Genomic DNA, 246,118 nt, shown 5'->3' on the forward strand with positions numbered 1-246,118 from the left:
TATGCTGATGGTAACCTCTTTGAGCACCTCTTGTAACTGCAGAAGTCAAACGTCACATGCATTCAATTCGTTATTGGTATATATTGAGTATTACAATTTTAATACAATTTTTTTCTTCCTTAAAATGTGTAGACATTTTTTTGGCACCCTCTGTATATATCTATATACCTGTGTGTGTGTGTGTATGTGTGTATATATGTGTATATGTATATTTGACATTCCATATTCGTTACAGGTGTACAGCAATGATTAGGCATTTATAAATCAACGTAGTGATCCCCCCTTAAGTCCAATACCCATCTCACACTCTATGTAGTCTTTACAACATTATTAATTATATTCCCCATTCAGTATTTCACATCCCTATGACTATTTTGTGACTACCAATTGGTACTTTCTAATCCCTTCACCTTCTCCCCCATCTCCCAACTCCCTGCCCGTCTAGCAACCATCAGTTTTTTCCTCTGTATCCATGAGTCTATTTCTGTTTTGTTTGCTCCTTTATTCTGTTTTTCAGATTCCACATATAAATGACATCATGTGGTATTTGTCTTTCTCAGTCTGACTTATTTCACTTAACGTAATATCCTCTAGTTCCATCCATGTTGTTGTAAATGGTAAGATTTCATTCTTTTTTATGGCAGAGTAATACTCCATTGCATGTATGTACCACGATTTCTTTATCTAATCATCTATTGATGGGCATTTTGATTGTGTCTGTATCTTGGCTATTGTGAATAGCGCTGCAGTAAACAGGGATGCATGTATTTTTTCAAATTAGCATTTTGGATTTCTTTGGATAAATACCCGGGAGTGAAATTGCTGGATCATAAGATAATTTTATTTTCAATTTTTTTAGGAACCTCCATACTGTTCCATAGCGGCTGCACCAGTTTGCAATCCCACCAACAGTGCACGAAGGTTCCTTTTTCTCCACATCCTCCCCAACACTTGTTTGTTGATTTATTGATGATAGCCATTTTGAGAAGAGTGAGGTGGTATCTCATTGTGGTTTTTATTTGCATTTCTCTGATAATGAGTGACGTTGAGCATCTTCTCATGTCTATTGGCAATCAGTATGTCCTCTTTAGAGAAATGTCTCTTCATGACCTGTTTTTTAATTGGGTTGTTTGTTTCTTTGGTGTTGAGTTATATGAATTTTTTATAAATTTTGGATATTAACCCCTTATCAGAGGTATCATTAACAAATATCTTCTCTCATTCAGTAGGATGTCTTTTTCTTTTTTTGATGGTTTCCTTTGCTGGAATAGATCAGTAAAAATACTACTAAGGGTAATATCTGAGAGTTTACTTTCTGTATTTTCTTCTAGGAGTTTTATGGTTTTGGGTCTTACGTTTAAGTCTTTAATACATTTTGAGTTTTTCCCTTTTACACTCTGTGTAGTTTTTTTCCCTTTAATAGTCTGTGTAGTTCCATTTATTTGTATCTTTAATTTCTTTCTTCAGTGTCTTATAATTTTCTGAGTACAGGTCTTTTACTTCCTTGGTTAAGTTTATTCCTAATATTTTTTTTCTGCAAATGGGATTGTTTTCTTAATTTCCTTTCTGATAGTTCGTTATGGGTGCATAAAAATGCAACTCATTTCTGAATATTAATTTTGTATCCTGCTACTTCACTAAATTCATTTATCAGTTTTAATAGTTATTTGTCCTTGACCAAATTTTTAACCTCCTGAGTAGAAAGAAAGGGCTGCTCCCTATCTGCTTCAGAATTTGAAAAGCAAGTAACAAGAAGCTCAAGTAATAAGTAGCAAGGTATCATCTATCCTTGCTAATATGCTGCTTTTAAATAAGTGGGTGCTGCTAAAAAGTTTTAGACTGTCTGTTTATCCACCATTTAGTCCATATTTATTGAATGTTTACTATGTGCCAAACACTGCAGGAATATCCAAGAAAATTAGGTTCTAACCTTCATGGTTGAATGGATTCTATGTTCAGTTTATTATTTATTTATTGGCCCCAAACAATTTTCAAATAGCTCCAGAACCTTATTCAGGGTACCATTTTTAAACGACTGTATCTAATCTCAATCCTTCTTTCCAAAAGTTCAACTATATTTTGTATGTTAAATGCAAAATTAAGTTACAGTTGTTAACATTACCACCCTACATTGCCAGATGAATATTAAAAATATCAGCAAGATAAATAGCTGACGTACTTTTGCTGTTGTTTGGGGAATATATTCTGTTGATGAAATTTCCTTAATTTTTTTCCTTTTTTTTTAGCTACACAAATAATATGATCAGACATGCTTATTTTGGAAAATTCAAACTATTAAATATTAAAAAGTCATAATTATTTTTCTTTACAAACCATCCCTTCCCCGTGATAATGTAACAATTCTGTGTGCATCCTTCTAAACCCTCACCATTTTTTATTTGCTTTTTTTCACTTAAAAATTTTGGAGATTTTTTTCATGTCAGTACTTCTCATCTACTTAATTCTTTTTAATACTGCATGATATTTCATAATTTCATGTGCCGTAATTTAATGTTTTACAAAGTAGTAGAAATTTGCGTTGTTTCTAATTATTTAAAATAACTAACAATATTGCAAAGAGCATCATGTATGTATGAACATCTTTGCACACATATGATTATATCTGAGGAATAGATTCCTAGAAGTAGAATTGCAGAACAAAAAGTACAGACATTTTCAATATTTTTCAAATATTGCCAAAATGATTCCCAAAAGGCTGTACCAATTTATACTTTATTTAAAAAATAAAAAGTTGTCTTTCTTTTAGTCCCATGCCGCAAGACACACTAACAGATTTCAAATATTTAAAAAAAAATGTGAAATCTATTTAAAATTCAGTGTCCATATATTACTAACAAGAACTCTGAAAAGTCTCCAATGTAAAGACGGTGTACCTGACTCAAATGAACAAAACTGTGACATTTCCTAGCTACTTAACACCCAGTTTTAACAACAGAAATCTAGATATAAGAAAACAGCCACAGCAGAAGACAAGTTGAAATCTTTCCCTTTCCCCTGCTTCTTGGTAAATTCAAAAGACTTCTCATGGATTGAGCTTTATTGGTTTGTGAGTCCCTCTGATTCAAAAACAGTAGATAGAATAGAATTTAGGTTTTTTAGGACTACTTTTAGAATCCTAGCTATTCCCAGAATCCATATGGCATATAATCTCAGCAAACGTTTCTGAATTTCTGGAATGATCAGATATTATCCATGTGACCTGGCTTGTCATGGGAGTTTTATGTTCTATATACTATTGGCTTCTTGATGGTGAAGAGGATCACGTGTTCTTTATTTGCTAATTTATGCTTTTGAAATGTAAGACAGTTACAATAATTTAGTTTATAAATTGTTCTAACATTTTACTTTCCTTGTGTTTTTGTTCTAATTTGTCTAAGAAATTCCCCTGAAACACCTTCATCTGATAAGAGACACCCCCCCACTCACCCACCAACTCTTATTACCTTCTGACAAATTTACCTTAAGGATTCCAGTATTCACTGATAGTTAATATTTAACCAACATTACCATATTCATTTTTACAGGTAAGACTTCTTCAGATATAAAAGTGATACAAACATGCCAATTTAGGTCAGAAATAAGACCAATCATTAGGTAAATCAGGGAGGTGGACATTTTGATATCATTTTATCCCATGAGAAATATAAAACCATAATCATTAACCTGTATTCCCTAAAATAGAAACATCTGAAATTATACCAAGTGAGAAAAGCTAAACTCAAAAGGAACATACTGTATATGATTCCGTTTATATAACGGTCTCAAAAATGACAAAATTACAGAGATGGAGGACAGATTAGTGGCTGCTCGGCGTCAGGAACTTGGTGGGAGGGGATGGAGCAAGAAGGGGGTGTGTGTGACTATAACAGTAGTGAGGAGAATGTTTGTGGTAATGGAACAGTTCTGTGTCTTGATTACGGGGTTGGTTATACAAAGCTGCATGTGATAAAATTACGTAGAACTTTAGATACACAGAAATGCATATAAAACTGGCAAAATCTGAGTAAGATTGTGGATTGTAGCAATGTCAATTTCCAGTTTTGTTATATTTATTAAGATGTTATCATTGGGGGAAACTGGGTGAAGAGTATACAAGACCTCTTTATACTACTTTTTAAACTTCCTGTGAATTGATAAGTATTTCAAAATAAAACAATACGAAAAAGAAACCTTGCATAGTGTTTCTTTATACTTTTTATTTGTTCGATAGTTAAGCAATAACAAATCTGAAAGAAAAATATGTGGGATTAGCGTTCATTTTTTTCAAGCCATGTCTCCTAGGTTATAATAGCTGACACACGCTGAGCTGAGTCTGACAGTGTGTTGAATTTTGAGCCTTTCTTCAAAGTCCTTCCCAACTATTTGAGGAGGCTTGAAAGCATCTCCTCCAGACTCACTGCCCTCTCCACCACCATGAGTCGTGTCCATTTTCCTCAGCCTCTGTGGTAATCATCTCTGTGGGATGTAATCATCTCTGTGGGAATCTCTAACCTGTCCAGGGCCTGGTTTACAGGACTCCAGTGTTTGCACTGAGGGAGCTGCCTCCTGTCGCTCCTGCAGTAGGAGTTGCCAGCCCATGTCAATTTTCTGAAGAAAGGAGTAATTCCTTTCCCGTCTTTTTGTCATCCTATATCACGTAGGTCCTAGTGTCTCTCAAAGTTTTTAATAAAATAGCCCTTTCCATTTTTATTCACAGAAATTCCTCTAGCATTTCTGCATGAGTCTGCGATGCTAGGCTAGAGAACAATTTGAGCAGTAATCACTACATCAGTGCCCTTCCCTTAAGCACTGAGCTTTTGTCTTTTAAATGTGTATACCCCACTCTTTACTAGGGAGGAAGTCTGCTCTTACCAGAATTTCCTCATCCCCACTTAGAAGTAGATCTCTTGGAAATAGAGGTTGTTGCACCTCTTCAGATAGGCTTGAGTACATTTGATCCTGCTTAATTTGAAGCTGAGACCCCATTCCCACAAAGAATACTATTCACTAACCTTTATCAAAGAACTGGATAAAGGGCACTCTTTGAGTTAAGCAGAGGAAGTGGAATAGTTTAATGATCCTAACTATCAATCACCGATAATTTTACATCACTAATAAATTGTCAGAGAAGAGTAATAGTTAAACTTGAACATGCACCAGAATAACTTGGAAGGCTTGTTAAACAGGAATTGATTGTTTCTGATTTGGGCGTGGAGCCTGAGAATTTGCATTTCTTGCAGATTCCCTGGTGAGGCTGCTGCAGCTGATAGTATTGGAACCAAATTTTGAGACTGGTTCATGTAAAGGGTTAAGATTTTCCTGCAATCCTTGCACCCAGAGTTGGACCCCTTAGCCCATAGCATGTGTTCTTTGCTAAACTCAAGGTAGAATATATTCCCATTAACTTTTTTTTCACACCTGAGCCCATAGAATATATTTATCCAGTCTTATCCTTTGGCCATCTACTTCTTGAAAACTGATAATAGAATTTTTGCTTTGCCCCCTTTTTATATTCTTGCTTTCTCCTTTTTCTCATGATGTTTTCTTTCTTGTTTTCTGATAGTCTTACTCTAGGGCTCTCTACATCAATATTCTGAGATTCTTATTTCGTCTATTAACTTTACCCACTCTCCACCACTCCACTACCTTTTCTACCTTATTTTAGGTAAAATTTACATATGTTGAAATGCAAAGATTTTAACTTTAGAGTTTCTGTTTGTTTGTTTTTTGTTTTGCATACACCCATGTAACCTAGATCTCTGGACTGCTTTTAAAGAAGATACTCTTCAGCATTGACTGATATAGTTTTCTTATAATGACAGTTAAATATTTAGAAACATAAGACTAGATTCCTATAAATAGTAAACTAAAATAGATTTAAAAGTTAAATGTAAAAATTACAAAACCAATAGAAATCCAAGTTAGCAGTTATTAATTTTAAAAGACAAAATTGTCTAGCTAAAAAGTAATTCTTGCTCACAACATGAATATAGTACTGACTCCTACAACAAAGGTTCTTTGGCCAATGATATAGGTGATAGTCAAAATTTTTATTAACTGGTAGTAAATGGGCACCAACCATTCAAAATAGATGTCCTTAACAATTAGTAGGGCCAAACCTTTGTATATTAGCTGAATATCTGCAGGGGTATAACTTCACTACAGTGGGCTATATGACAATGACTCAATTGTGTCAATAACTTTCTATGTACCTTCATTTCTTAGAATGTCATAATTGCCCTCTATCTGAATCAAATGCATCAGTTACCTATCAAGCTCTCTATTCTTTTCTCATTAGCCCAAGACAATTAAAGTGGCACTAATGAGTGAGGAAGCAAATGTAAATACAAATGTAGGCATTAAATTTACATGGCAGCACTTTGTTATAAGGTAGTTATTCACATTTTCTAGAACATAATTATGAAACATAAACACAAATGTAAAAAATTGAAACATTCTTGCAGAAAATGGAGTAGGATCTCCATGTGTATTCACAGGCCCATTTAAGAAATAGCTGCCTGGAACAGTTTTGCAAACTTGAGTCATTCCAATACCAGCTCCATAGTTACAGCTCAATCCATGTATCATCTTTACTCTTGTTTCCTTAACATTTTTCTTTAAATGTTTATTCAGTACTGTTTTAAAAGGAAATTTTATATCACTATCATAAACGGAAAACCTGTATCATTTGCCGAAAAGAGCGGTAAATACAATGTAAACAGAAAATATTATTAAATTCTAGCTAGATACTATTACCTACTGAAGGCTCTGGGCCAGACACCTGTCTGTTATTTTGATAAAAAGGAAGATTACCAAGTACTGGTGTAAAAGGCATTGCACCAAGAGGAAACTTTTTTTCTATTTCCAGTGTTAAAAACACAGAGCAGGCTCAAAATGGAGTCACTTGTGCTAAGCCCTACATCTGCAAACCAAGACTTAATACCTAATCTATTGTAGTTTCAACCACTCCCAGGAATGTAACCTTTAACCAGTCAACTTGGAATTACTTGGTCAGCAGTAATGAGGCCCGTATTATTCCCCTTAGGAGAGGACCTTGCCTGAAACAATACATTCTTTGCTAATAACTTCCTTTTTCTGCCCCCTTTTGTAACCTTGTGTGTGTGTGTGTGTGTGTGTGTGTGTACATATATAAATTTGCAGGTAGGCTGATTGTCTAGGTTAACCTGGAAACCCACTTAGCTCACCCTAATTGTTACAAGATGTTACAGGTATGCTAGCTACATCCTGCGATTTGCTATATGAATTCAACAGAACGACTGAGAAACTTTCTTACATACTGTATTATGCTATCCCTAACCTTGACAATGGCCAGACTTGTCTGTTATGGGAGATGCAGGGGATGATTTGCAGAACCAGGGGGCTAATCTGGCTCATACTGCCCAGGGCTGGCTGAAGCAGCCTGGAGAACTCCCTACTGAACTCTTCTCATTATACCCTCATTAAATACTAAAATCTCCCAGGGGTGGAGATTTTCCACAGTTTTTGAACATGCGATGTATGTATAGGCGTATTTGCTAACTGCACAGGTGCAGGGATGTCCCCACCTATACATGTGATGACGAAGCTCACCTTGATATTTATGCATGATTTCCTCAATAAAGACAAATCCAATTTCTTTGCTCAGGGATGCACGGCTCTGGGAGCGAACCCAGTATGTTTCTTGATAGCCAGCAAGCAATAAAGTTCCTTCTCATAAAATCATCTCCGCGTTGTCGGTTGGCTGGCAACTACTAAGTACTTCGATCCAGTTCAGTCTGGTAACACTTTAAGCCTTTAAGAACTTTCCTTTTTCTACAGCTTGGGGGAGCTCCTTTCTCTTTGCTGGATGGATTGCTGCCCGATTCATGAATCATTCAATAAAACCAATTAGATCTTAAAAATTTACTGGGTTGAATTTTGTTTCTTAACACCTAAGAATTTTAACATTCTAAGAATTTCATCAGGCAGATAGTCGATTTAATGCATCAAGTAGATGTTGGATTTTGGCATTTGGTTATCAAGGTTATCTTGATAACGAATATAATCTTGAGATTATCATATAGTTTTTATTTTAATACATATGTATAGTGAATTGTTGCCCTAGATTTCCTCCTGTCAGCCCCTCTTACATTTGCAGTTAAACCCCACTTTGTCAAGGTATATTTTAAAAAATACCTTGGTACCTTTGTTTTGCTAATGTTTTCATTATTTTAATATCTCTTAATAAACTCTTTGTACAGTTTAGTGTCAGAATTATGGCAGCTTCTTCTGGTAAATTAGAATATCTAGTTTTAGTTCCACTAATAATTATCTTTAAATTTTAAGTAATATCCTCAGATCATTGACTTCAGAAGCAAAAATGTGTTTAGTAATTCTACTCTGAAAAATTAGCCCTCACACTGTCTCATGACTATCCCCTATTGTTATAGTCCATTTTATCAGTGTTATTTCACATTAAATTTTATTATATATCAAGAATTATAGCCACCACATTAAATTTTATAAATATTCATATTTATTAAGACACAACTATGTTTAAGTGGATTAAGGCTCATTGATGGTGTTTTTTTAATTCATGTTTCAGTGAGCAGAATTACATCTTCAAGATTTATTTTATTTTATTTTATTTTATTTTATTTTATTTTATTTTGTTTTATTGGGGAAAGGGAACAGGACTTTATTGGGGAATAGTGTGTACTTCCAGGACTTTTTTTCCAAGTCAAGTTGTTCTTTCAGTCTTAGTTGTGGAGGGTGCCATTCAGCTTCAAGTTGTTGTTCTTTCAGTGTTAGTTGTGGAGGGTGCAGCTCAGCTCCAGGTCCACTTGTGTTGCTAGTTGCAGGGGGTGCAGCCCACCATCCCTTGGGGGACTCCAGGAATTGAACTGGCAACCTTGTGGTTGAGAGCCCACTGGCCCATGTGGGAATCGAACTGGCAGCCTTCGGAGTTAGGAGCATGGAGCTCTAACCACCTGAGCCACCGGGTGGCCCAAGATTGATTTTATTTATTTATTTATTTTAGAAGGGCTCATGGGTTATCTGTTTCCTCAGTCCTTACATATTCTGTTACTTTTCTAAGTTAAAACTTTAGTGGATAAAGAAAGAACTATTGATTCACTGTCCTTTTTTCAGAAAACTCTGTAGCTACAGCCTTACTCTCCTACAATATTTTAAATTATGATGGAAAAGATTGAAGCTCATTTCTGCCGGAATTAAGTGGGGATTTTTTGTCTTTTTTTTTCTTCAGTTTGATCTACCCTGTCATATGATTTTTATCTTATAGTTAGTGTTTATTTACTTTGCTCACTTTACTTTGGTCAATAGAGGCAGGTCTATCTTGTAGGTCACCATTAACTCTTTCGCTGTCCCTTGCTTCCAACTTTCAGTTATAGGTCAGGAAACTGAATCCTGGAAAATCAAATACGTGTCACATTGTCTCTTCCTCAGTCCTACCTTCTTTACCATCTGGGAATGAACCCCAAAGGTGGTCTTCTTAATTTTCCCATGGTTCACTCAGGTCCTTATTTCTTCAAGTTTCATATTACTGCTGGCTCTGTAGGATCATCTCATTTACTTTTTGAAAATGGCACTGAGTTACTATTAAGAGGAAATGCTTGTCAAATATCACCGCTTTCCTTAATTTGGGTACAAATTGGAAGGCATTCTTCATAATCTGTGGTAGGGTTATGTTAGACCCCTGGTTTCATTAAATTTGAAAAAATTTTTGTCCAGTTTTGGTTCATTTTGTTTGTTTTTCTCAACTTCCATCTTCCCTGGAAGTTATATAACAATTAATGACTTTCATTAAAAATTTGCAGTCTTTTCAAGCAGCCGTGGAGACTGTCCTTTTACCATCCCTTAACATGGTTCTCTCTTATCGATCCTTAACCAGTTAACTAACATGTGATTCACCCCAATCTTTTTAAAGAAGGGGAGGTAGAGGAATAGCTGTGAGTAGGATAGCAGAGGAAAAAGGACAACTCCCCTTTTTTCTCTTTTCCAATTAACCTGTTACCTATAACTCTTCCTCCTCAAATGGAAGTTAACCTACTCTACTAAGAGTTGATTTGCTTTTCCTGCCATGGTATTCTGTTTGTCTACAGACATATGAAGTTGATACATATTATGGATGCCTATAATATTGTAAATACTCTTATGTGGGACAAAATATTCCCTTACGTATATGAGAACATATCACTAATAGGAAATACACATTTTATTTTACAGCTAGAACAAGGCCTTCACTCTGGCCACTAATTCAAACCTTCCCTCTAAATTTTATGACATAAATGTTTAACAAGGTACCAAATAGATTGCTCAGACTATATTTATTTTTTCCTTATTTGCCCTTAGTTGAAATAATAGCTTTGTGCAAAAAGCTCATGATCATAGCTTTTTGTGCAAAAAGCTCAAGATCATAGTCTACAAGGTCAGTGGAAAGGTTCCTGGGATACCAGAAACTGGATAGAGCTGTTGTTATCCCTCCCCAGTACGGTTCTAAAAAATGCATAACTGCAGATGATCTCACATGGCACCAGACAAATGTTCAACCTTGAACAGGCAAACAAGCAAAAGGTCAGTTACAGAAAAACAAAAGAACAATCTGGAAGATTTCTTTATGAGAATGTGTCATTTATGTATCTGGAAGAGCAAGTCTCCTTAACCCTACCCCCATCCATGGAGGTGGAAGATTATTGTATCAGAGGATACTACATCTTCATAGAGTCTCTCTTCAACTGGAGCCATGGGAGTATGAGACCTTAATCAAGAATTTCATTTAGTGGAGGGTAGGAGGAGGATGACACCTTGAAGAATTTAATTTGGCACAGAGTGAAGACATGGGTAATTCCAAAGCTTGACCTTTGTGTAACAAAGGAGTGGCCATTAGGAGACAGATGGCCCAATCATAGACCTGATTCTTAAACTAACTTTGAAGGTTCCTCATTTTTTAAAGTGCCTGGTAGGAACACTTTGAAAGCTAGAAGATAAAAAAATAACTGACATTTCCCTGCAAAATAAAATGCTATCTTTATAGTGAGTGGAGGTAAAGCTATGTTGATTATAGAAGGGTCAAATGTTTTTCTTTCTCAGCATGAAGAGAGTACATGTACTCAAAGTGGAGTACTGTATCTCAGAATTAATGCCTGACTTTGGGAGATGTGGATGTATTTGACAGAATAGTTATTTACTGTTAAGTAAGGACACCAGGAAGGATTAGATGGAAATATCTCCAAGGGAACTGGACTTGGAACCACACCCACGCTGGACTCTCTTGCTAACGTCATATTCTAAATAGAATGAATAATTTAGACTTTGTAAAATGTTTGGTTTGGGAAAGGAGCATGGACTGTGGTATAAGACCAACCCCTGTGAGGGGGGCATGGGATCTCCTAAAAGGGGGCAGAGATATTAAAGGCAATTTTAAAGAAGGAAATTTGAACAACATTAATGCTGTTAGGGAGAAAAGCAGATATGAAGACAGAGCAAAGCTAGGGATTTGAATGTGTTCAAGAGGAAACACCCTGTAATGGTTTAGATGCTTTTGGTTGAGAGACAGAGTATCATTAAGAGTTAGGTCCAGAAGCATATAACAGGAAACTAAAAATAACAGTGCCTTAGATAAGATAAAAATTTCTCTTGCAGAAGAATTCTAGAAGTAGTGGTTTGAGGGCTGTTACGACACTCCATGTTCATCAAAGATCCAGTCTCCTTTTTTCCATTATGTGAGCATATGGCTTTCATTCTGAAGGTCACAAATAGCTAGAAGCTCTTTAATGAGCTTTCCCAGAAGTCCAGCATCTTCTACTTTATGTCTCATGAGCTATAATTTGGTTGCATGGCCACCCCTAGTTGTAAGGACTGTGAGAGATGCCGTGTTTTTACTGGGTGTAGTGCCACCTCTAATAATAGAGACTATTGGTGAGAAGTGGAGAATGTGTAATCGGTAGGCAAATAGTCTCTGACATAGCAGTTATAATATAAAGTTAATTTTTTATATGTATGGTAATTCCCTCATGTAAGCCTCAACTCTTTGGCAAAGAGTTGTGGGGGATGGTGTAGTAAATAAACTATCAGAGCAAAAAAGTGAAATATGGCATGACCCACACACCCACTCCACTACTTGCTCTCATGCAAGGGATCAGTTTTCTAATTAGGGAACTGTTTCCTGGAATTCTGAGATGGCCAGCCGCAAAGTGAGGAAAATGCAGTGTGCCTTAGAGCAGTGAGAGTATTAGAAAGCTAACAGGAGAGTTCTGAGACAACTACCCCAACCTTTCCTTCATGTATATTATAGAAGAAACTTTACCTTTGTAGTAGCTACAGGAAAGGGGAAAGGTAGTTCCCCTTACAGTTGCAAGATACATGCAGCTGTTCCAAGCATCACACCCGGAAATAACATCTAGAAGAGGCTATTCTGTGGCCTCTTTCTTAAAGTAAAACAACTTTGCCCAGTAAACCTCACATTTGCAAGAACGGGATAACATGCCCATTTCTGAATAAAGCATTGACAAGGGGAATAGGATTACATTGACCAAAATCAGTGATCTTCAATCTTGGCTGCTTATTAGAACTACCTGGGAGTCTTAAAAATACTACTTCCTGTCTGTAACCCCATAGCAACTTAAGTAGAATCCCTGGGAATAAGAGCCAGACGTCATAATTTTTTAAAGGTCCCCAATGTGCAAACAAACCTGGTAACTACTGGTCTGTGCCTTCTGGTGCCCCGATCATAGCATTAGCCATACCAGAAACTGGTTGGGAATGCACCTTCTTCAACTCTGTTATCAAAGACCTAGTGAATCAGAAACTCTAGAGATAGGGCCCACTAATCGGTGTTTTACAAAGCTCTTCAGGTGATTCTGGTGCACACTAAAGTTTGAGAACCACTGACCTACACTAATCAGGATTTTATTCTGAGCTGTAGTTATAGTTACCTTTTCTGAAGCACTGATGAACAAAACTAGCAAGGAACCACGAGTTGAAAAGCATGAGCAGACAATCAAGTCTCATTCCCTTAAAACTTTTTCGTTTGAATTCATTTCAAGTTTACAGAGAAGTTGTAGTAATAAAAGAACTCATATATCTTTACACCAAATAACTAATTTTTAACATTTTCCCCACATTTCTTTGGGTTTAGCATCTTCTCCCTCTCCTCTCCCTCCTCCACACATTTGGGAGTTAGATGCACGTACATTTCCTTTTATCCCCGTAATACCTCATATCAAGAACCCAGACATTCTTTTACGCCACCACAGTACAATTATCAAATTCAGGAAATTTATCATGGACACAGTACTTTCATATGTAGTACATATTCCAATTTATCAATTGTGCTAATAGTATTCTTTATACCATTTTTTTCTGTACAGGATCCAGTCCAGGAGCATGTGTTGCATTCAGTTGTAATGTCTTTTGAGTCTTCTTTAACCTATTGGAGAAACTCAGCCTTTTTTTTTTTTTTCAAATGACATTGACATTTTGGATTTCTCATTCACCTATATGATGGTATTAAACCACCAGGCAATTTTGCCTTCCAGGGGACATTTAGTAATTTCCAGAGACATTTTTGGTTGTCAAAACTGGAAGGACTGGAGATGGATGCTGTTGTTGGTTGCACAACTATGTGAATGTACTTCATGCTATTGAAGTATACTCTTAAAAAGAGTTAAAATGGTAAATTTTCTGTGATGTATATTCCACAATGAACAAAGAAAATTGGGAGGGACGCTATAGCATGTAGTGGAAACAGGCCAGGAATGCTGGTAAATGTACAATACACATGATGGACTCCTACAACAAAGGATTATCCAACCCAAAAGGTCAATAGTGGCAAGATTGGTAAATCCTGGTGTAAATTTTGGTACAGCCTTGCTAAAGGGTATTAAATGTGTATATCCATTAAACAAACCATCTCTTTTCTAGGAATGTACTCTAGGGAAATACAATATGATTAGTGAACAATGACGTATGCACAAAGACTTATTGAAATCTTGTTTGTCATAGAGACAATTTTAAAACAATGTCCATCAAAAATGACAATGGTAAAATTAATATGGAGTACATTCATATAAAAGAAAACTGTGAACCTATTTTTAAAGCGTTAAACTTTTAAGTGTACAAAGTTGGGAAGACGTCCATGATACATTAAATTAAATTAAAAAATTTCCAAAACAATATAGCATATGTCTCCTCTATGCTTTAAAAATGATCAAAATCTATATAAAAATTTCAAAGTCTTAAAGGATACATGCTAAACTGTTAATGATTATCTCTGAAGGGAAGTATTAGAAACTTTCACTTTTCCTAGGTTGTTGGAATCCTGTTATCAGAAAGATATACACATTAAAATACGAGGTTAATATTTAACAATTAGTTACTAATTAAGTAATGACTAGAAATAATTCATTGAACAACAAAAGGCAAAGGTAAGCGTCCTATGGGGAAGATTTGGCACATTATCAGAAACAACTGCCACACCCTCAAATCCCCAAGGTTTCCCCATTTAACCAAAAGCAGGGTGGGCTGTCTTGTGGATGAAGGAAATGGAAAGATTCTCAACTCTTCCAAAGCCATTGAAAGTATCCATCGGCTCTTAGTCATGTCGGACTGTTGGCTTCTGACTATTAATTAGTAATTTTATATTTAACTAGATAAGTCTAGAATATCTTAAAAGGCAAATTGAAAAATCACAATGGCAAATTACATCACACAAAAGCAATGTTTTCCAAATGGTAGGTTATGATCCACTAGTGAGTAATAAAAATAATTTAGTAGGTTATGATCAGCTTAAAAAAATTGGATAGGATATAATGGATTCAAGTAAAATATAACAGAAAACTGGGTGTACTGGGTCTGGATGAAAATTTATTTCTTTATGTGGTTGTGGTCAACAAACATGAATGTTACTGCATTATATTTAAAAAGTATATTCTTATACAAGATCAGGGGTAGAAGAATCCTTATTTGATAATTTAATATTAAAGTTGTTTTCAATGTCATCTTTTGATATTTCAATTTAAGTTGGCACTTTCAGTCTCCTTTTTGTCTGAAAATTACTTTTTAATATTGGAGAATTAAACTTAATAGATTTTAGTAGTCACAAAACAAGTGAAGACAAGTTTGATTATTTTATGATAATCTAAATAATATAAAATGAATTAGAATATCACATCTTATTTTAATGATACAAAGTTTTATTTAAGGAATTTAAAATTTTACCTCCTCTTATTTCCCGTTTATGGGAGTCTTATAGAGAACCTCATACTATTTTTGCCTTAATTGTGTCAGATTATAATATATCACAATATTGTTAATAAATTAACATTCTGCGGTATTATATTTTGAATTCTAAAATAACAGTGCCATCTGGTGGTTATTCTGAACATATTTTCATTTCTGTTGGGTACCGTGTTTCCCCGAAAATAAGTCCCAGTTAAGACTGTCAGCCAGACAGACGCATTTAGTACGTTATGACGATGTTCCAAAAGAAGCTGACATGACTGTATTTGAATAAATGTAGACTGTTGTACATGAAAAAATAAGACATCCTCTGAAAATATGCCTTAATGCGTCTTTTGGAGCAAAAATTAATATAAGACCCAGTCTGATTTTGGGGGAAATACGGTATGTATATAAGAATGTAATTGTATGTGGATACACAGTATCTGGTAACCATGTTTAAATTTTTGAGGAACTGCAAAACTATTTACCAAAGTGACTGTGCCATTTTACATTCCCACCAGCAATGTATGACAGTTCCAATTGCTCCACATTCTGGCCAACACTTATTTTCCGTCTTTTCTATTATAACCATCTTATTGGGTGTAAAGTAGAATCTCCTTTTGGTTTTGATTTGCATTTCTCTAATAACTAATGCTGTTGGGCATCTTTAAGTGAGCTTGCTAGCTATTTGTGTATCTTCTTTTGGTTGTTCATCGTTTTGTTGCTGAGTTGTTGAGTTCTTTCTATATTCTGGATACTAGGCCTTATCAGATACATGATTTCCAAATATTTTCTCCCATTCTGTAGGTTGCCTGTTCACTTTCTTGAGTGCTGAGTAAGTTTTTTCATCTAACAGTCCCTATAAACACTCTTTAAAAACACATAATAGAAAGTGCCAAAAAAGGCATACACATTTTAAGAAAGGAAAACTATTAAAATTGTAATACTCAGTATACACTGATAACAAAAGATGAATACAAGTCACATTTGACTTCTGCAATTTCAGGAGGGACTCAAAGTGATTACCATCAGTGTCCAGACAGTTCTGATTATAGCAAACTACTGCTTGAGAAATGTTGACCGAAGTGTCCACTTGTATAAATTTTGTTTGGCACCCCTGGTATTAAATAACAACCTAAAGAATACATTGGTTGCTCCTCATTCCTCCCAACTGAGCTAACCCACCACACCAGAGACCTTATCCTTTTTGTCCTGCTGTATCTCCAGTGACAGACACATAGTAGTAGCTAATATGTATTTATTTATTTAAAAGATATTATTGGGGAAGGGGAACAGGACTTTATTGGGGAACAGTGTGTACTTCCAGGACCTTATTTTAAATTTTTCCAAGTCGTCTTTTCACCTTTCAGTCTTAGTTGTGGAGGGCGCAGGTCCAGTTGCTGTTGCTAGTTGCAGGGGGCAGAGCCCACCATCCCTTGTGGATCTTGAGAAGTTGAATCTGCAAGCTTGTGGTTGAGAGCCCACTGGCCCATGTGGGAATTGAACCAGCAGATTTCTGAGTTAGGAGCATGGAGCTCCTACTGCCTGAGCCACCTAGCTGGCCCGGGAGCTAATATCTCTAAGCACCATATCATAGATCACAAATTCAAATCCCTATAAGAGACTGGCAAGTGCTAAAAATGAGTAAATAGAGCTATTTAGGGCTTGTAATAAAAGGGAGAATACCTACCACAAGTCCAGGCTAGTTTTTCTAACAAGTCCTCATAATGAACCTCCTCATCATCTTACTCTACCCCTTCACAATACAAAACAATTTCTTCATGTTTCCCTAAAAACATGCCAGTCTTCATTAGAGTAGCTGAGTTATGTCCAAGGTATAATACCAAAAGCAATAATGGATACTGAAAAATTCACCTTATTCCAGCACTTAGAATGGGAGTTACCTCGCCGAGATATTGGCTAAGAATGGAAAAACCAGAGTGAATTACAAATTTTTTTTGCACAACGATTAAAGAGCTCTGATCCAGAAACTGCCCTTCACCCGTGTTATCTACAGACCCCCGAGATCGGCTGGCTTTACTCCAGATTCCGCGGGAGAGTCTAAATGCGACGCTGGCCGGCTTCTGGTAGCAAGTGCATCCGCGAGGAAAAGCTTTCCCTAAGGGGAGCCTCCGAGGGAGCGCGTGCAGCCCGGCAGGCGCCCCCATTTGGGCGTGGAGGGAGAGACGACCGAGCGCCAAAGCATTCCCCGGTCGGAGTCGGCTCAGAAGCCGCGCCCCAGCCCTCCTGGTTCCCCGCTGGCACAGGAACACAGTGCTGCCACGAGGAAGCCTGTACCAGCCCGGGAAAGGCGTATGTAGCAGCTGACGCGCCCACTACGCTAGACGCGGGTGGGAGTCCGATTGTCTTCGTAGAGCCCGCGAGAGGGGCGGGACGGAGGTGTCTCTCACGGCGCTTGCGCAGAGAGCGGGTTTCCAGGGGCCAGGCAAGGGGGAGGTGAATACCAGCCCCGCGCCCGGAGGCCCACAGCTGCGCAGGCGCACTCAGCTACCTCAGGCTTGGAGCGCCCACTCCTTGCTGGCCTGGGGCAAAGTCTCGGGGCGGGGTCTGGGGCGGGATTAAATGCGGAGAGAAAGACTTCCCACTTTCCGCTCGCTGTCGCTGTGGTCACCACCGATTCTGATATACGAAAGTCATGTTACCCAACACCGGGTAAGGGGATAGGGGCGCGGCGGGGAAAAACGGGGCCGCGCGGAGTGTGCGGCGGTGGGGCCGGAGTGGATTGGAGGGGGCGGAGCGGGGAGGGTTACTGAAGCTGCCGCGCGTTCTGGAACGCTGGTCTGCCGCGCTAGAGGCACTGTCGCTAGAATCTGCGGTAACGCGGCAAAAGTAACCAAAAGTTGTATACTGCAGGGTGGCCGACATCAAAGGATCCGGAAGGGGTTACCCCGCGACCCTTAGGGCAGGCTCCATCTTGGGTTTAGCAATAGCTGCGTGTTTTGATGTAGGCATGCAAGATCTAGGTGAAAGGTCACCTGGACACTTGTGCCTCTAATTCTGGAATAATAAAAAAAGCGATTTTCAAATTAGTAAACTTGGTATCTTCCGGGTTTTGTTCACTTTAAAAGGATTTCTAAATGCAAACTATTACAAAATTTGCCAACCTGTACATTTTTGTGTACTGTTCAGTAGTGCTACTGTGTTTGCACTGCTGTGCAACCAATCTAGAACTTTTTCAACTTGCAAAACAAACTTTATACCCATTAAACAACTCTTTACCCATTACCCCAGCGCCTGGCAACCACCGTTCATTCGTCTTCGTTTGTATAAATTATGGGTGTCCTGGCTGAGTGTCATGTCCTTTATGTAATTTGCTTAAAACATGCAAGCACAGGGCCAAGAGACAAAACAGCTCAAAACGGTGTAAAAAGTGAGTTTCCTCATTCTTAACGTCCAGTGCTCCAGTTACTTTCTGATATTTTCCCAAAGACATTCTATGCATTTATAAACATTTTGTATACCACATTAAACACACACATATACACGCCACTTTTAATGGTAATAAACTCTCTTCTGGGCCTTGCTGTTTTTACCTAATACGTCTTGGGACACCCCTTTTCAGTACATGCAGATTTTCCACCCTTTTATTGGTTGCATAGTATTCTATTGATGTACCATAATTTATTTAACTACCTTCCCGTCACTGGATACCAGATCATTTCTAGTTTTTGTTATTCTTTGCTGCAGTGATTATCCTTGTATTCACCTGTTTGCACATAATTTAAGTGTATCTACATGATAAATTCCTAGAAGTGAAGTTGCTGGGTCAAATAGTATATGCACTTTAAATTTTGATAGCTAATATTAATAGCTCTCCAAAAAGGCACGCCTAAAACAATGAATGATATTTCCTAATCCAACATGTTGGCAAACCACAAAATGTTTGATAATAACAATGTTTGTTTTGATAATAAAAATCTAGAGAAAAGGTAGAACCTCATTTTAGTAAAAATTGGTATCACGAGTGAGGATAAGGATCTTTTTGTATGTTTAAAGCAGTGGTTCTCATCAAAGTGTGCTTTTGACCCCCATAGGACATTTGGCAATATCTGGGATCATTTTTGACTGCCACAGTTGAGGGAGTGTTACTGATATCTAATGAATGGAATCCAGGGATACTGGTAAACATCCTATGATGCAGAGGCTAGCCCCGAACAGCAGAGAATTATCTCATCCAAGATGTCATTAGTGCAGAGATTGAGAAATCCTGGTTTAAAGCCATCTGTGTAGCTTTTTCTTTACCTGGCTTTACACGACTAGGTTTTTGATTGATCTCTGAGAGCTCTATTTTTAAAAATTCGTTCTATGTTGTATATGTCACAAATATTTTTCAGTTTTTTTCAATGTATTAACTTTAGTTACACTCTTTATTATGCAGATATGTATTTTTATTGAGTCAGAGTTATCAATCTTTTAAGGTTTTTGTGCAAACCTATAAGGGAATTTTAAATCAAGATTTTTTAAAAAATTGGTAAATATTCATCTAATATCTATCTATATATATATTTTTGCGCTCAAATTGTTTTATCCACTTGAGATGAACTAGTATTTTGCATACTATTGTGGCATAGGAATTGAGTTAGGAAGCCCACTTCATTTTGGTTCTGGTGGCTGGCTATAGTCCCAGCACCATTGACTGACTAGTTACCTTTTCCTTTCTGTCAGAAATTCCACCTCTATCATATACTAAATTCTTGGATATGTAGGTGTCTATTTCTTGATTTTTTAATTCTATTTGGTCTGTCTCCTCAGTACCAACCCATTTTAATTGTTCTTGTTTTATAAAATGTTTTAATATCTGGGAATGTTAGTTTTTGCCTCATTTGGATTCTTTTTCAGAATTTTCCTAGTTATTCTTGGACGTTTATTTTTCCAGATGACTTTAGAATAGCTTGTATAGTTTTTTGGGTTTTTTAATCACCTTTATTTTGATTTTGAGGTACCAGAGAATTTTGATAAATTATAGTGTAGGTTAACTCTACATTAGCAAGTTGGGACCTTTCTCTCTCTGTCTCTCTGTCTCTCTCTTCCTCTCACCCCATCCCTCTCTCCCTCCCTTCTCCCCACTTTCCCCCTCACCTTCTATACTCTGGTTCTAGTGCTTTAAAGCTGGAGGAGATCTTAGTAGTAGTGCAGATCCAGGCTTCAGGTTAAGAGGAGAAGCTTCCTTTGCCTTTCTTTCTGCAATGCCTGAGACTCTGAATGAGGAAGATGTCTTTTATCGTACTAGGAATCAATCCAGCTAGACCAAAGGCAGAAAAGATAGGTCTTTTTAAAGCAATAATTGGGGTATGAGATAGTTATACAACTTTGAATATGGGTAGGTACTGAATGATACTGAGGAATTATTAATTTTCTTATAATGACATTGTTATGTAAAAAAATTAAAGATGCATATTTATAGGTGACATTACATGACCTCTGAGATGCTTTCTAATACTTGCTCAACATTTTTATAATTGTTGAGTAAACATGGGAGCTTATTATACTGTTTTCTCTATTTTTGAATGTATTTGAAAATTCCGTAATAAAACTTTAATAAAAGGCCTTTAAAATGTCTTTGCAATGATTGTTTATTAGTTGCAAGGGAAAAAAAGAGTAATTATATAGTGGAGAAATCTGATAGCACCATGATTGGATGATCAAAATTAACATTACCAATAAGTACAAATGTGTGCTTCCAGGTGTGATATACTGTGGACACAATATTACATACTCTGGCTAGAATAAATAACCTGAATCTAATCATGAGGACACGTCAGCCAAATCCAACATGAGAAGCATTCTATTTTAAAAATGAGTGGCACTGTATTATTCAAAAAGTCAATATCATAAAAGACGAGAGGCTGCAAAAATGTTTTAGATTAAAGAAGACTAAAGAAATATGAAAAATAAATGCACTACCTGATCCTGTACTGGAGGGCAAAAATTACTCTAAAGGTCATTATTGGGTCAATTGACAAAATTGAAATATTTACAGTATATTAGATAAAAGTAGTTATTGTACCAGTGTTACATTTACTGAAGTTGATAACTGGTTATGAAAAAAACAGGTCATGATGTATTCAACTTTCTTTTAAGTAGTTCAGAAAAAATAAGATATACAGAAAGATAAAGGGAGAGAGAGAATGAGTATAAATGCTAAAGCAATGGGTAAAATGTTAACAACATATGAATCTGGGCGAAGGATGTATGTGTATTCTTTGTACTATTCTTATTCTTACAATTTTTCTTTGTTTAAAATGATTTACAAATTAAAAATTGGAAAAAGTTAAAAAGACTGAAAGACCCAGGCAGGAATAAAGCCAAGAAAAAATGTGGATCCCTAAGTTTAGTACCTATGTTTTCTTCTATGCAATTAATTGTTTCAGGTCTTATATTTAGGTCTTTGACCTATTTTGAATTAATTTTGGTAATTGGTGAAATGTAGCAGTCTAGTTTCATTCTTTTGCCTGTGGCTTTCCAGTTTTCCCAGCACCATTTATTGAAGAGGCTGTCTTTTCTCCATTGTATGATTTTGACTTCTTTGTCAAAAATTATTTGCCCATATGTATGTGGATTATTTCTGGGTTCTCAGTTCTGTTCCATTGGTCTGCGTGTCTATTTTGCTGTCAGTATCATGCTGTTTGATTGTTGTTGCTTGGAAGTATAGTTGGAAGTTAGGAGGTGTGATACCTCTGGCTTTGTTGTTTTTTTCTCAGGATTGCTTTGGCTGTTTGGGGTCTTTTGTGATTTCATACAAACCTGATGATTTTTTTTTTTTGGTTCTATTTCTTTAAAACATGCCATTGAGATTTTGATGGGGATTGCATTAAATCTGTATATTGCTTTGGGTAACATGCCCATTTTAACTATGTTGATTCTTCCAGTCCATGAACATGGAATATCTTTCCATTTCTTTGTGTCTTCTTCAATTTCTTTTAATAATGTCTTGTAGTTTTTAATGTATATGAATATGTCCTTCACATCCTTTGTTAAATTTATTCCTAGGTATTTTATTGCACTTGCAAAAGGATTTTTTTCTTTTTTTTTTCCTGAAATGTCATTGTTAGTGTGTAGTGACAATGGATTTTTGTACATTGATTTTGTATCTTGCAACTTTACTTGTTTATTGTTTCTTTTTTTTTTTCATGGAATCTCTAGAGTTTTCTATATAAAGAATCATGTTGTCTGCAAAAAGTGACAGTTTGACTTCTTCATTCCCAGTTAGGGTGCCCTTTATTTTTTTTTCTTGCCTGATTGCTCTGGCTAGGACTTCCAACACTATGTCACCATAACAGTGGTGAGAGAAGGCATCGTTTTCTTTTTTCTCATTGTAGAGGAAAAGCTTTCAGTTTTCATCATTAAGTATGATATTAGCTGAGGGTTTGTTGTATATGGCCTTTATTATATTGAGGTAATTTCCTTCTATACACATTTTTTTTTAATTAATTTTATTGGGGTGACAATTGTTAGTAAATTTACATAGATTTCAGGTGTACAATTCTGTATTACATCGTCTATAAATCCCATTGCGTGTTCACCACCCAGAGTCAGTTCTCCTTCCATCACCATATATTTGATCCCCTTCTATACACATTTTATTAAGTGTTTTAATCATAAATGAGTTCTGTATCTTACATGCCTTTTCTTCATCTATTGATGTGATCATATGACTTTTATCCTTTGTTTTGTTTTATATGGTGTATCACATTGATATGTGTATGTTGAACTATCCTTATGCCCTTGGAATGAACCCCACTTGATAGTGATGTGTAATCTTTTTAATGTATTGTTGTTTTTGACTTGTTAGTATTTTGTTGAGGATTTTTGCATCTTTATTCATGAGAGATATTGGTTTATAGCTTTCTTTTTTTTGTGTTATCCTTACCAAGGTTTTGTATCAGGGTAATGTTGGCCTCATAAAATGTGTTACGAAGTATTGCCTCTTCAATTTTTTTTTTGGAAGAATTCTAGAAGGACAAGTGTTAAATCGTCTTTGAATGTTTGGTAGAATTCACTAGTGAAGCCATCCTAGACTTTTACTTTTTGGGAAGTTTTTGATTGTGTCAATGTCTTTACTGTTGCTCAGTCTATTTAGATTTTTCAGTTCTTCGTGATTCAGTCTAGGAAGGAAGATGATACCAGAAGTGCCAATAACAATGTGAACACATTTTAAAAGATTTATCTTAAAGTGTGTATGCATATTTTTGGCACCCTCTGTATATTTCTAAGAGCTTGTTTTTTCTAGTTTATTGAATTTGATGGCATATACATAGTATTCTTGTATGATCTTTTGTATTTCTGTGGTATTCATTGTAACTTCTTTCATTTCTGATTTTATTTGTGGTTTTTCTTTATTCCTTAGTGAGTCTAGCCAGGGGGTTGTCAATTTTATTAATCTTTTCAAAGAAGCAGGTCTTTGTTACGTTAATTTTTTTCTATTGTCTTTTTGTTCTCTAGTTCATTTAATTCTGCTCTAATTTTTATTATTTTCTTCCTTCTTCTGACTTTGGGCTTCATTTGTTGTTCTTTTTCTAGCTCTTTAAGTTGTTAAGTTAGGTTGTGTATTTGCGATTTTTCTTGTTTCTTGAGATAAGCCTGTAATGATGTAAATTTCCGTCTTATTACCACTTTGCTGTATCCCAAAATTTTTGATATGTTGTATTTTCATTCTTACTAGTTTCTGTGTATCTTTTGATCTCTCCTTTTATTTCTTTGATCCAGTCAGTTTTTAGTAGCATGTTGTTTAATCTCCATATATTTGTGGTTTTTCCCACTTTTTTTTTTTTTTAATTTTATTGGGGAAAGGGAACAGGACTTTATTGGGGAACAGTGTGTACTTCCAGGACTTTCTTCCAAGTCCAGTTGTTGTCCTTTCAATCTTAGTTGTGGAGGGTGCCGTTCTGCTTCAAGTTGTTGTCCTTTCAGTCTTAGTTGTGGAGGGCACAGCTCAGCTCCAGGTTCAGTTGCTGTTGCTAATTGTAGGAGGCGCAGCCCACCATCCCTTGCGGGAGTCGAGGAATCGAACTGGCAACCTTGTGGTTGAGAGGACACACTCCAGCCAACTGAGCTATCCAGGAGGCAACTCAGCTCAAGGTGCCGTGTTCAATCTTACTTGCAGGGGGCGGAGCCCACCATCCCTTGCGGGACTCGAGGAATTGAACTGGCAACTTTGTGGTTGAGAGCCTACTGGCCCATGTGGGAATTGAACCGGCAGCCTTCGGAGTTAGGAGCATGGAGCTCTATCCGTCTGAGCCACCGGGTTGGCCCGTCCCCTTTCTTTTTGCAGTTGATCTCCAATTTCAAAGCATCGTGGTTGGAGAATACACTTGGTATGATTTTAGTCTTCTTAAATTTGTTGAGACTATTTTTGTGTCCCAACATATGATCTATCTTTGAGAATGTTCCATGTGCACTAGAGAAGAATGTATAATCTGGTGTTCTGGGATGAAAGTCTGTGTAAATGCCGATTATGTCTATTTGGTTTAAAGTGTCATTTAAAGCCAATACAGTAGTATCTCGGTTTTCGAACATCTCCATTGACGAACATTTCGGTTTATGAATGCCGTAAACCCAGAAGTAAATGCTTCGGTTTTTGAACATGCATCGGAAGTCGAACATGTTACATGGCTTCCACTGAGTGTAAGATCCTGAGCCCTAGCTGTCAGCTGTTCTCGAACGTTTCAGAATTCAAACAGTCTTCCAGAATGGATTATGTTCGAAAACCGATGTACCACTGTATTTTCTTTTTGGATGACTTATCTATAGTCTTTAATGGGGTATTTAGATGCCCAACTATAATTGTGTTTTTGTCAGTTTCTCTCTTTAGTTTTGTTAGTAGCTTCATATATTTTGGTGCTCCCTAATTGGGAATAGATAGATAGGTAAGTGTTATGTCTTCTTGATATATTGTCCCCTTTATCATTATGAAATGTCCATCTTTATCTCTTGCTACCTTTTTTATCTTGAAGTCTGTTTCGTCGGATATAAGTACTGTTATACCTGATTTTCTCTGGATGCCATTTGCTTGGAGTATCATTTTTTTACCCTTTCACTTTGAATCTATATTTGTCCTTGTGACTGAGATGTGTCTCTTGAAGGCAGCATATGGTTGTGTTTTGTTTTTTGATCCAATCTGCTCCTCTGTGCCTTTTTATTGTGAGTTCACTTTCATTTACATTTAGGATGATTACTGATATATGAGGATTTCCTATAGCCATTTTATCTTTTGTTTTCTCATAGCTTGGTGTCTCCGTTGTTTGTTTGCCCTTGTGTTTCTGTCTGTTATTTTAGTTTGGTGGTATTCTATGATTTTTTTCCTCTGTTTCCTTTTTTTTTTTTTTTTATGTAATGTGTCTCAGTTCTGAATTTTTTTTGTATGTGTGTGTGGTTGCCATTTAGTTTATGTAAAAGAAAGTTTCAGATATACAGTACATATGCCGTAGTTCTTTTTCTTCTGCATGTATCTTATTTCCATTCCTTTTTGCAAATTCAGACCTTTACCCTCTCCTGTTTTATGTTTTTGTTGTCACAGATTATCCCTATTTATGCTGAGTTCATTTCTGAGTTGCAGTAGCTATTGTCTTTTTCTTCTCTCTTTTTAGTGCTTTTATCTCCTTTACCCTTTATATTTAAGTGTATAGCACCCTATTCTGAATAAGGATTGCAATTTCCTGCTTCTGTCTGTCTGTTAGTCATCTTACCTACAGTTTTGTCTTCTTTTGTCTTTTTGTTTCAGATAGAATAACCCGCTTCAGTATTTTCTGTAATGCAGACTTAGTGGTGGAAAATTCTCTCAGCGTCTGTATGTCTAGAAAGGTCTTTATTTCTCCTTCATATCTAAAGGATAATTTCGCTAGATATATTATTCTTGGTTGGTAATCTCTCTTTCAATAGTTTGCATATTTGATTCCACTCCCTCCTGGCTTGTTGAGTTTCTGCTGAAAATTACCAATGATAATTTAATGGGATTTCCTTGATAGGTTTCTGTCTTCTTTTCTCTGGCTGCGTTGAGAATTCTTTCATTGTTATTAATTTTCGACAGTTTTAATATAATGTGCCTTGGAGAAGGCCCTTTTGAATTGAGATAATTAGGTGTTCTGTTTGCTTCTTGGATCCAAGGATCCAGTTCTTTTTATAGGTTTGGGAAGTTATCATTGACTATGTGTTTGAATAGGTTCTCCGATTCCTTCTCCCCTCTTCTCCTTCTGGTATGTGTATCATTCTTATGTTGTTCTTACTGATGAAGTGAGATAGTTCTTGCAGAATTGTTTCTTTTCTATTTTTTTTTAAACTCTCAAGTCTCTTTTCCATCTGTGTCATTTCCAGATTTCTGTCTTCAATATCACTAATTTTTAGGTTGGTGCAAAAGTAATTTTGGTTTTTGCAGTTTTTTAACCTTTTAAACCACAAGTACTTTTGCACCAACCTAATCTTTCCTCCTTCTGGTCAGCTCTATTTACTAAGCTTGCTATTTCACTGTTCATCTCTTTTATTGAGTTCTTCAGCTCTAGAATTTCTATTCGGTTCATTTTTAAAATTTCAATCTCTTTGATAAAGTATTTCTTTTGTTCATTGATTTTATTTTTGAGTTCTTTAAACTGCCAGTCTGAGTTTTCTTGCATCTTGTTGAGTTTTTTCAAAACTGCAATCTTGAATTCTCTGTCATTTAAAGTCATATATTTGCATGTCCTTAAGTTTATTTTCTGACTAGTTTTTCTTTTCCTTCTGAGCTGACTTATTACATTGGTTATTCATGGTATTTGATGGAGTATTTCTCTGCCTAGACACTGACGAGAATGAACTTTTTTTTAAGAGTAATACCATTTCAGCCAGTTGATTAGAAGAGGTCTTTCTTTTGTTTTCCAGTAGGTGGTGCTGAAGCGCAAGTGTTTTGTTTTCTCTTGCACTGCTCCAGCTTCTTGGATCTCTGCTGGTCAGTGGAAAATACCTTGTATTCCCTGGGGAGGTGGGCCTCTCCTCTGTGACCAGGTTGCCTTGATCTTTAGGCACCACCCCTATGGGAGAATATGGTAGGCCATGGAGTTCTAAGCCTCTGAAATCCTGGCACTACCCCAGCAGCCAGATACAGTGTTATGATGCCTAAGGTGTCCCGGGTGCCTCCCACTGGGATCAGCCTAGATGGGAGGGAGTAGGGTGGGCTGGAAGAGGCCGCTAGTGTGTTAGTGGCTTTGGTCTCCTCCCAGTAAAGGCAACTGCTGGGCCTCAGCTGCCTCACTTCTGTATCTCCTCCACCCTTGCACTGGGATTAGCCACAGTGTGCATCTGCCACTCAGGAGCTGTCTCTTTAGTTCTCAGGGCTGTAGATATTCTGCTTTTTAACCAGACACCCACTGCTGCAGTTCCTTCTGGGGCCCACTGCTAGCCCTGGGATGGTGCAGGGGTGTGGACAGGCCCATGACTTTGTTTTCTGCTTGGCAGTGGTGGCTGCTAGAACACAGCTGTTGCACTTCTATATTTGTTCTCTGCCTTGATAACTGTACTATATGCTGATCACTCAAGCAGGAATGCTCAGTGCTATAAACAGAGCCCCTGCAGCCTGATTCCTCCCCTTTCTGCGGACTGCAGTGAGCTACAGGCTGTGTCTGTGGTACCTGTCTACTCTTCTCCTTTCCCTTCTCCCCTGTTCATGTCCCTTCGGATGTTTCAATGCACGGATCTCTCAGATGTGTTTGTGTGCTGTGCAGGGAACCCTTTGTTGAATTATAGCTGTTCAACTTGTGTAACTTCAGTGGAAGAGATCAAGGGGATCTTTCATGCCACCATGCTTCTGGTGTTTCCCCAAAAATGTGCTACTCTTGCTGGAAGGAATGCCAAAGGATTTGTGGCCATGTTTAATCTACAACAGTGTCCTGTATAATCCAGCAATTTCACCATTAAACATACATGCCCTAAAGAAAGTCCATAAACAATAGAATGAATAAGTAATTGATAGTATATTTGTGTATGGAATATTGCATATTAATTAAAAGAATCGTGGCTAGTTGTACCAACATGGATAAATCAACAATGTTTTGTGAAAAAAGCAAATTATAGAATGACAGTTACTATGTGAATCTATTACATAAAGTTCAGTTAGGCAAAAATTAAACAGTGTATTATCTGGACCATGATTAGTCAAAACTTATTCTGTAAAGGGCCAGATAGTAAATATTTTAGGCTTTTTGGGCAAGAAGCAAGATTGGAGCTATTATGTAGGTTTAAGAAATGTATATATAACATCATACATATCAGATGTATGTATAACACGAGAAAACCAATTTCCACAATATTTTTTATTGATGACATTCAAAATAACTGAGTATAACTTTTTTTTGATAATTTCCTGATTTTTCCATATTGCAGTTATGTAAGAGCATGTCCTTTCAAGGAAATACACACTAAGGTACTCAGAGGTGATGGGGCATCTTGTCATGAACAGACAAACAGTTCAGGGAAAATAAAAAAAAATTCTGTGTACTTTACATGTAACTTTTCTATACATTTGAGATTGTTTACAACATTTTCTTTAATTAAAAAGGAGATAAAAAGGATGAAATAAAATTTCAAGACAATTCTTACCTGTATGTCTGGATCAGTGATGATCAAAATGATGTCACTGACTTGTAATCACTGACCATAATTTGTTTTTTGTCACTAACAATGGACTCAACCAATAATCGTATTCATTTCACCAAATCTATTTTGTATTAAGCCATTTCTATTTTTCAATTTCTTGACATAAAGCCATCTCTCAAGGAATAATATACTAACTCAGAAGTTTTCATTAACTCCTAAAATTAACTTAGAAAATATCTGTAGATTGTTTTTCCCTTTCTTAAAATTTTTTTCAGTAATGTAATTCCCTTGTGTGAACTGGTGGGTGTATTTAGACAAAGGGGTATAGGATTCCTACTTAGAAAAGTTTATTGAACATTATTCTTGTATCACATTTATTGAAAGAAAAACCTAATTTTGTCTGAAGGTACCCTGTCATTTCATATGACCTACACTCTAATTTTTTTGCAATAAAAATATAGGTTCAATATGAAATTAGTAAAATGTAGCATATAAAATTTCATGCTGAGCAAAAACAGGTCTGGAAAAAAGTTACCATGTATCAATAGAATAGTTCCCACAGTATTTAAGATGTTTCCTACGTAAATCACATTTGAATGCAATTTTCAGAACCATTATTTAAATATATTTTGCAATTTGCTAACTGTAGGCATCCACATTTTTCTCCCACCACATAATCTGTTCCTTTGATCAAGATGGCAACATCCGCTAAGATCCACAGAATGCCGCAAAAAAACCCCAAAATAAAACCGTCATTTCTCAAGACTTAAGAAATCTGGTCCCCCTTTAGTGTAGTTTCCTGAGATTTCTGCTCCACTGAAGTCAAAACCAGGATTTTCTTTCTGGAATCTCTCTAATGTAAGTTTTCTCTGCATTTGGTCTTGCACCCAAGGATCAGCTGCGTATTCAGATTCTAGAAGAGAATCCAACAATTTGCTGCATCTCTTTGTCTTTGTAAGAACAATAGGAATCATTTTTCTGTCCTCCAAAGTCCACGTTCCCTCATCAGCTATTGTAGAATCAGAGTTTGTGAGAATCAGAGGATCTCACAGCCCCCCACGACTAGCGCCACTGGCCGGCTGGGCAGGCCGCACTGGACATCCAGGGCGTGAGAGCCTGGCTGCACCTGAATGTCAATGAACTTGTCCTCAAAGTCTGGTACGACTGTCCCACAGCGTCCCTCACGGAATCACCCGCTGCGCTCCTCAAACGGGGCCGACGTGCTCCCGGCTGCAGCTGCAGTGAGCGAACTCGCTGAGTGTAATTTTTGTAATACAGATCTGATGAGAGGAATGTAGTTCTTGTTTTTTTTCTTTTGGGGGGGGGAGCTGGGGGAGAGTATATTAGTTTCCTAGGCCTGCCATAATAATTTATCACAAAGTATCTACCCAGAATTTCAGAGGGGTCATAGTCCTGCTGACACTTTGATTTCATACTTCTAGCCTCCAGAACTGTGAGAGATTAATTTGTTTTAAGATACTCAAATCTCTACTGTCTGTCATCACATGGTATTCTCCTTATGTGTCTGTCTTCCCATAGTCTTCCCTCTTCTAAAGACACCAGTCATATTGGATTAAGAGCCCACCCTACTCTGGTATGCCGGACCTATAATAATTATATTTGCAATAACTCTGTTTCCAAAGAATGTTACATGCTGAGGTACTGAAGGTTAGGACTTTAATATATCCTTTTTATAAATATAGTTCAATCCATAACAGATATAATATTTCACTTAACTGGGGTTCAAAGTTAGTGCTCCCTATCATCAAAGCAATCATAAATATTCATCTGTAGAAACTATTTTTAGCTCTAGGACTATACACAAACATGTATAGTCAGATTTGGCCCCTGGCTCAGACACAGATATGTCGGTATTAGTAATAATAAAAACTGAGGAAATGAGTAATAATAGAGTAGTTCTTTTGCTGTGCAAAAGCTTTTAGTTTGATGTAGTTCTGTTTGTTTATTTTTGCTTTGAAACTATCAACGAAACATAAAGGCAGTCTACTGAATGGGAGGAGATATTTGCAAATGATATATCCAATAGGGGTTAATACCCCAAATATATAAATAATTAATACAACTCAACATCAGAAAAACAATTTGGTTAAAACATGGGCAGAGGACCTGAATAGATATTTCTCCAAAGAGGTCATACAGATGACCAACAGATACATGAAAAGATCCTAAGCATCTAGTCAGTAGGGAAATGCAAATCAAAACCACAATGAGGTAGCACCTCACCCTTGTTAGAATGGCTGTAATCAAAAAGACAACAAATAAGTGTTGACTAGGATGTGGAGAAAAGGGAACCCTCCTACACTGTTGGTGGGATTGTAAATTAGTGTAGTCACTGTGGAAAACAGTATGGAGATGCCTCAAAAAATTAAAAATAAAACTACCATATGACCCAGCAATAAAAATTGAAAATAAAACTACCATATGACCCAGCAATACCACTTCTGGGTTTTTATCCGAAGAAAATGAAAACACTGAATCAAAAGATAGATGTTCCATGTTCATTGCAGCATTGTTTACAATAGCCAAAATACAGAAATAACCTAGTTGTCAATCAATAAGAGGAATGAATAAGAATGTGGCATATACATACACAGTGGAATGTTATTCAACCATAAAAATAATGTAATCTTACCAACGTGGATGGGCCTAGGAGTGAAATAAGTCAGACCGAGAAAGACAAATTCTGCATGCTTTCATTTATATGTGGAATCTAAAAAACAAAAACACAGCAAAACAAAAACAGACACATAGTTAGAGAACAAACTGATGGTTGCCAGAGGGGAGAGGGTTGGGGGGGATGGGCAAAAAAGGTGAAGGTTAAGAAGTACAAACTTACAGTTATAAATAAGTTGCGGGGATGTAATGTAGCCTAGGGAATATATAGTCAATAATAACATAATAACTTTGTATGATGACAGATGGTTACTAGACTTATTGTGCTCACTTTGTAAGCTAATGTTGAATTACTATGTTATAAACCTGAAACTAATAATATTGTTTATCAGTTATACTTTAATAAAAAATATGAAAATAAAGTAGTTGTTACTTTGTGCGTTGGGGAGGGAAGGAGGATAGAGTTAGAAATAGAAGGGCCTTCTGGGGTATTGATAATATTCCATTTTAATTTCTTACTATTCATTTTATTTTGTTCTTTAAATTATGCACTCTGTATGCTTTTTGTATATTTACTATATTTGACTAAAAACAGTTGCCAGGTACTTTGGTTTCTTTTCAAATCGTATAAATCTTTCGCCTTTTAAAAACAGTTGCCACCTCTGTTTCTTCCTCACTTTTCACTCCCTTTCCTTCTTATCAGACTGGTTATTTTTTATTTTAAAACCCTTCTCCCACTTTCACCTCTGATTTCTTACTTTTGGAGTGTAATCTTCCAGATCTTGGCAAGAGCTGTCTGTTCTTTTAGCAAGCTTGTTTATCTGTTACTCCATCTCTGTTTATTGTCCCCTCTTCTCTATATCATTGTCATTTTTGCCATCCTCACTTCATCCTTCTTAGGCGTGTTTTTTAATTTGCTTTAGAAAGTAAACAAGAAAGTGGTTTTCCTCCTTGTTATTTGACTTTATTTTAGATGTGTGTTTTTTCTTACCTAACAACTGAGTTAAGTACAAGGTTTAAAGTTATAGTGGGTGGATGTAAAGATGAAATACTGCCATTTGAGACAACGTGGATGGATCTTGAGATTATCATGCTAAGTGAAATAAATCAGATAAAAAGTCGAGAACTGTATGATTTCACTCATATGGATTATAAAACTGAAAGCAACAAATAAATAAGACAAACAAACACTCATAGACACAGACAACAGTTTAGTGGTTACCACGGGAAAGGGGGGAAGTGGGTGGTAGAAGAGTGTAAAGGAGGTCAAATATATGGTGATGGAAGGAGAATTGACTCTGGGTGGTGAACACACAAAGCGATATATAGATGATGTATTATAGAATTGTACACTTGAAACATAATTTTATTAACCATTGTCATCCCAATAAATTTAATAAAAGTAAATAGTAAATGGGCACAGTGAACTTGCCTAAGCACGTTTGGATCAGAGAATCTTTTGATCTGAGCTGTTTACAGTCTTCTAAGTTTGTTTGTTTAACAACTTTATTGAGATGTATTTTACATACCATACAATTTACCCATTTAAAGTATTCAATTCAGTGGCTTTTAGTATATTCACAGAGTTGTGCATCCGTCACCACTACCAATTTTAAAACCCTTTCATCCTCGGGGGAAAAAAAAGCCCCACACCCCTCAGCTGTCAAGCCTCAGCCCCACCCTTTCCCCCTCCCGCTGCCATAGGCAACCAGTAATCTTTGTGTTTATGTATATACGTTTGCCTATTCTGGATATTTCATATGGAATCAAATGGAATCAATATATGTAGTCCTTTGTGACTGGCTTTTTTTTTTACTTAGATGTTTATCATTTATATCCCTCACACTGTGTGAATCCCCTTCCCCCCATCCACTATCCCTCTGACATCGCACAGAGCCATTACATTTCCACTGTCTCTATTCCTAATCTTGTAAGTATACACACACACACACACACACACAAACTTGTAGTTGACATTCATTGTTGTTCAGCTTCAGCTTCAGGTGTACAGCGCAGTGATCAGGCATCTACATCATCCCTGAGGTGGTCTCTCTAATGAGACAAGTGTCCATCGGATACCCTACAAAATCTTTACAACGTTATTGATTACATTCCCCAAATTAATTTTCAAAACCCTGTGGCCATCTTGTGGTTACTGTTTTCTAATCCCCTCACTTTCCCCCTTATCCCTACCCCCACCTCCCTTCTAGCAACCCTCAGTTTTTCGTCTGTTTCTGATTAGTTCATTCATTAGTTCAACTGTTTCTGATTAGTTCATTCACTTATTCTTTTCTTTAGATTCCACATATAAGTGAGATCATATGGTATTTGTCTTTCTCTGTTTGAGTTATTTCACTTAACATAATGTTCTCTAGGTCCATCCATGTTGTTGCAAATGGTAAGATTTCTTTCTTCTTCATGGCTGCGTAAAAAATTGTATAAAAAATGTACCAGAGTTTCTTAATCCAGTCATCTACCAATGGGCATTTCGGTTGTTTCTATGTCTTGGCTATTGTGTATAGTAAACATAGGAGTGCATAAAGATTTTTGAATTAGAGTTTTGGATTTCTCCGGATACATACCTAGGAGTAGAATTACTGGATCATAGGGTAGTTCCATTTTCAGATTTTTGAGATACCTCCATACTGTTTTCCATAGTGGCTGCACCAGTCTGCAATCCCACCAACAATGTAATGTGACTGGCTTTTTGATGATAATGTTTCCAAGGTTCATCCATGTTGTAGCATGGATCAGTGTTTCATTTGCATTGCTGTATATATTCCGTTGTATTGGACATACCATATTTTATTTGTCCATTCATCAGTTGCTTCCATTCTGAGCAAAGATGAGCATCCATTGAATAGCTACTTTCTTTTAGGTGATTTCTTTGAAGTGGTATGTATTTATTGAAGGAAATTTGAAAAATCCTGAATATAAAGAATCTGATAAAATTTATTCATAATCCCGCCACACGAAAATAAGCTTGGTTAACCACTTGGTTAACACACACTTTTCCTGTGTGTGTGTGAAAATACACATTTATGTAGTTTATTTTATTAATGCCTCATTTCTCTTTAAGATTTACTTTTCATTTGAGCAAATTTTGTTTGCCAAATTACAGCAAGACTGGCCAACTGCAGTTGTAATGAATGATTTATAAATCATTGTACAGTGGGAGCAAAGTAGAGTTATTAACTATCATTTGGGAAAGGAGGAAGGTTTAGGGAGTTTCACAGAGGTGGAAACATATGCTGTGAAAGTTATGCACATGTTGCTGATACTGGTAAGTAAATGAATATCGGGGTTTCTAATAAGGTCACGTTTGTTCTTTTGTAGGAAACTAGCAGGATGTACAGTTTTTATCACAGGTGCAAGCCGTGGCATTGGCAAAGCTATTGCATTGAAAGCAGCAAAGGATGGGGCCAATATTGTCATTGCTGCAAAGACCAGCCAAGCACACCCCAAGCTTCCAGGCACAATCTATACTGCTGCTGAAGAAAGTGAGTGTGACAATGTCATTTCACGAAATGGCCTCACCGTGGTTTCAACACGTAGAGAATTTGCTGGAGCGTTTAATTATAGCTATTTGAAAGCTACCATAAAAATAATTTTATCCGCTTAAAGAAGTATTTTGTACCTTGGAATAGTGGTCGGGAACTGTTTATCTCCCCCAGCACTTTTGAGTGATACAAGACTCCCATTAAAAATTGTGTCTCATGAGGACAGTGATTCTTGGATCTGAGCGGAGAATGGGGGAGTGGGAACGAGAGAATTTGAGAGGTGGATGATGTGAACACTTTGAAAAAGCTCTCCATGTTGTTTATTCTTTGCACCTTTCCCAAGTCTTTATTTTACCACTTCCAGTTCACACATAATTATCGAGTGCTTATAGTTAAGACTTTGTGCTAGGAACAGTCCTAGCAGGAAGGAGGGCTTAAAAGTTTCACTTAACTTGATATTGTTGGTTTTGTTAGTCGTGTTAATAGCATCATGATTATGTTAGGGGAATGAATGCATATGGAGTACTGACGAGTGAAGTGATGTCTGGAATTTGTTCTAAAATACACCAGTAAGAAATAGAATGGGATTGGAGGTAGATAAATTAAACTGGCAAAACGTTAACAGTCATTGAAGATTCATGGTAGTTCATTATACTAGTCCTCATATTTTTGTATATTTTTTGAAATTTTCCATAATAAAGGTTTTTAAGATTATTTTTATTCTATTGCTTTTTCATATAATTTTTTAAAAATTACCTTCCTGTTTTTGTTGTTTTTAAAGAGTTGGCTTAGCTAGTCTGAAGCTGGATATGGGTTAGACAATCTGTCTTACTGTAGGGTGGAGTCACTAATAGTTGTAAGAGACAGCTATGTATATTGATTTTCTGAAAATAGAGTATTTGTTTCTTTTGACTCTTTGTAACAGAATGAAAAGTTTACTATTTGAATGCTTTTTTGTTTGTCCTCTGTAGTTGAAGCAGCTGGAGGAAAGGCCTTGCCATGTATTGTTGATGTGAGAGATGAACAACAAATCAGTAATGCAGTGGCGAAAGCAGTTGAGAAATTTGGAGGTAATACCTTACTTCTGAAATAATTATTGAATATCGATAAAATATAGTGTAACTATGATTGTAATTAAAATTGTTTTAAATTTTCTGAGTCTGTTCAGAGTATAACCAGAAATGAGTTATTTGCTCATACAGAAATGTAGCTTAAAACCATCTGATGACTTTTTTTAATTGATAAAAATTATTTTGAATAATATAACGAATCTAATGTCCAATTGTCACACAGGGAGTCACGTAGGGTGGCCTGCGGGATCTCTGCTCCTGTTCCCCACGTAAGAACGAAGGATGTGGCTAGGCCAAAAAGGAACACCCACCGAGCCATAGATAAGGGAGTCATACCACTATATTCTCACTGGCGGCTGGGGTGGAGACACAGGAGGCAGGAGCCACACTATCCGCAACCCGCCATCCACTTGTCTCTGCCAAACAGTCTCACTTGCTAGCAATCTGCTTCTCTGCAATCTGCAATCCACACTCTGCCACTTGCTAGCTGAGCCCCCATCTTCTTGCTAGCCCCCATTTGCTGCCAGCGTAGCCACGGCAGTTATATTAGTGGCCAATGGCTCACTGGTTACAGCTGATGGCCAACTAGCCACAGCTGATGGGCATCTACTACCCAAGCCAGCACCTTTCCACGTGAGGCCGAGAGCCTGGAAACTACACTCCTGGCTCTGTCCCCACACCAATATAAAGTTAGGACCTTAACAGTAACATACATCTAACCAAAACTAGTTCCCCAGATCCCATTCTCTTCCCTCTCCTCAATTAATGTTACCATATGTTACATATGGGGTCACTGGATAGAATATGCAGAAATAATTGTTATTCTAGATTCATTTTATTTTATGTATGAGTTACCAAAACAAACTGGATCTACTTTGATGATTTGCCTAGAATTGAAACTCTAGGTATTTTCTCTTTCCCCAGTTCCCAAGACCAGAAAGGAGCTCTTTCATTTCAGTAAGGGCCTTAGCGAGGAGGGAAACCGGTGTCTTGGAAGGAGGGCAGGCCTTGGAAAGATGCTAAGGGGGAGGGGAAACTTTAAGGAAGTTAAGCTAAGGTTCTCGGAGACACGGAGGGAAGACGAGGAGGTAAGAGAACAGGTAAGAATGGAAGCTACAAACCACCGCGGACAAGCCGCCTTGCAGTTTCCCGTGGAGTTCTGGTTGCTCACCTATCTCCGTGATTCCGGTGAAAATCATTTGGGAGTCTCGCATTGGTATATTGGTCAGTCTCCTACTTCTTAAGGAAGTATTTGTGAAACAACTTAGGGTTCAACGCTACAGAGTAAATGTTTTTATTTCTTTTTATTCTAAAGTTTAAATTACATTAATAGGAAGTTGATTATTTGAAAACAGGAATTGATATTTTGGTGAATAATGCCAGTGCTATTAGCTTGACGAACACATTGGAAACACCTACGAAGAGGGTGGATTTGATGTTCAATGTCAACACCAGAGGCACCTACCTTACGTAAGTTGGAAATGAAAACGATGGCCTAAACTACATTCTGACAACTGTAGATTTGAAGGTTCAATTTAAAACAAAACAAAACTAACGAAATGATGATTTCAAACTATAAAAAAAGGAACTAACCTTGTTCAGTTACCTTTCTCAATGAGTACTGTTTGCGTAGTTAAACTATAAATGGAATATATAAGCTGTAGAGCACTAAGGTACTAAAAACTAAATACGAGTGTGTTAGAAAACAGATCTACAAATACCTCAGGAATAGATAGCCTAAAATAAAAAACCTTTTTTAAAAGCAAAGACTATTCACTGTTGAAAGTTCCTACATTTATGAACAGCTATTTAAAAAAAAAAACAAAAATTAGATATGAGTCTCAGTTAAAGGCTTAGTGCAGTGCCAAAGGAAAGTCTTGATATTGACCTTTGGACCAAAGAAAAGGCGTCAGGTTTTTGGCCTTCTATGGAAAGTTTTACATTATAAAAGAGAAATTCGTAATGGAAACATTTCCACTTTAATTTTTGTTTTGTTTTTTATTTAATGCCCCTCATTTCTTCATGGAAGATAGATTATTTTCTCAGGAAAGCCTGAGAAGCCGCCTCAGGGAAAGAGTGGGAATAAGGCCCAAAGTACTGACCTATTTGGAGGTTTCAGCGAGGATCTGGAGCTCTTTCCTGATCCCTGGTGCCCAGGGCTTTGTGGCCTGTGACATGTGACTTTCCGTGATTTAGAGAAACAGGGTTAGAAGGCAGCGGTCAGGTGGAAGGGAGACACTTAATTTTTAAGTTTTAATTAAATACATAATCTCCAGAATTGTATGTTTGTATTATGTTAAATGCTTATAGAAATTCAGTTATAAAATTTGTATATCTGAACAGTTGATTTTTCCTATACTCAGCTTACTTTATTCACTGACTCAAATGTCCTATGGGCCTTTGATCTTGCTACCCTGATTAAGTGAAATAATTCGTGTAAAAGTGATTTGTGCAGTGCCTAGCACACAGTAAGTTTTCAATAAACTTAACTATTTTATGAAGCTCAAGGTATCTTGAGTGTGGTGCTAAGAGTTTTCAATGTAACCTATGAGGTAGGGCATGTTGCTGTAGAAAGATGCCCCTGATTTAGGATCGGTACTGGTAGGGCCAGTGGGGCAAAGTCCAGGTGGAAAGGTTTTGTTACTAGGTCAGAGGAGAAGAGTGTCTCTAAAGTAAATGAAATGAGCTGTTTCTTTTGTGAAGTATGGTCTTATTGCCTGGAATAGATTTGGTTTGTTTCCTGTTGATGCTTTGAGAGGTACAGCTTCACTGTTTTAATGACTAACAATTGTAATATTGTTTGCCCCTCCCCACCTCACCCCCATGAAAGTGAAGCACCTTCGGAAAGGAATAATATGTACAAAAACCCTTTAGTGATATTGACTGTATTCAGTTCATAAACTTGAAAAGACATTGTAGATGGTAACAAGAATGTTGTACATTTGGTAATTTAAACAAGAAAAATGGATAAGTTCAAAGTCCTAGAAGTTACTGAATGCTAAAGAAAACTAAAAGCTATAAAATTATTAAGTTACTGTTACTAAGCTTAAATGTTATAGCTTAATAATAAAAATTTTAAAATATTGGACCTGAGTCTTTTGTAAAATAATTTGCCTACCTTTATGAACAGTATTTAAAACAAATAAAACGAAATATTGCTCCCAAAGACATATTGCATTGTGTATTGGTGCAAATTAAATTGGGGGTCAGAGAGACCCAAAATTGTGGTCTTTCTGCCTGCTGTCCCTCACCTCCATAGGTCGAGACAATATTCAGCAAAGCAAATCAGAAACTTTCTTCCTTGGCCAAGGAATGGAGAGGTTAATCCAATGTCTCATTCCTTCTCCCTGATTCTGAGGAATAGGAAATTGTTAAAGGCAGATGGGGAAGTAGGCAGGTGTGGGGAAGTTTCCCAAGGAAGTATGGAGAGTTCTTGTATTTCAAGGGAAGCATGTGCATTTCCAAAATATGCTTGGAACATGTCTAGCCTTGCATCACATGTCTCATTTTAATGTTAAATCTCCTCCCCTCGGTGCGACTTTTAGTATGCTAATAAAGAAAAGTTTGTCAAAAGTTCGCTTAGGAAGGGGTCTCAGATGCCATCTTGGATTTTTCCAGGGCAAACCCATTTCTTGGTGGTGGTTCTTAGGTTCCTTATCTAATTCCTGCCACTGGCTTAGCTAGGCTAGCCCTGCAATTTCTGCCTTTTCTTGATGAATTCAGCCTGCTTTTGTGAAGGGATATGTGAGGTAGAGAATACACGAAAGTCAGTAAAAGTTGAAAGATTAACTGATAACGTGGTGGCACAACTAAGTGACAAATGTATTGGGAGTTACGTTATTAAATTATAATTTGAGTATAGTAGGAATACCACACCTGCTAAGATGAAATAAATCAGTATCTATAATACTAATAATAGCAGTTGTTTATTTCGTATTTTATATATACACTGTCTTAAGTATCTCATATATGTCACCTCATTTTAATCCATTGGCCAATCCTAGATGGTAGCAGGTATTATCAACATTTATAAATAGGAAAACTGAGAATTAGAATGCTATAACATGTATTTTTACCAAGATCACACAATGAAAAGGCAGAAGGAGGCTTTGAACCCGGGTGTCTGACTTCAGCATCCATGTTCTTTAGCACAATCCTGGTTGTGCTAACTGACAAATACATTTACTGTTACTGAACATTGTGTGTGTGTGTGTGTGTGTGTGTGTGTTATGGAGGAAGAATTTGGAAGGATGTAGTTGAGGATTACCTCAGTTGGATTTAAGGCTAATGTCCCAAGGATTTGATTATTGTCATCAAGTGGAGCGTGTTGTCAGGCCATTAAGCAAAGCTTCAAGGATGAAAATAACTTCCTTTTCCTATGTTTATTCTAGAAAAGTAAAAACAAGCAAAAATACCCTACAGGTTACTGAACAAGTTCAGTTTCGCTGTAGAAGTAGTTTAAAATAAAACTTTAGGGAGATGAGGGTAAGAGGGATCAAATATATGGTGATGGAAGGAGAACTGACTCTGGGTGGTGAACACACAATGGGATTTATAAATGATGTAATACAGAATTGTACACCTGAAATCTATGTAATTTTACTAACAATTGTCACCCCAATAAATTTAAAAAAATTAAAAAATTTAAAAAAAACTTAAAAAGTTGGGAAGCTGTTAGAAAGCTATTAATTTAAGACTATCCTTTCAGGGATCATTTCTATAGTTTGTTAATAGAGAAGTTTCTCTGAACATGTAGAGCACTGAACTAAATCTATAGGCCGTGTCTCTTAATAAATAGTTTATACACCTGAAAAAAAAAAGACACCTATTAACTTGACTTGTGTTTTCTTTTGCTTTCAGATCTAAAGCATGTATTCCTTATTTGAAAAAGAGTAATGTTGCTCATATCCTCAATCTCAGCCCGCCGCTGAACTTGAATCCACTGTGGTTCAAACAGCACTGTGGTAGGTGGTAGGATGAGGAGATGGTTTGTTTGGCTCATTTGTTTTGTATTACATCAGTGTATCTATAATTTAATCAGTTTATACATAGCATTCAACATTAAATTTTCTATGCAGAATCAGTAGCATTTTGGAAAGGAGATTTTCAATCTTTAATACGTAATTTTAAAAATCGAGGTATAATTTACATTCAGTAAAAGGTACGGATCTTAATGGTTCAGTTTGGTGAGTTCTGACCTATGTATACACTGTATAATGAATACCCACATCAAGATACAAATTACCATCATCCCAGAAAGCTCCCTCAAGTCTCAATGGGTGTATTTTATTGTATGTAAGTTATTCTTTAATAAAATTGGTTAAAAACTATCCATGAAATAGTTCACAGCCAACTAATGAGTTAATGTGAGTATGCTAAGTAACAAGATTACGTATAGTTGCCACCTTTAAAGTAAATATGTCAAATACTTAGTCCTTATTTTTACATTATTTACTAAAATTTGGAAACGCAGTTGGAATAGGAACCTACAGAACTAAACTTGAAAGTTCTGTTTTCATTGACTAGATTAAAAGCATTTATAACATTTTCTTGTTGTTTTACTAATGCAGTTTCCCTTTAAATGATCACTTTCATTCTTAGAAAAAAAGATAATGAAATAATAATGTAACTTATCCCCATAATATTAAGAAAAATGAAAGTTTATTACTGTCTCTTGGCAGTTATAAAAATAGTCACAGGGATGTAAAGTATAGCATAAGGAATATAGTCAGTAATATTGTAATAAGTGTATGGTGTCAGATGGGTACTAGACTTATTGGGGTGATCAATTCGCAAGTTATGTAAATGTCTAATCACTATGTTGTACACCTGAAACTAATACAATATTGCAAAAAACACCCCAAATATTAGGATGGAAATATATGAAACTAGTTGATATAAAATTGGTTCAGCTACTTCCATAAAAACTGTTCTTTTAAAAACAGTACAGTTTAAAAGTTATATTTTGTACATAGTATTATATTATTAAAGAATTATGGGAAAATGTATCAAGAAGGAAATAGTAATAGAAAGAAGTGGGTTATTTATACACACAAATGAATTTGTTTCTTAATTAAATTATTCTTCTTTGTGGTTTCTTTTAGCTTATACCATTGCTAAGTATGGAATGTCTATGTGTGTGCTTGGAATGGCAGAAGAATTTAAAGGTGAAATTGCAGTCAATGCATTATGGCCTAAAACAGGTATGTACTTTTTAAAAAATCCATTTTTCAGATTCTCACTTATTGTCCTTGACACTCTTGAGCTGCATCTTGGGTGAGCAGATGTGTAGAAGTGAGTAGACCATCAAAGGTAACCTCTGTCTTTTGGGAAACAAGTTAAACTTTTTATTGTGCTCATGAGGCCCTCTTTAGTCATCTAGCTTTGACTTGGACTGTAAGACTGACTCTTCAGCTGATTGTTATACTAGAAACATTGAACCCCGGAGCACTTGAAGAATTTTCATTAAAGCCGGCAGGAGGCCAACTGTGCGTCCAGAATCTTTCCTCCATCCTCATCTCTGGTACCTTACTAGAGCCTGCAGCTTCTCAAACTCTTGTTTTCCTCTTATATATCCTAACAACTACTTCTTTACTTTCTTGTATTCCTACTACCTTTGTCTTTTTCCTTTATAAAAAGCTGACTTATCTGTACTTTCACATGAATTCTGAGTTCACAGAGCGCCTACATCCCCTTTAGGTGACAGAAGAACCTGCATATGACTGGACTTTGTTTGCAGCGTTAGAGTGAATATATGACAGAAGCTGATGACTTGGGAATATGTGCTGTATAAAAAGGGGGGAGACCCAGCAAAAATGATAGAAAGGGAAAGTTTGTTCTTTTTGTGGGTTCTTAACGGTATTCTCTACTTATATATCATAATAGCTTAAAGGAGGAAAAAGAAAAGACACTCTTTTCATCAGATATTTTTCCATATATTTAATAGATAATCCCTGTGAGAACCTTAGCTTATTTCATCTTAAATCTAAATGGCAATTATATCCCAGAAAAGTGTGCTTGATGATAAAGAGAATACATAGTGGGAACCAGTTTTAATTTCACTTTTAAAAAAATTAACAGAACCTATATTACACTAACATCAGAACTTAAACATACACATTAGTGTGGTCCCTTTTCCTAGGAAACTTCTTAGGGAGCAATACTAGTGTTTCTGCTCTTCGGACAGTGCCCTACACATGGTGGTCACTCAGATATTTATTTAATGAATAATAATTTTGGATTCCTTAAGAAAGTATCTTCATATTCTTTATTACATTCCCTGAAACATACAGATGGCAGTTGGAATATTTTCCACTTCTTTGAGGGTAGAGGGAGTTTCTGGGACGATGACTATTGGAAGTTATATTCTTGCTGTCTTCCATTTCCAACCACCAGGAAACTCCCCTGAGTGGAACAGAAGTTGGGGTGGGAGGCAGGCAGGACTTGGAAGGCATTGATTCTGTGAGAGAAGTAACTGAGAAGCTTGTGAGGGACTGTGTTACCCTCTGGGCCACAGGACAGAATGGGGCAAGTGGAGAGCACTGGAGAGAACAGATACTCAGAAGTTCCTGGAGAGAGCTTGCGCTGTGGAGATCCAAGGACCTCAACAGGGTGATTTAACAGGTCAGATAAGCATTTCGTATCCTCAAGGCTGGGACGGGAGACCAGGGAAACTTATTTAGGCCCCCAAACAGACTCAGTGACTGGTACGTCCAATACATCACCTATCTATGGGGCACAGACCGCTCTGCTTGCCACTGCTGGTAAATGATGGCAAGGTTGCCATCATTTACATTATCTAAGGGTAAGCAGAGTAATTGGGAGGCAGAAAAAGTGTAATACAGCTAAGGGGATCCAATATCCAGACATAGATAGAATAAACAAAACACTCAGAATAGCAGCTTTCGGTGAAATAAAACTGCGAAAGAAAACAGAATACTTTGATTCAATAAATACAGCAACTACTTAAAAGATTGAATTATAGCATGAAGAATGCTTTCTGGAACTCTGCAGAGATTGTGTTTTGAATTAAAATATAGTATAGTAGTTGAATTGTAGGATTGGATGGTCACTGTTAGCACCTGAAGAAGTAGCTTGGAAATTTAAGTGCAAGAGATATCTCAGTGCAAAAACACCCTAAAGAAAAAAGAAGAGAGACTTAGGGGACTCCACGTGCAAGTATCAGGAGTCCCAGAAGGAGGATAATGGGCAAATAATGGAGAAACAGTAATTGAACTAAAAATAGAAAACAGTTTCCTTGAGCTGAGGAAAGACTTGTGTGTGTGGAATAAAAGGTTAAGCAAGTTTGAAGCTGAATTTATGGGGGGGGGGAAGACACCTGGGAGAATCTCAGAATTTCAAGGATAAAACGAAAATCTTATAGGCTTTTAGGAAGAATATATGTTACTTATAAATGAGAAAGAACCAGATTGCAGACTCTTTTTATCTGCAACACCAGAAACTAGAAGGAAGTGGAATAACATTTATAGATTACTGATAGGATGGCAGCCAGTAAAGTTAACATTTTTTGACAGAATAAAAGGAACATATGGGGACATGCCAAGTTATCTATCACATTTGGAAAAAAATCTTCTCAAAGGCCTTTTAACCAAACAACAAATAATCAGAGCAGAGACTTTTCAAAATAGAGGGAAATGAAGAGAGCAAATAATGGCAAACAATAACCCTGAAAATATGTGGTTAGATGTAAATGGGTTATGATAGAAGTACTGGGAATATGAAATGTAAGTTCCAAATAAGAACTCTTGATGTAGAAGAGATACACTATGAGAGAAAACTTTAAGATTAGTCTCTAACTAAAAGCACTAAACTCTCTTTTCAAAACCTAGAAGGGAAAGGGAGAAATATGGAAGTAATTGAATTCTAAAGGGCTCATGTAAGCATGGCAAGAGTGGGGAAGGAAAAGTATTCTAACGGTCTCATCTTGGGAGAGCCACAATTCTAGATGGTATGTTTTTTTTAGAAAAATTATATTTTCTGTTTGGTGCCGGGGTATAGAAATGCTTTTGGATATTCAAATTATAGACAACTACCTTTTTAAATTTTTTTCTAATTTATCTGTAGATTCTTTTGGATTTTCTATGTAGGTAATCATATAAATAATAACATTTATTTCTTCCTTTACAATTGTTTTACCCTTGGTTTTTTGTTTTTCTTGCTTTAGAGATACAATGAAAAGGTAATGTTTCAACTTTAATAAGCATAAGAGAGCTTACACATAGATTTTTATGGTAGTTTAGTATGAAAGTTGCCAACTTGCCAAGTCCATTTAGGTGAACAGAAACATTTCCAGCAAATCAGGTAAGACCTTAGTGCTTTAACTACCACATTTAATAATGTGGAAGCACCAGTAGATGCTTGATTTTTTTTTTTTTTTTGGAGAGCCCAACAAGGCTTTAAAAAATGTTTGTTGTTTATTTGTTAGTTTATAGTTTTATTGTAATTAGGCAACCCTTTAGAGTATCTAATTCATCATGTTTCCAGAATCAGACTAGTACTACTCCTTTTTTATTAAGTATACTACTAGGTATTTTACTTTTTTATTCTTATTTTCAATATATTTTCCATTATGTTTTCTAATTTATCATCAAAGTATCTGTAAACACTTTATCTTTTATAAATGTACTAGCAAACTGAACTCTTATTAATACTAAACAGTTTTCAATAGATTGTCTTAGATTTTTTCAAAGTGAAAGTCTTATCACAAAAAGTGGTAATTATGTCTGGGTTTTTTTTTCTGTATATATTAAATTCCTTACCCATCCATTTCTTATTAAATTAGCTAATACTTTTAGAGCAATGTTGAATAGTAACAATAAAAGCAGGCATATTTCTTGGCAATAATGGACTTTTGTTTCATCATACGTATTCAGTTTCTTCCCCCTTTTTTTTAACTTCAGTTCTCTGGCATCCTTTCTGCTCTTATACATGATATTAAATTAGTATTAAATTATTAAATGGTAATTAAAGCACTAAGGTCTTACTTAATTTGCTGGAAATGTTTCTCTTCACTAAGTGGATTTGGCAACCTGGTAACTTTCATACAGAACTACCATAAAACCTATGTGAAAGCTTTGTTATGCTTATTAAAGTTGAAACAGTATTTTCATTGTATCTCTAACTTGGAACTATTGAATGAAAAAAAAGAAATAAGACACATTGTTTCTGCCCTTTGTAGCTTAAAATTTTTGTTTGGACAAATAAATCATATAATATAATACAATCAGAGTACCTTTTTAGGTACTTTTTAAATATGTGTACTCTGATTCTAAAGTTTAAATAGATTTCCCTGATTCAGTCTGCTGCTTTTCTTCTGTGAGAGCCTCTGGGCTTTTGTACTCTTAGAATTACATTTGTTTTAGTATTTTTGTTAACACATTTAATTTGTCCTCCAGATTCTTTGGTAACTATACAGTTTAGTTAGGGTAAGGAAATGATAGAACAGAGTTTCATTAAACATCCAAACGCTGTCAGTACTTGAGATTTTCCATTTCTTATATTGCCCATATTCTTAATTGTGTGAGATGCAGTAGCTCTCTGTACCTATGGACCCCAGGTAGAAAATCAGGAATTACAATAAATATTCTCTCAGGCCCTTTATTATGTATTTGTCAAACATATGTACAAACATGTACACAAGTAGAGAGACGAGTACACCATGTACTATTCAGCTTAATCCATTTTCAACGCGTGACTAATCTTGTTTCACCAGCCCACATGCTGTGCCCATCCCCCTTCACCCTCACCTGTACTGTTTTATTGTGAAGCTAATCTAAGTCATTCTGTCATTTTATCTGTATTATAGTTCAGTATATGTCTTTAAAATACAAGGACTCTTTAAAAAACTCCATAAAATCATTATCATAGCTAAAATTCATTAACACTTTAATATCATCAAATACCAAGTCAGTGTTCCAGTTTCCTCAAGTGTCTCAGATGTTTTCTGTGCAGTGTGTTTGTTCAAATCAGGATATAAACAAGTTCCACACATTACATTTGTGTGCTATGTCTCTTAAATGTTTTTAATCTATAGAAGTTATACTCTTTTTTCTTCCTGCTTATTTCTTGAGAAACCAGGTAATTTATCTTACAGAATTGCCAACATTCTGGATTTTTTTTTTTTTTAATGTACATTCTGGATTTTCTTGATTCTGCTCATTGGGTTATTTAACGTGTTCCTGTATTCACTACAGACCTTTATCTGTTTATTTCCATTCTTCTTCCTTCTGGCATTATTTTACTTACTCATCCATCACTCTGCAAATATCTATTGGAGAGTTACCATGTGGCAGACACTGTGCAGGGTATTTGGCTTTTCATCTACTGGATTACTAGGTTGGTTGGCAGGAGTTTGCCGTTAAAAGCACATTGAATCCACTATCTTTACAAAGTAGTATAGCCCTATGAGTACTGTGATACTGAATTGCCACGTACAGCAGTGTGAAACGTCTCCAGAATTCTAGCTTAGGAACAGATGAGGGAGTTCCTTTCATCTTTGTGTCCCATCTGCTGTGTATTGGGTGAAGGGATTTCCTCAGCTCCAAGCAGGAGTGAAAGGTCTAGTGACCTGTGATGCTGAAGCTGGGGAAATAAGGGTCCATGGGTGGGAATTTATGGAGCACTGAGGTGTGTTGCTGATCTAACTCGTAGGACAATTGAGCTACTGCAGCCAGCTCTCTAGTCAGCCTTTCTTTTCTCTTAAGGACTCTGGGTATCAATTGTTAAAACTTCCTTTCTTCTCCAATTTGACCAAGATTTCTTTGTTCCCTGGCCCACTGTGGGATCAGAACCATGTTTTATTGCTTCGCTTCCCTTATGTTTCTGTAGCAGACAGAAATCTTTTAAGATTTTTTGGGGGGTGATATTCTTTGCAGTGGGGCAAAAGGTGAAAGTGAAAAGGTGCTTCTACAATATTTTTCAAACTACGTGTCAAGACTCATTGGTGAGTTATGAAATCAATTTAGTGGATTGTGAAATTGACTTAGTAGGCAACAGCCAGAATATTTTTTTGTTTTGTTTTATTTCTAATGGAATAAAATAGAAAAATATTAGAGAGTATTGCATATAGTAAGAGTCAGCAGTGTTTCATAAACTTTTGTTTCATACACAAATGTCATATAAATAAAATATGTTTGAGTGTGTATGTTGCTTTTGAAGGGTTTTTGAGCTGAGGAGGGACCTGATCAAACCTAAATTTGTAAAAGGATCTCTGGCTGCTCTGTTGAGAATATATTCCCAGGGGGCAAAAGGAGAAACAGGGAGACCAGTTTGGAGGCTATGTCAGTAACCTAGGCACAGATATTGGTAGCTGTGACTGGCTGCTAGCAGTAAAGATGGTGGTGAATGGTCAAATTCTGGTGTATTCTGAAGGTAGAACCAGTGATCTGCTGACGAATTAGATGTGAGATGTCACAAAAAAAGAAGAGCCAAGGAGGACTCCCCAGATTTTTGGCTTTAGTAACTGGAACAATGGAGTTGACATCAACTGAGATGGGGAAAGCTGCAATTGAGCCGGCTGGGAGCAAGGTTAAGAGTTCAGTTTGGGGCATTGTTGGGGCATTGTTGGAGCAGTCACGTGGAGACGGTCAGTAGGCAGCTGGGTTTGCAATTCTGGAGAGAGGTCCAAGCTGGAAATAGAAATTTGTGGGTTATTAGCATATAGGTGGTACATAAAGCCACAAGGCTAGATGATACTATCTAAGGAGTGAATAGAAGAAGAGAATGGAACACTGCCCGTTGCAACATTAAAAAGTTGGGGAGAAGAGAAAGAACCCACATAGGAGAGTAGGGTAGGAAGAAACCAAAGACTATGACATTCTGAAAGCCAATTAAAGAAAGTGTTTCAAGAAGAAGGGGAGTGATTCATTGTGTCATGCTGCTGATAGTTTTCATAAGATGGGACTGATTGTTGGATTTAGTAGTTTATACGTATCCTTCACAACATTTGTAATTAAATTATTAATTTTATAACTATAGTTTAATGTCTTTCTTGCTAGGATGAAAGCTTCTTAAAGGTACAGATAGTCTGATTTCTTTGTTTTATTATTGTCATTATAAAGATTCAATAAATATTTGATGGATGAATGAATGTACAGTATGCTTACCTTCTGCTGAGTAGACATTCTGAACACAACTTATATAAGAAAGAGGGAGACCATTGTATGACAGGGAATCTGGAGGTCTTTATCAGGATTGGCAGGAGAAATCAGCTCACTGCTGAGATCTTTGTTTTAGCATAGATATGCTCAATTTGAAGGTTTACTCGACATCTTCGAACCATTGGCATCATTTGGGTTCTAAATTTGGTGGCACCATAAATTAAATTTTCAGTCATGTTTCTTGTGATACATGGCATAATGAATGATGTACATGATACATGATACTTTTGAAACAGCAGGAGGGCCATGTAGCTCAAGTCAGGAAAAGAGGTTTTCTAACAGAAGTAAACAGCTGAAATGAGACCCCAAGGGGATGTTTGAGTTAGCAAGGAGAACTGGGCAAAGCATTCCAGGCAGAGGGAACAAGAAAGGCTACAATGTGGGAAAACATTGTGTGTTTGGTAGAACCACAAGGAGTCTGATATGGAGTCTTTATGATAAGGTGTGGGCTTTTTATTTCCCACTGAACTTGAGCAACTGTAAGTAGCTGAGATTGACTGGACTGTTGGGTGGGTTTGAGGTTGTGGGGGAAGATGGATGGGCTAAGTCCCAGGTCTTGGTTGCCAAGTTTGGGAGCTTGAATTTTAGTCTATAGTAAGTAGAGGGAACATAGCAATGGAGTGATAAGGTTTTTGCTAAGGTTTAAGAAGTTTAACTTGGTGTCTGAATATAGGATAGCTTATAAGACTGTGGAGAGAGGAGGCAGGAAAGCTAGCTACAAGATGGTGTTATTCCTGATTGAGGCAATGCAAGTGGATTTGAGAGGGTGTCCAGGCTCCTGGCTGTGTGTTAGGTCTCTATTTAAAAAATACACGTCCTCTTCCTAGTCTGTGTAGAGTGGCTCTTTCTGTATGCCTGCTGGAACCAGAAGTCATCTCCCAACATTATTGCCCTGTAAGGGAAAGGACATCTATTGCTCTTAACGTATAACATATGTTATCAACAATTAAAACAGTGTCCTGGTCCACTGGCCTCTCTGGCTCGGTGCTCCTTCTCTACACCAGCTATATTACCCCTTAGTCCTAGTGGGGTCTAGGACTTTCACCCCGCTGAATTCAACCCATCCAGAGAAGAGATCAGTGAGCAGGCCTCTGGTAGTGTCACAACATGAGGATCTCAGGCCCCCAACTATGTCACCTTCACAAATACAATTTTGTCGTTTTATAAAACCCATTTTCATAGTTTCTGCTGAAATGGAGGTTGGGGGGGAGAGGAGGGATGAGGGCTTCTGTTCAAAGTGCTGGTTGCCTCTTACCTCTTGACTGCTCAGAACAAGTGTGGTAGAAGAGGAAGGTCCCTTTGGGATAGATTTCATGTAGCCTGGAGTGAGGAGTCTGGAAGTGGCAGCTGCTGATCTTGGTACTGGCAGCAGAGAGGAAGATAACAAAAGATCGCAGAATAGCTGCAGTCCTGTGTCACCTGGACCACACTGCAAATAGACGTGGGAACTCACTAACCAGGGAGGCCAAGGTGACAGGGTTGCAGCTGGCTTTTCTGGTGCAAGAAACAAAAATTAGTTTACTTGTTTTTCAAAGGACCTACTTTCCAACTTGCTGTAATAGCAGTTTATACAATCCTTCATTGATTCTGAGATGTCCATGTTTTTACATTTTTGAGATCAGGATGCTCTTACAATTGATGATGTATCTTAGTTTAATTGGGAGATTTTTTTTCTTAGTGGTACACTTTATAATCAGTGGTGTCTTTGGTTTAGTGAGTATACACAGGAATATATGTGTGTGCTTGGTGGGGGCTGGCAGATGTTAAAGAAGTGGGATAAGCTCTCTCCGCAGAGAAGGAGGACTCAGACAATGGCGATGTTTTAAACCTGATATGTGTGCATATGTTGACGTGAAAGGAAATCTTCAATTGATTTTAAGACTCTTGTTACTATTTGTTTTGAGCAAGCTGTATCAAGAGAATCAGTCGGAAGCTACCAATAGATACTTCCCCAATTATTCTTTAATAAGTTTTAGGGTCATCTTTAGGATTCTTGTGCTCCAAGGCCTATCAGCTTTCATTACAAATCTTGCTTATTTTCTTTCCCGAATCATCAGTGAATTTCATGTGATGGATCCTGTTGTTAACCTGTACTTATTGAGTACTTATGGTGTGTTTGTCATAGTTTCAGGCACTGGCGTACAGTGATGTAAACTATGTAACTATGTAACTTTTACAGTGATGTAAAAGGCAGACAGAGATGATAAATAAAGAAAACAGAGTCTCTCTATTCTAATAGATGGGAAAGAGAGACAATCAGCTTAGGAAAGGAGCTCCATATTTTATTAGACACAGGTGAGGCCCAAAGATGTTAAAGTGGCTTGCCAAAAGTCATGGCATAGTTGGCATAAAAATCTCATTCACCTGAGTTATAGCTCAGTGCTCTTTCTATTGTACTTTACTGGTTTTCTTGACTCTCAAGAATGGTATGCAAATTCCTAAGTGTTTTAAGTCAGAAAAGTCTAGTTGAATTTTGCTGTGAGTGTCATGAAGGTGTTCTTTATAAGGCAGTGTTGTGTAGAGCAAGGAACATGTGTTTTCTACCCAGTTACGTCAGTAGAATATTTGGCATGTTCTGTAAGCTCTCTGGACCTTGGTTTTTATCATCCGAGAAATAAAGAGATTAGCTGTCTTGCTGCTTACTTACATAGACCTGTTATTTGATTTGGAGTTATGGATGTGTATGTTTGTTTTCTCTACAGCCATACACACTGCTGCTATGGATATGCTGGGAGGATCTGGTGTTGAAAGCCAGTGTAGAAAAGTTGATATCATTGCAGATGCTGCATATTCCATTTTCAAAAGACCAAAAAGTTTTACTGGCAACTTTATTATTGATGAAAATATCTTAAAAGAAGAAGGAATAAAAAATTTTGACATCTATGCAATTAAACCAGGTAATGCATACAGTTTTTCAAAGTATTGCTACGTTTTTCCCACATTTTCTGCAATGAACACATCTGTTTTTTGTGTGTGTGCATTTGTGTGATTATAAAATCTATATGTTCTTTTAAAAGCAGTCCTCCCAATGAAGGGAAACAAAACCCATCCGACACACCTTAAAAAAGAGAAAGAAAAAATAGAAGTGCATTGAGGGCTTTTTAAATGATATTCAGATACAGAAGGTCACATTAGCTATTAGCCATTTCCAAATCTTGAAACCAAAAATGAAAATTAGTTTTAAAAGTTGATCTTAACATCACGGAGTAAAGATTTTATTCAAGGATATAGTAACAGATGATACAGTAGTGGGTTTTTCACCAAAACTTTTTAAGATTATGGACTCTTTTCTAATGTTTGTGTCTGTTAGAGTAGCTTAATGACAGCTGGTGAAAGTGAGTGAGCAGAGTCTGGCCCGTGTTAAAGGGTCTGATTTGAGAAGTTCTCTGAAGTCCCCCTTGTTCAAAAATCACTTTTCCCCTCTGAAATTGCAGATGATAATGGTGATGATAATGCATTTTATTTACTTCGATGTATAAAATATAATGTGTACTAAATATTAGACAATATAGACATAAATGAGAGTTATGTTTATTTGTGCAAAGTATGTTTTAAATATTATTTATTAAGTTGAAATTCTAGGTGACAGAAACCACATGTTTATATTTGTGTCATTCCAGTCTGTCTGTTCAATTTGAACTGAATTGAATTAAATTGCTCTTTACAGCTTTACAAAGCACTTTACATACATTATCTATTTAACCTCATAGCAATCCTGTGAGGGAAGGAATATTGTGTAGTGATTAAGAACACGGAGTTTGGGAGAAGGCAATCCGGCCTCAGATTCCAACTTGGCTGCTCAATAGTTGTGACTTTAGGTGTGTCACCCACTTTCTCTTTTCTTTGCTTTCCTTATTGGTAAAATTGAGGGAATGATGCCTTCCGCACAGAACTGTAATGTGCTTAGCACAGAGCCTGGCGTGTGGTACAGTAACAGTATTCAATAGTTAATATTTACAGTAGAGAAACTGGTTCAAAGAGAGTAAGCCTTTGCCTAAGAGCAGTCAGCTAATGGTGGCAGAACCTGAACCAGATCCAGGTCTTCTGGGTCCTGGTACAGTGTAATTATCACTTTAGGTTTGAAAGACACAGAGTCTTTGTGCACAAAATTTTTCATTTAAGTTAAAAATCCTACCAAATGTTGAGAATTTAATGTGATGTGGTACTGTAATAAGTGTTAGGATATAACAAAGACCAATGCAATCCTGCCCTCCAGGGTTTAATCTTCTCAGGAGCAGGAGCAGACAGACAGAGACGATAAATAAGTCCTCCTTAATGAGGAACCCCCTTTTCTCAGGGGGCCAGGGAAGAAATGAGTCCTGAGCACATTGGATATAGGACTGAAGGTTGCAGGGATAGATGAGAAGGGGACAGAGGCTGCTGGGAGAGCAGTTAGGGCTCAACATAATAGGTGACTTTTGGCTGGATCTTAAAGATGAACTTTGCCATAGGAGAGCAGGATAACTGGATTATAAGGAAAGGCTTTTAGCTTAGTGAGGGTCAGGTCATTTGACAGTTCTCATGGGGGTCTTTCCATTGAACCAAAATGAACATTTGAATAAAAACAGATAAGTATTTATTAAACGGTTGTTAAAATCTTAAATATATTGAAGTAGTTACAGTAACTTGATTATTTTTGGGGTCTATTTTTCAGGCCATTCTTTGTTGCCAGATTTCTTCTTAGATGAATTGCCGGATACAGTTACCAAGAAAATGGGATCACATGGTAAGATACAGACCATATTTTATGTACGAAAATAAAGATACTAACTTATGTATTGCTTCCAAGATACAGAATTGGACATTTTTTGCATTCTACTTTTAAACCATTTGTAATTTAAACTAGACAATGTGAAGTTTTAGTTAATTCTAGCAAAGAAAGTTGTGTTTTTCTTCTACCAGTAAGAAGTTCTTTTTTTAAAAAACTTTTTTATTTACTCTAAGTGTGTTTTTCCAGGACCCATCTGCTCCAAGTCAAGTAGTTGTTTCAATCTAGTTGTGGAAGGCACAGCTCACAGTGGCCCATGTGGGGATCGCACCGGCAACCTTGTTGTTAACCAACTGAGCTAACTGGCCACCCCAGTAAGAAGTTCTTAATAGAGTCTTTTTATTTGATTTAAAAAAAAAAGCTGTCTAAAAAGAAAAAAGCAACCCTTTTTAAAAATTTTATTTCTTTTCATAGCACTGTCTTTAGGTATTTTGTGTTGATGTGTTATTTTATTTTGAGGGAAAATGTGTCACACAAAGTACGTCTAACACCATTCACAGAGTTTGTGCTATGTGACTACTTTATGGGAAAAATTAACTTCAAAGGAGATTTTGGTTTTACTTTGTTCTGTTTTTATAATTGAAAAACAATTACCCCCTTGAACTGGTCCAGAGTTTACATGCTAGTATTTGTGTTCTTGCAGTATGCCACTAGCTTACTGAAATGTCAGAAGAAACATGCTTTTACAAATACCCATAAAAAGAATTTCACTCGTGGTTTATTAACAAGAATAGCTGCTGTTCTTCTAGGCCCTTACCTTATTTTTATCTTACAGACACTGAGTCTCCTAAATGATCATGGATTCTTTAGATGGCTCTTACAAAATTTAGGAACAGGGCCGGCCCGGTGGCTCAGGTGGTTAGAGCAATAGGTTCCTAACTCCAAAAGCTGCCGGTTCGATTCCCACATGGGCCAATGGGCTCTCAACCACAAGGTTGCTGGTTCAATTCCTCAAGTCCTGCAAGGGATGGTGGGCTGTGCCCCCTGCAACTAGCAATAGCAACTGGACCTGGAGCTGAGCTGTGCCCTCCACAACTAAGACTGAAAGGACAACAACTTGACTTGGAAAAAAAGTCCTGGAAGTACACACTGTTCCCCAATAAAATCCTGTTCACCTTCCCCAATAAAATCTTAGAGAAAAAAAGAGGAGATTTTATGCCATAAATAAATAAATAAATAAATAAATAAATAAATAAATAAATAAATAAATAAAAATTTAGTAACAAATTTCCTTTGTTATGTTAAGCGAACTTAAAGAACCTTACTGCAGTGCATTTTAATGCCAAATCTTCTTTCTGGCTTAATCTTACCTTTTTTTCTTTTTTTAATTAATTAGTTAATTAATTTTTTTAAGGAGGGCACAGCTCACAGTGCCTTAGGCGGCATCTAATCGGCAGCCTTGGTGTTATTAACAACACGCTTTAACCAACTGAGCTAACTGGCTACCCCTTAATCTTATCTTTTATATCTTTATCGTTATTTTGGGGGGTCTAAATTTTTGGAGAGAGTTTAAAAAATTGCTTAGGTAATGAAAAAGGCAACTTTTCTTCTGTATTGTAGAAAATTTGAAAAACATAGACTGGAAAAAAGTTACGCATAGTCCCACCATCCAGAGATAGCTCTTTTTAAAATTAAATTTTTTTTTTTTAATTTAGAAAATTAGATCTTTCATTTAGTTGCCACGTGGATGTATCAGAGTATTAAAACAAGACTGTCAGTCTTTTTCTTAAAAGGCTTCTTACAGAATGGCAGAAATTAGTTTTGGTTTAATTAGAGAGCTTATCAAAGTCTAATAGAGTCTCGTCCTCTAATAGAGACAAGTCTAAAATCCTGATTTTTGCTCAGCTCTCTTAAGATTGGATCTATATTTTGGAGGAAGATATACACGAAATGTGCTCATTTAAATTCCAAATTTAAATAATAAGAACCACTACTGCTCGTGTATATTTATTTTGTGTTTCAACAAACATTTATTGGGCACCTATAATGTGCCAAACACTGTGTTAAGTACTTTGCATGCATTGTCTCATTTAATACTTATACTCCTACAAACCAGGTATTATCCTCATTTTACAATTAATTACACCTGTGTGATCACAGATCTGGCAGGTAGTAGAGCCAGGATTTAATTTCATATTTCTTCATTTCCAAAGTCCATACCCTTAACTTAATGTGCTTAAATAAACTTGCAAAATAAACTTAAAATTGCTTTCCTAACTCCTCAATACTTCAAGTCCTTTAAATTAGCAAGTTTTCCCCCCAAGCAATCCCAATTTATTAGTTTATAATGAGGAGTTGCCATGACTTAGACTAAATGTGTAGTTGCTGTGATCAGCCTGTTCTCTCCCTTTGGTCATAATTACATAGGGAACAGAATCATAATCAGCAGGTTGTTTCATGATCATGGAATCAGAATAAGAGAGCTTGGATAAGTAAAATGTAAGATAAATGTTTATTGGCATTAGGCTTTCATAGGAATGATATTGCCTATGGGATTAGAATGTCAAGTGCATTGACTGTGATCCGTGTATCCATCTCCACATGAAGGATGCCCACATCCTTTCATTTTTTTATAGAAAGTTAATTAATTATTTTTATATTTGTGCCACGTAAGAGTCATCTTGTTTATCTCATGTTTCCAACCTGTCAACATCTTTTTTTTAAAATTAAATTTATTGGGGTGACAATGGTTAGTAAAGTTACATAGGTTTCAGGTGTACGATTCTGTATCACATCACCTATATATCACATTGTGTGTTCACCACCCAGAGTCAGTTCTCCTTCCACGGCCTCATCCTTTTGAGGTCAGAATACTCAGATTTCTTTGGTGAATAAAGCTGTTCGTCTCCATACAGTGTTGGAGAGAGCATTTACTTTTGTAGCTCTTTCTCCTATTCTTCCTGGTTCAGTCAACTACAATTCTACTTAACATTTTCTCTAGATATATTAATATATTCATATAGGTAATAGTCCACTATATCTGGCCTGGATCTAACTTACCTCTTTCAGGTGATTTTTTTATATCCATGTCCAAATCCATGTATGTTGACTTCCGTTCGTCCCTCAGAAGTTAGTGTGTAGCCCTCATTTCCAAAAGGGGAGTTTACCTTTCTATTGCAACCCCTGTTTAATAATCCTGTTAACATTTGATTGTACCTTTTTCTGGTATTTGTGCTATGTATATTTGTTTTACATAATATATATATAATTATGTAATATATTGTAAACTATGTACATAATTTTAAACTAATGCTTTTTTTTTCTCATATTAAAGGTGGTACTGCCATTTCTTCATTGATTTTTTTCATTCACTGATTGCCCCCCACCACTGCAACACAGGGGGCCCACTACTCATCCTTTTTCTTTTTTAACTCTCCAGGTTATTTTTGTTTTTTTTCTTTAGATACAATTTTAATGTTTGGGATTCTCCTCAGAAACACTTATTCTTAGCCTGACTACCCTTTGCTTTTCCCTTGTAGTTACCAACATCTCATTTCCATCTTTTGTTCTTTTCTTCTGCATTCTGGGAGACATTTTCAAGTTTGTACTCTATATTACTGATAAGATTTTCGACACTTTCATCTCTGTTCCATACTGCTTCTAATGTTTATTTTAATTGTGCTATTGTATTTTTTGTTTCTTATGTTTCCCATTTTGTTTTCATTTTATTCTATTGTCTTTTCATCTCAGCCAGTTGTATATGACTTTCTGCTCCTCTTTCATGCAGTTTTCTTGTGGAGGAATTCTTGTGAGTTTCACAGTAAGTTACTTTTAGAGATTGACTTTTGCTCTTCAGAATAACCTTCTATTACCCTTGTGGAACATTGGTTTTTCATAGGCATCAGGTTATTTTTCCCCCTGTTAATTCATCCTCACATTAGGGGATATCTCTAGAACTAGTGTAGTCAAATGACAGGGATGTGTAGGTTGCTTTTGGCTCTGGTCCCGGTTCATCTGGTGGAAATCCTGTCTCAGAGCTGTAGTTTCTATAGTGGTACCTGTGGGGCATATAGCTAGGGCCAATGTGCAAGGCTGACATGGGACCTTCTTGTACCTCTTCTGCTTAAAAACGACTCTTCAGGCTGTCCTCCTGCCAAGGTTCTTCCCCTCCCCGTCTTTGTCAGTCATGTTTTAGAGTGGCGTGCACTCTCCAGGATGAGCTACCACCAGGACCTCCCCTACCGTCTGCTCCTCTGGTACTTGGGAGCTGTGAGCCTTGAAAATGGATGTGAAAGATGGGGTCTTTCTTGAAAAGCTGCATTGTAGAACAGAGGGACATGTTCTAGTCTAAGCCCAGAGTCTGAGCCAGTGCTCTAAAATGTGAGAACCTTTCTTTTCTGTATAGGTGAGTAGAGCTATTGTTCATTTGAGATCTTCCATGAGGTGAAGCACAGGCAGTCCAGTGTTTCTTAGGCTGACTCCATCTACCTTAGAGGTACTGCCCATTTCTTCCTAGACTCTGACAGGAGATTGTGTGTCAGTCAAGTAATGTTTAGTGTTTGGGTTTTTTTGTTGTTGTTTAGTTTTTACATTTTTATATTGGTGTGAAGTTACCAGAGGCTGTGTCAGGGGCTGTTAGCCATGTGTATTTTATTTTTTCAGTTGTTGAAATGCTCTGTCTCTTTCCCATTAAAGCTTGTGCGGTTGTAGTCTACTGACTACAATCTTTATTTCCACTCCACTGATTACACAGTTGATAAACTGATCTCCATCTTTCTGACTCTGGTGTGTTCTTTTCTCATTTGGTTTTAGAACTGAGAGCGGGTGAAGGAGTGATTACTTATTACCCCTAAAACTCCAATAATTTGTTTAGGTTTGTTTATTATAAACACTGTATAGTTTAGTAGTGGGTTTTGTTTTTTTTTAACCTAATCTGAGAGTCAGCCTTTTACTTGGAGAGTATAAATCATTTACATTTATAATCATAATTGATGTGTTTAGTTGTTAACTCCATCAGTTTGCTTTATGCTTTTTAGATGCCAAGGTATTTAAGGTCATTTTGGTCAAACAGGTCTAACTGGTAGCAAGTCTGTTCTGTTAATTACTTAATCCTCTGGGTGGCCATATATTGCCTAGGTTTTAAAGCCATTTACATCAATAATATTTTACAGGTGCCATTCCACAATTGAAAGAAGACAAGCTGCAGCCAGCACTAAAAGCACGTTCTGGAACCGTGGAAGAAACATTTAAAGTCGTTAAGGAGTCTCTCACTGATGACATTGTTAAAACCACTCAAGCAGTCTATCAGTTCGAACTCTCAGGTAAGGATTACATCGGTTATCTGAGGGTTTTATGAAACAAAGTGTAGGATATTTCCTTTGGAAGAAAACCACCCTCTAGTAGTAATCACCTGGCTAGTTGGCTGTATCCGGAACCCTTACCCGAGAATGCAGACATTGAAAAATAGCAAATAACCACTGATTTGTATGTTTAAGTTAAGATCAGTGAATATAGACACATGTAAAATAAAATTTCACTACAAAAATTTCCACTGTTAAATAACTCCTTGTCATATGTAATGGAGAGAAAATCCTGTGTTGAAGGGCATATGGATCACGACAGGTAGTATAATACAGTAATTTATCATCTACCACTCGACATTTTTATCTTTGAGATTTTTCAAGTCAGTCTGAATTTACGCAGCTTTTTAAAACCTTTCAATATGTTTCTTCTCAATATAGTATTAACACAGGTTCAGGACATTTTTAAGAACTAGCTACCTCAGTCCCATTTGTACGCAAACTTTGACATTATTAGTCTTTCATCCTTTGTCTCTTCTATTGTGTCTTAATCCATCTTCACCTTCTTGTTTTTACTTCCTTTTCTATCCCTAAAACCCCTGGTCCATTACTTCAATCACTCTCTTGACTGTATCCTAAATTTCTGGATCTTTTGTGCTTATGTCACTGTCAAAACCCATGAAACTATCCTGCGTCCCCACAGTTGCCTCCAGACTTCTAAATCCCGCTGGAGAAATGAAAAAAAGAAAAAAGAAAAATCCCATCACCCAGTGGATCTGTACCAGTAGAAATTCATCCTTGCCCCTCTTCAACTGGGGTCTAAGCAGCATCTCAGAATTCTGTATTTCTGTAGTCAGCTTAGTGCCTCATTTTCCACTGTGACTATTTTAAATCTTCTCAGTGTTCTTCACGTCTTCCTTCTCTTCCCTTCACTACTTCCCTGACAGTTTCAGCAAATAATTCCATCTTTATCACAGAGGTAATTGAAGCCTATAGATAAAGTTCTTCAGCTTCCTTTCATCTGATAATCAATCAACTATTATAGACATCATCCTCTCTTCCTCCCCTCCCAACAGAGTGGAGCTCAGCTCTAGATCAGTGTGCAGCCCAAGTGTTAATGTTCATACTGGTTACCTGTGTTCGTGCTAAAATGCAGAATCTGACTTAATAGGTCTGAGGTGGGGTCTGAATTCTGCACTCCTGCAGGTGGTGACAGTACTGCAATCCATGGATCCCACCTTGAGTAGCAAAGTACCGTTTCCTCTGGCCTCCTCAGGGACTTTGTGCTATTAAGTATGCCCTCTCTTCTACTTGTTGTTCATTCTGCAGCCTCCTTCCCTATGTCAACGTTCCCAATATATTCTGTGTTTGAAACAAAACAACAATAATAATACCCACCCTCCCCTGACGCCTCCCTCTTGTCTGACCTCTCTTTCAGAGCAAAACTTATTTTCATCTATGATTCACTCTGCTCTGATATCATTTTTCTCCATTCCATTGAATTTGTTCTCACCAAGGTCCTTGGTTGCTTCTATGTCACCAGTGTACATTTGTCTTACCCTGTCACCACGCTGCAACATTTAATGCTGTTGACCACTCTTTCCTTCTGGAAATTCTCCCTTTCCTTGGCTTCCTTTCCTTAGCTCTCCTTGCTTTCTTTCTGTCTGTAATCACGCTTTTGCTTTTTCAGTTCCCTGTGTTAGATGCTTCTCCATCCTTCACTGTTTTAGCGCTCTTTATACTCTAGGAAACTCCAACCACTCGAATGACATCAATGACCATATGAACCGATTACTTATATGTCTGTATTTCTAGCCCGTCAGACTTCATTTGCCATTTTCACTTGGCTGTCACAAAGATGCCTCAATGTAAAAATGTCCAAAACAACTCACCATTCCCAATACCTGCCTTTGGCACTACCTGTTAAATCTGCTCTTCTTCAGCAGTCCTCTCTCAGTAAAAAGCACACCAGTATTTACTATTTCCCAAGTCCCAAAGTAGCAAATCATTCTTATGCACCCTCCCTACCTCGTCCTCTTCATGTTCAATCCGTTACCTAGTCTTGTGGTCCTGCTTTGAAGTTCTCTCAGAAATACGCCTGCTTTCTTCCATTCCCACTGACCTGATCCTGACCAGGCAGACATCCTCAAGCTCCTAAATTACCCAACACCATCCTAACTAGTCTACTGCCCTTTTTATCCCTCTCCAGTACCTTCTCTGCATTGCTGTTTGGATGACCTATTTCGTATACAAGTCTGTGTCATTCTCCTTCCACAGCACATCCCTTGGGATGAAGTCAGTGACTCCTTTACATGGCTCAGTGCACTCTGTGTCTGCGCTGCTTTACAAGCTCATCTGATGCCACTATCCGCTCTTTCTCCCTTCTGGTCCTCCTGTACTTTTAGCTCTTCATCTAGCAAATTCTAACCTAACTTTTAAATCTCACTTTCAGCTGGGCTTTCCTTATTCCACATCACCCTCCACTTCCTCTTTTGTAAGAACCATGTGACCTCATTCATTTCCATTGGTGTCTTGCTGAGCATCTCCAGCTCCTGTCATCACTGTCTTCCACCACTGTTGCCCCTGCAAAGATTCACCCTCGCAGAAGCCACCTTCACAGCAACTTGTCACACCTGATTCTCTCCACTTTGTTCCCCTCCAGCCGCAATCATTGACGCCATGTTAGGCCGTTTGAATGACTGAAACAATGGCCGGGATCGAGGGTTTGGTGCGCTTTGATTTGGAGGAAATAGGGCAGGAACCTATCAGGAAAGAAGTTTGGAAACCCTGGGGAGAAATTAGTTAAAAAGAAGTGGAATCTTGATAAGCTGCCAAAATTTGAAAAGACGTTTTATCAAAAATACCCTGATTTGGCTAGGTGCGCAGCTCAAGAAGTAAAGACGTACAGAAGAAACAAGGAAATTACAGTTAGAGGTCACAACTCCCCAAAGCCAGCAAACTTTCTGCAAATGTCATGGACGTGATTATAAGACAGAACTTTACTGAACCCACTGCTATTCAAGCTCAGGGATGTCCAGTTGCTCTAAGTGGGTTGGGCATGGTTGGAGTAGCACAGACTAGATTTGGGAAAACATTGCCTTATTTGCTGCCTGCCATTGTCCACATCAGTATCAGCCATTCCTATGTAAAGAGGGTGATGTAAAGAGGGACATTCCTATGTAAAGAGGGTGAAAAAAGCCTATTTGCTTGGTTGCTGGCACCAATTCAGAAACTGGCCCAGCAGGTGCAGCAGGTAGGTGCTGAATAGTGCAGAGCATGTCAGTTGAAGTTACTTGCATCTATGGCAGTGCTCCCAACGGACCACAGATTCGTGATTTGGAGACAGGTGTGGAAATCTGTATTGCAACACATAGAAGACTGATTTTTTTTAGAGTGTGGGAAAACAAACCTGAGGAAAATCCACCTACTTTGTCCTTGATGAAGCAGATAGAATGCTTGATAGGGGCTTCAAACCCCAAATAGGGAAGATTGTGAATAAGATAAGACCTGATAAGCAAACTCTAATGTGGAGTGCGACTTGGCCAAAAGAAGTAAGACAGCTTGCTGAAGATTTCCTGAAAGAGTATATTCATATAAACACTGATGCACTAGAACTGAGTGCAAACCACAATATATATTCTTTCGATTGTGGATGTGTGTCATGACGTTGAAAAGGATGAAAAACTTATTGTCTAATGGAAGAGATTATGAGTGAGAAGGAGAATAAAAGCATTGTTTTTGTGGAAACCAAAAGATGTGCTAAACTTACTAGAAAAATGAGGAGAGATGGGTGGCCTGCCATGGGTATCCATGGTGACAAGTCAACAGGAACGTGACTGGGTTCTAAATGAATTCAAACATTGAAAAGCTCCTGTTCTGATTGCTACAGAGGTGGCTTCCAGAGGGCTAGATGTGGAAAATGTGAAATTTGTTAACAGTTATGACTACCCTAACTCCTCAGAGGATTGTATTCATTGAATTGCAAGAACTGCTCACAGTACCAAAACAGGCACAGCATACACTTTCTTTACATCTAAGAACATAAAGCAAGTGAGCGACATTATCTCTATGGTTCATAAAACTAATCAAGCAGTTAATCCCAAGTTGCTTCAGTTGGTCGAAGACAGAGGTTCAGGTGGTTCCAGCGATAGAGGAGGCAGGAAGGATGACCGTCGAGATAGATACTCTGCAGGCAAAAGGGGTGGATTTAATACCTTTAGAGACAGGGAAAATTATGACAGCGATTACTCAGTCTGCTTAAGAGAGATTTGGGGGCAAAAACCCAGAATGGTGTTTACAGTGCTGCAAATTACACCAGTGGGAGCTTTGGAAGTAATTTTGTGTCCGCTGGTATACAGAGCAGTTTTAGGACTGGTAATCCAACAAGGACTTACCAGAATGGTTATGATAGCACTCAGCAATAGGGAAGTAATGTTCCAAATATGCACAATGCTATGAACCAACAGGCTATGCATATCCTGCTACTGCAGCTGCGCCTAAGATTGGTTATCCAATGCCTCCAGGATATTCTTAAATAAGACTTTCGAAGTATATGTAAATGTCTGTTTTTCATAATTGCTCTTTATATTGTGTGTTATCAGACAAGGTAGTTATTTAAGAAATATGGGAAATGGAGAAATGACTGAAGTGCAGCAGTAATTATGGTGCACTTTTCTGCTATTTAAGTTGGATATTTCTCTACATTCCTGAAACAATTTTTAGGTTATTTTTTCTACTATGCAGGCAGTGTTTTCACAAAAGTAAATGTACAGTGATTTGAAATACAATAAATGAAGGCAATTCATGGCCTTCCAATAAAAAATATTTGAAGACTGAAGGAAAAAAAAAGAACCATGTTATTGCCGAGTCCTCAGAGGCTAGCCTAGTGCCTGGCACATAATAAGTACTTATTAAACATTTGCTGAATTTGACAGAGGCCTGGAGATTTTAGCCTGGGAAACAGCGTTATGTAAAATTATTCTAATTGTAGCAGTTATCAAATGTAAGAAGAACAGGGCTTCTTTGGCATTTATTTCTGTATCTTTATCTTCTGTGTAGGAGAAGATGGTGGAACGTGGTTTCTTGATCTTAAAAGCAAGGGTGGGAATGTCGGACCTGGAGAGCCCTCTGATGAGGCAGATGTGGTGATGAGTATGACTTCTGAGGATTTTGTAAAAATGTTTTCAGGTGAGTTTTCAATGTTATTAATTTACTGATTGTTCAAGGACAATTTTAGTTCTAACATTTGGCTTTATTCCTTTCCAAATAGCCAAGACCCATAAGCATGTGTAGCAGTAGAATCTTACCTTGTTTCCCTGAAAATAAGACCTAGCCGGATCATCAGCTCTAAGGTGCTTTTGGAGCAAAAATTAACATAAGACTGGGTCTTATATTGTATTACTATAATATAAGACCGGGTCTTGTATTATATAAGACCCGGTCTTATATTACAGTAAAATAAGACCGGGTCTTATGTTAATTTTTGCTCCAAAAGACGCCTTAGGGTTGATGGTCCGGCTAGGTCTTATTTTCCGGGAAACACTGTAGCAGCTATTGATGTTGGAGAGCACACGGTTTTGGGAAAGTGGTTCTTACTGTTCCTTCTACTGCCCCTTCTACTTGAACCAACAAATGGGGAGTAGATGGTAGAATATCCTTTTTGCATGACTGAGAAGCTAATGAGATAAAGTTGGGAACACAGAGATAATTCAAAGGGACTCGAGGTGGGCTTCCTTTCTACTAGTTGGACTAAGATATCATTTCCAAGAACACTGGGTCGCCACAGGCGCTGAACTCAACTACAGCTCTTTTATTGAGAGTTAGGTTGTGCTTCAATCTTGCCAGCTATTTTACTTAATAGGAAATAGCGGCCCTCTCCTGTGGCTCAGTGACCCTGCTTTCTGTGGAATCCCTAACCAAGAGAACCTTTTGCATAAGTTTCTGTTCTGCACATGTACCTCTAACTACCAGAAACAATTTAAGGGTAATTTTTTTCTATTTTCTGCTCTCAGAACACTACTCCAAATGATCAGTTAACACATGTAATTATTAGAAGCACTACTTTAAAGCATTATAACATTCTAATCTGAAGATTCTTTTATTTAATTTTATAAATGTTATTCTTTGTTCTTTTTAATCTTTAGAAATTGGAGATCACAGTATATTCAGTGCTGTTAGGGCTTGCTTTCCAATTCTAATCCAGGATGCTAATGGCCTGCATTCTATCTGATCCAGTCTGTATATGATGTTACTAATGATTGAGGTCTCTTCACTTTTCCTCTTTTTTTAATAGTGTTAAATATTTATGGTGCAAAAGTTAGAAAATACACTTAAGAAAAAATTAAATAAATAAAATTACTCTTTATCACACTACTGAGAGATACTGTCAGTTGATTTTGGTTTACAGTTGTATATGTATATATTTCTGTGAATATATATTAATATATATGTGTTCTTATAAAAACAGTATTATAGCATTACTACTGTTTGGTAGTATTTTTCATTTAGTACATTATAACATCTTTCAATGTTAATGGATAGTTATCTCTTTAATCATTTTCAATGATTTCTGTAGTGTTTCAATAACTGTTTCTCCATAAAATTTGAACATAGTGTTTTGGACATAATAGATGGCCAACAAATGTTTGGTAAATTTGAATCTTATAAATATGTAATGTTTGAACATTAAGACCATTTAAAATAAAAATTTGTCAGCTTCTACACAGAAATAATAATTATAGTGAATATTTATTGTATGATTACTATGAATTAAGCAATATTCAAAACAGTGTTTTGAGATAAAATATTTTCTGTTGTATAAAAATGGAGACTGAAGCACTGATGAATTAAATAATAAAATCAAAGTCACAATTGTGAGCAAGTAATTGTTGGAGCCAGGATTTGAATCCGAGCTAATACCCAAACGTGTGCTCTTTTAATCATTATATTATTGTCCTCCAGAGGTTAAAGAATCAAGTTACATCTTTAATTTACATTTTATTTATGTAGCATGAACTTGTAACGATGAGCTTTCCATTTATGTTTTTTCTGTGAACGTGCTTTTTGTTTCCTGGATTGACTAGGGGATGTTAGTCAGTTAAATGAGTAATTTTTTTGAAAAGTATTTTTATAAGGTTTATTTTATAGCAGCAGTTTAGATTGGGAGTGAGTTTGCTTCTACTTATGTCCTTTCGTTCTTACTTCATCTGCTTTCTTTCAAATGGACATAATGTAGACCTTATAATCCTAAGCATTCTCTTTAAGAAATCATAGCCATTTCTATGACCTAATTTACATAGGGGATACATTTTAAATATAAAAACTTAAAGCAACTAGCGATCAACCTATCAAAATCTCCTTTTCACCAGTAGAGGCCTCTGTATGGTAAAGCATTATGGTAGAAAATAAATTGTACACAATTATCCGATTAATATATTGGAAGGAGGGGTTATATGTAGGATATTGTGCTTACTAGCTGTTTTTTAAAGTTATCTTTTAAACAGTATTATTGAGGTATAGTTTACATACCATGAAATCCCTCCACTGTAAGTGTACATGGTTTTTATAGTAAATTTGTGGAGTTTACAACCATCACTTGCAATTCAGTTTGAGAACATTTCCATCACCCCCAAAATTCTCTCATGTCTCTTTGCAGTCATCCCCCATTTTTATCTTCCTGCCAGCCAAACACTAATTTGCTTTCTTATCTCTACAGATTTGCTGTTTCTAGACATTTCATATAAAAGAAATCAAACAGTATACAGTCTTTGGTATCTGGCTTCTTTCACCTAGCATAAGACTTTTGAGATTCTAGCATGTGTTAATAGTTCAGTTCCTTTTTATTGCCAAATAGTATTCCATTATATGGTTATACCACATATTTATCTGCTCACCAGCTGGTGGACATTTGGATTGTTTCAAATATTTGGCTAATATGAATAATGCTGCTATGAATATTCTCATACATGCATTTGTGTATATTTTCATTTCTCTTGGGTAGATTCCTAAGAGTGGAATTTTGGGGTCATATGGAAAGCATATGGAAAGCATACATACATATATATGTATGTATGTATGTACATATGTGTATATATATATATATATAATACAATTGGACATTTTTTTTTGGTCAATGTTGCTCAATCATAATCAGAAGTGTCTGGATGCTGATGGCAACCACTTTGAGCACCTCTTGTAATTGCAGGAGTCAAACGTGACTTGTATTCATCTTTTGTTACCAGTATATATTGAGTATTACAATTTTAATACAGTTTTCCTTTCTTAAAACGTATATACATTTTTTGGGCACCCTGTGTGTGTGTGTGTGTGTGTGCATGTATTTAAGAAATTAGCAAACTGTTTGCTAAAGTGGTTGCAGCAATTTTACATTCTCATCAGCAATGTATGAAAGTTCTAGTTTCTCCAAATCCTCACCCATACTTATTAGTGTCATTTTTTCAGAACTTTATTGAGATACAATTGACAAATAAAAACTGTGTATTTAAGGTGTAAAACATGATGAATTTCATACACGTATACATTGTGAAATTACTACCATCAAGCTAATTAACATATTCATCACCTTACAGTTATCTTTCATGTATTTGGTGAGAACATGTAAGATCTACTCTCAGCAAATATCAAATACACAGTACAGTATTATTACCTAAAGTCACCATTCCATACATTAGATCCCCAGAACTTACTTGTCTTATAACTGAAAGTTTATACCCTTTGACCAATATCTCCCCATCTCTTCCATCCCCCAACCCCTGGCAACAACCATTCTACTCCCTGCTTCTGTGAGTTCAGCTTTATTCCAAATATTAGAGGTCATACAGTATTTGTCGTTGTGTGTCTGGCTTATTCCATGTAGCATAAGGTCCTCCAAGTTCATCCATGTTGTTAGAAATGGCAATATCTTTGTTATTATGGCCATTCTAATGGGTGGGTGGTGGTATCTCATGGTCTTAATTTATTTCCTTAATGATTAATGATGTGGAGCATCTTTCCATGTCCTTAATAGCTTAACATTTGATGAACTGTCTATTTAAATCTTGTGCTCACCTTTAAATTGACTTGCATTTTATTATTAAGTTGTCAGTTCTTTATAAATTCTAGATGCATGTGATTTGCAAATATTTTCTCTTAGTCTGTGGCTTATCTTTTCATTTTCTTAATGGTGTCCTTTGAATTACAAGTTTTTAGTTTTGATAAAGTCTAATCTATGAATTCTTTTATGGATCATGCTTTTCCCCTAAGTATTTCATTCTTCTTTATGCTATTAAAAGAAATTATTGTCTTAATTTTATTTTTGAATTGTTTTGTGGCTAGTATACATATATACAATTAATTTTTTGTATTGATTTTATATCCTGTGAATTAACCAGTGAAGCCATTTTGATCTGGGATTTTTGTGGTAAAATTTTCAATTACTAATTCAATTTATTGTATATAATAGTAGCTTTCATTTTTTAAACAGCTTTTTTAAATGATCTTAAAACATGCTTTTTATTTTTAATTTTAAATTAAAGTTTATTCAGGTGACAATTGTTAGTAAAGTTACATAGATTTCAGGTGTATAATTCTGTAATACATTATCTATGTATCACGCGTTTTCACCACCCAGAATCAGTTCTCTTTCCATCACCATATATTTGATCCCCTTTACCCTCATCTACCACCATCCTCCCCCCTTATCCTCTGGTAACCACTAAAATATTGTCTGTCTATGAGTTTTTGTTTCTTCATTTGTTTGTCTTGTTCTTTTGTTTTCAGTTTTATATACCACTATCAGTGAAATCATATGATTCTTGACTTTTTCTGACTTATTTCGCTTAGCATAATAATCTCAAGATCCATCCATGTTATTGCAAATGGCACTATTTCATCTTATGGCAGAGTAGCATTCCATTGTGTATATATACCACATCTTCTTTATCTAATCATCTGTTGATGGACACTTTGGTTGTTTCCATGTCTTGGCCACTGTAAATAAAACAACGATGAACATCAGAGCACATATATCTTTACGGATAAATGTTTTCAGATTTTTTTGGTAGATACCCAGGAGAGGGATTGCTGGGTCATATGGTAATTCTATCCATAATTTTTTGAGGAACCTTCACACTGCCTTCCATAGCAGCTGCACCAGTCTGCATTCCGACCAACAGTGTATGAGGTAAACAGCTTTATTGAGATATAATTCACATACCATATAATTTACCCATTTAAAGTGTATAATTCAATAGTTTTTATCATATTCACAGATATTTGCAACCATCACCACAGTTGCTTTTAGAACATTTTCATCACCTCAAAAAGAAACACCATACACATTAGCTATTAATCCCATATCCTTCATCTACCCACCTCCAGCCCTACGCAACTATTATTCTACTTTCTGTCTCTATAGATTTCCCTATTCTGGACTTTCATACGAACACAATCATACAACATATGATATTAATATTTTGTCACTGGCATCTTCTAGAAATGCTTTCAAGTTTCATTCTTAATATAGCATGTGTCAGTCAGTACTTCATTCTCTTTTTTTAAAAAGGAGATGAAATTCACATAACATACAATTAATTATATTAAAGTGTACAGTTCCATGGCATAATTTAGTGCATTCACAATGCTATCAACCACCACTAATCTTTAGTTTCAAAACTCTTTCATTACTCCAGAACAAACACCCCATACCATTTAAGTAACACTCTCCATTCCAGCTTCCTGGCAACCACTGATATGCTTTCTTCTCTCTCCATGTATTTGCCAATTCTCGATAGTTCATACACATGGAATCACAATGTGTGACTTTTTGTGTACAGCTCCTTTCTCTTAGCATAATATTTTCAAGGTTAATCCAGGTTGTAGCATGTGTCAGTACTACATTTCTTTTTATAACTTAATATTTCATCATAGTGATATACCATAGTTTATTTGTTCACCTGTTGACAGACATTTGGGTTGTTTCCACTGTTTGATTGTTATGAATAATGCTGCTATAAATATTTGTGTCCAAGTTTCTGTGTGGACGTATGTTTTCATTTTTCTTATATTGCTGGGTCATATGGTAATTCTGTATTTAACTCTTTGAAGAACTGTTAAACTGTTTTCTACAGCCGTTGGCACCATTTACATTCCTACTAGCAATGTCTGAGGGTTTCTCTGCATTCTTATCTTCACCAGCACTTTTTTTTTTATAGCAAATTTTTTTTATAGCACTTTTTTTTTTATAGGTGTGAAGTGACATCTTATTGTGGTTGTTTCTTTTTTAATTAAAGTTTATTGGGGTGACAATTGTTAGTAAAGTTACACAGATTTCAGGTGTATAATTCTGTAATACATCATCTATCTAGATATCACATTGTGTGTTCACCACCCAGAGTCAGTTCTCCTTCCATCACTATATTGTGGTTTTGATTTGCATTTCCCTAATGCCCAATGATGTTCAGCCAATTTTCATGTGTTTATTGGTAATATATATATCTTCCTTACTGAACGCCTACTCAGGTTCTTTGCCCATTTTAATTGAGAACTTTCGTGTTTTGCTTTTGTTTTTTTTAGTTTTAAGAATTCTTTGTATATTGAAGATATAAAGATGATATCCCTTATTGGGTATATAATTTGCAAATATGGTCTCCTATTTATTGTGAATTGTCTTTTCACTTTTTTGATGATATATTCTGAAACACAAAAGTGTTTAATTTTGATGAAGTCCAATTTATGTTTTTTGTTGCTTGTGCTTTTGCTATCATATCTAAGAATCATTGTCAAACCCAAGTTTTCATGATTTACCCTTATGTGTTCTAAGAGTGTTTAGCTTTAGCTCCTACAGTTAGGCCTTTGTCCCATTTTGAGTTAATATTGTATATGGTATTAAGGTAGGGGTCCACTTTCATTTGTTTGCACATGGACATCCAGTCGTCCCAGTACCATTTGTTGAATAGGTTATTCTTTCCCCATTGAATGGTCTTGGCAACCTTGTTAAAGAGCAGTTGACCCTAGATGTATATATAGGTTTAGTTAAACCCATGAATATAGGGGTAAACTTAAACATAGAATTACCATAGGACCCAGCATTTCTACTCCTAGATATATATTCAATGTAATTGAAAACAGGTACTCAAACAAATACATGTATTCGCATGTTCATAGCAACACTATGCACAATAGCCAAAAGGTGGAAATGTCCACCAACAGACGAATGAATAAACAAATTATTATTTATATATACGAAATTTTATTCAGCCATAAAAATAAATGAAGTAAAAAAAAAATAGTAAAAATAAATAAATAAATGAAGTCCTGTTTCATGATGGTACAACATGGATTAACCTTAAAAATATGCTAAGTAAAAGAAGCCAGACACAAAAAACCACATATTGTATGAATCCAAGTATATGAAAAACTAGAATATGTAAATCCATAGAGTTAGAAAGCTGATTGGTGGGTGCCATGGCCTAGAGGGAGAAGGAACTGCTAATCCATAGCAAGTACAGGGTTTCCTTTTGGGGGTAATGAAATGCATTGGGACTAGAAAGACAGTGTGGTTACACAACATTGTGACTGTACTTAAATGCTACTGAATTGTTCACTTTAAAATTTTATGTCATGTGTACTTCACCTGTATTTTTAAAAGCATATACTCATATATTTAAAAACTGTTATTTGGCCTTGCCCCCTTCTGCTCCCCAGAGGTAATCTCTTTCAGGTCTTTTTGGTGTTTCTTTCAATATTTAACTCCACAGTTTTCAATGTTATTACATTTCTCCATGTTATATTTATAGTACTTATACTGTTTTCTTTGGATTCACTAATTTAAAGACTGATAGATGAGATTTAAGTTCTCTTATAGCACCTTCATTCTGCTTCTACCCCCCCCCCCACCTCTTCCCCTCCTCCCAATATAGTTATTTCACCATTTTGCTTAAATCAAGACTCTATGTTCAAATAATTACAATTCTGGCATTGTTTGCTGTTGAATCAAACAGCATACTATTATTATGTTTCTTGTCAGATAACTTTTATTTTTCCTGGACATAAATAATTGCCCTGTTCCCCCCATTGAATAGGTTTAAAGAAACCAAGTAAAATCTTCCTATATTCTACTCAGAACCTCTTAATGCAATTTTTTACTCTGCCAAATGTGTCGGATTACCTGTCAGTCTACTTTTTTCTTGGAGCCCTTTGTCTTCATGTTACAATCTGAATTACAATCTGAATAGGTAGCTCATTATAATAGCCTGCTACACAGCTGTGATCCTGGAAATGTCTTTAACTCTGTCCGGCATTGAATCTCCTATTTCCTGTATCCCATGTCTTCTCTCTTGGTTTATATCCTCAATTTGGTAGCACACATTCTCCAGTAGTTTCATGAGAAAGGATACAGAGCGGTACTTTTAGTGAGTTCTAAAAACTACTTGTATTCTACCAACACATTGATTTTTTTGGCTGAGTAGAGATTTCTGGGTTGAAATTCATTTTTTCAGAATTTTGAAGGCATTCCTCTATCTTCTAAGATTACCATTGAGAATTTGATACTATTCTTCTTAATCTTTTATATCTACCCCTCCCCTTTCTGAAAGTTCCAGAATCAAAATGATCTCTTTCTCTGTAGTATTCTGAAATTTCACAATGATAAAAGGTGCTGTGGTCTTTTTTTTTCTTTCATTTTCCTTAATGGGTTCCTTGGGAATGTATCTTATATTATTTCTTTGATATTTGTTTTTTTAAGTTCTCACTTTCTGGAGAAAGCATTAGACCTCTGATTTAATCATCTTGCTTTTTAGGAGTTTGATTCATCTTTTTTTATACAAATAAGATTCATTTTCTTATTCTTTTTTTTTTATGGTAAGGAGCAACTTTATTTGAAAAGATTCAAAATGATGATAATCAGGGTGGGTAGATTATTGAGGTGGGGAGTGGAGAGAGGCTTTTGCAATAGTGGGAGGGAAACTGTTGTGAGAGATTGACTGTTGTGACCAGAAGATCTGCAAGTGTCTCCTTTCTATTGTATTTTAATATTTTCTATCAAATTTTTAATTTCCAAGAGCTGACTCTAATTTTATCAGTTTCTTTCTTCTTCTCTTACTGCCCCGCTTCTTCCTCCTTACTCTCCCCAGTTCCATTCCCTTTCTGCTGCTTCTCCCCCTTCCTCTCAATCTTCTCTTCTACCCATTTTGCCCCTTCCTTTTTCACCCTCTTTGCTGTGCTTCTCTTCTCCTTTCTCCTTCAGAATCCTGTTCTTCATACATTAGTGTTATATCTTATCGATGAGAATTTTATATCTTATCGATGAGAATTTCATAATTCATGAAATTATGAAATTTTGAATTATGAAATTTTTTGTTATTCATTTACTTTGTTTTCTTCTGTGCCTACATTCTCTGTTTCCTTCCAATTGCTCTTACCTGTTTTTGTTTTGGGAGTGGTTTTTTTTGTTTGGTTTTGTTTTTCTGTTTCCATTTGATGTCCATTCATCCTTATAGGCAGGGCTCTGTAGTGCTGATTGGAAGCTGTGTATGCATGAGTGGACTGGTGGGTTGTGGACTAGTGGGTATCACTGTAGAATGACAGCAGGAAGCCAGTGTTTTGGCTGCAGGGCATCCAGATATCAGTGTTTATAAGTTTTTGGAGGGGCTGTTCTGTTCCTTTAAAGAATAAAGATCTTCCAGTATCTACCATGTAAATAAAAATTATCTCTTAATCTGTTATTTCTGAATTTAGGTATTTTAACATTACATTTCCTTTGAATAGTGACCAGCTCAATTTGTTCATTGAAATACAAGAATTGGGCTTGATCCTTTCTATCCGTAACCAATACTTTAATGTTTTGCTTTAATGTTTTGCTATAACTCCTATACAGAATAATGTTTTGCTATCTCTATATACACAATATACTGACCCCACACATTTTCTTTCTACAAAGAGCCTGTGTGTGGCCCAGTGAAGGTTTACTAATGAACCTGATGCATATTGTGCCTTCTGGAGATATAACCTATATATAAATTGGCATCATATAGCTCAGAAAACTATAAATGAAAATCAGACACACCTGGTTTTGAATTGCAGCACTGTCATATACAAGCTGTGTGACCTTGAGAAAGTCAAAATCCTCTCTGAACCTCAGTTTCCTCATTAATTACACTGTGTGTCAGACCCTATACTAGCAGTGGAATGAAAGTTGCAAATAAAAACAAAGCTTCCTCCTTCCATGGAGCCTCTGTTATATTACTATAATTCTGTCTTTATGTTTACATTTTATATCCTGGCATTTCTGTGGCTATAGTAATGCTAACATACTTTTGTGTCCATACCTACACTTTTATTTTTTTGTAATTTTGTTGGGGAATATTGGGGAATACTGTGTTTCTCCAGGGCCCATCAGCTCCAAGTCGTTGTCCTTCAATCTAGTTGTGGAGGGCGCAGCTCAGCTCCAAGTCCAGTTGCAAATTTCAATGTTTGGTTGCAGGGGGCGCCCCCCCAACCACCCCATAGCAGCAATTGAACCTGCAACTTTGTTGTTGAGAGCTAGCACTCTAACCAACTGAACCATTCAGCCACCCTCCGGAAGTTCAGTGGCAGCTCTTTGTATTCAATCTACTAGCTGTGGAGGGCGCAGCTCACTGGCTCATGTGGGAATCGAACCCGCCACCCCGTTGTTCAGAGCTCACGCTCTAACCACCTGAGCCATCCAGCTGCCCTCATACCAACACTTTTAATGATCATTTCTTAAGCATTTACACCATTTAATTTTTTAAATCTAAACTTAAAATGTTAAAAGTTGAATGAACTATAATAGATTGGAAATTAACTAAAATAGATAGTATTTGTTTACCTCAATTCATTTGAGGCCCATGTATCCTTGAGAGTACTGTAACTAGTATATACATGTTGCATCTTCATCTTTTTGCTATTATCTTTTGCTAATTGTTGTTTTTACATTATCTCTCATATTGTTAACATTTAAGTCTAGGAATTGGAATTCCCAAGATACTGATTTAAAAAAAATGCTGTTATAGGAATTTCTGTGCTTCAGAAGTTTATAGAGCTCAAGGAGATTCTTTTTATAATGCATATTCTTGTAGCAGTATATCTCTAAGGACACTAATGGATGCTTTTCTCCCTCTCATTTTCTCACTTCAGGTAAACTAAAACCAACAATTGCATTCATGTCAGGAAAACTGAAGATTAAAGGAAACATGGCCCTAGCAGTCAAATTGGAGAAGCTAATGAATCAGATGCAAGCAAGGCTGTGAAGAAAAAGAAAAATATGTGGACCTCTAAGTTCAGAAAGTAAAAGGGCTCAACAGTTAAAATCTAATGTTTGTTTTCTTCTCTATTGTATTTTAAGGATATGCAAATTTGTTCTTGAAAAAAAAGAATTTCTGTATCTATAAGACTTGTAATTATCATTAAAACAGCTAGCTAATCAAACATAAGCTTCATTAAGTAGAATTCTAAGACATTTTTTTTTTTTTATGTTTTGTGAGTTTTGCCCTCTGAGCACTATAAACCATTCACGATCTTCTACAACAAGTATCATGAGCAACCAATCAAGGTCAAGCAGTAAAACTAGCTCTTTTCAAAGCTTCTTCCCATTTAAAATGAAGCTGGTCAGTTCTAAAATTTTTAGTTTGAGATTGTATACTAATGAAAATCTTAAGATATTGTAGGTTTTTATATACTACTTGTTTTAAAGATCGTCTACAGTAGTTTCCCAGGAATCACATAATAAACTACTTAATACTATTTTGAAGACTAATGAAACAAGAACAGTTTTTCATTTTGTTAACTAGCTTTCCAGGTTTAAGTTATCTGTAGGAAAAAATTAACTGCAATGTGCATCCTATTTTTAAAATGTCCTAAAATAATTTCTTCCCAGAAGTATGCACTTCATAAGTGTTTTGAAATGAGAATATTAGAACAGATGGTTGTTACAGGTTTAATTGTCTGCCCCACAAATTCATATGTTGAAGTCCTAATTCCCAGTACCTCAGGATGTGACTATATTTGGAGGTAAAGCCTTTAAAAGAGGGGATTAAGTTAAAATGAGGCTTTCAGGATGGGCCCTAACCCAGTCTAACTGGTGTCTCTGTAAGAAGACACAATTTGAGCACAAAAGAGAGACGAGGGATGCACACACAGGAAAGACCACGTGAGGACACAGCGAGAAGGTGGTCGTCTACAAGTCAAGGAGAGGCTTCGGAAGAAACCAGATCTGACCCCTTGAGCTTAGACTTCTCGTCTCCAGAATTGTAAGAAATGTTTGTTGGTTTAGCCACCCAGTCTGTGGTATTTTGTTCTGGGAGCCCTAGCAAACTAATACAACGGTTTGTCTTTTCTTAAAAAGTTAAACTTTAATGTTAGGGGATTTCATGTGTATTTTACAAATGAGGAAACAGAGGATCAGAGATGGGAAGGACTAGCCCAAGGCCAAAATTAACAAGCCCTATCGAACAAAATCTTCCTGGTACCCGGGCCTTAAATACCGGAAATAAGACATAGCCAGACCACCAGCTCTAATGCATCTTTTGGAGCAAAAATTACTATAATACCCGGTATTATATTACATTATATTACATTACGTTATATTACATTACGTTATATTACATTACATTATATTACATTACATTATATTACATTACATTATATTATATTACATTACATTATATTACATTATATTATGCCCAGTCTTATATTAAAATAAGACCTGGTCTTATGTTAATTTTTGCTGCAAATGACGCATTAGAGCTGATGGTCCGGCTAGGTCTTATTTTCAGGGAAACATGGTATTATTTTGGAAATGTTCAGTGCTGTAAGTGGAAAGGAAGCATGGACTCTGCAGCCAGACTACCTGGGATGAATCTGGGTTCCTCCAGCTACAATGTGATCTTGGGCAGATTTCTTAAGTTATCTGTGCCTCAGTTTCCCCATTTATAAAACGGCAATGCTAACACTCACTTCATAGAGTTCTTGGGATTAAATAAATATTTGCTAAGCACTTGGTGTAAACCCAGGCACCCAGTAAGTACTCAGAGGGTTTGCTAAGTAAAATAAGGATGGAAGGCGCCTAGTAGCACATCGAATGTCCAGCTTTACCTCTGTTGGGCCGTGCCGTGTAGGTCTTACTGTATGCTTCCCTGGTCTCAGTGCGTTCTAGGTGTTTTTAAACAGCCCCGCTCTTTCCAAGGGAAGCGTGCTTCCGTTGAGCGGTTAGATTAGGAACTTCCACCATTGCAGCAATGACTGTGGGTTTCACGTCTGTCGGTCAGCGGTGTCCGTGCACATGCCTGGGTATAAAGGTAACTCAGTGCATTAAAACAGGTGCCACACACCTGTCACAGAGCAGAGTCCTGTAAGGAGGTCTGCTCCTAGCGTTTAGGCGGAGCTGTATGAAGCTCCAAGGAGGACAGCGGGCCCTAGGCGTGAGGCAGGAGAGGGTGCTGCCCACCTCAGAACGTACCAGAGATCGTGGGTGCCACACCTGTCGGGGTGTGGAGACGAAGCTCCTGCGCGCGCGTGTGTGTAGTAGGAGGGTAGGTCCACATCTCCCCCGGGCAGCGACGACTGCGAGCTCGGTGCGCGTCGTAGGAGGTGTCGTTACACACTTCCTGTGGGTCTCGCGGACCACGGCGCGTTTCCGGTGCCGGCTGGAGCCCGGGGTCCGAGCCCCGCCCCGCTCTCCGGCCCCGCCCCGCCCGCGCCCCGCCCCCGCCCGCCCCCCGCCCGCCGCGCTGAGAACCGGGCGCGCGGAGCCCGGGGCGCACAGAGCGGCGCGCGCTGGTCGGCGAGCCAGGCTGGCGCCCCCGCCCCCCGCCCCGCGCCTCCGTCCGCCGCCCGCCAGGCGCCGTCCCCGCTTCACTTGCCTTCACTCCCCGGCCCTCTGGCCGCTCGCCCACCCTCCCCTGTGTCCCGCCCCGTCCCGCCCGGGGTGCCCGGCTCCCGCAGGCCCCCCCGCGCCCGCGTTCCTATGGACAGACGCACAGACACCTGCAGGTGGGTGAGAGCTCGCGCGCGGGTCGGGGACGTGCGCGCCGACACGGCGACCCGGCCCGAGGAGTCCCTTTGTGTGGGGGGCGCCTGCGCTGGGGTCCGCTCTGTCTCTCCCTCGGCGGCCGCGCTGTGACCCGGCTGAACCCTCCTTTTGTCTCCTGTGGGGGGAGGGTGGGAAGGCCGGGAGTCGGGGCAGAGCGCCGGGCGGCGGGACTCGCCGGCGACGGGCTTGGGGGCGTGCGGGGCGGGGACCCCAAGCGGCGGAACAGGCTCCGCGAGCGAGCCCCCGTGGCCCCCACTCCGGTCCGCCTGTCCGGGGCCGGCCCGCTGCCCAGCATCTCGGGTCGCCGCGGCGGCCGCGGGCGCGCTGCGTGGGTCTGGCTCGCCTGCTCCTGCTCTTGGAGCTGTTTGGGGGGAAAGCAGGGCGGGAAGGAAAAAGAAAAGATCTGCCCTCTTAGTTTCCAAGTCTTGTGATGGTTGTGGAGAGAGGGAGAGCGGTGGTTCGGGGCTCTGCCGGACTTGTGTCCCTCACGCGAGGCACACGGAGGTGCGTTTGGGGCGTGTGTGAAGGAACGTGCACCGCTTCGGTCCCTTATTTATTGTTTCTAACGGAGGAGGGCTTTCTCTGAAAGGCTCTTTCCCCGCCACCCCCCATCTGAGGCTGCGCACAGTGATTTGTGTTTGTTATCAAATACACCGAGAAATGTATTTCCCTGCGAAGAAGGAGGTTGGGCTGCCCCAAAATCAAATCAAAATCAAACCAAAATCAGAGAATGGTTGTGGTTTTCGAATGGCTTGTTTTTTTGCATTTTTATTTTTGTAAGGTTAAGAGAGGGACTTAAAGGCAAGAAATAAAAGATGAACCTGGATGTGACTTACAGATTTTTATATATGTATATTTTAAAGTTTGGGGGTAAAGTTTTTTATATCCCAGACTCTTTAGAATTAGCATGGTAGAATCTTCTGCCTATTAAATAAACAGTTAACAAGCGAGTCAGGTGGTGACAGCTTCCCCGGTGGAGGTTAAATTGGAGTGCAGTGAATAATTATCTAGCTTTCCGTTCAGGCTGAAACCTTTATTTTTGCTCATTTTGAGATAGGAGATCTTTCACAACATATAAGGGAGAATGTGAATGTTGGAACTGGTATTTACCCCCGTGATTGTCCTTTTCCTATTTTATTATATGTATTTATGTAGTCTCTGTACATAACCCAGCAATTGGGTTGTATATTAGTGGATACCGTGTTTTGAAAAGGGTCGTAGGTGATCTTTCTGATTTATATTATTTACCTGGCCACGTTTTTTTAAATAAACAGTTGCTGTATATTTGCAGATACTTAAATAATAAATGAAGTTGAATGAGCACCCAGATAATAAATTTTACAGATTCAGATTTTTAATGAAGGTACAGATTTGTCTCTGTATTAATCTCAGTCTGCTGCTTACTTCTGGAGAGTTTTATTTATTTTTGCCTATTGTGTGAGAATCCATATTGGCAAACTTAAATCTCAATTACCAAGGAGATAAAAAAAACTGTTTGGGGGGCACTGAGACAGTTATATGTACAGCTATATATAGAAAATGGAGGCTTGCTTTAAAAGATTTTAAAATCATTATCCATACTTGATGGGAAAACATGGTGGAAAAATATTTAATAACTTTCATCAAGATGTAGAAATTCATCAGAAAACAATATACAATTTAATGTAGTCTTTAATTACATAAGCTGATTTTTGTCATTATCAAAAGGAGATAGGTATGCCTAAAATAGTGTCATTTTTCTAGGAGAAAATGTATCCTAGATTCATGTCCTAGTTACATTAACAGGTTAATATTATTGCATGCCTGATTCTGTAAATGCCTGGAGTGTACAGTTTTGTACACGTAAAACCTAGGCTATGCAACATTTAACAACGGTCCTGCAAACCTCTTAGAGTTGATCAAATTTTATTAGTTCCTGTTCTGACTTCTGGTCTAGATTAGATAAATGAATTTAAACTCTGCACAAAGGCACAGAGCTCAGTGCCAAGTTGCTGGTAGGCCCTTGAGCAAGGTTCCTCTTCCTTTTCCATTAAGGATGGCTCAAAGAGGCTAGGTATTGAATTTTGTTCAGGCTTTGTCCTGAATGGGGGAATAGAGTTAGTTCTAAAACAATCCTAGAGTTTCAGCTCTTATACACACACTCTTCATCAGCTCTTAGAAGTATTAAAAAAGATAAGCTAACAAATTCAATTGCTTGTTTATATATTTATTTACAAGACTGTCAGTCTTAGTGATAAGGTTTAACAGAGTCACTGTGTAAACTAAACAGTAAGAGTGTTGTGGCCTGTGTTGAGAATTGCTGGGCAAAGTTGTAGTTATGCCTAATAGTTTTCTGGGATTGGCAGTATAGTGTGTTTATGTGGACTGGCTGTAAGGTAACACCTATTTTTTTTTGTCTTTTTTTTGAATATGAGTAGATATTAATTTTCTGGTTTTTAGATAATTAACAATATTTTAGTGTAATCAGAGACATTCCAAAGAACCTTACATATTGTCAACTGATTTCCTTTCTGGTACATTGTTGTTTAGGAAGGCGTATACATTATTTTTCACTTTTCAAGGTTGACAATTTTATTTCTGCCACTTTTGATGTTACAATAAATAAATGTTACTTGTAGAAATTTTTATTTTGTACAATCAGAAAGTTGAGTTGTAAATATAGCTCAGCAGTATAAACTGACACTTACCAGTTTCTTTTTTTTTAAACAACACTAAGCTGTTGTTAAATTTGATAGGCTTAAACATCCTAGACTTTTCTAGCCTTTTTCCTGTTCACTAGTTATCAATGTGGTTCCATTAAAGGAAACCTAAAATGGCCACTTTATGTTACCTGGAATCTTTAAATGACTAGTATTATCTTTAGAAATAACCAAATACAAAGCTGAAAAGAACAGTTTTATCCTTTATAATAGATCCATGAGTTTCAAGTCCTTCTTTTTCATGCAGTTTTTTTGTACCCCGTTGGGGAAACAGGTCTGACTGAGAGGGGTGGACAGTGACCTCTCATTACAGCCTTTATGGTCCTGCGTTGTTTAAGAATAGCGCAAATCCTTGCTGCGTGCCAGAAAATGTAGAATTCATTCTTGGATTAATATTCTGCCACCAGATGTATGAGGCTGGCTCTAAAGAAGCTTTTTCTCTTAAATACTGTCAAAAATAGAGAAACTGAAGATTGGAGAGAAGCCATTTATTTTGAACAGTTTATTTTCTGACAGTTTGTGTTTGTAAAGAAACCTGTTCATAATATTTACTTTAAGAGATCTACATAGTTGCACGAAGAAGACTCACAGGTTTTATTTATTTTTCTTTAAAAAAGTTTCCATTGAGCTTAACTCTTACATGATACTTCTTGACTTTGCCTCTGATTAATTGATTTATGGACTTTATTTACCAGCATGATTGAGAATTCTTTTGCTGTGCTGAAATTGTACTCTGCCTGTGCTCTGGTCTGTTTCCTAGGTAACAAATGCACTGCATAGATTCCATAATGAAGAATGTGGTTGGCTAGTTACAGTGTAAATTTTGTTGTTTGGTAAAGCTTAGTCTCAAATTCAAATAAAGGTCAAGAAACCAAAAGTACTGAAAATGCAAATTTTTGAATTCTATTTTGTATCCAGTGTCAACAAAGTTTAATACACTTTTCTGGAGAAAGGCAAATTACGCAGCAGTATTCAGATTGTTTTGCAAAGTCTTAACACTTAAACAGTTGGAAAGCTTTTTGACTTTTTATACTGGTAATAACAATAGCTCTAGTGACAAAGAAGATGTGTTTCCGAAACACTTTATCACATTTAAAGTAATGTAAAAAGAAAGGGATGTAAGCTAGGACATTAGTAATTGGCCCTTTTGTACTGAAAGAAAAATGACATCATATGTCTCAAAAGATAAATTGTGCAACTTGGTATGAAATACAAATTTTAAAAAACTTTAAGAAGACATTAAAGCATTTAAGAAACTTTTAAAAACACTAAACGTCTTACCATAAAATTATGCATTTTTACTCTAGCATTTCCCCCTCTGATCTGCCTGAATTTTGGCTGGCCCAGCCTCAGGGAGCCGGTCTCTCTTAGAAAATAGCTTTCCCTGCCACCTTACTCTCCTTTTGAAACCTATGACCTCTGTAGCTCAAGATGCAGAGCAAGAAGGCATATGTGTACAATTTTTAGTAACTGTTGCCTGTTGGTTTAAAAAATAAACTTGTAAAGAATCAGAATTCCAATACCCACTTTCAAATATTTTGTTTGATGCTTGAAAATATTTCTCATTTGTTAATCATCAAGGATTAAGTTAGCTGAAATATTTTTTAAAATTCTTTTGAATTCTAGAGAATTATCCAAAGTTGCCTCCATGACTTGCCCTTATTTGGATGGATTGTTTTTGAATTATTTATTTCTCTTTTTAGTTTTAGTATCAGGAATAGGACATACCTTGGTTGGATTCTGTCTTCTTGGTTTTCCTCAAAACTAACAGTACCTTAACCATATCTGTCCTTTTCTAATTGCAAATATTGTGTCCCTTCAATTTCCCACGGAAATCATTTTCCTTATAAATATTTAAAAAAATTTTTATCATTGCATTATTTAGGGCATAATCACCACATATCAAAAGCTACACTTTTCTATTATGAGACTTCATACTTCTGGGGTAGAGTTAACAGTATGTGTGAACTCTTACCCAGCTAGGATTACTTTGCAAAGGCTTTCATAAAAAGTATGACAGGCCTCTCTTCTTGTCTTGTAGATGGCTATCTTCCTCAGGTGTCTTCACATGGTCTTTTCCTATGTGTCTGTCTGTGTCCGAATCACTCCCTCTTATAAGGGAATCAGTCCATATCCTTAGGATTCACCCAAATGACCTCATTTTACTTCAGTTAATTACCTCTTTAAAAGTGCTGTCTTCAAATACAGTCACTTTCTGAAGTATTGGGTGTTAGGACTTCAGTGTATAAATTTGGGGGAACACAGTTCCGCTCATAACACAGCCTATTCCTACTTCACTCCATTGGTGTAATTCTATAGCGGTTTCACCTTATATGTCTCTTTTTACTCTCTTGGCAGTTTGTCACTTGAGTGCAAGGCCTAACACAGAGCAATATGATCAGCTCTGTATGCCATAAAAATAACTGAAGTGGGTAGGTAAAGGCCTTATTTCGTTTTTATTCACTCTTCGTATTTATTATTTTTAAATGTTATATTTTGAATAGTTTAAAGTGGAAAATTTTTAATATCTGGTTTGGAATACAGGAGAATATCAATGTGGCCCAATTCAGTGGAAGTGCTGATGCTCTTATTTTCTTAAGAATTCTGAGGACATGTTCCTTTTGGTGTGGTTTTTCAGAGATTGGTCTTGCTGCTTCCATGGTAAGTTACACAACATCCTGGTCATTTCACAGATTCCTTGGCTAATGACCAGTCAGGGCCTCGCTCCTGAAATCTAGATGTATGCAGCCACTAACTGGTCAGTCACTTGATATTCCACAAACATTTCACATTTAACATGCCCAGAACTTGACTTAATCTTTCTCTTCAAATCTGCCTTTTATTGTATTCCCTAGCTTAGTGAATGGTATCACCTTACATCCATTTTCCTAGTCCAGAAATTCAGGAGTTATCTGTGACTCCTTCCTTATTCTCAGTTCCATCTTCTATATATAAGCAAGCCTCTAGACCAGTCAGTTCCGCTCCCCAAGATTCTTCAGTTCTGTCTGTTTGCCCCACGCAAATCACGTATGATTGTCACCTTTGCCCATCATTGGTCTTGGTTCTACAGTTAAATATATTCAGTGTGCAACACAAGTCCTTATGCTAAGGATTCTGTAATTGTCATTTGATAGTCTGAAGCTCATTAAATCCTTATGAATGGCTTGTGTGAATAATATCTGTTGTCTTTCATATTTAAAACTGTTCATTTGTGGCTGTTATACTTGAATGTTACTTTGGCTGAATACAAATACTTGGCTCACATTTTCTTTGCTCAAGTATCTTAAATGATACTCTGTTGTAAGGTTTGGCAAATCTTTTCTATAAAAGGCCAAATGCTAATTGTTTTAGGCTTTGTGGGCCATAGATCATTGTTACAATTATTGAACTATGCCATTGCAGTGTAAAGGCAGCTGTAGAGCGTATCTAAATGAATGAGCATGACTGTATGCTAATAAAACTTTATTTACAGAACCAGATATTGGGCTGGATTTGGTCCACAAGTCATAGTTTGCTAAGTCCAACTTATTCTATTGTATTCTGGTAAAAAGAGTTGTTAGTCTAATACCAATATGATTTTCTTTCTTTTTAGTGACTTTTTTTTTTTTTTTGCGCCTAGATGCCTAAAGGACTTTTTCTTCATCTTTAAAGGCCAATAATTTTACTAGAATATGTCTTAAGTTTTGGCTGTTCTCTGTTGTGTTGGCTCAAAATAAATTTTTTCATCAATTATAGATTTTAGTATTTATTGTTTCATTGTTTTCATTTTCTTCTTTGAGGTTTCCTGTTACATATATGTTGGATCTTCTTTACTTGTCTTTTATATCTCTATCTTGCTTTATATTCCTTTTATCTTATTTTTTACATTTGCTTTATTTTTGTATTTTTTCCTTTTTATCATTTAGTCACTTTCCATGGTATCCATTAAATTTAGTGTTCTTTCTAGTTATGTCTTCCTTTCTGAATTTTTTTTCTTTCCTATTCCTTCCTGAACTCTATCATTTCTCTTGTAAATGCTCTTATAAAGTGCACATTCTCCTTTTTTAGTTTTTCTGTTACTGATGTACAAGGTGTGACAATTAAGTTCATGAACTCATCCTAGAAAAAGTACTACATGCCTCATTGCTGAATATCAGTACAGTCACCTTCGAAGGACTCCCCTTGGGAAGCTATGCAGCGATGGCAGTGCCTAGTCCATCCTTCAAAGCAATGTTGGAACTCTTTTTCTGGAATGGCCATCAGAGCTGTCATCATATTACCCTTGATGCCCTGAATATCATCAAAATGTCTCCCTTTCAATATTTCCTGTATCTTTGGGTAAAGAAAGAAGTCATTGGGGGCCAGCCAGATCAGGTGAGTAGGGAGGGTGTTCCAATACAGTTATTTGTTCACTGGCTAAAAACTCCCTCACAGACAATGCTATGTGAGCTGGTGCATTGTTGTGATGCGAGAGCTATGAATTGTTGGTGAAAAGTCCAGGTCATCTAACTTTTTCACGCAGCCTTTCCAGCACTTCCAAATAGTAAACTTGGTTAAGTGTCCATTTGGTACAAATTCATAATGAATAATCCCTCTGATATGAAAAAAAGGTTAGCAACAGTTTGTTTCTTTAATGTTTTATTGGGGAATATTGGGGAACAGTGTGTTTCTCGAGGGCCCATCAGCTCCCAGTCAAGTCGTTGTCCTTCAACCAAGTTGTGGACGGCGCAGCTCAGCTTGAACTGGCGTGTTGTTGAGAGCTCTCGCTCTAACCAACTGAGCTATCTGGCTGCCCCTCTGGAAGCTCAGTGGCAGCTCGTTGTTTTCAATCTAATTGTGTAGGGCGCAGCTCACTGGCCCATGTGGGAATCGAACCAGCAACCCTGTTGTTCAGAGCTCATGCTCTAACCTACTGAGCCATCTGACTACCCTAGCAACATTGTTTTGACTCTTGATTTGGACTGGCGGAACTTTTTTGGTCTTGGAGAATTCCACTGTGTACTTTGACACTTTCAGGGTCGTACTGGTACACCCATGTTTCATCAGCAGTGATAACACAACCCAAAACATCATCGTCTTGCCTCTCCAAAAGGTCTTGGCAAACTTCGACTCTGCTTTCGTGCATTGGTGAACTCCTTTGGAAGAATTTTTGCACACACCTTTCTTCTCATGCCAAGATTTTCAGTTAAGATTTTCCTGTTTCTCTATCGATGTTTACTTGGTCTGTTATGCTTCTCACAGTCAGCTGACGATTTGACGCACAATTCGATGACTTTTTGCAATGTTTTTGTCATTTCTGCTCGTTACTGGCCACCCTGACTGTTCTTCATCAGTGACACGTTCTTTCCCCTCAGGAAAATGTTTAATCCATTTGTACACTGCCATTTTCTTCATGGCATTATCCCCATAAACTGGGACTAACATATCCCTGATTTCACTTTCACTCTTCCCAAGTTTAACAAGAAATTTAATGTTTGTTCATTGCTCTAATTCAAGCTCAGACATTCTCGTGACAGCACCTGAAAACACGCAACAATAATGAATGTCACTTAGCAAGACACCGCCAACACGTCGACATACACATCTGTGAGACACTGATAGACCAAGGTTATGAAACCTTCCTGAGCTGTTTGTACAGAGCTGCCAATGTAAGCACACGGTGGCAAGTTCCCGAACTTAATTGTCAGACCTTGTATTTACTATCTGTATATCATCTGTGAAATGTTTCTCTAGGTTTTTTGCCTATTTACTAATTGGATCTTTTAAATGTTTTGAGAGTTCTTTGTATATTTTAGATAATTGCCATTTGTCAGATATGTGGTTTACAAATGTTTTCTTCCAGTTTCTAGCTTTTAATTCTCTTCACATGCGCTTTCACAGAACAAAAGATTTTAATTTTAATTTCACCAGTTTTTCCTTTTATGAATCATGCTTTTGGTATCAAGTGTAAGAACTCTGCTTATCCCTGCATCCCAGAGATTTTCTCTTATGTTGTTTTCTACAATATTTTTTTTTTTTTAGTTTTATGTTTTACACTTAAGTCTATGATCCATTTTGTGTTAAATTGTTATGGAGCATGTAAACTTTAGGTTGAAGTTCATTTGTGGCCTATGGATGTTCAATTCCTCCAGCACCATTTGTTGAAAAAGCTGCGCTTCCTCTTGAATTGCTTTTTCACTTTAGTAAATAATGTGTTGAGCATACATGAGGATCTGTTTCCTGGTCTGCTCCGTCTGTTCTTATGATTTGAAGAGTCCGAAATGAATTATCTGCCACTCCTACTTGCTGAGAAGCCCTTGTTTATTCTTAAGTATGACGTTTTGTTATCTTGGAAAAGTGTGTTTTCCTATTGATCAAAGGGGGCAGATATCTGTGTAGGTTAAAAAATAGGTAAGATATGCAATAATTTGATAATAAACTCCTTTTCTTGTTTATCTGCTCTATAAAACAAATAGTTATTTGTTTACTATCACAAATTATCACAAATATACAACTTATTTGTATATTATCTCAAATATAGTGATAAGCAGATATATATTTGTTGCAGAGTTTACTTCATTTCTAAATTACTCAGGTTGTTAATGTTTTCATGATAATTCTGGTTCAATAATATACTTCATTTATCTGTTATTTCGAGAAGATAAGGGACTCTACATTAATGAATTTTTATATAACTAAATTTTATATCCTTGACAAAACTTAAGATCTTTATCTTTTGGGGGAAAATGTTCCTCACATGTAGTTTAATTTAAGTAAAGATGGCACATAAAAAAAATCAGTTACTTTTAAAAATCTGTCTAAGGAATCATTTTCTAGCACCTGGATGAACCTAAGCAATTTGATAGACTGTATCAAGAACCATAAATATATTCATATCCATTTATCCAATAATTCTACCAATTGAAAAGATAGAAAAAGATACATACACAAAAACCTTCAGTGAAGCAGAGATCAGGGACCAACGGGCTAAATATGGACCACTGCAGCCCAAATCCAGCTACAACCATACTTTGTAGCTGATTATGTGCTACAGTGGCAGAGTTTAGTTGTACAGAAACTTTTCAAACCAGAAATACTTACTTTCTGAGCCTTACCATAAAAAGTTTGCTCTTCTGAATTAGAGCACTATATGGACTAGTGAAAGATTGGCAATAACCAATACAGTGGTACCTCTGTTTTCAAACATAATCCGTTCTGAAATTCTGAAACATTCAAAAACCGAGATGCGGTTTCCCCATAGAAAGTAATGCAAAATGGATTAATCCATTCCAGACCTTTAAAATCAACCCCTAAAACTGAAAATTTAGCATGAATCTATCTAATGATACCACAGATCCATAAAATTTATGGCATTCGTAAACTGAAATTTTTGTCAAGGGAGATGTTCAAAAACTGAGGTACTACTATATAGCCATCAGTAGGGGAATTATAAAATAAATCCTGATGTAAGCACTTGATGGAATAGAATAGAGCCATTTAAAGTGATTCTAGAGATTATTCATCCAATGAATATTTATTGAGTATTAGGTACTTTTCTGGGTGCTGGGATATCAATAAAAACAAAAGTTCCTGCCCTCATAGGACTTTAATTTTAGTAAAGGAGATAGAGGATAAACAAGATAAATACCAGTAAAATAATATGTAAGTTTAAGAGCTGAGGTGAAAAAAAAAAGCAGGCAAGGGAGATAATGAAATTTTTCAGGTTGAGGGCTTGACAATTTAGGTTGCCAAAGAAGGCCTCACTGAGAAAATGACTTTCCAGTAAGGACTTAAAATACATGAAGTAAAGACTTAAAAAAGGTGGTTGACCTACAGGTAATTAGAGGAAGAGTATTTGAGGCATAGGGAACAGAAACTACAAAGGGCTGACTAACGGGCTTGAGCATGTGCAGATTTTATTATCTGCAGGGTGTCCCAACACCAACATCCTGTGGATACCGAGGGACAAGTATACATACCTCTTAGGCTTGTTGTGAAGATAAAATGAATTCATGTGGGTAGGATGGGCACATAGGAGAAATTATTATAGAGGTTTAAATACCTAGAGGAGAAGGTATTTGAATGCTAGACCCCAGAGAAATTTGAGTGTAACAAATACTTGTTGAAAGTTGTATACGTCTGTCTACTTTGATGTTATAGGTCACACATAGTAATTTATTAAGAACATTTTAAATCTAAGCATTTTGGTGGCTTCAGATTGTGTGCTGTTGTAACACACTATACACGCTTTAGAGATAGTTATCAAATTTTGGAGAAAACAATGTTTATTTGTATTTCAACAGGAGAAACTGTGACGTAGGTGAATGGCCTGAGTGGGTGATGGAATGAAACCTGGGGCAGGATGAGTGGTAAAAGGTGAAGCTTGGTGTTCAGCCAGCTCTAGGAAAGATTGCTTATTTATTGCAGCCTGCAAGGACTTTGCCTTGTGAGTATATAGGTCAGGGCAGTAAAGAACTTTATTTACACAGATACACAGTGATGAAAGGAGATCAAGTAGAGAGTGTGAGTGAGGGTGTAACCCTATCCTTTGAAGTGCGACACCGGAATTCTGGTATGTGAGTGTCCCCTTCTCAGAGAGGTTGACGACCACTGAACTCTCATAACTAAGAATTCACTTTGTTTTTTCCTAGAAAATGACTTGATTTAAAATATATATGGGATAGCTTTGGGTAAAATTTAAAGTATGGAAAAAATGTATCTTATAGAAAACGACACATTTGGTGAAAAAAATAGTGTGTCCCTGATGTATTTTGTGTTGTGACTATTTGGGGATTGCATAAGATTCTATTACCTTATACTGGGAAAAATCTGAAATCTTTTCACAGCGTCGATTTTGTTTTCAGTAGTAAGTCTTCAGAAGTTATACTTCCTCAAGCTGCTGCTTTTTTTTTTTTAAAAACATAGCTGGATAAATGCAGATATAGACAGCAGTGTTTCCACCACACTAGCTTTATAAGAAAGTTTCTGCCTTCCTTGCAGAATCATGGGTTATAACTTAGGGTTTCTGTGGGCACGTTAATTCTGAATAGAACCTGGGGATTGTGCTTGTTAAGTCAAAGTGTGGCAGTTTGGGTAGTAAGTTCCTAACAGACTCAAGTACTTACATGCTTTGTAGTACATGACTGTTGTGGCAGTTGTGGTATTTAATTGAACCTGAAGGTCCCTTGGATTTTTCCTAGTCCATTAGAATAAAGTGACTGCAGAGACCTCTGAGAATATTTTTTTAAATGCAATTTAGTATTTATGATTTAGTTAATAGTTAAGCCAAGGACTTCTAGAAAAATTTAGGGATGGGGGAAGGAAACCATATGTTTATAGAGACCTTTATGAAACATGAAATTGTGGCACTGAATTAGCCTATTTTTCCCAGCTCTCTGCTCACATACCAGGCTCTGATCCAAAGGGTAGCATATGACTCATATTCCCCCTTTAACACCCTTGTCAAGTTATTCTTTTCAGGTTTAGGTTGATATATCATATGCACATAATTAATTGGGAATGCTGAGGAAGGACGTGTGGAATCTATAGGTTTTAAGAAATGACTATGATTGAATGTTTTAGTTTGATTTTTTTTTGAGTAGGAACTTTTGTTCAGTGTGATAAATGTGCAGGATTAGCAACAAGGGAACTAAATTTATATTGACTAGAACATCAATCAAATTTTCTGTACCTGTAAGATCAAAGTATGACTGTGAGATATTGTATCTTTTAATTTTATTTGGTAATTTTTAATCTTTTTGTGGATTTCGAGCCCTGTGAGAATCAGATAAAAACTTTGGATTCTCAGAAAATGCACATCTGCACATAATAACATTCAATATGTATAAATTTTAGGAAATATGTGGGCCCCCTCTGCCCCCAACGCATTGTGCTAACAATCTCTATTTTGTGTAATTACATTTTAGCATATGACTTTCTCTTGTCTAAGAAAGAAACCTTAAAAGTTTGTGATAAGAATTCAGTGAATGAGCTTATGGGCTTCCAGGGAATACTTACTTTTTGAAGGAGGAGAGGATAACATGGTATTTTTCCATCAGAAATTAAACTGTTGTTTCTGATAAATGTACTAATAATGTGCATCTGGTTAAATCATTCTTCTGCAATAGAGGTTACAAAGAAATAGTGTCTCCCTACTGGTGACAGTCTAGCAAGGGAAAATTAAAAAGTTCAAATTTTCATTCTCATTTCTACAGGAATAAAGAGGGAGAATTCATTATGTCAGGCATTACAAATAAACATATAGTGGCTGCATATAATGATGGCGCCTTGTTGGAACCCCATGGAAGATAATTTGCACGGAAGATGATTATTCAATAGGGCTTTAATTTACAAGAAACATTCCACCATTTAATTGAGCCCTTTTACACACACTGCTTTGCTTCAATAGATTGCAGTTGCTCCCTGCATATGTTCAATGCCATAAGTAAGGGTGGTTAAATCAGATTCAGTTAGCCAGAAGGTAAAACAACAGCTGAAAGTCATGTCATAAAAACATACATTATTAAGCATTGGAGAATCATTTTTGAAATAGGTTTTCTGTTGGCTGGTTTGTGCCATAAAACTGATTGCCTTTTTTTTTCCCCTAATAAGATTTGTATAAGATTATTTGGCCCTGCTGGCCACTAGTTAAACTATATGGTTCAATGTAAAAATCTTTCACCTTTATAGGCCATTCACCTATATTGTACTTTTATGAAATGAGCGTACATGGCCTGCATTTACTGTCAATATAGAAAGAAAATTATTTGGTGATAAAGAAGAACTAAAGTAAACATTTCAATAAATGGCTGACTTGTGATTAAAATGCCTAGGAAGATTAATATATATTAGGAAAAACAAGTAATGTCTAATGTCTCTGTGTGCACTAGCAGAATAGTGTGTGGATAAGCTTTATCATAGAGAAGTTTTGGATGAGCCTGGAACTGACTCCTTGTGGATGTTCTATTCTTGAGACATTTAAAATAAGGCATGCTGTGAGAAGCCAGGCCCATTCTTAATGGGAAACACTAAAAGCGTATCAAATGAGGAAAACACTGAAGGCCTGCAGGTTGTCAGGAACAAGATAAGGATACCTGTTGCCATTGTTTTGGAAGTCCCAGTCAGTGTAGTAAGATAAGGCAAAAAAAGGGATATTGGTGGTGTAAAGGAAGCCCTACAGTTACCACCATTTGCCAGAATGGTGATGGGATAGAGGAAAAGAACACTCCTGAGAACAAGATGAAAGTTTAAAGCACTGTGAAGGGAGGCTGAAACCCATTTTCTATGGGGTACCCTCCATGGTTTCGGTGAATGAAGGCTTCTGCTGAAAGTGGAGGGGTTGAGGGTAAAATTGGGCAACTAAAAACAATGGGAAGAAAATGTGTGGAGCAGCCTGTGTGATGAAAAAGTAGTTAGTGTAGCTCTAAGACTTCAGCTGAGGGTGAATTGGTATGAGACACTATGGAGTCAGTCAACAGGAAGTTGGTTCCTGTGAGGGTGACTTCTGGATTCTGTGAGCATAAGCAACTGATTACCTGTGTGGGCAGCTTAATAACCACCTGAGGTGGTAAAGAAGTGGTTCAGCCCCTGTCACAAAAGTTTGCTCCAGTGATCTGATATTTGACTCTATGAAACCCTGAAGTTGGCAATCTTGTAGCATCAGTCATAATTAAAGTAAGGGAGAAAGGAAGGATGAAACTGCAAGGAGAAACCTGTATTTTATTTTTGAAGTGCACAAATCTGTCAGTAGAATGCCTTTGATTGTGTACCAAAAGGCCTAGATGATAATTCCTACTTCCTAGGGAGTAGGAAATTGTGGAGATCCGCTAAATCAGTTGTGACAGCAGGTATAAACTATTTTCCACAGTGTCCAGTATATAGTAAGCTCTTAGTAGAGACCTGCTTTAAAAACAAAAGCAAAACTCCTGTGCTTTGTGAGCCTATAATTTCCAGATACCTGAACCATCTTGTCTCCCATACATCATTTCAATTCCCAGCATCCTTGAACTTTCTCTTTGCACTGGTCCTGGCCCCGGTTCCTTTAGCCCTGTCTTTGCATCCTGAGAAACCTCTGCTTGAGGCTGCTGCTCCTGGTGTCTAGTTCTCTCCTTTCTTTCTCAGCCAGATTTCTTAAATAAATGGATTACAGTGCTGTCTATTCTCTTATCACTAACTCTCTTTAATACCAGAGAATTTGGCTGCCGCTATCTCTTCCAATCATAGTCTCAGCATAGATGATAAATAGACAAATAGACAACTAAGTGAACTATCAGGTGGTAATAAATGCCATGGAGAAAGTAATTCAAAGTGGGAGGATAGGCAGTGCCAGGCACATGTTTGGGAGGTTTGTAGGGTGGTCTGGGAAGGCCTCTCTAGTAAGAGGACACTTAAGCAGATCTAAAGGAAGTGAAGGAGCAAATCATACAAATATCTGGGGAGAAGAGCATCCAAGTAGCCAGTGCAAAATTCCTGAAGTGGGGGCAGTGGTGCATTTGAGGAAGAGCAAGGAGGATTTTGCAGATGGGACCGAGTGACCAAGAAGGCAGTGTCAGGGAGAGTTAAGTCGGTGGGTGTTGTTAGGTCTCTGAATGTTAGGTCTCAGAGATCTTGACTTACAGACAGAGCCATGTCTGCAAGAAAACAAAATGTTGGCCTGCACCTGCAGACAGAGCCAAACTTGCGAGAGCAGAAAACACCACAAAACAGCTACTGGTTTGCAGGCAGTCAACATTTTCTGTTCAAATGATGCTTCCCTGTCAGCACAGCCCCTGTAAAACCCTCCTCACCCTCTCCTTTGGGGCTGCAAGTCTCCTTTAGGCGTGCAGCCCGGGCTGGAGCGGTCTTTGCTCTGTCCGATATACTTTTCTCTCTTAACAATAAAAACTTTTACTTGCCTGACCATGCGGGTTCCTTTACCAGCCGACCTATCCTTTGGTGCCAAAACTCGGGAGGGTTTAGGCCAGAGAATGCAGCATGGCCCCTTCTCTTCTCCCTCCCTCCGGTCTTGATCCGCTCTGTGGCTACCCTCCCAGACCTGCCCTAAAGACGCACTTCGGGTCTTTCTCCCTTCCGTTGCTGACATCCCAGACAACAGCAGGCCAAATTCTCACCAGGTGAGTGAAACCTCCTATTCGTGTCTTGGACCTTGTGACTCTCTCTCACTGTTCCTCGGTTCCACAAAAGTCCTCACACGAGGCCAGAAGGTTCCTCTCGGCCCCAGGGGCCCACATCATCCAGTCTTGGGGACGTCCAGTCTGTGAGTGATCTCTCGTACTCACTTGTTGGGGGTTGAACACCGGGATTGGGGCGCCTCATCCCTTTGTTCTCTCCTTAATAGGAGGCTTTCTCCTCACCCTTCTCAATCCATCTATTCAAACCACGTTGGGTCCTGGACAAATCTACCCCTCTTGGTTGTCTCCTCCACTGCTTACACGCCCTGGGGCTCAACTTACAGGAGATCCGACTTATCTTTTACTATAACACTGCCTGACCCCAATATAACTTCTGTCACCGCAACGGAAAGTGGTCAGAAATTCCCTGTCCAGGCCTTCTTTACTCTTCTAGCTCGACCCTCCCTCTGCCAAACCTATAACACTTTCAGAATTCTCCTAGCCCACCTAAGCCTTCTCCTCCTCCAGATAAAACTGCCTGCTTTGACCCAACTGACGATTGGGTTCCTCTTCATTCGTCCCATGCCCTACTATCCCCTCAGCCTAAACCTTCTCCCCCGAACTCCAGCTCCTCATTTCAGGAGGATTTGGTTCTGTAAGTACTCTTGTTTATGTAACTTATTTGTTTTATTTGCCTCTGGTCTGTCTTTTCTCCTTTTCCTTTTCTATTTGAGTCTTAGACACCAAGCTAATCAGGAGCTCTGTATCTCTACCTTCTGTGAGCCCCTCACGTCGTGTATTTAAAATTGTTTGGTACACCAACTCTATATTCAGGACCTTGACAAAAGTTAAGTCTTGAAAGATTTCCCTAACTCTCAGTAACTTTCAAGGTCTCATAGATAACCTCAAATGTAAACAAAGCGCTGCTGCAGCCTCCGCTTGAGGATGAGGTAACTGAAGAGAAAAAAAGAGGCATTTTTAAACCTAGACAGCAACCGTTCCCCCCCGCCCCTGCCCCACACACATACTCCTTATTACAGCCTCTTCAAGTTGTAAGGACAACTATAAGATCTTAGATCCTCTCTGCAATTGTTGGTGGTTCTGTTTATATATGTATTCTCTAAGGTCCATACTTGTCTATGTTTTATATATATTATAATAGTTTTGCCTCCAGATGGTATTGGCAGTTTATAATATTTGATTGGCTAAGAATAGAATAAGTGCTTATATTAATTAAGATAATAAAAACTAACTCAGCTACTTCTCAGGATCACGTGATCTAAAAAAATATTTATTACTAATTAAGGCTGGTTTCTTGGTTTTATTAAGTTGTGTTAAATGATAAAAGTTATTATCTCAAAATAACAGGTATTTCAAAATAACAAAATACTGAAGGTATTTCAAAATAACAAAATACTGAAATAACAGTTATTGGATAGGTCTGAATCTGTCTAGTTCTGGCTCCTTGTCACAAGAATGTTAAAAGATAAATTAAGCTCTCCTAATGAATATATCATGTATTGCATTACAAAAGCCTATGCTTTAAAGGTTACAGAATGTATTCCTCAGTTTACCAAGGAAGGTGCTAATTACTTACTTTTGGTTATCAGTAAAAATTAAGGTTCTGAAGCTAGTACAAAATTCGACTACTGGTGTTCATGTGCTCTTCTCATGTCAGATATAACCAACTATAAAAAAAATAATTTAACTGTTTTTACCAAAAACCTAGATAATTTAGGGTAAATTCATTAAGTTTGGCCTAGTATTTTCCCTCACCTGACAGTAAATTATATCAATTCTGACCTATCATTTCATCATAATAAAAAGCCACAGAATCCAGAAAAGGCCAGGAAATTTGTTTAAATATCTTTAACAACCAAGGCAGGAAAAACAAATTATAAAAGAACAGTGATACTAGAGTCACGGCTAGAAACAGGCCAGACTTTTGGCCGCAGTTACAGACAACCCAGGGCTGAAGCCACTTTTGGGCACCCCAGAAACCCCAGAAGAGGAAGTGCCAGGCCACTGGAGTAAGGAATGTTCTAGTCCTCCAAACCAGCCGTGTGCCCAGTGCAAACTAAAAGGACACTGGAGGAGGGAGTGCCCGCTGTTCTTAAGGGAGCAAGGACCAACTCCCTCCCCACAAGTGGCTGTGATCACCATTGTGCCTGAAGGTCCCAGCAGCTCCCAAGCTCTTCTCATCACAGGGGTGGAACTGTGAGTGACTCTTGACATGGCAGGTAAGCCTGTTAATTTCCCGGTTGTAAAGATAAAAACCCTAAATTTGGGCTCATTTTACTCAGCCTATTCCTTACCATTGGCCTCTGCCTCAGGAAAAATATAAAATAAACAAATCAGACTTAAAAAGGACTCTAGAAAAAGTTTTGTCAGGAGACCTCTAATCCCTAGCTCTAATTGCTGCCCATTGTTTTAGATTCTGACCTTAATTCTGTTATTTTCGATGTTATTAACGGGGAAAAAGTCCAGCAGGCACTCAAAATATAAGGACTGGCACCTCTCCCACATTACAGCCCCTTAAAGTCATAAAGTTATAAAGTCGGGATCAAGTACTGTTAAAAGCCTAGAGGGGGAAGGATCTCTGACAGCTCAGTTAACTCCTAAATGGAAGGGACTCTACAGTTCTCCCAAAAGCCCCAACTACTAATCAGGCTACCAAGAGTCTGCAGCTGGTTCCCTTCAAATCAAAGCTGTTTTATTAAAGTCTCCACAGGACTCCCCCAGAAAAAAGACTATTCTGTTCCTGTGAGCCAACTGAAGACCTTAAGCTCCTCTTCGAACAGACAAGTCACTCTCCCAGGACTGATAACTGCTAATAACTAACCCCAGACTCCTGGAGCTGCTCTTAATACCTTTATCTTAAGAGCTCGTTTTCCTCTTTACTTATACCCCCCTGGAATGCCCTTCTCAGTCTTAGGGACCCTAGTTATAGTCCCTTCTTTCACCTTTACTCGTTCCTCTTCTCATTATCCTTGTGCTGCTCCTATTTGGACCTTGCCTTTTTAACCTTGTCAAGTTTGTCTCTTCCAGAATCAAGTCTATTAAGCTACAGATGACTCTTGTGCAAGGCTTCCAGCCCATCCCTGTGAGGGACTCTGTAACCATCTTCAGCCCTTTGGATCAGAACTTTTTAACTTCCAGCTCAACGCCCCTAACTTACTTCTGTCCATAGATGAGGCTGCCCAAATTTTGGTGGCCTAGTCATTCCACCATCCCCCATGCCTCAGGAGGATCTGACCTCAACCTTCCTAGCCTTTTTGGCTTAGCCACGGAGGACTGACAGAGCCCAGGGCCCACAGCTTTCTCCTCCATCACAACAGTGGAGCCCAGGGTAACTTCACGTGCCAAGTAAGCCAATCTCTTAATAGACACGGGGGCCACCTACTCTGCCCTCCCTGAATTTTCAGGGCCCTCTCATCCCTCCCATATCTCCATTGTCAGGATTGACGGCCATATCTCACAATGTCTTAACTACCACAGCCCTAACTTGCTCACTTCATAACTTGGTTTTTACTACTCATTTCTAGCCCTCCCAGGTGTCCCACTCTCCAAATTCAGAGTCTCCTTGCATTTTCGTCCACCCGACCCTGAACCCATCCTTCTCCTCGCACTCTCCCCCTGCCACACTCTGATACAGATCCCTCGCCGATCTTGTTGTTTGGGACACCTCCACCCCTTCTATGGCTGCATACCACTGTCCTGTCAAGATCAGGCTGTGTGTGGTCCATTTTCGTTTCCAAACCACCTCTTGTCATACCCCCCTGATACCACTCACTTCATTGTCCTGGACCTCAAAGACATCTTCTTTACCATTCCCTTACATCCACACTCCCAACACCTCTTCGCCTTTACCTGGACTAACCTTCACAGCCTGCTTTCCAGATAACTAACATGGACAGTCCTTTCCAGGAGTTCAGGGGCAGCCCCCATTTCTTCAGCCAGGTCTTAGTGGCTGACCTCGTCTCTCTCAACCTCGCTCCGAACACACCCCTACAGTACGTGGATGTCTCACTCTCTCTCTGCCATACTGCTACCCTTCTTAACTTCCTCAGTAGCAAGGGCTACCGGGTATCCCCACACAAGTCACAACTCTCTACCTCGTCGGTTGTCTACTTGGGAGTCCAGCTTACTCCCACCCTCAGGGCCATCACGGCCGACCATATCTCCCTTATTAAATCCATACCACCCTTTGGGCCCCCACCTTCCCCAGTCCTTTTGAGTTCATGTATGGCAGACCTTTCCTACTAGTCAACCTCCCTCCTAATAGCTCACCAATGGGAGACTACCTCCCAGCCCTTAGCTTCCGGCAGATCTTTAGGGAACATGCAGACCACATTCTTCCCTGACCCCAAGACACTTCCTCACTCTCACTTACCTAACCCCAGGAGACTGGGTCCTTCTCAAAGATCTCAACCTCTCATACTTATAACAATAGGAGGAGGGGCCCTTCCAAATCCTTCACACCATCACCACTGCAGCCAAGCTGCTGGGTCACCCCTCCTGGTTTCACTTCTCTAGGCTGAAAAAAGACAGCTGCACCACCTGGACACCCCCTTCCCCCACAGGACCACCAGGCTCCACAATATCGCTGCTCAGCCCTGAGCCCCACCCGGCTTCAGCTTCACAAGCTCCCTGAGGAAAACCCGGGAGACTCATGAAGGTGACCTCTGCCCCTGCCCCATCCTCGCTGCACGAACCGAACGACCCCAACCTCACTCCCGGCTCCTTCGCTCCCCCTCCACATCCCCTCGATTATCTCCGCCTTTCCCCTTAACCTCCGCAGGTCCATTTTAGAGCTCTTTTTTGACTCTTACCTCCAAGAAAACTTTAATTACCCATGGGATTCCATCACCAATCTTCTTAACCCTAGAGGGGACATAAGCCCCCGTCCCCAAAGTTGTCTTCATAATGTTACTTTTCCCTCTCATCACACTTTCTCTACCATTACTCCCCTAATCTCCTGGAACCTAACTCATCGTCTTCTAAACCAGTCATTCCCCCTTTACTTCCTCAACACTGCTGGCTCTGCCTATCCACCTCTATGCAACTCTTGGCTACCATCCTGTAACAGCTCAAATGTAGACTAATACCTCTGCCTTCCTCTTCTATGACGCGGACCTGCCTTCCATTCTAAATCCCCCACTCACAACTCCTTCCCGAGCCTATACCAGCTCAAAACAACATAGACCTAAAGACCTCATCGATGTTCTAGACGAGACCCCTTAAGTACCTTAACTCCCATCTGCCACTGCAGCCCCTCTCGATATCTCCCGCTCACAGGCCACTGGCAGCCCTGTGGGTACCTTAGACCCCAATCTCTGTAATATCCCATCACTATCTCACCCTCTCTCACTCATTCCACCTCCTCCACAGGTTCCTTCTTCCAACAACCTCTCTTCTTCTCCCATCCCAGCCTCAACGCCACCGGAACAATAAACATTAACACCCTATACTGTTAGGGAGGCCTCAGACCCCAATAATACTTCCCCCATGGTTCCCCCATACCGCTAAAGGGGATCCACCTGTCTTAAGCTACCTGTTCTATCTGACCCAGCTGACTTTTACCTCGATACATTCAAACTCCTCTTTAGACATCCGAACTCTACACCCGACATTCCCATACAGCTCCTCACGGGGCCACAGTGTCGGGCACCTTTGATATTTGTGACAAGAAAGGCTTCCCCGAGAAATACACGAAAACCTTAACCCCTTTCTTCTCCCTCAACATCTTCGCCTGCCTCGGTCTCTCTGGCCTCTTCCTCTGCGGAACCTCCACATATGCCTGCCTCCCCACCAACTGGACAGGCACCTGCACCCTAGTTTTACCTTCTCCAGATATTCAGATCGCCCCCCAATAATCAATCTCTATAATAATCAAACGTGTCCCCACTCTCATGTGCCAACAAACGGCCGTCTCCTCTGTTCCACTCCTAGTGTCACTGGGAGTCTCTGTAGGGGTAGGGACAGGGACAGCAGAGCTAGGAGTCTCCTTACACCACTTTCAAACCCTGTCACAGGACTTCGCCCAGGCCCAGAAAAACAGAGACCACCACAAAAACCAGTGGAACCCCTCCCTGGTTTATGGGTGGCTGGCACCCTTGGTTTCTCCGCCTCGTAGGGCCTCTAACCATTATCCTTTTTGGTCCTAGCCTTCCTTCCCTGCCTCCTCCGCCTTTTCACCCAATTCCTGCAGGGCCGACTCCAGATGTTCGCAAATGGAGCTGTCCGTAAAATGCTTCTCCTACAACATTACCAGCCCCTTCCACAATGTCCCCTCCTCTCGCCGCCCCCATTCAGCCTGAAGCAGCTACAGAAGAGAGATATGATGGCCCCTCTCCTTTTTAATAACAAGCAAGGCTAGAATGTTAGGTCTCTGAATGTTAGGTCTCAGAGACCTTGACTTACAGACAGAGCCATGTCTGCAAGAAAACAACAAAATGCTGGCCTGCACCTGCAGACAGAGCCAAACTTGCGATAGCAGAAAACACTACAAAACAGCTATCGGCAAGTCAACATTTTCTGTTCAAACAATGCTACCCTGTCAGCACAGCCCCTGTAAAACCCTCCTCACCCGCTCCTTCAGGATTGCAAGTCTCCTTTAGGCATGCAGCCCAACCTGCTGCGGTCTTTGCTCTGTCCGATGTACTTTTCTCTCTTACAATAAAAACTTTCTTAACTTGCCTGACCATGCGTGTTCCTTTACCGGCCGACCTGTCAGATGTGACATTGGGAGCATGTGGAAATGATCTTCTGATTGCTTCTGTTTCCTCAAAGTGAGAATGGAGCAGAAGGAATTGGAGATTTGAAGAGATGTTCAATTAGAACAGTGAGAGTGAGTGGATTTGAGCAAACTGATCCCTGGACCAGCAGCACCAATATCATCAGAAAGCATTAGAAATGCAATTTCTTGGGCCTCCCAGAGGTACTGAATCAGAACTTCTGAAGGGCAAACAGTCTGTGTTTTCAGAAGCCTTCTGGGTTATTCTAATGCACAAAAGAGTTTGAGGACTACTGGACTGGGGATCTGAGTATGATTACTAGGTAGCCCTGAGAACCCACTTGAGTGTAGTGGTCTTAAGTTTAATATGAAAACACAGGGTTATGTTGAAGAAAGAAAGGGATGAGGGAATTGAGTGTGTGCAAGGGATTGTTTTAAATGATGTTCTATGAAATCTAAGCTGCATAAAGGAGGGTAGGGCATTGGAACAGTGAAAACATGATAGGATCAGTTGACTTTAGGTCCCAGTGGCTTAAAGGATACAGTGAAAGGGATTCTGACGCAGATCTGATTGATCCCAAATTCCAGGTATTTTTCCCGGAAAATTTGGAAGCCACGTGACTTCATAATCAGTGTTCCCTGACTTCAGAATTACATATCAGAGCAAATAATTTTGAGTCAAAAGTTTTGAATTCAGGTCCTGTCTTTATTATCTTGCCGTAGGTAAGTCAATCTCTTTGAACCAATTCTTTTATCTCTACAATGAAGCTAAAAGCACCGAACAGCTCGGTCTCACAGTTCAGAATAGAAATGAGAGACAAATGTATGAAAATGTTTTGTAAAATATGGAGTCTCATCTCCTAGTCTGTGCCTTCTACTCTTCCCCACTGCTTTCTTCCCTTTCTGTATCCTGTATTTTGTTCATACAGTGCAGAGAACCTTGCCTCATGGCTATGACAAAAATATGAATCTCATAGAAAAGTAAGAAAAAAGTATTCACGACTGTTGTAATTACTTGCCTTGTAATAAAATATTATCTTAAAAATACATTAGACTCGGAAGGTGGTTTTTTAGACATGAGTCTGCCATCTTCCCTAGCTGCCCACATCTAGAATAAAGGACCCTAAAAATAAACAAAATAACATTAGACTTCTAGCCAAAGAGCTGATTTATCATCCCACCTATTATTAGGGTTCTCCAGAGAAACAACCAATAGGATATGTGCGCGTGAGCATACACACACGATATTTATTATAAGGAATTGGGTCACATAATTAGGGAGGCTGAGAACTCCCACATTCTGCAGCCAGCAAGTTGGAGACCTAGGAGAGCCAATGGTGTAGTTCAAGTCCAAGTGTGAAGGCCTGAGAAACAGGACAGTAAATTTCAGTCTGAAAGCCAGCAGTCTCAAGACCCAAGACAAGCCAATGTTTCAGTTCAAGTCCAACGGTAGGAAGACTGATGACTTAGCTCAGCAGTCAGGCAGGAGGAGTTCCTTCTGACTCCTCCATTTTGTTCTATTAAAGTCTTCAATTGATTGGATGAGGCCACCACATTAGGGAGGGCAATTTGCTTCACATAGTCTACTGGTTCAAATATAATCTCAGCCAGAAACACCCTCAAAGACATACTCAGAATAATGTTGATGAAATATCTGGGTACCCAGTGGCCCACTCAAGTTGACAAAATTAACCACCACAATGCCTGAAACAATTAAATCAGACTGTATTAAGCAGTGATTTTTAATACATTGGATGTCAGGTAATGAAAGTATAGTGAGTGATCTCTGAGAGATGAGAAACAAGTAAGATGAACCCTGTGATTGCCCCAGTTTACCACCTGGAAAGGCTTTCTAGACTCTGGTGGAAGGGGGAACCCAGGTGGAGGCTGCCAGGCTTCCCGAATTGAGAAGATGGGCTGGGAGGCCACCGTGACTAGAGTTCATAGGAAGAAGTAAGCTATGTATGTTTGTAGATGACATGGTCCTGTTTATAGAAAATCCCAAGGAATCCACAAGAAAGCAACTAGATCTAATAAAGGAATTCCGCAAACTTACAAGGTACGAAAGTCAGTTGTGTTTCTATACACAAGCAATGAATAATCTAAAAAGGAAAGCAAGAAAGCAATTCCATTTACAGTAGCATATAAAAGAACAAAATACCTAGGAATAAATTTAACCAAGGAGGTGAACAACTTGTACACTGGAAGCTATAAAACAGTGCTGAAAGAAAGTTAAGAAAACCTAAATAAATGGAAATATATCCTGTGTTCATAGGTAGGAAGACAATATTGCTAACATATCAGTGTTCCCCAGAGCTATCCCCATCAAAATACCAAAAGCCTTTTTTACAGAAATGAAAAAGTTGATCCTTAAATTCATCTGGAATTACCAGAGGCCCTGAGATGCCAAGACAATTTTGAAAAGCCACAAAGTTAGAGAAGTCACACTTCCTGACTTCAAAATGTATTACAAAGCTATAGTAGTCAGAATAGTGTCGTATTGGCATAAGGCTAGAAATACAGACCAATGAGATAGAATTGATGGACCAGAAATATACCCATGTATCCATGGCTAATTGATTTTTGACAAGGTTGCCAAGTCCATTCAATGGGAAAAGAATAGTCTCTTCAACAGATGGGACAAGATTCCTCATACCATATATAGGAAAACTAAAACAGGTCGACAACATGTAAAAAGAGTTAAAACTGTAAAACTCTTAAAGGAAATGTCAGCCAAAGAAAGAAGAAGAAATGTTATTCTTTGTTGGTTTTAATTCATAATTTCTCTGTTGATTGCTCTACAAAACAGGCATAGGGCTTTTACTAATCTGTTATCGTATTAACATGAGATTTAACACAAATTAGGTGTTTATGATGTCTGAACTTGTGCTCATAGCATCCCAAACTGTTGAGAATCCATTTGGAAGTTTTATGATCTAGTTTTTTTAAGTGTTGGTTATCAGCAGGACATCACGTGTCCTGGTAGTTAAATATAATTTCGCAGTAAGAAAAGCCTTATCAAAGACAAAAATAGATGACTTTTAGGTTTTTAGGAATTTTTTGTTTTGAATTATCTTTATGACTCTTCTAAGCATTTCTATAGATGTTTCCCTTCCTTAGTACCTGGTACACAGGTATTCGGTGATTATTTATTGAATGAGTAAGTATTGTGTAAGGTGTGGTGATCATGAAAATAAATTCCAAATCCTTCTGTCCTCTGAGGCATTTCGAGCAGATCCATATTATCGCTACAAGTAATAACAGAAATGCTGGTGTACTTTGGTGTACCTTTTGGAGTTCAGTGACATTGTACGAACTTGTTTCTGATAAAACAATAACTATATGAGAATAATTTGATCCCATTGGATTTTGTTCATGTAGTTGTTGGGTTATTAAAACATTGAATTAGTATTTCAGTAAGTACTGCTATAAATACATCACCTTGTCTCTTGTTCCTAATTATACAATATTGCAGGAAGTAGACCAGTGTAATAGAAGAGAGGTGGTTCCGACTCCTTGGTGCTATGTCATCTTAATTAAGATCAAAGAGTTCTTAAGTTTTGTGGGTTTGGGAAAATCACAAAGTGAAAACAGTTGTTTGCCATTTTACACTTGGCTTGATTGATTAGATTGGTTAGAAAGGAAGCCGCAAATTAAATTGCTTTTACATTTTAAAAATACTTAAGATGGAAAATAGAAAAGGCAGAGGTAGATGAACATAAAACATGTATATTACTTCCAAGGAAATTTAATTCAGTCTTTAGCAATGGCTTTGAGTAGAAGTATTACCTTCATTTGTAGATAAGATAATGCATGTTGTATAGTCTCAAGTAACTAGAGACAGGATGAAATTGATATTTGCATTAGTTGTGCATTATTTATCATGTCTGGTAAAGCAACAGCATATGTCTGATACTTTTACCTTACGTGCCCCTAAATGAAATGTCTTTATTTTTGTCCACACACTTGAATGATTACTGCTGGGCGTAGAATTCTGGTTTTAAAGAGCTTTTCCCTAAGAAACTGGAGACCATCTTTGTTGTCTTCCAGTATTTCATGTTGCAGATAAGGTATCTCATATTCTGTTTTAGTTCTTTATTCCCAGTACTGCTCCCCAACCACAGCCACCCAAGTCTTAACCTTGTCCTGTTTGTTTAGTATCTCTACCGTCTCTAAGCAGCTCAGGGCCTGCTTTCCCTTTACCTGAATCCCATTTGGTATCTATCCAGTCCCTGTTCTTCATACACCTGTCTCAGCTCCTCGTGCCTTTGAAGGGGCCAGGATCATTGCTTCTTGGTTCCCTGCCACAGTTACGATTGGCTTGACATGTGAAATCATCGCTTGCTTGCTTTGCAGTCATCCCCGTTGCTTGCTTTGACCTCGGAATCCTGGTCCTTGTGGACTCATTTGGGACCAGCTTCCTTATTTCCACTTGCCATACCTACTTTTCTGTGGCTTGATCCTTGGTTACAGCTGTTAACAATCATCCCCCTTACCCAACCCCGAGTCTAAAGCTGGGCAGGATGGATGTACTAATTCAGGATTTGGCTCAGCCTCTCGTGGGTCCTCGGAATAGCTGCTGAGGGCACCAGTGCAGGAGCTTATTCTCATTGTGTGGATCTAATCTCCAGCATATGCTTCTTGCTGTTATCTTACTACATACTATCTCATTACATATTTACTTATTACATATTATCTTACTACAGCCACAAAACTAAAGTTCTGTTACTTTTAGTTTCATCTTATACATGGGAAAATTGAGAGTCTCAGAGGTTAAGTGAATTGTTCCAAGTTACACGGTGATAGCTGGAGCCAAGATTTGAACCATGTCTGTCTGAGGCCAAAGCTTGGGCGTGGTGTATTGAACCACTGTGTGTAGCAGAGAAGATCTAGGAGGTGATGTGTATCTGGAACTTCTCTTGAATTAGCCTTTACACTTGCCCTACTATGTCTTAACAGATTTCACAGAAACTTTGCCCTGAATGGAAATTTGCAAGTAGCTTGAGATTTGAGGATTGAAGAAGAGCTAGTAGTTTTATTCAGCATCAACAGTGAATCTGAGTGGGTTGCCAGATGGTGCACACAAGCCCACATCACACATATGATGCCATTTCAGGCGTGTTGGCTTCATTCAGAAGCCAATTGTTCCATGTTTATAGACTGCTGACTGGTGGGATTAAGAAAGCAAGTGTGGGTGTTTCAGCAAAACCACAGAATACTCCGTGTACATGTCCTAAGCATGGTTGATGAAGTTGTTAGTATTTTTCTATATTTCAAGAAAATGCTAAAACGAAAGGCAAGATGGAGATACAGTGATAAAGTTGGCTCTGATTCAGATGGCTTTGTTTTTATTTTTGGACCTCATGGGTGAATAGGTATTGTTTGTGGGGGGAGTTATATTCCTAGAAGCCATTGCATATATCAGATATGCCCCAAGTGGTGAATGTACAAAATATGCAAACCCCTAATAGGTTTAAGGCAAGGCTCTTGAGTAAGATTTCATAATCGAGAGAGCACTGGGGTTTATAGGTGGTTAAGGAGCTCTTCTTACTTTGGGGCCATTGCTCCCCCCCCCAACCCTCCTCCACCTCCCATCTGCACGTACACACAAGGCTTTTGCTGCTCTTGTTCTAGCAAACCAACTTACTCTTTCTAATTTGAATTTTTAAAGAATGGGATTTTGTGTATGTGTGTGTTCCCCTCCACCCCATCTTATTTTTTCTGTTAATTTCAGCTGATCATTTTTCATCCATATTTCCACGTATCCAAAGCCAATGGCCTATCACCAGTGGCACTGCTGTCACAAGGGATTAACAAAGCTCCGAAGGAGAGACTTGTGTTTGTGTGAGATTTGAGGAGGGGTCTAGTTACAAATAAAATGTTGAAATAAAATGTGATGGATCTATGACCCAACCAAGGACATGTGAAAACTCAGAAAACCAAAGCATGGACAGAAGAACTCGACTTCAGGAATTGGCGCTTTTTTTTTTTTTTTAATTGGTTTGCTCATAACCACTTAGAAATTCTTGGCTTTGATGGGCCTCATACTTGAAGGGGGTCCAGTTTAGTGACTAGTTACAAATTGTGCCACACCTTGGAATATAAAGAGAGAATGTAGCAGAGAGCAAACTGCTTTTTCTTGGATAAATACATACAATAACACTTTCCATCTTAACCATTTTTAAGTGTACAGTTCAGTAACTTTACGTTCATTCACATAGTTGTGCTGCCATCATCACTATCTATGCACGGAGAGCTGCTTTCTCTTCTGATGCTCTAGAAGAGTGAGAAGCCTTTCTTCCTAAAGATGGAAAGCAGTGCTGTCCTGGAGAACTTGCTGCGATGATGGAAATCTTCCTGCACTGTCCGTCCAGTAGGGCAGCCATTATCGCCACATGAGGTTGTTGAGCACTTGGAATGTGGTAGCCAGGAACCGACTTTTTCGTTACATTTCATTTTAATGATTTTAAGTTCAAATAGCCCCTGTAGAAGAGGATTAGTATTTTTAAAGACGCTGATGCTGCCCTGGCACCTTGTGGTTGTTGCTGGCAGGGCTCCAAAGGAGTCAGGGCTTGCCGTCTGTGGTAACTCGGATTACATTGTTTCATAGAAATAATAAAAACTCTAGTTGGCTGTATTATATAGCAGGATTCTATACTTCTGGTCAGCAGAATGGGCTACATGAGATTTTTGTGGGTGGCCTGAGAACTTAATTCCTTTATGGATAGACTTGTTTTTCTGATAAAAATCCTCATTTATATTCTTAACCAATTGGTTTGCCGTCTTTGGACTACAGTCTCCTTAAAGAGACTTGGTATGTGTTTTATGTTTTATTTCCCCAGATTTCCCTCCACAGCAGATTGCAGCACATTGTAGGCTCAATACACGTTGATTCTTTAACTTGTGTGTCAGAGATGGTTTCCTCAGTGAAGGTATTTGGGTCAGTGTTCTATATACTGAATAATCAGAGAACATTTTACTGTGTTGGCTATGAGTTGACATTTGACACATTTCCTTTTCTCTTTTGCTCTGTTTTCCAATCAGTTACTCATTGCCCATCCTCACAGGACCATAAATGCTAGAAATACATTATCTCCTGGAATCCACAGCAGTTGACCTCCCCACAAGCATACAAATCTAGAGAAAATGAGCATTTCCTGTGGTTTTCATTTATTCATAATGGTATGATCCCAGTAATGGTGAAGTAGACTGATTCTGGGGACCACCGGTGGTCTGTTCATTGCCTGAATTATTTGGCTGTTCTTAATGATGCCATTACTCCTGCTTTATTGGTGTTTATTGCTGCAATTATTCATATGTAAAAGTAATTTTGCCTAGTACCTATTATATGAAGGGGAATTTATTACATATTTCTTTTTTATGTAATTTTCTAGTCCTTGTAGGATTCCAGTTTTGCTTCCCCTGATTGAGAGAAGCCACATTGTCATTGGTTGTTTTGCTGTTTGGCAACTTGTTGCATTGCATAACCAGAGTACAAACGGATAGAGCCTCAACTTCCTGAATCTGGGTGAGCCTGGAAGAGAAGGCATAGCACAAAGGGATTCAGGCACTGCCAAGAAGGACCATGGGAGAAGTTATTCTGATATGTCGCCATCAATGAATGCTCCCAGTGCCATCCTAATCATTGACTGGGAGGGGTCTCGGTGTCCATAGACAGGGGGTGCCAAAAACATGTGTACAAATGGACACTTCGGTCAACGTGGCTCAAGCAGTAGTTCGCCATAATCAGAAGTGTCTGGATGCTGATGGTAACCACTTTGAGCACCTCTTGTAATTGCAGAAGTCTAACGTGACTTGTATTCATCTTTTGTTATCAGTATATATTGAGTATTACAATTTTAACACAATTTTTCTTTCTTAAAATGTGTATACATTTTTTGGCATCCTCTGTATACTCGTATATATATGTGTATGTGTGTGTATATATATGTGTGTGTATATATATGTGTATATATATGTATGTGTATATATATATGTATGTGTATATATATATATATATATATGTTGTTCTATAAAGTTTCAAGAAAGGAATCCCTTTCGTAATTTCTGGGAGGTGCTAAACAGGTTGAGGTTACTGTTTCTGTAAGCCTTGGAAGTGTTTGTGATGAACTCATTCAGGACTAATGTTTATACACCAACCTTTTCATCTCAGGTTTTAAATAGACAGTATTGTCTAGGCATTAAGACACTTTCCTACTTCAGCGTCTTTATACTTAGTGTTCTTTGCGTGTAATTTGCCCCACACTCTACTTCGTATGACTTGCTCCTCCTTTGTATTTCTTGGTTCTCAGCTTAAGCATCACTTTTTCAGAAAGGCCTTCTCTGACCACCCTCACTGGGTCTCTCCTATAATTCTCTGTCATAGCACTACTCTCATCAGTTGGTTTGGTCCTGCTTGACTTTCTTTGCTTACGAATCCTTTGCCACTTACCATCCCATGCCGGGCTAGATGCCCCTGGTATGTACTCCAATGATACCCAAAGCAAGCACTTTATATGTAATCATTTTCTATCATTATCACCTATCATTACAACTTTCTTCCTCACGATTAGACTGGATTTCATATGTCTTACTTGTTTTTGAATTCCCAACATCCAGCATAGTTTTTAGATTATAGTAAATATATAGTAAATGTTTGTTGAATGCCTCCATTAATGAATCTTGACCAGTATTCGATAATACTTTCCCACATCCTTTTTGTGGGTGGAGTTATAGAAATAAAAATAGTGTCACAAAACATGTATGTTCATTTATTCATTCCAGAAACGTTTATTGAGTGCCAGAAAGGGTGCTAACAGAGTCCCTGCTCTCTTAAAACTTAGATGGGTGTATGATCTGTCTCTACCTATATATTCATTTCAATCATATATAATTCTAGAATAGTTATAGATTTACAGAAAAGTTGCGAAGATAGTACAGAGTTCCCATACCCAGTTTCCCCTTACATTAGAATAGTACATTTGTTACAATGAATGAAGCAACATTGATCCATTATTATTAACTAAAGTCCATACTTTAGTCAGATTTCTTTAGTTTTTACCTAATGTCCCTTTTCTGGCTAGGATCCCGCCCACCATACCACAGTACATTTAGTTATCATGCCCTCTTAGACTCCTGTGAGCTTTGGCAGTTTTTCAGACTTGGATTATCTTGGCCAATGAGTAGTACAGGTGTATTCTGTAGAATGGAGATCATCCCTCAATTTGGGTTTGTCTGATATTTTTCTCATGGTTAGTTGGGGATTATGGGTTCTTGGGAAGAAGACCCCAGAGATAAAATGCATCATATCTATGGTACATGCTGTCAACATGAATTATCACTGTCGATGCCTTGATCACTTGGCTGAGGTAATGTTTGTCAGGTTTTACACTGTAAAGTACTCGCCACCCTCCCCCCATACTTTTTGGAGGGAAGTCACTATGTGCAGTCTACACAAGGGTAGGAAGCTATGCTCCACCTTCTTCAGGGGGTAGTATTTATAAAACTCATTTGGCATTTTTCTATAAGTAGATTTGTTAGTTCTCATTAGTCAGTCACTTATATTTATTTTGTACTTTGTTTTATATAACCCAGTATTATTTTATGTATTTTGTTGCTCACATTATTCTAGCTTTGGCCATTGGGAACTCTTTGAGTTGGCTCCTTTGTCCCTTTGGCATGCTCCCATCAGTTTGTTTTTTGGGCATTTCCTTATTTTCTGGTTTTATAGGGGTGTGTAAATATCTTTTTTCTTTTTTTGAAAATGTAAATAATTTACCCTCAGTGATTTTGTATAGAATTTGAAAATAATTTGATGTGCTTATATGAACTCAGACTATTAAATAGATAAAATTTTTCAGATTGTTTTTTTTGTGATGATTTATGTAACTACTTCTCATAGGTGGAAATATATCTGAGTATGAATTTTCTCAGGATATATAGTGTGTTTTTGACCAGTTTTATACTTCAGTTTTCTCAGACATAACTTTCATTTCGCAAATCATATTAGAGAAGTTTTACATTTCTCTGGCTTTCAGGGACATTTATGGTTGCCAGTAGCTGAACAGATATCATTATGCTGGAAGTATTTTAGTGATTATATATGCTGAGTGGTAAGATTGCTTAGTCTAAAAAAAGGACTCCATAATATTTGGCTTTTGGTTATAATTACCAGTATGCTTGCCAGAAATTAAGTTTAGCTTTTAGAAGCCTGGAATTCTTCATATGTTTATCTCTAACTAAATATTTCAGAAACTTGTTATGGAACTGTCAGTAATTCCATTATATATTGTATGTTCAGCTTATTCTGAGTTACCCCTGATGGAATAATATATAGCAAGTGATTGTAGAACATGGGAAATGCTTAAGATAACAGGATATATATAGTAATGTTTAGTTTGATTACAACTTTGTTTAAAAGGAAACTAACTTAACCCTTGTACAAATAAAAAACTAGAAGAAAATATCAGAATATTAACAGTGAATGCCTGTTAGGTAGTGTGACATGGCTTTTATGTTATTTTCCAATTAAAAAAAAATTACTGTTTAATGAGGAAATGAGGGAATTTTTTGCATTTAGGATAAAGCATATACTGCAAGGATTTCTACTGAGTACTCATTTGTTTGTTCCGTTCCAGATAATGAAAATTAAAAGGCCTTAAAAAAAAATAATCTGTAACTCGGGTTGGTTTTCTCCACAGATGATCTGAAGAGCCAGTTCTTATTTTTGTAATATTAACACTTCACAGTTTACAAATTTTTAAATATATCTTATTTCATTCTGAAAAATCTGTATCAGATGGATTTTTACTTTGGTTGTACACACTGGTGGGTCAGACCATAAGGGTTAACTCTCAGGGTTGATGTCCTGAAACCACAATTTGATTAACAACTGCTCGGTGGGGTGGGGTGGGGTGGGGTGGTTGGAGGCTGAGGCCCTAATGGCTTCACAGGGAGCCTGCCTGGCCGGTGGGTGGCTGCTGAGACCACAGTGGGAGGGGCAGCCTCACAAGCCTCCCGTAGGAGACCAACGGCCTCAGTCCATACCTTCAGGAGCCTCTTTGGATTAAAAATACCTAGCATTATCTGGCTGCTTTGACATTTTTGTAGTGGTGACGGATAGGTGAATTGAGGCCTGGAAGCTGATATATATATAGCCACTGTATATAGCTTTAGCAGGCTGATGTCACTAGGTGTCCCCAGGATGGGGTGTAGAAGATTATAGTTTATAGATTTTATAGATTATAGTTTATAGATTTTATAGGTTTTATGTTCCAGTCTTCAAAAAATTTGCAAAGGTACCATAATTAAAGGCAGATGCATTTTAAATTTATTTTCTTTTGGTAAAGCCTCCCTCCCCTTTTTTAAGTAAAGTAAACCATACTTTTCTTTTTAACTTAACATTTAGAGATACATTCAAAGGGACTTCTTTTTTGAATTCTTAAGCCAGAGGAAAATTCCTTTTTTTCTAATAGGACCGTTGTCCTGAATGGCCAGTGCCCAACCTCCTGTTCTTTCTGTCACTGGGAAATATGAGATGCAAGAGAATAGGGACTGGAGTGGTCATTTCCCTGGTCGCCTCCTGAAGGTTAGTCTGTTTTAATAGAAGATTCAGATGTGTATGTAAATCAGTGGTGGGATCACCACAGCATTTGGCAGCTTAGTTCTGAAATTAGGATGGCAACATCAAAAACTTGGTCTGCATTGTAGTCGTCTCATTTCATGGTGTCAGTGGGATTAATTTCTCCAGTCTGTTGCGTGCCACTGTGCATGGGATAAGCTTACCCTGTGCCTTGATAAGCAAGCGTACCTTTCAGTAGAGTGCCCATGAATTCTTCATAATGGGATTTATCAGCACACTAAAAGGATAATCATGAACTGTACAAAACTATAATGCCTCTTTTCTTAATAATGGCTCTCAAAATAGCCCTTAAAATTCATTGCAAGAAAACTTGGCTGTCAGTTCATAAAACTGTTTCAAAATTGAGAAATAATTGTGTATGATATAATAAACTATTAACATTTGGTTATTTATATTTGCTTTATCTCTCCATCTTTAGGTGTGCATATACCATATTTCCCCCAAAATAAGACTGGATCTTATATTAATTTTTGCTCCAAAAGATGCGTTAGGGCTTATTTTCTGGGGCTGTCTTATTTTTTCATGTACAACAATCTACATTTGTTCATTTATTCATGTACAAAAATCTACATTTATTCAAATACAGTCATGTCATCTTCTTCTGCAACATCGTCATAATTCTCCAAAACGAATTCCTGCTTGAACTTCCTGGGACTCCATTTCCTGTAGAACCAATGTCTCATGTCCAGCAATAGAGCTCTCCTTAAATGAGCCCTTCTTGTCCATGTAGGCTGCTCGTCGTGCATTGGCAACACAGCTGTCAGTGATTTTATCCCATGAATTCTTCACCCAAGTCACGGCCTCTTGCAGGCGAGGCTTCACAGAGTTTCCACGCTGATTTCTCTCCTTTCTATTTTCAGTGTAGTCATTGATTTCCATGCGCAAAGGGTCCTTGAATGGCTCGTCAGGGACCATTGCAATATCAGGAGTCTGGAGATAGGCAGTCATTCCTGCAGGAATCATTATTTGATCTATTCTTCTCTCTGCAAAGAAGTTCTTCGTGTCTTTAGCATAGTGAGTGCTGGCTGGATCTCAGACTAGCAGACCTCTTTGGCCACCTTGCAAAAAAAGTGACAGCATTAAATCGACCCACTTCCTTATAACTGCTTGTGTGCACCAGGCTTTTTTGGTTTCAAGAACATAAATTCCAGAAACACGTTCAACCTTATCTTTCTTGCCCTTAGTAAGTGATGATTAGAGGTGGGGCTTTCTTTCCATCCAGACGAAATGCCAAAATACAATTAATGTGCACTTTCATAACCAGTGGAGGGAATGTAGATTGATGAGGCACCCACCACCTCTCATCAATTGTCGTTTGAGATCCTTGACCCATAAACACGACAGTTTTATCCATAGCAATCATGTAGGAGAGCTGGTATTTAGAAAAGTTGATGCCATCAACATAGGACTTGAATGAAAGTGCACGTTGAATAACTTCGGTATCTTCCAGCTCGAACAGTGTTGTCGATCTTAGAGATAGTTCTTATTGCTGAAGGAAGCCATCCAGCCAGTGTTGTGATGCTTTGAATTCTTCTTGGGATATTTCTAACTGTGGTGCCACTGCAAGGTCAAATGCTTGAATATCAACCCTGCACACAACCAAAGCCTTTGCTCTCCTGTCAGCAGTCCATTCACAGATGATGTCTTCCAGCTCAGGAAATAATGTTTGCCGACCTACTCCATACTTGCACTTCTTAGCATTTCCCTCATCCACCTGTTGACTGAGGTTATCGTACTCTGCTTGCCGTTTTCAGACCATTCGGAGATCCAACTTCTCTTTGCAGAAAGCCGTAAGATTCTTTCCCCGGGAGTCCTCCGTGATTTCCTTTCTTGTACTAGACAGAATAGCTCTTTCTTTTTGCACTCATCTTGTCTGGGGGCAAAATATTATTCCCTTTAAATCTACCATTAAATCAAGTGTTAACTGAAGACTTATGAGACAGGAGTGGCAACAAAAATGATGACAGTTAAGAATGATGGTCCACACAAAAGTGACGAAAAATTGCAGGCACCAAAATTCAGAAAATATTTCTTTACTTCACATGAGTGCATTAAGTGTGTCCGTTACAACACACGATATATTGACTTATGAAGATTCATATTGGACACAACAACGTCTGTTCGTATCAAGTGCCCACATTATTTGTATGTTGTGTCTATACTCTGATTGGTCATTAGGCAAAAAGTCTCGAGTTCATCCGTTTACATAGGCCTTTACCTCTTGTCCAAAGGCGCCTGCTTGGGTATTTACAGATACTTAATTATAATGTGTATTATCATTTATTTTAAGTATTAATGTCAATAATATTTTTATTTATATTTAATTATATATTAATACTATTTTATAATTCAATACATCCTTCTTGTGTTGCAACGGATATACTAAATGCGTCTGTCTGTCTGACCATCTTAACTGGGGCTTATTTTGGGGGTAGGGCTTATATTACTTACAAGCATCCTGAAAAATCATGCCAGGGCTTTTTATCCGGTTAGGTCTTATTTTCGGGGAAATATGGTATATGTGTATATGAAATTATGTATGTATACAGACACATTTTCTTACTGAACTCCTGAAAGTAAGTTGCAGACATGACACATCATGGGCTTCTTTTTAAGTGCAGTTTGTTTAAACAGTCCTTATGTTGTTTTGCTAATACTTCCTTCCCCTCTACTGGACCTCTCCCCACATTAGCACCCCCATCTAAGAAACCCATATTGACAACCTAGGTAGTGTGTATCCTCCATATTTATTCCATGTTCATATAATTACATGCACACATATTCATATGTGCAGTTTTGTCATTGTTTTACAAAAATGAAATTATATGTACGTTTTTCTGCATCTTGCTTTCTTTACTCAAGCCTACTTTGGGGAACTCCTTTAGGGTCAATTGATTTAACTATAATTTCTTGCTTTTAATATCAACTTTAAGATATATTTCATATACCCTAAATACACGTATTTAAACTATACAATAAAATGGTTTTTAGTGTAGAGTTTTGCAACCTGATCACCCACAATCAATTTGAGAACATTTTCATCACCCTAAAAAGAAACCTGCTGTTCATTAGCATTTACTTCCATTTTTCCCCCCAAACTCACTCCCAGTTGTTAGCAACTACTAATCTACATTCTGTCTCTATAGATTTGCCTATTTTACCCATTTCATATAAGTGAAATGTGTGGTCCTTTATGACTTGATTATTTCACTTAGGATAATGTTTTCAAGGTCCATCCATGTTGTAGCTTTTGCTGCATTAACTGAATATTTTACAATGATCAGGTAGTAGAAAAAACTAAAATATGTAAAGTTTACAATATGAAAATTTATTAACAATAGTTGACTGTGGGGGTTATATGGGTAATCATTTTACTAGTCTATCAACTTTTATCAATGTTTGATAATAATAAAAAATTAGGACAAAAGCTTCACTAGAATGTTTTCTATGATCGCATTATTGTAATATTTACATATTAAAATTTTTAATTCATACTTAAAGAGAAAAATGCCTTAAACATTCCAAAATTATGAAATTATTTTCCTAGTCCTTTTGGTTTTTGTTTAAATTAAATTTCTAAGCTATTTGGGATTTCATGTTATCTGTTTATTCAATTTTTAAAAATCCATTACCCTTTTTTCTAGGTAGACAGGCATATCATCTGGAAATAATGCTGGTTTTGTGATTCTTTTCTAATACTTTTTTCTGTCATCTTGCCTTATTGCATAGGCTAGCACAGTTAAAAGTTTTGAATAATTATCATGAGTAGGCCTCCTTATTTTTGATACCAATCTCTTGTTCCAGTTTTAAGGTCTTATGATTTTTGATAAATATTGTTTATTGGTTTAAAGATGTTTTCTTCTAACATTAAAATAGTTAAGTAAGGGGTGGCCGGATGGCTCAGTTGGTTAGAGTGCGAGCTCTTAACAACAGGGTTGCTGGTTCGAATGGTGGGCTGCACCCCACTGCAACTAAAGATTGAATAACGGCAACTGGACTTGGAGCTGGACTGCACCCTCCATGGCTAGATTGAAGGACAATGACTTGGAGCTGATGGGCCCGGGAGAGACACATTATTCCCCAATATAAAAAAAAAAATTTAAAAATTTAAAATAAGTAAAACAGAGCAGTCAAATCAGAGAATTAAATGAAAAAAAAATTGATGAAAAACATACTTCCATCCAGAAGGGCTTTTATCTCGAAGCACACATGAGCCCCAGGATTTGCCCAGTGAAACCAAAAACATTCTAAAAAGTAGAACAGAAATAATACCTAAAGGTAGAGAATAACAATCAATTGATGGGACTGCTAGAAGTTGTTCTTACATTCAGACCAAAAACCTGCTAATCCTGTATATATACCAACTCAGTGTGTTAGAGTAAAACAAGAAAAACAGATATTGCAAAGCCTGTGAGGTCTGGGAAATACTGGGATACCACTGGGCGTGCCCAGATGAGTTTCACGGGGTAAATCCTGAGGCTTGTGTGCTTAGAGAGAAAAGCCCTCCTAGAAGGAAGTGTGCCAAGTCACCAATAAAAATAATTATGTTCTTCTTAGAACTGTTTTTCGGAATGTTCATTTTGTCAAAGGTTAAAATTATTGGATGAGTTAGTTGCCTTGTGAATATACTCTGCTTGAATATACACAATGAATATGATTATATTCATATGGATATATTCTTAATGAATCTTGATATTCATTAAATTTTGAATTGAGCTAAAAATTTCCAAATATGATCGAGAGTACAGCGCATGAATATGAATATATGCTGTTGAAAATATGAATACAGTCTTAATGAATGTATTGATATTCATTAAATTTTAAACTAGATTCACAAATGCCCAATATGGTGAAGAACATAGCTCATCAATATGAATATAAACTTATGAAAATGGTCATGAATATATTGATATTCATTAATTTAAAACTGCATTAAAATGTTTTCCCTAGGGCAGTGAAGAATATATTCATGAATATATTCATAAGGATATATTCACGAATATAATCATTATGAAGAATATATTCACATTTATTGAATATATTCATGAGGAATATATTTATAGGAAAACTAAACTCCAGCTCTGCTTTTTACAGATTAAATAGTGCTTAAACTGCTATGAAGCAAATATTAAAATTCTCTTGAAATCTTTAATAAATGAAAAAGTTTAAATTTGGTACATTCAGTGAATTGATCTGTTTACAAATTGGCTCCTAGTGAATAATTTTTGGCAAATTAATTTAGAGCCCTCTCCCTCAACATGAGATGAATCATTATTTATTACAGCATCTATTCTGGGAAAACCAAGACAAGAAAGAGGATATTGAAAACAGCTGGGCTATCTGAGTACTCAGAGAAGATGGATTAATGACACTAAAGAAATGATGGCACCTGTTAGACATGATGACACTGCATGGCATCCAAGGAGCAAAGTACTCAGGTAAATGAGACTAGTATGTCAGGCAGTGAATGTAGCCAGACATTGTTATTTCAAGTTCCTGTTCATCTCCCCTTGGGTTACATTCATAAGACTGTATAGTTTAGCAGTAGAGTGGTTTCTATGGTTGGACCACCTACATTTGAAAACCATACTCCAGTTATGGCCTCTACATCTTGAGTCTTTGTTTTTTAACTGAGATATAATTTACATAAAGCAAAATACACAAATCTTAAAAGTGTATAGGTTGATAAATTCTTGCATATGGCTCTTTGCCACATCTATTGCGAGAATGAAGACCATTCTCAGCAATCAGACTGTAGACATTCCAGAAGATGTCAACATCACTCTGAAGAGACGCACAGTTATTGTGAAACGCCCAGTGGCACCCTGTGAAGGTACTTCAGTCACATCAGTGTAGAACTCAGTCTCCTTGGAAAGAAAAAGAAGAGACTCCGGGTTGACCAGTGATGGGGAGATAGAAAGGAACTGGCTTCTGTTCACACTCTCCGTAGTCAGAATGTGATCAAGGGTGTTACCCTGGGCGTCCGTTACAAGATGAGGTCTATGTGTGCTCACTTCCCCATCAGCATCGTTGTTCAGGGAAATGGTTCTCTTGTTGAAATCTGAAATTTCTTGGGGGAAAAATACATCCACAGGGTTCGGGTGAGGTCAGGCATTGCTTGTTCATTATCTCAAGCCCAGAAAGATGACTTAATTCTTGAAAGAAAAGACATTGAACTTGTATCAAATTCATCTGCTTTGATTAAACAAGTCACAAAAGTTAAAAACAAGGATATCAGAAAAATTTGGGGATGGTATCTGTTTCTGAGAAAGGAACAATATTTCAGCAGGCCGATGAATAAGATCTAAGTTGTCTGGCTACAGAAACAACAAGATAAAAGATGGTTCCTCAGACTTATTTGTGATATTTTAAAGATGCAATAAAAGCCATGTATTGAAAAATAAATTCTTACATATGTATACACCATATGAACACCACCAAGTAAAATGTAAATCACCTTCTTTACCCTAGAAAGTTTCTGTGTGCCCCTTCCTAGTGGATACTTACCCGCTCCCCCCCCCCCCCAGATAACCATTGTTCTGACTTCTCTCACTGTAGGTTGTTTTGCCTGTTCTTGAAATGCATACACATGGAATATACAATACGTATTCTGATGTGCCTGGCTTCTTTCACTGAGCATAATATTTCGGAAGTTTATTCATTATAGTTGTATGTATCAGTAGTATGTTCTTTTTTATTGGTGTGCATTGTATGACTATGCAACACAATTTTAGTCCATTCTCCTGATGTTGAGTTGTTTCCAGTTTGGGACTGGTATAAGACTACTATTTATATTCTTGTGCTTTTTGTGGGCACACATACTCATTTCTCAAAGTCTTATTTGATGAAAGAATTATCAGTTATACTGCATTACATACCAAATACCTAATAGGTATTAAGCACCACATCTTCTCTTCTTTGAGACAAAATACTGATTAAAAAGGAAGTTTTAGCAACCAAATACAAAATTACCAAGTATGACTATAACTAAAAGGGTGGTTATCTAATATTTATTAGTGGATTTTAGTTTAGGTATGGAATAGAGAACTTGGAATGGGTCAGTTCAGAATGGGCTTTGCCGGCCACTGAAAGGTTTGGGTCATCTTAGGAAGTGCTAGATGCCACAGGAGGTGTTTCCTGTACCTTCTCATTCACATCAGCAGCAACATTAACCTGTGGGGGCCACTTATATTAGATTGGAAACACATCTAGGGTAAACCTGGGTGGCACGTCTCCTTCTGCTATAGGATAATTTAATATATTTTCAAACTTGGAGCTGATGATACTCTGAAGGTTACTATTTTCTCTTGTTGCATCGGTAGTATTTGTCGGCTGAGGAGTTTAGCCCAGTTACCATCCACAAAATGATAGCGCTTAACTCAAAATAGAGGGAAACTGGGAATCCCATGGCTTTCTTTGTGAGTTTCTTACCTCCTCTTTAAGTTTTGGTAGTTTAGAAATGTTCAGGTTCAGTTTTCTACCCTGAGAGCTCATAAATTAAGCATTCTTCATGGTCTGTGTTCACCTTGAGTAGATTGGAGCTCTGGACAGCTTAAAGACTGCTCACCCAGATGCTTCCTGCCAGCAACAACCCAAGTTTCTCAACCCACTTATAACACACACACACACACACACACACACACACACACACACACACACACTATAAGCACATCTTTTGGGGGGAAAAAGTATTACTATAATCTCTTAACATTCTGTGGATACTCAGAAATGACCATCTACTTCACGTACAAGTCTGAGTAACCAACCATTGAATGTAAATAGATACTGAGTGGGCCAGATCTTGTGAACATCTTGGTTATGTGATGTTTTACATGTGATATTAATTTTCTGATGTTTCTACAAAAAATTCTGTAAAATGCTTTACTCCTTCATTAAGCTTATCACTAAACTGTGAGTACCCATGTCTGATTTATAGTTGCTATGCTGTAGTATGTAGTACAATTTATTGCACATAGAAGATGCTTACTCTTTTTTAATGAATAAATATATGAAATACCTGTCATGGAAATACCTTATTATGGATTATCATAATATTTGTAAGAGATTCAAGTAACATGCCAAGTCATTGAAACATAGATTTCCTACAATATTTTGATTTTCCCTATTATGTTTGTGTTGCTGTTTTGCCCGGTAAATAGTTAAAGGTGATAGATGTGAACGCTTGTCTGTGTGTGTCTTGTCCTAATAAAGATGTCTTCTTTTCCTCTGTGTACCCCATTTTTGTATACTCATATCCTCTTTCCAGTTCCATAGTATGCTAGATTCATTTGTTAGCCCTTTTCTTATCTGTGGCCTTCTTTACTATAAAACGGGAGAAAATGTTTAGCAATTTGAAAAATTTTCCAATTTTTCTATACTATTAGACTTGAAGTAAATGTTAGGTCTGATAGGATCCTCAGGAACCACCATTCAACCCCTTTATTATTTTACTGCTAAAGAACCTGGAGTTCTAGTAACTTCCTCACTAACTCGCGCCACACTGTTTATGATTGCTTATTTAATTGTAGGCATTTTTGCTAGAGTTTAAACTCAGTGGGAATAGAGATCACATCTGCCTTATTGAATGCGCATCTCTGGTACTGAGCACAATGCTTGGAGGAGAATACTGCAGGTTGTATTGAATGATGTTTCATTATAACAAAGATACTGTAGCAACTTAACTCTTCTTTACATCAATTAGCCTATGGTAACATTGGTTTCATTATAAGTTGTTTTGCTTCAAGTCACCGAACTTGTTGTTAAGCAAGGATTTACTGTAGGTGTTCATTTATTGGTGGTGTATAAATAAACAAATGAATCAAGATTGGTGAAGGGACTTACAGCCCAGAGCTGCTGAATCTCAGTTCAGCATACCAAAAGTTGGACATTTGTAATCCACTCAGCACTCTAGAGTCAATGTTTGTGGGAATGATTGATCTCCTTAAGTGCATGCCAAACTCTACAACTTACACCTTTCTACACGCACACTTTCAGCATACAGAGGATGGCTGCACAGGACAGCAGTTGACCAAAGAAACAGCAGAAGTTGTGCTACATTATTTTTGCCAGGGTAACATGGAAACTCATGCTTGATAATATGTAAACTCATGAATTACGTATGTGGATGGGACTGTCACAAATACCTGTTTCAGTCCCCTGATTTCTCCTTCCCAATAAAGTTTCGGCTCTTTAGTTTGGCTTTTGTAACTCTCTGTGCTGTTCTAACCTATTTTTCTTAATTTATATCCTGCTACTTTCCTTAACCTACTCTGTTTTCAAGCAAATGAAAATATGTGCTGTTCTCTATACACCATGAACTTCCCCACCTTCTTGCCTTTACTCAGCATTGTTTTCTCCCTGTAATGCCCACATTACTCTGCATATCCTGATCCTGTTCATTCAGTCGGTCCACACGTATTTATTGAAGCCTCATTATGTGGCAGGCAGTGGGCTAGGAGCTGAGAGTGTAATGATTAATAAAACTATAAGCCTTATGATCAAGGAGTTAACACTTAATAGAGTATCATAGGGTCCCTGGAGAGCATATGGAGTGGCACCTCACCAAGCCTTGGTGGAGGTAGAGTGAGAAAGGGAGGTTGAAGAAATGACTTACATCAGTGTTTCTCAAAGCAAGGTGGGGTAGAGAGAGACGTCTCGGGTTGTCACGACTTGAGGGGGGAGACAGTGCTTCTGGTATCCAGTGGGTAGAGGCCAGGGATGCTGTAAAATATCCTATGCACAGGAACCCCCCCTCCCCCACAACAAAGAATTATTCAGCCCAAAATCTCAGTAGTGCCAAGGAGTGAGAAACTTTGGAAAGATTGTGTAGGGAAGTATTTAATCTGACAAAATGAATAAATAAAATGGCAATATTTGTAAAGATCTGGAGTTGAGATACTTTATTTTGGGTAACTAGAATGAGTCTAATGTAGTGGAAGCGAAGCTTTCGAATGGGAAAGAATTAGTCTTGAGAGGTAAGCCTCACAGGCAGAATCCAGATCCAAAGGCCTCAAAAAGCCATGTTGAGAAATTGAGGTGTCTTCTCTTTGGAGCCTTTGATGGAGAGTAACGTTACTTCCTATAAGCAAAACCTTAAATCCACACTAATGTAAATCCACTGACAAGTGAACAGTTTATACACTCTGGTGCTTTGTAAGTACAGGAGTTTATCAGAAGACACCCATAGTAGAGCAACTGGGGCTGAGAACAACTGTTCTGCTGTGTTTCCCCCAAAATAAGACCTAACCGGAACATAAGCCCTAGCATGATTTTTCAGGATGACATCCCCTGAACATAAGCAAAAATTAATATAAGACCTGGTCTTATTTTCGGGGAAACCCGGTAGTAAGTATGAACTCTTCCTTACCCATCTACTAAGGATCATTGATGAAGATATGTAAGAGACGCCCTTGTTAGCTGAGGATAACTGGCAGTGAAAGGGTATTTAAAGTGAAGCCACTTAAAGGAGGGACAAACATTTTATAGTAGCGAGTGAGGGGACTTGATTGGGGCTTTGTGTTGGGGGCCCCAAGACCACTCCCAGACTAGAAGGACCCACAGAACTCAGAAAGCTGTTATACTCATGGTTACAGTTTATTACAGTGAAAGAATATAGATTAAAATCAGCAAAGGGACAAGACAGATGGGTGGAGTCCAGGAGAAACCAGGCATAAGACTCCTGGTGTGCCCTCCCAGTGGAGTCACATGAGGACACAGTTAATTTTCCAGCAACAATATGTGACAAAACTCAAAATATTGCCAACCGGGAAAGCTCAACAGAGCCTTACTGTCCAGGGTTTTTATTTTATTTTAAGCTCATGTGACTGACCTCAGCTACTCAGTCTCCAATCCCATAAAGGACAAAAACTGACACACGCAGCCCAAAGGCTGAGGCATACAAAAATACAGGCTAGATATTGTGTGAATTTAGGAGTCCTTTCTTTGAATGTACAGGTTTTGAGCAACCCTAGACTGCTGAATTAACCCTTTATTGCACAGGCCTCTTCCTTCCTTTCTTTCTTTCTCTTTCTTTTTCTTTTTCTTTCTTTCTTTCTTTCTTTCTTTCTTTCTTTCTTTCTTTCTTTCTTTCTTTCTTTCTTTCTTTCTCTCTCTCTCTCTTTCTCTCTCTCTCTCTCTCTCTCTTTCTTTTTTCTTTTCTTACTTTCTTTCTTAGGTTAAGAAAATTACATTTTATTCTGCTTTACTGTGAGTTTTTTAAATTGTGATAAAATATACTAACATAAAACTTACCACTCAACTATTTTTAAGGGTACACTTCAATGGCATTAAGCATGTTTACACTGAACATTGTTGTGCCACCATTACCACTTATCCATCTCCAGAGTTTTTCATCATCCCAAATTGAAAATTTAATGTACCCATTAAACAGTAACTCCCCATTCCACTCTCCCCCAGACCCAGGTTACTACTATTAAATTTTCTGTCTCTTTGAATTTGAATTTGAATTGGGTAACTCATTATAAGTGGATGCATACAGTATTTGTCCCTTTGTGTCTGGGTTATTTCACTTATCATGTCTTCAAAGTTCATTCATGTTGTGGCATGAATTTCATTCCTTTTTAACTCTGATACTGCACAGGCTTCTATTTGGGGAAAAAAGCAAACTAAAAATTATTGATAGTTTTTTTTTAATCTTACATTTTTAAAAGTTTATACAATTGAAGGTCTGTGCTAATCCTTCAAATGAATAAGAAGTGGCTTGAGTGTCCATTTGGGGAATACAGCTTTCCTGACAAAATTGTATAAAAGCAAAATGCAATAGCCTTCACCAGTTTCATTTCACTCAACCAGATCAGGAAGAGGAATGTTTTTGCAAAAGCATTTCTTTGCTGTTTTAGTTTTCCTAAGGGCCTCTCTTAATTCTTAGAGATTTTATTTATTCTTTTCTTAAGTATCTATTGTGTCATCTCTGAGAATTCTCCACATTTGCTAGCTGCTGGTCTAAGTCTGCCAGACCTTAAATTTGTTTAAGTGGTTTTGCATTTGATTAAAGTAGTTACCTGGCATTTTTTAGCAAGTTCTTCAAATCCTGCATTTTTGGAAACGTTTTTACGTTCATCCTGCTTTTATGTGGTCACGTGTTTGCAACACCCAAAAATCAGAGAAGGTGACATAAACAGGTTCTCAGAAGTAGTATTTGCTGGGGGGTGAGGGGCGTTTGAGTGGACACTGGTCATCTGATTGGTGAATATTTTTGTGTATGGCAGCTTTTGTTTTTCTCCACAATCTTACGATTATAGATAGGGTCGTGGTTAACGAGCATATGGATAATGAGGACTCCTGTGCTTGATTTGTGGAAGTAGTGCCTGTTTGCTCAATAATCTATTACAGAATTTCACTCACTCATTTAGGGCCTGAAGTGAGTGAATTTTCCTCACGAACGTGCTTGTTTAAGTTGTCATACTTTAAACTTTCAGAAGTTTGGCAGACTTACAGAGGATTAAGGATCTTTGGTTTTAAGCTTTTATAGTTCCCTTGTCTCTAATGCCTAGTCTCCTTTTACCATGTTTAAAGTAATCCATCCTTAGTGTTTACAGGTCTAATATACATGCAAGTGCATTATAAAAATAGATTGCCAGCCTAGGGAACCAGGCCTGTGTTGGGCGGGGTCATTACAGGAAGCTGTCATCTTAGCTGGAGAGGTTTAAAAATCAGAATTCAATGGATCCCCCCCCCCCACATTCTCCCATGAAACAGTGGTGCTTAGTCTTCAAATATGTCATAAAACAGAGATGATTACCAAGAAATCAACATGGGTGGTCTGGGGATTACTAATGTAAAAACAACAAAAATAAACTAAAGTGAAAACAAAAAATTCTCTTCCTTCTCCAGCACCTTAGTCAGGTACTCAGGGGGTGTGGAGCAGTGGCTGTAGCTCTGAAAGAGGGAGGAGCTTGTACACCATTTCTTTGGAGCAGTGCAGCCCATCATCCCTTTCTGATGGGGTACAGGGTTCGGGACTATCTCACCTGAGAGGTGCTGTAACATAATGGTTAGTCATACTGACTCAGGCAGACTACATGCGTTGGAATCCTGTCTCTTATTTTACTAAGTATGTGACACCGGACAGATTTCTTAAACTGTCTGACACAGTTTTCTCACATGTGAAATGGAGATAATAATAGTACCTCATAAAGGGCAAGGCATGAATGTATCTGATGAGCTTAGAATAGAGCCTGGCACACCGTAAGTGCTATGTCTGGGTGTGTTATCGTCATTATCTTTATTGTTAACTTCAGTTCTCAGAGGAGCTTTCTCTGACATTTCTAAATAGGTCAAGTCTCTTCTTTATAAGATCTGATAGAACCACTTATCACAGTGGTTCTAAACCTACTAAATGAGTAACATTTAGTAGGTTTACTTACTTGATTATTGAATTAATGACACTTTCTATGTAAGTGAGAGTAAGAATCATGTTTGTTTTTGCTCATGTTGTTCACAGGTCCTGATAAGTGTCCAAAAAAGATTTATTTAATGAATAAATAGTTTTATAATTATAAAATAACTAAGCAATAAGATGTTATTTCACCTCTAAAATTAGCAAAGATTAAAAAATACTATCATAGCTAGGCAGAGAGGTAAGGATATAGACATTATTGTGTGCTGCAGTTGGGAGCTGTCTGGTAGACCCTACCTTGAAGGCAGTTTGCCCAAAAGAATTAAAGAAGTGTCTGCTTTGGTGTCTATGTCTAGGCATTTATCAAAATGACGTAGAAATATATTAAAGCGTTAACGTAAAAAGATGTTCATTGTAGCACTTATGTTAGTGAATAATTGGAATCAAACTAAGCAAAATGACTATAAATAAAGGCTTGGTTAATTATAATATATCCATCATTAGAAATCATGTAGAACCATGGTTCTCAAATGAAGATATTTTTATTGACTGCGAGACAGTCACCAAACGTTAGATGAAAACAGATTGCCAAACTCAATCTCTTGGGGAAACTAATCAGAATCTCTAGAATCAGAATCTCTAGAGTTGAGCTAAGAAAAATATTCTGTATTTTCTAATGAGAACCCTAGTAGGTGATTTCAGTGACAGCCTCGTTTGGGAACCACTGTTGGCAGGGGCTCTCCAGTATGCATTGACTCGCAGTCAACTGAGCCCACAGTTCTGTTCATCCTTAAAGCCAAGTGAAATGCCAGCTATGTTGAAATCTATTGGAACCCTGGAAAACAAGGAAAGAGAACTTCAGAAGAACTCCCCCCTACCCCCTCAAACACACACACACACACACACACACACACACACACACACACGCACGCACGCACGCACACAAATCTGGAAGAAGATTATCCAGAAAACTAGTGCTGAGCACCTAACACAAGCCAAGGAAAAGTCTTCTCCCACCCCCTGGAAAAATTAGTGGATTAGTTTTCCCCCAAAAGAACAAAAATGTTTTCTTAAAACTTGGAGCAGTAAGGCTTGGTTCGGAGGTGATAGTTGTGGTTACGGGTTGCATCTTGGCATTTAGAGCTCATCTCCAGGCATGATTTTGATGGAGTATCTCATTAAGAGTGAGTGAACGCATTTGTAGTTTTAGTCACCGTCGATGCTCCTGAGGTCCCATGAGCAGAGGCCAGGCAAGTGAGACGTTGAGGAACAAACAGGCCTGAGGTGTTGCACCACATAGAGGGGTGATCATGGGGTTCACCCCATGACTTCACAAGGTACGTCTTGGGAGCCTAATGAAGTTCAGAATACTCCATGGCGCCTCACATCTCCCTTGAGGAGACCCAAGCAGCATGTTGATTTCTGCGCCTGTCTTTCCCTGGGAGGCCCAGCTGTTGGTCTGTCCCTGTCACCACCCAGGGCAACACCTGCTACCTTCAAAGCCACGTTGCTCCTGGCTGAGTTCCTTGGAGTGGAGCAAGGCACAGTTTTGAAAAGTTTACCACCTAATATACACACATGCCCATGTTCCCATCTTCTTACTTAGTTCACAGGCTTATAGCTTTACACTCTGATTTTGTTGTTCAATGGCTATTATACAGCGCTCTTCACTTAGACTTCCTGAGTGAGCTACGCAAACGGTTATATATAGCAGGCTTTGTGGGGCACTTTAGTCATGTATTATTGCAATTAAAGACGATACATACTTGTTGAAGGATTTTTTAGCCAGTGAATATTTCACTTGGATTGTGAGCCCATATCCCTTCTCTGAACTGCTGCTATGCTTCGTGTAATCCTATATGTAAATGGGCAGGAGTGGCATCTGTTCTTGTCAGATTGGGCAGGAGATGGTGGATAGAGGAGACATGGTCAAGCTGACAGGTGTATGGAACAGGTGGGTGGCATATTTCAAATCATAGAATTCATGAAAACTCCATTGAGTTTGTGCACTTGGTGTATAGTCATTTGATATTTGTTCAGTATTTATCGAATGCCTTTTGTGCATCAGGCTTTGTTAGAGATGCTGGAGACAGTACTGGGTAAGGCTTCTACCCTCCCATAGCCTGCCGTCAGTGCTTCAAGAAGGATTACAGAACAAGATGCTCTGCACACAACTGCCTGGTCCCTGAGCGGTGTGTGTTTGTAAAGATCCCCAAATCCTAAAAAACATTTAGGAATCTAATTCTGGGATTTGGGCGTCAGCAGTCAGGAAAATAGTAATCAGGAAAATCAGGGAATATATATCTGCTAACAAGATTCACAAAGGTGGATGAAAGCATCATGTAGTAAGACAGTACCATGAGAAGACTGCCAGGACCACTGATGAACTTAGTTTTAAAGGTTTAAAAGAGCCAGTGACAGAAATTGATAAATATCAGAAGGAACACAAAGTGGGTCAAAACTGAAAAATCTGTAAATGTAACTTACAGCACAGAAAAGAAAACACATCAAATTTATAGTTGATTAAAATACTTGATAAAATTCAACATCCTTTGTAATTAAGAAACGAAAAACATTTTTAACATAGTTTAAAATTTTATTAGGAACAAATATCTAATATACTTAATTAAACATTTGAAGCTTTGCCATAAAAGTTAAGAATTGGAAAACAATTTTATACACCTGAAAATATGTAATTTCATTAACAATTGTCACCCCAATAAATAAATTTAAAAAAAAAGAAATATAAAAAAAGAAAACAATTTTGAAAAATAGGGATAATGAGGGATTTGCCTTCCTAAATATAAAACCATATTCAGTTATAGGAATTTTAAGTGATGCAGTATTAATTGTAAAATAGGTAAGTAGACCAACAAATCAGAATATAAGCAATAGAAATACATGGAAAAGCCAGGAAATTTTTGTGCTTTTGCAAAAAGGGACCATAATACTCAACCAAAACCATATCAATTTTTTAATTCCTTTGAATTTCTCTGGGAAATGGTCTCTTTCCTTTGAATATTTTCTAAAATGAATGTTATGGCCCTAGGTTGGAGGGTTTAGTCCTATTATCCCTTTTATGTCTTATTATATCCCTTTCAGAATTTCTAAAGTATTTCGCTTGATGAGTAAAACTGGGTTACTCACATTCCCAGCACCTGTCACAGACTCATTGTCACATCTGGAACACTTACACCACTTTCATTACTCACTACTCTCATTCCTAAAAATGAGAGTCAGAATGGAGGGCGATTAATACGATACACACAGTAGCTTCAAAATCTCATTCCCATGAGCAGATATTTCACAATAAGAAAGACCTGTCTTCCTTTCCTAAAACGCAGTAAAGGTGTAAGATTTAATTTATGTAACATATAACTGTATCCATATATATAATTGTATCCATACTTATTACCGCATTTAAAATGATAATTTGTTTATCCACTATGTATAAAGAAAATACCTCTCCTTCTGAATGTTTCATCTTTTTCTACACCCTTTAGAAGAGTAGAGGTAATACAAACCGGAAGCTTTGTAAAACCTAGTAATTTTTGGAGACAGCAATATGAGAAGAGTGCCAGGAGCACTGATAAACTCTAGTTTTAAGGTCAAAAAGAGGGTGATGAGTCCCAGCAAGGGAAACTGAGAAATGGCAAAGTGGTGGAGGGCAGTATCGTGGAAGCCAAGGCAAGAGAGGGTTTCATGTAAGGCAGCCAGCTCTTCGTGCTGCTGAAAAGCTGTGTGAAGAGAACCAGAGTGTCAATTGAAGTCCTTGACATTGGAGGTTATTGGTGACCTTGGCCAGAACAATTCCCATGGAGAGTGGAGTGGCATGTGCATTTTCACATTATTCTCTGAAATCTGGGATCAGCTTCCCTTTAGTTCACTTACTGGAGTGGGGTTGTATTCTCAACAGCTAGGAAAGATTCTTCATTACAAAACCCTGCTACTCTCGTAAGTCTTGGAAAATTCCATTAGGAGAACGAGGCTATGTAAATTTAGAGGCAGCTAAAACTGATAACATCATTCACTTTGAGATAGGATTTTCAGTTTTTCTATTTACTACACTTCTTTGAGTGGGCTGTAAAGCATGAATCATGTCAAATCATGCTCATTGATGGGGAAATCACTTTAAAATGTGATTGAATAATATAGCTAGTGAACACCTGAAACAATTTGAATGAACGAAATGCCATCAAAATTTTAATCCTTTCTCAAAGTATATAATAAAAACCTACACTCAGTGTAAACTGTAGAAATTAAAAACATGAATAATTGGTTAAGAATTTTGAGGTATTTATGGGTATTTTAGATGCATTAATATTTTTGAAAGAATTTTGGATATAATATCAGTATCAAATTATTGACCAAGGTTAAGGTGCTTGTTTTCCTTGACAGTCAAAATTCTATTTAAAATTATTTTTAAAATTAATTTGTTTTCTTGGCAAAGGCATAACTAGCTTGCATGACATAAATGTATATTTCAAGTGAGGACTTAAATTGGATCGGTCTCAAAGAGATGGTGAGCAGCATTTGTTAGGAGAGAGTGGGTGAACTATGGTATGGTAGAATGGGTAGGGTAAAAAGTACTTCAGGTTGTTGGGTCTATTATCCTGACCCTCTGTGTGGGGTGCTCTTCATAGGATGTTGTGGGGGTGCTAGACTGTTGCAGAGTAATTGCCAAGGGGGGGTATATAATGAAGGAATTCCAGAACCTTTTTTAGGCTCTTTGCTGTGCTTATTCTTATGCCTAGATGTCTCTCCTCTCCTTTTGCTCCATCCTTTTTCTTTTTCATATGTGAGTTTCTACTGAATATCACTTTGTCAGAGAAGCTTTCTCTTATCCCCCAGAATAGAACAAGTCTCCCTGGATTTATGCTCTCTTAACACTCAGTGCATTGCTTTTGCAAAATTCTTATCAAAGTTGCGACAAAATTACTTCATGTATAAGTTGTTGGTCCCCTCTCACCCTGCTGTGGTGAATTGCGTGGCGGCACAGATCATGGCCATCTTGTTCACGACAGCTTTCCTAGTGCCTGCTGACCCAGCGTCATGCAGTATTTGTCGAATGAAGGGATGCCGCTGAAAAGGCCATATTGATTTCTCTCAAAAGAAACTGGGACTGAAGCTTTAAGATGGCTGGAGAATTGACCCTGTAGCTTGCCTGAGGGCCTGGGTGCATGACTCCCAGGGATGTCTGGGTAACTGAGCCGTGTTCTGTAATGCTGCTTTGAATTTAGGGGTGTACTTTGATGAGTGTGTTTCTGAGGAGTCTGAGAAAGTTCAATGAGGAGCTCATTCTTGACTGAGTATACCGTACTGTATTGTTTTGTTTTCTGGGCCTCATTTTTCCGTGAGTGTACTGTCCTGTGTTCTAGTGTATGTTCTCTGTAATTGTATTGTAGATCACTGAAATGGGGGTGGGGGAATCCTTATTTCAGATGAACAATTATCAAGTGATTGTTCTAAGTATTTTACAGTATGAATTAATCTTCATAATAGCATAGGAAGCCGGTGTTATTCTTATCATCATCTTACAGATTAGGAAGCTGAGGCACACAGAGGTAACTTGCCGAAGGTCACAGAGAGAGCAAATGGCAGGGCTAGGATTTAAACCCAGACTGCCTGACAGTAGAGCCCATGCTTTTAACGTCTGCACTGTGCCAGCTCACATGAAGTGGGCCCTCACACACGTCCAGGGTGGTCTGAGTGAAGAAATTCCTTAGTTTTGTGCATGTAAGATTGGGCTTGAAGGAGGCAGTTGAGCTGTTAGAAAATTTTATTTAACCCTCACCTAATCAGTCTTACCCACAACTTCCACTGGTGAGGCCCTTTTGGGAGACTCAGAGCTTTTACTGCATCAGTCAGTGGAAATTGTTGCTGATTTCTCTGCTTTGTTCCCGAGTGACTTGACTTCCTCCCGTATCTGTCTTCCTATAAACCTTATTTTGGTTTACCAAGTCTTATCTTTCAGATAATCTCAACACTGACACTTGTTAAAATGGTGTCTGTGCAGTCACAGTTTAAGCTCATTCATTTAATTCCCTTTCATCTTAAATTCCTATATAAATGCTCAAAGAAATAGAAACATAAGGGAAAGTCATCACTACTGAGATATAGGAAAGTTAGCCATCAATTGTCAAGGTAGCATTCCCCCTCCCTCTGCCCCCAGCAACCCTCAGTCAGAAACCCTAAATGAACTCAACTCTTGAGCTCAGAGTTCACAGGAATATATTGTCATTGTCATTTTTGTATATCCAATTTTTATTCTCTGCATTATGATTGTGTAAAAAATGTTCATAGATGTTTTATATTTATACGGTATCATTCCTTTTATCAGTCTCTTTCTACTGATCTATATATTCAACTGTCTCTTTGGTACTGCTCCTTTTGGGTGTCCTAAAGGCACCGCAGAGTAACATGGCATAAATTAAACTCTATCTATAAATTCTTCCCCCACCTCCCATACCCAGTCTTTCATATTCTACCTCTTAACTTGGTTTTCAAATTTATCCTCTTCTTTTTTCCTGCCACTGTCCAATTACTGCAATCTCTCTCTTAGCTGGATTCCCACCTCTAGTCTTAATCTCTTGCAGTTATAATCAGAATGATGAGTCTAAAGTCACTTTCTTGCTTACAACCATATAATACTTTATTATATTTATAATAAAGTGCAGTTTTTTATATGATTTGTAAGACCTCATACTCTGGCCCTTGCTTACTTTTTCAGACACATCTTGTATCATCTTCACTTCTTATGGGCCCCTCCTTACATTTTTCTCCTCAGCCATGTGGAACAACTTTTGATTTCCTCAGGCATGGCATATTCTCTGTATTCTCTGAATCTTCATACAGGACCACTTTTCTTGTTCTTACCTACCTAACTTCTGTGCATCCTTTGATTCTCAACATGCCTATGGTTAGGGTATGTAGGTAACTTTCCCTGACCCATCCTCGTCTAGGTGCGATGTCCCTGCTTTATGCTTCTGTAACACCTTGTTCTATCCGTTGTAGCACTTACTGTGCTTTATTGAAATTATTTTTTTATTATTTCCCTTTCCTCATAGGCCATAAAATCTGTGATGATAACAGTCTGTCTCCCTTCATCACTCTGTATTTCCAGGGTTCAGCCCAGTGCTTCATAATGCTTAAATATATATTTGTTGAAAGAATGGATGAATGATAGGCAACATTTTACATTTTACAAGTAAGTTAAGTGAACCAGTGAATTTCTCTCAAGGCACATATTTTATGCTCTCAGGAAATACCACATCTTTCATACCCAGGAAACCTGAATAAAACAATTTTGAAAGTCAACTGAAATGGTTTCCACTTTTAAAATGATCTTAAATTGTTCTCCAAAATCAGACAGGGCATACTCTCCATAGAAAGGTATATTTGTCTACAGGTTGGGAGGGTTTTTGTGTAAGTTACATATACTGCAGTAGACCCCCTTATCTACAGTTTCACTTTCCATCGTTTCCGTTACCCACAGTCAACCATAGTCTAAAAATATTAAATGGAAAATTCCAGAAATACACAATCATAAGTTTTAAATTGCGTGTCGTTCTGGGTAACAATGAAATCTCCTGTCCCACTCGGGACATTCCAGCATGCTCCTGTCCATGCTATATGCTACCCACCTGTTAATCATTTGTAGCCATCTCAGTGTTCAGGTCAACTGTCATGGTATCCCAATGCTTGTGTTCAAGTAACCCTGTTTTACTTAATAGTGGCCCCAAAGTGCAAGAGTAGTGACACAGGCCATTTGGAAGTGCCAAAGAGAAGCCGTATGGTGCTTCCTTTAAGAGAAAAGGTGAAAGTTCTTGATTTAATAAAACTACATTCATATAACTTTTATTACAGTATATTGCTCTAATTATTCTATTTTATTGTTACTGTTAATCCTTACTGTGCCTAATTTATGAATTAATATCATAGGTGGGTATGTAGGAAAAAAATTGGAATATATGAGGCTTGGTACTATACACAGTTTTAGGCATCCACTGGGGTCTTGGAACATATCCCCCGCAGATAAAGGGGGCTACTGTATTCATGTGGTATTGTCAAAATAAGTGATTCCTGAGTTCATTGCTTTTTAAAGGAAACTGAACAAATCATCACTCCTGACCTGTACATTTGCTCTTCCTCTTAGGATATTTATCTTGATTGAGAACAAATCTATCCTGGCTCCCAAGACAGAAACCTAGAAATTATCCTAGCCTCTCATTTCGCCCTCATTCCTCAAAAGTAGTTCTTCACCAATTGCTGCCTATTGTCTTCTAACAGATCTGCCTTCTTTTCCTCTCTTTTCCATCCTCTTGGCCTCTGGTCTAGACTCCTGAAATAGCGTCCTTTGCCCCTTGCTACCTTCTAATCAATCTCAAAAATAATGTTTCTAAAATATGAGTTTGACTCATGTCTTTTTTCTGATGAAGGCCCTTCACAAAGTAAACTCGAAGCTCTTTGTGGTACACAAAGATCATCATGCTTTTGCACTTGCATTATTTATCAACTTAATTTTTTCCCATAGTTCCCATCGTAATCATAGCAATCCAGTAATAACTGATGTCCTCCTTATAGTTGGCTAAAGTCATCACAGTTTCAAGTCACCGTGCATTTGTCTAGAATGCCTTTATATCTTTCAGGAAGCAGACCCTGACGTTCTTTGCATTCCCTACCCCAAAAGTAGATTCACTAATCATTATCCCCATATCTGAAACATATATTTATATCGTACCATAGTCTATTAATTAATTGACTTCCATACTATTAAATTCTAAGCTTCTTGAAGTCAAGAATTCCAGTCTTTATTTTTATTATAGAATGCTTCACACAGTGTGTATTAGACTCCTAGGGTTGCCTAACAAAGTGCCACAAACTGGGTGGCTTAAAACAACAGAAATTTATTGTCTCTCAGTTCTGGAAACTAGAGGGCCTAAATCCAGCTGTTGGCAGGACGGTGTTCCCTTTGAAACCTGTGGGGAAATCCTTTCTTCCTCTTCCTGGCTTCTAATGGTTTGCTAGCAATCTTTGGTGCTCCTTGACTTACAGCTGCCTAACTAACCGCTGACTTCATTGTCACAGGGCTTTCTCTCTGTGTGTCTGTCTTCACATGACCCTCTTCTTGTAAGGACACCAGTCATATTGTATTAGGGGCCTGCCCTACCTACTTCTGCACTGACCCTGTTTCCAAATAAGTAACATTTTGAGGTGCTGGGAGTTAGGACTAAATACATCTTTTGAGGGGGATATAATTCAGTGCATATCCCAGTGGTCAGCATACAACAGGTACTCAGATGTTTGCTGAATTGAAATGTAAATAAAGTACATATTATATATTTGTGGTATAGAATTAAATGATTTTTAGGTGTGATTTTTTTTTTTAATTGCTAGCTAGGTTTATTTCCAAAAATTACATGATGGATTACATGGTACTTGAGACATTTGAAAATTAATAAATATGCTATCTTAAATTGAAAGCAAATATGATGTTCTCTAAATTCTTTATTTGTAAACCCACTTTTAGTGCCTGTGTTGTTTTGTGTGATTTACATATAATTTTTTTTTGAAACAATGATTTCAAATTTTAGAAAGCACATTTTAGGCCTCAATATTAATAAATACCCTCTCCCTAACTTTTAACTGCATTTTTAGGTAGTATCTTCTTTCTGCACATTAATGTATATTAATATTGGAACTTTATTATTCAGATTTTTTGGGGTAAAATCCTAGTTTCAATATTTTTCATTTTAGCACATGCAATAAATTGCATTCTTTAATGGGGATATGAGGAAATTAGGTTTATATGATTTCTTCTTATATTCTAAGAGTTGTAATTAGTGGGAAAATAAAATAGGAAGTGTTTTTTTTTGAGGTAAGCACATCATCCTTTATTTTTTAAATTATTTCTTTTGTCAGTTACAGTTGACATTCAGTATTATTTTACATTAGTTTCAGGTGTACAGCACAGTGGTTAGACATTTATATAATTTATGCAGTGATCTCCCTGATTAGCCTAGTACCCACCTACCTGGCTCTATATATAGTTGTTGCAACATTGTTAACTATATTCTCTATGCTGTATTCTAGTTTTTAAAGAAGCCATTACTTTTCATCTGTTTGATTTTCTTTGTTTCTAGCTTTGTTAATCACTGGCCTTTTAGTGGAGGTATCATCAGTACTTTTTAGACCACACCCAAGTTTACTTGCTAGCATTGAAATTTACTTAGGGGAACCTCTAAAAGAAGATAGCAGTGCTGAGTGTGTTTAAGTTTAATGAATACCTTCTCCATCCCTGCTGAAGCCCTGTATTTATATTCTGTTAGCCATTGATGTAGTCCAATTTATGAAATTTTTTTTATGGCTCAGGCTTTTTGCATGCTAAGAAACTTTTCCCACCCAAGGTCACTAAGATATTCTCTCCTCTGATTTCTTCCAGAAGTTTTCTAGTTTTAGGTATTAAATTTAGGTCTATGATCTATTTTGAGTTTATTTTTATGTGTGGTGTAACTAAAGACTGATGTTTCTTTAAATGGGTTTCCAATTGACCCACCCAACACCATTTGTTGAAATGATTTTCCTTTCCCGTTAAATTGCCTTACGCTTTTGTCAAAAATCAGTTAATCAAATATGTGTGGATCTATTTCTGGACACTGACTCAGTTTCATTGATGTCTGCATCTATTCTTTGGTAAGTACCCCATGATCTTGATTGCAGTAGCTTGAAATTATTGTAAGTCTAGAAATCAGGTGGTGAGTCGTCTACCTTTATTCTTATTTTTTAAATTTGCTTTGATTATTTTAGGTCCTTTGAGTTTCCATAGAAAATCAATTTCTTGTCAATTGCTAATTTCTTGTCAATTGCTACTGAAAAACCCTGCTGGAATTTTTGTTGGAATTGCATTGAATATATAGATCAATTCAGGAATAAGACCACCCTACCAATACTGAATCGCCAATCCATGAATATGGTATATCTCTGTTTATTTCAGTCACGTTTAAATTCAGCAATGTTTTGTAGCTTTTAGTTAGAAGTCTTGGACATCCTTTGTTAGACTTATTCCTAGGTATTTAATATATTTGGCACAATTATAAATAGAATTTTTTAAAACTTAATTTTCTAATATTTTGTTGCTAATATAGAAAATAATTGATTTTTAGAATATTGATCTTGTATCCTATTACTTTGCTAAATTCATTTATGAGTTGTAGCAGTTTTTTTTTTTTTTAATTCTCTGGAATTTTCTACATAAACAGCCATATCATCTATAAATAAAAGTTTTACTTCTTATGTTCTAATTTTTCTACCTTTTATTTATTTTTAGTATATGTGCTGCTGAAGCGAGCACAACCTTTTCTTTATTTTTATTGCATTATTTCAGTGGCTATGATCTCTGGTACAATGTTGGATAAAAGTGATGCAAGTGCACATTATTCCTGATCTTAGGCGGAAACAATTCAGTCTTTTACATTAAATATGATATTAGCTGTAGATTTTTCATAGATTCCCTTTATAAGTTTGAGGAAGTTCCTGCTATTACTAGTTCGCTAAGAGGTTTTTTTAGTCACAAATGAATATTGAATTTTGTCAAATACTTTGTCTGCATCTGTTGAAATGATTGTGTGGTTTTTCTTCTATGGATTGTTAGGTTGAATTATATTGATTGATTTTTGCATGTTCCTTGCATTCCTGGGATAAGTCTTACTTGGTGGTATTTCATATATTTTTGGATTCAGTTTGCTAATGTTTTGTTAAGTAGTTTTGCATCAAATGAGGAATATTAAGCTATAATTTTCTTTATTGTAATACCTTTGTCAGGTTTTGGTATTAGGGTTATGCTGGCCTCCTCAAATAAGCTAGGTAGTGCTCCCTCCTCCTATTTTTGGAAAATTTTGGTACTGAATGTGTGTTAGCATTTGCCAGTGAACTCTTTCTTTTGGAAATTTTTTTTTTTTTACTTAAAAAGTATTATAGATATATGGCTACTCAGATTTTCTGTTTCTTTGTAGGTCGAGTTTGTCATCCATCAGCAGTTGAAATTTAGTGTATTAAAACTACAGTAACAACAAACCCTTTGAAAGGTTCAGAACCTTTTAGAGAGAGAGGTTACAAGGACTGTGGGGCAGATTGTTGTAATGACGTCGGGTGAAAGCCAACTTAGATCACTGGTATGTGGTCGGTAACTCGCTTCATCAGGTTTTGGAAAAGTAACAATGTTTACCTTTTTTTCTTGGTTTCATTTTTATTTGTACCTTAAATTACACTAAAGATTAGATATGTCACAAGATAATAGGAAGCGATAAAAGACCATCTAAACACTCTATGAACTTCATTTAACAATCTCTATTTTTGTGTGTGTATAATACAAGTAGGAAAACTGAAAGTACAAATGTTATCTCACATGAAATATTTATTACTTTGTTCATTCCCTTTTTTTTTCCCCAGCTTCAGGAGTACAAAACAATGTAATGGTTAGACATTTCACCCCTCACAAAGTGATAACCTCCCTCCCCCAATCTGTTGCCCATCTGACATCGTATATATCTATTACAATTCCATTGACTCTGTTCTCTATGTTGTACTCATATCCCGTGACTATATATATTAAATTATAGTTGACATACAATGTTATTCAGCTTCAGCTTCAGGTGTACACTGCAGTGGTCAGGCATCTACACCATCCATGAACTGGTCTCCCTAATAAGACAAGTGTCCATCGGATACCCTACAAAATCTATACAATATTATTGATTATATTCCCCAAACTGTCTTTCATATCCCCATGGCAATCTTGTGGTTACTGATTGTGCTTTCTAATCCCCTCCCTTTCTCCATTATCCCCAATTCTGTATTACATCATCCCCACCCAGTAACAGTCTTTTTATACCTTTTTTGTGTGTATGTAAAGAAGTTTTTCTCAAACTTTTGAAAGAAAAACATTTTTGTGGACCTTCTTCATGCCCAGTGTTGGTTTAAGTCATTTTTATCATAATGTTATTTAAATATGTATTAACAGAACTTATGCTTATAGTTCTTTTTTTTTAATTTATTGGGGTGACAATTGTTAGTGAAATTACATAGATTTCAGGTGTGCAATTCTGTATTACATCATCTGTAAATCCCATTGTGTGTTCACCACCCAGAGTCAGTTCTCCTTCCATCACCATATATGCTTATAATTCTGATATAGCTGTAAACCAAATCAGACATACAAATACAACTTAAGTAAAACTAAAGCATGAACATAATTCATAGGGAACCAGGCTTGAGACAATATCTTTTTACTGTTATAATACTGGAGGCATTGTGTGGTGATTAAGAGTTTGTTTTCCGGAGTAAGATTGAAGGTCAGATTTTTGTTCCACCATTTACTCTGCCCATGCGACATAGTTTACTTATTTATGAGTTCAATAATTTACCTGACTTATTAGAGTTATGATGTAATTAGGATTATTGGTTTGTCACGTCCTAGAACAGTGCGTGACAAACAGTAATTGTTTCATAAATACTAGCTGTAATAATAATGTTTTATATTGTTGTTTTACTGAAATCTAATGATCAACGTAGGGTTTAATGGTAGAAAGTCTGATTCTATATTTAATGTTTCCAATTTTGACTTTAATAATATAAATACTAAACCAATTTTCTTACCTAAGTTAACATACAATGTGGTGATAATAATTTTATAGCTTTTTTGCTAAATTAAGAGAATCAAATCTCGTACTTAATAAACTGTGCTAGGTACAACTCCTAATGAAGTGTCACTTGATAACTCCGTAAAACTGAGCGTCTACACCTAGTCATTGTCCACATCAGATATGTGAAAATACTATCTGAAGTTACTTTTCAGTTCTTGAAGATGTAGAAAAAGCATTAATTTTCAGCATAGAGCTTGTCATCCGACTTTTAATGGAAATGAGTACATCCTAGAAACTACTCAGCATTTTGAAAGTACCTTGATTGGCTTGTCATTGATTCTATTATGTATTGAACTTAGAATACACTGCAGTACATTGATAGCTATTCTTTGTCAGCTTGGACTCAATCCATTTAATTACCCTGAATATCAGCTAATTATGCTCTCCACCAGTTAGTTGACATCAGTTACTGGTTGAAATATATTAATAGTAATACTGGAAAAATTTTTCATATGGTACTCGAGAAAACTTGAAGAGCCTCTTCATGAAATTGCCAGTCAACTTCAAAATGTAATAAAAATGACTTACAGTTACTACCTGTTGATTCTTAAAAGTTGGTTGTTATTATAAAAGTGGATAAGCCTGTAGCAAAATTTTTAATTTTGTTTACTTTGTGTCTTATTTTTTTTTCCTGGGACTTTCAGCAATGGTACTATTTTACTGTGTTTTACTGAGACTCTAAGTTCTTGTGAGTTCCAAATGCTTATATACAATTTTGTGTTTTGATTCTGCCACATGTTTGAACGGTTACAACTTCATTCAAATATTGTGCCCTAATGTATATGGTTTTCTTTCTATAAGCATATTCCTTTTAACTCTTTTTTATTTTCTCATTAGCCTATGACACTTAAAGTGGTATATTGCTTCACCATTACATATGCCATTTTCATGAGGTCAAATCATGATGCCTTTCATTTGAAAATTATTAATGCAAAAGAGCTTTTGTATTGATATCTGCTAAAAAGAACACAGCACGAACAGATTTCCCAACAAATTGGAAGTCGAGTGATGTCACTTTAGTGATTATGGGCACTAACATGAGTAGAGATGCAGAGGCAAAGCGAGTGCTAAAAATCATGCAGCAATACTTGGATGTAAAGTGATTGTTTAGACGATTCGTATATTAATTGTATTTTTTATTATGATCAAAATAAAGACAGTTACAAACATTTTGACATAGAATTACAGACCTCTCAAGAATTTATTTGTGGAGTCCAATCTGAGAAGCAACTGTACTGGGATATGGTGCAGAGAAAATGAAGGATTCTGCTCTAAGGTTTCAAAACCAGAAATGTCGGTATTATTTTTTTGTGTATCAATTAGTAATTGACTTTAGCTGTATGTAATAAAATACTCCAACAACAGTGGCTTAAGCAAGATTGAGGTTCATCTTTCCCTGTAAGGCAAGGAATCCTAGGCAGTTCAGAGCTGATGCAATGGCCAGGAAGTTACCAGGGACCCAGGCTCCTTTGGGCTGGTCTCTCTCACCCTCAAGCTCTTATTTCATGCTTCCAAGTGGGCCTCTGCTCTAGCCACCAGGTTCTTGTTCCAGGCAGGAAGAAAGGGAAGGACAGAGGGCCCAAAAGGGAAAAACCGGACAAGTCTGTGTTACACATCACTGGTCAGAACTGTGTCCTATGGCCACCCCAGTTTCAAGGGAAGCTGGGAAATTAAAAAAACAAAAAACCAAAAAACGGGCCTTCTCTTTTATCTGCATTTTATTGTATGAAAGGAATATAAATAAGTCCATAAATTGTTAGAGTATAAAGACCATATAGTCCTGTCATTTGGGGCTTAGGGATAATTAGTGACTTGTCTAAGGCCACAGACATCCATTTCAGGACTCGAATTTGAAGTTCCTGAATTTCATGCCGTCACTGTTCTTTCCATTTACTGTGCTGCTTCATAAAATCTGGTAGCTTGTGTGTTACTCTCCTGCATAGACAAGACAGCTGTGTTTTGGTTACACTACTACGGAGAAAATCCTCTAATCCCTGGAATGATTCTAATGAAAGTGATTGGAGGAAATTTCATGTTTCTTATTTGACGGCTTATATGTTCAGCTTGTGTTGGGGGTGCTGCCAATTTATGTGTTCATTCATTTATTCTTCATTCATTGATTCAGCAGCAACAATAGATTATAAGATCTGAAGAGCAGTTACCATGTCTTACTAATTTCTGTATCCACAAGTAGGTCCTCATTGATGAATGATTATATCATAGTTTCTATCCTGAGGGAATCCTCAGTCAAGTCTGGGAGATAGACAAGAATGTGAATGATAACAGTATAGCCAAGACAAAGTGCCTTGGGATGATGGAGGTGCAGGTGAAGAGAATCTAAATAAATCTCTTGAGGCTGAAAGAGGGTCTGGAAAGTTTTCAACAGGAGATGGTCCCAAGTCCAGCCTTGAAGGGAGTTTTCAGGTGAAGAAAGAGGAGGGCTGAACATCAAACCAAAGCATATGTTTTTAGAGGCCCAGTGGGGAGTGAGGAACTGTGTTTAAAGAAGACCGTAAGGAATGTGGGGAAAGGCCATGATAGTAGGAAGTGAGGCTTGGCAGGTTGACTCTGGCCATGGCCCCATCATACAGGCCTCATTGCCATGTTAAAGGATTTAAATTTACCTAACCCTGCTGAGGGGGCCGTGGAAGCGGGGTACGGGGGTGGGGAATGGAGGCTCAGATCACCTCGTGCTGCAGTTTAGATCTTGGCACCTTAGTGCAGAGCTCACGTCTTTATAGGTGAATGGCACCTCTTGTCACCCAAGCTGTAGATGACCAGGGCAAACTAAACCATCAAAATCCTTTGTTCCTCCCTGCCCGATTCTCCCCAAGAACTCCCTTTTGGCAGAGCCTTACTTGACCTTTGTAGTCACGTGCGGACTGCACATGCTCCATTTCCCTTTTCCGGCCCATCATGTCTTCACTCTTATCCCGACAAGTGATTCCTTTTGACCTCTGCCCAATAAACAACGATTTACTCTTATGTGGTAGTAGGTTATCGTTGGGTGTATAGGAACCGCAGATGGTGAAATACACCAGACACATCTTTTACCTCCAATTGTGAGATGAAAGGCCATGTTGCAGGCATTTCAGACAGCAAGGAGGTGGGAAGCCTGCCCTTACGGTTTAGTTTGAGTGCTGGCACCTGGCCTACCTGTCCTCTCTTGGGGTCTGCAGCCTGCCTGTGCCCCTGACCCTAGCAGGCACCCCTAGCGGCTCTTTTCCCAATCTGTTCTCCCTTCTCTGCTAAAGACATTTCTTCCCCACTTCCCAGATGTAGCCCCTCACTGTCTCTTTGGACTCCCAGGTGCATCATCTGTGGTCTGGTGCCCAGCAGAGAATGTCTCCCCTCCCTGACATCTACCCTAGAACAGAGTGCCTTTTTGGCTCTCCTCTAGTCACGACGTTTCTGATGGCAGAGGGTGAAGTTGTAAGTGCGTCCTCTTGGTTATTAATACACACATTTTATTATTAAGGGGCTGACTGAACTTCTCTCTTTGTGACTTTGGACATAAAATGTACCATGGAAAAGCTCACCTCTTTTTTATTGGTTATTTCTTTTTTTTCCTTTCTTTCCCTTTTTTTCTTATGTAGGCATATTATAACAATAAAGAAAACCAATAAAAAATTTCTCAAATCTCACAACCACAAGGCATCAGCTATTTTTACTTTTTGCTGTACAAGTATGCGTATTTTTTTCCAGTCCCTGCCCATATGCAGTGATATTAACTAGATGCAGTTTTGAAGTGCATTTACTTTTTTATGCTACATGATGATCATAGCAAGGAAATTGAATTGAGATACAGGAATATCTTGGGTAATAATGGCTTCTTATTTTGATTATTTCCCTTTAGGAAAGACACTGCTGATCCTGTAACATGGAGGATTGCCTTCATACGTCATCTGAGAATCTGTCCAAATTGGTCAGCTGGGCCCACAGCCATGGGACTATTTGCAGCCTCATTCCTAACCTGAAACACTTGCTTTCAGAAGGTTCCCATGGGAACCTCACAGCAATGTGGGGCTGTAGTGCTGGCCATGCTTATCACTGGCCACTGACAGCTACCTGCAGAGCTGGGTCCCAAGAAAGGGTCTGTTTCCAGGATAACAGAAGTTTTAACTCTGATAGTCCCAGTATAATTGGAGTGCCCTCAGAGACACAGACTAGCCCAGTTGAAAGGTACTCTGGGAGACCAGTGAAAGCGAAGCTAGACTGTAATCGGACCAGAGACTCTTGTGACTTCTCTTATTGCAGTGAGCCCTCTGAACTGGATGAAGCTGTTGAAGAATATGAAGATGAAAACACCCTGTTCGACATGGTTTGTGAGTCCTCTGTTACAGATGAGGATAGTGATGTTGAACCTCAGACCCAAAGGCCTCAAAGCATTGCTCGCAAAAGGCCTGGAATAGTACCCTCTTCTATTCATTCAAGCTCCCAGACTCAGATGGTTGATGAATGCAGCAATGATGTCATCATCAAGAAAATCAAACAAGAGATTCCCGAAGATTATTACATTGTGGCCAATGCAGAGCTGACTGGAGGAGTGGATGGACCGGCCCTCTCCTTGACTCACATGGCAAAACCCAAGCCTCAGACTCAGGCTGGTCCCTCCTGTGTCGGGTCTGCTAAGCTAATTCCCCACGTAACATCTGCCATCAGCACAGAGCTAGACCCACACGGTATGTCTGCATCCCCCTCTGTGATGTCCAGACCAGTTGTCCAGAAGACGGCTAGGGCATCTCTGGCTTCACCAAACAGAGGGCCCCCTGGTGCCCACAGCACCAACCAGCAGGTGGCCATGCAGATGCCTGTGAGCACATCCCATCCTAACAAACAGATCAGCATCCCTTTGTCTGCCCTGCAGCTGCCTGGACAGGATGAGCAAGTTGCTTCTGAAGAGTTCCTGCCCCATCTGCCCAGCCAGGTGTCCTCCTGTGAGGTAGCCCTTTCTCCCTCAGTTAACACAGAGCCAGAAGTGAGCTCCAGTCAGCATCAGCCCCCACTTGCTCCATCCATAACCACTGAGGCCATGGCACAGTGCATACCAGGTATGGCATGTGAGGTGACAGTGAGTCCCTCATCCAAGTACATCAGAGAATTCCGCGCCGTCAACACTTCTAAAACCATTGGCTCAGTTTGCTATAATTCAGGCCTTTATTATTCTTAGAAAGATAGAAATAGTGAAATGTATTACATCCAGGTGCTACTATAAAGGAAATGCTGAATTAAGGCCATACATCCAGTTGATGTATCTCAAGGCTGAGGGGATAGCTGTAGGATTGTGCTGTTGATATTGCATGGCTAGATTTAAGGTTTGTATCTAATCTTAAGCTGCATTTTTATACAGTTATTTTTGAAAACATTTTTATGCTGCCCTAGTTTCGAGATATTTGGTTGTTCTTTGAAACCAAAATGACGTTGGGTTAGTCACAGAATGACAATAGGCCTAATGTTTTTCCATTTATTTGTCTAAATCAGCTTGGCATTTCTGTTCGTTTTCGTTGGTGCGGCAGTTAAAACAAATTTTTTAAAAAGCAACAAATCTTTCTAAAAGAAGTATTTGATCTCTCAAAATTTAAAAGAACCAGATAGCTTGCATTTCTGGAATACGTGCGTCTAACTGGAGTGGATTGGGAGGAGGAAAGGGAAACAATTATATGAGGCCTCTATCTGTAATTCTAACATTCTAATGTTCTGTAATTTTAACATTCGGTACTTCTTTAATCTGGGCTATTATTATATGAAGAAGGTTTGGATGTCACACTTTTAGGTTCATGATTCAAGTCTAATAGGCCAGAAATTGGAACATAGACGAGGATGAACAGACATGCAGAGGGTATAGAAAGCAGAAATTTGTGGCTCATTTTGGTTTCATTTTACTCCCTCTCAAGAAAGTCATGTATTTTGGGAAGAGCTTCCTAGAATCCTGAGATACCTGTGCCTTTACCTTGTAACTTTCTAGAATTAAGTGACTTTACAAAATGCTTTCCCAATGTTAGTGTCAACCTTAAGATCCCCAAAGGAAATCTTTGGTTTATGATTTTTCTAACATAGTCATGGTACTATAATAAAATATACAATTGAAAATAGTCCCATCTTGATTCAGAATTGTGCTTTTCAGTTTATTCATTTTTATTGCATTTTAAAATAATAGCTTTCTTGAGACATAATTCACATACCATGAAAGTCACTCTTTTAAAATGTACAAATTCAGTGGTTTTTGGTATATTCACAAACTTGTGCAACCATCACCACTATCTAATCTCAAAACATTTTCATCACCCCAGAAAGAAACCCCATGCCCATTAGCAATCACTCTTCCCCCACATTCCAGCCCCCGTCAACCAAATAATCTACTTTCCATCTCTATGGATTTGCCTATTTCTGCACATTTCATATAAATGGAGTCATGTAGCCTTTTGTGACGGCCTTCTTGCACTTGCATAATTTTTTTAAGGTTAAGCTATTTTGTAGTGTGTGTTAGCAATTCTTTCCTTTTTATTGCCAAGTAATATTTCATTGTATGGGTAATACCATATTGTTTTTTCTTTCATCAGTTGATGACATTCAGGTTGTTTCTATTTGAGGGCTATTGTGAATAATGCTGTTAATAACATTTGTGTACAACTTTTTATGTGGATATTTCATTTCGCTTGGGCAATAACTTAGAAGTGGAATTGCTGGGTTCTCTAGTAACTCTATGTTTAACTTTTTGAGAAGTTTCCAAACTGTTTTCCAAAGTAGCTTCACCATTGTACAGTCTTACCAGTATTGTAAAAGTTTCCTATTTCTCCACATGCTCAATAATACTTCTTATTTTCTGTTTTTTTAAAAAATTATAGCTGTCCCTTTGGGTGTGTGAAGTAATATCCCATTATGGTTTTGATTTACATTATCCTAATGACTAATGTTGAATTTTTTTTCATGTGCTTACTGGCCCTTTGTATATCTTCTTTTGAGAAATTCGAATCCTTGGCCATTTTCTAATTAGGTTGTCTTTTTATTGGTAAGTTGTATGATGAGCTCTTTATACATTCTGATTACAAGTCCCTTATCAGATACATGATCTATAAATATTTTCTCCCATTCCGTGGGTTGTCCCTCCTTCCTTCTCTTTCTTTCTTTTTTTTTTTTTTTAAGTTTACTTTAGTCATTTAATAATAACTTGGTCTTTGGCTAATAGTCACATCATTAGGTACAATGTTGTCTTTATTAGGCTGGCAAAAGTCTTTGTACTACAAGGAACTCTCACTCTTGATACCTACAGGATATAAGGAGTACCTTTTCACTTAAATAATTGTTCATTTGATTTGTCTCTCCCCCACCTTTTTTTTGTAAAAGAGGAGACTTGACAGAGTTTTCTACATTCTCACTTAAATTATATTTGAGGGTGGAATTCAGAAATGTATTTTGCAAAGTGGGTCAGTACACCAAAACAGCTTAGTAAGACTGTTAACTTGAGTTGCACACACTTCCATTAAATTACCTCTGTAAAGCGAGATGGCAAGACGTCCTTGCATCTGCCGAATGGATAGTAAATGAGATATTGAGGCTCTTTACTAAACCAAATATGAGTATCTTACGATATATAACTATTTCAGAGAAGAAATTCAGCCTATTGCAAAAAGTATTTTTTTTTTTTTTTAAACACGTAGAGAAGAGTATATTTATTTATTTATTTATTTTTGTTGCTGAGAGCCCACTGGCCCATGTGGGATTCGAACCGGCAGCCTTCGGAGTTAGGATCATGGAGCTCTAACCGCCTGCGCCACCGGGCCGGCCCCGCAAAAAGTATTTTAATCTATTTTTTTGTTGTATAGATTACATTTTCTTAGGGTTTTTTTTTTTCCTTTTCTCAATGAAATTGCACTTTTTATGATAGCTATAAAAAGCAAGCATGGCCAAGGATGGCACATAACATACACAGTCATAAATTATGATTTGGCTTTATTCTCCCAGAGAGGATAAGTTTAGCGTGGAGATGAACCTTCAAGAAAAACAGTCTTGAAGAACTGGTGATTGGAGTTTCCAAGGAATGATCCTGATGTTTTCATTCATTGCTCTGTGGAAGGATATTATGTTGCTAAGATATTGTTGGGTTTTTAGAGAAGCTATTTGGATTGGAAACATCAATGGGACAATTAAAAATCTGATTGACATTTTTCTATTGGGAGAGATATGTGAAGATAACTTAACAATTTATCTTTGTTGCACAGAGCCCAAACTATGCTTTGTGCTATAAAAGTTTTATTTGTTTTTGCATATTTATTTATAGTAAATAGTTGTACTCAAAATTTTACTTATTTATTTTGTATATTTATTTACAGTAAATAGTGTTTATTATAAACATAGATTTTTTTTTAATTTAGAATCCAGCACATCCAAATAAATGTATGTGAGTAAATATGTACAGATGAACCTTACACAGTTAATAAGTATAGCATACTTTGGATTAAGCAAAGAAGAGAGGTTCTGAAAGAAATAGCTGAAAGCAGAATCAGGGACATTTAAAATGGATGTCGTATAAGTCTTTATCAAATGGAGTCTTTATCAAATCATTGTAGAAATATTACATACCTTTGAGTAACTTTTTTTAAGTAAAGAATTTGACAAATGACTATTGAATCAGCCAGAACAAAGAGAAATTGTTCCACTTTGTTTAGTTTTACTGATGTCATTTAATTCTGTTCCCCCACTGGAAAATCATCCTTATTTCTGTTCAGAACTAAACTCACAATGTTATAAAATGTTATCAAGGTGTGGATAAAATTATTAATTTTCATGTCAGTTCTGTCATACTGTTCAACCCAAATCTTAGCAAATAGTAACAAGTAAAGAGAACGTACATTATTAGAATTATTGACTATCTCCCAGCAGCTTAGATTCTATTAGTTTTTGAGGTTTTTAATTTGGACATTTGGCATAATTTTAAATCTCTATTACACCATGAGTTGGGTTTTTATGTGTATATTTCTTAAATATGCACACATACACACCACACCCTATAATTTTGTGCAGAGACCTCAGCTCTTATATCAGAAGTTTTGTAGTAGCAAGCAATCAACTTCCGCTTATCAGATTTGTTATATATATATATATATATATATATATATATATATATATATATGTTTTTTCTTTTGAAAATACACATTTTTATCTTATTCTAATAGATTCATATATATTCTTTATATATTTGAAATATTAACTCATAGTTGATTGGGTATGTTGGAAATACATAATCATGTATATTAGAAATACATTTCTTAATTTACCATTAACCTTTAATTTTGTTGACGGCATTTTTTTCTTTAGAATGTTTTAATACCCAATTTTTTTTAATTCAACTTAGTCAAACAGAAACAAAAATAATTTACTCCTTTTTCTCAACCTCTACCCCCTACCTCTAACAACCACCATTTTGTTCTCTGCATCTATGAGCTTGTTTTGTTTTTTCTTGGTGTAGATTTCCACATGTAAGAGAAATCATAAGGTATTTGTCTTGCTCTTCCTGATTTATTTCACTTAGCTTAATGCCCTTGAGGTCTATCCATGTTGTCAAAAATAGCAAGATTTCATTTTTTTATGGCTGAATAATATGTCAGTGAGTGTGTGTGTGCGTGTGTGTGTGTTTGTGTGTGTATCACATCTTCTTTGTCCGTTCATCCATCAGTAGACACTTAGGTTGTTTCCATATAGTGGCTATTGTAAATAATGCTGTAATGAACATGGGGGTACATCTGTCTTTTTGAATTAGCATTTTCATTTTCTTTGGATAAATACCCAGGGAATTGCTGAATCAGATGGTAATTCTACTTTTAAATTTTTGAGGAACCTTCATGCTGTCTTCCAGAGTGGCTGTATCGATTCACGTTGCAGAAGGATTCCCTTTTCACTACATCCTCACCAACGCTTGTTATTTCTCATCTTTTTGATAGTAGCCATTCTGATAGGTGTGAGGTGATTTCTCACTGTGGTTTTATTTTCAATTATTCCACTTTTTAAAAAAAATTTATTGGGGAACAGTGTGTTTCTCCAGGGCCCATCAGCTCCAAGTTGTTGTCCTGCAGCCTAGTTCTGGGGGTGCAGCTCAGCTCAAGTCGAGTCTCCATTTTCAATCTTAGTTGCAGGGGACACAGCCCACCATCCCCTGGTGGGAATTGAACCGGCGACCTTGTTGTCAAGAGCTAGCGCTCTAACCAACAGAGCCATCCAGCCGCCCCTCCAGAAGCTTACCCTCCAGAAGCTTAGCGGCAGCTTGATGTCTTCAATCTACTAGATGTGGAGGGCGCAGCTCACTGGCCCATGTGGGAATTGAACTGGCAACCCTGTTGTTCAGAGCTCGCGTTCTAACCACTGGGACATCTGGCTGCCCTGTTTATCCATTTTTAATCAGATTTTTTTTTTACTATTGCGTTGTGGTATTTTTTGAACTATGGATTTTCTTAATTTTTATGAAGGCTATTCTTTCTACCTTTATCTATCTAGCTAGTTAGTTATCAGCTTTCCTGCCTTTGGTATTTTGCTTAGAAAGTTCTTTCCCTGCCTTGAACGAGAGAAATATTTACCTATATTTTCCTCTGGTTCTTTTCTGATTTTCTTTTCCTCTCCTCCCGTTCTGTCTTCTTTCTTTTTTCACATTTAACTCTATAATAAAATATATTTGGGAGTGGAACCTCACTTCATTATTTTTGCAGGTAGTCAAATGTTCCAGCATCATTTGTTGAATAATTCTCATTTTCCACTGAATTGATTTATGTACCATATTTTTTATAATTAGTCTATATCTAGATTTTCAACTCCATTTTTATTGATTTATCTTTTTTCTAATTTTTACTATTCAATTATATTTTATACAAAACAAAATGCATACAGAGAAAAAGAGGGGTTCGTCTAAAGCATTTAATAGAATACTTTTGAAAAACTACTCAAAATTGGGTTCAGTTAGCTTTTAAAAATTGAATCAGTCTTTGAGGCATCAAGCCCTCCCCCTGGAAATGGTATTGAGATCAGTCACATAGACCACACAGCTGAGTTTGGGAACGGTGGGAGTGTTCTCCCAAGGACACACTGGATTCTGTTCTTGAAAAGGGCAGCAAACCAGAGATACCCACTACTATTTATGTGGGGTTTGTTTTTTGTTTGTTTTTGGTGTGTTTTCTTTTTTGAGATTTAGTATATAAATAACAGGTTTCAAATATAAGGGATACAAATAGTTAAAAATGTGTGTGTGTGTGTGTGCGTGCGTATGCATGTATATGTGTGTATACACACTCACACACACACACACACACACACACACACACATGTTATTTGATATATTTCCTTATTCCACAAGAAATATATGCCTCTTTTTGCAAGATGGAACAAGACTAAATTTGTTTTCTTAGCCATGCCCTTTCCTGTGCTTTCCTGTAAGAAGACCTGAGACATAAATTCTGAAAGGTAAGAGAGGCCAAGTACAAATTCATTCTCAGTTTATGCCATCGTTTCCCTCCTTCTCATAACGGGGTGCTCATCTGGATTGAGATGGTGGACAGTGCTGGCCATTGACATAGGAGAGCCTGGCCACTCAGAGTTTGGAATCAGACGTGCCCAGCTTGATTCCCACCCCTCCCCCCTGCTGGCCTTGTGACTTTAAGTCATTTCTTTTCTCTGAGACTCAGTTTGCTTATTTCAAAGTAATGTTAATAATGCCTGATTTATATACCACGTTTTGTTTATAATTGGGTTTATTTCTAGATTTTCAATTCTGTTTTTTAAAATTTCTTTATCTTTTTTCTTCTAGTTTTTACAATTTGATTATATTTTATACAAAACAAAATGCATTCAGTGGAAAACGAGGGGTGTAGTTTGAAAACCAAATGTAAAAATACAGGTAAAGCCCACTAAAGAATGTACCTGACGTATGATAAACATTTAATGAATAGTAGTTTCTACCATTATTTTTACTTTCATTGTCATTGTCTTTGTTGCCATTATTAGCTTGTGCTCAATACTCTTAAATACTGATGTAGATTCCAATTTAATGCAGTTACACCCATTCATCTACTAAAACAGGGTCCACGGACCAGTATCACCAGTATCATCTGGGAGCTAATTAGAAGTGCAGAATTTCAGGCTGTACCCCTGACCCACGGAATCTGAATTTGCATTTTAACAAGCTCTCCAGGTAACTTGTGTGCACACTGAAGCTTGAGAAGCAGTGATCTGAGGAATGCAGGATCCGCATTCTAAGGCTCATTGTTATTTCATCTGGCCACCCAGTAACTCTGAATACTTCCTGTGTGAGAGAATTCCCTCCTTTGTGCGTCTGCCTGTCCCCACTAGGTTCAGAGGTTATATTCCTTCAGATTCTTTGTTTAAAACAATGAAAGCCCAGTCTAGCTAGTTTAGGCAGAAAAATAATTTAATAAAGGCCACAGAATTTCCTGGAACACCAGGAAACTTGCTTTCTGAGTTTACATTGCAGGGAGGGCACAGTCTTATGATCTCAGGCTTTGCCAGTCAAATACGTGCACACCAGACTCTAATCAGAAGTACCTGAAAGAATCTGTTTTGGTAAATAACAGTCTGTAGAGGCTGCAGGAGCAGCGTTCCAATAGTAGTTCCACTGTTAGAGGCCCAAGCTGGAGTTTTCTCTACGAGAGCAAATCTCTGATGTGGTCGGGGAATTATTTGTAGACACCTCCAAGTCTGAGTTACATTAGTAAATTCTGTGGCCTTTATTAAATTCTTTTTCTGCCTAAACTAACTAAACTGGACTTTCATTGTTTTAAACAAAGAATCTGGAGGAATATAGCCTCTGAACCTAGGAAAGGTGTTAACCTCTCCTAGGTGTTGCATGAAAAATAAAATCATTTCCTTTTTGCCACTAGGTTTGTATTTTCAGCTAAATAAATAACATCCCCTTGGTGAGTAACCACTGGTACCGTGATGCCCCCTATTGTGTGCTTATCTCCGTGTACAAACTGTACAAGCAACCCATTGGATGCTGAGGGGTAGAGATAGCTTCTGCTCACGCTAAACCTTCCCTCCCTTCTCAGTGGGAGTTTTTGCTGAAATATGTCCACTGAGGCGAGTGATTGGCCCTATAGGTTACACATTCCTTACCTAGAATGGCAGAAGGAGGTACATAGTGCCTTTGCTTCAGCCGAGGGCTTTAAGGGCAGTTCTATGAAGTAAGAGAAGTGCCAAGTTGGAGCTTCTTATCACCATGTTGAATATTTATTAAAAAGTTGATTTTGAATTATTAGTTTCCCTTAGGTGTATCTTTTTCCAGGTAAACTCACATGAGACTATTTCCTGAAATGATCTGTTTTATTTCTTCACCATTTCTCAGTTTGATCCCTATGGCAAAGAAACTAAACAGCAAAACCACCAGGAGGTAGCCCAAATTAGGAGAATATTAGAAATCTAGACATTGGCGTTTTGTATTGCCTCGTATACTTCTTTTCTTCCTTGTACCTTCCATTTCTTTTCCTCCTTACATAATTTCATCTTCGAGTTGCAATTGGTAGTGGCGGTAATATGGAATGTTTGCTGAGGTCTGGTGATCTATTAGGCCTATTTCTTAGCATAAACTTAATGGACTAGATGCTTACTAATTGACTTGTGTTCCCTTTCTCTAGTAATACTGAGACAGACTTGGTTGGAGCTGGAGACTTTAATGGAACCACACAGCGCCCTCCGCTTCAATGCTAGTGCCTTGCACATAGTATGCAGATGGCCATCGTGTGGATAAATAATTGACAACAAGAACATACCCTAGGGAAAAGTTATGTACCTGGGCCCAGGAGTTCCCAGGACTCACTGCTTGATGTTAGCAACATCATCTAAAAGCAATAACCTTGTTTCATTCCTCCACTTACCTAATGGGGCAGTGAAGAAATCAGTCCTTCTCCCCCATTATGATATGGGACATGATGTCCATAGAAAGAGAGAGCAAGTCCAAACCTTGATGGAATTATAGATCCCTAATGTGTTACCGAGCTCCATGAGCCATTGCAGATCTGTACTAACAGCACCCCTTTCCACAGCCTTTTGGAGGCTACCTTCCATCCCTCTGCTGGTAGCATAAGGTCTCATTGTTTCTCTTCTTGAAGATCACTAGTTATTGACTCTCCTACTTGGGTGTCAGGATCTTCTTTCCCAGAAGTGCCAGTGTCGTAAAGCCCTTCCTCCCCAATCAGTCACAAGGCAATTGTCAGAGTGGTGGTGGGGGATACCTTAGGTATAGTAGAAAGCCTGTAATCATGATGCATTTAAGGAGCTGAGGGGTTGGTCTCCAGACCCTGGCTGGTGAACACTCCCCTTCTTCCTTCCTGCAATGCAGTTCTTAGAAAAGAGAAAGCCTGGGTGTTAAATGAATAGTTTTCAGCCTTGTTTTCTACACTGGCAGAGAGAGGTATGGAAAGGAGATATGTGATTAAGTACAGTAATTCCGTTAAAAAAAGAAAAAGAATTGAATGCATGTCTTTTCAAAGTATTTGGGTTTTTACAAAGAAAGTTTTACCAAGGCAATAATGAAAACCCATTATAACTTATGTAACATATAATGTATAACTTACACATCTTATTATAAAGCTGTAGTAATTAAAATGGAATGGTCTGATATAAAGATAGACAAATAGAGCCATGGAACAGGATAAAGAGCTCAGAAACATACGTATACATATACAGGAACTATATGGGAAACAGATGTCATGACAAATCCATGGGCGGAGGACGGACCAGTCAATGAATGGTGTTGGCCAACTGTCACCCATGTGGAACAAAGTAAAATTAGATCCTTACTTCACATCAGACGTGAAAGCAAATGTTGAGAGATCTAAATGTGGAGATATGAAACTTAAAACTGTTTGACAGAAATATTGCAAAATGGCTGTAGTGTTTGGACGAGTTTTTAAACATGACGTGGAAAGCACAACCATAAAGGAAAAAAATTAAAATGGTGACAGCCTTAAAATAAAAATCTTAGCTGGGACGGGATACCGTAAACAAAGTTAAAAGACAGGCAACAATCTATGAAACGATTTTTATGTGTATAACCAAAAATACTCATATCCAGAATATATAAAGAACTGCCACAGATCAGCAGGGGAAAGGTCAAATAACCCAGTAGGGAAATGAGCAAAGGAAATGAAGAAGCACTTCTAATAAGAGGAAACCCATAGAGTTAATAAACATGAAAAATGCTCAACCTCACTGGTAATCAAGGAAATGCTAGTTAAAACAACAATAAGGTACCATCAGAAAGGCATAAGTTATAAATTTTAACTATCCTAAGTGTTGAACGTATGGGAAAATGGGAACATGTTGGGGGGAATATAAATCGATACAACGATTTTGGAGAGCAATTTACAGTATCTAATAAAGATGTGCGTATCATACAACCTAGGATTTCAGTTTCTAGACTTCTGCCCTAGAGAAACTTCCATATATATATATATATATATATATATATATATATATGTATATTTTTTCTCAAAAATAAAAATGTACACAGGTATACATTGCAATTTTGTGGTAACAAGGGAAAAAATCAGTTAACAACCTCAATGTCTGCCAATAGAAAAACAGATAAATTGTGATGTATTTTTCAGTGGAATATATGCATCAGCCAAGTCTGCATTTATTAACACAGATAAATCTTGAAAACAAAGTTGCAGATTAATACTTAGAGTACCATACCTTTAAAAAACACATTACTACGTACTACTGTATGTTATACATATACGCGTACATACACACAACACACATAAACATGGAATAAAGGAGACACACCAGATACATGATAATGGTTACCTTTGAGGAAGAGGGGGAATTGAAACGGGTGCACAGGAAACTTGAACTGTACCTGTAACATTTTCTTTTTAAAACATGCAAAAAATATGACAAAATATTAACGTGTTAAATTTGGAATGACAGGAACGTGAATTTGTGTCATACAAGAAGCAGTATAAGCTCAGTGCTTAATTATGGAAATCCAGACTCACGCTTGCCTGGATTCAAACCCCAGCTCTGTCACTCATTTTCTGGGTGGCTTTGGCAAATTACTTAACCTCTTTGTGGCTTAGCTTTCTCATCTGTAAAATGAAGAAAATAATGTATCTATATTATAGAGTTGATATAAGGATTAAATTAATTTACACAAAGCCCTCTGGTTCATGGTAAGCATACTTTAATATTATTCTGTATCCTTTTCTGTATATTTTTTAATGTGATTACTTTTAAAATACAGATTATGAAGCATAAATAAAATTGTGGGCATTAAGACATTGTTATTATTACTGAATACAGAAGGGTTTTTTGTAAGAAAGCAAAACTTGACAAACATTGTCTTCCAGTGTACTTGTTTATGAACAAAGAACTTGACAACTATTCTTACAAATTTCAGTACTATGGCTTTCCTCCTTATGATTATGATGGGATGCTGTCATGGGGAATTTTTTTTAAGTTCTGCTGGAATAAATAAAAAAACACAGAAACAACATGTCCTCTATTACCTATGTAGCACTTTTATTTCTAGGATTAACACTGCCTGAATCACACAAAGAAAGAGATTGTTTCCTTTATTTTACTGAAGGGAAATGAGGCATCAAAAACACTAGATGATTTGCTTGTAGTTACAATGGGAAGAAACTTGATCTCATACTTACTAAGAGAGATGGAGTTGCTGCTTTGCACCATGGTCCCTAACTCTGCTTGTCTTGGTGTAGAAATAACCAGAATCACTGATTGCTGCCCCTTCTTTCATTTTCAGGTCATGCCTATCACTTATCCAAACTTTAGGCTGCTAGAGTATATCCTAAAGAAATCATCTATTTTTTCTGAGATTCATTTTTAAAAGGACCCACAGTTTAATAGTACCAGGAACAAGGAGACATGTGTCTTAGTCTCTTTTTCTACTGAGCATCTGGACACATCACTTGCACTTCAATTTATCAATTTTTGTTTTCAGAATCAACTGTATGGCAGGGCTGGTGAAAATACAGAGATGAATGTCAAATTCCCTGCCCCCAGAATCTCCTTGTTTAGAGCAGGAGGCAGGCAAAACAACTCCAACTCCTAGTGGATACAAAGAGGCCTTATGGGACACAAGGAAGGGCATTTCCAGTTGAAGGAACAACATGAACAAAGATGTTAGGTCACGGGCATACGCAGACTACTTAGGGAAGCAGGGATTTCAGTGTGGCTTGAGAGGAGATTTCGGAGGGATCAGAGTTACTGCTGGAAAGTCAGGCTGGTGCCATCTGTGCATGTGATGTCACCAATGTCCTACATGAGGAGAAGAGGGATACAGTTCATTATCTTAGAAGATCACACTGCTAACAGTGGGAAGGTAGAGACTGGGACACAAGAGCCTTCGACATAGGGTATTACAGTGACCAGATAGAGGCAGTAAGTGCTCAAATGAGGCAACAAGAAAGGCACTGCACAGGAGGAGATGAGGTTACTGTTTTGAGAGTTAGGAAGTACAGACCTTGAGCACAGCTGAGTATTTGGCCTCTCAGGATCTCTGTTGACATCCTCATATTTTCTATCCAAAGGCACTGTTTTAGGTAATGCAGAAAGGTCTTCAGGACACAGATATCTACAGTGAAGTCATAATTCTCTGTATAAGATAAAACAATGTTAATAATTCTGAAGCGTGCTACGACCATTCATTCATTCATTTATTCATTCATTGATTCCTCAACAAGTATCCACTGGAAGACTACAGTTGCAAAGTTAAAGTTGGCTACTGGGAGTATAGCAACATAGAGGGCAAAAACATGGTTCCTGTTCTCATACTGCCTTCACGAATGGGAGAAAGACATCCTAACACTTACCCTCTCCAAACATCTCCAATTGAAAAAAGCAAAACTGAACCAAGATATTGTTCAACTATGAATGACTTTGTAAGACTAAACTGATTGCCTTTAGATAATACATTTATTAAGGCCATTTCTAGGATGATATATGGTTAAAATGGTTAAATGAATAATTAAGCCACAATGATAAATGAAAGGTGAATCTTTCTTAGCTGGAAATTAAATGTGCAGAGGCTGCAGGCAACCCATTCCACATCATAATTTATTTGAAACACTTTCTCTCTGCTAAAGATAACAGGAGCCTAGTTCTATTAAAATTGTAATATTGCATATTTTTGCAGACAACCAATGACCTATCTTTAAGAATTAAAAATGTAATTGTTTACTAGTTTTCTGAAAGGCAAAAATAGAAAATTAAGTTAATTGCTCTCTATTGTGCAAATACACAATTTTTTGAAAAATTACGTTTTATCACTTTTTCTCCAGTGCTTGCACATCCTTCCTTATCATTTGTTTTAATATTTCACAAGAAAATCTTCCCAATTAACTTTATTTCTTTAAAATACATTTTTCTATTATACGAATGAAGTAAAAACTGTTATTTTTATATATTTAGAAGTTCACCTAAACATAATTGAAACTTCCAAATATGCAACGTGCCCAAATACAGCAGACTAACGAATAGCTGTAAACCTCAGAATATAATTCTTCTTCAGTGAATGCGGATTTGACTAAGACTGTTTGGGAGCCAGGAAGCAGTTCAGATTGAAAAGGCCTTGACCTTGATTTTCTAGCCTGGGTATCCATTCCTTGTGGTCTGAAAAGATGAAATCGTATACAACCCAGAGCAAACAAGTCGGTGTGGGGCACTGAAGACTTAGCTTCAGTGTCCGGTCATCCCTGTTTCTCTTTTCCTCAGAGAAGCAGCAGCCTCCCCTTCTCCACACTCACTGAGCTCTGCGTGACCATCTTGGGTCTCCACAGGGAAGGGCAGAGTGCAGATCCACTGTATTTTAGGGCCAGCAATAATTCTCAATCTAGATCTCATTTATGTAACTAATGGCTTGTGTTCCCAAAAGTGTATTAGACTTACAATAAGTATTTATATAACATGGCAAAGTGATACATTATACTTCTATGGCTACAAGATGATTTTAAGCTTTATTTTAGGTGAGAACAGTGATCAGATTTACAGTCAAGTAAATCTGATTTAGTGATCTATGCACCTTAGTTGGTTTATTGACTTCAGTTATGATATGTATCAGGTTGATTCCTCAATACTGCCTTAAAACTAAGGGATTGCTTTCTTAAACAAAAACAATAATATTTATTGCCTTTTCAATTTATTTTTATCAAGGTGTAATATGTGTATGCAGCAATCAATAAAATAATATTGCTGAACAATATTGTATACATCTGTTTCTTGATTTTTTTCCTTGATGTATCAGTTTCAGAAATATTACATACTGCTTATGAATGATGATTTAACTCATTTTCATTACCCTTCTAATATTTGGTTGCTATGCGATTAAAATACACAAGTAACCAATAGAAAAATTAACAATAATGAAAAAGAGGAAATAATATGTTTTCTCAGCATCAGGGTGAAGATATTAGTGTCTCTATTCTTCCTTTCACTGATTTCCCCTCCCTTTTTTTTACCATATTCTTAACTTTGCAAGGTTGTCAGTATCTTCATTCTCTTTTGTGGCCATAACTCAGCCTTTCTGCTTTCTCCTTAAGTTGACTCTAGACATTCAAAACCAATAACAGCATTTATGTTATTTTGACAGTGTAAATGTTATTCATATCTATTAGTGTTCTAAGATTGGGTTTCTTTCCTTCCTGATGACTCTGGGACACTGAAAAAATATTCCTCACAATTGTGTGAATAAATGACAATCTGTGTTAAAGGGCTTAGAGCAATTTCTGGTACAGAGAGTAAGTCCTCAATAAGTATGTCCCGGCATTATTATTACTGTATTTCATTGCATCTGAAATGTCTTTGATTATAAGACGTACCGTTATTGTATGTTCCACAAAGAAAGAAAAAGCAAGCTACCAATTAAACTATAATCCCCAGGAAGTGTGAGACAAATTTCAGGGATATTAAAATGTGAAGACTTGCATCTTAAAATCAATGAAACATGGTACTAGTCTAGCTTTTGGGAAGGGAGATAGAGAGGGAGGGAGGGAGGGAGTCCCTAAATTGTTTGGTAGCATTTCTTGACAAAATAGCAATGTGCCCTTACCATCTCTGTGTGGTTCCCCCCAAAATTACCATTTTGGGTCTTAAGTCTTCCTGCTGCAATTTGGATAGAGTCCATTTAATGTAAGCCTGAGGTAACCCTCCAACCCTAAAGGTTTCCCCTGAGGTTTCCCCTGGATTATATCCACTGTTCCTTAGATTTTGTTTCCCGCAGTCTCTCTTTCCTTATTTTGCTGGAGTCCGTCAAATAACTTCCCAAAAATGGTCAAGTGGAAAGTAAACTTTGAGTCTTTAAATAGCTAAAAATTCCTTTCCTCTAATACGATTTCTTTGAAGTTTTCCTTTAGTATTTGTTTATTTTATAAGGATTATACCTATAATAATTTCTCAAATCTCTTTGAGAATTTTAATTAGGTTTTTTTTAAATTATTAGGTTGGTACAAAAGTAATAGCGATTTAAAAGGTGAAAAATAATTGCAAAAACTGCATAATTGCACCAAGCTAATATCTTCTGTCCTTGAATTACCTTTTCCTTCAGTTTTCCTGTCCCTTTATCCATCTCTTAATGCTGCCAGTTTTCTCCTGATGCCTAGTCTAATTGTTCACCTTTAAGAACACAGGACAGGAATCTGGTGTTGGTTTCTTCTGCGCCTTTATACGTTATAATTACTGTTCTAAATTATTCTATGTACAATAATTTAGCAGCCATCTATCTCATTGTTAAAAAAACAAAAAAGCTTTATTTTCCTGTTGTGGGTAATATAAAACTAATCTATATAGAAAAATACTTGAATTTTTATTTTACAGTGAACTTTTCAAATATATGGTTTGTTATTATCTACTGAAATTAGCATCCTTCTGTCCATTAGGTTACTACTTCTTGGATGGAATTTAATGAATACAAATAGTCTACCTCAGAAAAGGAGGAGGTAATTTAGTAGAGTTTTGTGTATTTCCATTTTTATGTTATCTGTTTTACTTTGCTTTATGTACCATCCATCTTTTATTTCAAGTTGATTAATAATTCCTTTGTGTTTTTGACGGTATTGTGCATTTTCAGTAAATGATGTCTTCACAATTTGATCCTCATTAATTAAGGTATGCAGTCCTGTAAATTGAATGTACATTAAAAGGATGAGATGGTTTGTAATCAAAAGTTTGTTATAACTATTTCTTTTGTGATACAGCATTTCATCTCTTAAATCCATCCGATGCTCCCTCATACCGTGTTTCCCAAAAGTAAGACCTAGCCGGACCATCAGCTCTAAATCGTCCTTTGGAGCAAAAATTAATATAAGACCGGGTATAATATAATATAATACAATACAATATAATATCGGATCTTATTTTAATACAAGACCGGGTACAATATATAATATAATATAAAATAAAAAATAATATAATTAATATAATACTGGGTCTTATATTAATTTTTGCTCTAAAAGACGCATTAGAGCTGATGGTCTGGCTAGGTCTTATTTTCAGGGAAACATGGTATATTGTGTTCGAGTTTGTTCTGTCTTTGAAGCCATAGAATTTTGGCAAACTCATGAAAAGTGCTTCTCAAATACTCAGTTCTGTCTGACATACTGATGAACTATTAATGAATGGTGATGATTATTTTACTTTCAAACTCCTCTTCAGTAGGCAGGGTCATACACTGTGAGCTCTCCTTGATTACTGCATACTAAATAACAATAAAAATAGTCAGTACTTATAGAGTGCTTATTATTTCACTAAGTACTTATGGGACTCAGTTCTCACGGCCCTATGAAGTTAGGACTATAATTAACTCCATTTTACAGATGAAGAAACTAAGGCACAAATGGTCGAACTTGTTAGAGGTCACACAGTAAGAAGGTGAGAGAGCTGGGATTCTGACCTAGGCTGTCTGGTTCCCAAGTTCATGCTCTTAACCATTAGGCTCACTTGCCATGGGTTTGCTTCTGTTATACGGTTCAGCATCCTCCTTCTTAGCACTTAAAAGTCTTTTAGGACCTGGACCAACTCTCCCTCGGTTTTCTTTGTTTCTTCAAAAACTTCATTGCCAAAACTTCTAGTTTTTATTCTTCCTTTTCTAGTCCCAATCTCCATCTGCTTTTATTGTCTAATTCCCCCACAAGGAGGGGATGGACGTGTTTAACAGTTGAGGAGACATATATGCACGGGCTTAAATGCCTACCATGTTGAAGTGCTGAATATATTTTTGTTTAATGTTGAAGCAACTATGCAATTAAAATTTGTAGAAAGAAAAAGAGATAACTTTAATTTCCTCTGCTCTTTCTTTTGAGAAAACTCAGGCTGCTGTGTGGAGAACAGTCTGGGGGCAAGAGTGGACATAGGGACTTCTCAGCTAAGAAAAAAACTTCTGTGTCACTAACAGATTGTAAATCCAGTGCCAAACTCATATTCAAGTCTTAAAATCTGTAATTTCAGATGATCAAAAGGAATATGTCAGAAACAGTAACTTATCCAGGCATTACTATGTTAGCAGTTATTTTCCTCTTGAACATAAGACGAAGCGAATTTCCAGAAGAAAATAAAATAAATCACAAGAGAAAACAAGTGTATAGTTAATATGGAATGGACTAGACTCTTGGTAATTAAAGAGTAGTAATTTATTAAAATTTTACCTCAATAAATTAAAAAAAATAAAATAAAATAAAATAAATAATTTTTTTAAAAAAATTTAAATCAGAAAGATATATACCAAAATGTATCCAGTGGCTATTTTTGGATGATGGATTTATAGGCAGTTTTGCTTTCTTCTTTATACCTTTATACCTTTTCTTCTTTATACCTTTATACCTTTATTATTTGGGGGAAATTTTTATAATAAACATGTATTGCTTTTATGATAAAATGAATAAAATTATTTTTATTAGGAGAAATATACATGAAATAATCTTGTAAATAGTTGCCCTTTAACCATCTGTTTTCTTTAACTTCAGACATTTCTAAATTAGAATACTTACACTTATGCAAAGCATATTTAAGGGGATGTAATCTCACTGATATGAAGTGCAGTCGTGACTGATTCCTGAACCGCAAGAACTATCACTAATCATTTGAAAATGATTTCACATTCAGTAAAATTTTACTTCAGAGTCAGATGTTGAAAACAATGAAAGAACACGTACAGGTTGATGGAATAATGCCTGGTTAACAGTATTCTGTGCCAAATAGTAATAGAGTATCATAAAATAAACTGAAAAGGAGGGCCATGTGTGAAAAACTGTGGCTTCATGACTGAAACTATAAAATGTAAATATCACATCTGTAATGAATCCATGTATCCTAAACTACTGCCTTAAGGAAAATAAGAATTAAAAAACCAGGTTCTTTTTGGAAATTGTATACGATGTTTTGTATATCAAAGTCTGATGGTAGCAGCTCACTATATATTTTGTATATTACACCAGCCACAGATATTTCAGAAAGCACTCTTGATTCAGTGTCTCTGGCAGTATAATAAAAACGTGGGGGAGAAATCTCTACAGTCTCTAATAAGCAGTATATCAATGAGTACTGTCAGATTCTGTAGAAAATTCCACAGCATGATTTATTACATTAATTACAGCCATGTGGGTTTCATGCTGCTAAGCCCGAAAATGCAGCCACATTCTAAAGTTGATTTAAAATATAGTTTGGCCAAGATGAAAGTGCTTCTTATTGTGATTAATGTAGTACAATATTTACTCTCTTGTTCTATTCTTTTGCTTTTGGAATGCTTAATTTCTTTTCTGTGACTTGAAATTAAGTTTGAGATTTGAGAAGCTTCATCTAGTTTTTCTTTACTCCTGTCATCTGGTTTCACTTTTGCCTTTTTGTGTCTTCTTAGTTGTCACTGAATGTTGCATCTCCTTTTATGTGAACAGCCTGTTTGAATTCTTGCCCTTCCAAGCAAATGAGCTGTCGCTAGCTACCTTGTTTCCCCGAAAATAAGACCTAGCCGGACAATCAGCTCTACTGCGTGTTTTGGAGCAAAAATTAATATAAGACCCTGTCTTATTTTACTATAAGACAGGGTCTAATATAATGTAATATAATATAATGTAATGTAATAATATAATAATGTAATACCGGGTCTTATATTAATTTTTGTTCCAAAAGATGCATTAGAGCTGATTGTCCGGCTAGGTCTTATTTTCGGGGAAACATGGTAGGAGGACTGACCTCAGGGCTCGTTAAGTCACATCTGGAATGCTACAGCTCTTTTTGAGGAGAGGGAGCAATTGAGGAGAAACTCTCAGTTTCTTAATTCAGAAGAGCATTCTTAGAAGAGAGAATTCCACCCTTGTTTAGTACTGTACGGAATTCATACAGTCACTTAATGTCTCTTCTTATAGTGACATGATAAGCTTGTCAAATCACAGGATTCTAGGTCGTGTGCAATGGAAGGTCTCTTAAGAGAAGTTTTAGATGTAAATAGTAACTCCAGTTGTTTACATATGTCTGTGACAGGATATGTTCAGTTATGCACGAATACCTAACATTGGTGACCTTTATAGATCTAGCTTGGAAGAATTAGCAAGTATTTGTTACAAATTAAAGCATCAGTAGAGGAGGAACTCCGGTGAAGTAGACTTTGATTTGGTGGGTTGGAACACATTTGTAAGCAGTGATAGTTTAGAGTTCCCAACACCCAACTAAGTGGTTTGCTTTCCTATCTTATTCAATCCTCACACAATCCTTAACAGATAGGTACAATTATTATTTTATATACCCACTTTACAATTGAAGAAGCCGAGTGCACACAGATGCACACAGCTGGTGTTTGAACTGCATTCTTACTGGCAAAGCTGGAGCCATTGATCTTTGCTACACTGCCTATGTCAGGTGCCTGAAAGGACCAAGTTAGGATTAGATTTGAAAAATATTTGGGGAGTTAGCAAAACAGTGTTGAACTTAATTTCAGAAAAGTTGCAAAAGAAAAAGTCTGAATCCAGTGGATTTTAGAGGGAAAGTAATTATGTAACTGTCATGCAGGGTCTCAGCTTCCGCTCCCCACATAAGAACACAGGACATGGTGAGGCCAAAAAGGAACACCCACGGAGCCACAGATAGGGGAGTCACGCCACTATATTCTCACTGGCAGCTGGTCGAGACACAAAAGCAAACTTCTGCCAGTACCCCACCAAGGGGTCTTCCTGCACTCAGGGTCTCACTGGCGGCCGGGGGGAGACACAGGAAGTAGGATCAACATAATCCGCAATCCACAATCCGCTTGCTAACTGCACTTGCTAGCCGCAATCCGCCATATGCTTCTCTGCCAACCAACCCTACCTGATAGCTGCAATCCGCACTTGCTAGCGTAGCTACGGCAGTTATATCAGTGGCCAATGGCTAACTGGTTACAGCTGACGGCCATCTACTACCGGAGCCAGCACCTCTCCTTGAGGTCGAGAGCCTGGAAATTGCTAACTCATTCACTCATTATTTTGTTCATTATTTTGTTGAATAATAATACCAGTTAGACAAGTATGATTTTTGATAGTATTTTTTCACTGAAGCAGAAATCATTTAAACGCTTATTATTTATTTATTTATGAAGCAACTGTCCTGCCTGGGAATTAAGAATTTTTCAGATCAGAAAGTCTGTTATTCCAGCAGGGCTGCAAGTGCTGTAACTGAGGCTGGTCTTGGCCTGGGGCTGATGTGCAGAAGTCATTTTCTAGGCATTCTAGGGAAAGGGAGGGAGGTACGGCACTGTTTCTCAAAACATGACCTAGTAGACCACACCTATATTAGAATCATCTGAGAACTTGTTTAAAATGCAGACTCCTGCACCCTACTCGCCATAAATTAATTCCTGTTGTGAGGATCTGCAAGGTCAGTACCTGGTCTCCTTTACACAGGCAATACCTTACCCCACCTTTCAACACACACAACTCCTTGGCCTGATTTAATTCGTGTATAGAGATAACAGTTGTGGGGACAGAGTCCCAGAGAGCAGTTTCCATGCTCTCCGCCTCACGGGGAAAGGTGCTGGCTTGGGTAGTAGATGGCCATCAGCTGTTACCGGTTAGCCATTGGCCACTGATATAACTGCTGTGGCTACGTTGGTGGGTTGGTAGGAAGAGAAGCGAACAGCAGGTTGTGGATCCTGTGGCTCCTGCTTCCTGTGTCTCCAACCCAGCCGCCAGCGAGACTGTAGTGGTATGACTCCCCTGTCTATGGCTCCGTGGGTGTTCCTTTTTGGCCTCACCATATCCTGTGTTCTTATGTGGGGAGTGGGAGCTGAGACCCCCCCCATGACAACAGTGAATATGCATGAGGAAGAGAAGGGTTTTTGGTTGTACTTTGCTTAATAATACTGGTGTTTTTTGTGCTCTATTTCATTTCTAAATTTTTGTTAAGGAGAAAATTGTCCAGATGCTCCAGAGTCACAAAACAGAACCAGAAGAAAGGAGCGGATGACTAATGTTTATTTAAGTGATTACTGTTTCAGTGAAAAATACTATCAAAAATCATACTGGACTGCTATAGCTGTTCTAAATTTTCAGGCTCCTGAAGTATGTTTTACTCCCACTAGTAGAAAAGCTTAACCGAGTATAAAAATAATTTGCTGGTCAGATAGCTATAATAGCATACAAGTCTGGCTTCAATTAGTGAGGGTAACAATCCTAGAAAATAGCCTGCATTTTTAAGTTCTCGGAGAAAGCATCAAAATGTGCGAGGAGTTGGATGTTTAAAGGAGAGAGAACGCACTGACTTTTTAATAAATTTTATGGTAGTTATAAGGTTATCTTAATTTGCTTTCCACTTCTAAAGTAAATATAGCTAACTATTTTTTTCTTTTTCAATAAATTGCAGGAGTTAGGAACTAGTGCTATTTAAAAAAAAAAAAGAAACACGAATGTTGGCAAGTTATGATTTTTGTAACCCCTGACAAAACTGAAGTTGGCCCGTGTCCCAGGATGACCAGCCAGGTCATATATATTTTTATAACACCAATATTATTTTCCTTGAACATAGAAAAAGTCATAAGAAAAGTTCTTTCAAGTGAATACTTGTATGAAAGAAGTAAATACCTAGTGGGCAACACCATAATGGCAGTATAATCTCTTTTAAAGTGGAAGTCGGGATTGGAGAATGGCAACTATTCCTTGATTTTTATCGATATTATTCTAGTATGGACTTTTGTTAAAGTATTATCTTTTTTCCTTATCCTAAGAGTAAGATAAAGATGTTGTCTTGTGGCAATTTGTGTGACAGCTGGTCCTTATTTCCTAAGGAATTCGCCCTGGGAAAAGCTTCCAGTGGCCTCTTGTATCATTTCATACCATTGTTCCAGACATCCGTATACGTCACCTGCCCTGTCCACACCTGACCCTCTGAAGAGCCTTAACAAAGGATAAGGAGTCTGTAAGAGTCCGATTGTGAGTCCCAAAATTTAATTTTATGCTACTCACTTTTGTTTTAGTCCTTTCTAAATGTAGTCAGTATTGTTGGTCTAAAGTGGATTGTGTGATTACACACACAGAGTTATCTCTAACGTTCCTTTCAGCTTTTGTGTTAATTCAGTTAACAGTTTTTTTAATGAATGCTGCATTCTCAAATGCTTTTCCAGACGCTGGGAATAAAGCAGTGAAATCCTGGCTCTTACGTAGCTCACAGCCCACTGTGGAGGGACAGATGCTAAGCAAGGTTATCAAGTAAATTTGTGATATGTCAGATGCTGATAAGTGTAGGAAGAAAATAACAGCATAAGGGGAGTAAAAAATGTCAGAGGGGGAGAATTGAGGTGTCGAATTTTTTTTTCCAAAGCAGTTTCTTCAAATGTTTGGCATTTAGAGGTTCTTTGCACTTAGAATATTCAGTCTCCTCTCTTTGGTGTATATATTTGTAATTATATAAGACTCTCCAGGTGGTCATCCCACTGATCTAGCTTTATTCCCTACTCCGACCCTCCTCCCAACCCCAAACCAGGGTCAATGCTTTACAGTCCTCCTGAGCAGAAGCCACATTCCTTCCCATCTCTTCCCCTTGGCTCATGCAGTTATTTTCCTGGAATGCCCTACCCTCCTATTCTGATTAACCAAATGATACCCATCCTTTAATACCTAACCGGAGTCCCTAGTTCCCCAAAGAATAAACCTCCAACACAGCTCAAGCTCTATTTGACATCTCTCTCTTTTCTTTCTGAATTCCTATAGGACTTTGAGCCACAAACGCAATTCCTAATTACACAGCTGTGTATAGTCTTTTTAATTAGTTTTCTGTGTGACAGTCATCTTTTCCAGCTATGATGGAATCTACATGCCCATCAGGGGACTTGCCTTGGACTACTACACCCCACAGACCTGCTTGAAATGCTAGAGGGCATAGTGGGTACTCACAAATGTGGATTAAATATTAATTCCAACTGCAGCCTCATAAATATAAATCTACTCACCAGATTTTTTTTTTTACTTTTCAAATTTAAAACACATTTTTATTTAATAAGCTCATGGATTTATCATTTACTGATTTATAAAGAGAATTTGAACATCATTTCTCTTATCAAGTGAAAAGACAAAATACCCTTCTTAAATGAAAATAAGTTAAACATCAAGAAATGTGTCTTATTGCTTCAGATGTATTGCTTTAATAAAATCATAAAACGGATGTGATAGCTAAGTATATTTTTTGTTAAATTGAGTGCTACAGCAATAGAAGTAAATGGATCTGAATTTAAATCCAACGTAAATCTCAAATTCAGTGAGAACACAAGATACTGCACTAATTACATGTTTTTCCATGCCATCTCCTAACAATGGAGGAAATGATTGGATTAATGGGCCATGAAGACTATGTAAATAAGTACAGAAAAGCTGTCTGTGTAAAAAGTTTACTCAGGGTCTTGATAAGAGTTCCTCAGCCAGTGCTGAGGCTCTTCCCTCTTTAGGATGCAGATCTCTGGAAATCAGTAACCTAAAACCTTTCTATTTTTTGGCTATATTTGTTGAAGGTTCATTTCATTGTACGTGTTTCCCCCACTGTCAGAAAGTAGAGTGTTCCTATGAAACCTTTCATAAGCCAAAAAGGCGTAAAGAAGCTATTACCATTAACTTAATATGTCTTTATTTTTGTTCACCACGATTGAAATGCTTGATTATGTCCAGTTTTACACTGATCATAACACCCTTACAAGTTCGCTTAGGCTTTTCTGATACCTTAGGTTGCGTTTTGCTAATGGGTGCACAAAGTAAATGGAGATGAAGCCCAGATGCTCAGACAGTTCACAGCTATGGCAGCCTGGTACTGAGATGCCGAGTGTAGTTCCCGGGGAAGGAGCTGGGTGGGGCCTTTCTCGCAGCCTGGGGCCCGCACTGCTGCTGTAATGGCAACACAACAAACGCTGAATGCTAGTTTTACTTTTTGCCTTTTTTCGTAAAAGCGAAAATCCTCTTCAAATGTTTTTCGGTTGGTGAAAACAGGTAGTACTAATGTAGGTGTTTCTTAAGAGCAAAGTGGCATAATGCAAACTTTCGAAAAGCGGGGAGGATACCTGTATTAGGTGTTAAAGGATGGCTTCTCCTTTTGAGAAGCTTAGAGAGAGTAAATCGAAGTAATAAATATTATGGCTCTTGTGGATGATACAAGAAATAAATGACCATTCATTCGAAGAACCAAGGTCATTCATACTTTCTCCTTGTGGTATACTTACTAATGCTGCTTAATTAAGTCCAACAGACTTCAACTTTTACCTACATATGCCGTAAAAGAACTTTGAAAAGTTGTATACTATGCGCTCATTTTTAAATTGATAAACAGGTTTTCAACATAAGTTTAAATTCATTTATTTTTGTAAACAAATAGGTAGAAAATATTGAATATTATATAAAATGAAGATGAGGATTGACTAACTAGAATCAATATTTCATATGATTTTATACTAGTTGTTAAGCATCTTATAAATAAAAGCACACTGAATCTGACAGAGTTGAATAAAATTTTAACAGTTTGGCAGTCCTGCAGAATATTCCAATTCCAGTTAAAAGAATCCATCTACCTCACTAACCCTTTCAGAAGTCCTGAATTCAGAACACTTCAGTTCAGGCATAATTATCATATTTCTCATGGCAGATTTCACGTATATTATAATATGTATAAGTCAGAGAAGGACAAGAAACATGGACTTAATCACCAATTTGTAAATTTTCCTTGGCTCTTTAGTGTTTTACACCCCAGAGTATGTACCGTGGTAGATTTAAGATGGCAACACATGCATACTCAGTCTTCATTCACTTTAGACAAATAAGTTTTAGAAAAGATTCCATGTGAAAGTTGAGGAACTGGAAATTTTTCCCCTGAAGTTGTCTATGGATGTTTATTTCTTAGAAAGTCTTTGAAGTTTGAAGACCCTGTGATAGATATTTGAACAAGTAGCCAAAGTAAACGGATGTGTTGGCCCCTTTGGCTTTACATATAAACATTCAACGAAGCCAGCAAGATAAAGGTTACATGTAACCTGTGGCTTCCATCTTTTTGATGGTAAGCTACACATCTTTTTGTACACATCTTTATTGTTGATATATAAACAGTGCGAACTGAAAGAAAATAGCGTAACTGAAAGTTAAGTCTAATGAAGCATAAAATATACTTGAATATATTTGAATTTTGGAAATATGATCTCAAAAATGTACCTATAACATACCTAATTTGCTAGTGAATTTTAGTTGATTTCATTTTATAAGTTATGAGTATTTTGGCAATTATACCTTAGAATTGTTATTTTAAAACAACACGGTCATTCGTAAATGTGTACAGTAATAACAAAAAAGCAGTGTGTTTTGTGAATAAAATTGAGTTTATTAGAAATTTTATTTTTGTTGTATGTGGTTATTACAAATAATTACTTCCACTGAGCAACCTTGCAAGTTAAAGTTTTCCTAAATAAGATAATTAGGATAAACAGAATATTTTACCTTATACCTTAAGATCAGAAATTACATTTTTATGTTGTTTTAAATTAACCTCAATGTTTGCCTCTCAACAATCAATAGGATAGCCTGGTTTTCTATTGTGTAATTTTATTTTTAGGACTTCTTTTTTGAGTTTCATCCAGACCATATCTGACATACTAGTGATGATTTTGACACAATGTTAATGTTAAACTTCCAAATATAAATTACATATTACAGAAAGGAAACCATTTAAATGATCATTGAGCTTAATCATTGTAAAAATAATTGAGTAAAATAGAATAGAGTTTTCTTCATAAGACGTAAGCACTAGAACATGGTTTCTCAAAATGTGTTCTTTCAAACCTCATCTTGACTATGGAGGTGCTAGTAAAAATGCAGATTCCTAGGCCTGCCACCATGGAATCTGATTTTGATCGAGCATCTGAGTGACTGAATCACACTCAAGTATGAAAACCCCTACTCCAGAGCAACATTACTTAATCATGGATGAACCATAATGGGAAGAGCCACATTCAGTCCTTGGTGGCAGAGTATATAAATAATACATTAATAAAATAAGACAATCTTTTCAGGAGACACACTCCCTTCCTTACATCTTGATTATAATAGCCTAATTCAAATTCCATTATCTTGTCTTTATAGCTGTGAAGTTTTATCCTCATTACTTTCCAAAGTGCCAAATATTTTTATCACTTATTACAAACTGCCCTGCAGTAACATACAGAATATTTATACTGTGCTTACCTGAATTCCTGTAGAATAAGTGTTGAATTAACTACTGTAAATGATATGTTTAGTAATTTTTAAATATAGATCTCCAGTGATGTGTGCTAAATAACAAATTTGAATATTTTAATTCAATAAAATGGAACCAGTACAACCTCTGGTTTCACAAATGAAGTGATTCGAAATGAATGTATCAGCTCTAACAAGGCCCTTGCACACTGCACTAGGATAAATAGCACGTTTCTGTCTCACATTTTTCCTAAAATGAAGTCTGCTTCTAATCTCACTCTTTCCACAAACCTTCACGCACTAAACTATGTGCCAGTGACTCGAGAAGCTCATTTTGATTGCAATTGGCCCTACTCTTGTCTAGTACATCATTTGTGAAACTGAAGTTTGCTATTATAATGCAACAGGTATGTAAATAACATTTATTAGTGCTCTCTATAAAATTGATTTCTTCTCTCCCTTTTCATTATGAAAGGAAACTTTATTTCAGAGTAGAAAGTGCATTGTCTGAACTCATCAACACCCTCTCTATCCCTCCCCTCCCCAATTTGTTGCAGACCAGGATGAAAGAGCAGCTGAGCTCAGCAGGGAGCAGAATGAGAAAACCATCCGGAGCACGCAGACCGCGCTCCGCAATTTCCGCGAGTTCCTCATCTCCAAGTACCCTTCTGAAACAAGAGAGATCTATGTTATCCCCTGTAAGGAGTTGGATGCCTACCTTGCCTCTTTCTTTGTGGATGCCAGGCAGAAGGATGGGTCCGAATATGAACCCAACAGCTTGGCCAATTACCAGTGTGGACTGGAACGGTACCTGAAAGAACACAGGTATGGCTACAGTATCACCAGGGATAAGGAATTCAAGTGTTCCCAAGAGGCCCTGAAACAGAAGCAAATTGAACTCCGCTGCAAAGGTAAAGGAAATAAGCCACACAAGTCCATGAAGCTCACCTTTGCTGATGAGCTCATTCTGCGGAAAAGGGGACTGCTAAGCCGATACAATCCTGAGGGTCTGCTCAACCTCGTCTGGCTCAACAACACGAAAGCTTTTGGGCACTGCACAGGCTTCCATGGATCTACCTTGAAGTGGGGTGATATCCGGCTCCGGATAACAGAAACGGGGCTGGAGTACTTAGAGTGGATGGGTCAAGATACCGGTGACCTGAATGCTAAAACCAAGAGAGGGGGGACGGACTCCCGTGTGTATGCTACCCAGCATGCCCCACAGACATGCCCTGTCCAGGACTATAAGGAGTATGCCCAGCGGAGGCCTCCTGCCATGCGCTATGAGGATGCCCCTTTCTACTTGTCCATCAAGCCGGTTGTGAACTTGGCAGCTCTGCATTGGTACAACTGCCAGGCCCTCGGCAAGAACAAGCTGGCCAAGATGGTGAAGACCATGTGCGAGAAGGGCAACATCCCTGGCAGGAAAACCAACTTCAGTGTGTATCAGAGCTGCAGCACCTTGTCCGAGGCCCAGAGCAACCAGCTCGTGCTGATATGTAACAATCTGAGCCAGCAGGCCGCCCAATCGGTGGCTGGGCACTCCAACAGTGGTAATTTCATCGTCTCCGCCTCCTATGACTCTTCCTCAGACACTGCTTGACCAGGTGGCTTGAGCGTGACCCCCGTGTGGTTACTGTGTCCAGAGGAACTGTGATTATACACTGCTTCTCGTTCCCTTTCCTCTGCCCTCAGTGGTAACTTTATAAAAGTATAAATATATATTTTTTCTTTTTACAAATAAGCCAAGGGAGATAGTTTAGTATTACTAGCATAGTATTTATAGGCTTAAAACAAATGTACTTGTGGGTGATTAAATGTAATTACTGTTACAGACTTGACAAAACCATAGTGGTTCTCAGGCAACACAAAATAGAGAAGGAATTCCGTTTCTGGAAAAACTCAAAATGGAAACTGAGAATCGTCCTAGATGCTTGTGTCTTCAACTCCTTCCCACCCCACCTCTCATTTTGAGTCTTCTAATAAATGGCTTTATTTTTTTAATTTTTAAAATTCTCTATGAACCAGGAGAAGATAACACTAACTTTACTGCTTTTACAAAATTGTATTTATTCAGATCCAGAATATGAAAGTGTTGATATAAGCTCGATATCAAATTATTTATATACTTTTCTTTTTTTCTTCTTAGTTAGAATTTTAGCCCCTGTGCCTCATTTTTTTGCAATGTGTGAAAATCTGGATGTTTACCTAACATTTTTTCTTTTTGGAGGAAATGAGGTAGAAGGAGGGAATAAAGCTGCCATTCTTTTTGGAACATACATAGTTTTTAAATAATATGCAAAGTCCAATTGCATAATTGTGGGTGTTTTTTTGAAAAAAGACTGTTATATAGCTTGATTTTACTTTTGTGCTTGAACCTGGGTAGAATGTTTTTGTTCCCTAAGAAATCAGTGTAAATGAAATTTGATTATCAGATTTACAAGAAATTTAAAACTACCAAAGCTTTGAAAATGTTCCCAAGCGTTAGATTGTATATCAAGCATAAAGAGAAGGTAGAAAATGGGAAAGTCTTACTAAAAGATTTAGAAGCACTAGTTAAGACAACAAAAAAACTCATCGTCTTCAAAGCTTAGATCCCCCCCTTGAATTATTTATTTATAAGGATTAAATATCAGTATCTTTTCCCTAGGGGATTACTTGACTGTAGTTGAGATCAAAGGAGTATTGACGCTCATTTAAGGTAACAACATTTTGTTACCAGATTTAGCTGAATTCAAAGCATTCTTGAAAATGTGCCAAGTTTCTTTTAAAGTAAATAAATATAAATGCATTTATCTGCAATATCCTGCAGTTATAATAATAATAATTTTGGTTAAAAAACTCTTTGTGGTGGTTTTCCCAAGGTGTTTATTTTCAAGTCTTGAAGGCTGGGGTGAATTATTAGTTAAGATACTTCAAAAATAAAATAAATTTAGACATTAGGACCATAGTAAAGCTGAGCAAGGTTCACATCCTATATGATCATTAACATAAAAAAATCCAAATATTAATTGCTTTGTTGAATCTGGGCATTCTGTTGGGAGTATTTGTTCTTCAAGGCAACCTCATAATTCACATTAGCTAGGAAGGTAGGTGGTATTTTATGTGTTAATTTATTGTACAGCCAGGAGAGATTTCATTTTGATTTGCCGAGTAATCCCATTAGCTGAGCTTTCCCATGGGTGTGCAGCTCTTCCCACGACTAAGTCACAGCTCCTAAAGCCCAATTGCTCTAAGCTGTGACCTTTCCTTTGGCTCAGGAGTAGGAAGTCTGTTGTGGACTTTGTGTGGTGGAGTCAACTTCATTGCATGACTTTTCCTCCATAGAAAGGCATCCAGAAACAAGAAGAAAGGTCGGAAGATATCTTGCTTTGCTTTTTGTATTGATGATGATAAGTACCATTTGGGGGCCAATATGTGTGCTAGCACTGTGCTAAGTGATGTACATGCGTCACTTATATAAGAAAGTTACTAATTGTAGGGAAATTAGGAAATACAGATAAGCATAAAGAAAAGAAAATACATACTCGTAAATCTGCTAGCCAAAAATAACCACTGTTAACTTTCTTGTAAATATTTCTTAAGATATTTCAGTTACATGCATATTTACTTCTAGATGCGTTCATTATCTTTAATCCTTTCAACAACTTTGAATGGAAGGTTAGTTATCTCCATTTTACGTTGAGATCAAGACAAATCATTGAGATAATAACTGAGGAAATGGTACTTTCTGTCATCTGACTCCAGTTTTTTGTTATTTACCTTTCTTAGTTTGAACTCGTAATTAGTTTCTAGCGATTTGAGCCAGATACGGGGACACAGTGTCTTCCCATCTCTCTAGGCTGTCCGATTAAAAGGAATGCTGAGTTCTCTCTCACAGTGGCACACTGTGTCCCCTAGTCCCCCCTCTTCCGTTCATTTTGAACCACGGAGTCTCTTTCTCTGGGTTCTCTTTACAAAACATTTCTGTTGTCCTTATTCTAAAACTGGTCTATAAGTTCACGGGACATCCTACTGTCAAATAACTTTTTAAAAGTAAGGATATTTTTACATAGGTTACCTCTGATGTTTAAAAAAATGTTTCAGTAAAACTAAAAATATGGTTGTGCGTTTCATTTTTGCATTGACTTTTTTTTTATTTCTTGGTATGTTTTTGACAGCAAAGTTTGTCACAAGGAAAAAGGGCAGTCAGTTTGCATTGACAAAACAGTATTAGGAAGTTTCTATTTGTGTTTATTGAGGTACTAACATTAAAATGTCTCTCCTGTTTGATCCTGTTGCATTTAGAAGAACACGGTTAAATTGAGAATGTGAATTGTTTTTTTTATTTATTTATATTCTGCTTTGATGACTCAAACCAAATAGGAAAATTATTTCCTAAAGAACAGCTTGGTAGAAGTATAGCCAAATTATAGTCTCTTTGAGTTAAATTGTGAAAAATTATCTGCAGCTACCTCTAAATTTTGTGTGTTTGTATAAACAATACTGAGAATATACCACTGTTTGTTATAATAATTTAAAAAAAAATTATGTCCCTACTGTGACAGTGGTAGATGCCAAACTCTTACATGTGCTTTAGCAAAAATTCAACAATCCAGCAGATACTCAGTTCAACATAGTGTGCTGCCTTTCCATGCAATCACATAGTTCATACAAAAACTATTATATAAAACTTTATTTGCAATGTTTACACTTTAAAGTCCGTGTAATGTCATGTAAGAAATTTTCCAGTGCCCCTCCCATGACTCTGGAAGTTTTGCACTGTGTAAGGACAATGCCAAACCCATCTGTCAGTTTGGATGACATAGCTGCATAATTCAGTCTCCTAGGTTCGTGTGAGTGACTGGCTATTGAAAACCATAGATGGTATATATTTTTTTTAAAACCATACTGTTTGAAAAGGTTAGTGATATTCAAGATGTTTATCCAACAGAACTTATTCTTAAGATTCCATTTGGTACCTTGGTTAATAGGGCTGGTCTGAATATGATCCATAAATACACATTAACTATTTAAAATGTTTGTTATTTTACAATTGTTTTTCCTGATGTTAAGTTTTCCCCAAGTTAATTCACTTTTCCCTATGTTAAATCACTTCCTGATCTATAAAAGGTTAATCTAAAAAGTTTCTACCATAGATTGGGTCTCTTTGGTTTTTCAGTTAGGTGATTGTTAGCTGAAACCTTCATCGTATTAACTTATCCATGTACTATGACTTAGCTTCCAGGTGTCAATAAATCAAGTGACTTACCCGAGATGAAAATTTGTTATCATGTCAACAAATATTTGAGCACCTAGTGTCTAGACACGGGGAGGGTACAAAGATACATAAATAGTCCCTGCTCTCAACAAATTTATAAAAGATACTGTAATAAAAGTTTTATTTCATTTTTTGAGAGCCCATCAAAAAACTCTATGCCAGTACTGTTTTTCATAGTTTCCCAACCTTTGTACAATAACCATTGAATATGTTGATTTGTTAGAGAATAACATAATATTGCTTTGGGTATTTTGTGGAGAATCTTCCTTAGAGCCTGTTTTAAAATCAATAAAAAGGCCAAGCCATTTCTGCACCATCCATTGTGCTCACATAGGTATGCGTGCTTGAGAATGTGCAGATTGTCATCACTGACTATCATTTATTGAGTTCTTACAGTGTACCATAGTACTAAGTGCTTCCGTGAGCTGTTTCACTTGATTCTCACCGTAGTCCTGTGAGGGTGGATATCATTATTTCTCTTTTCTGAGTGAGGAAATCCAGAGAAGTCAGTGGGTTGCCCCTGTCACAGTTAATACTTAAGAGCATCAGGATCTGAAACTAGATCCAGATACTATTAAGCACCGTCATTTTCTGCGGTAGTTGCTTGTTCACAAAGTGATTTGCTGTGCTTCTGTAGACCCTCTGAAGTGGTAAATTATCAATGAAATCCCTGGTGTGATAAAATCATCAATATTCATTCAACTCCGAATTGATTGAGAGCAGTGCCATCACCTGTCATGTTTGGTGGCACATTGTTGAGGCCCCATTACTGTACTTATTTTGAGATAGGTCAGCAGAGTTCATTTCCCCCCAGCCATGAGTAGAGAACAAAAATTTGTGTCACTCTTTAAAGGACACTTTGTTGTGGAGATGAGTGTGTACGTGTACACGTAATTACATATTTAAAAATGATTGGCATTTGTTTTTACCCCGTTTCAAGAGAGTTCCATTTAATTCAGACAGGGAAAGGGGAGGTTCTAGTCAGAGAAAACACCCCTCATAAGCCCAAAAGTGTACTGCCATTCGCCAGATACTAAATACTGGTTGCCAGCCTGTCAGGAAATTTGGTCTTGCCTATAAATGTGGTGCCAGCAAGTTAACATAATTAAGAACAATATTGTTCTTAATTTTTTTTGATCAGTCATGATTATTTACAACAAAGATTTTGGGGAAAAATACTGTCTGTATGATTCTCAGAATTAGAGATTGATTGTGAAACCATTCAGATTTGTTTCTAGTTTGACTATCTCCGCAGTTTAATATGCATATTAGAGACAAAAGCTTCTGATTTTACTCAGCCTGTTTCTGACTGGTTTTTGTTACCGGAAAGATTTATTTTGATCTTTTATTTCTGTAGACAAAATAAAGCTGTAACACTTAGCGACTATAAATAAATACTTTCTCCCACGTAATAAAGGAAATAAACTTCTAAACCTAGAGGAAAAAAATATCAAGGGGAGTATATGATAATTTAGTGCAGTAAGGTAATTTTTAAATGTTCATTCATGAAAAAAATAGTTATAAATACTAAAGAATTAAGATCTGGATTACTTTTAATGTATTTTTCTTAATTATGCAAGACAGATGTCTGCACATCCACCATACAGTGTACTGCAGATAGTTACAAAGAAACACATCATAGCAAGGGCACCCTCGATTGTTTTTATGTTTTTTTCTTAATGCATGGTGTTCAAGCATTGCCTCTCCTCCCCACTTGGAGCTGGCTGAGATGATATGAATGCATAGCCTTTTATAAGGCAAAGTAATGAAGCTAAGATGATTTTAAGAGATCCTTGCCATAGAATATAACTGGGATAAAGAAACACACTGCGTCTGTCATCTTGGTGGTGGTTCTGTATTTCTAATGATATAAAAACAGAAAAGAGGGGATGCTATTGGTAAACTGCCACCAACGCTGATTTCACTTTCCTAAATGGAGAAAACAGTTTTCTTGTGGTCCATCCTCTTTGTAAATGACCAATAGGGCCTACCAAAACTGAAAGAAAGACCTGATACGATACTGAAGATTGCATTATTATTAAAAAGATAGCATTTTAATACATTTAAATTGGGTTTTTATGTAAACCGTGACCTAGTGGAATTAGACTAAATATAGATAAGGTTTGAATACTAATTCGATCAGAGTATTAATTAGGTCAGAGCATTAATATAAACCATTATCGTTGTTGAATTATAATCATAGAGGCTAGACCTCAAAAGGACTCAAGAAATCATCTAGCCCAGTGATTTTTCAGTGCTGTGAAGAATAGGAGTCACCATATCCTCTTGAGGGGAGCGGGCCTGGAGGTCAAGGAAACGGAGATTGCAAAGGGAACGACGCATTGTGAAACAGTTTTCCCAGGAACTCTCGCGTTCCCTTACCTTCCTACTTTGAGACTCACTAGACCGAATGAGCTCTTGCCTCTATTACGCAGGTGTACTGGGCTGTAAAATAGGATTGGAAGCATCTAATGTACAGGAGGGGAACAGCCCCAAAGAGATTAGATGAAGGCCCAGGTGCGTGCTCCTGTCCGAGTCAGAGCCAAGGCTGGAATCCAGGCATCTTGACTTAGTCCGTAAATAGAGCTTAGGGAGGAAAAGCAACCCTACCTTTCTCCTGAGTTAGAGCGGGTATCCTTGTTTTCAAAATTTTTTAAAACGTTAATTCCTCAATCAAGTTTCTATTAGGAGTAGATTCAAGCTGCCAGTATTCACGTAGGCTTTTTTTTTTTTTTTGCATGTAAATTTTTCACTTCTCATTGTGTGGTGTTGTATCTTGATTTTAGCAACTTCTTTTGAAATTTGATGGAATAATCTTTAAATGTAATCGTTCGCCTTTTTATTTGAAACATCTTTTAGCCTCACCCATCTATATTTAGTTTTCATTTATGGAGGGGAGACAAACTACCGTTTTCAAGTATAGGAATTGCAGTCAGAGATTTTAAACTAAAATGTAACTTAAAAAATTTTGGTATTCATTTGACTATCCAGCCTCAAAGCATCTATGCTATTGGTTTTGAATGCAGTCTATGTAAAGTTTAAAAAGTCCTTTTTTAGTCTATGTAAAGTTTAAAAAGTCATCTTGGAGATGACTTCTCTTCAATCAAAATGATCAAATTTCTATCAACATAATTAGAATTCTTCTGAAGTGAATTTATTTAGAGATAGGAAGGGGAAAGAAAATGGGAACTATGAAAGAGACCTACAGGAGGAAGATGTAGAAATACAAAATATTTGTGAATTCTCATATTATCCTGCTTGCTCTTCTAAAAAATGAATTCAAGCATAAATAGAAAAGTTTTACAAATTTTTACTTTATAAATTACACTTACTAAATCATAGTGGAAGAAAAAAATGAAATTTTCTTATGTGAAAAAGTTACAATGAAATTTTGTCTTGAATGCAACGTTGAATTTTACTAAACTTCTGATGTTCTTTGGAATTAGAATTACACAGGAATTATCATTTTTACCATTATACATTCATTTCAAAGAGCTTTGAAAATATTTGGCATTCATTTATTTGTGGTAGGTAGAATTAGGAAGACATCAGCAATATAGAATCCTAACAGTAATTGTGCATACTGTATTGAAGTGACTTTTATGCCTGTTTACTTTGTGTAGTTCTTACATTTTATAAATCAGATACCTTAGTATACTTCCACTAGAAATTAACTTATTTATACTAAAGTAGCAAGTCCATTTTAGTATTAATCCACTCAGATTAACTTTATCTAAACTTTTATATCTACAGTCCATTATATTACAACTTTTTAAATAGCATTTATAACAAAATAACTTTTGTTTTATAAAGTATTTGTTACAAAAAAAAATCTTGCCAAAAACCATTACAATTTCTATGCATTGTATAATATTCGGTGACGTCATTGTTGAGGTTTTGCATGTTGTTGTAGGGTGCTCTTTCATATGTGTGTTTGTGGTGTTTATGTGGAATTGTTAACCATTGCTGCTATCACTTATTGTAGTTAAACTGAAAAACTGTGCTCAGAGGCTGTGCCAGTCAACATTTTGTGTGACTTGTGGAAGTATGTACTTGTTTAATATTTTGAGCCAGCACTTAGTGGTCTCTACAGAAGGAAATATTGTAGTTGTCAAGTGGTGCCAACTTCAAAATCTTATTTCCTATAGATATTTCCAGGTAACTTTTCTTGTATACTATCCCCAACTCTTTGAAAGGGAAACATTTGCAAAAAGAGAAAGCAAGATTTCTGATCCCCCACCGCCACCTTAAATATTTTTTTTCCTGATACTTGAGCGCCGACAATGTAGCAGCATAATTTCCCGTAATCTGGATATTTTTAGGTTGAATAATGAAATAACAGAGGGCTATGAGGTGCATACATTATTTCTGTTCATTATCATGGCTTAATGTTCGAATTACATTTAATAAGAATATTTTGTTTTTAAATTATGTATACGTGGGACCATGGAAACCTCAGTTCCCAAATATTAAATTTTAGATTCAGCATTTGCATGGACTTATTTAACATATTTGGTTGCTTCATGACCATCAAAATTTTTTCATTCCCACCTGTCTTTAGTTTGGTTCCTAGTATTTCCATTTTGCCTCAACAATTCCAAACAAATTCTGAAAGTAAATAGAAAATTATTTCAGTGGATGAATTCTACTAAATTATTTGTAAAAATTCAACATGTGAGAAATGTCAATATACATTTATACTCTTAAAATGGAATAGAAACTATCATAAAATCTTAAGAAAAGAAGGCTACTTCTTTAAGAGCCTTTTGCACCAACGTGCCAAAATTCCTCACTTCATGCAGGGTTTCATTCTGTCTGTTCAATGGGTTTATAATTTTAAGATTCCTTTAATAAAGGGATAAGCTAAATTACAGAGAGGCTTTTGGTGAGACAGTCAGATACATGGCGACAGCCAGTGCTGAATTTGGAAACATTGCTGCTGAAAATGCTGGTTTAATTCTAAGAATATTAAAACTAATTCATCAAGTCCCCTGCTACTTCTTTGCTTAAAGGAAAAGAAAGGCAGATTTTTAACTGTGAGCCTTTTCTCCAGAATGTGCTTTCAACATTTGCCCTTCAAGAAAGGTAATAAAGCAATAAAAGGAAATTCAATTATGCATATTCTAAAGAAGTTCTACCCTTGTCCACTGGCCTCCAGAGTGACACTAAAGTATTTCTTGATTCCTGCATTGGGAGTTTTCAGGCAAGGCCTTTGCACTTAGAATTTCTTTTATATTTTGGACACCAAAGATGATGGCATGATATATCCTGATGATTGACATTAACAGTTTCTATTAGATAGCAGTGGGCACATTTATTTGAATCTTGCTCTTAGATATATTCACCCCCTGTGGCTCTTCTGTACATTTTGTATGTCTGTCCTGAGACTCTTAGCCTAGGTTGATTTTTTAATCGAATTATACATATATACTTATTAGGCTTCTAATTTATAGTCTGTTTCCACCTTGACTTTAAACCTTTTTCCACTGCTATCATTAGACATAGATTTGCTACATGAGCCCTTTGGTGAGCAATAGCTTGTACTTTTTTCATTGTAATCTGAAGATGTAACTATAACCCTATAGGCTGAAACCTGGTGAGAATAAACTGGAAGCATTTGGATTCAACAGAATCACTGTATATGACTCATTGATCTGTTGAAATGAGGAACTTTGGTGGTTTAGTAGAATAAATACTGTATTCAACTTAAATAAGGTCTTCCATCTTTCTTACAAACTATAAGAATGACTTTAAGAGTCCGTTTACCACTCACTTAGAAGTTAATTGGAAATAAAAAGGTAAATTTATCAATTTAGTCAGTATAATTTAATACCAGGCATCTTTTTAGAAACATAACCACCACAATTAACGCTTAGAAAAAAATTTATTTAAAAAAATAGAACTGTTCTTTGAAAGTACATTTACTTTTCCCGCTATTTGATAGATTGTCATTTTTCACTTGTTTTTTAACTGATGTACATGAAAAAAGCACATGTGTGCTGTTCACTCTAATCATATTAAAAATTATCTTAAGCTGCTGCAGTTATAATTTGTGGGGAAAAAAGGAGAAAGGTGAATTGAAGTGGAAGGAATCTTTTGTTAATATATTAAAATGTGTGACTTTGATACTCTTGGTTAATATTTGTAATAGAACTTTTGTTAATGAGAGTATTTTCTTGGTTTCATTTTTATTTTGCTGCTCACTGATCTTTTACACGAAGGTGTTTTCATCTTTATCAGCTCACTGTTTTTGCTTCATATTTGTCTGTGTACTTGTGCTCTAAATAAAATTCTAGTTTTATGTCCCAGTGGTTTATTCCATTGTGTGTATAATGTTTGCCTCTAATGTAAGTGTAATTTTCTATTGTTTTCAGTATTTGTTGGTACAGCCTAAACCTTATGGAAATGAGAAAAACAGTCCAATAAAATCAGCTAATGAGTGTCAGTGATGTCTCTATGAGAGTATGTTTTAATCACAATATTTTGTCTGTATTTGGGTATATGCAGTCTTCATTCATTTAATAAATGGTTTTCTGCAAAGCTGGCTGATTTTTGTAGCTACGACAAACAATTTAAAAACAAGCCATATAATGAAAAACAAAATTGTCGTGGTCACTCTGCATTAGCCTCATATACTCAGTGCATGCTGGACAAAGCATTCCATGCCAAGTGTTTCTAACCACTGAGGATGGAGAGAAGTTGTGGAGGGAGAGGCCTTTCTACATGTGAGTGCTCAGAAACAGCCCATGGGGGAGGGAAGACACTTCAGCAAGGCTTTTACAGCTGAATTAATCCTATGCTTTCTGGATCCCCAACCCCTTAAACCCTGGAAATGGAGCAGAATGCGCCACTGCAAACTCACTATTGGGAGCAGTTTCGGCCAACTGTGCAGTTATACCACACGAAGTCGACGTCAGGTTCCAGACGTCCTCATGTTTAGGAAAATCTTTTCGGTCAGATATAATTCTTCATGTGCCATTCATTGCATTGAGCACATTTGACAATGTTCTTTGAGCAGAATAGGAATGGTTATTCAAAATGATTATAATTAAATGTTAACTTAATTATCATTAACTATTAAATGTTAACATCTTTGTTGTGTCACTAAAATTATTTAATGAAGAAAAGCATATTAAAACACCCGAAAATATAATGTTCTCTCTCATGGTCAAATCTTACGCAGAAATGCAAATGTAGTCCTTTCATATATATGAATAATCCACCAAAGTCTTATAGAAAGCTGTATATTGCAAATAGAAATAATGACTATTTTTGTGTGATAATATTTTTAATGGTATTAAAATTACTTTATAAATAGCTGTAACTTAGTTTATGTTTTCCTAGTACTTTAAGAAACAAGTTACTCATTTAAATTATGACAAATTTTACTTACCTGATAGAAGAATGTTAGCATTTATGTTGAGTAATATTTAGCCTACAAGTCAGAAAATGTTTTCTTTTTATAGTTTTATTTATTTATTTATTTATAATCTTTTCCACAAAGATTTCAAGTGACTAAAGTGGCTTATACATATAATATACTTAATGTTGGTGAAATGTCATCTGAAGAGATAATGTTAAAAGCACACATTGAATTTGGTGGCAAACATTTTCAGACTGAACTTATTTTTTAAAGCATTTTCTTTATTAAAATTTATAATCCTTTTTAAATATTAAGGCAATAAATATTCATTGTGAATAATTTGGCAAAAACTATTACAATAAAATAGGAAGGAAAAAATCACGGGAATCTTACTACCATAAATAACTTTTAACATTTTGGTGTTTTATTTTGAAATTTTTAAGCATAAATGTACAGGTGACCCTTAAACAAGATATGGGGGGTAGGTGTGCCAATCCTGTCCAGTCAAAAATCAACATATAACTTTTAACTCTCAAAAAATTTACTAATAATCTACAGTTGACTGGAAGCCTTACTGATAACATAATCAATTAACACATATTTTGTATGTTATATATATATATTATATACTGTATTCTTACAATAAAGTAAGCTGGAGAAGAGAAACTGTTAACTTTAAAACTCCAGAGAAAATACCTTTGCAGACTATACGTGTTTATGGAAAAGCACCTGTGTGTGAGTGGACCCATGCAGTTCAAGCCTGTGTTGTTCAAGGGTCAACTGTATTTTCAAAAATTGTAGTCAAAGTGTATTTACTGTTTTCTACATTTGTAAAAGATCTTTACCTTTGAAAGTGTGATTATTACATAGCTACATATTAATAGTTTTCCATTGCATAGTAGTACCAAAATCTATTTTATAATGCTTTTGTTGGATTGGATTTGTTTCCAGTTTTTCACTTTTATAAATATACCTTCTGCATACCTTTTTATACATATCTCTAATGACACCCTTAGGATGAAGTTCTAAAAGAGGAATTGCTGGGTCAAATAAAAACATTTTATTTTTCCTACATACGCATTTCCAAAGTCTAAGTGATTTTTATAACTTGCAAAAATAATATAGTCATATTGTAAAACGTGTAAGTCCCATAGACGCGTCTCCTTCAAAATTTTTTTCTATACTAGTGCAAGTTCCCCCATATCCTAGCCTACATTTAGAAATGGACTTTTTTGTATTTTTGCCAATCTGATAAATGAATTACATCTTATTTTGATTATAATATCTAATTACTGCTAATGCTTTTTGTCATTTGTATTTCTTCTATGAGTAATTGCTTATCGTATCTTGGGTCCATTTTCTTGGTTATCTTTTTCCAATTGATTTGTAGGAACTTTTCATATGAATTTTGCCACTTTATGTGTTATGAGTATTTTATAGGTGGTCTGTTTATTGTCTTTTAAGATTTATTCAGTGCAGAACTTTTGAATTTTTATGTCATTTGATGTGTTAATACATTTGTTTTATACCACTGGCTTGTGTCATACTCAGAAAGGCTTTTCTTACTCCCCAAATCATGAAAATTGTCTTCGTTATGGAAATAGCTTTTTAAAAAATGATCCATTTAGAAATCTGTTATTTGTATGAGATATAAAATAGGAATCTAAATATGCTTTTATTTTTGTTTTTCCAACTCAGTAGCTTATTACTCAAAGCATCTATTGAAGAGTCCATCCTTTCTCCAGCAATTTGATTTGGAGCCTTTATTATATACTCAGTTTGCATCTTTACACAAATCTTTTCTGGATTCTCTTCTGTAGCATTGATCTATTCGTCTATTTCTTTACTAGAACTTAAATTTTAAATTATTGCTGTGTTATAATACATGTTTATATCTTTCAGGACAAGGCCTCCCAATTATTCAAAATTGTCTGCCTTTTCTTATGCATTTTCCTAGATAAATTTTAGAATCAACCTGACAAGTAATAACAAAAAGGGGGATTTTAATTAGAATTATATTGCATTAAAAATTACTTAAAGAAATTAAATATCTTGATAATATTGAGCCTTCCCATCCAAGTACATGGTATAACTTTTTTTTTATAACTCTTCATTTATTAGGTTTGTATATACATTTTTAACTTTAAGAAGTTTTGGAAAATTTTCTTAATGATTTATACAGTCAGAAAAGTGCACAAATCATTAGTGTACAGCTCGATTAATTTTTAGGAAGCAAACACATTGCTGTAACCACCACCCCGAGGCAGACATAGAGCATTACCCAGAAGCTTCCCTCATGTCCCATCTCTGTTACCTTTCTAAAGTGACAGTTATATTACTTTACCATAGAGTCATTTCATCTGCTTTTGAATTATATAAATGAACCATTTCAACATACTCTATTGTGTCTAGCTTCTTTCACTTAACATTGTATTTTTGAGATTTCATCTATAAATCATATAGTTCATTCCAGTAGTTCATTCCTTTTTGTTATTTTAAAATAATTTATTGTATTAATTGTGTTTACAATTTCATAGGCATTCTATTGTTTATGGACATGGAGTTGTTTCCAGTTTGGGGCTATTTATTATTAATTATGCTTTTAGGACCACACATACATACATTTAATACACATGTACACATTTCCGTTGGGCACATATTCAGGTGTAGGATTGCGGGATCGTAGAATATGTGTATATACAACTTGAGTATATATTGCCAATTAGTCTCCAAAGTGGTTGTGCAAACTGACACTCCTACCAGCCGAATATAGTGTTCTTATTCTGCATCCTCATTAACGCTTGATGTTTATAGGTTTTGTTTTTCATTTTAGACATTTCGGTGAATGTGTTTTAATTTATATTTCCTAAAATATTAGTGATACTTCCTATTTTGGGCAGTGCTCATGCAAGTGCATCCATTTTTAATTGGACTATCTCCTTTTACTTGATTTGGGAGGTATACGCACTTTGGATGTCCCACTGTCCCTTGCCTTTTCACCCTCTTAATGGTGCATTTTGATAAATGTCTTTTTAATTTTAATGAAACCCAATTTTAAATCTTTTACTTTTGGGGTAGTAATGTTGATGGCGTGTTGAAAAATATGTAGCTACCCCCAAGGTCACAAAAATGGTCTCCTATATTTTGTGCTAGCAACTTTGTTTTGCCATTCACATTTAGGCCATGACACATTTAGAATTGTTTTTTGTTGTTTATGGTGTGCGGTAGGCATTCAATTTGCCCATATTGTGCTAAGGATTTTTGTGTCTGTTTATGAGTTGTGTTGGCTTATAATTTTATTGTACTGTTCTTGTCGTATTTTTATAGAAAAGTTTTGCTGATCTGTAAGAGACGCAGTGCTATTCCGTCTTTTTCTCTTTACTAGCAGAGTCTTTAGATTTGGCATTATTAGTTCCATAAATGTTAAAAGAATTGACTGATGAAATCCATCTGAACCTGAAAGTTTTTTGTGATAAATTATAGATTCAATTTCTTTAATGAGTGTAGGATTATTTAAATTTTTTATTTCCTGTTCAGTTTTGGTAAGTTGTGGCTTTTCTAGATATTTGTCCATTTTATCTAAAACTTCAAATTTATTGGCATCAAGTGTTTCATATGTTTTTACTGACTTTTAATTATCTGCAGGATCTGTAGTGATAACTACACCGTCTTTTCATTCCTGGTGTAGTAATTTGTGCCTTCTCTTTTATTCTTACACATATATCAATTTTGTTAGTCTTTTCAAATGCATCTCTTAACATTATGTTGTCTGGGGTTTTGTTTTGTGTGTGTGTGTGTGTGTGTGTGTGTGTGTAAATTTCTTTCCTATTTCATTGATTTCTGTTTTTATATGTATTGTTTCCTTCTTTTTACCTTTTGCCTATGTTTGTTGTTATCTTTATAATTTCCTGGTACAGTTGGTATTCAACCATTCTTCTTTTGTAATCTCTGAATTTAATGCTATCATTTGTTCTATAGACACTGCAGTAATTTCATCCCACAACTTTGACGCATTGTATTGTCATTATTCAGTTTGAAATATTTACCACTGACTTTTTCCAAAAATGATTCCCATTATTTTCCTTTCACCAAGGGTTTATTTAGAAGTATATAATTGTTTCATTGTCTATTAACAAAATGTTCTAGAATTCTCTCCCTTCTTCCTCATCTTCCCCTTTCCTTCTTCTTCCCTTTTCTTCCTGAACTATTCAGTTTCAAAGCTGTTGGTGGATGAGAGCAAAATATGTGTGTTGAAAAAGCTGTGATGGCTTAGAGTGAGGCTTGAAGCCCGAAAAGGGTAAAGAGGGCATCTGCATAGGAGAACTGACCAGTGAGGAGTGTAGGAAACTGACTGGGGCAAGAAATATATTTTAATAGGGAGTAATCTGGCAAGTGGTAACAGAGCTTGAACTGGGAAAGAAAGCATCCATTGGGGGTGGTAGCCTGAGCAGGGTAAGGAGGGCATCCGTAGAATAGTGGGAGATACGGGGAGAAGCCCTATGTGAAAAGTCTGAGCCTTCCTGGAGTGAGTAGGGCTTCCATGCATGGGGGTGGCCTGGTGTGAGGTATCATAGCCCAAGAAGTGTGATGAGGGCGTCCCAGCATGTGATGTCAGTTTGGAGTGAGAAAGGTGTCGGTGGTTAAGAGGATGGCCCAGGACAGGGTGTCATATGTTGAGTGAATAAGGACATCTGTGTGCAAGGCAGATCACAGCGAGGTGTCAGAGTCAAAGCAGGTGAGGAAAATCAAAGCCCGAGGAACAGGACATAACTAAATAAAACACATGATGCTGAATTGGACCCCTTCCCACATACAGGATATTGTTGGCGCGATTGACAAAACTTCAGTGGAAACAAGAGGTTTCCATTTTCAGTGTATAGTCTCTGTCCTGTGATAAAAATGAAATTATTTAAGGTCATATTGTGGAACATAATAGTTAAACTTAACCATCCTATCTTGCAGTGTGACTCTTTTCTATGCCTGTGCTGTATTGAAGTGATGGGGACGGGGCTGTGTTGCAAATAAGTCCCTTTTTTTTTGTTGTTAAAAAAAAAAAAACAGTGAAACTATAGTGGCTGTCTAAATAAATCAGGTTTAGTTTTCCTCACAGAAGGTTAATCCAAGTAAATTTGGGGGGCCAGGATATACGTTTCGTAAAGGGCTAATATTTAAATTGGATTCTTGATTGAGAACTATTCCTGTGGTACCTGATTCCTTTGACCCATGTTCATATCCTGACCTGGGCACTTGCTGACCCCCTCACTTGGGACAGCCCTGTACCTGGCGCAGAGAGGGCATCACAGTAAATACTGGATGACTGATGAGTAAAGTAACTAAATGTACGAGTTTCCGTTCCATTATTTGTAAAATAGGTACAACAATAGGGTGTCTTAGAGCTTACAGATAATTTATATAACTCTTGGCATATAGTAAGCATTCAGTTAGTGCTAGATGTAATAATAAATTTTATACTAGCATCCTTAATCTCAAGCGAGTTCCAGAAATAATGTTAGCTCAGTTTCTGAGGGTGATGAGAGGAACAAACCCACATGACTTCATTGCTTCAGATACAATTTCTAGCATTGTTTAATAAATCTACATTTATTAAAGCAAATTGTGTGTTCATCAGTTCAACAGCAGACTTAAAGGGTTGAAGACACAGTCTCTTGAGCATACCAACCAATTGAAGAGAGATTCTGGACACAATTAGATTGCAGTTCCATGGAGTAATAAAGCAAATGTGAGACATAGGGAAGGAGAATAAGGAAGTTGGGTAGTGTGGGGAAGGATTATGTAGACGTGAACTTGGAATTGGATTGGAAAAAAAGATGATTTGGATGGGTACGAAGACTATAGGGAGATTTCTCAGGATAATTTTGGGTGCCCTGGATGGGGGTGGGTGCTGGGGACAGCAGGAGGCTGGTGGTGAGTCCCTCACCAGGAGCAGTGAAAGGTGAGGTGACTGAGGTAAAGTGTAGCCAATTTGCAGGCAACATTGGTAATTGTATTAACTTTATTTTGCTATTTCTCGGCCTTTTTGTGCCTTTTTTGAATACATTCCAGGGAATAGAAACATTCCAGGGAAAGTCGAACCATTAGATGAAGTACAGGTTGCCATTGTTTTTACTTGGAGGCAGTCTACCTTGATTTTTTTTCCCCTCCTAACACCACAATTTGAACAGTTTAAGCCTGATTATAGTAGAGCCCAGACAACGTAGAAGGCCAGCAAATGGTTATGCATCGATTATCTCTTCGGAAACTAATGCTTAAAGTGGATAAATTGAGGAAAACCACTTTTCAGCTGAAGTAATCGGCAATTACAATTTAAAATCTGTTTTCCTCTGACATTTGGATTCTTAGCTAGCTGATGGGTTGTGGAATCAGGGTTTAAATATCATTCTCTTCAGTAATTTATGAAAAGAATTAAAGAAATAGCTAACACCATTTAATTAAAGCCTCCCTGGATGGCACATAAGGCAATTGAGACTATATGTTACTGAGAAATAACAGCTCTTCTTCGTCTGCTAAGGGTAAAGAGAAAGGATGTGTTAACTTGTCTTCTTTCAATTTTTTTGTTGTTACTGTTAATAGAAATGCTATTATTTCCAGTGAAAACTTTAGATAGAACATTCTTGTTTTTCTACATTCATTTCCCCCCTTTGTTGTTGGAATGTCTGCATTAGTGTATCCGTTAGTTTATATGGCAGAATTGTTGGCATTAGATGCAGAATTACTGTATTGATTTCATGCTAGAAATGTCATTCCTTACTTTATTTATCCTAATAGGCGTATACTTGATAGACATTTCAGTTTTCAAAAGTGTTATCTCTTAGGAGTCTTGTGTTATTTAACATGATCCCAAGATGTAATTCACTAAAGAAGGGAATGGCAAATTATTTTAATGCCTTTTGTTTTTTCTGTTTCTAGCCTATTCTACTAAGCTCAACAAATTTCCTGTGTTTAATATTAATGATGAGTTGAATGATCTGTGTACCAGTGCAGTAAGCCCAAATACTACCAAAGCCACGCGGTACGCCCTGAATGTGTGGCGATACTGGTGCATGACCAATGGGCTCAAAGATCACACAGACATCACCAAGGTAAGGAACTCTTGAGTTTACTTCTTCTTTCAGCCAACGTCACCGAGCTACAGGTGGCAGGCACTGTGGGGAACACAGAAGAGTTGCTTTCTGCCTGGAGAAACTTGGAAAGAACATAACATAGAAAAATAGCCATAGTACAAAGCAGCATGTAATAAGTGTTCTATGAATTTACAAATCAGAAAGACCAAAAAAAATTTCAGTTGGGTACATTTCAGTTTGGTGACACTAACAAAAGTACTGATATGTCAGCTGTATTTTGAGGGAGAGGTAGAAGTTCAACAGAATTGGATGACGACAGGCATCTTCCATAGGCTGAGGGATGTGAAGACGAGTAAGATTTGGAAGGATAGACTCACTTGCCTATAGCAGAGGCTTCATATATGGGATTAATGGACATAAAACTAGATTTTGATACCGCTTAAATGCTATGCTGCAATCTTGTGGATGTTGGAAAACCATTGAAATTTTGTTTTGTTTTTGTTTTTGTTTGTAAGGAGAGATTTTATTTGAAAGATTATTCCGGGGGCAATGGGGAAGGGACTATTACAATAGGGAAAATGCTCCAACCATAAGATCTGCAAGCGTCTTAAGGCTTAGGCACAAGGGAAACCACTCAAGTTCTTTGAATGGGAAGAAACATAATGAAAGTGATATTTGAGACAAATTAATTAGAAGTGATGAGCAAAACTTCATTTAATATCCTTGGTCCTCGTTTTCCCCAGTTGTAAAATAAGTTCTGAAAAATCTCTTCCAACTTGAAATGTTTGAGGTTTGTGAAGGGAAGGAAAAATTCTTAGACATGTAGAGACAGAAGAGAAAGGTGTTGTATTTGGATTTGGATATATTAAGTCTAAATCAGATGGATATCCACCTAAACATGTCAACGTTTAGAATGTGGGATATAAAACATGGGGCTATGTTAAAGCTGGAAGTATAAATTTAAAGGTCTTGCAAATAAAGGTCATAATTGAAACCCATGGGCAGGTGACATCTCTAAGTGTGGGTGATGTGTTGAGGGCATAAGAGATAAAATAGGAAATTCAGGTTTCTACGTCTGGCAGCATGGTGCACTAGATACTGCAAAGCGCCTTTCTGATGTTCTGATGTACTTGGAAGAAGAAAGGGAACCATCCATAGGGGCAAAAAAAAAAAAAAAGCTGAAACTAGAGCTGTAAACAGTAAACACATGTGAAAGGCAGGGCTCTACCTGAGGGCATATTTTGACAACATTGTTAAGGAAGAGAAGAGACAGGTATGTGAACTGAAGAATCCTTGATTGAGGAGCAGACCCTGAAAGGGGCCTGAAGGAGTTCTAGGTCAGTAGTGTCCCCTGGCTCTGCGGAGTCATATGCTAGCAGTCTTTGAAGGAAACCATCCAGGGTGTAGGTGCTCAGGTTTTGGGGAGATTGAGATCAACTAAATATGTACTCATTTAAAAAAATAACACCACAAGCCACTCCAGGAAATAAATCACCACAAGTAAGGATGAATAGAAACAACAAATAATAGGTTTAGACACCCAGGACTTTAGATAGTGGATTATAGGCTAAGTATGTATGAAATGTTTATAGAAATGAAAAGAATTACAGGTGACCTTTGAATGAACAACGTGAGTGTTAGGGGCATGACCACTGTGCAGTCAGAAATCTACATATAACTCTAGTCAGCCCTCCCCATATGTGGACTCCCAACTGTGGATCGAAAATACTGTAAAAAATGTACAAGCTAAAATACTAATCAAAATGATCCAGCAGATTTGAAAATAAATTAAAATTTCCACTTATGGCCATAAGGGAATAAAAAGTTCCAGCTGTAACAACTAGAAAACTGAGCACAATATAAGACCTAGCCAGACCATCAGCTCTAATGCATCTTTTGGAGCAAAAATTAATATAAAGACTCAGTATTCTATTCTATTGTATTACATTATATTACATTATATTGTAGCCGGTATTATATTATATTATATTATATTATATTATATTATATTATATTATATTATATTACATTACATTATGTTACATTATGTTACATTATATTATATTACATTATATTGCATTATAAAGACCCTGTCTTATAGCAAAATGAGACCGGGTCGTATATTAATTTTTGTTCCAGAAGACGCATTAGAGCTGATTGTCCAGCTAGGTCTTATTTTCTGGGAAACACGATATGAAACACTCTTTGGACAGGACAGGCAGCACAGGACTTGATTGATTCCTAAGAGAAAGGTAACAAATGAGACAAGTGCCATTATCTCTCAGGCTTTAAGCCTAGAGGCAATTTCTGAACTGCAGTGAAGGGGATGGGAACCAAACAAAGCCTGGCAGTCTTGCTGAGTTGAGGGGAGAGAGAGACCAGAGTTTAAGGAGGCAGAGAAAATAAGGACATTAGAAAGCAGTCCCAACGTTCATTGAAGAAGTTTGACAAATCCAGAACTCGACAATGTAAAATCCACAATTTCGAGCATCCAATCAAATACTACTCCTCATAGGGAAATGGGGACATGTGACCCATAACCAGGAGAAAACTCAGTCAAGTCTTTAACTTCTAGCCAATTTGGAAGGCCAGATTTACCCTCCTGCCTGAAACAACCAAAATGCAGGTAAACGATATAAACAACATTTTGCAAGATGCTCTATAATGCACAAGAAAGGACAGTGATCTCTGAGAAGCAGGGAACAATGTAAGCCTGACGAGCGCTGCCTTGAGAGACTTCCCAAGAGTTCTGGTGCAGGGAGGGAGAATGAAGGCAGAGCTCAGCTGACATGCTGAGTTGAGGAAATGGAGCTGAGAGTCCAGAGAGCAAGGTGGTTACAACTGTCATGACAGCATATTCGAAAGTAGAAAGCTACACCTGAGAGAAAGGAAGACAGTTTCCCTCAGATATTTAGCTGAGTACTGATCAACATATGCATATGAGAAAATCACCCAAGACTTGCAAAAAACCACCTGAAAGAATTAAAGGTGTCGGTTCCTGGAAATAGTACCTGTTCCCACCAGCCAGACTGGAAAAATCTCGGGATTCATGGGATAGAGTACTCAGAAAGGTTTTGCATCAGATGTGGAGAATAATTAACTCTAGAATGAGCTCTGCCCTAATCCCACACATCAAATCTTAAAAAGCAAGACTCAAGTACGTGAAAAAGTGGTAAACATCATTAACCATCCAGGAAATGCAATTTAAAACCACAATGAGATATCACCTCACACCTGTTAGAATGGCTATTATCAAAAAGACAAAAAATAACAAGTATTAGTGAGGATGTGGAGAAAAAGGAACCCTTGTGCAGTGTAAATTGGTACAGTCATGAAAAACAGTATGGAGGTGGCTCAAAAAATTAAACATAAAACTACCATACAACCCAGTAATTCCACTTCTGGGCATTTATCTGAAGGAAATGAAAACGCTAACTCCAAAAGATATATGCATCCCCCATGTTCATTTAAGCATTAATTACATTAGCCAAGACGTGGAAGCAGCCTAGGTGTCCATAGATGGATGAATGGATTGTGGTACATATATACAATGGAATATTATTCAGCCATAAAAAATGAATGCAATCTTGCCATTTGCAACAACATAGAGCTTGAAGGCATTATGCTAAGTGAAATAAGTCAGACACAGAAAGACAAATACTGTATGATCTCACTTATATGTGGAATCTTTTTTTTTTAAATGAACTTACAGAGAACAGATTGGTCGCTGTTAGAGGCAGGGGGATGGGCAAAATGCGTGAAGATGGTCAAAAGACCTGTGGATGTAATATACAGCTTGGTGACTATCGTTAATGATACTGTAGGGATGTATTTGAAAGTTGCTAAGAGAATAAATTTTAAAAGTTCTCATCACAAGAAAAAAATTTTTTAACTATATGTGGTGGTGGATGTCAACTAGACTTACTGTGATCATTTCTATAATATATACAAATATCAAATCATTATCTTGTACACCTGAAACTAATATAGTACACATATAAACTATGTCTCATTTTTTAAAGTAAATATAAAAAACAAGACCCAAAAGGATCAAATGGTTTTCAAGGAACTGTTAACAAGCTTAAGAATATTTATTTATATGAGTATAAAATTATCCAGAAGACGCATTAGAGCTGATTGTCCAGCTAGGTCTTATTTTCTGGGAAACACGATATGAAACACTCTTTGGACAGGACAGGCAGCACAGGACTTGATTGATTCCTAAGAGAAAGGTAACAAATGAGACAAGTGCCATTATCTCTCAGGCTTTAAGCCTGACATTTTTATATAATAAAATTCACAAGAAATAAAATTCACAATGTCTGGAAACTGAACAAAAGTTATCAGACATGCAAAGAAGCAAGAAAACATTATCCCTGATCTTGCTCCCCGGCATATGTCATCAGTTTGGCTCAAATACAGATTTTACACTATAAACTCACCCTTTTGCAAATCAAATTCACCTTAGGGATGACAATAAAGGTAAGTAACACAATAATGTCATTTTTTTCCTGTTTTTATTTGTAGTTACTTATGCGATGAGGCGAGCCGTACTGACTAGCACTCAACAGGCGACCAATTGATACATACACATACATTAATTTGATCAATACATTGTAAACAGATTGCTGTCAATTGGCAGGCTGCCATGACTTTAAATCACAAGTTACTTACAGAAAAAAACGCTTTCTTATAAATATACAAATTCAAGGTAAGTTAAATATCGATATAAATGAAGCCGGTCTAGAGAGTATCCATTTCGGAAAAAATAGAATTGTTCCGATTTTACATACTTTGTTACATACCATACACAATGAGAAAGACACTGCATCTCATCAACACATTTTCATTTTACTCTGATTCTTAACTTTGAGATAATGTTAGTAAGCATTTTACAGGTTTTGCACTCCAAATTCACCCTTTTGCAAATCAAATTCATCCTTTTGCAGATCAAATTTTTCCACAAAAATGTTTTCTTAATCTTTGTAATAAAAATAAATCCAATGTTAAATTATATAAAAATGTTAAAATTAAACATTTTATTGCACATATTTAATAATAAACATAAAATATTTATTTAACATCAGAAATACTTATTTACTTACTATAGCTTCATTTATACCGGTTCTCCTACCTCTGCTCATGGTAATTTCATATATATAGTCATAAAATAATTATGAAAATCTGTAGAAGTAATAGTTGCAACGGAATGATTAATATAATAACATCTACTAAATGTTCATGGCTTGATGGATCAGCCAAAATATTTCTTGTGGAGAACTTAATTTTTGAAAAACTTCAATGGGGTTCATCATTGGAGAGTATGGTTGTAGAAATAATAAAATGTGTCTTGTCTGACCAACAAGATCACGATACTTCTTGAGTTTTGTGGGGGCTTACATTGTCCAAAACAAACCACACTTCCTCCAGATTATCTTCATCCAATTTCTGCAATAATCGCTGAAGAAATTCACAAAAAAATGTTTGAAGTAACCGTTGAATGTGCAATTACTTCATGCCACACTATTCCCTGAATGTTTGTTGTTGCAATTGAGAAACATTGCATCCTCTAACCGTTGGCACGGTCACACGACCTAGTGTATTAACTTTTTATTGGGCCTTAGTTTTTCAAAAATTTAGTTCTGTGCAAGAAATATTTTGGCTGATCCATAAACCATGAACATTTAGTAGATGTTACTAATCATTCCGTTGCAACTATTACTCCTACAGATTATCATAATTATTTTATGAGTATCTGTATGAAATTACCACAAGCAGTAGCAGGAGAACCATTATAAATGAAGCTACATATAAGTAATAAGTATTTGTACATATTTTGTACATATATAGATTCCATAAGATGTACATATTTTGATTCCATTAAGACGTTTTTATATAAATCCAGAATATTTTTTTCAGACCCTGTAAATGGATACAACATCACCTACTGAATCAAACTCCGGAAGTCCACTGCCAAAACGTTTGTGCCTGCAAATGCAAGTCACATTGTCGGAATCATCCAGATCCAGATCAAGAAACCTCGTTGTTCGACATAATAATCCACCTACATACATCGTATCAGTAATGATAAAAAAATGTTTTAGGGGCCGGCCCAGTGGCTCAGGCGGTTGGAGCTCCATGCTCCTAACTCCAAAGGTTGCCGGTTCAATTCCCACATGGGCCAGTGGGCTCTCAACCACAAGGTTGCCAGTTCAATTCCTCGACTCCACCAGGGATGGTGGGCAACGCCCCCTGCAACTAAGAGTGAACACAGCACCTTGAGCTGAGCTGCTGCTGAGCTCCCAGGTGGCTCAGTTAGTTCTGGAAAAAAGTCCTGGAAGTACACACTGTTCCCCAATAAAGTCCTGTTCCCCTTCGCCAATAAAAATCTTTTTGAAAAATAATGTTTTAATAAAATGTTATGAAGATGGTAGAACGGTGAAATCTGAAATCTCTGGGATTAATTAAAATATGGCAAAGTCCATTATTAATCAGTATAACAAAAATGGTGGTATATTGATAGAAAAAAACAAGATGGTAAGAGGAATATGAAATTAAGTGCATCGCTATTAAACAAAATTGACGAAATAATTGAGGAAAATCTATGCATAACTTTAAAAAGAATTCGTGACAAGATCCTCGAGTCTGAACATGTGGAATTAAGCCTAAATTCCATTAGGAATGGACTGAAACAATTACGGATCACATTAAAGTATGCATCACTATAAATTGATCGTCGACATTCGGAGAACAATTGAGATGCACAAAGTGTACACATTGAGTTTTTCTCCAAACGACCCCGAAGCAAGACAAAAATAATATTCATCAATGAATTGGTATTTAATTGCCATCTTCAGCGAAAGAAGGTGTGATAGAAAGTTAATACACCAGCTCGTGTGAACGTGCCATCGGTTAGAGGATGAAATGTTTCTCTAATTGCAGCAATAAACATTCAGGGAACGGTGTAGCATGACGTAATTATACATTCTACGGTTCCTTCAAATATTTTTTTTGCAAATTTCTTCAGAGATTATTGCAGAAATTGGATGAAGATAATCTGGAGGAAGTGTGGTTTGTTTTGCACAATGTAAGCCTCTACAAAACCCAGGAAGTATCATGATCTTGTAGGTCAGACAAGACACCCTTTATTATTTCTACCACCATTCTCTCCAATGATGAACCCCATTGAAGAAGTTTTTTCAAACATTAAGTTCTGCGCAAGAAATATTTTGGCTGATCCATCAAACTATGAACATTTAGTAGATGTTATTAATCATTCCATTGCAACTATTACTCCTACAGATTGTCATAATTATTTTATGAATATATATATGAAATTACCATGAGACGCGGCGGGAGAACCATTATAAGTGAAGCTATAGTAAGCGGTGGCTGGTTAGCTCAGTTGGTTAGAGCGTGGTGCTGATAACACCAAGGTTGCCAATTTGATCTCTGTATGGGCCACTGTGAGCTGCGCCCTCCTTAAATAAATAAACAAACAAACAAACAAACAAACAAACAAAATAAAGGAGAATTATTTTAGAAAAAAAAATGTTTTTTTAAAGCAAAGCTATAATATTTCTGATGTTAAATAAGTGTTTTATGTTTATTATTAAATACATGCAATAAAATGTTTAATTTTAACAATAACATTGGATTTATTTTTATTACAAATATTAAGAAAACATTTTTCTGGAAAAATTTGATCTGCAAAAGGATGAATTTGATTTCCAAAAAAATGAACTTGATTTGGAAAAAGGGTGAATTTGATTTGCAAAAGGGTGAATTTGGAGTGCAAAAGTGGTAAACTCTTATAAAAATTCAAAACAAAAAAAAAATAGAAAGAAAGAAAGCACATCCCTTAAAGAATGAATCAATTAAAACCAACCCAGAACTGAGATGGTTTTTAGAATTAGCAGATAGGGCATTAAACAGTTACCATAAAGAAGATAGACGAAAAGCCAATAAGCACATGAAAAGTTGCTCAACTTCTTTAGACATCAGGAAAACGCAAATCTCAACCACAGGTGATTCCACTTCTTATCCAGTAGGAAGGGAAGATTAGAATAAAAAAGACACAACAGACAGTAACAAGTGTTAATTGAGGATGTAGAGAAACTGGAACCTTCATAGCTTCTGATGGGAATGTAAAATGATGCAGCCGCTTTGGAAATAGTCTGGCAGTTCCCCAAAAGTTAAATATAGAGTTACTCTATCACCCAGTAATTCCACTCCTATATACCCAAGAAAATTAAAAACATATACAAAAACTTATACACAAATATTCACGGTAGCATTATTCACAATAGCCAAAATGTAGAAACTACCCAAAGGCCCATCAACAGACTAATGAATAAACTACATGTGGCATATCTATACAATAGAATACTATTTGGCGATAAAAAGAAGTGAAGTACTGATACATGCTCACAGCATGGATGAACCTCGAAAATGTTATGCTAAGTGAAATAAGTCAGTCACAAAAGGACAAATAGGTATGATTCCGCTTATGTAAAGTACCTAGAATAGGCAAGTTCATAGAGACAAAAAGTAGAGTAGACGCTACCAGGGGCTGTGGGTGGAAGAAATGTAGAGTTATTGTTTAATGAGTACAGTTTCTGTTTGGAATAATAAAACGTTCTGGAAATGAATACTAATGATGGTTACACAACACTGTGAATGTAGTTAATACCACTGAATTGTTCACTTATAAGTGGTTAAGATGGTGAATTTTATGATATACATAGATAACCACAATAAAAAAACAACTAAGTCAATAAAATAACCATTTCATATTCATCAATGCTGATTTTTAAATTCACCTATTCTTACAGACCCCATCACCATTTCTTCATCCTCACTTAACCTTAACCTTTTCTAGGCCAGGGGGTCTTATCTTCCAGACTTCTGAAGTCACTGTGGAGACAGTTGTCTGTTACTGGAAACCTTTACATTTCCTTGTAGCAATCCATGAAGAAGCTCCTTTCTCCACTCCCCCCATGGCTTCCATAGCATATACACCCCAGGTGATGCAAATGTCTCAACTGTCCAGCAGAGGGCGCCTTATCACCACTTCTTGGTACTAGTATTTCTTAGTTTCCTGTTATCTAGAGGAATAATGGGTGAGGAAGAAGATATATTTCAGTCCTCTGTAATCTACTCACATGGGTCACTCAAATATTTTCAATAATAAATTCTTAATGGGGAGGCCGGGTGGCTCAGTTGGTTAGAGCGCAGGCTCTGAACAACGGGGTTGCCAGTTCAATTGCCACATGGGCCAGCGAGCTGCGTCCTCCACAACTAGATTGAAGGACAATGACTTGGAGCTGATGGGCCTGAAGAAACACACTGTTCCCCAATTAAAAAAAATTTTTTTAAATGATGCCAGTGTCTTAGAGAATTAGTCAATGTTTAGTTAAAAGAAGACATTGTGGTATCAAGGAGCATACTCTTTAACCTCACTTTCTTAGCCTCAATGCAAGATATTTTTAGTCTAGATGTGTCTTTAAAGATAAACATACTGGCAGCACACAAGGTGGGTAACAGCGCTTGAATATGATTTGGCAGCTGGTGAGCCTCATATCTAGTTGTTTAAGGAAGAAAGCAAGGAGTCAGTTCAGACTTCCAAATGTCATCTAAATAAACAGAGTATGCATTGTTAGTCTCACTCTACACTCCATGGTCTACTGTGTGTGGTCAACTCTGTGTTTTTTTTTCTTCACAAGTGTGACCTAATTCTCCCTGATCCATCTCCCTCAAGGTTGCTATCTCATCAATTTCTATATTCCTTAGACTCACTCAGAAAATAGAGCATCTTGAAATTGAATACCTATCTTTCTGAATCAAGTAAAATTTGGTAACTGTTAAAATGAAGTCATTTTTGTTGTCAGCAGTGGTTACTTCAAGGTTCATTTTGTTTTCCTTAATAATAGAGTACTTGTAGTTTATAAGCATTTTCTCTGCTTTCTTCATCCCCCTAGACGAGATTATAACAAGGGGGAGCTTGAGGCGTTTTCCAAAAGTAATTCTTGGTTTTACTTGTCTTAAAACTTGATCAAGTTTCAAGGATTACTGCGTAGTTCCAGAATTTTGGAATTTGCCTAACAAGTCAGTTTTTTGCTTATTTTCTTTCCCACGTGGATTCACCTGCCCTGTAACAAAGCTCTTACTTCTCTTTGGTCATTTTTATATTAAGGAAGACAGGTGTATAGTGAATTTTGAGATGGTAAATCCATTCAAGGTAGCTAATGAAGGACTATAGTTTCTTGCAATGACTTTATAACAAATTGAAGACCTTGGTAACCTGGAGTAATAATCACCAAGCAAAACTCAGTCTGAGAAAACTAAGGAGGCAACCAATATGGGCCATAATGAACGGTTTCTTGTGTGCAAACAATAAAAATTTTTTAAATTTCTCCAGAAATTGCTTTTGCTGTGATTTTATGTTGAAACTTGTGATATTCTGTGTAAATCAGAAAAATGTTCTGCATCGTAAGTCAGGTGGTCCTCCTGACTCCAAGGCTAATTCATTGATTTCACCCATGTTCATCAGTTCATTGGGAGTCAGTGACATAGTTCAGGCCTTCTGGTATGGGATGAAGACCCAGTCATGTGTAAGACGTACTTCTTGCCTTTACGGAGCTTTCAGTCCACTTTGAGAGACAGATATATAAATAGATAAAGGCTGTGTGATATGGAGAGGGCCATAGTAAAATTTAAATTAAGGTCCCAGGTGAGAGAGTAATTTTGCTTAGGGAAGCTGGAGAAGCCTTTATATAGAAGCCAGAATTTGAGCTAAATCTGAAATAGTGAATAGAGATTTTCCAAATAGAGAAGGTTAGAATAAAAAGCATTCTAGGCAGAGGAAGCAGCATGTGCAAAGACTTAGAAGCATAAAACTGGCCTTGTGGTTTCTGTGAATGGCACAAAGTTCACCGAGGCTGGAAATAAAGTACAAAAAGAACAGACTGTTAAGCTAGAAAAATAGGGTGTGTGCCAGTTATCTATCACTGTGTAACAAACCACCCCAAAACTTAGTGGCTTAAAGCAATATTCAGTTTATTTGCTCATGATTCTAAGGGCTGTGCTCAGCTGGGTGGTTTTTCTACCGGTCTTACTTGGGATACTCATGTGGGTGCAGTCATCTGGATATTATTAATAGATGGGAGACAGCTTGTCTCTGCTTCATGTTCCCATGGTCTAACGAGGCTTCCTTACATGGCAACATCACGTACTACAAGGAAAGCAGAACCTGTAAGAACCTATTAAGTCAAAAGCAGATGAAAGCAAAATCTCTTGAGGCCAAGACTTGGAATTCACACATTGTCACTTAGGCCACATTTTATTGGTCAGAATAAGACATGGCCAGCCCAGATTCCAAGGGTGGAAAATAGATTCTGCCTCTTGATGGGAGGAGGAGCAAAGTCATGTTGCAAAGGGGTGTGGGAACACAGAAAGAGAGGACTAGTTGTGGCTATTTTTGCTAACAGTCTACCACAGAGTGGAGCCAGATTGCAAAGAGTTGCAAACAAGGTAAACAGTTTGGAATTTATCCTAAGGGCAACAGGAAGCTATCAGAGGTTAGTTTTTGTTTGTTTTGTTTTTAAGTACTAAGGTAATAAATAAGATTTTCTGCTCAGAACCCCTTATTTAGGAACCATTCCTCTCCTACAACCCCCAAAATTATTACAGAAGCCATCATGCTAGTACGATGGCCCATCTTTTGGTCAGTTGTTTGGATCAGGAGTGGGCCATTCAGAATCCTTCCTTGGATTTTTTTCTACAGATAATGAGAGTTGGTCTCTTGCTAATACCTAACGTCTACACCTATAAACCTTGGGGAGTGCTAGGTGGCTGTGTTTGGAGCTTTGTAAAGAAAGCTGCTCTGCACAGAGAAGCAAAGATGAGAGAGGGAGTCCTGATGTCCTTGGAGTCCACTAATTCTGATGTCCCTTTTGCCTAGGCTTGTTCAACTTTGGTCTGTCTCGCAACCAAATTAGTCCCAACTAATACAAAGAGAAATTAACACCTGCACATAGGGAGTTGCAAGTGACAAAAATCTGAAACCAGCTGAGTTTGGGTCTCATGGTTATTAAGAAGTTATTTTAACTGATTTTTACTGGTATGTAAGAAAGCTGTTTCTTTTTATATGTTGTATATAGCTACCCTACTCTTCCTGATGGCGTTTCAGCTGAATGTCTCGGGGTTTCTTAGATCAAAGATCAGCTTATCAGAAAACAATTATATTTTGTCCTTTTCCTTTCCTGTATACTATATAAATACGTGTGTGTGATTTCTTTTTTTTTTTGTCTTCCTGGTTGGCTAGCATCTCCAGAACAGTGTTATATAATAGCAATGATATTCAGCATGCCCTTCCTATTTCTGACTCTATACAAAAAGATTCTAATGTTTTCATCTTGGGTATAATTTATATAGTTCTTATCTGTAAAATACTCTTCATCATAGTAAGAGGATTATTTTTCCCAATCTACATTTAACGTGAATTTTTAAAAATTTGAAATGGAGATCACATTCTTTCAAATAAAGTTTTAGTATTTATCAAATTCATGGTATTTCTCCTTAATATGTGAATAAGCCAATTATATTTAAAAATTTATGAACTTTGAATCATTCTTACACTCTGATGTAGTACTGCTTACTTGTCTTGATGTAGTATTGCTTTCTCATAGTCTTAAATGAGATTTGATAATAGAGGCAGTCCTTATTTTGCGAGGTACCATGTGCATATCAGAGCCACGTCCTTGCTTTGCATGGTTCCAATGTGTACACATTTTATTTAACATGGTACTGTGCAAAACGAAAATTGCCTCTATTTTACTTAGGGAAGTTTACATTTATATTCATACACTTTGTAGTTTTTTTGGTATAATATCTATCAGATTTGGGTTATAAAAAAATAAAGAACCTTTCTTTTTCCTCTACTCCAAAACTGTTTAAATACAAAAGAAAAGCTGGATCAACTTCAGAGCCATTTCTGTAGGAGTGATTTACATCTTATACAATCATTTCACTCTCTGCTCTTGTTTGGGGCTACTCAGATTTTTTACCTCTTATTGAACCAACTTGGGTAATTTAAATTTTGCCAGAAAATTGTTGAGGTTGTCTAGATTTTCAAATTAATATGCATAAAGTATATGGTATTTTTCCATATTCTTATGTCTATTCATTTTCTGTAGTTATAGTCATTCTCATTCCTAGTATTGTTTAAAAATGTATTTCCTTTCCTCTTCTTTCTCTGTCTCTCTTTCTAGAAGTTTGTCGACTTTATAGGTCTTTTCAAAGATTACATGTTTTCATTTTTTATCTATTCCAGTGTATACATTTTCTAGCTCATTAATTTGTTTCATTTTTATTGATTCGCTCTACTATTTTTGAGTTTGACTTATTTTTTTGAGCTTTTTGAGTTGAATAATGTTTGCTTATTTTCAATAAAATTTGTAACACAGTCATTCAAGACTATGACGGTGCTGGAGTGTTAAAGGCAAAATCTCATACATTTTGATGTGGAATATGTTCAGTTTGGTTCATTTTAAATCTGTAATTCCATTTTTGTTTTCTCTTTGACCCAAGGGCTATCAGAAGAATAAATCTTACCTGTACAGTTTCTACCTTTAAGACATTTTTTTTCTTGAGACTTGCTTTTTGTCCTAGAATTCATATTCAGCCTGAATTTACTATGAGCAAGAGCAAGGTCTGGTTTTTCTCTCTATAGCTCCCTCTTGAAAATAAAGCTTTCTTACCAGCCGAACATCCTCCTCCTCCTACCATCCCCCAATAAGGAGCTCTCTCTAATTGTCAGTCTAGTCATTAAGTTTTTCATATCTTTTGAACAAATACTGATATCTAAAGTCTATGGATCATTAAGCCAGAGATATTTCCAGACCTATTCCAAGAAATTCAAGTGAAAATTCAAGGATCATTAACCTGCTATGCAAAGTGGACTTATCAGTCATCTTTCCTTACAGCACAATGTTTAGTGCCAGCAGTACCAAACAATATGTGCAGATACCAAGGAAATTAATGTTGGAATGATTCCGAATTTGATTAATTCAGGAGTTCTTCAGAGAGGATCGTTGGATTTTATTGAAGGGGAGGGGACAAAATGATTTGCTAGAAGAGAGAAGAAAGAGCTTTCCAGTGAGGAATAGTGAAAGTTATAAAGGCTGATAATAATTGTTATAATGTGTATATATGTATATATACACGTTATAATATATATGTATTATATATACACGTTATAATATATAATATACACGTTATAATACATATATATGTATAATATATATGTATATAATAATTATAACGTGTATATATGTATGTGTATATATGTATATGTGTGTGTGTTCATTACTATTTACAAACCCTTTCACGTCCGCTACTTTAAGCATTACAGTAATCCTTTGAGAAGGTATGGATGATTATGTCCCATTTTGCAGCTTGGAACACTGAGGTTTAAGGAGATTAAGTGGAGCCAAGTATGGAACCTAGATCTTCCAGCTTGAAGTTCCCTGTTCTTTCCACTGTGTCATGCTAAGGAGTCAACCCTCTAGAGGCCACAAAGTGTCTTGTCTGCAGTACAGCCCCTGGTGAGGATTAGGAGAAGGAAGGAGGGGTCTGGCTATTTGGGTGTCCTCAAATGTGTAACTTCAGTGTTTGTCTCATTTGAGATCCCTGCAGTGAAGTTGAACGAGCTGCTCGAGAACTTTTATGTCACCGTTAAGAAGAGTGACGGCTCAGACTTCCTGGCCACCTCGCTGCATGCCATCCGCCGAGGCCTGGACCGTATCCTGAAGAATGCAGGTGTAGGCTTCTCCATCACCAGCAGCACCTTCAGTTCTTCTACCAAGAAACTCAAGGAGAAGCTGTGGGTGCTGAGTAAGGCAGGGATGTCAGGTGCCCGTTCTCGCAATATCATCTACTTCTCCCTTTCCGATGAGGAGGAGATGTGGCAGGCAGGGTGTCTAGGGGATGACAGTCCTATCACTCTCCTGTCCACTGTGGTCAAGTACAACAGCCAGTACCTGAATATGCGGACACTGCAGGAGCATGCAGATCTCATGTATGGGGACATCGAGCTGCTCAAAGACCCACAAAACCAGCCCTATTTTGCTCGGACAGACAGTGTCAAGCGGGAGAGTCGGAGTGGGTCCACCAGAATCTGTCATGGGAAAATCTATCATGAGCATTCCAGGGGACACAAACAGTGCCCATACTGCCTGCTCTACAAGTACATGTATATCCACCGGCCACCAACCCAAATGGAAGCCAAGTCCCCTTTCTACCTTACTGCCAGGAAGGAGGCCATCGACATGGGCAGTGTGTGGTATGAGGAACAGAGGATGGGACTGCGGTCTCTTCGGGGAATTGTCCCAAACTTAGCCAAGAAGGTCAAGCTGGAAAACTGTGAGAACTTCACCTTCGTCTCATTTACTCAGGTCTCTAGGAGGCTTGGCTCCCACAGCTGCTGCCAGTGAGTCTCCCCTGGGTCCAGGTCTCTGCCCTGCTTCCCTGATAGGCGAGGGCTCCCTCAGGCAGCCACGCCAGGGCTCTGAGGCAGCAGGGGACGGCTGTGACTTCACAGCTGGGCCGCTTTCTGTCTGTGTGACCCGCTACTTCTTTGACTTTGGGTGTTCTAACTGAAAGTAGATGAGTCTGAATCATTAGGGTGTTTTTTCCAAATGTGTGTCACCTTTGTTAAATTATAGAATCTAATACAATGTATAATTGCTACATACACAGGAGCAAAGAAGTTCATTTTATCTAGTGCCTTTTTAGCACAGATTTTCTCAAAAAAAAAAAAAAAAAAGGGAAAAAAAAAAAAGAAAACCGTTTAGTCATTTTTTAAAATCCCAGTAGCCTAGTAGCTTTAGAATGTTATAAAGACTGTATACACTTTGTTGAATTACACCCACAATAACAACTAGAAAGAAAGAGGCAGACATGTTAACCATTTCCAGGAGGAAAATTGCACTTGACCCTCCTCTTTATATCGTGTTGACGGATGACTTGGTTCTGCTGAGCAAACACCCTGTTTGGTGGCAGATTGTGGAGCTGCACTCAGTCAGGCTCTCAGCACTAGGAGGAACTTGATCTCTGCACCAGTGGAGACAATTTGAGGAAAAAAGATTAATCCACCAAAAGGTATTTGTGAGAGCAAGGTTTCCAGTGACCTGGATGGTTTGTACCATGAGGGAATTTCTAGTAGTAAAAGAAGGTGGCTTGGAAAAGCGATCTGTGATCAAAATGTGAAAACCTCCTGAAGCAGAAGTGCCTACGTTTTATTTCTCAGCATCACGTGAAAGCTCTCTTCCTTTGAACACTTTTTACCGTTTGCTGTTTTTTTTTTAATGTGTTCTTTGTGTCATACCGTTGTTCTGTCAGCATATAGCACTGGATTTGTAAAAGAACTAAAGGTCATTTTTCAAGCTGAGCCAGGAAAACCCAACAAAACAAGCTGCAAAGGAAACAAATCTGAAAATGTGTTTATTAAAGAGCTTTGAAATATGTTTGTCCAAGTATGACTTTTTCAGCCACAGTAGATGTCATCATTTTAGGTTGGCACCAGTGCTTGGGACACGGTAATGTAGACAGCCTATCAGGTAAGCACACCCAGCATTAAGGACACAGTTGTCAAAATCAGAGGGTGGTGATAGGTTATTAATGCAGTTTGAAACCATTTCACTCAGGTAAAACTCAACCTGACCACATGCTATGGAAATATCAGCAACATTTCCTAATGACTACTCTGAATGAGAAGTGAAAAAGGAGCCCAAAGAGTGCTAATTAATAATTTCTAGGGATCTTTGTTTTGTATTTGAGGAAAGACTGCTACAACTTTATACCATTGTGTTTCTTGTGTATGCTTTCAAATTCAAAATTCAAAATTCCAATATAATATATATTGGAATTGCGGGAGTCCTGAAATCAGTCATTCTTTTTCCAAAACATCGTTTTAGTATTTATTTTGATTAATTGTTTTTTAAAAACTATTCACTGGTCATTGAAATATGGAATACTTCCTTTACCGGAGAAGACTCAACCAATGCTGCCTTAAGGGTTACTGTAGTTCCCTTTTTAGTTTCTGTACATTTATCATTTTGTTTACTAGTCTGTCTTTCCTGAATATAGGTTAATTTTGGTGTCTCCATCTGTATATGAATAACAGGTAATAATTAAAAATCAGTGTCATGACTTGATATTCCACACTGTTCTATTATCTGTAGTGATTTTAGGGTTTTGAGTGAAAAAGGGACACAAAACATTATGTACAATTTCCTTTAGTTGGCTAAACACCCAAAGGATATTTTGTTTGTGGAAAGCAGATGGTCATTTTTTTCTTGTCAGTCTGTACTTAAACAGAAATAGAATCTATGTGAACTACTGGGCAGAGCCTGCAACCTAATTAAATAAAACCTCCATTATTATTTTAAATAGACTCAAGAAGAAACTGCCATTAGGAATCACTGGGATCTTTGCAGATTTTAACGTTTCCAGAAGTAGCAATAACTGATCTTGAGGTTGTAATCTTTCTGTTGGTAGTGGCTTTTTATCAGCTCAATAACCATCTCTGTCTCAAATTTGTTGCTCATTACCTATTTGACATAGTGTAAATCCCCAGAGTTCTGAAGTGAATGATTACAATAAAAAATCAGGAGGTGGAATCTTCGCTGATAGCTGATGAAATGAAAGAACTGTGTCTCAGCATCCTGCCTGCCGTTTATTACATGTCTCCTTGGGGATTAGGAGTGAGAAAGAAAACGCATTCATCAAGTGCTATTCTGCGCCACCCATTGTCCTGGGTGCTTTGTCCGTTATGTATTTGTGTGTGGATGTGTATGTTTGTATGCCCACACACACTGTGCGTGTGGTAATGCCTAGTAAACCTGCTAACACGGCAAAGCACCTGTCCGTCTCTATGGTCGTGTCCATCCTCAGAGGATGTGCAGGGGGCAGGGTGGCTAGTTCTAGTCAGTGTACAGCTAAGGCAGTTGTTCTGTCTTTCCAGTCAGTTCTAAACCATAGCCCCTGGGGACTCCATGGTCTTCTACTCTTGGCCTAAGCCAGGAGAAAGGAGAAAGAAGTGGGAAGGTTAAGAGTGTTTTCCCCCTGAGTTTTAGTGTTTTGTTTTTTGTTTTTTAACTCAAAAGTCAGAGTGAATATCCGGAACTTGCAAGTTCACCTACGCACAAGTTGCCTCTGGTTGTCAGGAATGGTGGTGTTGTAGGTGTTGGGACAGGACCATGGAGTCCTGTGAGAGAGCTCTTGCCCTCAGTACGTCTGCATCTGCTCTAAAGGGAGCCCCGCTTGCTTGGTACCTCCTCCCCGAATCTAGCAGATCTCCCCGTGGAAGTGTATTCTGCCAGAGATGATAGGGCCTGAGCTTCAGGGTATGATTCAATTAAATAGTAAGAGTTTAGCACAGCACTAGGCACATAGTAAGCATGCAATAAATGTTAGCTATTTTAGTTACAACTTTTGGTAATAGTAATAACTAATATTACTCAACTAATCTGCATTACACCACTATTTCTTCCATTATGGAGAGTCTCTCTCCTTTAAACTGTTAAACTTGAAGAGGAAACCATACCCGATAATCTGGTCCACTTATGCCCATAAATTCTACCTCCAACACAGCCTAGCCCTGATACCTCAGATACAAGCAAAAACAAGTGAAGAATGGAGAAACCTTTAGAAGCTTTATGAGAAAGATTTTCCATTGTTTAGTGTGTTTGCAAAGGGGAATAGTATGGAAGAACCTAACCAAAATTGTGAAAGAAATGGTCCCCAGGGTCATGTGGATTTTCCAGCTTTCCTTGGGTTATACACATGCTGTGTGAGTCTCCCCTGACTGATAAATGGTGTTTAAAGAAATGTGGGATTTTGTTACCTTGATTTTGATTTTCATTCAGCCTTACTAAAAGCATTAAGCACTGTACCACTTCTCAGCATGTTCACAGACAGTCATTGGGAGAAGGTGGATAAAATAATCCTCATGAAGCCGCTGAAGGAAGCCTCTTGCTGTAGTAGAAAGGTTACTAGACGGGAAGCTCCTTCACTACTCACTTGGCAAATTCTGGTCTCACTTTCTTCAGCTATAAATTGGGGTCGTTGGAGTGTATCGTCTCCAAAGTGAATAATGCTACCCTTCTGCAAGTCCTCAAGGCCATATAGTTAGGAAGGGGGAAACTAGGAAGCAAACAAAACTCCTCTTTCCTCAAGGTCTTAGAGTGAGTTTCCTAAACCAGTACTTCTCACGAAACTTTAGGAATAACAGTTTTCTTGAATTTTCAAGTTTCACAACTTCTAAAATTATTTTGCTGTCTGTAGGCAGCAGCATCTTGATTATTTTTCCGTGTAGGCTAACACTGACCGCATTGTGACTACTTAAATAGAATAAACAGAGTATTTATTATGTTTTTCTAACATGCACCGCCTTGTTGCTTTTATTGAAATCTGGATTGCTAAACCGTTTGGAGCTACTAACCAGTCACCTTTAGGCATCAATAAATGCAAACGGTGAAGACCTCCAAGAAGAGTTACCTCATTTTCTCCATATGAGCTGCCATTCTAAGTTAAGGCCTGTACATATTTAGAAGCTATAAACAAATAGCCCTGAACAGAAAAATGCATTAAAAGTTTCAAATTCATATATATCTTTAAATGCTTTTGCTTTGGGGGTGAATTTTTAATGTTCTGTATTAAAAGAGAAAACATTCAATTGTTTGGGCAGTATTCTTAGGTGAAAATCTTCATTGTACTTTCCCATAGTAATCAACCATCTTAGCAAAAACGTAAATGGAGAGAGAGGTTGGTGGTGACCTAAGGCCCGGCTCCCTTTCTGAGAGAGAAGGAGGCCATGTGGGATGATAACTTACCTCCAGAAATTATTCTGACATCACAGATTTCCCAAAACTCCTTTAAGGGAGGCTGCCCGTCCTTCTGGCCAAGTTTGCCTATTATTATGATGACTCTGAGTACTTCTAGTTCTTTACAATCTAAAAGATCTAGAGCAGTTCCCCATGTTTAGTTATTGATCAGAATCAGATTTTTATGCCCAATTAACATGCTTTATTATTTATGTAATGCAGCTCGTGTGGAAGTTAATAAATAAATACTTATGAAGTCCAAAAAGTGATCACTGATTATATTCAGGTGCATATTGCATCTATTACCATTAATAGCAATTAGATAGATCCCCTCGCCCCCAGTGAGATGAGAATGGGCTTAGTCCTAAATAGTTTGTGGTCAGTACAACTGATTTGATTACTTTATATTTAATGGTAGTTTTGTTCCTGATTTATTCAAATAAGTTTCTAGAAAGTTCAGATTTGAATAATACTGTGGTAAGTGCTTTCCCATAGCTGTCTCATGTTCTCATGTAATTCTCACAACAGCTATGCAAGGTAGGTCTAATTATTCCCATTTTACTTACTGAGAAACCAAGGCTCAGAGAAGTCTAGTAAATTTCCAAAGTCTCCCAGAACTAATCAGCTCTGGAGCACGTGTTTCATTCCAGGTCTTCTGACTCCAAATCCAGTGCCCAATCCATTAGACAAAACTGCTTTCTTAAGGCCCACAGAGGTCCACTTATCACAGAGCTTTGAAAAAATTGAACAGTTTCTATTTGTTTGGGAAATATTTCTTAAGCCATACTGTGTCACACCTCTTATGTACTCTTACTAATTAGTGGTATAATTCAGTAGTTCCTGGAAAGCCTGATGGTTTTCTGTGAATGAGTACACCATTTTCTGCCTACTAGGATTCTTATCTTTATCCAATAAATAATTTGTATTATCCATTATGTACCTTAAAGGGCACACGGTCATGCCAATTTATTCTAATAAAAGTCAAGTAATTTATAAACTGCATCTGTTTGGATATTGGCATCACGGCTTAAAATGTAAAGGGCTTCCTAATCTATGTCACAATTACATGCTCGTGTTTTTTTACTTTTGCTTTTTACTTCTGATATTAGAGGATTTTTATAATCTTTAGGCTTAAAGCACCCTCATAGCAAAATACTTACATAGTCATTTGTTTTTTTATTATTCTTTCCTTTATCAGGACATGTTTGTTTTCTGCTTTGAGACTTAAAAAAAAAAAGATATAGGTAACTTTGATATTGTGTAGTCAAATTCGCTCATTTTACCAATAAGGAAATTGAAGCCCAGAGAGAGTACAGGGTCCATCCAAGGTCAGCAAGACAATAAGTGGTAGACTCTGAAATAGAAAATTAATTTAGAACTCTTTCCTGCATACCATGGCTGGGAAGATTGGGATTTTAAAAAATTAATGCATTTGCAACTGACAGAATGACATCTGGTTATCAGAAGCCCCCAGTGAGCTCCTATCTTCCCAGGAAAAAACACAAATACCCGGAAGAAGGCCAAATCTCAATTCTGTAATCTAGGAAGGAACTGGAAAGTTTCTTTATCCCATCCTCCCTTCCTTCTCCCCACCCTGCCTCCTCTTCATTCAGCCCAAGACTCCAAGTCGTGCTAAGGCTCAACCATGAGAAGAAAGCAGAGAGGCTCTGTATAGTGCACTCTAAGAAGATAAATGCCCTTTAGGTGAGAGCAGAAACAGTAAATAACTAGGTAGCAGAACATGGAAATGTGATTTTTCTTTTTCTTTCTTTTTTTTTTTTTTTATGTATGATGTTGGTTCAGAGAGCCAGAAAGCCTGGTAATAGGAAGACAAAGAATGCCACCTCAAAAAAAAAGTGCTAAACTAGAAACTGAACTTGGAAATCTGTACATCTCCTTACCACCAAACTTTATACATACCTGAAAGTGGGATTTGACAAACACTCAAGTGGACAGATAGCATAACCAAGGCAAATACTGGGTCTGGGAAGAAAGGACCACATTTAAGTATGAATACAGAGAAAAAAAGTGAAATGGGGCATGTGTTTAAAATGTGACTGAACCAAGGAAAATGGATAGCTTCCATAACATTTGAAAATGATAGTGGTCTACTGCGAGAAAAAAGAAAACTTTAGGATTCTGTTTGTCATCACTGAAAAAGGAGTTGCTTCAATGCAGCAATACTTACCTCAAAATGGGAGTGGGTTCAGAGGAAAAGGCAATAGAATAAAATGAAAAAGAAGATGTTAGGTTGGTGCACAAGTAATTGTGGTTTAAAAGGTTAAAAATAAATGCAAAAACCGCAATTACTTGTGCACCAGCCTAATAGATTAGAAAGAAAGATTTCAAGGAAGGTAAAAAACACAACATCAGATTACAATCCTTATTGGAAGCAGAAAAGATCAATACTGATACTTAAAAAAATAAACAAACTTCAATAATGTGAAGGACAAACAAGATATTTTTCCTAATGTTCTTTTCAAAAAAAAAAAAAACACAAGAGATAAAAATAACCGGGAAAGACAGGGGATATGGAAGACTGAACAATAGCTAACATTACTGATATTTGCTTTTCTGGAGGAAAGACTATTTTGAGAAAAGGTATCAAACTATAAAAATGAAATATTTCCTGAACAGAATGAAAATCTGTGTTTGTAGATTGGAAGGACTCACTGCATTCCAGGCAAAAACAAAAAAAAATTATTTTTTTTTGAAAGAGATTCTTACCTAGGCAATTCATGGCAAAAATTTTAAACTACAAGGAGAATGAAAACTTCTGCAGGCATCCAGTGAGAAAGTAACAAGTTGCCTATCAGAAAACAAAACATTCTAGCTTTAGATTTCTACCCTCTAACACCAAATGCCAGGAAACAATAGGGAATTTTGAGGGGAAAAGTTGTGACTTTGGAATTTGATACATGTTTTATATGTTAAGATACAGAAAATATTTGTAGATATGACAAGCATTCAAGAAATGAACCATCTCTATACCATTCTTACAAATTGTACTGCAACCTACAAAGCAATTTTGCTTAATATCATAATTTCAAGGGACTCTGGGGTATTAAATATAAATCATTACCCACTAGAATAAGAATATGTATGTTTTCAAATAGATAACACTAGAAGCTACATATCTAAAAGTTCCCGAAGTCACATAAATGGGTTAAATTAATACAAGAAAATGTACCTAAGAATAATTGCCATGTCATAGCATCATATTTCTTCATTTGTATTACTGAAGTAATGTATGATCATTATAGTATAAATAGAAATTCAGACACATCTTTTACAAGTAAAATTTAAATTGCTCTCAGTTTTTCCCACTACCATTTAAAACACTATCCTGACAGAGTCCCTTGCTTTCACGTGAGAGAAGGTGTGGGGGGGTCCCATGTGCTTCTCTACTCTTCTCCAACTCAGAGCTAACAACAATACGTAGGTGCAAAATTAGAAATTTACAGAATATATATCTGTGTTTTAGAAGATCAGAGATGAGGAAAAGGAAACTTGTTTTAGAATACAAATGCAAGAAAAGTTCAGATTCAACAGTGGAAGCGGGCCTGGGGCAGTGAAGTGCTTTCCTTAGCTGTACTTGAAGTTTAGGGAACTGTGTTTGAATTCAGATACTAAGGGAGTAAAAGAAATAAACACCACCACCACCACCAGTTTAATCCCTTCCTGTGTCTAGCAACGTCAGTGTTAGAACTGAAGCTGGGTTGTTGTTTTGTTCTGGTTTTTTTGTGTTGTTTTTTTTTCATTAGCTTGCACTGGGACGATCTGAAAACACGCAGGAATGTGCAGTTTCTTCGGCCTTAATGCTCACTTCCCTCCTGGCAGTCTAAAGGTTTTATCTGGCAAGTTGTCTTGCCAGCTTAAACTCACAATTACATTGTCAACAACACCAGCACATTTGCTTTAAATTTAGCAATAGAATAGTTAATGGGTTGCTTTGCTTTTGCTTGGCTTGTCATTCTGAAGCACAGCAAACCTCTTCCAGATGAAGAGAGTCTCTTCGGGACAGATTCCAAGTATAACCTTTCCAGGGTCTCCCCTTGCGTGGCTGTGACTGACAGAAGTCTGTTCACTTTGACTGCTTAGATAAGAAACCCAATTCTTGTACTTAAATTTTTAATATTTTCTATGTGGCTGTATGTTCCAAATGATAGCAAGAAAACTGTGCCCTAATGTTTTCACTATTCTAGATGTTTGGGGTTTGTTTGTTTGTTTTTTTTAATGTAGAGGATAACCATTTCTTAACATTGGAAACATCATTTGGAATGTGATAGCGAAAATGGTAACTTAAATTATTTTTTGTTGTTGTTCTATTTTCAACTTTTTCTTTCTCCCCCCAGTGAAGCCTGCACGTGTTCACACATGAGTGTGCACATGGGCACACATGAGTGGGAAAGCAATTGTCACACCTATTTTCTGTCATAGAGTGTCGAGTTGGAAGGCATTTTCTTGTTCAAGGCCAGCCCTCAGCTGATAATCTAGTAGAGTCTGTTAACAATGTACAAGGTTCTGGGTTTAAAAAAAAAGAAGTCATTGTTTTTTGGTTTGGTTTATGTACGTGGAGCTTGATGTTTAACCCAGATTTTTGAAAATAAAAAAAAAATGTTAATGTATATTTTATGTCTGTTTTATTAAAATAACTTAGTTATTTTAACTTCATCAGCAGTATGTATGGTTTCTGAATGTTTCTTGTTTTGGTACCACATTCCTGGAACTAATATTTTCCTTTGAATTTTGCAAAAATGTTAGGATATCTTGAGCCACTCTATACTCGTGTTCTATGCTTCTGAGCTAATGCTCTGGGTGAAAGAGTTCTGAACGACTCTCGCTCCGGTTCTCCAACTTAGATTTCTTCACTGGGCAGGCTGAGAGCCCATTCTGAAAGTTCTCATGGTAATTGGATACATGCCTCTAATTAATGTCTTTTTCCTGCTCTTTAAATTATTATTTATGGTTTTTGGAGAGTACGTTTAATCCCAAAAATCTTTTAAACTAGGTATTTGCTGCTCTATATATACAACAGCTAAAACCATTCCTAAGAAGTAAGTTTCTGAATAATACTTCCAAATGAGTATAATGGGGATAATGTTGAATAGATGACAGGTTTCATTGACAATTATTGACCCTCAGGCAAATTGACGCTCTTCTTATTATTCTACTTAGAGCAAGAAGTGTTCAAATTTTAGACACATGGACCAGTTTTAGAATTTGATGAAAGTTATAGATGTTTTTTTCCTCAGGAAAATGTGTATATGCATACAACATTATACATACATTAAACCGAGATTTAAAAACTCTTATACTTGCTTTTTTAAAGAGTTGTCTTTTTGAGATATGTTCTAAAATTTTTACGGACTTGCTTCAAAGTAATTCAGAGAGGTAGAGTAGGTGGAGGTGGAGATGACATACAAATTGGTTTGAGTAGATAACTGTTCAAGCAAATCTATGGGTACTGAGTTTGTTGCACTCTCTTCTGTTCTTTTGCATGTATTTGAAATTTTTTATAAGACAGAGTTAAAAAATAAACACACACACAAAGCTCCTATACTAGAAATTCCACAACCCTTCTCACCGATCTCAGAGAAATCAGAGAATCTTCAAGCTGAAAGGAAGGACCTGAGAGATGAGCATACTGGCAGCGACAAACATAGATAAAACCCTGCAGATTACACCTGAGGTAGATTTTCAGGTGAGAAACGCTGGGTTGTAGCAGTAATGGCAAGAACTAGTGAAATTTGAATGCTTACTATTGCCATGACTTCATTTGTACCAACCAGATGGGAACACATTTTGTGCTCTCTCTTTAAGGCAGAAAGTAGGTCTGTAGACATTTTGGGGGTTGATTCCAGCAGCCTTAAGAGAGCTGTAGTTAGGACATTGAGATGGGAGCCAGTCATGGCGGAAGTACTGTGAACGCTGGCACACTGAGCCAGGAGGTCCAAGGGCCTCAGCTAGCGCATGGCCTCTTGGACAAATAGTCCTGAGGAGTTGCTACGGAAACTATGTGCTACCATAACCTTTAAAGAAGGACCTCCAGGCTAGCGTCAGCAAGGGATGCATGGAGGGTAGCTGCATCGAAGGCCTGGTGCGTGCCCACTCCCACTTAGGTGTCAAGATATCATTTCCCAGTGCGTGAGGGTGTCTCTCATGACCAAGTACGTTTTAGCTTATTACAATCTCCTTTTTCTTGCCCTCTCCCAAAAGATGCGTGTACCGTCTTCCTTCCCAGTACATTTCTTTCTCCTTTTATTTCTTTCAGTTCCCCTGTTTTATATCTTCCTCTGCTTAAGAGCATTTTCACTACGGTTTTTGCTGGTAACACACCAGGGACAGACATGAAAGACATTAAACAAGATATATGTCAGCAATAAACAAGATTCTTGTATTTCTCATGGGCTCCCAAAGAAATAAGGATGAGAAATAAAAAATTCCTGCTGGAGTATTTACAATGTACTCAGCTGTTGAAATGTTCAGAATGCAATCAAGGAAGTAATTTAGCACATTTCTAATACACTTAACTATGGTAATAATGTTGAAGAGTTTGGCCAAATTTAAAGAACCCAGCGAATCTTTGAAGACGTTATTAAAGACTCTAACCCCCACAATAACAAATACATTTTGACAGTTAGTAGTTAATACTGTATTTGTGGTTGTTGTCTGTCCCTAGGATAATGGTCCAGAATTGAAAGGATGCCTTTTGACCTCCCCCTAGGCAGGGAAGAAGAGTACAATCCAGATGTTTCCTTTTGTCCTGTATTCTTAGGACATGTGTAGATATGGGTAGTCCATTATCATGTACTGTATTTCTCTTGCTCCCTTGTTATTTCTCAGTGTAACACCAGCCCGGGTACTGTTTCCCATGTTATCAGTCATTCATGTACCTCCTCTCTGATCTTTGTGATAGCCGAGTCCATTTGTTCTATTCTTTATTTGCTATGTTCTTTAAATTGATTCGTTTTTTACTTGAATTTATGTTAAAGAAAAAAATTACTTTTTTTTTTTTTTAAGCAGGACTCAAACTACTCAAGTTCATATTCCAGCCCTGCCTCTTACTAGTTGTATGAACTTGGGCAAGTTATTTGACCTTTCTGTGCCTCAGTGCTTCATCTTTAAAGGGGGGATAACAATAATATCTACTTTGTAGGGTTGTGGTGAGGATTAAGTAAGAATATTAATACATATAGAGCACATAGAACAATGGTAAACAGTCACTCAAAAAAATAACTGTTAGCTGTGGTTATTTATATTACACTATAAATGCTGTCTTACAATGAATAGATATAAATACATAACTATAAAAATTAAGAAGTGTTGCTCATATATACCCCAAGAATCATCTCTAGCATTACCAGTGGCACAATAACTACCATACTCTGGGAAACAGCTTTAACACCCGCTCCTTTTAAAAATTATCTTCTCCTTGGCTTCCACAAGAATTTCAGGTGTCACTGTCTCCTCGTTTTCCCAGTGTGTCTCTAGATTCTCCTTCTCAGGCTCCTCATCCCTTGACTGTCTCATTTATACTGTTCAATTGTATACAATTTTCAAGGCAGTTTCATCCACTCCCATGGCCTTAGCATAAGTAAACCGGCATTATCTAAACCTTTCTCCACTGGGGTCCTTCATCTGAACCACGGAATGCAGAAAATGACCCAAGTGCCCATTTTCTTCAGATCTTCCAAGGAGAACTGAGAAACATAAGTACTAATACATTCTAAGTGCAGGGGAGAAGAGTTAATTGATTCCAGACAGTGGAGGCCTTAGGACATTAGGACTTACTTCTCTAAGTGGAACCCCAGTTGAGAAAGGTTTTTCAACTCCGTGTCCCCACCCTGTATTTCTTCCTAAGGAAATGGTACCTGTATCTGCCTTGTTGCCCAAGCCAAAAACTTGACAGTTATTCTAGTACCTCCCTCCTCCCTCCGCGTTCCTCTTTCATTCTCCATAATCAGTTTCCGTTATCAGATAATTCTTCGTATCTTAGTATCCTCTGAATCTCTTCTCTTCCCATTCTCACTGCCACCAGCTTGGTCAGCCCCTACCATGTTGTCCTATGATCACTTAAAAGCACCCGTCTCCTTGCCTCCACCAGTCCATTCTCCACTGCTTCCTGGGAAATTTTCACTATATATAAATCTTATTTTATCATTGCCCTTTAGTGGCTCTCCAAAGGCTTTCTGATAAAGTTCCAAACCCTCCACATGGATTGCTGGCTCGCGCTGTTGCAGCATTCCCTCCCTCTCTGCCACTGTGCCTGCTCCTCCCCTCGTCCTCTGCCTGGGATGCCCTCTCCCTTCCACCGTCCCTCTGCCACTACCCCTTCCTTTTGTGAAAGCCTTACTCAGTCTTCAGTCTCATCTGGCATGCTGTACATGGGAGCTCCTCCTCTAAGGAGCAGCCAGTCCTTGGATTCTGCAGTCTCAGAAGTTAGCAACATTCAACAGAACCCACCAACCGATCACTGTCACCCTGCAGGCCGTCTCTTATCCCCAAGGAGCCAAGTGTCTTCAAAAGGCACAGCCTTGCATCTGAGAGCATCTGACTCACGGAGAGGCTGAACTGGGGGAACTCAGTTCTCTCATGAAGGTCTGCACCCCCTGGGATGGAGAATCACACTCCAGCCTGTGGCTGCTCAGAGCCTGTGTGTTCACTGTTGGATGCTTTCCTAAGAGAATGTGAAGTAACAGCTCACTCATGAAGGGTGAGGGGCTGGCACACACTCCCGTTTTCTTAACAAAACTATGGCTGCCAGCTTCAGTGTATTTGCTACAACATTGCAAGGCTTGGAATCTCCGGAAGACTCCCAACGGTAATAACATCTGTGGCCTTGAGAAGAGTTCCAAAAGACTACATTGGAGAAGCATCCACATGGGTAGAACTAAACTTTTGATTCAAAGGTTTTAACATGGCACCGATGGCTGGGCTTCAAGGAGTTTAGGAAGCCCTTAAAATTAGAGGCATAGTTTTTCCTGTGCGTGTATATGTACATTTCACTTGGAGAGAGGGTCCACTGCTGAGGACCAAGGTGCCAGTTTTCCCTTTGGACATCAGACTTATTTCATTTATTTATTAAAATGTCTGAACTCTCGTTATGATGTGCCAGTCACTGTCCTACGCTCTGGGGATGTATATCAGTGAAGAAAAAAAACCACATAAAAGTATCTGCACTTATGGCACTTATTATATTCTAGTGGGAGAAGGCAGACAATGAACAAAATAAGGAAGTAAATTACATTCTATGTTGGAAGTTGCTAAGTGCCACAGAAAAAAATTAAGCAAGGTTTTACAGGGGAATGGTGATGGAATTTTGAATAGGGTGGTCAAAGAAGGTGTCATTGAAAAGATGACATTTAAGTAAAGACTGGAGGATGCTGACGGAGTAAGCTACATGGGTGACAGGAAGAAGTGCGTGCCAGTCAGAACAGCAAGTGTAACAGCCCGGAGGTCCCAGAGGTATCGGGGGACTATCTCTTCAAAGTTGCTTTTGCTTGGCATTAAAGCAGACAGCAGGTACTAAGAAACATCATGACCTTCTGGAAGAGTGGAAGGGATGAGCATCTCAGGTCAAACCATTTTCTGTTTGATGGGCCAAGTTGGTTTGCCTGACCACACTGAATAAGGATATCACTCTGGACCAGGGACTGACATTCGTTATTATTCAGACCTGCTAGTTCCACATCAGGAGGAAAGCACACATACTTTTGGCTCAAATTCCAATTGTCATTTTGGTCATTGGCCATTTTCAGTAGCTCAATAGCCTCTTAATAAAATTGCTTAATAACTCCAAGAGGGAAAGAGAAAGAGTACATTAGATCAAGGGAGGAAAATACTTTGCCTGTTTTCAACTAAATTCTTTTTGTTCCAACAAATACTCATTTGATAATATTTTCTATATTTGTAATCCATTGTAAAGATTTTGGCTTTTCCTCTTAGTGAGATGGAAATTCATTAAAAAAGAAAAATGGTGTGATCTTATTTATATTAAAAATCTGTTGTGTTAAAATATACCTAACATAAAGTTTACTATTTCAACCATTTTTAAATGTTATGGTTCAGTGGCATTAAATACATTGACACTGTTTTGCAACCATCATGACTATCCATTTCCAGAACATTTTTATCATCCCGTTATTGTAACTCTGTACCACTAAATAGTAACTCCTCATTTCCCCCACCTCTTGCCCTTGGTAACCACTATTCTTTCTCTATGAATTTGACTACTCTAGGTACCTCATATAAGCAGAATCACACAATACTTGTCCTTTCGTGTCTGGCTTATTTCACTTAGCATCATGTCTTCAAGGTTCATCTGTATTGTAGTATGTATCAGAATTTTATTCCTGATTAATATTCCATTGTTTGTATATAATACATTTTATTTTCCTATTCATCCGTTGATGGAGATTGGGGTCTTTATACCTTTTGGTTATGATTAATCCTGCTATAAATATGGGTGTACAGATATCTGTTCAAATCCCTGCTTTCAATTCTTCTGGGTATATGTCCAGAGTGGAATTAGTGGATCAAATGATAATTCTAGGTTGATTTTTTTGAGGATCCGCCATACTGTTCTCCACAGTAGCTGCACCATCCCACCAATAGTGTGCGAGGGTTCCAGTTTCTCCACATCCTCACCAACACTTGTCTTCCATTTTTTTTTTAATAATAGCCAGTCTAATGGGTGTGAAGTGGTCTCATTGTGGCTTTTTTATTTGACTCTCCCTATTGATTAGTGATGCTGAGCATCTTTGCATGTGTCTTACATTTTTACAGCATCACTCTGGCTGCTGTGTTGAATATTCTCAACTGCAGAGGGCAGGGGACAAACATGGAAGGAGCAAGACCAGTTAGGCAATTGCAACAGGTAAATGATGGTGGCTTGGAACAAAATGACAGCTGTGGAAGTGGTAAGAATTCATGGGATTCTGGGTATATTCTGAGGCTAGAGCTCTCAGATTGATAGTGTGAGAAAGGAGCCTAGAATGACTCCTATGTTTAAGGCTGTGCAAATAGCCATTTACTGGGGTGAGGAAAGCTGGAGGAAGAGCATGCTGGGAAGATGAGATATCGAGTCCGATTTTGGACATGTTATATTTGGATGCCTATTACACTTCCAAGTAGAGATGTCATGTTGACAGATGTCATGTTGAGACTGTAGTGAAGATATGGGATATGGGAGTTTGAAGCTCAAGGGTATTTCAGTTATCGTTTGCTGCATGATAAACTACCCCAAACTTAGAGGTTTAAAACAACAACGATTTATTATTCCTTACAATTCTGTGGGAATTTCTGCTCAGCTGGGCAGTTCTGCATCAGTTGGGGTCACCCATTTGGTGCATTCAGCTGATGGCAGCAGGAAGGTCCAAAGTGGCTTCACTCACGTCTGGCCCCTGAGTGATCCACCATGTAGCCTCTCCGTGTGGTTAGCTGATGCTTCTCCGCAGCGTGGTGGTCACAGGGAGTCAGACTTCTTATCTAGCGCTTCCCCAGAAATGACAAGAGCAGAAGCTGTCAGGCCTCTTAAAGGATAGGTCTGAATGGATATAGCATCTCTTCTGCTGTATGCTATTTGTCACGTCACAAGGCCAGCCCATAATCAAGGGGAGGGGAAACAGACTCCAGTTTTTGATGAGAACAGTTATATGCCTACAGGGAGGGGAGGAATTGATGGCAGCCATGTTTATCTTACCACAGAGAGAAATCAGGCTTAGTGACGTAAGTGTGAAAGTAATCAGAAGATAGTCAGTATTTAAAGCCATGGTACTGAATAACGATTACCCAGGGAACGACTGTAGACAGAAAAGAGATGGAAAAACTGATCTCCAGGGTATTCCAAAATTTTGCATTTGAAAGGAGAAACCAGAAAGTGAAACTGAGAAGAACCAACTAGTAAGGAGAACGAGGAGAGGGCAGTGTTGCTGAGACAAGTGCAGACAGTATTTCAAGAGAGAGGGAGTGATCAGTTGTGGGACATGCTGCTGACAGTTCAAGTAAAACAAGGGATGGCGGTTGACTATTGGATTTGACCAAGTGGGGATGACTGATGGTTTTACAAGGATAATTTCAGTAAATTTATGGAGACGTAAGCTTGACTAAGGTGAGTTCCAGAGACAATGGGAGGAGAGAAATTAGAAACAGTGAGCATACACGACTCTTTTGAGGCATGTGTTACACAGGGAAACAGAGAAAGGGGGCAGTATAGGAATGGGATGTAAATCAAGGGACGACACATGTAGAAATCAGCCTTCCCAACGACTGTGAACCATTCATTCCTTACAACCGGAAACACAGAGTATGTGGTCACAGATGCAGGTGTGGCAGTTAGATGTGGCAGTGGAAGGTGCTGTAGAAACAAATAGTCTGTGAAGGGACAGTTAGTCCAGGCTTGAACAAGATGTAAGATCACTGGAAAGTTTTGAAGTGGGTGCACATTTATAGGCAAAAACCATGACGCCATGGAGAAGGAGACAGGAACAAAAGGAGGTAACTGATGATGGGAAATCTCAGAATATGTGGCTGCAGAGCAGAATGCAAAACTTGGGGAGGAAGAAAGTAGGGCATATTCCAGGTTCCAGGGAATGGCCACTGTGGTGACCAGGAGAAGGCAGTCTTTGCAGCAGAGGATGTAAAACCTGGGAGACTAGGATATCAGTTCTAATGAGGTGGCTGTCCATGTCCCCAGGTAATAGGAGTAATGCAGACATGAAGACCATGAAGTAGGACGCAAGGTCCTCACGGAATGTGAAGGAGTGCCCATAGTACTTGGCCATGATGACACTGCCAGGGGCTTGGCTTTTTTTTTTTTTTTTTAAGGGAGGAAGGATATGTGTTTTTAAAAAGTGAATTTTAAAATGATGTTAAAACAATATTCTGGAGTGGCAGTGGTGAGTCAGAAACTAAGTGAATCTACAGCCAGGATGTGGACTCCTCAGTGGCCTCCTGAGAGGAACAGAGACCTGCAGACTTCAAGACAAAGCCAGAAATCGGTAAGCGTGGAGACAAAGGAGGGCTGGGAAAGAGTTGGGATGTACAGATATGTTTTGGGGATCGGACCAAAGGATTCCAGCAATCACGGTAGGGCAATCATCAGAAAAGGACATGTCATGGAAGGATTAAGGTCAACAGGTGCAGGGCAGGCAACAACTGCAAGGGAGGGAAGGCACAGGCAACCAACCTTGGTGCTGACTGGGCGTGGCGCAAGGTAGGAAATGGAGGGAGCACTGTATGCCCGGGAGGAGAGATGGGCATTTTCAAGTTTTGCTTTCCCACTACCCAGCTGTGTGACTAAGAGGTTGGTTAGCACATCTTGTATTAGGGTATTTAGGTGGCAAGTGACAGAAAACCTACTTTAATCTGGCTTCAACAAAGAGGACTTGTTACCTCCCTTAACTGGAAATTCCAGAGGAAGGGTACCACTTTAGGGACTGTTTGACTCGGCAGCACAATGATGTCATCCAGGACCCAGTTTCTGGATATTTCTTTGCTGCATCTCTTATGGGGGTAGCTTCATCTTAAGACTGGTCCCACGTCACAGTCACGCTGGCTGCCAACCACACTCAGGATGAAACGTATACAGGCAGTCCCAACATGTGATGGTTTAACCTGACTTTTCGACTTTTACGGTGGTAGAAAAGCAAGACACACTTAGTAGAAACTGTACTTTGATCCTGTATTTTGGTCTTCTCGCGGGCTGGTGATACGCGGTAGGACACTTTCTCGTGGTGCTGGGCAGCGGTTGTGAGTTCCCAGTCAGGCCATCACGAGGGTCAAGAGCCGACACTCTACATTCTGTGCCAGCATGCTTTGGATATTGTGTTCCGAGCACGTTTCAGGCAGGCGAGGCTAAGCTATGTTTAGTAGGTTAGGTGTATTAAATGCATTTTCTACTTAGATTTTCAGTTTGCACTGGATTTACTGGGACGTAACCCCATTGTAAGTCGAGGAGCGTCTGTACATAGATACAACTTCCTTTCGCACATCTACAGAGACTCCCTTTGGGCAGCACCCTCAGAAAGGTGAGAATGTATCTTCCGTAAGCCCAGCAGTCCTCTCCTGGAGTCTCATTTGGGTTAAATTTGGGTAATGTGCAATGTTGAACCAATTCCCGTGGTCTGTGAAATACCAGGTGCTGACTGGCTGTGGCAAAGGAATTGCCGGGGTGGGTCTGGAGCATGTGAGGCCCAGTCCTGGTGCGGGGCAGTCAGCTCCCACTGAAGCACACCGGCCGTGTTGGCAAGGGGCACGCCCCACAAAAATCTGAGTATTGCCAGGAAGGGGGAAAGGAGGAATTAATGGGGGCAGATTACTAAGACTATCTATCCACTACCTCTCTGGGCTGTAGTGAAGATCAAATGAAAACTGTGAGGATGCCTTGCGTTTTCTTTCTTAAAAGGTTCTTGGAGGTAGAGATATAGAAGAAAGCTGGGGGGAGAAGAAAGGTAGATAAGGGAGGGAGGTGAGGAAAGAGAAAATCGGGGTAAGGGTACAAGAACTAAATGAGAGAATAGAGGTAGAGGGGCTGGAGTTGAGATATGGATGTAAAAAGAACATAGCTGCCTGAATTCTCAGTAGAAATTAAGAGTAATATTCTTTTTCTGCCTCGAAAGTTCCCCTTTCCCAAGAGCTGAGGGCCTAATTGGTTCATCTGTATACCTGCCCATGCTCAAAAATGTTCAGTAGCTCCCAGCTGAGTGCCCAGCTAAAGATATCTGCCTCCTCTGGAATTCGAGACTCTCTGGAACGTGAGTCCAGCCTACTTTTGGACTCATTTCTAATGATCGTCATACACAAATCTATCCATACAAGTCCAGACAAATGGAACTGATGGTCACCGCACAACGGCCCCTACACCTGCTCTCCTCCTGCCTTTGCAGGTTTTTCCTTTGCTGTGAATGTCGCTCTCCTAACTTTCCTGGCTGAGATCCTCTCATCTTGAAAGCCAAGTTCAAATGCCTGTTCTCTGATGTGGCCTTCCCTGGTCCTTCCAGGCTCCTGTGCTCATTCTCTCTTCACAAACTTGCCCCCAGTATTGGTTGTTAGTGTGCTTATGTCGGCTGCTCTGGACTGTTATTCTCGAGGACAGTGAAGTCCTCCTCCTCCATCCATGTTCACTCCTTATTTGCTCATTAAAAAAAAAAAGTGTTGGTACCTACTGGGTACCAATCACTGTGCACGCAGAGGCGAGTAGAAGCACTGAGAAGGTGCCGGCTGAGCTTCATGCTGCTGGAATGGGCCCTGTGCTCGCTGGTGGGGTTACGGCACCGGGCTGAGCTGCACTGATGACTGCCGCGCTCTCTGCTCATCTTCTAGTCCGTGGAACCACATTTGCCAAAACCCTTGCCTCAGTGGGTCTTAAACTCATGTAAGGCTGAGTTCCTACTGCCAAAGTGAAGCAAAGAACCGAGACAACTTAATAAGACAGCTGATGGATTGTTCAGGAAAAAATATCTGCCTTTGAAATTATTGTGTCATTTTGGTTTTTATTCCAGAATCGTACAAAGCACTATCATCTGTATTATTTAGCAGTGGCTTTCAAAACTTTATTGCCATGATTCACAGTAAAAAAACAATACCCTTTACATTGTGACCCAGGTCATATATATTTGCTCATTCACTCAATAGGTAGGTATTGACCATCTACTGTATGCCAAATACTCTTCTAAGCAGAATATAGTAGTAAACAAAAAGGAAGGGAGGGAGGGAAACAAATACCCTTGCCTTCAGAGACCTCCCATACTGGTGGAACATACAATAAACAAAATAAGTAAAACACACATACACAGAAACAGAAAATTCATTAAACAAAACCTATTACTACACACTATGCCACCCTGATGGTTTCTATTTTATAAAAAAAAAAAGAAAAAGGAAAAATAATGGCGCTCACATCCCATTAAGCCATTAAGTGGGCTTCTCAATTCAGTAACAGGTTGAGACCTACACTTTGAAAAATACTAGTCTAGACAGTTTACGAATTAGAGTATGTTCTGTTTCTGTGTTATAGAGGGGACGGAGTGACATGTTAAGAGCTGTTGAGCGAATTAGCCAAATTCACTCACACTCTGGGGGAAGCAATACTGAAACTCCACCTCAGGGCTTCTGAATGAGTCCACTGCTGCCCTTTCCACTGTCCTTGGCAGTACTCGCAAGTGTCTTCTCTTTCTCTTTCTCTTTGATTATGAAATCTTTACCTCTGCCTGGAGCAGCTCCTCCCTCCCTTGCCAGGTAAAATCGTATCAATATTTCTAGGCCTTTCTAGATTGCTGCATGCTCCAGGATGCCTCTGCCGTGCCCCTCACTGCATCCTTGCCTTCCTTTATCATTACTGCTAGAACTCCACCTATCATGACTGCTAGAACCAGAGTGGGCTCCTCTCCACTTAAGAGTAGGTATTGTTCACCTTTTTCCCCCAAAGCACAGTGTTTTACAGAGTAGGTATTAATAAACACATATAGAGTTCAATTGAATTTTAAGTGGCTCAAAGGAGAGGGCAGGGAGGACGTTCTTACTAGCCAGGCTGCAGGATTTAGGCAACATCTATTTAAAAGGCTGAAACTAGAAAAGATACTGCTGGAAAAAAGATCTCTTTAACCTGGACGTTCTTACTAGCCAGGCTGCAGGATTTAGGCAACATCTATTTAAAAGGCTGAAACTAGAAAAGATACCGCTGGAAAAAAGATCTCTTTAACCTGGGTTGTAAAAGTCACACATTAGGTAGAGGCTTTACTAGTGTAAAAACTACAATCCATATTTTCTATCTCCCTAGCATCAAGTAGATAGATTTAGAACCATGGATTTAGGTCATAGATCCCAAAGACCAGAAACTTACTCAAATTAATTCGAGAAAACAAGGGCCACCATCAGGAGGCCCAGGGTTTAGCTGGACAGACCTGAGGCAAGACAGGAGCCAGAGGCCCCCGGGGAGTAAGGACACCTTTGCTGCAATGGTGACCATTACAGTGGGGACAGCTGCCAATTCACCCAAATGAAGAAAACCTGTTCAAACTCTCAAGAGGAAGACCTAAATGGCACAGCCAAGTCTAGAACTGCCCATGCCTGCCTCAATTCGAGTAAGATGGGGCTGTGTGGTTGGTACAAATATCTCTACAAGCAGGGAAAAGAAAGGTTTTGAAAGGGGAGATGAATTTGATTGAATATTGACCCAGATTGGAATTTTAAGGTTAATTTGCATCCTACCCCTGGAGAGGATGAGGACTCAAGGCCAAAATGAGGTCACTTATAAGTAGTTATATAAAATACTGTATCTGTGATATAGTATATAATATGATGTCAATCCTATTAAAAGTAAAATAATGTAGATTTTAGCTAAATGACTCCTGAGTTTCAGGGATCTACAAATCCACGAATTTATAAACATATATCATGAAAATTGAATTCTAGTCTAACCCATGGTTATGAGACTTTATTTTGCATTTCAGATTCTATTACTAATTCCATAAGACTAGGGTAAGGTAGTAAGGACTGCATATTTAAAGAAGCACCCCAGATTCTGTTAAACATGTGTCATGTTGAGAAACTGCTTAACCTAACTCCTTCCTCCTTAATGTAACTAAAAGGGGGCTCAACTTCCATATGTTTTTTAATTAGAACAAAAACAAATAAAACGACGCAGGCAACCACTTATGTTGTAACACTAAATAAAAGCATGTACAGAATTTAAAACCACGTTTCTTATAATGGTTTTTAATAGCATTTAGTCACATAATTTATAGTGGCATAGGTTTATAAACAATGTTTAAGACTGGCCGGTAACTTCATCTGATCTTGAGTTTTCTTTTAAAATTGAGACTAGGGAAATTGGTTAGGAGTTAAAGAATATTTCAGATTGATATGGTGATTATAAACTCACAAAGTACACTGATACCAATTTTATAAACAGCAAATATGAATGTGACTTATGTAAGCCTTTTGGTTCACATTTTTAAAAAGCACCCTTGTTCTTTAAAGTTAAGTATTCTAAATGGTTCTTAAAAGTCTAGTGTGGACATGATGTATTCAGTCCAACTGGTTGGGGGTTGGGGGCTGAGCTTACGTGACCACCCAATTCAGAGGATGATTTAGCATTAAAACCAAACTGCATTACAGGTAAGTTATAGTCACAGGTCGCATTGCCAATTCCTCAGATAATACGGCTTCCAAAATTCTCATCATGCTGGTTACCCTCCCTTTTTTTTTTTTTTGCTTTCCCTTACACATACCTTCCTTATAAAAAAGCAAATATAAAAGTTCACCGAAATTCTGAAAGTCACAGCTTATAGAGCACTAAATGATAGTAGCTTTGGCATTTGCTATTACAGAGTCAATTTCTTTACAAGTATTTTCTTCACTCTGGGTCAAGGCGAGGCAAAACAGGAAGAATAAGATTCCCAAAGGCGGAGTCTTGAGTTATGAAGTATCCCGACGAATGTGCATGTGCATGCTGGGGAAGAGTTAAAAAAACAAAAAGGCAATTAAGCTATTAAGAGTCACAATCCTTCAACCAAGGCTTTAAGATTGGTTATCCTTTCTGAGAGCGGGAGAACACATTTATTGTAAAAATCAGTTCTTGTGCTGCTCGTTTTGTTTCAATACACAGGGGCTGGACAGTGATAAAGAATTCACTTCAGTGAGTCACACCGGGTACCTATCTGCCACCTCCACTCCCTCCCCAGTGATTCCGTACAATCAGTAAATGAGTCAAAAACGCAAATTACGGACTTCGTGCCTGGGGTGGGGGACTAGCAACAGAGGACCCAAAGCACTGTGCCTGTGAGCAACAAAGCAGCAGCTTGCAAAAGAGGGGCAGTTGTTGGACGGAGAGGGGGAAGGCAGCTGATTACTGGTGATTAGGATACCAACATTTTGTACAGAACGGTGCAATGTAAGTCACAGAATGCCACCAGTGACTTCCTTCTGTCGCTAAAAGGAGGACTGTTTTCAGGCTGTCTGAAACGTCCCTTCCAATTCTGGCACTTTAAGATTTAAAAGCATAGGCAACAATGTCTTGGCCAAGGTCTCTAGGAATCTTAATTAAATTAGCCAAGAACAGTGTAATAGTAAAATTGTTTATTACTAGGAAGAAAGTATTTTATTAAACTGATGTATTATCACATTCCTATGGTTAAGAGTTTTTAAACGTTTCCTGAATTATAGTCATGCTGACCATTGAAAAAACAATCCACATAACAACAATAAACTGGTTAGACTATCAAAGGATATAGCGGCATTACAAATTGGAAAAATATGTATGTACGATTAAACTAGCCAGTTCCGTTTTTAAGATCATTCTGTCCATCCAAATATCCTAAACTCTTTTGTGCACAAGCAATCCCTTGCCAGGTACAGCAGAGAATCAATCATGACCGTGTCAACACCATAAAAGATACTTTCATAACTGCTGTATTGGTCCTTCAAATCCTTTGGGCATGATTGAACATCAGCAAACCATTGCAATTATGTGTGGAACATTTTTATTGATATTGCTCCACTGAAATACAAAATAGAAACTGTGCTAGCTTCCAAGTCCCAGGAAATCTCCAATGAGACAAGAATGTCAGATACACTTTGCTCACCTGCAAAGCTGCCTTCTGTTGGGCTGCAATATGCTGCTGCTCAGCATGATCCCGGAAGTCCTTATTAAGGGAGGGTCTCGAAAGTGCAATGCTAAAACGGGAATCTTAGTTACCTGGCTGTTTAAGGTACAGACTTGCTTACTTCTGAATCACATTTTTCATTATATATTCTTTACAGGGATTTGAAAAAACAAACCTTCCATCTTTCTTTCTCTTCTCAGTGTCTACATGAAGGTACATGAAGAAAGCTTATGTTATTTACAGGGGCTTCAAATTATTTCCTTTTTATTGATGATTTATGGTCACCTACTTTCAAACAGATATGAGATACTTCAGTCTATCATAAAGTTACATTTATGATGAGAACTGAAGACTTGAATGTTTCAAGCAGCAAAAGAGCTTGACATGTTTGAAGAAATTAGAGTTCAACAGGACTGGAGGTCAGGGTGGGGAAGGGGTGAAGTGGGTTGGCAAAAAATGAGGCTGGGGAGGAAGGCAGGTGCCAGGATATGTGGAGCCTTGTGAAATAGATTACGAAACGTAGACCTTATCCTGGCAGTAAAGGAGACTTCCAAAGGGTGTTATAAACAGAGGAGTGACATGATGAGAAGTACTGTGCTCTAGTTCAGAAAGACCACGGCGATGGCAGACAGTGCTAGTCCCCTCCTCTACAAGGGGCAGCTCCCTTCTTCCTTCCTAATGGAACCCAAAGTGACTTCAACTATCGGTGGTCCCAGGCTTCAGGCAGGCCGGTGTGAGCTTTGGTGTAAGACAATGCCATTCCCCAGGCTGGTTTCTGGTTTAGGCAAGAGAAAGGTACACGATTCTGAGTCACTAGACTTAATGGGCAGTCTGTTGGAAGGCGTCTGAGAACACCTTCCTGACGATTACAAAAGACAGGAGAGAAACCTCTTGGTGTAGAGGTGAGGCCTAGGCTACTGCAGTCACATTCTGACCATTAGGAAGCTGCTGACCCGAGGAGAAAGGCAGAGGGAAAGATGACGAAGCTGGGTCACTGTCGTGAGATGATAGCCTGTTGTGCCATAGCCTGAAGCTGCTCTGGGACCACCTCATCTTCACATTCCTGGTTGACATATGTCCTGATGTTTATGTCAGCTTTGTTGGTTTTCTGTTACTTCCAGATTAAAACATCCTAACTGACACAACTGATAAGTGTATTCGCAAGAACTGAGACTACAGGAAATTCAGTGAGGCAGCAGTTAGAGTAACTGAGGCAAGAAATGACAGTGGCCAGGACCAGGCAGCATCAGTAGTAACGAAGAAAAATGGACAGATTTGAGACACATTGCCGAGTGTGAAACAGAGTGGTGAATGCTTGGAGATGGATGGAAGTGAAAGAGAAAACAAAGTTCACATTTCTGACTTTGATAACTAGTACATCTGTACCACTCATTGAGACAAGAAATCCAAGAATATTAAGAGGTTAGATAGACAGAGGGAAGGGAAGAGGAGTTCAGTTTGGGGCATGGTAAGTTTGAAATGCCCGTACGACTGTAAGTGGAGATGTGCAGGAGGTAGTCTGGTGCTTGGGAGAGGGGCCTAGGCTAGAGAGGCAAATGTGCCAAAATATTTGGTACGTTTAAGGAGCAGGTTGTGAAGGTGGACGCAACTGTCCAGTGAAAAGATGTAGCAAAGATGGGAAACTGGATCCAGAACAGAAATCTGAGGGACATCAACATTCAAGAGACAGGCAGTGGAGAAATGTCTGTAAAAGAAATCAAGACAGTGTAACAGTGAGTGAATGGAAGCCAAGGAAAGAGTATTTTAAGAAGGAGCGAATGATCAGTGCTGTCAAATAATGTTACGGTGGCTAACAAGAAAAGGACGGTGGTCTACCAGATTTAGCCACAAGGAAGGAGCAAGTGACCTAGGCTCAAACTTATTCTAGGTAGGGGAGAGTTCGTACAATTTGGTAGTCAGATTGCAGTGGGTGGAGTAAATAAGTGAGAAAGTAGAGGTGAGTATAAACAACCCTTAAGAGGTCCAGCTGAAAAAGACGGGAAAGTCAGGGTGATGGCTGAAAGGAAGAATGGATTTGAGGGAAGAGATTGAAAATGGCAGAAACTGAATACTGTACGATAAAGAGTAAGCTATCTAAATTTATCTACTTTGCAGAATGCTTAAAAAGTGGGACATTGGAAATAATTTGAATAACAAACAAAAATCATACAAGAGCCTTTTCTTTTTTTTAAAAGTAGGCTGTAGGGAAAAGTAAACATTCTAATTAGAATTAAAATATTAAATCTAATCAATTTTTAAAAATTAAAGTCTAATTTTTTCAAATCTATCTAGGAAACAAAACATGTAAATCTCAATGTTAAAGAAACAAACCATTGCCAACCAACGTGAGTTATTTTGTCCAAGATAATGTTTATATCACTGAATATAAAAAACACATTCTTCAATACCTACCTCGCTCCAGGATGATTTGTTGAAGATTGATTCTGCATTAGTAATTTTCTTTTCTCTTTGTCCAGTTCTGCCAAGATTGCAACTCTATTTTTGTTCTGAAAACCTAAAAAAGAGTGGGGGGTGGGGAGAAGAGAAAGAGAGAAATAAAAAACATTTTAGAGCTATTTGATAAACCTAGGCCATCTAGAAACCCACACAGCAAAATTCTCTTCTCTAACATAATGAACTCACTAGTAAGTGGTTTCCTTAGATGGTCAGTTTCCCTGCTGCCTATTTCCCAGCAATTTTAACAGCATAATACATAGATATTTGCAAAGCATAATACTGATTGAGGACTTCTAAGATTCGGTTCTAAAGAATTCTAATCACCGAGGTCTGGGTAACAGTGTTTGATTTTTAACAAAATCTCTGCGGCTCCAAATGCTGCAGCGATCAATCTCTATCCTGCTCAGTCAGTCTCTGGGAGTGGAGATTTTCTTAGTTCTCAGTTTTAGGCCTCTCTGTGAAACCCTCTTTCATGGAGGGAAAGGGCATTAGACATACTCAGATCAAAACGATATTTCTTTTTCTCAACTGCTTTCATTCAGAAATGACACACAGTCTTTCAAGGAACAAGTAAAAGAATTGCAACTGACTCGAAAGCAATTCTGAGAAACAAATGGAGCACAACTGACAGGACACAGAAAGATATATTCTTTAACAAATACTGAATATTGGGCTTGGTTTTGAGCTCCAAACTTACAGAAGATACAGAGGTTGCAAAGTCTTGGCCTAGGAGCAGCATCCAATTATGTTTTAAAATTTTGAATTAAATACCAACATGTAAACACTGAGAGAGTACATATACACGTATACACACTGAGGTTTGTAGCATTTTCAGCTAAATCATGCACCGTCCCGCTCCACCCCACCTGAGACGTGAATCCCTTTGTCCAGCATATCCATGCTATACATACAGTACAGTAAGATGTTTTGAGAGAGCGACCACATTCACATAACTTTTATTACAGTATATTAGTATAATTGTTCTATTATTTTATTATTATTTATTGTTGTAAATCTCTTTTATTATTATTATTTATTGTTGTCAATCTCTTACTATGGCTAATTTATAAATTAAACTTTATCTTAGGTATTATGTATGTACAGAAAAAACGTAGTAGACATAGGGTTCGTGGTTTCAGGCATGCAGGGGGTCTTGGAACGTATTGGCAATGAATAAGGGGGAACAACTGTAATTTGCAAACCATAGCTTTAGACCTTTACTTCAACTACTATCAAAGCAACTGATGAACAATTTCTCTTCTATGTTATCAAGGCAATCTGCCACGGGGGGCTTAAAAATTAGATGCTATATAAATAAAGGCAATAAAAAAAGATATTCAGCAATTAAATAATTCCTTATAAAATTTAGAGACCAATTTCTAATAAGGACGACCATCACAAACCATAAATATCAACTCACGTCTATACAATTAGGAATATGATGTAAACATAATAACCACTAAGAAAACTTTTATATGTCATTATTAAGTTGCCTATATTTGATTGTTTTCTGCCTATAAAAACAATTTCATATGATTCACCGACTTTTTTTTTTAAAATCATGTATGTCTTTCTTGGCTTGGTCAGGAAGGAACAACCTTTTTCAAAAAAATTCATGCATGTTCGACAATCAGAGCACACGTAGCTATAGTAACTCCCTGTTACTGTGGCAATTAAGTGTGAAAATTAGTAACCATAGGCTCTAAATTAACATATAATTTCTAAATTAATAGAGTCTCTTTGACTGTCAATCTTCTTAGCCCACTAAGGAAGGTTATGTTATTCTCAGTCTATTTACTATCTCACAGTTTATGCAAATAAACCAGTTAGTACAAGTGATCTGACAATGGATTAGATGGGATGAGAAGTATAGAAGGGGATATTATTGATTTTATACAATAGAAACTTCCCTAAAAGTGATTTAATACAAATTAAGGTAAGATAATTATGGAAAGGTAAGTATATACTGGAATATGTTATTTAAAGGAATCCAAAAGTGAGATCTTTGTAAAGGGAAAAATGCTTTCGAAGAGAAATTGGGATTCTCCCATTTGTATGTATGAAGTTGCATATGTTTAAGGCAAGTTATACCACCAGCTACATTTTCAACTACAGGACAAGACATCTGTCCTCTTTTCATAAAAGGTTAATGCATTCTTAGAAGAGTTTTGTGGGTCCACCTTTTAAGAGATTTAGAGATACTATAAATATAAAACAGAAACTTCTTAAAAAGCAAATTTAAAAATCTGATCGTGTCTAAATTATGTGATGAGCCAATTAAGTCACCACATTGTAAAGTACTGAAGGGTTGTTTACAGAAATATCAATTTCCCTCAAGGTGAATTTGTTCACAAAAACTATTTTAGGATCACTGTCATTAAAATCATTTTATATACATGGAAATTGTATGCACATAGCGAACAATGGACAAAGCATTAAAAAAACTACATAAAGATAATTTATCAATAATATTCATATAACTACAGGCACAACCGAGCTTTTTCAATGTATATAAACTTAAATTACTTTTAAAGATCCACAATCTGATCAGTAATATTAAAAATTACAATCTCATGAAACTAGTTTTGTTTCCAAAGCACATGGGAGTGAAGCGGCATGGGAATGAGGAAATAAGTGATACAAAATTATTCTATCCCCTCCTCTCTGTTACTAAATTTGCCACATAGTCAAAAGGGATGGCCTGAGGCAGTTCCTGTCAGAGGGTGCTTAATGCAGAAAAGATACATGTTACTCACAAAGACAGTGTTAGTGGTCAATGAAACTTGATAATGAACAAACATGCTAAATGTAAAAAGATGTAGTGATGTTAAACAATTATTAACATATGCTCTGAAAAGAAACATATTTCCCTGTTCTGTCACTACAATGGCAAGCAACAATGCCTGCAACCTCCTCCTCAAGTCCATGTGAAACAGATTTTGGTCTTGGGTACTACCCTCCTTTCAGAGGAACCAGACTTCTAGGAGAGTACTAGTTCCACATCTTGGGGCAGGAAAATAATCAAGATGGGCCTGGAATAAATATCTTGTTGTTAGAAAGCAAGAGATTTTTTTTTAAAGGCCCGGGACAGTGCTCAAGGAACAAAGAAGCCAGTTTGAGGTTATCCAGGCTGTCACAATTGGAACATTCAAGAGAATAATAATGATAGCTAAAGGGAACAAACTGAGTCTACGATAATCCTTGAATTCATAATAAGATACAAAAAGGAAAGTTATAGTACATAAAAAAATAGTTGTAAAAATGGGTGAAAATAATAGTTAATTGTTAGGCTGCTGTTAACATTTGGGAGTTTTGTTTCTCCCATTAAGTATATGTCTGTTTATAAAGTATAGCTGTGTACTTTTTGTTTAGGTACAGAAGGAAAGGGTAGATACAGGGAACTGTAGCTAAGCCAAATAGAAAAAGCAAGTTATGCAAGTTAGTATAAGCCTGAAGGGAAAATATGCTTTCCTTCTGTACCATGGATGGTGTACATAAGACTTCTAGTGGGGTCTGAGGTCAAGCAAGACAACCGCCCAAGAGTTATGCCACCCCATTCCTACACAGCACCCTGAAATCACAGCTAAGAGCCTCCAGAGTAGCCCCAAATCAATAATTCCCACCACTGTTCTTTGAGATAACTATAAAATAAAGAAAAGAATTCCCGTTTCTTACTCAGTATTTCTCCAGGTTTCTCTGTATCTGAAATCAGGGTAGACTAATCCAACTACCACATCATCACAGGCCCTGGACAAATTCCAGTTTAACAGTCTGCCTTTACATACTAAAGTTCTCAAAATGTTAATTCTAATCAATCAATATAAATGTTCCACACTAAGAAGGAGATGTCAGAACTGTCTGCCAAGAGCTTGTGAAGCTTAGCTGTCCTGATTAGGGCTACAGTACGACATACTGCTAGATCTGAAAGAGGGCTTAGGGAACACAATGGCATTCTGTCCCCTAAACCAGAGCCATTCGTAAATTACAACGCACAGAGCAAGATTTTTCTTTAAGTCATTGTTCTTTCAGTTATCGTTATGATTATGGCACTTGACATTCACTCTCCATAATAACTAGTCCCTAACAGTAGAGAAATAATAAACAGTACAGAAATAATTGAATACGTAGAGTAAAATTCAATAGATTCAAATAAGTAAGAATTTAAATTTTTCATTGAGCGTCTGGGAGTCTACAGAACATGATATGGACTCCCTCTGCTGGTGGCCAATAGCAGGAGGTCCAGGACACCAACAAAATCTCTGACCAAAGAGTAACAAAAGCCAAAGTGGCTTTGACTGTTTCATCGTGGATTTCACTATGGAGCAATCAAAGGCAACACTGAAAATGATTGCGTTTTATTGCAACTACTAAAAAAAAAAAAAAAAGATCAGCAAATTGTAAATCTCAATTATTTGTGTTATTAGAGCAGAGGGATAATTTAAATTTTTTTCATTTGGATTGCACTGTGTAACTTTTAGCAGCATATTTTCTTTCCAAAATCAATTTCTCTTAGTTTTCATTTTTAAGTTTCAATTTAAATTATTTTTAATCTGAGTCTTTATAACTTGGAAAAGATGGCAAAGGCCATAGTGGAATGCTGACCTGTGAGGTCCACAGAGCACACAAATCACACACGGTTATTTGAGAGGAGAACAGAACAGTATTAGCTGGTTACAGCTGGTAAAGCTGTCACCACAGCTAGCTTTTTACAATACTACACTGCTAGAAAACTCACGTAACCTTTAGTTTGTCCTAAATGCAACTAAACAGATGCAGCAAGCTCTGACTTTCAGTACTGGCAGAGTAGTTTAGTTAGACTAACTCTGCCGCAAATATAACTACAAGTTCTGGACAAAACATTAAACATTCATTATTTGAAGGTATTAGAGACTGACCAAAATCAGACAGAAACTGCAACTTGTGAGATTTGGGAATTTGTGGCCTTTTGCCTGACTCCTCAATCCACGAAAAGCATGAATAGCCTCACCTTACTGGCTGAAGGTATTCAGGAGAAAGTTCAGGCTGGTAGAGGAGGCAAAAAATTAGGGGAGAAACTTGAGAGAGAAAGGCAGGGGTAAAGCCCAAAACATGTTTATAAAATCCACCCAAAGTTTTCACTTCCTGCTAAACTACACATACACGGGGAAACTCGAGGGAGCCCAGCAATAAAGCAGCAGCTCAAAGCTGCAAAGAATGGGCAGAGATTTCAGTGGCTACCCAACATACGGGAGACAAGAGTCCCAAGTAGGAGTTGAACCAAGCTGCCTGCTAGAACAAACATCACGTTTCAGAGGAATACAACAGAATTCAGACAATGTATTAGTCAGAATACCTAGCATCCAATAACAAAGCACTAAGTGTAGTAAGAAAAAGGAAAATGTGACCCATACTAAAATAATAATAATAACAATAATACAATCAACAGAAACTCCAAGATGATCCAGATGATGGAATTAGCTGTGACAAAGCACCTGTATCCTGACTCACAACTTGATACAGTGTTTCACCGAAAATAAGACCTAGCCGGACCATCAGCTCTAATGCATCTTTTGGAGCAAAAATTAATATAAGACTTATATATTAATAAAACTACTTTGAATTAATATAATAAAGCTGCTTTGAATTAATATAATAAAGCTGCTTTGAATAAATATAAGACATATTAATTTTTGCTCCAAAAGACGCATTAGAGCTGATGGTCTGGCAAGGTCTTATTTTCGGCGAAACATGGCAATAAAAAGAAACAACCCAATTAAAAAAAATGAGCAAAAGACTTGAACACTTCACAAAGAAAGATTGCCAATAAACACATAAAACAGTGCTCAACATTTGTCATCAGGGAAATGCAAGTTAATACTACAATAAGATGTCACTTCACACCCTCTTAAATGTCTACAATAAAAAAGACCAATAGCCAGTGCTGTATGTGGAGCAATTGCTAAATTCTCACACATTGCCGCAGGGACTGTAAATGGTACGATCACTTAGGAAATGGTTTGACAGTTTTTAATAAAGTTAACTATACACTTAACTGCTCCACTCCTAGATATTTATCCAAGTATCTACAAAAAGACTTACAAGCAAATATTCAAAGCAGCTTTATTCACAATGGCCAAAACTGAGACAACCTCAAAGCCTCCGAACAGGAGAATGAATAAACAAATTGTAGCAAATTCATACAATAAACAGGGATGAACTATTGATACATGGCACAACACAACGAAGCTCACACACAGTATAGTGAGTGAAAGCTGGACACAAATGAGTGCACACTTTATAATTCCATTTATATGGAGTTTAAGATAAGACAAAACTAATATTTAAAAAAATCAGAGCAGATCAGAAAAGAGATGAGTAATAAAAAAAATATGTGGGTCAAATAGGACTTTAGACTTGATATGGAAAGGAAACTAGTTGGCTTCCAGTTTTGAAGCAGGAAACTACTTACAAAGTGGGATTTAATACTTTCTAGAGATTAAATTTTATTTTTAAAAATATATTTTTAAATAAAAACTTCTGCTTCAGGATGTCTAACTTGATCTGCTTTAAAGAGCTCTTAACACAGGTGAAATGTGTATGAAAGTTTACAGAGCAAATGAAGATAAAGGTATGGATAATGCCTTTATAATTTTTTTAAACGTGGTTTTAATTTCAAGTAAAAGAGCAAAAGAACACAGGTGTTAGGGAAGGATCTAAGGGTTACAATGTGAATAATCTTAACACAAATTAAAATACAGGGTTAATAGCTATTGAGGATGTTATATATCTGATACAAGGTTGGACCTGCCTCAAATATGGAGTTTTACTTTGCTATTCATTTTTTTATTCTGGCTACAGTAACTGCCCTATGCCAAATTTTCTATTAAAATACGTTTATTATACGAGAGGAAAGTTCTTCCTATATGGGGAATAGCTCCTAGTAATAAAATAAATTCCAGCATGCATTACCTTGTCCTGAAGGGTTTGCTGCCATCTTCCTATTTTCTGTTTCAACTATGTTCAGTGGCAATTGGTCAGCACTTTACAATCACCTGTTAAAAATATGTGTACATGCATATAAAATGCACCATACTTTAACAACAAATTAAAAGTTGTCAGGAACACCTAGCCTCCCTACAATGAAACGTTGCAGTTTTCTCATCTCTTCAGAAACTTAAATCACAAATTTAAACTCTGCAAGTGCCTCAAGCATTTAATTAGAGTGTGAAGGTTAAATGTTTCTTCTTGCAGATGTTGATACCAACATTTAGCATGACTGTCCTTAATTAATCATTCGGTGGTGTTGACCAGATACGAAAAATGTATGGACCAACTGATAACATCAATACGATCAGCGTTAGGAAGAAAAATCACTCGTCTATGGTACCTCTCGATTCGCGTAAAAAACGTACCCAGCAACAACTGCACACACTGAAAGCTAAAAAGGAAAACGAGGGGAGATACCAAATGAGCAAGACCCTGCCCCTGCCCTCAAGGCACATATATATAATCCGGTGGGAAAATATAGCCTTACTCAAGCAAGGCTACTAAGGAACTTGAACAAACGCGCTCTTTAAAAGGCACACACAGCTCGGGAAGCAGAGGGGAACTGATTCTACCGGCGTGGTAAGGGATGCCTTCAGGGAGGCCCGGGCGTGTCCAAGGGCTAGCACGCAGACGTCGGTTTTGAGCAAAACGTGGGGAGGTGTCTCCGGTGGCTGAAGCACAGGCTAGGACGAGAGCGCCACAGCCCGTGAAAGGGAACGTCCCTCAGGGATGTGACAAGGCTGGACCTGTGTCCTATAAGGGTGCCTGCAGGCGGGAGTGGAGGACAGACTGGGCGGGGGCTGCGGCTGAAACGCACGAGAGGAGGAGTGAGAAACTTCGGGAGGCGAGGGAAGCGGGGAGGCCACTGCCCAGTGGCATCAGAGACACCCGTGACAGGTCAACGCCGGAGCCACACATCTCCATCCCCCGGCGCCAAGCGGACGTTCTACTTACCCAGGGACGCGAGAGCGCCCGGAACAGCCTCGCCGTCGGAGCGCGTTCTGCAAGGGGGCGCGACCACTCCAAGACCGGCAAACCGATCCCAGCGTGCGGCTCTACAACCTTCCCGCCCCCGCTGCGCTTCCGCCTCTGGATGACGTGCACCCGAGGGAGCGGAAGTCCCGCCTCCAGCCCAGTCCCCGCAGTTGCTGCCCACGGAGATTCATACTTTAACTGCGCCTACGCCACTTCCCTTCCGAAGAGTGGCAGCCGAAGAGGCACATGGGAGATGCAGGCCGCTTTTAGGGGGCGGGGCCTGAGCGGGGCGGGGCGCAGGGACGTGCCCTGCAGGCTCAGCGAGGCAGGGGCGTGGTGGAGACCAGCTGGGTCCCTAGCACCGTTAGGAGCCCTTTCGTGGAGGCAGCTGCAGGGAGAAAATCCACCAGACCCGCCGGTCCTGCGACGCTGTGAATCCACTTAGGCGGGAACTGAGGCCCAGCTGCTGCCGGGACTCAGAGGGTGAGTCTTCATAGGCTGCGCGCGCTTTCAAGCTCTAACAACTATCTCGGGGATATTTTTCTTTTATAGCTTACATAATTATACGTAAGAAAAGCACTAAACATGTAGAAGTTTTTACTGTTCAATAATCCGTATTGAAGAAATGGGTGTGCCGCGTCTTAGAACATCAAGTCCCTCTTAGTGGGATCTCATCTGCTGCCTGACTCCAGCACGGTTGGTTGACACCGTGCAAGCCAACCGTGTACTGATGTGTGTCACCTGTTCTGCGGTCGTTAATCCGTTTGTCATCTTTTCTAGCATTTGAACATACGTTCTTAATAATCGATGTTTGCTCAATGCTGAATGTTTACGATGCACTATTTTGTTGTGCATGGACCTGTGACTGAAGTAATAACACCAGCAAGCATTTATTGAATACCGTCTGCGTGCCGGTGCTTCCTGGGCGTCAGCGCCAGGCCTGTCATGCCTGATCTGTATACGAGACTCAGAAACGTTACTTACTCTGTCACGTAGCCAGCGCAGCACCGTTTCAAAGGACTGACGGTCTGCCAGATACTAAGGCCCAGATACTTAAACCTCACATATCATCTCTGCTCTGGAGGAAGCACTTCCTCTCAGACCAGCTCTTGCTGAGTCCTTTAATCTGGATTCAAAGTGTAACACAGGAGCCTGTTGGTAGTTGGTCAGGATCGCTTTTTATTATAGTTCAGAGGGCTCTTTTTGACTCCTGGCCTGACTAAAATGACCAAGATGTATAGGAGAACTTTTTGGTTTTAGGTTGCCTGACCAGAGGACACAGAAACTAGGGCATAAGAAAGCTCCCGTCTGAATCCTACATGAACACTCTGGACAAAGTTTATTCAAGGTGAAAGGGAAAAGTAAGAATTCTACCCCCTAAGCAACATTTTGCAGTTTCCTGGCAAATCCAGCCTCCCAGGGTTGGGAGAACATTATAAGGAGAAAGATAAATTTAACTTGCTAATAATCATTTTGCCTTTTGCTTGGTGGGTGTTAGCCCTAGAACCCCTTCATCTTCTTCTCGAGAGTTTCTGGAACTTCTGCCTCACAAGAAGTTTAACATATTGGTTAATAGTGGGTCACTTTAATTGAGTTCAAATCCCAGCTCTGACATTTAATGATTTGTAAGCCCTCGTTTAACTTTTTGGTGCTTCTGTCATCTATAAATAGGAAATAAAAATAAATGTGACCACCTCACACCCATTATATGGCTACTATTAAAAAAACAAAACAAAACAAAAAGCAAAATAACAAGTGTTGGTGAGGATGTGGAGAAAATGGAACACTTATACACTGTTGTTGGGAATGTAAAATGGTGGTGCTGCTGCTGTAGAAAAACAGTACAGCAGTTACTCCAAAAATTAAAAATAGAATTATCATATGCTCCAGCAATCCCACTTCTGGGCATATACCTAAAAGAATTGAAAGCAGGGCCTTGAGGAGATATTTATACACCCTGTTCATAGCAGCACTATGCACAATAGCCAAAAAGTGGAAGCAACCTACGTGTTCAACAGATGAATGGATAAACAAATTGTGGCATACACACACACACACACACACACACACACACACACACACACACACCAGGGTTGCCAAAAAAATGTATACAAGTGGACACTTTGGTCAACATTACTCAAGCAGTAGTTCGCCATAATCAGAAGTGTCTAGATGCTGAAGGTAACCACTTTGAGCAGCTCTTGTAATTGCAGAAGTCAAATGTGACCTGTATTCATCTTTTGTAATTGGTATATATTGAGTATTACAATTTTAATACAGTTTTCCTTTCTTAAAATGTGTATACATTTTTTTGGCACCCTCTGTATATTGGTCTTAGGTCACAATTCCTTGCTCACAGTTCTAGACACCCTTGGAATTTCCCAAGTGTTTAGTGTGATGAAGGTGTCTTCTGTTATGTTAATGAGTAGCTTTTGGAAAGCACCTAAGGATGGGGACTGGTTGCCAATGGAACCAACCAAGTGATTAGAGGGTGGGAAGATTCAGTCCCATCCTGACTTCCTGGGAGGGAAGAAGGGATGGAGATTGAGTTCAGTCACCAATGGCCAATGATTTAATCAGGCATGCCTAGATAATGAAGCCTCCATAAAAACACAAAAGGAGGGTGTTGGGAGAGCTTCCATGTTGGGGAGCCACAATGCTTCCCCATTCCTCTGTGCCAGGACCCAAGCCCCATGAAGACAGAAGCTCCCTTGCCCTACGTACTGTTTCCCCCAAAATAAGACCTAGGCGGACAATCAGCTCTAATACGTCTTTTGGAGTAAAAATTAATATAAGACCCGGTCTTATAGTAAAATAAGACCGGGTCTTATATAATGTAATGTAATATAATATAATACAGGGTATAATATAATACTTATAATATCGGATCTTATAAGACTTGTGTTATATTAATTTTTGCTCCAAAAGACACATTAGAGTTGATTGTCCGGCTAGGTCTTATTTTTGGGGAAACACAGTATCTCTTCATCTGGCTATTGATTTGTATCCTTTAATATTCTCTGTAATTAAATCACTAATCTAGTGAGTAAACAAGTTTTGCTGAGTTCTGTGAGCCATTCTAACAAATTAATTGAACCCAAGGAGGGGTTGTTGGAATCTCCGGTTTGTATCCAGTCGGTCTGAAGCATAGGTAACCTGGGTTTGCACCTGTCCTCTGAAGTGTGTGTGTTGGAGGCAAGAGAGGCAGTCTTGTAGAACTGACTCCTTAACCTGTGGAATCTGATTCTATCACTGGGGTAGATAGTGTCAGAATTGAGTTGAATTCTTCGATACCCTGCTGGTGTCTGAGAATTACTTATTGTTATGGAGGCCACTCCTCCCCACCTTGGATTTGGGTCCAGGAACTCTATTTACTTTGTGATTCCATTTATATGAAATACTTAGATTAGTCAAAATCATAGAGATAGAAACAGATTGATGGTTTCCAGGGGCTGGGGGAGGAGAGAATGGAGAGTTGTTCATTCAGATTTATGAAATGAAAAGAGTTCTGGAGATAGATGGTGGTGATGGCAGCACCATGAAAGATCTGTATTTTACTGGATATCTTGGTACTTGGTCAGTAAGTCAGCTGATAAATACTTAGCAGGGGAAGTCCAAGATAAAAAGGAATGCATGTTACAGTCCTGTGGCTCTGTTAAATGATAAGGAAATGCTAGGTTGCAGTATGCAAACTGGTACATCCTGAAGCCATTATGATTGTTATAGACCTTCAATACCAAAGTAGAATTGAGAATAGTCCTCAATTTCCAACTGAAGCCACCTAATCCTCTTTTACTATTCTGTGATAAAATATTTATGGGGAATGCAATTGGCTAGACAGCCTTTAAAATCAAGTGTGTGGAAGTTTGAGACTGACTATAATAGTTATCTATTGCTTGTAACAATTACCCCCAAACCTGTCAGTTTAAAACAAATATGTATTCTGTTTTCCTTTCTGAGGGGCTGGAACCTAGGCAACACAGATGGATGGTTCTGGCTTACGATCTTTTATGAGGGTACAGACAGGATGCCAGCTTGGGGGACAGGGTGTGTGCTACGGTTATTTGAAAGCGCAACTGGATGGAAGGATCTGCTTGCTTGCAAAGCTCACTCATGTGGCTGACAGCAGGATGCTTCAGTTCCTCACCACACAGGCCTTTCCAGAAGGTTGCTTGTAACGTAGCAACTCAACAGCCAGAGCAAGTGATGTAAGAGTTAAAGAGAGTGACCAAGATAGAAGCCACAATGTCTTTTATAACCTAATTTTGGAAGTGACGTACCCATTGCTTCTGCCATGTACTGTCGATCACAAAGACCAACCTCGGTACAGTGTAGAAGGGGACTACGAGGCTGTGAATAAGACCAGAAGGTGGGATCACTGAGGACTTAGTCCAGTTAGGCTACTATAACAGGATGCCGTAGACTGAGTGACTTCATAAACAGCAGAATTTTATTCCTCGCAGTTCTGGAGACTGGGAAGTCCAATATCAAGGTGCCAGCATGGTCGGGCTCTGGTGAGGACCCACTTCCTCATGCATAGATGGCTGTCTTTTGCTGTGACTTCACCTGGGGTCTCCTTTATAAGGGCACTAATCCCATTTATGAGAGCTCTGCTAATCACCTGGCAGCTGATGCAGATTGAGACCCAGTGTGGAGTCAGGTCTTGTCCACAGTGCGCAGGCCCAGTCTGTGTGTCACAGACACCAGGTATCAGGGTCACTCTGCATCTTTCCCCATGGAGGGAGGTAAAGGGGTGCCTCCTGTCGAACATAATAAAAAGTAATCTGGAGGCTCTGGCTAGAAATAAATGATAAGGATTTATTCATAGGTCTCAGAGTTATCTATCTGTCTGTCTGTCTGTCTGTCTGTCTATCTATATATATGTATATTTTTTCCCCTGTTATCTCACAAGGTCAGAAATGGACGCTCTTTTTAGTGCAGGGAATAGCTCAGCAGCAGAAGTACTTAGGTAAGAGAAGAAACAAAGTCTTAACTTCCAAATACTTCCTCTGAGATTAGATGAATTCAGTAAGTTCTTGCAAAACCAACAATTACTTCTGTTTAGTGCTGAATGTCATTACTTGACTTTTCTTCTCATTTTGTGATTCTGGAGTTGCTCATCAATTAGTACAGTATTCACAACAGTTGTACTGGTGGCTGAGGAACATTTCTGCAATATTAAGCAATTGATATTTATATATATTTATACACACCATGTGTTAAACAACAAAAATTCAACTGAGTTAATTTAAAGATCAAATTGGCTTCATTCAGTGATTCATGAATTGGGCAGCATCCCATCTAGCAAACAGAAAGGAGCACCATAGAGCTACAGAAAAGGAAAGGTTTTTAAA

General features: G+C 37.7%; 3 protein-coding genes and 2 pseudogenes across 11 annotated transcripts; 3 read left to right on the forward strand and 2 right to left on the reverse strand.

Moving 5' to 3' along the window:
* The first annotated feature begins 17,633 nt into the window (after nucleotides 1-17,633).
* HSDL2 (hydroxysteroid dehydrogenase like 2) lies at nucleotides 17,634-76,542 on the forward strand. Of its 3 annotated transcripts, none has more exons than XM_081067769.1 (12): nucleotides 17,634-17,892; nucleotides 34,771-34,934; nucleotides 35,906-36,004; nucleotides 37,360-37,474; nucleotides 40,865-40,968; nucleotides 42,109-42,207; nucleotides 51,885-52,079; nucleotides 53,837-53,908; nucleotides 57,678-57,710; nucleotides 59,062-59,211; nucleotides 64,249-64,377; nucleotides 75,343-76,542. In XM_081067769.1, the coding sequence occupies exons 1-12, from the start codon at nucleotides 17,876-17,878 to the stop codon at nucleotides 75,453-75,455; spliced, it is 1,290 nt and encodes a 429-aa protein (XP_080923895.1). In that variant the 5' UTR covers nucleotides 17,634-17,875; the 3' UTR covers nucleotides 75,456-76,542. The 3 variants fall into 3 exon arrangements, with proteins under 3 accessions (XP_080923895.1, XP_080923896.1, XP_080923894.1); XM_081067768.1 differs by lacking the exon at nucleotides 57,678-57,710 and adding an exon at nucleotides 24,344-24,554 and having other exon boundaries at nucleotides 17,783-17,892; XM_081067770.1 differs by lacking the exon at nucleotides 57,678-57,710.
* Nucleotides 29,553-30,234, reverse strand: LOC308504701 (nudC domain-containing protein 2-like; annotated as a pseudogene). The gene is made up of 2 exons: nucleotides 30,189-30,234; nucleotides 29,553-30,054 (listed from the first exon to the last, which is right to left on the reverse strand). The product of its transcript is annotated as a nudC domain-containing protein 2-like (transcript).
* Nucleotides 60,418-63,648, forward strand: LOC308504702 (putative ATP-dependent RNA helicase DDX5; annotated as a pseudogene). The gene is made up of 3 exons: nucleotides 60,418-60,441; nucleotides 61,944-62,349; nucleotides 62,389-63,648. The product of its transcript is annotated as a putative ATP-dependent RNA helicase DDX5 (transcript).
* A 1,393-nt stretch (nucleotides 76,543-77,935) lies between the features above and the next one.
* On the forward strand, nucleotides 77,936-207,332 carry KIAA1958. Of its 4 annotated transcripts, none has more exons than XM_081065402.1 (5): nucleotides 77,936-78,195; nucleotides 117,663-117,816; nucleotides 143,292-144,486; nucleotides 190,659-190,831; nucleotides 205,501-206,622. In XM_081065402.1, the coding sequence occupies exons 3-5, from the start codon at nucleotides 143,316-143,318 to the stop codon at nucleotides 206,305-206,307; spliced, it is 2,151 nt and encodes a 716-aa protein (XP_080921528.1). In that variant the 5' UTR covers nucleotides 77,936-78,195; nucleotides 117,663-117,816; nucleotides 143,292-143,315; the 3' UTR covers nucleotides 206,308-206,622. The 4 variants fall into 4 exon arrangements, with proteins under 4 accessions (XP_080921528.1, XP_080921525.1, XP_080921527.1 ...); XM_081065399.1 differs by lacking the exon at nucleotides 117,663-117,816 and adding an exon at nucleotides 171,666-172,661; XM_081065401.1 differs by lacking the exon at nucleotides 117,663-117,816 and having other exon boundaries at nucleotides 205,501-207,332.
* Nucleotides 207,333-226,564: 19,232 nt separating this feature from the next.
* Nucleotides 226,565-240,889, reverse strand: INIP (INTS3 and NABP interacting protein). 2 transcript variants are annotated; one of them, XM_081066117.1, is made up of 5 exons: nucleotides 240,744-240,889; nucleotides 239,712-239,794; nucleotides 232,719-232,821; nucleotides 230,286-230,376; nucleotides 226,565-229,153 (listed from the first exon to the last, which is right to left on the reverse strand). In XM_081066117.1, exons 2-5 carry the CDS (start codon nucleotides 239,734-239,736, stop codon nucleotides 229,058-229,060), a joined length of 315 nt encoding a protein of 104 aa, XP_080922243.1. In that variant the 5' UTR covers nucleotides 239,737-239,794; nucleotides 240,744-240,889; the 3' UTR covers nucleotides 226,565-229,057. The 2 variants fall into 2 exon arrangements, with proteins under 2 accessions (XP_080922243.1, XP_080922244.1); XM_081066118.1 differs by lacking the exon at nucleotides 239,712-239,794 and having other exon boundaries at nucleotides 240,744-240,878.
* Between the last annotated feature and the right edge of the window lie 5,229 nt (nucleotides 240,890-246,118).

This window comes from Rhinolophus hipposideros (assembly GCF_964194185.1).
Source record: "Rhinolophus hipposideros genome assembly, chromosome: 11".
Classification (NCBI taxonomy): domain Eukaryota; kingdom Metazoa; phylum Chordata; class Mammalia; order Chiroptera; family Rhinolophidae; genus Rhinolophus; species Rhinolophus hipposideros.

Coding starts and splice junctions, on each gene's coding strand:
- HSDL2 (XM_081067768.1), top strand. CDS start 24,457: ATGGAGCTCTATCCGTCTGAGCCACCGGGTTGGCCCGTCCCCTTTCTT. Junction 40,969..42,108: donor GTGGTTCAAACAGCACTGTG/GTAGGTGGTAGG, acceptor GGTTTCTTTTAG/CTTATACCATTGCTAAGTAT. Junction 42,208..51,884: donor TGCATTATGGCCTAAAACAG/GTATGTACTTTT, acceptor TTTTCTCTACAG/CCATACACACTGCTGCTATG.
- KIAA1958 (XM_081065399.1), top strand. CDS start 143,316: ATGGAGGATTGCCTTCATACGTCATCTGAGAATCTGTCCAAATTGGTC. Junction 144,487..171,665: donor CATGGCACAGTGCATACCAG/GTATGGCATGTG, acceptor AATTTGTTGCAG/ACCAGGATGAAAGAGCAGCT. Junction 190,832..205,500: donor ATCACACAGACATCACCAAG/GTAAGGAACTCT, acceptor GTCTCATTTGAG/ATCCCTGCAGTGAAGTTGAA.
- INIP (XM_081066117.1), bottom strand. CDS start 239,736: ATGGCAGCAAACCCTTCAGGACAAG. Junction 232,822..239,711: donor AGCAAACCCTTCAGGACAAG/GTAATGCATGCT, acceptor ACTCTTTTTTAG/GTTTTCAGAACAAAAATAGA. Junction 230,377..232,718: donor ACAAATCATCCTGGAGCGAG/GTAGGTATTGAA, acceptor TTCCCGTTTTAG/CATTGCACTTTCGAGACCCT.